This window comes from Neodiprion lecontei, chromosome 2, assembly GCF_021901455.1.
Source record: "Neodiprion lecontei isolate iyNeoLeco1 chromosome 2, iyNeoLeco1.1, whole genome shotgun sequence".
Taxonomy (NCBI): domain Eukaryota; kingdom Metazoa; phylum Arthropoda; class Insecta; order Hymenoptera; family Diprionidae; genus Neodiprion; species Neodiprion lecontei.
This window is the reverse complement of record NC_060261.1, coordinates 9,964,285-10,214,746: the sequence shown is the minus strand read 5'-3', so window position 1 is coordinate 10,214,746 and position 250,462 is coordinate 9,964,285. Positions and strand designations below refer to the sequence as shown.

The window sequence follows — 250,462 nt, the reverse complement described above, 5'->3', positions numbered from 1 at the left end:
AGAGCGACGATGGATGAATCAAAGTTAGGTGTTCCTTCGGTCGTCCGAGCGGAGGAGGGACAGAGATTACCTACGCCGGAAAAAGTCCTCTCGATCTTGGCCTTGGGCATGGGCATTACTCGTCTTCGCAGCCGGATAGGCGCAGCATAGCTGGACACGAAGTGCTTGGTAAAATATATACAAGAACGAGGAAAAACGTTAAAATATGCCCGGACTACACGGTCCCGTTCACCCGGGATCATCATTCAACGGGACAGCGGCGGATATGCTGTCCACTACACCAGTTCTCTGCAGTATACCGTGTGTGCTTTTGTATAAGCTCCTTATGAAATACATCTCGAACCAGTCCACGGATCAACCGATCATGCAATACACAAGACACAACAGGCCAGATGTTGATGGATTCGTAAACCAGCCAGTTTCATCTTGATAATAAACGGCCCATGTATGGGTACAGTGACGGATATATGAATGCTCAGTTTTCGGGTAATACGTATGGAGAGGGCAACTAGACCGCCATTTTGGCTCACAATTAGTTCCAGCACGAGATGTCATATCATGTTTTGGTGGTAGTATCCATTCGAATAATTATTAACCATCTGAACGTGCATCTTTTGTAGGACAACACTGTATTATTAATGTCACAATGAGGGGTTGATGACGAAAGGTTCATGAAACTAGTCCTAACTAGTTACTGCATTTGTTTTCCAGTAATAATCACGAAGTCTTGAGCGACGATTGCTCATCAAATGGCATGCCAGTGAAAAAACACAGATGCATGGTTATCAGATTGTGATGGACTGCTACAGTCAAGTATAAAGTATACCATGTACACCTTGTACGAGATTCTTGTGCTCAGACTTTGGGATTTTAAAGAAACGGTTGGTTAATGGACCATAGACGCAATGCATTCCGTCTTTGTGCCACCTGAGCTAAAGCTGCTGTACTTACCCACTAGAGACTTTAACGTTCTCGAATAGAACGGTGATTTTCCTCTCTGTGTACTTATACCTTTTTACTTGTCGTCGTATGGCTCGTGGGATTTTCTTTACGGATAATGTAGAAACGTAGAGAAACAGAAAATGCGGTAGGAAAAGGTGAGCTCCAAGCTCTCCCGCGGGCCATACGTACAAACGTAACATCTGGCTTATGAAGAAAATCACCGTGATCTTCGGAGTCAGACCGTGTTTGTTTAGGACCTGGATTCTTTTACCCCACCTGTATGACGGCTACACCATTTAATGCTCGCTAGGACTTTGAGAACGGCGAAAGGCAAACGTTAAGCGACGCGACGGGAGCTTTCCAAGCGGATTTCAAATCGAACGTCGGAGACCGTTTCCAACGGATAAAGAGCTTAGATCGGTATTGATAATCGTCCAAGAAAAGATCTCACCGTTTATCCTCTGGTTCAGCCGCGATCCGACCCCTCGAATGTGTTCGGAAGTGTGATACTTGCAGCGTGGTTTCCAATTCGCATGGTTGACGGAGAATGAGAGAGAAAACAAGAACTTAAATACCTTCTTTTTTCTCAATTCACTCTACTAATTAAAAATACGTTTGATCGAAGTAAAAAAATAAAATAATTAATAAAAAAAAAAAAATGAACAGACTGAGGCTAAAGGTGGTTTTTTTTTTTTTTTTCTTTTCAAGTTGACCAATCGATGGTCTTCGCGACAAGCCGCGCGACGTTGGGAGCGTCAGCATTGCCGGCGACAAAGATCAAGTTGGAAAAGAGTTGTAGAATCCAGCAGTAAATTTCATTTCCTCTCTCGTTCTCGTTCTGCTTCCAGAAAGGTTGAGAAAGAGGAAGAAAGGCAGAATCAGAGACAGAGGAATAAAGACGGGGAACAAAATTTCATGGAAAATAACATTCATTTGACTACAAGGGGAAACTTCGCTTTGCTTCTGAAGACCCAGCGCCCTTGATACACTGTCAAAAGTTTTCTAGAATGTCTCCGCACTCACGATGAAAGGCGTGAAGTGGGTATTAACTTTCTGAATAGAGATGTTAGTATGAAAGTGATAATAATAATCATATCAACGTTGGGTCACGTTGGAAGTCTTCCCTTCACGGTATAATCTAATCCTAAACGACTCACGATGATATTCTCTTGGATGTTGATTTTTTTTTTTTATCAGAAACTCCGATTGCTGCATAAATCTAGTATGTATGTGTTTTGTCCGTCTTCTATCATCCCTTGATTGTAAATATTTCACCCTTAACGCGCTTTCACAACTGCAAGTCCATTCAATTTCCAAAGTTCTACGCTCTGATAAACACTTGTGCTAACAGTCATATCATCACTCTATGTTTTCCTCTTCGCGGTTTATAGTTCTTCCGATAGCATCGATTGTCAAGCGTCAAATCTCTATCCTTTTTCTGAGTAATTTAAAAGTGTCGAGTTCATCCTGCCATTTGTTTGCCAAATCTGTTTCAGATCAACCAAACTTTTGGCTTGTGCCTCTATGAAAACTTGAATTCTATCCCTGTTTGAACAGGTCTAGAACAATACAACCCTGCATTAGATGGAGTTTAAATCCATTGTACATGTTAGTTTAATGCCATGTGAACTTGAGGGTAAATTTTTTTGAGATCATCAAGGTTCGTGACAAATCACCGTACGAATTCCATGGTAAGAGAATATTCGTAGTTCAGATGAGCGTAGTGGTATCGCTGAACCCCATGCAGGCAACATTGTCCACTACTCTGTAGAAATTGGTGTCAGCGGCAGGATACGAGAATGGAATATTGAATAATCTTACAAGGATCGATAGACAAGATAGCGAAAAAAATATATGTTGCTTGAACGTGCACTCGGGTGACGACGAAAAATTTGAAATGGAAAAAAGATGTTAAAGCAAGCTTTGCAGAGAACCATAAGGATAAGTGAGTACAGTGGGAGACAAGTAACGAACGCGTAATTAATTGTGATATAGCTGACGCGTAATTGACCCCCTCAAAAAAGGAGCATTTCGAGTACATACTGGTTTCCTCGTTGGCCGTGGTAGTCGGCACCACTAGCATGCTTTATTCAATGTCTTGAGTGGCTCGTATGCAGTCGTGCATATACGTATGTAATTACCTAAGTGGGGATCATTAACGTCAGCTAGCGTTGCACTCCTGCCGTGCAAAGGTATAAGCGAATACTTGGCCAAATTGAACGTATGTAGCCCAACCAAGCGCCGCAACTACGGTGGGATGAACGAGGCATTTTGCACGGGCGAAACATGCCGGGATCCGAGGTGCGAGCTTGGAAGATGACGTATGGCAATATTGAATGTTGAACATTTTTCCTGTTCAAAGTATTGGGAAATTTTTATAGGTATGGCAAACAAGGATATCGAAACGCAGAAAGTAGAAGAAAATAAACGACTCTGTTCTTTGTAATGGAGTTTATTATCGTTTACGGCCGAAGGTTAATATAATTGATGTTCCTAGAGGAAGTCACAGGTGGAAAATCAGGTTTAGACTAATTAGAAACAAGAGAATCCTGATTACTTTATGACGTTGTAGATTCATCATCTTCACCTTTTTTATTATACCTAGTTCAAAATCGGTGAAGAAGCGAACTACTCCATATTGTCATGCTTGTAACAGATGTAAAAGGCACGTAGGTATAGGTATGATGCCGTAACGTCTAGAAGGACTGTTTAAACTCTCCGTTGATAATAGTTGATGATCTGACTGAGCCTCAGAAATTACTCCCGGTGACTGGGGTGGCTTGTCAGCCGGGAGATTGAAATTTGTGCAAAATGCATTCACCTCCAGCTCCGTTTAGTACGAGCTAGGATACAACATCGTCACGAGTCAGCTTCCACGAGATTCGCGTGTAGACAGACATGCGAGTACAATACGATTTCCCTCCTATCCTTTTACGTCCTAGCTCCAACAGAGCGAGGGATTCAAGGGTGGTAGGTAAACTTCGTGTGACAAGCGTACAGTAGGGGACTTAACGTCCATCCGATCGAACAATTTCTGGTTGACTGGAACGGTGACGTCTGGCTTACATAAAGCGTTGTTACATCGGGTGAAATTCGATTCATAATAACGAGTTTCCACTTAATTTGGCAAACAGCCGGTGTCCATAAATCCCGCCAATGCGGAATGACAAAATTCACGCGGAATGACTCTGGGGCAACTGTTTACTTCCGGTAAAGAACCATTACTCGGAGGAAGCTGGTCCTCGGCACGGCAATTTTTGCCAAGATTTCGCGCTGCCTTGCTAACGACGTCTCATCGTCGAGAGTCACTTCTATTATACATATATACCTGTAAGCGATACAACTATACGAGAGCTCGGTCTCGTTGTGCGAAGATGAAAAGTCAAATGAAACGCGACTGTCTACCGGTTATCGATTCCCCGGGATTTTCAGTCCCTCGTTAAGTCTGGCCACCTCCGAGTTATATTGAAAATTGAAAACTTATCAGCCGAGCACTGCCGCCCCATTTATTCCTTTCGACTAGGCGTCAACCAGCGTCGAGTCTCTCCCGATTCCCTCTGGATTTGCGACTCGTAGTCGTGTGGATGAGCCGATCATAAACGTTCGGGAAGTCGAGAAAGGAGCTATGGACCATCGGAGTTCGGCTTATCTCTCGTCCGTCCTGTCGTCGCTGAGTATTGGTCACCTTCACCCTGTTGGGGTTTCTGCTCTGCGGGGTAATTTCATGCCGGGTCACACTAGAGCCTAATATCCGAAATCGAACCGCGGGTCGAAGCTTTCACCGAGTTTTCAAACTCCCGCGGGACCTCGTCGATGCTGATTACGGCCCACATCGCAGCTCCTTTGGATATTGCCGAATTTCTAGTGAGCGATATTATTTTTCCGCAATGAATTGTCCAGCTGCGAGTTGTAGGTTGGTTAACGAAGCGTCAGTCTGGATGCTTCTTTCTCACCCCGATATTTCGTCTGAATAAAAAACAAACGAAACTTATCAGTGCGGGACCAACTCGGATTTGCACTGTCTGGTCCTTGACTGAGTCCAAATTTTGTCGTCTCAGCTTTTTTCCAAGTCTCGAAACTTTGGATGGCGGAAAACTTGCGCCTTGTTCTGAATTTCATCGTACAAACTTATTGAGTCGGTTCTTTCATTGTATAAATAACGATCACCCTTTGAGGTATAGACGGTGTACTTCGGGTGGATTAAGTTGGCTTGTACGTATAAAATTACAGACCAGAAGTAATATCTTTACGACTTGAAATGAGAATTCAGATCGAAGATGCAGACGACCGGTGATTTTTCATCCCGTTTTTGTCTCTTTTGTTGTCATTTTTACCTTTTTCACACGCCTCAAACGACTTTGCTACTTCTTACTCTGAGCTCGAATAAAGACTAGTATCTCTTTTATACCCAGAGCAAAAGGATACATTCTGTAGCTTGGCTTAACTGGACGATGGCAGTCACTATCTCACTGTTTGAATTACTTTTCTGGGAAAAAGTTCTGTGCCAATACCGCCGGAAAGAAGATATTTTCTAAGGCTCATAATATGCGGAAGAATAGAGACGCAACTTCTGGAATTCTGTAGTTTGGATTTGAATGCTCGTTGCATTTAAGCCTGCAAAGACAGGAAAAAGAGGGACGGAAGCAAGGAATATTTCAAAACGATTCTTCGTAAAAGTTTATTTACACCATTTGAGGCTACATTTTTTTGGTGAAACACGGACACACCATGACCTGAAGAAAACCTAATCCTTGAATATATATGTATATATACCCTAGGGTGGTTTCTGTTTTTTGTTTCCAACTTTTTTTTTAAGTACCCTTCGAAATGTTAATTTTTAGCCTCGTGAAACCGGAACTCGGTAGCAAAATTTTAAAAGGTGCCTCATTTGGTTTGCATTTTACAAAGACTCTAACCGAAATATCTCGAAAACTATACAAGCTGGGAACCTGTTGTTGGTTTCATTTTGTAGGTAATGAAATATTATTTAAAAAATGTCATGACTACTCCGTGACATTATTTCCATCAGCTTAGAACACGGGTAAGATAAATGTTTACAAGTTAATAAGCATCTTCATTCACTTATTTAATGCACTAAACTTTAAACGTTCGTATCGAATCCAAGGTGAACATTTAGGTGTATAATAGTCTTGAACTTTTTTATAGAAAATTTGATTATCTACAAAATGAAACAATAAATAGCTTCCCAACTTGTACAGTTTTCGAGATATTTTGGTCAGTGTTTGACAAATTCAAACCGGATGAGGCATCTTTTAAAATTTTGCTACCGAGTTCCGGTTTCACGAGGCTTCGTTTGTGGTTAAGAACTAACTTTTCAAAGGGTACGTAAGAAAAAAAAGTAAACAAAAAACCACCCAAATATACACATTATACATATAGTATATTGAATTTTTGCCATAGTTATTCACATGAACATGTTTAATAATATCACTTTGAATTGATTTATGACAGGTCGTGCAGTTTGACAAATCTTTGCCGCTTGATCGCGTTTCATCGCTGCCTGATTATACCAAGTGAGTGACGGCCTGTGCTGTCACGGAGAATATCCTTAGATTATGTTACGTGAAAAATCTTGTCGTTTATTTTATCATTCTGAAAGCTCATTGTAAATGCTTCCTCAAACTATTTTTCATTCATTCCATACTGCACAACCAAATATCTCAATTTATTCGCAGAAAGCAGTGTACTTTTACAATTGTTCAAGACTATATGAATTCGCGTTGCTGCTGTTATTAAAATGTAGTTACGGCAGTTTGTCTATTTGTTTGTTAAAATTCCATAGCCAAATTACAGATTGAAGAAAAGTTAAAGACAGGAGCTGAGACAAGTCAACCACTCCAAATAATCCGTATTCGATTTCCGTATCAAAAAAGTTGGAAAATCAGATTGAGATAAAATATTCGTAAAAAATATGTACATATATGTGAGCAGAAAATCCGAGCAAATGCCTGCACGATGTAAAAGGGCACAGCTGTAGGTTGCTTGAAACGGAACTTTTTCTGGCCGAGACATGTCCTCGACGTTCGCTGAACTCCATCCGAGCAATTATCACCTAGCAGATGGATAATATCGGGATATGGTTGACGCTCGGTTTGTACATATATACTCACACACACAGGCACACACGTAAACACATACATACGCAAGAATATAGTTCGTTAAAAGTTTTAATGCAAGTTTTAATCACACGCCGACCGAGCAATCATTTCCGCCCATGTAACCCCTGCAGAGTCGGAATCGAAGTTGTGAAAGGATCCGGGATCGTATAATCATCCCAGATGCGAACTGGCATTGGCACATCATGCAGCAGTAAGTGTGAGAAAGACAGGTACCGTCATCCGGTGCTAATGTGCTCTCGGATCTGCCCCAAAGCTGCTCCGCAGGACTTGATTATCGCGATCCACCTTCAACGTCGTACGTATAGTCCGTGCACAAAGCCAAACATGGCCTGGGATCATTTGCTGAAGGGTCAAAGCTGGTCCCGATAAATTCCGAATCAAAGCCCAACTGCGCGATAGTCGTTCGAACATGGTGCGGTTCCATCACATTGCGAAAATTTGTTCGTCCCCTGCATCGGTTCTCGCTTCTCTCAGGCATCCTGTGTGCGAGCGGACATTTCCAACGTGTGAGTGCGCGAGTCCCGGCACCACCAGGATCCGCTGCTCTGTCGGTCTGTAGCCCGCGATCTTATCGACCCGCCGAGGGTTTCCTCCTTGCCAGCTTATCCGCTGAGGCGGAAGGATAAAAGCTCGGACCTCGCGGTCGTTAGAGTTAGCTGGTTGGTAAGTAACTGTTGATCGTACTTTCAACCGCACGAACCCAACTCGGCCACACACGACAGAGCCAAATAGTTCCCGGTCCTAATTGGCCACCGTTTCGCGTCCGTTTTATCACCCATTCGTTATAATTCAACCGAAATTCCCTCCCCCCCCCCTCTCGCGCTCGAACGTTGGCCACGATCATACGGGAAAGCAACGTCGATATCTCATTATCAAACTCACCAATGGCTCGTGAACTAGGCCCATTTTCTTTTTTCTTCGTCACATTGGTCTTATCGCGGCAAGTGTTGCGTGTCCCGTTAATTGCCAGGTCGATGAGACGGGCAATATGGGTTAACCGGTTCCAATAACAACAAATGTTATGAGACGGAAAAAGGAGAGATGTTACGTCCTCAAATTCATTTCACCTCGATCTTTTTCCACGAAATTATTCCCCCCGATACATATATGTATATATAGTCTTAAATTGCGTTACCCATCCATTGTTCCGAGGCAGACCCTTTTGGATAGTGGCCAAAATAATGCCCGAGTTTTGGCCAAGCAGGTTCATCGATGCAGGATAAATCTGCTGCAGGCATTTTGGACACTCGCCAATCGTTGTACAGAGTAACGATACGTGATACGTATTATCCACATTTACTGACAGAGCTGATTTAACTCGCGGCAGGACAAAAGCTGGACTTGCAGCCAACCTGCAGACTGCAACTGGTCCTCGTCATTGGCCAATCAATCTGTCAGCAAGTCTTGTTACGGATTCAACAGGGATTCACAGTAATTTCTTACGGTTGTTACGAGGATGAAAATTTTGATTTAGCGAGTGGATCGCGTGACATCTGTCGGTGGTTTATCGGATCGCATAACGAGGCGCCGTTCAAACGGTGGTTACGTAAGGTAAATGTACCAGTTATTGACTCTGTCCCAATTATCGACCTTTTTTGGTTCTGTATGTTTGATCCTTACTTCTAATATTCCCAAAAAGTGAATTTGTAGCGTCTAACTCATCGGCAATTGATTTCGGTCATCGAGAAATTCACAGTTTGTACCGGCAATTTATAACGTTGGAAAATAAAAGGTTCGAAAATTGGGTATAAACGCATCGATAACTGGTAGACTTGTCTTAGATTTGGAGGAGAACCGAGAGGATAGGTTGAGAAAGAGCTCTTGAGGGGGAATGTCGTTCTCGCAACTGACCTGGTGCTCCACGGTGCTTCTTCCGCTCGTTTTCCCATAACGCAAGAAGCTTGCGCAATTCGATCAGCCTCGGCTGAAAAGGAACGAGAAATCTGATTGCATGCAGAGCCCGTGGCGCCCTCGGACCGCCGTTTCCGTAAGCTCTCGAGCTTTTAAGGATTCACCAAGTCCGTCGGCGTAGAGCCCACCGAACAAATTAAGAAAAGACTTCGGTGGAAACTGGAATTTTAGCTTAACTTTTATTTTAAGTTTCGTACCGAAAGTAGTTTAATTCAATATTCCTTCTACAAATTTCACTTGAGTTTTTTTTTACGGGTAAAAGAAAAAAATCATTGGACATCGGGGCTGAAAAGTTAAACCGAGTCTCGGGTCAAGACGCAGGCTTTTATCGTAAGAGTCTCTCCTTGATAGAAAAAAATCTTCAATGCTAAAACCGTATTTTTTATCCAATTTGTATCGATCAAGTCTCGTTCGGTTTACGAACACTGCATTTCTTATGAATTGCCTAAAATTAGTGTTCTGTAACGTTATTTGCAGATGAGAATTAAAAAGAGCTTTTCCTTCGCTGCATAGCGATTTATTGCTGTAAATCATTATTGTAAAAAGTGCCACAACAGCGTTATTCAATCCTTCTCTTCATTTATTTGCTTTTTTTTTCACATACAATTTTAATACAACTGTGACTTTACAATAATGTTGCACATATATATACGTATATATATATACTGTTTTTGCGAGTAACCAAAAAGAAGTTGAAAAAAAATAAATCATAGCGTATATATAGGCGATTTCTGAATAGTCCGTTTACCAGTAAAATGACTCATTTTGTTTATCAAAAGAATTATACATACTCTGGTTGCTCCAAGATAATGAATGATCTAGCTAATAAAACTGAATTTAGTTCTCTATTAAATTTCTGTTACACAGTTATAATTGTATGAAAAAATTATTCTCATCCATTTCAGACTTGGTGAACCTTTTTCACAGCCTTTTAACCAATTATTTTGACAATTGTTTTAAAATTCCTCGCCTTTTTTTGGAGTTACGGACTGCATGTCCGATGCATGCTCAGAAGCTGCTCGAAATTCCCACTCTTGCGCTTTTTTCAATCTTCAAATTCTCTCAATAGCGTTAGAAAATTTACCGTACGACATTAACATTTCGTCGAGAATTCTGACGTGGCATTGTGAATCGAGGTGGCGACGGCGGCGGAGGGCGAAACGTTTAAACATATATAATATGGGGCAATGATGAAGAGGAAGATAATTAGGAGAGTTAAGATGAATAAAATGGCACATCTGCGGGGGAGTTGCAGTGCTTAAGTAGTGAAAGGGCCGAGAGGCGCGATGTAAGGCGTCGTTGGAACGAGAAGCGATCGCATTATTTGAGGGAGCCTCCGACGTCCATTCCCGAATGGAAGAGGGCGTTATGAAATTACGTTTTCCGCTGTAAGGACGACGTCAGTCCCACCGTATTGTATTATACAAGTATGTATATATATACGTATATATTTAGGTGCACTACACAGGTTCTCCATTAAAATTTAATGAAGTTCGCGGCAGGATTTTTGAGTAACTCGGTTCCCCCTCTCGGCGAGATGTGAATACACCAAGTTTTATAACGTCTAGAAATATTTTTCATTGGAAATCCAAGTCAACCTGATTAGTTTTTCAAAAAGACCCAATTCCGATGTTCGAACTTCTGACGAGAACCAAAATTTGAACTCATTTGATCCTCGGATATCTCAATCGCGATATTCAAAGTTCGAACTTCGATTAATCTTTGAGATTTTCTTTTCTTGGATTCCACAGATTTGAAATTCTATCGAGTGTCACTGAAATGCGGGGATTGTGTTGCGGATTCTTTTCCATTCAACTTATACCTGCAGTATTTCCGTTATATTTATACCTGGCCGTTCAGTTTCCGGCCGAAAAACAAGACCAAGAAATGAATCAACGAAGAAGAAAGAAGTCACTGCGAGTCCCTGCAATGGAGCAAAGTGTACCTTGGGCTGCAGCTATTCGCGTCAATAAAGGGAACCGCAGGAAGAGGGTTGCACCAGGCGACCACGGGATGGACGTCGGGCGGAAAAAGTCTCGTTAGGGGTGGTGTACACATCCAGGTATGTATGTCCATGTAATGAAGTGGCACTAGTGAATAGTATACATATGGTATATATGTAGGTGTGTGCATGCAGTCGGTTTTCAAGAAGGTTGATGAAAGAGTCGGTTGCAAATAGAATTAATTCTGTATAGTTATACTATATAAGTGTGATGTACAGCGTTTTACACGACCCTGCGGCTCGAGTTCTCTTTAACGCGTGCAATCTGCACGATTTAGCATTGTTGCATATTTCAAGCCTGGACTCAAGGATTAATTAAGGCGCATAGGGGCGAAACCTGGCGGCAATTAGACGCAAAAGAACCTTGGCTAATTGAGTAATTTACTCGAAAAGCTTCGGGTTCCCACTAATTAGTTTCCTTTTGGGCAAAGTGGAGCGTAGGACTGCGCGCAAGCTTGTTTTATCACGACCCACCAAACTACCGGAGCTTCTGTTGGGTCGGTTATGTGTTATTGGTTGTGCTTTCGCCGGTATTTTACTCGGCAATATAGCGCTGCTCAATCGTGGAACGTCAATCGATGATTTGATGCTAGTTGGATGACGCTTGGACGATGTTAAAATTCCGCGTTGTCGACTTCGCGGCTTGGAAATACTTGGGAAAGATTGAAATCTGTTGGGATTACTTCGTGTTACGTGTATGACGTTGAGTAAAAAAGATCTGTGTGTGTGATTTTAGGCAACTTCGAGTTACTGTATAACTTGAAATGAATTCAATTTACTTCGTTCGAGTTGTGACAACTTTTAACGACGTTATTTGAAGGCATTTGTATTCACTTTGGGTCTTGTTAAGTGTCACTCGTCTGAATGCAAATTTTGTTGAATTTCATCAGAAGTTGGGTGAAATCAGTTGAGGTCACCTAGAGTCGTTTATACGACATTGATTAATTCAAATGAATATGAATTATAACTTCGTAATTGAAGTGAAATATAATCTTTATACATACGGGTGCCTGAATTAAACGCCTTTATCGGGGATTTAAAAACAAATTCACGTGGTTTCAAGTGAGTTTAAATAAACTTCGCGGCATTCGATGTAAAACGTATTATATTCACTTGAGATTTTTCGCGCTGGAAAGAAGCGGCGATTCGAATATTTCCATTGAAAATTTAATATCAGGATCACCACCCCAGTCGAAATAATTCCTACGATTTTCTACGAATTTTCAGGGAAATTGTAGAACATTTTGTAAAAGTTTGTGCAAAAAATAGTTTTCGTAAAAAATTGTAAATATGCATAGTTTGTCATAAAAACTTATAGATTCTCATAATTTTTAACGAAACTTACCAAATTCTTTACAAAAAACCATGCGTACTTACAATTTTGTAATAAATAATACGAAAAATTCGTCGTAGTAGTGGAAATTTTCATCAGGCTGTTGTGATATAAAGTTTTAATTTTTCTGCGTAGATTCAGAAGCCACAGGTTGAAAAAATGTGGGAAAAATTAATTTCTCAACATAAATACGTACTGCTCAAAGTACTCGATCGATATTCAAGTCAGAAAATGGCTCTGCTATTTTCCTACATGAATTCGTCTGACGCTCCGATACGGCTGAGGGTTTAAGAAGTTTCTATGACAAAGTGTCAATGATCAAGAATTCAGGGTAAAAAGGTTGCCCGCAGTTCCTAAAGTGCCACCGAATACTGATCTTGAGTGTGTCGAACAACAGCGACAGGTTTTTGGGGTGATGGGGTTGGAATATTTGGAACATTTTTCACGGGGAGCACGTTCCGTTCGGCGGGTACATAAGCCGGTATACCCGCTTATTACCGGACTCGATAAAATGATGGATTGCTCGGCATACACTTGACTGGGGTATTACCAACAACGCCACGGTGGTACATGCATACATACAGGGTGGTGCTTTCAACCCTGTCTGCAAGGCGGTGTACGGCACACGTGCGGGACTATTGTCAGAGCTGGGTACCAGCGACATATATACGGTTCACGATCTACGAGCTACGCAATGCATTATGGAGTACCTCCCCCGACTCTCACCCTGGTTCCAAAAATACTCCGTGAGCATAGATGAGAGGATGAAATATTACGGGTCGTTATAATATAAGCACTGAAAAAAATTTCATTTGTTATGGTACCAAGAAAAATTCAGTAAAACAGGTATCGTCAATAATTGTATGCATTAATAATTTCTCAACGTCTTGTAAATATATTTGGTTTTGAACAAAAAAGTTCAAAGAAGTTGACCATTCCAACTGTACTGAGCTTTCGTCTGATACCGTTTATTTTTAAATCCTGAAAACACCGGTCAATTTAATTGGAAGCCAAGCAAAAAAGGATATCCGCATTGATTCAGTCGGAGCTTCTTCTCGTTTCAGTTTGTCGGTAAAATTGGTTAAAGATGAAAAAAAAAAAAAAAAAAAAAAAAACCGTAACACGTTACGAACTAAAAAACAATGCTGTCACTTTCTGTAAATCAGAATTTCGGTTCAGTGACTATAATTGCTAGTGTCAGACCGAAAGTCAGATTTTGATCGAAGCCGAAGGTTCGGTCGGACATTGATAATTATACGTCGACGTTATAGTTGGAGGGTAGTTTTAATTTGAAAATTCAAATTTCAACGTCGGTAAAATTCGCGGCATTAAGTGATGAGGATGCAAATACAGCGATGCTAATCTCGAGTCCTTAATTCCCATACATTAACATTTGATTATACCGCTTGCCTGCGGATCGCCTAATCCATCATTTCCTGTACAAAGCTTCCTGCTCCAAATGTCACGTGTCTGTCTTTGATACGTAAGATTACACGGTTGGGTAGTAACTGCAAACACGAACAGGCGTGTCACGTTCGTGAAATATTTTACGTATTACGCTTGTCAAATATCACCTGATTGTGTGTCAAACTACGACGATTCGGGTCTAAGTGAATTCTTGTTCGCTTATACTTGTTTTAACAACCGCGCAGGTCTTGGATTGACGACTTGATTACAGTAGCTAATTTCACTGCAGATTTTATACGCAAATACGGATACAGTATAATATTGTACATTTTACCAATCGGTATTTTTTTTTTTTCTTTTTTCTTTTCAAATTTATTTTGGTACCACAGTGAAAAACGGTTCACCGGCTTCTGAATTATTATACCTACTTCTTGTAAATCGCTTGATAATTTCACGCAATTGTCCGAATGTGATTTACGATTCGTTCATTTGCCACGTTTCAAGTTACGAAGAAAATTACACCTGTATATTAAGGCAACCTTGCCATAAATTGCAGGGAAATAATCTTCTTTCATTTTCCGTTTTGTTTGTTTGTTCTTTCTTTTCACCCGCTTCGCTTTCTGTACGGTGTATTTTGCAAGCTACCGAAAATTACACCTCCGTTGCTACAACGGTTATCGCCCACCAGTCCTGTCGACTCACAGACCCACCTCAATTATTTACAAATTACCCGAAATTTGCAGATTGCTTGGACGTGATTCATAATACGCCGATACTCGTACGGAATGTTGAGAAAAAGTATAATACAAGAGCGGAGAAACGGGAACGCTAATTTCGACCCGAATGAAAACAGTCAAAGTTACAATATTTTGACGATAACGAAATTGAAAGATATACTGAGATAAATTTCATTTGCTATAGTAACTAGAAAAATTCAGTGAAACAGGTATCGTTAAAAAGACCGTTCGAATATTGTTGGAATTACGAAAAACGAGGTACTCGTAACCATTTTGCGCTATCGTCGATCCTTTTTTGGCAATTGCAACGCAAAATCAGTTTGTGAGGTTTACTCCACTTTTTTAGTTAAACAAGGCTAACGTCAATTTATTGTTCCACAAGTATTAAATTTTCGCAACAGTTGCAAGAAAATATATCAACAGTGATCGTAATGAGAAAGAATAGTAACGGATACTAGAATTTCCGGTAACAGCTAGAAAACTAATTTTCGTTTTCTACCTAAAACTATATTTTTCTATTGTAGTAAAAAATGAAAATAGTTAATGACTGAGCGGTAACCGGAACAAAAAATTTCTTTCAGTGTATCTTTTCAAACGCGATCAAAATCTCAAGAGGCAATTTAATTTCACAGGTGAATATGGATTCACATTTGTACTTATTCGATACATCAAATCTCGGTACGTAATTGTCAGGTATAATATTTAATTGTCCAGATTTCTTCAGTCCCCAAAAAGTAATCGTCAAACACTACGTATAGTCAAAATATAACGAGGAGGGAAAAATATGTGTCTTCAATTTTTTTCTCTCACCAACAGCAGACTGATTACTGGCGAGTTGTATATTATATTCGCCTGAAGTATGAGGCAAAAATTGGATGAAAAGAATGCTTTCTTTACGGTAATGATTATTATGACTATCGTGACCTCTTTTCATTATCTTTCCTCGAATCTTCAATTTTCTATACCGTCCGTGGGGCTCTTTGTTGCTTGGTGTGCAGTTTTTTTGGGGCGGTGGATGAAGGGCTGAGAAGAGGAAGTGGGGGAAGCCTTTAATTAGAAAGAGGCGAAATACCACCCCCGAAGTGTCAACGCGCGGTGAGATATTGAACAAAATTTATATTGCGAAATTATATGTCTCCTCGCTGACTTCGGAGTCCTTTTTGTGGATCCCGGGGGCTTCTATCATGCCATTCGTATAAAACCAGGATTAGCTTTTTACTCTTCGCAAAATCTAATAGACTTTCTTCTCGACCTCTACTAATTGAGTTATTAACACTGACAGCCGGCGGGGATTCGTCTTTTTAACCTCAATTTACCGAGATTCGATGAATCCACACGTACTGTTGCCGTTGGATTGGAAAATCGCACAAAACTCCGAACAGTAATTTGCGGTCGCTGGTTGAACGAAAATAAAGAAAACGTAATTTGTAAAATAAATGTTGGAAATTTTCCATCATAATACGATATATTTCAATTTAGTCCTGTAAGTATCCAGTTGTTCGAAATTGTATTATTTTCGTTTTAGACACAATTTTTTACTTCCTCTGTTGTGGCAGTAATGTATTTTCAACATCTAGTACCCCACTTCACACCGATGTTGAAACAATGTAAAAGCCACAACTTTTCTAACGGCATGAATTATTTTTTGCAGTGCAGCCACACTGCGGATTAATTTCACCACACTGCAGAATTATTTTCAACAGTCTGGCCAAACTGCGAATCAATTGCATAACGTACTGCTGAGTAATCTTCTGCAGTGTAACCACAACCTGTATTAATTTCACCAAACTGTGGAAAATAATTTTCTCGCATATCTAGTAATTTTTGAGTGTTACGATACGAGGATCACGATTCGCGACATTTTTTACAACACGTTAGGTCATTTTTTGGAAGGTAAGAATCACACACATGTCGTACGTACCGAAAGATAACGGTGAAATTTACCAGACTGCGCATGCGTAAAGTAAATGAATATTATTGGTTTCCAATATCGTGCCACGGAAATAATTTCGACCTCAGAGCAGGGTAGCCAACTTAATCGAGACGGGAATATTGACGCGTCAAATCCTCTCGCTTGGTGTAGCGAATTGAAATTATGTTGTCAAGATGACTCGTACCAGTTATCAATTGGATAACGATCAAAGTTTCCGAAGCCTCCTCGAATCACTGCATCAATTATTCCAGATCCGTTTAACCTAAAAAAGTAATTCGTATCACTGACATAACCTCCGTAAGCCGCGTTTGAGATCCGAAGTTTAAGTTGGCCAGCCTGCGTGAAAAGACGCGAATACTCGCGCATGCGCGGTAAGAAGCTGCTAAGTTTCATGATTCTGAAACAATGCGAAATCGAAGGCTCTTAACGCCACTGAATTGGCGGTATTTAAAGGAAAAAAAAGTTGCGAAACTGTGGTGCAGGGATATTGTGAAAATACACGTATGCCGGGTTAGAATCGACGCTGGAAACGGAGTCGGTTCTTTGTAATGAAACTGGGAGGGAGCATTCGAGGTGTCCGTCCGGCTGAAAAGATTGTCGGTAAGTTCGAATGCTGGAAAGCTTTCAGGTTTAACGGGTCATCCGATATCTTTACAGTCGCTAAAACGGGCCAACCTCACGCGAGGATCGAGTATTCCAGAAACTCGGTTCTTTTTGCACGTTGAAAGGGAATCTCTCTCAACGCCGACTGACGCCGAGTGCATTCACCCCTGTGTTTTTTTTTTTTTTTTATTGATTCATGTTACTTTTATTTTACCTTTAAAACATTCCATAATTTCCCGCCTACGGCTACTGCGCTGCGCTTTCGAGGTGTGGTGAAACGAAAAATATAAACAAATAAACGATTTAAATCAACTATTTGAATCGAAATTTTTTTCCTGCTTACAGCTGGTAGTTAGGAGAGTGATAATTATGAAATTTATGAAATACTCAGTAAAGTCACAATCGAAACTGATTTAACGACATACCGATCTTATACATTGTTAATACTGAAAGTATAATCTGAACACATGTATCAGAAATTTGATAAAGTATTTTGGAAGAAAGATCTATTCGAACGGAAGTTCATCGCAAAATTTACTTCTTTGGAATGAATTTCGATTGAATCGAGTAAAACTTACTTGTTTACGTCAAGTATGTATTATTTTATAGATATTCGTATTCAAATAAAATCTGTTTGTTTCATGCGTGCAGTTATTCTGAAAATATTCAATAACTGTGATTAATGGAGGTTAAGTTTCGTGATATTTTAACGTTATTGAATTCGAGTTGGACATTTTTCGGTAAAACTTTCTAACGCCACATAAATATTTCTGCTCAATTTTCATCAATGAAAATACGCGGTACGTGCGCCGCATTCACTGCAGGCAACAAAATAAATCAAACCACACGTTTGATTTACGAAATATTTCAACAACCGCAGAAAGTCATTTAGGACGAAAAAGTTCAATCTGTAGGTAAACTGAATTACGAAGCAGTTGAATCCACTCATTCTCCGCATTGCGGGTATACAGAACCTGGATTGCTTCATCGGTGCAGATAACATTCGTGATGCACTCTTTGTCACGATGAAGCATTTCTAATTGACACGTATCGGTCAAAGGCACTTCGTCTTTAATTGGGAATTTTATGAACACTCACTTTTACGACGACGTCTGAATTACGTAATGCAGGAATTACAAGATGAAGACTGTTGATTGAATTTCATTCGAACAATAAAAAAAGTTTTTTCAAAACTTGAGAATGAACAAGTAAACGTAATTCTACCTCCAAGGAGAAAGAGCAAGTGGAAATTCTTCTACAAGCACTCATGAAAAAAACCCTGAAATTGGGTGAAAATTTCTACCCTCAACTTTTTTTCCAATGGGAGTTCAGCATTTCCTACGAGGTGCGAGTACGAACTTACATCCAAGTTGAGTGGTTTTTTTTCCGTGAGGGAGAGACTACGTTGAATCGCAGAAAGAAAGGATCAGCCTGACGAGAGATTTCTGAAAGTCCTAAGTCGGATGACAATACTATCCGATGTGTCAATTACCCCCGTCTAAAAGGGTAGACACAAAATTTTCATCGCCTTGCTCGATTCTCATCGACTGAAAAACATTCGATCGATTTCATAAATCATTCGTCTGTAGTGCTGTAAATTTGAGATAAACGAGACCTCCCGTAGTCTCGCTGTCAGTAGCATTCGGGGCCCGTCCGGTAGGTTCGATAAAATATGGCGTCTGTACAATAAAGAGTCAAGCTTCAGAGACACACGCGAATTGCAGACAATGTGTCTCCCCGGAGACCTTTTTGAAAAAAAGACAATTCGAGTAGCCGTTTGCACTGCGGGTACACTTTATAAGTGTCGTGATTAATTGCGACGAGTTCTTCAACCGTATATACGAAACGGCGAACCTCGCGTGATCTTTTTTATTCGTTGTTTTTTTTTTTTATTCTGTTTCGTTACCCTCGGAATTCAATAAATTCTCATTCTTTCCAGATGGGGATCCATGCGCTCTACGATGTTAGCACACGCTATAAGCTGCAGGCTACCGAGACGTCAAAAACAACAGAAGTTATAGAGGTTTCGGTCTCGCTTCTACCGCTTGATAAACGGATAATCTTATACGAAAGAAGCACTGCTTGCGCAAACAATGCGAACAAAAAATTTTCGCACGACAAATTTCACAAAACGTGAAACGTTGAGAGTAGAAAATCCAGGAGCAGGTCAGAACCACTGTGCAAGCAATGGACGCAATCTCATCCGGAGGCGCACGGACCTTGAAACGGAGATTGGACCGAATACTGCGTGACTGATGAACGGATGATTAAGCTCGTGCTGCAAGCTTCTAGCTGTCAACGGTATATGCGGTGACATTGAGTCTCCCGGCAGGGAATCGATCAGGCTCCAGGCTATCTATGCCTTCCCTTTTCCTATTCTTTTAATATTGTCCACTCAACAGTGTCAGCTTCAAGTTCAAAGCTCGAGTTTACGGCGAGGATACATTGCAGCTGAACTTAGGTGAGAATAGACGGAGGTATGGAACCACGAACAAATGTTCAGAAAGTGTAAAACCTCCTGCTCTGATCAAGTTCGCTTTTAAATGGATCCCATTACTAGAGTTTTTTGACCTCTGATAGCGTATCACGTGGTCAATTTTTATGATTAAGAATAGTTCCTGTGATTCGACGTCGATTATCATGTTTTCTCAAAGCATTTCCTGACGAAACTATCCGCAATATCGCGGTAAATACACTAGGATGAGTCAATGTGACGTTTATTGAACAGTCACATGAACGTTGAAATTGTTTCAAGTATCAAGGCTTTAAAGTGTCTGTATTGTAACGGGCTCCGCCACCAGAGCAGGGCCGAACACCGTTCATACGAACACTAGTATGCCGACGCACCGACACAAACGGGACGACGTGACAGAAACGCCGGCACATCGACGAACGGATCTGGTAACGCAGACATACCGCCAGGTGGAGGAACATTGTTGACGTGCCCGCGATGACGGTACCGCAGGAATCATTCAACACAGGCAGAATCCGGCTGGCAAGCTCGCAGACGCGTGGCGAAGTGCCCGGCTGATTCATTACAATACATTCTATATCTCTATGTAACCAAAAAACAGCCGGTAACGACATTAAATGTCAGTTTAGTAGAGTCTTGGCAAAGCTCTAGTTCTAGAGAACCACGTTAAGATACAGGAGATATGCAAAACGGGCTTAATCTGCCTCAGTGTCAAAAGAAGGACGATAGAAGTTTTGGGGAAACCATTCAGAATCATAAAAAAACTTGCAGGAGCGAGTAACTGGCGAATTATGTGGAAATTATTGTTTCGAATATTCTTATGTTCCAATCAGCAGGTAGGCAATTGGCACTATGAACATTTGATGTCGCATGAAGTCCCATCTTTTGTTATTCCCTCTATTTTCATCTAACTGATTTAATTAAAATTACTTCTCAACGAAGTACTCGTTTTCTTGCTAACTATCTTCTCAACAAAGCAAGGATTTCAGACAGGAAAGCGAGAACGGGCTCACAGCCTGCCTTCGCCACACGGCAACGGGATTATACCCTGGGTCTGTTAACTAGGGTTTATTCAGGGGCACGGGAAGGGCTGAACAAATCTGCCACTGCCAGTGCAGCAACGAGTGCAAGCTCTGCAAGTTCAGGATCAGTTCATATGGAAGTGCGGCGACGGCATTTTAGTCTCTCAACGCGACGGAACCAGAGACTTAAATGCAATTGTTGCAACAGATGAAAGTCTTGCATCAACTAGGCCAGATAGCCACAGGATTGTAATACAAGGAACTAACCAACCTTCTTCCGGATCCGAACAGAGCTTTCTTTCAATTAAATTTAATGTAACTCAATTATCGTTTGAATAAGGACGGGAAAATCCCTGTAAAGATTGGGTGCATATCGTTTTAATAATAACTAGTAATGGAACTTTTCTTTCGGACTGGTCGGGCGTCGGTAATAATTTGGATTTTGTTCCGTTCTAATGTTTCCGAATAAACTATACCGCCCGTGAAGCATGGGTTGGATTTTACGAACGCCAAAGCTTGCGGCGTGGGCAAGTCGTTAATTACGGAAGCCAATGAGCTGGACAGTAGCGAGTCGCATAGCCGAGGTCAATCTGGTTCTCTTAATTAGTCATGTTTCCAGCTGCCACCGCGTGGAGGTGAAATACCGGAATATTAAAGCAGTGCCCACCTGTTGTCGGGTTTCTATAGGCGCCATTACTTCTAGCCACTCCCGAATAGTGCCGGGCTCCAGACATGTAGTAGATTGGAATAATTCCGCAAGCCGGAAGATCGCGTAGCCCCAAAGACGCTCGGTGAACGGCCGTCAAACTTGATGGGGCTCACGATCAGTTCACGCCACAGAAAATTGTTCAACCGTGTTACTTTTCCCCGGCAATTCAGTTAACTATCAGTCAGGCCCGTCAAGGTTTGCATTATTTAATAACTAAGTTCCTTCATTCTACAAAGTCTTCTCTTCGCCCTTCCCCTTGACGAGCTCGCTACTCTACGACCTGTACAAGGAACTCGACCGCGCTCCGAGACTGTCGAGCCATTAAACTTCAAGGGCGACAGCGACGTGGTGGATGGTTAATTTCCTCTGCCAAGTGCCAAAATAAATTCTTTGACCCCGAAGACTGTCAGCTCTAAACACAGCGAAAGGTATAACAAACATCGCTAGATTTTTCTCACACATTGATTGGAGACTTTGGGAGGTAAAAAGGTACTTCAAAGTTTTGTAAGCCTCGATACTGAATCTTGGAGTCCATTTGACTGTGTTTTATCGCGATGTTGCACAAGGATTGAAAGATCTGTGTAGGAAAAAGTTATGAAACGATGAAATCGGAAGCTGGTTCACTTCGGAACGATTAGAAGGTTCGAAATTCGAGCTTCTTAATTCGCTCGATGCTTCTTTCACTTCATGACATGCGAAATAATCAATCTTCTCCATACCCTGCGACCTTCTTTCCCGTCATTTCTGGCTTTCTATCCCAGACGATGAAAACAGTGTTTCGAGTGATATTACTCAGGTTGATCTGATGGAAAGCCAGCCAGAGTACGCCCGCAATTCGGTAGAAGTGGTTACAGGGCACTTGAAGCTCGCGACGGTACGTGGAATTTCGGACAACCTGGAGACATGTGTCTGATCGAGACGATTGTTTACGCAAGGATCGACGACGCGACGTCCAGAGCTGCTGGTGGAATCGAATGGCCGGTGCGCCAAAGTGCCGGAAACGAGCCTCTGGCCAACACTTCGGGGAAAACTAATTAAAAGAAGAGAAGCGCTTTTCGGTGTGTCTCGTCTTCCGCTCCACCGAACCTAACGTTCGGCCATTGATTTCGGCCACACCCGCCGCCGGCCGATCCACCCTTAAAACTCTCTGTAAGATCTAATCACCGCCGAGGGTTGATTGATTTCGAGGAGTCGATAGCTAGTCGGTAGTAAACTTGATATACACGTCACGCATATTGAAACATTGAGCTGTCAACGGTGCCGGAAGCCCTCGACACCTTCGTTTAACAGTGTGACTTTGAAATATCTTGCCACTCGAGTAATCAGCGTTGCCAGTTTAGTAGAATTGAACTGAATCTGGTACGTATTCAACGTATTTAGCACGTCGGTACGCCTTTCGTTGATCCGAATACGAAAAAGACTGAAAAACGCATGAAATCCCTGGTTCAACTCAAACGGCTCAATGGGAAAAGTAAATTTCCGACCGGAGACTGGAGTCAGTGCAAAAAAATTGTTGCGTTGTTGTTGTTGACACAAAATAACGCGTCGAATAACAAATCCAAACAAATCAATTCATCGAATGACAATTTAGTGGGTTGAGTTGTGTTGTGTTGGGTTGTTTTGGATTTGAATTGTTTTCGACGAATTTCCCGCAAAACGAGTTCAGAATGTACCAAGGAGTGTAAAAAGTGTTCTTTTGCTGTATAGTTTTATAATTGAAAGCGGTAAGTCAAACGGTACGTTATAAATCAAAACTGTAATCTTCGTATGAGATTAAAAAAAATAACGAAAAACAATGATAAACCGCTAACCTTCCTAAGTATTTATCATATACTCTTTTCGATTTCAAGTGACCGTCAATTTAGTACGAAAATTTGAAATCTGTTACGGTGTAGCGCTGACTACAATCATGAAAAAAGTTTTCCGACTGAAAAAAGGTGAAATATTTTAGATGTCATGTATATAATTATCTGAAATTTTTTTTTTCGAGAGATAAAGATTTGAATTAAAAAAGCATCGCAGAGTGATGAAAGGCTAATTAACAATTCAAGTGTAAAATGCCTTGGTAAAATGTGATACACAATACTTGTGTATAAGCAGAAATTTGCATTGTGCGATAATTAATTCAAGTTATACGAGTATCAAGTGAAATATTTATAGAGATAATTATAATTGCATAATTCTTTCCCTCAGCTGAATAAAAATCAACAGATATACCGTCTTCTATATCTTGGAGAGAAGTTTAAGCTCACGGTGATGGGATCTGTGTAATATAAAAATAGAAATCAATATTTAAAGAATAGCGTACCGCTAATAATATCGAAGTCAGGAGGCTCGTTGTTTTATTTTTTTAAACGCATGTTATTGAAAGAAATTTGCGAGTACGGCCTCTTTCGTTTCACATACTGATGTACGTGCTATTTTTTCTGCAGTCTGCAAAGCGACGAGATACGTATACACCTAATATTTTGATATTAGGTCGTGAATTGAAGTGTGGTGGAGACGAAACGAGACAGAATCATACTGCCGTGGAATATCGAATTAGTCTGTGTTAACACAGGGGTTTCTATGTTTTTGAAAGAGAGAGTGAGAGAGAGGGAGGGCGAGAGAGAAGGACGGAGAGGGTTCAAACGAACCCTAACGAGACTGTCAAGTTGTGTAAACTCTTGATATTCAAGACTTGGTAATAACTTGAGTAATTGAGCTGCTAATTGAATTTATTCGAGGCGCCGATTGTAAAATACACGAATTCATTCGGGCAGATGGTACAAGATTGATGAATGCTTTGTGAGAAGGAAAAGGAAACTTTTCAGTGAAGGACCAGAAACGGTGCCGGATAATTCAGGTTGCATTTGCGCGGATTTGTTCGTTAAGTAATTGCAGAATTCAGCCAAAGTTCGCGGTTAATACAGCGATGATTGTACGTCGCGATCGCGATTTGATTCGTTCGTGTCATTTATTTTTGTGCGAGGTAAGGCAATAGCGAATTTAATAGTTTGAAAATAATAAAAATGGGAAATAAAAAAAATTGAATCGAATCGGTTATTTGATTTTAAATGCGAATCAGACATTTTTATACGATCACAGATGAACCTGCTTTTACTATGCACCAAGTACTAATGGATTGAAATAAATTATCACGTTGATTATGCATACCTCATGTAGTTAAAGCACGAATCGCTTTGTCAGACGACGAACAGAGAATTTTACACCGAAAAAATGAGCAGTAACGCGGTTCGGTAAAATTTCACGAATCAAACCGTCTGCACATTTCTTTTACACTTTTTTTTTTCAGTTATACAGTGATTCACGATAAAAACGTGACTAAAATCAAGAAAATTATCGCTGATTGCAGAGTATTTTCATTTCGAATTTATTATCTTACGGGTTTGTTATGGTTTTTTTTTTTTTTCTATCGAATCCTGAATTCCTTCCTTGGAGATTCACTTCACGATTACTTAAGTTTCCGAAAGATTTTTGCACCACTTTGAGGGTCGAGTCTAAGAATTGCGAAAAGAAAAATAGAAATGAGAAAAATACTTGTAGTTCAAAATAGCAGAACTGCAGGGCTGATCTACGCGTTCACCGCTGATGGGAGACGGAAGTTTTACATCATTTTGAAATTGTGAAGATTTATACATTTATGTGTTATTCTACGTCATTTGTACCTGAAAAATTTCATCTCGCATTGAAATACCGTTGAAATAAATCGAGGAATAAAGAATCTCAGTTTTGCAATATTTTTTTTTCAGCTAAAACCTGAATCTTGAAATAAAAAATCGCGGATCAATCGATCTTCTCTCGCGAGTGGTATTTAAGTCTGGCAGCCGTAAGGTTTTTGTATCATCTACTGTATATTATTCACCGTTTTTAACTTTAGCAGGTCAAACCTCAGTAGAATCGCATGACGGTCACAATAATCGAAATTCATCCAAACGTGATATTTTGCTTAAAAAATGAGTTCTAAAAATCATAAAAAAAATATTTAAGTATTGTTTAAAGGTCGCAAAAAAAGTTGTCTTAGTTTTTTCACTCAAAATAGATTGTTTAAATATTACAAAACATCGGCAAAGTTAAATAAAGCACCAAAAATGTTGAAAAAGTTCTTTATTTCGCATAAAGAATGACGCCGCGAGACCCATTTCCACAACCAAGGGATTCTACGAGAAGTTTGAAAAATGTCCGAGGTGAAATTTACCCCAAGCGACCTATTGGGCTTAAAATAACGAGCGTAAATTTATAATATCGAAATTGCGTTATAAATATTCTAGGTAATATTTTTCTTCCTCCTCGGTGAGCTTTTACACTTGGCCCATTTTAAACACCGGCTATTATAAAACCATATCGCAGATAATCATACTTTCGCGTAGTATACTTCATGTTTTTGCCCTAAAAAAATCTTGCAAACTTTGATTCAACACGTATTAAACAAACCTCTGATAACATCTCGATATTAAAAAAATAAATTTTTTTTTTTTTTCAACATTTTTTTCAATTACAAACACACGCGCATGCGCATGGTCTTACATATCTGCATGCATTTTACTTTGCGTTGAATATTTAACGACACGCCTTCGACTCGCCTGGAAAATTCGCACATAAATTTGTACATGCGTGTGCACGCGTCCGTTGAAAGTTGGTTCATACGTCGGTCTCACACGAAATCCATACGAAATATTGATTCATCATTGCAATTTTTCACTTGACAATTATTTATTATTAAAAATGGCGAGCTTTTACCGAAGACGAAATTGTTTTTGCCTCAAAGTCTTTTTTTTTTTTGAGCTCAAAGTATAAATCATTCCGTCGTCGTTTTTTTTTTTCTCTCTTTTTTTTTCCGCATTAATTTTATATTCAATCACAACGACCGAGTATAAAAAAGGTACAGCGTATTATAATTTTCTTTGGCGTTACAATTAAGTACGACAGATCCCATAATATTCGGTGATTAATCACCGCGTTGCCCGCAGGGCGTAAAAAAGTTTCGCCAAAAGTTTTCGAAAGTCATATTTAGAAGATTCAACGACGGGGGGAGAGGGCGGCGATCTTCTCACCACCAGGAACTGTCACCTTTTCGCCCCTGTATTAATAACGCGGCTGTCGAGTGCGAATGAGGATGTAGAACACCATTCTGGGACTATAAAAGTGTCACCAACCTGAGGTGATAAGTGGAGGATACGGGCATAAAGCGATATAATATCAAACTCGGGTGACAAACAGCGTGCGAAAATCCACCGTCTAGACTCTAGTATAGGTATACAACCCTCGGTGTTCCTCGTCCCGTTTAGTTCGGGATAAACAAGATTATAGTACCCAATGGACGACCGTATTGGTCAGGAAAATATGGCTCAGCTCCGATCGGAAAGCCATGCCACGGTTAGTCAGTCCGTGTTTTGATTTCGGCCGAGTCGCATCAACTACGTCGGACAGTCTTGAGTGTTCGTAATCTGGTAAACGCGCTTACGGATGTTACGGAATTGAATTTTCTTACGTCAAGAGGAAGTGAGAACATTGATTCATTCATTGGTGACACGTGAAATGTTTACTTTTTGTTTAATCAACTTTCATAGAAATTATACAGAATTAATTTACCTACGTGCAAAAGATAAAGTTACGAACGAATTAATTATGAAATGATGGGTCGTTGATGAATTTTTATTACTCTCAGTATGAAATAATCGTTCTTATTGTCACGGAAGTTGATTTTATATTTTTCAAACTTTTATCCTCGCGTCTTTTGATTTCACTGTCTATCAAATTGAAATTAGATCTTATTCCAATCAATATTCTAGATATCACACGAATTCGAGTAAAGCTCTGAAATCAAAAAGCTCGGTATAATCTCTAATTTTTTTTTTTTTTTAAATTTTTTTCTAATTTCAAAATCGCTTGTGAGATGACAATTTGCATCTTAATTGTGCAGTGTATGTGACAGTGATGCTAAGAGTGGAAAGAAATCATCTCCAACTGCAGTGCCGTTTGGAACTTGACTTCAGCATCAAATGTGAGTAATCCAGTTTTCATTTGTCGTAAATACTTTTGTATCCGATCGTAAACGGTACAAGTATATCAAATATGACCAACTACTAACCAATTGCGACACTTTTCTCGAATGATTTACACGGAATTCAAGTACGCGTGGGATGTACAGCCAGGTCAAGGATGCGTCGAATCAAAACATAACAGAACAAAAGGTAAACAAGGCAATTACACGAAACTGATCAGGTTGAATCTGATTAAAGAAACTTTCCAACATACAAATGGAAACGTTTCAAATATTAATTACAATTTTGAACACTAATTAGCGAAACTGCACGTATCAGAAGCTCCATGTTTTGAGGCAAAGAAACGCGCCTGAAAGTCTTAGTAGAATCTGTGATCCGGATGTCTTATAATTTACAAATGTTGAACCCGTATTTCAAGTAGGAATACGTCATCGTTAATAACAATTTGACACAGAGGATCCGAAGAGAATTTATTTACGAATCAAATCAGCTGCTGCTCGTTAGAATGAAACAAGCAAGATGGATTATTCGGTGAAAAAATATTAGAATAATAAGATTTCCATGATTTAGTTGAAACAATGGGGTGTACTTAATTGAATTTCAGTGTTTAAACATTTTCTCCTCCATCATTTGTGCTGTTATAGTTTAATGTAACTAGATTAGCTTAGGTGGAAATATTTAAAGCTATGTTTCATTACGTTTTGGTTTCGACACTTTTTCAACCTGACTGTACGTACACCACATGCATCTCTGTAAATTATAGTATCGTGAATCTGAATAATAAATGAAAATATTTTTCCTTAATCAACGCGGTTGGATTGAGATTGATTATCGCTGTTACAAATTTTCTCGACACCATTTTCAGTTCTCTTATTAATGTATTGTTTTTTTTTTTTTTTATTTTTAAGTTTCTTCCGCAGTGAGAATATTGACCATTCAATAATCATCTTTCCAAGTAACAAACAGCTAAATTATAGACGCTACATTAGCCGGTAAACCGCTGCAAGGGTTTGTAAAAGCAATTAGCCTCACGAGGAAGGCGCAGTATACATATTAGCAGGTGATTACTTATGTCCCATTTAATTAGAAGCGTCGTTAGCACATGTTCATGACAAGGGAGCTGATAGGGAAACCGAAGGTGGAAACGAAGCCGGGGGACAAGTAGTGTTGCGGCAAAAAACGAAACAAATAAAAAAGGCGAAGGAAACCGCGGTGAAGATAAAGGAAAAAGAGAAACGGTAAAACAAATTGGGACAAAGAGGAAAGAAAGCTTTCTTTTATTACTGGTACTCATCGATTTTTTCCATAAAGTCAGGTGTTCCAAGTCCGCGGAATTACGAACGAAAATCTGTAGGTGGTATAGAAAGCTTGAAATAACAATCTAAAACTACCCCCAAAGTCCTGTCAAAATAATCTTTACGATGAGTTGAGCCAATAAAGTTTCGTCGCAAATGCAGGCTATACCGTTGTTTTTGAATATCCAATGACGCGGTTTACTCAAAGTTTCAGCCTCCCGAAGAAGTTGGGAAAAAGTTTAATACAATGGATAAGCATTGTACAAAACGAAACTAAGCTAAAAGAAAAAAAAAAAAAAAATAAGAAACGGTCGTCTCGTCAAACAAATTGAATATAGCCGTGCGGTGTACGTATGTACGAGTCGCAATATCGAAATATCTCAAAGGATCAGAGTAAGAATCAGTGTGTGTGTAAAATAACGTTCGAAATATCGAGGACTTTTCACCACCTACGAATATCGTTGCTTGTTTTGTCGGATTTTCTATATTTACCCTAAGCTTTATGTATTCATATTGTATACGCATGTACAAACGTACGTTGTGTTTGTAAACACAAAACACATCTTGGCATCAACGACTGGGCGTTCATTGATTGAAGCACATGCCATCGGTACTGCTAATGGAGTTTAAAAAACCCTATTCAGAGTGATTGATAATCGAGAGTGTAATAAAAATGTTGTAAAGATTAACGGCTGGGTCAGATTACGTTGGCACACATCGCAGTTTTACAATATCGCGTATAGTTAATCGATTCGCGGCCGTATTAACATAAACGGAACGGGCAATGTCTTCGATTCCGGTGCCTATCGTCTTTCTATCTTACCTTCTCAGTCTTTTCTAGTTCGTGTTCGACTTCTCGCGTTTAAATTTGCGCGGGAGAGGGAGAGTTGAAACAGATTTCCCCGGAAGTCTCTCTTTCTCTCTTTCCCTTTTCACGGGGTTGATACTTCCGGCACGATCCGCGTATCCTTGAGCCGTTTTAATTACGGCTGCTCGGCTTATCCGCAGCTGTGAATGACAGAACGCTCTGTGCAAGGGTGGTTAACGCCCTCACTCTACATTAATGTTTACAAAAATTTCATAATCACCTGCCGCTGTAATTATACGTAACATGCAGGAGTATTAATTACTCCTAATTTTTTTTTTTTTTTTACGCAACACAGGCACGAAAATGACCATTTTTCATCCCTATGGAGCGGGCGCGAATTACCAGTTATCGACCGAGCCGGGGCAGCAGTCAGCTGACGTCACACTTTTCCTCCCTAGGAAGGAGAAATGTACTTATCGTCCTTGCGACGTTATACTTTTCACTCCCTAGGGAGTAGAAGTGAGCTTCAACGCCCGCTCTGCAGGCTTAAAAAGACGGCCATATTCATACCTGTGTTACATGGAATATCGTATACGGTCCTCGAGAGATGCGGGATTTAGATTCAGATGGCGCTGCCCGAGCGAAAGCAACAAAATATACTACATTACGTCTTATTTTCCTCTCTAAAATATGATTTATAAGTATATATGTATGTATAACCACATGGGTGATTCTACAACGGTTGTTCAGCCGGTATGGTAGCGAAAAAGCGGCTAAGTAAAAACAATATGGAAAAACGGTTGAAGAAACTAATCCACATCCCTTTACTTGTATGAAAACATATAAGAAACTTGAATCTGAACCGATGAAACCCGATTATTGAACGACATTACAGAAATTACATTAGTAGATACACAGTGCTGATTATCGATACAGATCCCGTTACCGACACTTATTTTAGCCTAGACACGAACCCTTTTCTAGAAAATTCGTGTTAAATATCGGTAACGGAATCTGTTTCTATAACCAGCACTATATGTATATCGACTTACATTATTCGAACGATTTTTGTTTCCGCCCTCTTGTGTCAAAAATGAATTTTTCGGCCATTAATGAGGTTTTTCAACGAGAAAAATGACTGTGGAATAAAATATAATAAATATTATTCAAATCGGTATTAAAATGTTTATTTCCATAGTTAGAACTATCGTTACAATAAACCGATCTTACTATACATCGTTGTCAGTCTTACAATAAAAATAGAAAAACTTGACCGTTAAATATTTCAAGTCCTTTGATTGGTCGTGTTTCACAATCATTACTTTACGTATAAATTTTTTCCACTTCACTCTGGATTTCCCTCCACCATGAATACGGCTTGTGACAGAATAGCGGAAAGAGGGAATAACGCGTTTTATCGATGTTTGAATTTGCTTTGATCGTAAATTGATGATCTATCCAGCCCGAGCAGCCGTGCAAAATTATGTTCCAAGTAAATATGTACCGAAGCGATATAGACGGATAATCGTTTATAAAATATCGTAAGAATATGTATCGCATAAAAATTTATCACAGCATTAAAATCAACGTTATTGGTGGTAATAAAGTGAAATATTTTGGCAACCTCAGCCACATCTCTTGCGGCTTATTGTTAGTAATATACTAAAAGCTTTTCCCGTTCTCAACCTTGTGGTATTTATTTTTTCCCTTTTTTTTTCTCCTTCTTTTTATTTTATCACTTCCCTTTTATCTCACGTTTTGTATAATTTATCATGTATCCGAGTCGATGTTTCGTCCGAGTCAATACGAACCACTCGTCTAATCCCTCCGTCATCCGTTTTTCTCTCACGTTTTCCTCGCCGCGTCTTCCGCGCCTCGCTAAATTTCGAACATTTGATCACGGAATCGAAGTATCCTGTGACGCTGAAAGTTCATTTGTATTTCTACGGAAATACCAGCGACAGCGAAAGCGTATTTAATAGGTACGTGATGTAGCATCTTGCATGCTTTTATATCCGGTTGAACAGCGGAGCCTCGAGATCCAATTACCAACACATATCCTCTTTGCTTTATTGTTCCGCCTCGTTTTCAAGTCGTATTCAAATTCTCGTCTTCGGCTTGGTTCCTATTGTTGAACAGAAATTCGCCGAACCAAATAAATCTCGTACTAATTACACAGGTTACACAGAGATAAAAGTTTCCCGACTGACTTTTGAATGGGTGAATTTAATTATACCTCGTTTGCAATCGATTTCGAATTCTGTTGTTCGTTGAAAAAATTACAACATCATTAAAAATCAGCCGAAGAGATTATTCAAAAAATAAACAAGGAAATAAGGTTGAACATCCGTGTGATATTACCTGAAATCATTAAGCAAAATTTCACGAATCCAAAAAGTTGGGAAACTATTTAGAATCATTAGTAATCGTGAAATCAAAATTACAGTTTACCGTTTCGTAATATTGCCTTCTCGTGATTTTTCGAAAATGCCGAATACTTGAAACGAATATGGAAATACAGCTGTACGAGTCAAACCGCTTTTTTCAGCCGAATTTGAAATTTCTGTCAGGATAATTCCTCGTAGTGAAATAATTCGTTATGAAATAATTACAATTTTCAACTTGAGATTGCGTTACTTAAATACGGATCAGAGGGACGTTATCTGTGAAATTTTGTTTTCCAACTCTTATTTCCGCCCCGTTTTAATTCTTCCATCTTCTTCTCGTACTTTAATTCCGGTTTTTTTGAATCTATTTCTCTTTTTCTTTTTTATCTTTCTTTCCATTTTATCGCAGTCCAAGTATTACTGTACATCGTAACAAACGCTTAAATAATCGTTGGCTTATCTTTAAACTGGGGGAGCAGATCGCTCTGGCGTACTTGTATAATAGCCGTTAAATCGTGTAACACGTACATCACACCAGCAACTACGCATATATATATATATATATATATATAATACAACCTAACAACGGCGATCTCTCGACCGATTGTTATCTCTTAAATGGCCGGTGTGCCAGTAGTGCAATTTTCTTCCCTCTTTAGTCGAACCCCATTCTAGTTATCGTAAGCCTCTGTGTTCCGCTTATTTAATCCGCGCCATCCACTGCGTTACATTATTACAGGATGGCTAATAATATTACTCAACCTCGAATTATTTCTTTTATACATTTATAAAGAGCTGTAATAAGCTTGAAGCACAATAGATCCCACCTTTACTAAGCTAGGTGTGTATATATATATATATATATATATATATATATTACCTATATTGATGATTTTGAAGATCGTGAAGAATTTTCAAGTTTTAGGGGAGGCGCATCATCGCATTTTTGTTTATAAATGCAAGTATTTTTGTTAATCTTACTTTTTTATTTCTTTTTTCTAATCACAAAACTATGTTAGTTACGATTATTTTCATTTCTAATTTTTTCGGAATCGCTTGAAACGTTTCATCCCATATATTTCAAAACTATTAAACTCGTGTTTTGTCCTAGAAAAAGATAATTTTGTTACTTTCAGTCAGATTTGATTAGCTTTCAGTTTTATTCAATGTTTTACCGTTGAAATACTTAATACAACCCATTTTATTTCTCAGTTAAAGTTCAGTTTTGCATTGAAAGGGACTAAATCTTAAGTGAGACGTTAATGTTGTGCATTGTTCAGTAATTTTTGTCTCGATAAATGATCGTATAAGAAGGTTATTTTCATTATTCTGCTAGTGTTACAACATCCAGGACATGGGATCGGTGGAAACATATTTTCCGATTTTTTAAATTGCCCCCAGATGTTCTTTGCAATTCAGATAATACCATTACAGCCTTATACGTATATTATAAGTCAGATTACTAACGTTCTATTAAAGCATATTATCGTTACGCTTAGTTGAAATTGCAGCTGTAAACAGTGATTTTCCGGAAATTGTTTCAACCGACTCCGATCAGCCCTAATTCGCACAAAAAATTGCGATATATGTGGATACATATCCGTGCCTTACTTAACTTACTTACTTAATTCAATGTACTGGTCTTATTAAGTTTTTCATAATCTGCGCCGATTGAAACACTTTCTGAAACAAAATGGATTCCAAATTCACCGGATCGAGTAATGCGGGCTTATTTTTAGACGACTTAAAGTTCAAAGAAGCTCGTTGAAAGAAGGAATTCGAGATTCGAGAGTTGCGAAACAACTTTCGAAGCATATAATTGATGGCATACCTGTGGCGTAAATAAAAATACAAATGCAAAGCTTCTTCTTTTGTACTGAATACTGATGCAGGGGGAATACTTGATTGAGATATATTTCGCTGAAATTGAAGTAACGACCGTGCAGCGAACAGACGTTATATCAATCTTTCTTTCGACCCGTGTATATTTATGTATGTATGTATATATATATATATACACCCAGTGTCTTGATTTCATCGAGGAATTTCTATAAGCTTTTTTCGTACTTTCTTTCTCTCCTTTCGATTCGTGGATTTTTTGCTTCTTTTTCTGTTTCATTGTGCAGTCCGTAGTAATACTCATATTATATCACAAACGTGACAGAAGCGTTCCTGAGGTACGGATACAGATACATAAAAGCAATCGTGGAAACATGTGTAAGCAGTGTATACATATGTACATCTGTGTCAAGGTATATATTCTTCTGCCTATCTAGGACCCCATTTACCTCGTCACCGTGATGTATGTCAGGGGTAGGAAATGAAAAAGCAGAAAGAAACGAGGAAAAAGTAATTCGTGACCTCGCTTTACCGATGGAGAAGAAAAAAAATAAAAATTATATCATTTCGAAGAAATTTCTTCTATTTTTTTTTTTTCGTCGACTGCATCCGCGCAGTTTTATTTAAACATATACCCATTATGTACGTTGTTCGTAGGTTCTGCTTCGTATCCAAAGAAACATAAGAAATGATTTTAAATACGTAATTAGTTTTTTTTTTTTATCTCTCAAGTTTCGAACATTCTTGAAAGTTTTGCAAATACCATCTATAACAGAATATTAAAGTCACGAAGAATTTCATTGAAAAAATTCTCAAACGGTACGTTACGTTATGTAATCATATTTACATATACTGATGAAGTTTACATTGGATGAAGAAAAATAATTCATTCGACTTAATTAAACCGTTCACTTTGTAGTAACAAAATCGATTTGTTGGTCATTTTCATCAAGTTTCAGTGAAGCTTCAAGTTATTTTTTTTCTTATCTCAATTTCCATAAAAAAAAAACATTGTCTACGTGTGTAAGTTTTATTCCCAGATTGTAAATTTCGGCGAAAATTGTAAAACTCGTTTGTTGAATCTTGTACACAGTTTTGATACCTGATCCGTATAATTCCCACTAATTCTATACAATCCTATAACGTTGGATTCGAAGTATAAACCGATCGCAGTTATTCACGATTACTTGAAAAAAATTCCTATCAATTGAACTACCGCAAATTAAAAGTTGAATTAAATCTTCAGAAATTTCATTAGTGGGAATAAACCGAAGTAAGCAAACTGTGCAAAATCAATCAGCAGTATTTGCAGTACGTGGGCATACAAGATACATATGAACGATAGTTGTCTAAAAAGCACATCGAGCCGGTAAAACAGTTTTTTTTTTTTGTTCCCCTCTATAAATAAAAAAAAATGATGCACCGAAGCTTTCAGCAGTCGGATGAATAATGCGTATCTCCTACATATGGATTTCAAGACTGAAAAGTAACATTTCATTCGCATACAGAGGTTATATTCCATAATGCAGATCTACACCCGCCAGAGGTAAAATGGAAACAAAACTCCCGGTGTTTCTCCGTATGAGATGCGAGAACAAAGTGTTTACTGATCGCTGCAGGGATGCAGCAGCTTGCAAGCTCACCCGCAAGCATCGCGTGCATGATTTGTACGCGTACGTATGATCGAGTCTGTCGGTGTAGGAAACGGACACCCCGAGAGTAACCAGCAGCACCAGAGGCAGGTGAAATTGAATCTGTAATTGAACGCCACTGCGAGATGAATTGGACTTGATACGTTTACCGCGTGTCACTGCGGCGGAAGAAGAGCAACGAGGATTGATTTTCATGAAAAATAAAAAATTTTGCTGAAGTAAAACACGGACAAACTTATAGCTGCAACTTCCATTCAATTATCACGAATTGTTGTGCGAAATGTACTCTGTTATGAACACTCTGTGAGGATCAATGGTCATACGGTGAATGCTGGAATCAATTAGCCAACTCGCTGTTACTGGTATTAAACTTGCTTGGGACTTTCTGGACTCGCGTATCGTTTATTGGTACATAAAATGAACTGCTTCGTTGGAATTCATAAACCAATCACTACAGACAAGTTGTCCCATCGACAAACATACAGTGCTGGTTTCCGATGCAGATCCCCTTACCGACACTTTTCTTAGCCAAGACACGAACCTTTTTCTAAAATATTCGTTTGAAGTGTCGGTAACGAAATCTGTATTCACAAAAATTACTGTATATCGATTTGCATTACTCGACCGTGAATTCTGGAATCAATTAGCCAAGTCGTTCCTGTTATTAAATTTGCTCGCGGCTTCCTGAACTTCGTTTGCCTATCGTTTGTTGGTGCATAAAATCAACTGCTTCGTCGGAATTCATACGCCAATCACTACGGAGAAGTTGTCCTATCGAACCCGTTTCAAGAACGAGTTGATGTGTAATTGGGTTAATGGAATACTGCCGTCCAGTTGCACCTGGTGTAGTCACATTTTAAACCACTGGTCCAATCGAATCTATGATCAAAGAAACAATCCGCGCAGGCGGCAGGTGGTGAAAATTGTTCTACTTCGATCGACTTTTGAAACTACCGGAATCCAAGTAGGCCAAAGTTGGATAAAAGTGATGAATTCTTATCACCGAGTTCACAAAATTGTCACCATCACTGGAACAAAAAAGTGTCTAGACAAGTGTGGACGTTTTTCTCACTTGAAATTAATTCGAACAGCGTTGCAAGTCTTCGATGAACTTGGATAGATTATTGAAATTCGGTTAACTTGTTCCTCACTTATTTGCTGAGACCTACACTTCTTCTCCGTTAATATAACTTTAGGATTTGGTTCACTGGTTCGACATTGTTCGTAGGATATCGTTCACAAATCAAACGACCGGGAATAATTCAAGCCTAACACAGCTAAGAACAGTTCATCTAAATAAGGGTACCCACATTATTTACTGCTTCATAGTTTCCTCTTTCCTCCTATTTCTGCATAATGTAATCCTCATATTCGAATGACATATTTACCCGGAATCAGGTCAGAAACATAAAAGTGCGTCAACTCTACGGATGATATACACGGGGAATTCCATGCGAACAGAATCAACGTCTGGACCTTACCATATTTTGTTTTCTTTTAAATTTTTTCTACAATTGTCCCAACTCTGAAACGGTGCTCTGAATTTTTTTAGATTTTTCATTCCACTGTTGAATAATTTACCTATGTACGGTATTACGCACGTACAGGAATTAGGGAAATTGTAACTTTCTCGTAAATTTTGTAAAGCCTTTGAACATGATACTCGACCGAAACCTGGAAGATATTCAAGCCCATTATCCTTTGTATTTTCTGCAGTATCCATACTCCGATGAAATGAGAAACCGGCACGCAGCTGTTGCCTCGACATCTTAAGGGTGAAACGTTGCTTGCCTTTTTACTTCACGTCTCTCTCTCTCTCTCTCTCTCTCTCTCTCTCTCTCTCTCTTTCTGTCTCTCTATACTTGTGTGATCTATGTTTTATAAGATATACGCTCAGACAGTAACTCAACCTCTTCAATCTTCTCTGGGTTCATAGTTTATCCTCACTATAAAAAGTCGGGGAATTCAGAAGGCCTGGTTCGAAATTGCTCAAACAGCGTGTCCTCAATTTTTTCATTGCATTACCAATTACCCTGTGTGCAATTTTAGGCATGTAGAAAAATAATTGCAACAATTGATCGCTGCATTCCAGCAAAGATTTGTAAGAGAATCGTCGCATGACTAAACTCCAGAATTTATCGTAAGACATTTTTCTTTAGTAGATATTTTATTGACGAGAAAAAGAAATTCGTTCAACGAAACATTTTCATTCTTGCAATATTGTTCCGATACGCAATTGAAATTCGTCTGTATAAATTAACGTGAATGTCCGAACGTTTTCTAACATTGTTGCAGAATATTGATGACGTTTCAAAAATCAAATATCAATAAATCTCGATGGAACGTCTTTAGAAATTATAAGATTAAAGAGTATTTTGAATTACGAAGAGTTGTGCAGTTTTTGAGAAACTGACCTTCGTAATCAATCAGTTCTCGGATAAACTTTGAATACAGTGTACTTTAATTATGAAAGAAAAATTTATTAATCCAATAGTGCGTAACGGCCATTTTTCAGCAACCATTTTTCACTTGTTCGTGATAAATTTCCTACAAATCTGGCATCGAAGTGTTGAAATGTACATAATTTAAAAACAATGATGTGTAAATAATTGTTCCAAATATGAAAAAAAAAAAAAATTGTCTCGCATCGTTTTGAAAGATTTTCGTTTCCAAGGTAAAATTTTTTCAATTCCATCGAAATTCCTGCATGTACGAGAACTCAAAATTTCGTAGACTTAGAAGCATTTTATTTGATTAGCATACATCTTTTAAACTCAACTGTAAAGTAGAGGGTCTTGAAAAAATTGATCCTGTTCTTAACCTTCGGCACTTTGAACGTTAGTTTTCGTTACAAGAAGAAAATCTTCTACAAAGATGAGCTCCGTCGCTAAAGTTAAGCGGCGTCTCAACCTTAGTTGAGTTTTTCTTCTACTTTCCGCTCGAATAATAACAGGTGAAAAATAACGTTATACTTCTGAAGCTGAAAAAAAAACGTCTTGTCAGAATATAACAAAGGACTTTTCTAATGAAAGAAGAGATTAAGGTTTTCATAAATGAACCTCACTCATTACCTACTTGAAAAAAAAAAAATTAAGCTACGACGCAACTAATGATAACTTTTCGAAAAAAACTACTCGTGCACAAAAACCCTTAATTAAATACATTCCATTCGTTATGAACGTGCTTTACTGTAATTTGACGAGGTTGTTTGAATTTAATAGACGGGCCACGTGGCAAAAACTTACAAATGTCGCGTCTTAAGAAATTTTTTAAAGTTTCAAAAAGATGAAACGCGACGATCTCTCGACATCCTTTACGTATCCTTTCTTGCTAAAAAAAAAAAAAACAATCCGGACAAATAGTTTTTTCACGATACTTGTTATAAAAAAAATCTGAAACTAACAGAACTTGGCAGCCAAATGATTGTAACATCATTTGATTGTAAAATCCTGTAAGTTTCAAATTCCTTCATCGAGCCGTTTCCGAGATCATCGCGGGAGTTTGCCGGACAAACCTACATTTTTTTAAAAACCTGTATATCGGATTCTAAAAGTTCGAAAGCAAGTGAAAACACACTTCTTTCTCTATCGTGCTCAATAAACATCTGTATTTCTGTGTGTCGGTTTGAGGATTTATTATCATGATTTATGTAGAGTCCGATTAAAAAAGTGTCGAAACAAAACTGAACAAACGATAAACTCTGGCCTATAAAACTTGAACTCAGAAGACACAGTTTTAACAAAATATTCCTCTGCGTATGATGCAAGAAATATCTTGTTGCTGTAGATAATTTTTTGTCGGGTACTGATTTTTTTTTTAAATTTCAAGCAATGCATGAAATATTGGAACGTTATTCCCGTTAATGATAGTAAAGGCGAGTGAAACAACGTACTTATTATGCTATAGAAATGAATCTGAGTTAATTTAACCCTTTCAGTCACGCAATTAATTTTTTTTGGCACGGAAGTGCAACTATAAGTTTCCTATGTAATTTTTGACGCTAAATTCGAATCTGATGTCAAAATTTATTAAAACTAAATACAACCCTTGAAATCGGGTGAAAACAGAATGGATTATAAACATTGTTTTAGATATTTTATTAAATTTCTCCGCTAACGAATTACATTCACGATAATATGGTTTTCTTTTGTGCATATGCTTACTTATAATAATTGCAAACAATCGTGAATTCACAAAATATCTTAATCATTCCAAAGTTTAAGTATTTTTTTTACCTGAAAATGCAATAGAAATCATGATCTTACATGGAATATGAAAGGAATTACAAAAAAAAAAGGGCTGCCACTTTACAGGCTTCTGTGACTGAAGGTGTTAAATAACACAAACTCAAGTGTCAACAGTTTAAGAAAATGTTTTATTTATTAGAATATTCAAAATAATCGAACTTTTTAATTTTTTATCTGATTCTAAAAATGTTTTCTGGCTCATGTTCGTTAAATTATGTGAAAAATATTCAATAATTGTTTCTCATATTATGATACAGTGATAACTTGTAAATTTAGTTGTTTTGATCAACATCTATTGTATCACACTTAAACAAATCAATTTATATTTTTTTGAGGATAATCATTAATAAAATTTTCTTAAGTGATCAACCTAGACCTTTACGGTGAACAAATTGTTGTGAACAATATTAAAATCGATTAAAAAAATTACCAGAGTTTTCTTAATTCAAAACATCCCAGCTGCTGAGAAATCTTTCTTCAAACTGCTGATAATATCATAGTTTATATCCTTCTAATTTACTTAGATTCACTTCTATTCAGCTTATCATGCTCATCGTTAGTGACTCAAATAGGATTGGTAAAGATTTTAAAATTATTTCCTCGCCCCTTTTCCTAGCTCTCAAATAATTCACCCTCGACCAAAATTTAACTCGATCTCTTTATGCCCCTGAAACCATAACGCCATGTATATCAGTTATCCCAAAACACAATTGTTGCAATGTTCGTTGAATATTGAGATGTAAGAATTCCACGACAAAGGGGAAAAAAAAGTAAAAAATAAAAAAATAAAAAACGAAAAGAATAACTGAAAAATACAACCACGAGACCAAAGACATGAAGTTCCGTTCATACTGTGTCTTCTGTCTTCACCACTCACGCGGTTTTCCCAGAATGAGAAGCTGAGGTCAAAGATCACTCAAATCCGATACCTTCGCGGGCGAACCGCGAAGTGCAAAACGTGCATCGTTCGCTAGCGAGGACGGCTGGATATGTGGTCTGGTGTCTGGGGTGCTGTAGAAGGAGGAGGAGGAGGATGAGGATGAGGGGGGGGGTTCCTCATCCACTCGCAAAGGGGGGGGGCGGGGGGATGGGATGCTGCGAGGGGGCGCAGAACTCACCGGGTTCTGGGGACGAATGGAAGAAGGAAGGGATGTTAGGTACGGCAGGATCCATATAGAGAGAGGGGCGGCGGAGAACCCGCGGAAAAGCGGCGGGGGGGGGGGGGGGGGGGCGGGAAAAGGGGGGCGGCGGCGGCGGCGGCGGGGGAGGGTGAGGGGAGAAAGACGCCTGCGCACCGAATCCGCCGTTAGGAGCAACTCAGTTGACACCGACACACCGTGATACGCGCGCGTGGTTATCATTCCCACTGACTTGTGCCTCGATCCCTCGACTCGGTTTTTTATGGGTCCAGACTCTTCTCACTCACACATAGGCGACACACCGACACACTGACTTACACGTAATCACTCACTGACTCACTGACTGACTCACTGACTCACTGACTTACTGACCGAGCAACGGTTGGATTTTTACCCGGCACCCTTGTGCATGCGTGTTGGTTTTGGTTTTGTTGTTGTTGTTTTTCTCGACGATGTTGCGAAAATGACGAATTGCAGCGAATCTGCGACCATCGAGCAACTGGGACCAGACGATGTTGTTTATGCTTCTCGCGTTTTGACCTGATGCTGTTGCGGTCCGAACATCCCGCAGATAATTTTTACCAATATTTTATCATTGATGGAACGATTCCGTACAACGGATTCGCTTGGCACGATCAATCGGTTTTTTCTTTGATTTTTACAAGGATCGGGTGACTCGAACTCACGATGGAATGTTAAATCTGACATGAATTTATGTTTCGTAGTAGTATCTTAATAATATTTGTCGAATTGAATCGATTCGATGCGAGTTCGTTAAACTCACAATTATCAGCGAATTATCTACCGTGTGGAGTTATTCTTCGGTTGCGTTAGAGAAAATACACATTGCATACGGCATAGTCGATTCTCTACACGAAGCTTAATTCATCGTTCGCATTGATTAAATTGGTCACGGGATTACGATAGTCGGGGATGATTTCAACGAGTAATTTAAGGTTGGTATATGTATGTACTGGTATGAAATTAATGTGTGTCGTTATGTTTGTTTGTTTGTTTTTTTTTTGTTTGTTTGTTTTTTTTTTACCCGATTCGCGATCATCGACGAGGTTTACCTTTTACCTTTGAATCAATCTTCTTCAAGCTCTGACACAGTGCCTTGTATACGCGTACGCTGTGGATATTTACGACCAAATTCACCCCCCGATTTTCGCCTCTCAAACCCCTTTTCGACGACGACTGCTCTGGGAAAAAGGGAGGAAATTCTATTGTCGAAATTCCACTTTATATACATGTAGGTACGATTTTCGTACACGGGCACGTTTCATACTCGTTCCCAACACCTGCTCTGGTATCAGCCTTTTTGGCGGAAACTACAACGAAGGAACATCCGACCATCCGGCCGTCGTTAGTTTTAGTTATGGGATTTTCAATTGCGTCACGTCGTGTTAAGGGAAGTTTTACCGGATCGGTGTTACGACGAATAAACAACGGAAATTGAGCTCGGATGTAAGGCTAAAGAGCGGAATGAACTTGTACGCAAGTTCTGGCCGGTTTTGGAGACTACTTTCTGATTACGATGGTTCTTGAGCAACATGTGTCGAACGATGAGATCGACGTTAAAGTTGCCTCATCCTAACGAGACGTGGACTGTGAACTCACTGTTTCCCCAACATTTTGGCACAACTTTGAAGCAATTGAGTTTGGAAAATATGAGTATGTTAATGCTGTGTTACCGTTCACAGAATTTCATGTCATACGGTTCCAAAGTTCCGTGAAATAACGAGTAGTTATTCCAAAAAACGCGTCGCTATATCGACTTTAATTAAGAAAGGTGTGTTAAATCGTCGTCGTTGCGATTCTTTTGACTGATCGTACGAAGTACAGGTTATTTGATTTTGCCCAAGTTTTCTTTTGCCACACAATAGGGAAATGTATAATGGTACGTGTACCTATAACGTACACGGTGGTATTTCGTGCGTACTAAAACGTTGATCGAACGTAAAATCCAATAACAATGAAACGGATGTAAAACGAGTATTTATGCTTGCATGTACATTGTATGTGTACATATATGCACGTGTAGGAGAATTGCAATCCATTCCCGAACACCTGCTAGTATCATAACACTATGTTATCGGGGCACCCAAGCATCGAGTTCCCGTCGATCGATAGTGATTGATATTTGCTACACCGACGAATCAGAGAATGATGTCGAATCCATGCATTTTTCATTCAGGGTCAGGAAAAAATAATATCCACCACGTCGGTACATAGATTATGGATTTTCGATGGACAACACAGAAAAAAGGGACAAATTTTGCATCCTAAAAAATTGAATTTTTTTTTTTTTTCCCTCAAAGTACAAAATAAAAAATATGTTAGTATATTCATGCTATAATGTAATGATGTATAGGCTGAAATAAATTTAACCGTCCAATTGATAATGACGCATCAGTTTAGTACACCGACTTTTATTTCATGCAATTTCACATCTTTGTTAGAGATCGACTCCTAATTGTGATACTATTATATTATTATATTTACATGTTGCCGGTTTCATTGTTTGTTTATTTTTAACAGGCGTATAGATTATAAACGTTTTTACGAAACATAATATTATTGACGCAGGTATCCGCACACATGCATGGGGAATAAATGAATATGTAGCAAGAATGATACAATTGGAATTTTAGCACAGGAATTTTGGTGTCTGTGTAATTCCTCCCTATTCCCCGTTTTTCGTTTTGCCAACGTACGAGATTAAAGCCTGCCGGGTAAAAATGTAAAATTATTCATCGTAATGTGCCATTTATGTACATTTGGTTAACTACTTTAAAACTTGGGGATAAACGAAAAAATCTCGGAATAAATCGGACACACACGTGCAAAATCCTTTATATACGCCAATATATTACGCACAATATTGTGTAGAAATGTACATTTGTGGGTCTCGCGTCTTGTAATGTACTATCAATCGAATTTTCTACGAAGAGAATTGTAAACACTGAACTAACCAAATCCCGATTAACTCAACAAGGAATGCGTTAAATGTTTCAAGCGTTAATAGCGGAAAGTGTGAATACGAGGCGTTGAAACGGTTAAATTAAAATCACGGTCCTCCTGATTTCTTTTTTCCTTTTTCTTTTTTTTTTTTTTTTTTTTGTTTTTTTGGCACACATCTAAGCAGACATCCATTATCAGGTTTGTTTTACAGATCGCTGAAATCGCCGAAAGCATCACTAATAGCGTTACGTGCGATGATCGATCATCGCGAATGAATGTTTAACAGATTGAGTTGTCTCACTGCCAATTCGGAATTACACACCGGATGAGAAGAGATTCGTGCTTGGATACCGAGATCTTTAATAACTCTTGGAAGCTCCTCGGTGTCTATTCGCTGAAAATATTTCTCTCGGCTTCTTGCTTTTTGTGTTTAGAAATTTTTTTATTGTTTTATTTTTTTTTATACTCCCTCATAACGCGAGTTCGACGTTCAAAAAACAGAAGCGCAAAAATCAAGTTTGTCTCGCTGCCACAGGTGGCGCCAGAATTGCTCGGGTCGAGTTTACGACCTCAAGCGTTTAATGTCTTTTTGTTTCTCTTCTCTTCTCCTCTTGACTCGAACTGCATTGAAATTGGATCGATGATAAAATGCGTGTTGGATCTATTTCTCAATTTATATTACTATCGGTGTGAATTGAGGTGATATAAAATTGGAAAAATTTATTTACACAAGTGGTTCTATACTTAGGTATAATAAGAGGAAAGAGAGAAACGTCGCGCTTTGAAATCAAAATTACTTTTCTATTTATAGTATTGACAATCTTCGCAGCGGTTACGAGTCGGTTTTCAATCACTTTTACGATTGCTTTTAATTGCCAAAGTAATGAACCTACTCGTAACTCAACGGCGGTCCTATAAATTCTTTGAGTAAAAACCAAATACTCGTTTCGAAGAGGGTACATTAAGCTAAAATACACGGAGGACGGTATTTTTTTTTTCTTTCTTTCTTTCCTTCTTCGAATAAATCAAATTGTCTTCGGTCAAGAGACCATTTTGTTACTTTGAACAATTTTTTAATCTTGTCAAACCCTTTGTCGTGTGAAAGACAGAATGTACTCAGAGTTTTTTAATTACCTACATAACCAAAGGAATTGCGACGATCTTGCCACTTTGTGTTAAAGGCCATTCGAAACGGATGAAAATGTACCTTTGTTGATACCGTTTTCCATTCTTTTTCCCGTCCGTTAAAGGGGAAAAATTCATTTCGCAATTTAGGACAGTTCACGATCGGTTATCCTCACAACCATATGGGAACAGAATCACACGGGCACGTCAAGTGTTCACCGTGTAACGGACTGCGTAGGTGTTCATCTGGTGGGTGAGATTTGTGACACGATCCACTTGAGGCGGCGAATAGAGAACGTTCGATTTTCCATCGAACATAAATTTTCTGGTACCCCGTGGGACGTGGTAGCACTTTCAATGATTTATGGTTTGGGTTAAAAGAGCAAGGCCAATGGATTCGCGGGGAATCCGAGTCACATAAGCCTCCAACTCGGAGGCCTCTTAGTGGCTAAGAGGTGGATGAAAGTCTGTGTATTCTAAATCTAAAATCCACCGCCATTCCCCCAGAGAAAAAAAGTGGATGCAGATGAAACAGGAGAAAATTCTTTCCCTCCGGTAGTGTCAACTGAAATTAATTACTATCGCGTCTGCTTATTGCTGAGCAGGGAGGGAGGATAATTGCCGTTCGTACTCTCGGCCACGTGGTTGATAGCGATGCAGCGCCCCGGGAACTGCGAATCGCCAACTTTTCACCCTCGAATCCGAAAGCTCTTTCGAACGAGTTCCTTGGTCTCTTTTTCCGCCCATTTCTCACCCCGGCGTTTTCCTTTCCACCCTCGTTTAACCGCCCCTCAAAGCTTTGTTCTTATACTCCTCGTTCACCTTGCGGCTTCAACGTTACTGGAAACAGGCATAACACTTTGTTCAAGTCACGGGAAGTTAATGCTCGAGTCTACGATTTTAACACGGATCAGACTAGACAGCGTTAAGTACTTGAGAATACGGTCAAAGTGGTCGAAATGTCGCGGTGCTTCATTACTGCTTTTTCGCTATTTCTCATCGACCTCGACGCTGAATCGTTTTTGAGTAAGGTATGAACACGCGTCTTCAAATTCACGTGAAACACTTTGAAAACTTGTGATTTTCATGTCAATGGTATCCGCTATGAGATCACAGGATTTAGTTTCGTAGAGACCTGCAAATTTTCACGATGTTCAACGAAATCTTGTAGTTTCTTATAACCCGGTGAAGTTTTTAAAGTCTCTTGAAGTCACATGAAGTTATCGTAACATTCTATCGAATCTGTAGAACCTAAGGCCTAAAGTCTCACGAAGTGTCGTCGATATTAGATAAAAACTTTGAAGTCATTTTAAAACTTTCAAACTCACTTTGAAATACTTGAAAATCCAGGAATTTCCGTGAAATCTTTATGAAATTCGATTATACGTCCAAACTCGAGTGTACAGCCAACCTTGTGAAGTGATCAACATCTCGATAACGCGTCGGAACCCAATGACTAATCGAGCTGGAGAACGCGGCTAAGCCCATCCATAACCTGCACTTATTCGCCATCTCTCAACTCCTCTCTACCATAACTAACTCAATCGGGGACGCTTGAAGCTTCGGCAAAAGCCAGCAAAGCGATTGTTCAAAACCGCAGTTGACGTTCCGTTGTGACGTGAAACAAGAGCGGCATTCCCAGCTCTTTTTATTACAAGGCTACAAATTTGGAAGCAACGGTTGGTTCGAGCAGTGCTTAACCGTTCCGTATAATCCGGAAAATTTTACCTTCAAGTCCATAACGGTCGACGGTTATACCATCAGCAAAGTCACATCGCTTGCAGTAGCGCATCGTGGTCTCGACGTTACCTTCTACTGCGTATAGTTTTCCTCCTCAGAAATGGAGGATGATAAATGAAAAGGAGCAGCAGGGCCCAACGCTGCAACGTCATCAATTATACCACGTTTAGCATGGCGCACCAGTTACCTACATACCCTGTTCTCGGTTGGACGAGCCATTGTTGTTACCGGGTTGAAGCCACCACTGGCCCTGTATAAATACAGAAACTGATTCCATATCGCTGACGGCTATTTAGAACAGGCGTTACATTATGCAGCCAGTTGCGACGTGGTCTTTCTTCCGGTTCGTTCGTGGTTGCGGTTATGCGGAGTGGCACGGTAAAAGGACCCCTTTCCATCTTTCTGATTTACTCTACCTGCCCCATTATCTCCGGTAATGCGATACACGCGGACCTTGAGTACACGATGATAAGGTGCACTCTTCGGGCACCGCGTCGTGAAGCGCATCATATTTTTCTATGCTGAACAATGAGGCTCGCCTCGAAGCTTCTCATCCCATTTCACCGTTCGCCGATTGTGCAGGTGAAACCGTACAACTGTTGAGTGTACAATGACTTTTCAACCTTAACGATAATACTGCTCTATCATTGTTTGGGATTTCTGAAAGGATCTATTTACCGAGGCATCTTTCCATTCAGCCTCGAGGACTCTCTCTCTCTCTCTCTCTCTCTCTCTCTCTCTCTCTCTCTCTCTCTCTTTTTCTTTCTCTTTCTTTCTTGGATCAGGACACCCACCAGCGTCTGTTTTTATGGGTCGTAATTGGCTGGCGGTTCGAGGGACCTTTAATCTGTTATCTGAAATCGTTAATACCCCTGATTGAGACGAAGGGTTGTTTACTTGTATCCACTCATCCGACAGACAGACCATTTCAGTCTTTACCGCAACGTTCGGTGGCTTTTGAAAAATCTTTCCCCGTTACTAAGAACCATAATGGATGCGTGGTGATTGCGGGAATTCAATCGAAAAGCTTTCATCGAATACATAGATTAGTTAAGATGTTTACTACTCGAAGGATCGCCGTTTTTCGTGATTCCTCATAACACCGACCGTTATATTTTAAAAACATGATCCATTCCTCACTCGCTTTGTCCACTTTCATTTGAAGACTCATTCTCTTTAATACACAATATAGACGTCAGAAGGACGCCAGGAACTCGTCACATTATAGTTACAGAGAACCAGAGTGTGGAATTGGCGTGTAAATTTTACATCACGTCCCACTCGTCAGCCGTTGATAGGCGTGTGGCACGCACGTGGCCTTGAATAGAAGCAAATTTTTTATGGCCTCACCGGGTGGTTGAAAAAGTGTCAAAATTAGCATATTTTTTGCCCCTACGGTACAACGACGTGGATTTGTGGTTTGATTCACTTAAATATCACATCTTAGAAAACTCTGCCTATCTCACCGAGTAACTCTTACACGTGAGTTTGACCTGTTCTTCACTTTCCCAGTAATAAAGCATACACGTGTGCTCCTGATGTTCTGAACTGGCAGTCTAGACCACTCTTCGTCCCAGAAATCCATCTTTCCTCGTTTATTATCGTAATTATTGCTCGACAAACGAGTTTCACAATATGATTAATTCTCTCACGTGTTTGGTTATAACTCGTGGTTTCTTATTGTTGTACTTTGCGAACCACTTTTTAATTCGTTAAGTCAAAATATGTTGCGATGTATAACGCGGGTTTCGGGATGTCCATGGATTTCCTGTTTAGCATAATGCTTAATTTTCTCAGCAACTGACCACAGAAATCCTCATGTCTATTTTACAGCTTATTCTTTCCGATCGCAAAACTAATTCCTATAATCGTGTTTCTGGTATCGGATGCACCTGAATCTAAAATTGAGAAAGCATGATTTCATCTTCAAAATAAATGCAGTATACCTAAAATACGCTGTCCAAAATCGTTTGACGTGACCGAGTGTGTTTTTCCAAACCTGGAACATATGTTCGGTGGAATCTGAGAAATAAATTAAGATCGAAAATTCATCGACCAAAATATTCTCACTCACGAGTTTGATTCTATAATATTCCAAAAAAAAAAAATCCTCGTTGGTTACTTTTAACAAGAACAAGCTGACGTTAGAATTTCATGAATTTTGGAAAGTTAGTTTACCAGTAAATTCAATTCAAAACTCAGCTGAACTCCCTCCCCCATAACAATGTGATACACGCAGTATTTCGAGGGTGTCATAATTCCAGTAAAACTTCCCTAAACTTATCGAATTCACGACATTCGTCATCGTACTTACTGAGATTTTCTCGAGAATCTCACCACCGCACTTTCTACCAATTAATTTTTTTCTCTCCAAGTTATCCCATTAGTTGAATCGATTTTCTCGACTAAAAAAGATTATACCGTTTTCCCCTCGGTTCTGGTAATTTTTTTTCCTGTTTTCTTCTTTTATTTTTTTTTTCTTTCGCAAACAGCTCACCATCACTAACGATAATTTTGCAGTCGTGCGAGTATGCCTGCGTCGTTATTTCACCCTCGAGCTTAATGCTAAGCCGGTCAAGGTGCGAATGCAAGGATTTCGCGAGAACATGACCGGACGGAAGCTATTCGCTAAAATTCCGCCATCTACTGCCCCTTCCCCCCCCCCCCCCCAACCCCGCCCCTCTTTCCGACCCCTCCTCGTCTCTCGCTATCCTCAACCAAATCCCCACTCACCCTGAACGGTCTTTGATCATTCGTGTCGGTCGTTTGGAAGCGGCGCTCGCGTCACGGTGAGACTGAGCAACAGGCCTGAACGCCGGTGGCACCACCTGTGCACTTAATTCCCGGGACGCGCTATGCTGCGGACACCCGGCCAACCTACCCCCAATGGGTTTTATTTATTCACCGGTCGAAATTCCCACCCTTGGTCCCGTAACCATATCTCATCCAGATAACAAATCCCGTAGTGCCATTCTGGTTACCGCTCTTGGCTGATCGAAACCACCAATCATGCAACCCTTCCCCTCTAACCTCGATTTCTTTTAGAGGAAATCGGGAGATATTGATATTTTCAATCATACGGAAAGAATATTTATCTCTCACATTTGATTGGATACATCTTGCTCTACCTTTTTTTTTTTTTGTCAACGTCCAGTCGCACACTTTCATCGTACAGTTCTGTTTATTTTGCATTAAATTATGCGAAACAGTTATATCGAGAGTCAATGCGCATGCGCGTCATTAACGTAACCTCAAAAGTTTTGACATTTGGCACCGGCTGTTGTGCTCAATACGGACAGTTTGTCAAAATTTTTTAGGTTACGTTCGTGACGGTTGGTCACAATGGCTAAAAACTTGTCTCGGATTGTAGCGCGTGCGCGTTAAAACTATGCTCTGAATTTTTCTGAAAATACTGCAAGCGTCGACACAAAAAAATAATCATGGTTCAAAAGTAAGCGAAGAATAGAATGAACGAAAATAAGTTTGATGTATTTTTGAAACCAGAGAACATTCTTCTAGATCAGGAACAATTATTCACAAGTTGGCTTGGAATGTCTCATAACTATACACACGATGCCATATGCAGAGCCTAATCCGTTGATTGCGACTTTCAACCAAGTCCCGACGGAATTGATCTTCCGGATTTCGCAATCGAGGAGATTCGGTTCTTTTCTCTAATCTCTTTCACTAATCGGTCCCATACTTTCACATGATATAACTTGAACAATTTTTTTTTTTTTACTCGCATAAGGAACTTCGACGAGGATTACTGTCGATTATTTCACACCCACAGCCAATAACTATTTCTACACTGCGTTCCCATCTACCTGTGTTATCAATTATACTCCGTTTTTCACTATGCTCCCTACCTCTGCCCCAAAAACTCCCCCCCAAACGTCATCGGAGAAATTTCGTTCCCTAAGCTTCCCGAGATTTATCAACGTCACGCAAAAATAAAAATTCATTCTACTTATACATTTATACACATGTCATATACATGTGTGTCGATATATATAATAAAAAAAATAATGCCGAACAGAATGCGTCACGTGTTTCGATATATTTGTGGCGACTGTTATTTTCATTCAAGTGTGAATAATTTCTCTGACGTTTTTCTACACATGTATCGTCCATACGTATGTCATCGGAAATAAATCGGTATATCAACGATGATGGCGAAATTATATTCGAACAGGTTATGTGAAAGTAAAACTGTGAGACAAATATTTGAAATAGTCGAGAATATATCATGTTTTGATAAACCGTTTTTACTAACATAAAATCTTGAGCTTCGATAAAGTTTCATATGAAACGAGTAGTTTTCTGCCTTCTATTTGGATTGATTGTATTTTCAATAAGTTCCCAGATATTCGATCACGTAATGTTGTCGAAGATTAGGATTTTTAAAAAAGCTTACTTCGCATTGCGTCATACATTTTTTTTTTTTTTGTCAATAATTTGAAACAATTTCACGGTTATTTTGCTCTAGCACAGAGAATTAAAATCGGTATCCAAAGTTGCTATGTGCCTCGATTAACCATCCAATCCGACTAATATGCCATTTATCAAACGAGTGTAATATTATTCCTTTGCAAAAGCTTGTTTCAATATTGAAACGCGTCGGTTAATTTGCCTGAAAACATGCCGGTACATTACATTGTGTTCGCGCACCGCTGAAAGTTAAACATTACCGTGCAAATCGTCGTTATAAAAAATTCTGCTTTCGATAAAATTCATACCAAAAAGAACTCTTCTCTTTGCTACATACCAAAATACCATGAATGTCAAGGGCAGGCTGCAATCTGTACTTCAAAGCGACGGGAGAAAAAAAATGAATAAAAATTTCGAAAACGATTTTCCCGTAATCATGCAAAGCTTTTTGTCGCGATTCGACCGAAAAAAATAGTTCAACGAAAAAAAGCACACGCATGCATGTTAAAACAATCCCGGACGACAGGCAAACTGCGGAGGAAAATTCTCTCGGAATTTGGGATCAGCGGCGGACGCTAATCCCGTGATTATTAGGTGGCTGAGTATGGGTACAAAAGGGCGAAGGGCCGGGCTTGATTCGCATTTGCAAAATGCCTCGGTCCCTGTCGGGAAAATTTAACCACGTAAACGTATAAAGGTCGTTGAATCAATTCCGTCGCATATTGATGATTACTTTTCGGATAGATTTTGGAAGTTTATTGGCTACATTTGTTGTAAATCTATTTTTTTGTTTTTTCAAAGTCATACACTTATTCTCATTTTTCACCGTAATCGAAAAATATAGTTCTAGGTAGAAAATGAAAATTAGTTTTCTAGCTGTTGCCGGAAAGTCTAGTATCCGTTACTAATCTTTCTCATTACGATCACTGTTGCTATATTTTTTTCCAACTGTTGCAAAAATTTAATTCTTGTGCAAGAATAAATTGACGTTAAAGCCTGATTTAACTAAAAAAGTAGAGTTAACCGAAGAAACTGATTTTGCGTTGCACTTGCCAAAAAAGGATCGACAATTGCGCAAAATGGTTACGTGTACCTCGTTTTTCGTAATTCTAACAACATTCAAACAGTTTTTTCAACGATACCTGTTTTACTGAATTTTTTTAGTTACTGTAACAAATTAAATCTTTCTCAGTGCATGTTTAATAGTTGTAGAAAGAGGAAATAAAACGTCAGGTTTAATTTGAGCCTGTAATATCGAGACTTGGAGGTTCCTGAACGTAATTTTTCATTTTTCATTTGATTTGTATTAGAAAATAGGTGTAGTTATTTAGAAATTTACTTGGTCAGTAACGAAGCAATAAAGCAATATACATAATATTCGATACGTATTTTTGTAGGGAATTAAATTCTCTACAAAAAGGGTCACTAATAATTTTTTTATAACTAGACTTTTTCAAAAGCCATTCAAGGTTGAAGTTAAAATCATGTAAAAATTCACTTTTTCTTGAGTTTAACAGCGAAAATACTAGATTATCACAAAATGTTGTAGGTTTTGTTTGTAAAGCATCTCAACCGCTGTAAAATCATGTCATTGAATTAAATTTCAACTTCATCAAATTTATTTTGTAGTTATTACAAGTAATAATATGTAATATATGCAATTCCACTTTGAAAGTACCTTTTTTTTTTAGCCAAAATACATAGTTTCGAGATTCGAAAATTAATTAAATTACGTGATTTTATAGTGGCAGAAATGCATTACACACAAAATCCCTAATATTTTGTCACAAGTCTAGCATTTTCGCTGTTGATCTCGAAAGAAGCGAATTTTTACATGATTTCAAGTTTAACTTTGAATAACTTTTAAAGTAGTTGAGTTATCAAAAAATTATAACGAACATTTTTAGTAGAGCATTCAATTCCCTACAAAAATATGTATTTTACAGTTATGTATACTGCCTTGTTACTGAGCTACAAATTTCCGAAATAACTAAAATTATTTTCCCATCTTATTGTTAATCAAATGGAAAATGGAAAATTTCGTTTAGGAATCCCTAAATCTTAATATTTAAGTCTTAATTTAATACGGATGTATTATTTTCTCTTGCTAGAGCTGTTAAAGATGTGACTATGAAAAAAAAAAATAGTCGATTTTTTTTTGACCCGTCTAATCTACATTGCATTAAGCTTTAAAGCTCACAGGGTGCGATATGAACCTTGCGGCAGGAGGCAGAAAATATTGCAAAATATTGTAGCCCTTGTATTATCACAGGCATAAAAAATCACCGCTTAACAATGTATTCAAACTTGCAGACTATTTAAGGGCAGACATATTATATTCGCCAATTATGCGCTGAACAAAGTTTTACACTCAGACGGAATTAACTGACGATAGGTATTCTACTTAATGTGCTTCTGCGATTTTATGGAGTCAAAGAAAGGTCGGCGAGTTAAATTTTGATAACTTTTAAATGGGAATTGCGAATTCCTTAGGACACGTTAATAATTAACGATCATGTTCCAGATATTTGAACACTAAAGTTCGAGGTACGGAGTATATGCGCTGATAAAAATACAGAAAATGAAGAATTGAGAAGCATTAGAATCGTTGATGAAACCGTTTTTACAATATCGTTAAAAAATTACCAGATTAAAATAAAAAGTCGAGGAAAAAAAAACCGATGTAACCAATTTTTATCGGTTGAGATTGTTGATCTTCAATATATTTCCAAGATAAATTAATTTGTGTACCGATTCTATAAAACTTCATTCTATGGCAATTCTCGAATTATCCCAAATACGGAAAATCTCGATAAATGAAAAGTGGGGAAGAAAATGGGAAACAAAGTAGGTTGTCAATAAATTTTCAGTGATATCACACTCGATTATGCACATTATCTGAAAACACGTTCTCACCTATTTTTACGTTTTAAAATATTATAGTTCACATACTCTTGAACAATTACAAAGCTGCCGTTTCATAAAAATTTTAATATCAATGAAAATTTTTCAATCCTCTTCAATTCTCAACTATTATTTAGAACTGTAGCGAATAAAATCGGTAGTATAATTACATGACCATTCACGGATCGTGTCAGAATTTTCCTCAAAGTCATCAGCGCCAAAAATTTGTTTCTCTCTGATCCATCGATCGATTCGCGTATTGATTACTCTCTAAAAAGAAAAAAAAAGAAAAAAAAAAAAAAAACCAACCATTCCCGTAAGTACACCTTCGAGTCTGAAACTCCGAGGTCTTTTCACGCAAGGAATAGAATAAATAAATATGAAAGAAACGAAAATCAGTTTTGTGTGTTTTTTTTTTTTTCTCTCTCTCTCTCTCTCTCTCTCTCCACCCGAGGAATGCGAAGCGGCAGGCAAAAAGTAATGATGATGAAAAAGAAAAAAAAAAAAAAAAAATACACGTGGGAAAAGCTTGGAAGGGGGGGAAAAAAATAACCGCGCCCGCAAAGAAAGGTAACGTACGGAGGTTTTGTTTTGTTTTTTTTTTTTTTTTTCTTTCGGGGTGCGATACGCGAGAATGCGGGGGCGTATGAGGTATGCGAGATTCGCACTTAGGCGATGGAACTTTCATGCGCCACGATACGCGTTACGGTTTATAAAACATTAAGTGGTTGACACGTAACGTTGGCAGGTGTGTGTGTGTGTGTGGAGGGGAGGGGGGGGAGGGGGGGGGGAGAAGGAGGAAATAAGCACGAGACGTATGTTCGAGCTTTCGAGCTTTGCAGGACTTGCAGAACGAGGCGTCTCTGATTAGTCAGCTGGTGGTATCGCATTATAGTGCGGAACGAAATAAAGAGCTTGTCTCGCCCTCGGGAGTGGGGTGAAGGAAAGGGTGAAGGATGAAGAAGAAGGTGGAGGGAAGGAGAGAAAGCGAAAGTAAGGTAACGCGCACGTTCGTTAGGTATTTCAAAGGGGAAAGAGGCGGAAAGACCCGGTGAATACTGAACAGCCGGGCAAAGCCACGCGTGACGAAAGACTTTCTCGGTCTCTTGGTCACGGGGATCGTCGAGGTATTTTACTCTCCGACATTTGACGAGTTTCCCACGCTCGAAAGCCGCATGAAATTCGTAACCAGAAATACTCGAATAATTATTTTTAACCTTGACCTTACTTTCGAGATTCGTTATTGTATAAGATTATTTTTCAGGCGATAATTGAGGTGAAATTAAAGAGATTTCGAAGTACGGAAGGACCGTTATGGAGAATTTCAGTGGCGAAGATTTTGCGAATCGATTCGATGTGTAGAATTTTTAAACTTGGAAAGTCGAAGTATGGAGATGCGAATAAATTAAAAGGTCAGAGGTTGGAATGACAAAATGTAGAATGGTCAGAATTCGTTTTGACGATATAGAATCGTGCATAGATTTTCAGATTTCGTTGTTCTATTTTTTGACATTTCTGTATTTTGTGAATCTTGAGTTTCTGTTTTATCGATTTTATGTACTTGAGCTTTCTACATTTTGATAATTCCGCAAATTAGATTTTCGTGTCTTTGACAATTCGATGTTTTGGTCCTTTTGTCAATCAGCGCGACAGGGTTGATGTTCCGAAAGCGCCTAATTCCAAATCATTTGGTGGCGAAATTTGAAGTAAAGAAATTAAACTTTGAAGAAACAACAAAGTTTCGAATGGACGGAATGCTGACGGCTCAAAGTTCCGAAAACTCATGTTTCCATAGAGAAAAATTCCAAACTTTGAAGTATACTCGCACAACTTGGTTTACTCAACGAGTGGGTTTCAAAAATCAGAAAAACCGAAGATTATAATGACCAGGATTCTGAAAGTAAAAATATCGAAAATCCAAAACGTAGAAAGATAGAAGTGGTGAAAATTCACTAACGATAAGTCAGAAATTGACGGAACTGAAAATCTTCAATCATTCAGAATTTCGATATTTCATATTTTTCAATATACTCATTTTTGGAACTTTGACTTGTCGTAGTTACGCCCTTTTGGAAATTTGCGCTTTCGAAAGTTTGCACTTTCTGAACCTTGAGCGCCGAATTTCAGTTTGTTTTCTTTACTTTAACTTTCACGACAACAAAATTCGGAATTTGGCGCTTTCAGAACTTTTCAAATTCCTTTTGTTAATTTCAAAATTGTCAATACGTCTGGAAAATTTTCCTCGAGAAAGTTCGAAAAGAAAAACCCCCAATTTTCCACTGAATTGCTCTTCGAAATTTAGAATTTAAAAAACTTGAAACCGCAGTTCCTATTATCACACTACTCTCCACCATTTTCTCCGCATAGTCTTCCGTGTTTCCGTGTCATACATTCAGAGTTTGGACTCGGTGACAAAATTCAAATCATCAACCAACCAATTTCCACGTTAAATTTCGACGAAATTTAGGAACACGTTTTACGCATGTCAGTTTCAAAAGGAAAAAATCTCTGGCAGTCATTCGTCAAATTTCAATGATACTTTTGTAAACATCTTACGTCCAACCGTTCATTGGACGAAATTTGCTGAGGAAAAATTTCGTCGAAATAATTATGCGCGCTGATTTATCATCGTCCGCGATTAGCGCTGCTTTTCTTTTCATTAATATTGAACAGGCTAGCTCTCGCCTTTGTTTCACCTTTTTCAATTTCAGATAGCGGGCAGCTCAACTTGGGGACAGGCACTCCTTCTGTATGCATATAATACTGCCTTGGCTAAACATTAATATAGAACGGCCTTAAAAAGATCGCGAGATTTTGGGATTCCATTTTCTCCCTTCTGATGCCACGGCACGCTTCCTTTCGAGCACGATTTCCACACATTTGACTGTTCCATCAAAATTCACGAAAGCATCCATCTCCAACAGGCGATCCCGGCTTCCTTTCCTCTGAATCTGATTTTTTTTTTTTTTTCTCTCCGACTTTTCAAAGTTTTTAATCTGACCGAATTTGTAAAACGTACTCGTATTCACTATTCAATAATTCGATATTTCCTTCGTGTCGCTCTTCATCTAGGATATTTTTTTTAATTCTGGACAAACAACCATTTTTCCAAACGTGAATGAAATTTTCAAAATTCATTTTTTAGGTAAAATTCACTTCACTTCGGTCGATTTTACTCGAGAGAAAAATTTTTGAAATTCTATTTTTTTTATTTTTTTTTAGTTTTACATTTCACACCTAATATACCCATATGCGTGTAATTTCTTTTTTTTGAAAGTATTCATTTAAAAATCATCAACGATACGTATATATTTCATTTTTCATAAAACAGCTTCGATCAAAATTTTCCAACATTCATGAAAAAAACAAATGTCACAAAAGTGTGCGGTTTATAAGCTATTCAGTCTCATGGAAAGAAATTTTATAAATTTGATGAAAAGTTGAATCGTATCGTATCCTTAATCTAACAAAAAAAAAAAAAAATCGATTATTGATCCGTTTCAAAGAATACTTTGATCGTCGATCCCTCCATGATGAAATTGCGGCGTGACGTCAGCTTTGATGATCCGTACACTTCATTGAACTGATCTTTACGTAAAGCTACAATGTGTGTGTGTGTGTATCTGTGTGTCTGTTTCCGTGTTGATCCAAGGTCTATGTCATCTTTTACGCGAATACTATCATTTTATAGCATACTTTTGCTAACCCAATTAGTCACATCGTATAAAGGCATATGGTATGTATGTATATATTTTATTACGCGCAAGTGTTTCCAATCATGAAAATCATCGCCGAATTACCCCATGCCGTTTATATAACACCATAGTTTCGGCGTGCCAAATGATTGGGTAATCAAACGTTACGAACTCCGTTATCTGTAATCACACATTATCCTATTAATTGTATCCTAAGTGTATTTCTGTTGTTGATTGGCAACTACGAATCAATTTATGGAACTGGAGGACTGTTTCTTTAACACCTTTCTGTCCAAATGAAACGATTATAATGGTCAATACAAATTTTGTGTCCGAGTTCCAGACGTCAAGTTTTTATTTCTTCCACGTAACGAATGAGAGAAGATATTGTTTGTATTGGACAAAGTTAGATTTAAAAAAAAAATTACACATCTTCTCAAACGTTTCTTGTAAATAATTGTTCAACAAAATTCAGTTTTGCACTTGAATAACTCTGATTCAAAAAATTCAAATGCTGAACTGTATTTTGTTCAATTGTTGTTCACAATAATTGTTGGAAAGAATGGATAAATTTTCTCAAAATTCGAAATATTATTCTGGTTTTTACAAACGCAAACCTTATCGAATGAAATTATTTTTTCTTCGATTAGTCACGTAGGGAAAAAATTAAAATTTGACATCTAGAATACAGATTCAAAATTGGCCCTGGCCAAAAAAGACGAAAGCAAATTCTATGAGTAATCGGTGAAGATTTTGATTATTATTTGATGTACAGGCTCAAAATTGATTTATTTAAATATAAACTCAAAAAAAAAATGTTATTTTTTTTGTGAATCTGTGTTATCAATGCGCGTAGTCACGTTACGATAAAGATATCTACTAGCTGAGAAACTTGGAGCTTCGTAATTTTTACAAGAAAAAAAAAAAATAAATAAAACAAAACAGTTTTCGGTAATTCGAAACACCATTTTCCATAAAAATGATGAAACTCCGGATAGAAGCTATAATATTTTTGAAATTGTGACGTCATATGCTATACTAACAGAATATGCTGACAGGTCAACTGACAACGCATCTTAAAATGACGTATTCATATGTTTGAGAAAATTTGATGACATGTTTTTTTACGCGAACGAAAAATTTTGAGGCGTAGAAAATATGAAAGCAGTTGATTAATCGCGTCCGATAACTTCTCGAAAAAATTCAGACTCGACCATCGAAAAAACCGAAGTCCAAGAACAGAGATTCCAATATTTCTTAATCTCAGACGGTTTTTCTACAATGATTAACGCTGACGTGCGTCAGTCGAGATAGCAGAGAATCGGTACGGATATAATGAGGTATTGATATTGATATATATATATATATGTTAAAGCCGTGAGATGAACCTTTTCCGAATTCTCTGTTTGCCTAGCGAACTGTTTGTCACCCACACGCGAGCAAATCTCTTGCGAGTAAATTTGCTCCGGTTGATTCGTTTCCATTCCTTCGTCAGCGCCCATCGATCATGTCTGAAGTATTTATCTTCGTTTCTTTCGTCCCTTTGTTTTTCTTCTAATCTTTCAACCTTGGTGGAAAAAACGTAATTAGCTCGCCAACTACGACCAGTGATTGTAGAAAATTTCAGACCATAGACTTAGCTGTAATCTGATTTGATGAATTTTTTCAAAAAAATTCAACGTCACTTGCTCAAAAAAATACCTTTTTTTTCGTCGCCCGTTATCTCTAGATTCTTTTTCTCAAATATTTGTGTCTCGGGACTTACTAAGTCAATTTTTCATCTCAAAATATTGAAAATTCAGCGAGTCACGAGTTTTTGAGTCAAATGAATTTTACTATTTTATGATTTTTTTTTTTTTGTTTATCATATTTAAAATTTCATTTTGCTACAAATAACTAATTTTTTTTACGATCGACGATAGCGCAAAATGGTTAGGCGTGCCTCGTTTTTCGTAATTCCAACGATATTCAAACAGTTTTTTTTTTTTTAACCATACCTGTTATACTGAATTTTTCTAGTTACTACAACAAATGAAATTTTTCTCAGTGTAAGTTAAAATATTTTTAGTTTTTTAAATTACGTCCAGAGACATGCTCGTTCACAAAAATTGTAAGTAAAACAAACTTACTTGTGAAAAAACAAAGTATAAAATCATATTTTGGTGCTTTTTAGAGTTGGAACAACAACGTGAAAAATCGTCGAACGAATCCACGAGCTCGAGGTTCGAAGTCTGGTCGTTTTGCCGTGGAATTTCTCACGTATATGCGACTCCTTATCGCGAATTCGTTACATTCTCCACCCAGACTGTGCACATCGAATTTTTGCCAATTTAACGAATTCCTCTGCCGCCTCGGTACGCTCTGGGGTTTTTATTCAATACCGATAAACCGATCTGCCGAGGTTGGACAGCCGCACAGATAATACATGCGGTATACATTTTCGTATAATTCAGTCGACATTGCATGAACCCGTATTCGATTACGTTTTTTCAGTGTCTGCTACACTGTTTTTGCAAACCTTCGACATGTTTTCATGCGGATTCTGTAAACGTAGAAAACATCTCAGAGATCTTTTGTTAGTTTCCCTGCATTGTTAGGTAGGCAAAATTATTAAAAAATAATCACCCTGTGCTGCAGAATTATATTTTCCGCAGGAAAGTCTTACAATTGGTTTAGAAAATACATATAAATTTAATACGCATGTTTTTTATTCTGAGATATTCCTCTGGAACATGTTTCGTTTAACGTATTACTTAACTATTGTTTGCATCGGAATAAAATTTTACAATCAAATAACGGAACTAAATGTTGATATTTCACCGAAAAAGGAGGAACTTTCTTTCTTATCTGCGTAATCGGAACAAGAAATTCGATAATCCCGGTTCGTTAGTTTAATTTTGATTTTAATAAAGAACGATGAAGTGTATATTTTCGTAAAACTTGAAAAGTCAGTTTTAGACGAACATTTTTAACAAAAAACACAAAAAGTCCCGATGATCATAAAATCCGGTTTCTGATTTCTTCGACGTGAGATCAGCCATCATCATTTTTGAAGATCATTCAACTATCCACACGCTTTTATGCATATGATTTATTTCGTCAATTCTTAAACAAACTTATCTTACCCAATGTCAATATTAATATTAAATATAAATAACAATCGTTCGTCTAAATTGTAAAAAAAAGAAGATAAAAATAAAACAGAAATAATATTTTTACGTAAACAAGTCTCAGCTCCCCGATAAAAATATTCCCAATTTTCTCGCGCGCCTAAAACGCTTGCAAAATTGATTTCAACGTTCAATAAAGGATCGTTCTTGTACCCGAACGGTAGTTTTGTTTTTAATGAAAATATTTTTTCCTAGAGCCAATTATTTGAATACACAAAATGTGTTATTTTCCGACTAGATCTAAACGCTGATGTTGGGACAGGTTGGTCTAGCAAGAAAAAATAAAATAAAATGAAAATAATATCGCCACAATTTGAAACAATTTCAACTCTGACCTATTATACATGCATATATATTTAAACATATATGCTTATACGTAACTGCTGCGCACATGTGCAGGACAGAAGGGATTAAACGACGGTCCAATATATGTCACCGGTGGCCAAATCGTGACAGGTCATGGAGTGAGGGAAGCGAGGGAGTCGGTCGAAAGTATGAATTTTGAACAGGGATTGTATAGCCGTGGTCAGAGAGCGGTAGATAAGCGTTATAAATATATTACACATAACATAAGAATGGGATTTTTCACGCCAACTTTACAGACTGTTTAACATGAATTTAATTTAATTTCATAAAAAAAAATTTCCCTCTCTTAATACGACTACTGAAAACCTTCCAAAAATATTATCAAATTTCTCGGATCACTCGCTTTTGTCCTCTGAATTTTTGAATTCATCTCAAGACTTTTTTTTTTTTCATAGAAAAAAAAAACATTCCACTTTCGAAATAAAAAGTTTTCACCCAAGATTCAAAGCGGAAGGACGTTTTTTTTTTTACATTTTATTTAATTATGTTTTAGATTTTTTTGATTGTTTTTTTACATTTTCCTAACCGTTGAAAATCTGTTATTATACATGCCGCAATTTTTAAAATTGTTTTCTCTAATCAATCCTAAGACAGATCCGCGATGAGAGATATTTTTTCACTTCGTTTTTTTGTGATTCAAATTTCGTCAGTCATTTTTAAATGGTTTTAAAAATATTGAAAACGTTATTGAGTTGAAGTCAGACCGGATGCTGAGCGATGCTCGACCCTCGTAACAATCGAGTTAACCCTAAATTTAAACAACATTTGTGTCCGTGCTTCGGAATTCACCCCTTTCTCTCTTTCTGTCTATTTCATTTTTATACACTCGCGTTTAATTGTCGATTAGACTTTTTCTTTAAAATTATTATTATACGAGTCATTTTGTTATTTTTCATTTATTTTTATTATATTCGGTCTGTTTGCTATATTTTATTTTTAATCGACTGTTATCTATCTTCTTTTGTTAGGACAGTTTAATTGTAATATAAATTTTCGTTGTTGAATTTTTGTATTTTATACCTAGACGTATTTACATGCATATTATGTATTTTATTTAACGTTTAAGGGGACGTTAGAAGGTGTGCATCAATATTTTATCCATTTTGTCAGTATCGTTGATTCATTTATCTGTTATCGATGATGTTATTTTTTTTTATAACGAACCTTCACAAAATCATGCACAACATCACCACTGCATTTTCTTGGTGAAACGGATCAGAAAACTTTGTTTTTTGCATCAGATACAACCGCATTTTTCAAATTTTGTAATATTCAACGATAGGCTTAATAATTTTCTTATTTTTAGTGACAACGATAAAGGTTGAGGGACCACTTATTGTCCGTTCGATACGCAATTAATTACCACGCACTCATACGTAATTTTTGACAAACTCTAAATGAATTCTGCAAGCCCCATGGCAAACCGTAAGATTTATTGCTTTCTAAAAACTTCAAACGGCCGTCGTTCGGCAATCGAAAGTTGAGGAAAATTGAAAATGTTTGATCACGTTATTCAACTCCGCAAAATATTTCAATCTTTCGCTCAAATGTAATCCGTTTCGATCGAGATATTTTCCAAGAATTCGGTATATAACGCGTAATAAGTTTTGCGTGCAGTTTTGAGGTTACATAACAGGAAGCGGTGGGAGTTTCAAAAGTATCGGGAATCACGTTTACGGTATAACCGAGGAACTTGATTTTAGATTGAAAATCTGCTCCGACCCGCGGGTCAAGCTTAAAGAATTTATCCAGAATTTAGAACACAAGAACTAATATGTAAATGTTGAAGCGCGTTGTTTCCTCCCAAATCAAAGACTGCTCGTGCTTCTTTGAAAATACTTCCACGAAAATCAGCGTTATACTTTCATGCGTATCGTGAAATGGGAAAATAAGACTGAGGAAATGAAAAGGGCGAACTATCCGTCTCCGAGGATCGCGTCTAGGATACGTGGAGAGAATTGTTTGAAGCCAGCTGTTGTTAACCTTGTTTCCCCCGCTGAAATTTTTCACGTTATACGTGTTTCTTCATCTCTCTCTCTCTCTTTCTCTCTCTCTTCTGATATTGCAAAACGTAGATCGCTCGACCTTTGTTCGGTCTTATAAGTTGTGCATTGCGGGGAATAAACTACCCGCTAAGTACTATCCCGCATAATGGCCGTGGCGTAATATCGCCGGCGTTGGCACAACGGATCGCCCTCCGCGTTTGCCTTTCACTCCGGCTCTTCTGCATTCAAAAAGATTCAAGCGATAGCAGAGTTTCGGTAATACACGGGGATGCTACTCGCATACATTCTGGGAAACAAACATACCTTTGGTTTGCAGGTTTTCATATCGGGGTGGGGGGGGATGACAGCTAAAGAGATGAAAAAAAAAGTTGACTTTCATTGCGCAAATGTTATAACATACATATGTATGTAGTGTATTTTTTCTTACCTTCCGACATATATATATATATTTTTTTTTTTATTGTAAAATTTTTAATCCATTTACACAATATTCACAATTCTTCGACGGCTGAAGGGAATGTGAATTTATTTACTGTTTATCAATGCGTTAATTCCGCGATATTTGAAATTCCAACATCCGCTTATCGAATATTGTTTCTTTAATGCTATATTTATCATCGACATTGACGAATAACGAGGACTCGGACGTCGTGAAAAAATAGGTCACATCGCTTATACGTCACAGGAAAATTAAGGCTGGTAGTACGATACAAAAGAAAAAGCAATTCAGAAAAAGTTTGCGAACGTTTGGAAAGTGCGAAAATCACTTTGCGGTTCTGACGTCCGTCGCTGATCGAGTCGTCGTGACCCTCGAGTTTCTGAAGAATTTTATTTTTTTTTCAAACTTTCCGAAGGGAGGTCGCAAAATAATATCCATAGCCGTGCGAGACGAGAAAGAGTCAAATTATGTCGGAATTTCTACGAGTTGTCCGTTTATTGCTCCTTTAATGCGCTTTAATATAAACCGAGCGAGTATATTGATAATGATAATAATTCTTAACAAATTTTACCTAAAATGAACAATGACGAAATACTTTTTGATATTGTTTGTCTGGCACATTCAACTTTTTTTTATCAATTGTGCAAACCATGTTACAGTTGACAAACAAAAATTGAAAGTGCTTAAAAAAAAAAAAAAAGAATAGAAAAAGGGTCATCTCATGATGAGCCTGGTCTTGAAATGTTTGAAAAAAAAGCTACAGTTTTTGAGAATTTTAAAAAAGAACCAATTCAAAATCATTCTCAATATTTATAAATAATCAACGAGTCGAATTGAAATCTTAAGAAGTTCAGGGTACTGTTTTATAGTTGAAACAATTGCACAAAAATTTTTGACGATAATCAAAAATGGTGTGGGTCAGGCGTCGGTTGGATTCGGATGAAATTCCCTGTATAAATATATAAATATATCATCTAAATGTATGGTTAATGCAACCGATGATATTTTTTCGTTTCAAAATATAATATAATTTTCAGAAAAAAAATACCAAAAATGCATTTATGAACGATTTTCTTGTATAAATCAACTTACGGTAAATAAATTCGTCACAGAGTTTTCGTGTGGCTTTGAAAAAAATTTTTTAAGTCGAAGCGGACATTACTGTACGTGATAATATGCTTTCGCGTTGTGTGAGACGGAAATTTATACACGCGAATATATATATACATATATATATATATATATATATATAACACTATATACATGTATAGAAATTTTTCACACACGTTATTCCTGAGGAAATATTTACTACATTATTGTACGTGTTTGTGCGAATATTCTGACCGCGTGGTAAAAATTCCAATAATATAAGCGGACACATTTTTCTCACCGACACCCCCGAAACGGATGACAAAGTGAATGATGAAAAAAAAAAAAAAAAAACAAAGATAAACGAAAAACAATAACGTCGGTATGTACTCACATTTGGGTACGTGAAATATCGTACGTTTTTTAAAGAAAATTGGATGAAATTGTATACCGGGTTAATTAGGATACAGATTTTTCATTAATTTGATGATAATTTGTGTTAACGATCGGTTTGTAAATTTAGTAACTAGCTTTTGGTGCCGAAATAAAAAAAAATAAAATAAAACGAATAAAGTGATTTGGTGGAAATGTTCAGGGATTCCAAATTTTTGCTGCATCAGCAAATGATTTCTCGGAGCGGGGTTGAAATTCCGAATTTGAAAAGTTTCGAAAGGGCATAACTCCGACAAGTCAAGGTTCCGTAAGTGTGAGAATGAGAAAATTGAAAACTCTGAAACATCAGAATTCCGAATGATCGTAGATTTTCAGTTCCGTGAATTATTTTATATATATTTTAATTTTCGGAATTTTACTCGATCGAAATTTTATTTTTCGATATTTTACCCTATCGTAACTTCATTTTCGTAATCTTGCAATACGGAACTTTGAGCCGTGGATTTCCGACCATTCGAAACTTTGCTGTTTCTTCGAAGTTTGATTTTTTCCCTTGAAATTTTGTCACCAGATAATTCATAATTAGACTCTTTCGGTACTTTTCAAATTTGGAACTTCAACCCCGTCCCATTTTCTCCCCAATCAATTAACGCCAAGTAGCATCTCGTCTTCTTTATTCCTCCATTCCTTCGGTCAAAATCATTGAAGAGCTTGTCTCGTAGTAAAGAGCCGAAGGGCAAGATCGATTAAGTTTTCTAAGCTACAATGAAATTACCGGGTTTACAAGAACCTTCGCGTTCTTGATAGCGAGACAAATTGGATAAATGTTCCCCGCGCTCATCGGGACCATTAAACATCATTTCCAGTTCGAGTCTGATTCTTCGCATCGCAAAGTAAAATTCTCGGTCCTTCCTGTTCGCCCGTCTGCACAAAAGAACGAAAAGCAATCTTCCGCAAGCTCTGCAATTTCGTACGCGAATATTCTCGCCCGTTTGCGGTTAACCCTCGTATCGTTAAAACGCGATTTTCGCCGATATTGAACGCCTTTACAATTCGCGTATTAATTTCTTGATTTCATGCGTACCAATTTCAAGGATCACGATTTCTACATCTGTTCTCTAATTGTACAGTGCAATTAATACGACTTGCGAATTTGCAAGTGCAGGAAAAAAGTGCGAGTAGTTGGATCTTAAAATGGTCTCAAATTCCGAACTATTCTAGTTGTCAGTTGCAATATTCGTATAAATTTATACATTGAGTTTTGGGAAATTACCGATCATTTTATTTTGCATCGATTAATTTTCAGCTTCACCGTAAAAAAAAAAAAAAAAAAAAAAAAAAAACATCCATACGAATAAGAATCTGTGAAAGACGTTACGCTAAAGCAACTCGGAGCGTTGTGTGATTATCGTTGATCGTTAGTTAATCCGTTTAAACTATAAATGGAGAACTGCGCGACGGTGAAACCTGAAAGCGAGGTTCGTTTAGCTCTTCCTAATATCTAAGATCGTAACGGCACCATTTGCAGTGATAACGAGCTTAATATCGGTGTAGCGGATGTTAAGGAACTCGACCTAAACGACTTGATGTTTAAGGAGACTTTGGATCATTTGAGCCAAAATCTTATCGTGTAGTTCTGCACTTCCGACCTTGAATTGCTAATAAACAGGGGCTTACATAATATGCCATTGTATTATCAGGCTTATTCATTATTACTTTTACAAACTCGGTGATTTTTTATTTTGTGTTCTGATCACTGAAACATCAAATCTGTTTGTTCAGTGAACTAGATTTTTCCTGTTCAACAAAACGACGACATTAATTTATATTCCTGTTATTTTTCATGGTAAAAATAATTATTTGTCACGGTAAAAAACTTAAATATTTAAGGTCTGTGGTGTAAAAAGAGCTGGGAATATTTCTCCTTCTTCACCACCTGAGCCGAGAGAGTAATTTAAATTTAATTTAATTAGCAAGTTGCGGTTTACGGAGTGCCAGCACAGCTATTTGCGTCCCATAGAAGAGTCGTTAAAAGGGCGTCGCGTTGCGGTGGCGATTCTCGACGAAGGGTCAAATAATAACGCTTTCATAACCGTTGATACCGCCGACCATACACCGGAAGTCGCATCCCTGTTATTAGAGGGTAACAGGAAAAGATGGATCTTCTTGGAAGCTGGGCAATACCTTTGAATAACAGAGTTTGGCTATTCAAATTGTAAGCTCGGAAGTCGGGTCTCGTCTATTCGACCGTCGAATGCGATCGATCCGCAAGCTCGAGTCATTCTATGCTCAACTAGAACGTCATGAAATACCCAATTCCGGGATTGAAAGCCTCGATCTGCAACTTCAGTAAATACCGTGTTTCACAACTATTGTTATTATTGTATAATTAAAGTGTAAAATTGAACGTCTCGATGATTCGCGTCTGCCGAAATTAATGTGACGAATAAAATGAATTAAAAAAAAAAAAAAAAAAAAAACGAAGAAAAGAAAAGAAAAGAAATCTATTTTGATCTTTGAATTGTCTTAGATTTGTAAGAATTTTCTTGTATAATTCCTACCATAATTCCGGATAAATTTCAATCATCCTGCCGGAATGGGATAAACGAAGGACTAATGGAGTGTTGCAAATTGATATAATACGGAGTTCTCCAATTTCCCGGGCGTATCAACGCTGCCCCGAGAAGCCTCTCCGGATGTCCAGAGCTTCGTTGGCTCTTCGGGATAAAACTGGTTGACAAATATTTCCCGGATACAACGGAACAAGTACTGACATTGTCACGCAGCTAAAGCTGCCTTGCCTCGGGCTTATAACGTCTGGTCTTCTCGCTTTAATTTTGCGCCCTGCTTTTACCGTCTTCTTTATTTTATACGGGTTTTTTCTGCTCTTTTTTCTTGCATTTCCCTTTTTTTTTTTTTTTTTTACTTCACATTGCTCACCCTCCGCGAGCTGGGAACGTTTGAATTAGATTATCTCGTACCAATATCATAATTTCGCGGAGAGAATCCTGAGAATCCATTCCACGGACACGACGACGTTGACAAGTTGAAGAATTCACCATTGGAAGTACGATTTCGAAACTCGAATGACAATGGAATATTATTATTATTGTATGTTATATTCAGCGAGCGAATTTCGATTGATCGGAAATTTTTCGATAACTCGTAACACATTTTTTTTTTCGAATTCTGAAACTGCAAAAACGTGGCAAAACAAAGTGAAAGATGAAATTTTTTGAAATCGAATCCTGCGAACCTTAAATTTCAATGAATTAATTATTTTTATTCAACGGAAGTGAAAAGATAGACGGGTGATAAAATTGAATTTATACATTTGGCATTCGTTCAAATTTCAGTAAAATTGTGGAAAAATGTGTCGCAATCAGCTTTGTGTAGGTAAGACTGTAGTTTTCAATTTTTACATCTTGTCTATTGACATCAAAGAAGCGCGTGTTGATAAAAAAAAAAAAAAAAACTACGAGCTCATCCTGCAAGCTGGTATTATGGATAAATTTATGCATAGTCTGGTGCAATTTTTACACAACTTTCAATGTATGAGTGATTTTTCCTTCGTTGTAATTCAATCCGAGAACAGGGACGAGCTTTATGACATTGAATATATTGCATGAAATGTAATCGGAATTGAAATACGCTCCGCGCAACCTTTTTCTCATCTTTATCCTTGTTCTTATTTAATAATTTTAATCACAAAAGAAGAAGGATAGGCTGCCTCGTTGAAACGGTGCTGTAGACAATTTGAAATTTCTTAGCCGCGGGTTTAATTCTTCCGGAGAAAACTGTTTGCATACCCCTGCAAGATGAAATTCAAGCAATCCGAAACAGAGAGCACAGCTCCGCACTCCGAGAGTTGGCGATAAAGTTAAACCAGTTCTGGCTTGCTTGAAACTTTGTTGAAGAGGCCTTGAGAGACGTATTTGTTTACCTATGTGACACATACACGTATAGTGTATGTTATTATGCCGTATATTGCACTTGTTCGATTTTTACAAGTACTGGAAATGAGCGTATTATAACCGTCTCAGAAATTTTCAAGTACACATTGTTAAAATATAACAGAAAATTGGATTTCAAAAATACCTCATTTGCAATAAATCGATTTGTGAAAATTTTCATTAAGCAACGAGTGCGCAAAGTAGGTGGTTTTTGAACGAATGTAGTTTGTTGTCCGAGCAAAAGCGAGCTGCCTCCTTCCCCCTGCTGAAGAGAAATACTCAAAAGGATCACAAACGAATTTTTTTTTTTTTTTTAATCTATAATCATGAGAAAGGTAAAAGATGTTCCGAATAATTGGAAAGTTGAAAAATTTCATAATCATCACAAAAACAAAAGTTCTCATGTTTGTAATAGTCTTGATTCGTTTTTTTTCCGTCAAAAAGCTATAGACTTTTCATATGATTTTTGTGTGGATATAACGCTTTTTATATTCGTATTATATTCTATTTTTATTTTACATAGAGTGATGAAATAACAATTTATATCTGAAAGTTATGTTTCGTTTGTTATATTTGATTTGAATAATTGTGTTCATAATATCGTTTGCCGTGATACAATTGTTGAATTGGATAGAAACATTTCTGTTTAATAACTTGACAATATTACACGTAGAACCACTAATTTCACCTACTCAAGTCCAAAGTAACTACTTTGCGCACGTTCTTTCATAGTACGGGAATGAGTCACTTTGTACACTCAAACCGGTGCGCAAAATCGAACTTTGCACATTCAAACAATTTGGAAATGACTTATTTTCGTACCAAGGGCGTAGTTTGAAGCGAACAATATTTTTCGTCCTGTGCAAGCGTAAAATTCGGTTTTCGGCCTGCGATAACTAAAAATTATCCGTCAACGGTCAGGATCCGAGTTTCAGCTGTCAAACTGTTTCTGGCGACGACGTAGTCGATACAAATTTTCGAGGTTAGAATCTCAAATAATTGAGGTAGTGAATCGAAAAGGTTTGGGAAGCATTTTTTATTGGGTCGCAAAGGTGATTCTTCAAATACCGGTCGGAATTTAATGCTTATCCTCTTTGAAAATTCAAACGTACATATTTTGCGTAAGTTGGCCCGCCTGCATCGCAGACCAAAATGTCGCTGCGGGAAGATTTCGCCGACCAATGAGATTGAATTATTTGGCGCATGCGCGGTTGATTTTCAGGTTTCAAGAGATTGTCCCGGTATGTTCATACATACCCATAATCAACGAAACGTTTAGAGAAAGGTATGTGCGCTCACTTATTTTCTCCGCGTAATGTTCTTTTCCATTTCTCTCTGTAACGTTCCTATTTTTTTCTTTTTACCTCTTTCTCTCCTCATTTATCTCCACCTTCTGTCCTCCTCCCTTCTCATTCTCATTCTCTCTCTCTCTTTCTCTCTCTCTCTCTCTCTCTCTCTTCTCACCGCCCATTCTCGTCTACTACAACGCCGTGTCCACGTATATATCCTGACCATAGTTTTCCATTGTTCTGCAGAGTTTCGCCTTTGCCGAGTTTCATTTTATTTTTACTAATTTCTTTTGTTTCTCATATCGTTCTGTCCGTTTTTTCTCACTTTCTTCTCTTAGTCTTGAACCGCCGCGTGTTCGCCTTCCTTCACGCTCCGTAACCGCGAGTACATCACTCTTCATTTATTCCCAACGGCTGACGTTGGATTACTTGAAAAGTATACTCCTCCATCAGATTCGCCCTAAGACGCGGACGAAAAATGAAGCAAAGTACGCCCAACCTCGGTATATTGAACAATTCAGATCCTCGAACTTTTGAAACTGAAAGAAATATCGTTCATAACCAATTACCCCCCGTTTGGAAGTTATTGTTAAGCAAAAGACAGTTTGAACCGGGACAGTGTATACACGGGCCTAATCCATGGTCTTACCAAACCATTTCGGACCAAAAAATATCCCGGATTGTTCGCCGGATCGATCAGGCCAAAATGGACTCTCAAGTTTCACCTTAATCCTCTTGCAGACTAGAAATTAGTTCGCCGCAACACGCTTGAGCTCCCAAATTATTGTCCTAATCTTGAATTATATTATTTCCATCCATGTAGTCATTTCATAGTTGAAAACATCGTATAATATAATGCCTTCTCAGTTCGTCGTTTCATAATACAGTATGTCGAAACAGGGGAACCGTGTCACGTTATAATGCGATAAGGCTGCCGCTGAACTATAACTTTGTTGTTATAAACAATGCCGCAATGCCTAGTTCTTGCGTTATTGTGATCCTCGAATGCTCAAATTGGCGTGAAATAATATCTTGAGTTGAATGGTGGAGCAATGTGTTCTAGTTTGATATTATAACTACGCGGGTGGACCGGCACAACTTGAAAATGACGTATTTGGTTTTTTGATTTTTTTTTTTTCTTGGTATTTAACAATTGCAATCCACACGCTCGGAAAAAGGTCTGTCAGTCTGGTGTTTCAGTCAACAAAGTTCAGAATCACAATATAAGACGTTTGGGGAGCTTTTTGTTCGGGTTTCAGATCAGGGTCAGGGAATGTTGGAGAACTTGACACGTAGTTTGAAAGTCGAGACACACTTTGAGCTTCTTTACCTCATTAAATCTTCAGCCGAAGACGTTCGTGAGCTTAAGGTTTCTCAAAAACCGCTACAAACGCCCTTCTGGGTGACTAAAAAATGAATTTATGAAAGAAAACTTAACATGCCAAAAGCGTGTTATAATCTACATTAGAGAAAGAGAGAGAATGAAAGAACATATTATGGTTTCTTTTTTTTTTTTAGTCGTATCTAGGCTTAAAACATTAAAATATGCCCAAAAACGTTGAAATTGAATAACGGTTTAAGAGAAAATGCTATATGTACTAGCAGATATAACCTTCTGCTACTGTTTCAACGATATTTTTTTTTATGTACTCATTAATGGGAAGAGATCGTATTTGCCTTCATAGTTTCAAACGCTCAATTTGGATTAAATTATACATTTTGATTGATTTTCAGAGCGAATAGTGAAAAGGAGAAAAAATAATTATACATACTAAAATAACATTTTTGGCGGTTACGACCTTATGCCATCAGACACGCAATATTCAAGTTTCACTTGGCCATTGTTCGGTGGATTTGATCGGAGCATACAAGCAAACAACTTGTTCTCAGACGTGTTACATGCATAATTAATCCCTGAGTTTAAATCACTGAACGCAATTATAAAAGCTAAACACCTTCCATTCACACCGTCATTAATTTGTTCCGCCTAATCCTGAGGCATGAATAAAGGTCACTAAGGTGGCTTTGTTCCGGCGGGTACGGAGGTGGTGTGTACACGAATATACGCATGGAATACACCTTGAAATTCCTTGAATACCTCGACGTCCGTTGAGTTTGATTGAGTCGGGCCACACAGGAAGACGAGTTCACCTCTTCGACAATGGGCATTTGTTTCACCGACCTTTTCCATTGTTCAGCACCACAGGCTTGCTTATAGGTTTTTCCCTTCGTAAATATATTACACATCCCGGCAGAAATTCACACTCACACTCACCCATGTTCGACACATTCTCCAATCATCGACTAATGTACGAACCATTTTACGGGGCGGTAAGGAGCACGAGCCGATTGATTCACCGGAACGATATTACTCGTGAGCGAAGATCGAGGTACTGGTTCCTTCGGGTCACGGACAAAACGTCTGAGAAATAGGTACGTGGTCCAAAATGATCGCTATAAATCCTCACCGGGTACAAGGTACAAGCTCGCGATGAATTTCCTCAACGATTACTTCAGGAAACCTTGGTCTCGAACAACGCTGCCCTCAAGTCTTTACCATTATAACAACCCTCACCAAGGAACGGCACGAGTGTCCGCAGATATTATTTGGCATCCATTTGAAATCGTTCTGATCCCGTTTATGTTAGTTATTCACAGAAGTGGCTAAAATTGATGAATTCAAAGTGAAATTGACAAGACACCCACAATGTGAAGTATAACCTTGACACATCTGTTAGACTCTGGTATAAACGGATTGAAAATTTATGACGTTGAATTCAATGTTCATGCTGCAACGGGCGTTCGGTGAATGGCACGAAAATTTCCTGATGATAAAAAGTGCAGCGTACTTAAAAATTCATATCCGTCAGCGTAGCCGTTGATATGGAAAATGCAATAAGTATCCTGGTGAAAATTGATTTACTCCAGGTTGCGTGAGAATCGCGGATTTGTGTTTGACACGATGATTGAAGAATAGTTATATACCAACGCCAGACACATAAATCGTCTTATCGAGTTTAATATGGCTCGAGTATAAAATGGGAGAGTCACTATTTTTTAGAGCATCTGGTATATTGCCAGATTCGCCACGGAGGAGGTAAATTGTCAACTTGAAGCATCGCTGTAGGCAAAATTCTCGGCTGATAGGCTCGGCGTCTCGGAGGCGTCGTCGTCATTTACTTGGTAATCGGATTTGATCTTTTACCAAGTCAGGATCCATTTTCCTAATACTTGATCTTTTCTACCAACTCAGCACCACCACCATCACCAGCAGTAGCGGTAGCAGCGAACTCAAATCTCTATCTACTTTATCTCCAGCAAGACACATTGAGTTACGATGTGATATCGGAAGCGATATCTCAATTATACCAAGTTAGAGTAGTTCGCGTCTCCTCGCTGCAATCGACGCCCAGACCATCACACTCGGCTTCTATAAATTCCTCTCCAACACGGTCGGGCATACACATGGCGAAGGGATGACGTCTGATTGGGATGGGAGAAAGAAGAAGGAAGGAAAAGTGAGATCCTCGTCGATACCAGGGACCCCGGCGCGGCGTTCCCGAGATACGGATGACTCTCGGCGTTGAGGCAACCCCATGGGCAATCAGAGAGCCCACGTCTCGGAACACCGGCGACCGAATCTAGTTGTTAGCCCTCTGGTCACGCACTTCCACTGCCGATACTGCTTCAAGGGGACGAAATACTTTCCGCTCCTTCAGGATTTCAGTCCAACTTTTCACCGTCTCTCTTCCCGAACCATCCACTATACCCTCGATCCAAACCACCCTCGGTAATGGTTCGCTTTTGAATCCATTCAAAGGTCAAAGTGATCTTTCATATCACGTTGTTCGTTGTTCAGGAAAAGTCGAGTGGGAAGTTGAAATGTGACGGGGAACTTCATTCGGAACAGTTGCGATTGAATTTACGGTAATATTTACAGTGAAACTTGTCCGGTAATGTGTCACGAGACCCTACCGAGTGTAACTGACCCCGCGGGGATAAGAGAGAACCGGGATGTATCTCGTGCTTTGAAATGGTCAGGGAACGAGGTCTGGAATTGTAATTGCGTTGATTAAAATCCACGGACAATTAACGAGCGGAGAACGTTACTTTGCAAACTTGGAGAACTTTGAGCCGAAACACTCGTGTTACAGAGGTACGGACTTGTCGTCTACGTGTACATAGGTTAGCCACTCACTTCTGCTGGTACTCTTCACCCCGCCCCGAGAAATTCTCTACCAACCTGATGTTGATTTATTTCCTTAATTCTTACGCCCTGTTCAACTCTGACCTCAATGTCCCAGGGTTAGGTTAAATTTCCAGAAAATGGTAGACCTCAGTTTCGCTACGTTACGAATGAAACCCCATCAACTCACCTTTTTGTTACATCACATTTTCGAGAAAATTTTATCTGCCAGCACTGTGCTGATCAAAAACTGGGACTGGAACAGGAGTTGAGCTCCAACGGTCGAGTGACTTTGCCACTTGTATGCAATTGTACGGAATTCAAATGTTTCAAACTACTCTTAGGAACCGGGGATTATTATTCACGAGAGGACGTTTTGCCGAGTATATTCAATTAACATAATGTTATTTAACGTCAGTTCCAGCAAGCGGATGAAATATAAGATCCCTATAACCTAGTTTACACTCGGAACTCGAAATCTTCCAAGTCTTAAGGTTCTTGAAACTGTCAAATCTGCTGGACGAACGATCGGAATTCAACTTCTTGTGGGCGTGGATCGAAAAACCCGGGGCTTAATTGTCCGCTTGATCGCCATTGGCGTCGTATCTATTCTACGGCATAATCGTTTCCTGCAACATGAGAACAGGATCTCCATCATCTTTATCTGACATCAGCTATGGTAGTAGCCCTGCCTTATGCATGTTCCTCTTCTAAACGTGTTGCTTTCGTGTATTTTATTATAATTCCGAAGAAAGGAGACCCCGCGCGGGATGAAAAAGCTTTTCGAATAAAGAGGTAGAAGCTTCGGATAGTGAAAAGATCGTATATACGATAACGGCTTAGGAACGTAGTCGTAGAAGCGATAGATTCACGCACTCCTTTTGCCGGGTATACAAGCCGGGTGGTTGGATGATTGTATAACCCTCGTTCGTATGATGGATGAAAGGGGGGAGGCATGAAGATGCTCCACACGTACCATTCTGAGGACGGGCTCAATTTTCATGTTTTCCTTTTATCTGTTCCGTTTTTACTTTGGGGAAATACAGAATCGATCAGGTTACATTATAAGTATTTCCTGGAGGATGGAACCTTCAAGAGTAACAAAGTAACATATTGATACGAATAGAAGTTTCATGTTTCGATCCACGATTCACTTGCTCTATGATAATTATGGACGTGTAATGAGTATAGGAATGAAGAGAATTAAACAGAGAGTAACAAAACTGTAGTGATGAGAGATGAATGAATCGGCTATCGAAAGTTTTCGAATTCAAGAAGTTGGTCCGAATTTCAATCCTCGGGACTTCTCGCTCTGTGGAAAGAGATAAAATCTTTATCGTAGGAACAGTGAAAATTTTAATCAATAACGAAACTTTTGACGAAGATGAATTTCAATTTCAATATCAGAATCTATGAATCGATGTATGAAAATTTGTTACAACTCGTTACAGAAGTTTGTTTAAGCAAAAATTCTCGTCTCGTCGCACGTTTAGTTCACAGGCTTCTAATTTCTTTCTCGAGACAGGTTTATAATATCCAAATTATCGTTAGAATCAGATCGTTCTGGTAAATGTATAAAATTTCGAGGTCAAAGTATCATTCGCAAAAGTGATTTGCCTCTTTTCCCTGATACGAGAAATACAATGACAACCGTAATCGCAAAGACTTGTTTTCCCCGTTTTCCGGAATGTGCAGTACGTGCCGGTGGCGTTAATATTCTTTTATTCTCAGAAAAGCGAACCGGGTATGAGAAGTAGCTACGTGGGTATATTTTTTCCTCTCGGAAAAAGCCAGCTCTGACGGTTTTATGGTATTTTATTACACAGCCGCAGCACAGATATTGTGTAACACAAGGAAGCACTTTTCGGCAGTACCATACACTCTCGAAAAATGAACTAAGCAGCAGACCCAATCGCGTCTAGGTGCGTGTAAAGTACTGCGGAAAAACCTAAATGAACGTAGACGTAAAAAACATCCTCACACTGTGCGTACCTATACATGTATATAGGCATTGAATAATTTAAAGAAAGTTGAAAGTTAGAAACAAAGTATAGTCCAGGCTTTCGCACGCCGACCATTAACATAACGAAGCGCGAGCTTCTTTCGTCTTCCCTCTTTCTTCGCTACCGTAAAAAAAAAAATTTGGGTGAATTAGGTAGAAAGCCTTGACAACCAATCGCACTGCGTCTGTATATTTAACGTGGAAGCTTCAGACCTGTAAGAGTCTCGGATAAACTGCGTTCCTAAGTCCTCCCTACCTTTCCACTCGGCGCAACAAAACTCGATGAAAAACGACCGTGGTTTAGGTTACGAAATATCGGAAGCGCCATGTGGCGGTAGAAAGTATAAAACCCCAATTGATATAGCGAAGGATATTTCATTTTGAAAATTGTTTTTTTACCGCACCTTTTACTCTGCAATAACAAAATATATGATCTTCTTTGAGGTTATGTTCGTGCAATTGAACCGCGTCTATCAGCTGATCGGTCTTTCGCCGCCATGTTGCTCGGTGACTTTCATATATTTTTAGCTTTATACATAGGTTTTTATAATCGAGTGATGTATGATAACTTCATCTTTGGCAATTGTTACTTTTTTCAACAATATTCGACGAAGGGAAAACGTATTCGTGAATAATTGAAACTTGATATCTTCTGGCCCTTTCAAGTTTACGGCATTAGCCTGATATCCGTTATTATCGTAGATACCAGCTGTAAAAGTAATTATTCCAAAGTTCTAACATGAAAAACACCGATGGATTGATATTCGATACGAAATTGATGGTAACTTTGAAGATTTGAGGATCGAAAAATTAGGGACATCAAAATCAGAAGAAAGATACTTTGACACACTTATTTATAGGATTCCCTTTGGTCGAAACTTGAGTTATTGCGATGTGAAAAAAAGTGGAAGCGATCAGATAGCTGAGACTTGATGCGAAGTGGGTGATCCACGGGATAGAGCGTAGCTTTTAAAATCCGAAATAAGATGAGTTTGATTCAATTTGTTACCCTGTGGAACAGGTCGCTTGAGGTTTCACGTCCTGCAGGGAAAATCCGTACGACAAGGGGGAACTGGGGTCGAAACTATTCATCAAACGAGAAAACGCCGAAAATCTATTGCTTCGCAGCGACACTGCAAAAAGAGAATAAAAAACGAGAAGAGAGAGAGAGAGAGAGAGAGAGAGAGAGAGTGAAAGAGAGACGCGAGATAAAAGCGGGAGTGAGAAGAAGCTCCCAAATCAATTCTTATTACCGGGTGCTTTCCGATAACACGAGACAAATCGTTTTAAAGATTAAGTCAACGAATGATACCTCGGGTCATTTTCGTTCATTTTCTTCGCCGAATTTAAGACTCACGTTGCAATTCTCATATCACACCTGCTGTTCTTTTCCTTGTGTCATGCAATTTTGGTGGATTGAAACTGCAATCGAAACGATGCTTGTTGTTCGATCACGAGAAGCGTGTATAATTTATATATTTTTTAATTTAAAAAAAAAAAATGCGGACCGAAATCGTTCTTATTCGATAATTTTAAATCATTCTGAAGTAATTCGTAGTCTTAATCCGCGTTTGATATTTTTCGGGAAAGATTTCCGATATCCCAACGAGCGTGGAATTTTTTCTGGAAACATTTTTCCCGTAACGCGTTTCATAAAATTGAAATTGCATAAGCGTGCGAGAAAAGCGTTATCGATGCAAATGAGACCGATCTCGATATCGGTTATACGTATCGGGAAAAGGAGTCGGAGAGCAGAATTTTACGGAAGGCTGGTTCAATGATTGAAATCCGAGTCGAATATCATGGTTCGCATGGAGAATTTTCGGTGGTTCCACATACATTTGTGTTACTACAAACTGATATAACCCCGGCAGGTTTATTGTTTGCGGTGAGAGTCGGAGAAAGAGAAAGCGAAAGCGTCCGTGCGTGCGTGTGTCTGTTCGAATGAAAGTGAAATCAATTCTACACCGCCTACACGCGCATACCGTGCGATAGGTACTAATTGCCGAGCAATATTTAACCACCTCAGTGACAGTTGATATGATAGTCCATTAGACAGCGTAATTATGCATGTAACGCGATACCCGCAGACAATATCCATCCGATGCCGCTTGTGTGCTCGATCTAAAATGAAAGGGTGCTCAGGTGCGTTTCCCGACTACAAACGCGCTGCACATTTCGCACCTGATCGACCTCGATGACTTGTTTTTAACGACAGGGAACCGGAGGGCGAAATAGAGGATTCGAGGATCAATGAACGGAAAATTTGAAGGCGAGAAATAAGCGATCTGGAAACAAATTTTATTTCACCAATTTTATTTGCGACAATGACCGTGATGGAAACAATTTTGATGAAAACAGAGTGGATGAAAATTGATCCGTGGATCTGTATGCTTCATAATTTTTATGTAACGCAAGGCGTATGAACTGTTTTTTTGACAATTAGTGGAAATTTTATTTAGTACATTTTCTTAAAAATACTATCAGAAAAAAATCAGCTCCTGCGTTACGTCAATAATGTCAAGATGAGAAGGATTAAGCCTGTTCTTATATTCTAATTACAGCCTCTTTGTGCGCTCAAAAGGGAAGAGAAGATGAAATCGGTAAGGAGATGAATTACCGTAATTTTCAAAATTGGCCATTGTCACTTATCAAAGTATTACATTCGTGAAACTTTACGACAATCGAGTAACAAACGGTCTCTAGTTCGGAGTTTTTGCGCAAAATCCGAAAGAAATCAAAAAATCAAGGAATCATTTTATAATAACTAAAAAATTGAATTCACACTTCGAAACGTTCAAATACGCTGTAATTACCCAGCAGGTATTAATTAATATAAATGTGACGAATAATTTTCAGACAGTTGCGATAACTGCACCCTATAGTATTGGAGAATATTGGACAATGTATTGGTGAATTATCCGAATAACTGAAAGTTTTATTGTTATTATCATTGGTATAAAAGTGATTATTTTTATTGCTTGACTGTTACACAGCACTGCAGTTAGCTCGACACTGGAAAGTACAATTCTCTGATTTTCGGATCGCTGAAACTCGTCCCCAGCGACGGCTGACCCTGCACAGTCTCTTGCAAAGGTTTTCGGAAACTGAGGGGAAAAATTGATGAAACGTTACGCGGTATTCGATGTAGTTTAAACTGTATTTCGAGCAGTATTGAACGGCTACTGGTTGAAACGGCCTTAAACTTGGAAGATATAATTGGTCAAATCGAAAATTAATATGAAGAGTGGCAAAACAATGGAAGTGCCGATGGAATGGAATCATTATGATTTTTCACGAGCGTAAAAAAACTGTCCCGAAATTTCATTAATTAATTTTAAAATGGAATCAACGAGTAGTTTTCAGAGTTTTTCAAGCTCTTTCAAATGGTCTAAATCCCCATTCAATATAGTTCTTTGTCTTCGAGAAAACGACTCGTGAAAATCGATTTTTTCGTGCCACCTTTTTATTTTTACTTTGAATATTGATTATAAATACAGTTGCGATAATCAAGTTACGAAACAGATATGAATCGAAAACTTGAATCTTAACGAATAAGAATCGGTTGTAGATTTTCAAATTTCAAAAAAATGATGAATCGAACATAATAAGCTAACGAAATTGTGAAATTTTAATGAAAAAACAGTTGAACAGTATATTAACTCCATTTTATCGAAGTGAATCCTGATAGCACAATTTGAACTGCGGAGACATGAAGCGAAGCGTATCGGCCATATTCTTGTTTTTTTTTTTTTATTTTCAATCGTGACGATAAGCGATTTCGCGAACAGACCAATTCATATCTGTCGACCAGCCGTCATAAATTCAAATAACGGATTGCGACGCTGTATGTAACCTCAAAAGTTTTGACAGCTATCCGTGTTGAATACAACCGATAGCGAGAATGGTGAAAATTTTTGAGGTTACGTTTACAACGGTTGGTCACCCTGTCAAACAATTTCTCTCGGATTTTGGCGCATGCGCGTCACATTGTAACAGAAGATGGAGTCACTCGGTATATTTCACCTGTATATGTTTAACCAGCAGATTTTCGCAACCGTCAAACTTTACGCTCTAACCAAAAGTTGCTTGATTCAGTTTTATAATTAGCATGTCCAACTGTTATTGTGATAAATCGACCCTTTCGTCGATTCCGGCAAAAGGAATCATCCTAATTGTCTTTTCCGCAGTGGTTTTTTGCAGCTTATGATTTAAAATTGTACTAATTTGCGTAGCGACATTTCACCCCTAGCAATCCTTCTGCGGCATCGACGACCCCCCCCCCCTCCATTAATTAATTAATTCAGTCTTCGTCGCAGATGTTTCGAAAATTTTGAAACTGAAATTCGGACATGCACGAATTTTTTCAGATCACAAAAACACAGTTTTCAACTGTTCCCTTTTTTCTCACGATCTAAAAAATCTTCTTTGAATGTTTTCTCAACTTGAGTGAAAAAAAAAGTATTCCTATACTTCGGTATTATCGATTCGTGAAAAACGGTCTACCGACTTTTTATCACGTTTTTATCTACCGAGCAAATCACTGCACGTCGTTACTGCAGTTTATAAAGTATATGTATACTATGTTATTTGCCTAATTGAGTATTACGTAAATATGCCAAAATTCATGCGAGTATTGCGCATTATACGGCTGATAATAAAGCGTTCGTCACATCGTCACGTGATTACGGATAATTAAACAAGCGGAAACTCTAGCATTGGAATTCTAGCTTTCAATTTGGGTTTCTGCGGCTTCTTGTTAAACTAGCTCTCTAGTCATCTACGCCACATATTTGTCAGCGCCTGTCGATTCATTCATTACTTTGATTACGCCCCTGTAATGCCCAATAAAACTGACACTGGTAGAAAAATTGATATCAAAATCGGTGACATGATCGGTATTTTTAACGATCTGAAATCATAAAACAAAACAATAAAACCCACTTTGGACAAGAATTTGGATTTTCAATCCTTTCAGAAACCTTGCTGCAATATTTAATCAACGAAAATAAAAATTTTTTGTCATCGAAATAATTCTTTTTAATCTTCACAGCCTATATTTTATCTCGAATCATTATTTTCACTCCGTATAACACAAAGTTTAGCGAGATTCGTTAACTTTGTCAGTATCGGTTAGTTTACCTTCCAAAGAAACGAGACGATTTTGTTTCAATAGGTTTTTGACTAGACCGGGACGCCTGATACGTCATTAAATACTGATATATTGGTATCCGAAGAATTCGCTCGAGGCAAATATTTTTTTCTCCGGGTAATTTTACACCGCGGATGCGATACCTGTGTAACGATCTGCAGTTTCGTCCGTATCGAAATAACAGCTGAAAGGTTGTCCGATGCTGCGGGCGGCGCTTTTTTTCTTTTTTTACAATATAACGAACAAATATTAATTGGCGTTGCTCGCCTTAATTACTCCAAGGCCATTATTCGATTAGTAGAACTGCCGAGCGCGTCGGAAGACTCTCTGTAAAGCTTTTCGAAACACGTATCCAGTTTTATATATATATATATCGTATTACAACTATTTTTGATTATGGATTCAGCCTGAGGAAAAGAAAAAAGACGAATTCAAAATGTTCTACTATATACTAGAGATAAATATGAGCAAATTCGATATCAATAAATATATAGAGTAAACAGATTTTTGTATTGAACAATGTCTGATTATTTTTCACACAATGATTTTGTAAGTGAGCCCGAAAGACTTGGAAAAAATGGAAAATCGAATATGTGAAGGGATTTAGAAAAAAAATTCACCCTACTTATACAAACCACAATGTTTTGCTTAAAGTTTTTTTCTTATTTTTTTTTTTTTTTTAGAATTTCCTACGAGATGTTTCTATTATAAAGCTTCATACGCGAGTTCAAGTTTCGAAGACCTATATTGTTTATTCTTTTCTCTCTCTCTCTCTCTCTCTCTCTTCTACGAAGTTAAGAAATATGCGTTTAAAAAATTACAAATCTCGACACGGGAGAATGAATAAATCAATTTCAATGAAATCGAAAATTAATATTTGTCATACGAAAGTTTCTACAGCGTAATTTTCCATATTTTAAATTCTTCCAAAAAGTCATGTGTCGCCAGTAAAAAATTTCATCGGTTTCTTCACGCTGTTGGATTTTACCGAGTCGACTATAAACGAAGAGAAATAAAAGTAAAATCCCAGTCGATTCAATTTTTTCGTGGAAAATCGTGCTCACTTTTATAAATAACCAAGCAACAGATCTCGCAATTTGGCGTGTATAGTCCGCAGACACTGCAGACCCACGGCTACCAATTAGATACCATATAAACTTGGAGGGCGTAATGTGAAATCGATCAAGGACCAATTGAAGGCCGGTCTTCCTTCGTCTCTAATTCTTCCTCGTCCTCGTCTCGCTCGGATCTCAATTACAGTTATTATTCTACCCCGTGTCGAAGCCAATGCAGGCATACGTGTAACTAACTTCGCGTAACTATATCCGAAACGGAACGCATTGCTATCGTCTTTGTAAGAAAATTTCAAGGCCGTCGTTGCTGTTCCAGCTTCCATACTCGGCAGGGTTTCCTGACATTCGCGTCTGCCAATTGGCCGGCTTGGAATTGCCTAACGATTCGCGAAGCGTCTCGTCTTCGATCAATCATAGAGACGTAGGTAAGTTTGGCGGGAAATTGAGGTAATTGATCCCATGGAGCGTCGTTCGGACTTTTTCGCAGTATTCTGAATCTCCGGCCATTTTTTATCTTCGAAAACTAGTAACTTACACACGACGCTTACACATGACTCGCGGTTTCGTATCAACGCGTTATTACAACATCGGGTTATCACGTTGAACTTGGGAAAATTGAAATTCTTATCTCAACCGCGCGTCATCGATGCGAGGTCGATTTCCAACAGCTTTTTAAAAAAATACCCACAGAGAGAATAGAGTGGAATACAGCGTATTTTATTATACCAGGGTGGACACTCAAAAATACAAAATGAGTAGACTGAGGAAAATTTCATTTTTTACAGTAGCCAAAAGAATTCAGTAAAACAGGTATCGTTAAAAAAACTGTTTGAATATTATTGGAATTACGAAAAACGAGGTACGCCTAACCATTTTGCGCTATCGTCGATCCTTTTTTGGTTATTGCAACGCAAAATCAGTTTCTGAGGTTTACTCTACTTTTTTAGTTAAACAAGGCTTTAACGTCAATTTATCGTTGCACGAGCATTGAATTTTCGCAACAGTTGCAAGAAAATATATCAACAGTGATCGTGATGAGAAAGAATAGTAACGGATACTAGACTTTCCGGTGACGGCTAGAAAACTAATTTTCATTTTGGACCTGGAACTATATTTTTCGATTGTGGTAAAATTGAAAATACTTAAGGACTCGGCGGTAACTGGAGATAAAAATTTCTCCTAATGTGAAATACAAAGTTACTGACGTAGAGGCTAACTTGAAGTAACTTAAAACTACACTGAACCAGAAATCTTTCGGCGTAGTATTAGAGGAACTTGGGGTACGACGGACTCGAAAAGACGATTAAAAAAATTCTTTTATCGTGTAAAACTTACGAAGGATTCGATTTCATTCGAAATACTTTATTTTTTTTTGACAAATCGCTTACACTCTCAATTATAAAAACTATTGAACCAAAAGTTTTCTTTTTTCTTCTTCTTCTTCTTTTTTTTCTTCTTTTGCTGGTAAATTTTTCACGGGGTCCATTGTGCCCCAAGTTACCAAATATTGTAGAGTGATTAATACATCTAAATGGTGTGCACTGTGATAAGGAGGAAAATTTACGAGTGTAACAGATTGTATAGATTGTCAAGAATATAAAGATAATGAAAATTAGAAATTAAGGTTACAGCGGTTATGGGTTGCGCATTATAGATAAGAGACTTGAGAGGGAAACAAAGAGAGGTATACGCATGGATAAAGTGAGGAAGAGATACTTTGCCGATTATTCATTCTAACAGGTTTCATTCGGGACGCAATTTATATCGCATGCATTTAACGAGCAGTAAATCTCGTTGCGGGGAATCTGCAGCGGAACACACGTCGTTACAATAATATCGTTGCAGGTCGGTTTGATCAAGCTATCTATACCTGCTATGTTCCTACATTACCGACAGCGAGTCATAAATCAATTTTCATTCCATTTCTGACGGACATTCGTGAATACCAAAACCGCTATCGCGACAGATCAATGAGGTATCGACTGAGTCAAATGTTTTATCAAAGTTTTGGTAGCCTTTGTATTTTTTTACTAAACTGAACTGCGCACTTCGCCCGGGATTCAGGATGAAAGCTTCGATTATAATATCGTTATAGCTGATACGCAGTTCGAAAAAATTTGACCAAATTCGATAACATTTCCGAAGTTTCTGGAAATCGGATCAGAGTTCCGTTTTCTTTCGTTATTTCACGCGATATTCACTGTCATATTTTTTTTTTTTTTTTTTTTTTTTATCTAAATCGATAACGGACGAATAATAGTTTCACCAATCGAGAGATTACTAGAAAAGCGATTGTTAAGAAACTTGAATATTTTTGCGCGTCGTGTTTCTTTTGCAATTTTTTAGAAATTATTATGTATAGGGCAGAATAAAATTGCAAATGGTTACGGTCGTTGTCAAATCCAGATTGTCCGAAACACAGTAAGTATAATCTTGTCTTCGTAATCGTATTCGTTTCGTCCTTTATTCATGGTGGATTCATTCGCATCAATGACGTTAAATTTTGTTAAAATTTATTGAAATTAAATTAGTTTCACGAAACTGTGCAGAGTAATTCAGTCCAATCAACGAGCGCGACTCCCAATTGAGCCAGTCTCGCAACGCCGGTGCCAGCATGTAGCAATTAATACAACAGTAACCAATCATTAATCTCTGTGTATCAAAAGTGGGTGTACAAAAAAATACAGAAAATTGTATGCATGATACAAATGAAACATGGATGAATAAAAATAAAATCACACAAATCGGATAACGATGGAAAAGGAAAACTGTTTATGTACAGGTCAGTTGACGATACAAGAGGTATCTGTTTTTTAGAAGACTCAACAGTGGCGATCAAAAATTTGAAAAATTAAAATCCGTTAAAAAAATGAAGAGTTGGAGAAAAAATTTTACAATAAAAACGATGAAAATGATAAAACTATGGTGTTTTAATCGTAATCACATATTTTCAGGCTACTTTTACTCATAATTTTAGGATCATTGAGATCAAAAAGGTGCAAGTTGCATGCCTATCTCATGATAATTGTTTGTCTGTATGTTGGTTCAAATTTTTAGACACGGTTGGCGATGCTGTAAGAGAAACAGAGATAGATAGATAGATAGATAGATAGTTTATTTGCCCTGGGACAGGTCTCCTCAGGCAGCGTACAGAAAGCTCATAGAAACAGATTATATGCATAAGCATTGAGCACGATAAAGCTAACAACAAATTAACGTATGTAGATCAATATTCAGGTTGAAAAATAATGAAAAATAATGATTAGAGAAGGAGATAAAAAATAAATAAAAGTAAACAGACCGAAAGAGATTACAAAATAAAGACATAGTAATAAATAAGATTTAAAAAAAAAAATAGAGTTGAAAAATTGAACAAATAAATAAATAAATAAGTAAAGAGGTTATGGAACATGTGCAAAAATATAAGAGAATAGATAAAAGTAACATAACATGGAGAGAGAGAGAGATTGGAAAGGATAGAGAAGAAGAGACTCTGCGGAATTTGACATTTGACATTTGACATTTCGCGAGTTCTTATCTGTGCAATTTCCGTCTCTTTCAGATGTTCGAAGATGAAGTCGACCCGACCTCCAAGCAGCAGAGCCCGAAAGGAGACGGAACATCAAACATAAATGACGGAACGTGAAAGCGACGTAAAATGAACATTCGGTGCCGTAGGATGCCTTTTGCCGAAGGGTTGCACAAGGTGAGTAATATTGTTTAATTTCTGTCTATCTCGCATTTATTTTTACCTCCAACTCCCCGAACGTCAAGGAAACGGTGATCAATAGAATTCGAAACTTGATACGGCAGAGGAAAAATGCGGTCGGTAATTTCATCACCCCTTCTTTCCTTCCAATAAAACGTCTTTCAAACATTTTTTTCATTTCGCCCACAGTACGCGCCGTGTACAAATATATACGGATATAAAACATTACTAACAATCCCGAAAATGCGAAACGATCGATCGCTCCGTTATATCCATAATTAGCTTTCGTGTCTACGGAAACATTTTTACACTTTTGTAACGAAATTTACTAAAATTTCACACTTTTTTTCTATACAGAAATTTATTTTCGATGAACCGACACTCGATAAATCCACGGACTTAAGTCTGTACGTCTCGCACGCGTTGGTAATTTTTGTTGTTTTTGTTGTTTTATTTTGCCTTATAAATATTGCACCGTTACATATTTTCAAGCCCTTGTGAGGATTTGTGTAGGTTATAAATTGCAAATAACAAGAGTTACGACGTTTTTTTTTCCTGTGAAATTTAATTGCCACGTGTTAAAGTTGTTTTCACACCAATCATTCGCCAATTTACTTACGATCAGTGAAAAGTATTCAAAATATTAGATGAAAGCGGTTGGTCGGAAGTAAACATAATCTTATCGCTTGTGAGCTGGATGGAAAAACTCACGGGTCTAACTTACACATTTAAATTTTTCGATGTAGACTCGATCGAACCGGATGCGACAATTCAATGACTGACTGATAATAAAACTTGGAAAAAATAAAAAAAATTGACACCAATATCCGGATTCTGCTTTTGTTCTTCGCGAATCTCTTTGTATCTTTGTAGTAAAAATATGTATATAATTAATAGGTATTTTCTGATGTATATATGTGTAATACAGGACTGAGAAACGGCTGTAATTATCTTTGAGAAATTAATGATAACTTTGCATCGTCGTTACAGAATATTTCACGATAATTAATTGCGTGGTATTCGCGAGTCTCCCATCATTGTGTAATAATTGTAGAGGCGTTAAATTTTCCTCATATTGGAGCAGGTGTGCAAAGGCTTTGATAGCAGATCAGCTATACTTTTAACCGCGCGTAGGTACAGATCATTCGATATTGATTGTAGAGGAAGAGATTTATTTTTCATTTTTCGTATCGGAGATCGGGGAAACACAATTTCCCTGCTGATGAAACGGGATGATAACAAAATTACACGTAATTGTAACATATTGGCCTTACCGCCAATTGGGTATTGAATAAATTGGCGCATCATGGATTCGTTTCGTTAGTGGAAAATTCAATCAATATCGCTATACCTGGAAGGTTTCCAATCAAGGAACTTCAGTCGTTTGCATCTCATGTTCCCATCGCGGATGCTCATCGAACCGTTTATTACTTTGTTCAACTAAACTACCGCTGAATCAAAAACTACCAGACTCAACCTCATAATTATACCTATATTCTAACTACGTTTTGCCAAATAGTTTAACGATCACTGATATTGCGAAGCGAAAACCAAAACTTGACGAGTATAATTACAATAAACGGCATATTGCGTATCTGAGTAAGTTTAAATGTTATTGTAATTATCAGAAAATATGGGACAATTATGGGTATTGTAATATTACGATAATCGAAAAGAGTAGTAACACATGCTGAATTTTCTGAATAGATATATAAAAAGTGTTCCGGGCACAGATTTCTATACCGCCGTGTTACCGACACTTAGCCAAGACACAAACCCTTTTCTATGAGTTTCATTACTGGGGGATATCCACACTCAGACTAACTCTATAGATTATTGGATCATTTAGTTGCTCTATCTTACCGGCAATTCGCCCTGCTTTACCATAGTTTCAACTCTTATCGAACAAATTCCCCGATTACAGCTACAAAATTAATTTTCATTTTCTACCGAGAACCATAACTCTCGCTTACGGCGATAACAGTTTAGAACACTGTAGTAAACTTCTCTACTCCCAGCTTATTGCAACTCGCATTTTTCAGTGATGGGTGGTGAGAAGTTATGGTGGACGTGGGGGATGGGAGGTCGGGGCACATCGACGAATGGCACCCTGGTCGGCTCGCAGACGGTTGGCGAGGCGTGGAATGGCTCGGTGGAACACGACGCAGTTGCCGGGGGTGGAAACGACACCTGGACAACCGGAAGTGCCTCGGGGAGCGATCGCGACCTCGTAGTAATGATCGTTACAGCAACAATTCTCTGCCTCCTGATACTGATCACTGTAATCGGTAAGTCACCCTGCTATTATTGAACATATTTTCATTTTTCAGGATAGGGATATATAATTAATATTATTAAATAACAGCATTGGAAGTTAATCGAGGCGTAATTATTATGGTGTATAAATTTACAAATTACACACGTCACACCAGATACCGATACCTGAAATATATACGTGGTTCAGACGTGATTATTTTTTTTTTCACCCGTGAAAATTTGGCAGTTTATTATATAGTTATTAATTGTTAAATTTTATTAGTTATACAGCGGAAACCTTGTCACGGAACTTCTGTTAAACAACGTGTCATGCACGCGAAAGCTTGAATTTTAGCATAGCTCTTAACAATGGCTCGAAATTACCTCGAACAGGCGTCAATTCGCCGACCGAACAAAGGGTCGCAAAATGTAGCCGAGCTCTTCGCACGATCCAAATTAAAATAATTAGAAATTCAATTACCCCAGAAGTGAAAGTTGCGTTCGCACAACTTGAGACGCGACAGTGAACTCAATAATTACGGACAAATCGTACACCGCGATAGCGTTTAATTTATTTATGGAAAAAGATGGCGGTTTTGAATTGTTTGGGAAATCGGAGGAAAATGAGAACTTGGTTGAATTCAGGTTTGTACTTCTCGTTACATCTACCTCTTTTTCATACTTATATATATATATACATACATATACTTGTATTAAAGCATCGAAGTGGAAATCCTTGTCAAATTTATTCTACCTAATTCGAGCAGTGTGAATCGTTTCTTTCGGTTATCTCTTTGGATGTGCGGACTTGTTTAAAAGTTTTCCTTTGTTTTTATTTATTTAGTTTTCTTTTTTTTTATTTATTTATTTATTTTTTTTTTTTTTCCGTTACGACAGCCTTTCACGATCGCATTTGGAGTTTTACGGAAGTAATGAACACTTTTTTTTTGGCTAAATTTATTACGATACGAGGAAAAGCTGACCGTCAACGCGGACACGTATCCCATGACATAATTTTTCCCGCTTCAATGACGTACCTGCATGCGGCCAAGGTCTCGATTAATCACCGAGTTTTGTGCTGATTACACAAAGAGAAAACTACGCGGACTCTCGAGTGTGGTTCTTGAGCCTGGCTAGGTACATGAACCAGTAGTGAAGGAGATTCGACGTTGATGAGAGTTCGATAGATCTCCAACACCCTTGACACAATTACACGTCGAGTATTCGATGTCTATAATAATAACGAAATGTAAGCAACTTTACGGCAAATTATTTATCAATTTTTCTTCATTTTGTACATCTACCCTGGTGCTGGAGGCTGTAAAGAGCTGAACATATACTTTTTTACCTACCGGTAGGCACAATGTCACACCTATAATCACACTTGAGAATACCGAAGGTGCCTTGCCTCTTGACACAGTGCGCTGGAAGGTCAGCGATATATTAATCCTTCGCTGAACTTGTTCGTGATTATTTTTAAGCGGGTACCTGTTTTATTATCTACCGGAGTAAGGAAGGCTAAGAGGTGAGGCGAACTTCAAGAATTTATACCCCGATGACGAATCGTTCAATTTTATTGTGGTTCTTTTTATCCAAAATTATATGGATCGAACTTTATCCAGTCATTTTTTCGTTACGATAAATTAATAAGAACCGTTTTTAGTGCCAGTAATGTCAAACATTTCGCTCGGTTGAGCAACACATGTTTTACCCTGCCCGTGATATCTCAAATACGATTTCAATCCATTCGATCCAAATTTGGAGAAAGTTTCCCGAGACAGTTCGTCCTCTTCACTACGATCACGTATTTTCTTTTAGCCCTGATATTTTTCGTTAATTAAATAAAAGCGTCGTGAAAATTGGACGAGAAATCGAATTTCAACTTCAAACGGTGACCAATTTGTTAGCAGAAGGAAAAAAAAAAAGACATTGAATGATTAGCTGCTCAATTTTAAACCTCTACAGCGGGTTCACTCGAAACAATTTCTCGTCAATCAAGTTTTTATAAAGTCAAATGTTTACTGATTTAAAAAAAAAAAATTTCATCCCACGGGCAGAAAGCGTTTGTATAATTAGCTCTAGAAGAAAAAATGTTTCCAACGAAACAAAAAATTGCGCCTCGCAAGCACATTTTCGTTCATATTATATATGTATATATATATATATATCAGACAGGGTTGATTTTATGTAAATAGATACACGTATTTTTTGTTTCATGGCACTGCAAAGGTTGTTACTTGAAGCGAAGATGTTTTTTCTTTTTTTTTTCACCGTTTCATTCGACTTTTACACGTATGAATAATAATCTGTGTGTTTCACCGGTGAAGCATTCATTTCTCAATTTTATTATCATATTTTTCCTATTATATTGTCTGAATTTCTGAGATTCTAAATGACTGTTTGAACCCCGGTTGGGAAAAGCGTTGCTTTTTCATTCGTCTCACCAGTTAATCATTTCCTGACATTACGAGGTCTGAATATGATATTCATTTCGGGTATGTTATACACGCACGCACACATATGCACATATATGTATGCCCATGTGTGCGCAAGTGTGATGTATCGGTGATTTAGCTTTTATCTAAGCTTGGAAAGAAAGTAAAGAAGAAGAAAGAAGATCCGCGGACGCTGATGCGTAACGTAAACTTGAGTAGACTACCACTGAAATAAATACAAACAACTTGAAACTTTCGTTATATGTATGTACATAATATATCAGTTTCAAGATTAGAGCGTACACGGGGATACTCTAATCTTATAAATTATTTCGCAAGAAAGTATAGCTCTGCTTTTGTGCTCGAAAGTCGGGAGCGAAACTCTCGGTGAAGAAATTCTCTGGACCCCAGGGTATCAGGACGACGATTGCCTTTTAGGATTGAACTGTATTACCGACCGATTGCGTCGCTTATCCCGTCAGTCTTACGAATTTACTCCAAAATTGGCAAAAAAATTTTTTATTGGCTGAATCGGAGCCATTTTTCGTTTGAGTTTTTTTTTTTTTATAGATCACGCAGAGATTTCTTTTTTTTTCGTGCCAAGTGGTTTGAAATAGGTTTCCTGGTGTAAAATTGACCGAGGAACAAGCGTACGCCCTCAGATTTGACTTACGACAAAAATGGTGAAAACTGATAAAAAAAAAAGTCCCTAATCTTAGGGAAATGATCTAAAAAAACGGCAATCTTGTAGAGAAAGAACACGCCATAGATTTTTAGGACGAACCGTTTAGAAAATACGCGGCGTAAGAATTTCGAGAATTTTTGAGTACGGAATACTTGTGGCTTTTATTCCGTGTCTCATAAATTTTGTCACGTAATTTATCGCGGCAAATATAAAAATTTCGACTTGATGCTTAATAGTTTGAGTACGCAAGCATATTTTAAATCATTCGATACGAGTTTTTTACGTCCGAAACGAATGAATTGATATTTCCTTCGTGAATTTGTTGAACCTGACATTTCACAAGATTTTGCAAGAAGAAAAAAAAAAAATAAAAATACGGCAATTTTGAAACAGATTAAATTTGCTACTCAATTTTTACCTCGATACTAGAAAATTATGTCTCATTGCAGAAAGTTGCACGAGAATCTTGAAGCAATTCGGTTATTGTTTGAAAATATGTCCACTTATCATTCGAAAAAATGTTTCATTTACAATCAATTCGTATTCATGCATGGTCTGAAACTTTTTTTTTTTTTTTTCATCAAATTTCATTACGCACAAAATGAGTAAAAAAATGAAAAAAGAAGAAAGAAAAATCTCGAGGGGTTAGACTTTTGTGGAAAAACGTTGGGCGGTGTAGAAGAAAATCGGCTCTATTTGACAGCCGTACAAATGGTCGCGCCTAATTCAATCTCGCGATATTTTTCCGCGGCGTTGATGTTGCTCCAGAATAGCTCAAAGAAAAAAAGTCCGCCCTCTGTAAGCGGGATAGTCAAAGCGGATAATTTATGACTAAAATTCCTTCCACTATCCGAGACGCATGAATTTTTCACGGTACATTTTTATTGTAACTCAACATCTCGAGGAAACTGGCCTCGATGGATTTAGAAATAGACGAACGATTTATATTTCGCGTCGTTCATATTTCAGTCACTCTTCCTAAAAAGGGACGGATTTGCGTGATTGGAAAAAGCGGCTGACAATTCTCGGAACAATTTATTCGAAGGAATATAATTTTTCATGGTGCTTATCGTGTACGTGATTCGTATTCAATTTTTATCTGTAATCAAATTACCGTGTTTTAGAATGATTGTATTTTTTCTGATTCATAGTTTTTCTTTTATCTCTTATTTTTTCATCGAGGATCACATAATGCTCTAATTTCGTTGTTCCCGATCGATTTGAGTCAAGTAAGTCAACCGAAATATAGAGCGAAAAAATGACGTCAATTTTTCAAAAAAATTTTGACAATTATTCGAAGTATTTTTACTGACGCAATTTCCATCAAGTTATTTTGCACGGTAAAATAACTGAAAGATTATGCGTTTTATTTTGATTTACTTTCAACTCGCAAACGATTAGACGTTGAAATGCGATGCTGGGAAGTGATAAAAATAAACATTTCGAATGCCATTCAATCTGAACCTTGATGATCCTTCCGAAAGTTCGCGTGTTTGTCAAAAAAGAAATCATCAAATCATAAATGTCAAAATAAATTCGCATTTCGTAAAAATTCATGGTAACAACTCCTACCGTGTTAAAAAATCAAAAGCCAATTGGTTTTGGGACGATACAATCTTAAAAACGTGTTTTTTTCCCCCAAGTATCCAACTTTTTTTGTCCTTTTACCAACAATTTTGTATTTTTTTTTTTTTTTTTACAATCTCTTACTTTCCTTTCTGCCAAAATCACAGTCCGATACAAAAAGGATAAATAATTTTCTTCGTTACATATCGAGTCAGATTTTCATGTGGTCAGTTTAATTTGTTAACAATTACTTGTGCTTTCACCGTATTCAAGATTCTCACAATCGAGCACGTATAACGAATATTCGATACCGTATTACTTTACATTAATGACGAAGACATCGTGCTGCTAAATAAGAAAAAAAAAAAAACTTCTTCCAAAAGATACGCGGTTCAGATTCATCAATTTCAAATACTCGAGCTTTGATTTCCATCGCGGTTTTTTCTTTCAGTCACTTCATCCAACACCTTCAAACCTCATACTCTCTAAATTTGTTTCCCGTTTCTTTTTCTGCTCTTCTTTTTTATTTTTCTTTTTTTTTGTCAGTAGCAATCCAAAGAAAAAAAAAAAGTCACAGCGCTCGGAGCTTGCGTGATTCGGAGAATGCGAACCGATTGGTTATTTCAGGGTCCACGTCGGAGGCTTAAATTCTGATGACGCATCGTTTTATTTTGTTTTTTATTTTCAAACGTACACAACTCGGAGGATGCTTCGATATTGCTTCTAGATGACCGCGCGGAGTTACAAATATCTACTTATAAATTTATGTTCGTTTAAAAAGCTATCCGTCAGCGAATACATTCGCCTGAAATTGAATGTCGAACTATATTAAACCATCGAATTTCCCAATTCATTGTGATTTTCTTTCCTCTCTACGCAGTTAGAATATATTACGATTACCGAAATAATCAAGCGTGCGTGTTTCTTCGGATTTTTGAAATCCGAGATTTACCGAACGTCCAAAAATTCAACAATATTTTGCTACCGCAAAAATAACATTCCGTCATTTTATCTCTTTCATTCTCTCTTTTAGCTCTTTTGTCACGCACGCGTTATATCGTGTATTTTTAAACCTTAAATTGAGATCCCAAAGTCTGAAGGTTTGCTTTTCCGGCCATAAGGTGGATCGATCTTGGATACACTGCGATGATTTATATACGCTATACCTCCGTGCTCAAATGTCAACAGTCTCTTCGTGACTATGGACAATTCTCTTACTCCGTTTTATCCCTGCAGACTTTGTCACCGATGAATTATAGGAGCCCCGTTGACCAAATCATCAATTTACATACCGCACTAAAAGAAATTTTTAGTTCCAGTTACCGCTCAGTCCTTGACTATTTTCATTTTTTACGACAATCGAAAAACGTACTTCTAGGTAGAAAATAAAAATTAGTTTTCTAGCTGTAACCGGAAACTCTAGTATCCGTTACTATTCTTTCTCATTACGATCACTGTTGCTATATTTTCTTGTAACTGTTGCGAAAATTTAATGCTCGTGCAACGATAAATTGACGTTAAAGCCTTGTTTAACTAAAAAAGTAGAGTAAACCTCAGAAACTGATTTTGCGTTGCAATAACCAAAAAAGGATCGACGATAGCGCAAAATGTTTACGCGTACCTCGTTTTTCGTAATTCGAACAATATTCAAACAGTTTTTTTCAACGATATCTGTTTTACTGAATTTTTCTAGTTACTGTAACAAAGGAAATTTTTCTCAGTGCAAGTATCGCAAAAAAGAATAATAAAGTCCAGTTTTTTTAGTTCTTAAAGTTGTTCATTTTCTACGAAATATAGGTAGACAAAATGTGGTCATTTTAATGTCTAAAATAATAAAAGTTTCGAAAGCTTCATGCCCCTGATTATAATACATCAGTACTTTGATTTCTTGTCCAAGTTTCATCTATAGAGTCTAATTCACTCTTATGTCGTTCCGAATGCTGTCAAAACTGAAAAAATAAAATACTAATATCCAATACGAATTTTGAATCGCAAAATGAGATTTGCGATCAACGAAGCCTTCAGGCACATGTTACGTGAAAATAGAACCGCGCCGATTGAGACCAAAATCATTGAAATCCGGTAACTCAGTAAAAATAACTTCCTTTTATTCTCCGTAAACCGAGAAACGCGAAGTTAAAAAGACACTCGAAAAAATTTCCAATAAACCGAGACCAAGAAGACAATATTTCGTAGAAAATTTTATTGAAATTCATTGAAAATTGCGGATGCGAAAATCTCGACACGTGTCAAGATGAAACTTACGACGCATATATACATATATATAAAGCTCGACTATTCCGATATCGATATTACGATCAAGTACTCGAATCAGCACTCTCATTTGCTTTCTCCGGTAAATAAGATTGGTAAATGGCGTATGTAGGTATTTCTGCACTCCAATCGGGTGATCGGAATTAGATCGAAATCCCTCCTCATCCCGAGTTCCTAATGAATTCCTCTTTAATTCTAGGACTGTGCGTCGTATAATCCGTTTCTGAAAGTCAAGTCCGTGCAGGAAAATAAACCGTTGAATATGGAAAAGGAAAAATCCGAAGTCGACGGAAAGAATGACAATTTCGAAAAATGAAAATTGACATCATCTTGCGGTGACAGCGGCTCTGATCGTTGACGCGAATCCCGAGAATCAGGCAATGGATACGTAAAGTTCATTGTGAATTTATACGAGTTGAGAAATATGAGGCCAGAGACGCTCTCCGTTGTTCTGATTTGTGTCAATTTTCATTTACACCCCTCGTATCCTCGTGTTTTTCTTTACTCAATTTTAAGCTTTCGCACTCTTGCAGAATTCCAAAATAAACCTCGCACACAATCGATAATTTCAAGGAAAATTACAAACGCGTCAACCCATTTACGCATTTTTATGGAGTATCATGTCAAAACGTTATTTCCAATTATAGTAGGTGGCAATATTTGATTTCTATATGAATTTTTATTTATTTTCTATCGCCTTGTTTCAAAAAACTCTGAATGTATTTGAAACCCATTTTATATATAATATTATTCGAATGATTTTTGAGACGAATAAGATTGTTCCTTGTTCGTTTGTTGATTAATTATTAATCGCGTTGAGTCTGTATTTGAATTCACAAACTACGAAGATATTTCATAGATTGTTAAAAAAAAAAAAAAAAAACCGAAGCTGCATCAGCACGAATATGCTATTACTTCGGCAGAATGATAGTTCTCACCCTGTTTATTGCGGAAAGCGATATAAAATGTGCCGGCTTGCCAAGTTGCAGTCGCATACTCACTGAATTGCTAAATTTTTACTCGTTGTTTTTTTTTTCTTTTTTTTTTTTTATTCTCTCACATTTATTGCTTAAAAATTCACTTCCAGCCTCTCACTTTTTCGTACTACATCTCAGAGAAGAATGGGAAGTTGTTATGATCACTCTAAAAATGAAAAGCCGAGTTTTCACGAGATCTGGACTATTTCAGGTCTGGAAAATCACAACTCTGACCATTTTGCAGATGGGCGTTTTATTAGAACATGTCAAAAATTTCACTCTCTTCAGGCTGCAGTCAATTTTTACCCGCTTGTTTTACCCTTATTTATAAAAAATTTTTTTTTTCGGACCATCACGACCGATGTTTGTCTTTTTCAATTATTACAACGTACGTGAATATTTTTTTCGTATCGTTCAAGATTGAGAAAAATCAATCTTAATAGCGCCTTAAAGTAGCTTCTGAAACGGATTTATTAATCGTTCGACACAAAAAATTCTAAAGTTGAAAATAAGCGATCAGCGAACTTTTTCATCTGCACAGTTCAGCCTGTAACCTCTTTTCGCCAGCTGCTTTCTATTCATAGAATTTCAAAACATGGAAAGACAGATTATAAAAAAATCAATATATAAAAAAGTGGCAGTATCGAAAATCGAAATATAGAATCGTCAGAATGAATATGAATATAGCAGTACTAGGATGAAATGCCTCAGAAATGATAACCCAAATAGAAATATCCCATTGCAAAAATGATCCATAACAAAAATATCACATTCGAAAATTTACTCAATTTTTTTTTAATTTAATTCAACTTGGTATAATTTAATGTTTTGTAACTTTCGTCTTTTTTTTTTTTTTATGACGCGTTATTCTTGTCTTCGGTTTTTTATGTCCTCATCATTTTTGTCTCGAGTTATTTAGCCTTGTGTTATTTTTTTTTTATATGTATATATTTTTTTTTTTCTTGTGGGTCCATTTTTGACAGATCAGTTTCGATGTTCTCACAGGGGACGTTAAGATCGGTCGCCGAATACAGCGAGGCAAAACTTGTAAAATAGTCATAAAATTCCGTAACGTTCAACATTTCGACTGTTCGAACATTTCTATTCTATAAAATAGATCACCGAGTTTTTTGAAAACTCGGTTCCATTCTCCAACCTTTCTTATACATTCTCACCCTCGCCACACATATCGGTGAAATTTATAACCACAGACAATCGCCGTTTTCGCCAGACAGACGTAAGAGGCTGCTGGGGGAAGGTGAAGATAAGCAAACGTGAGAAAAAAAAAACACTCGAATAGGCCATCACGGTTCTCCGAAGGGATGTAGGGTGGAACAATACGAGGGTATAAGGTAAATATCGTCGAGGTTATGTACCTGCCAGGGGTTGGTGTTCGGGGGTAACCGGAGTGAGCACGCTATTATCATACCCACGCGAGTCATCGAGTCGTTTCCATAATTGCTTGTAAGGCCGGAAGGGCTGTTACAACAACGCACATTGCACGCTGGTTGGGATCACCAGGCTGATCGCACCTCTGGAACAACATAACGGCGGGAATCCATGTACAGGTTAGATTTCAAACGGCCAAATGATCCCTTGTCCGTCAAGATTTAGGGCGTGTTCGGAAATTGACTTGAAAGTACTTTCAGTACTGAAAATGGTATAGTCCAAGTGACGTATACTGTAGATTTTCAGTACTGACAGTACGGTCAGTCGATTTCCGAACACGATCTTAATGCGCATGCGCTGCAATCCGAGAGCGGTTGTTTTCCAGGGTGACCAACCGCGTAGCGAACGTAACCTCAAAAATTTTGACAGCTGTCGATGTTGAACGTAACTGCCGGTGAGAAATGTCGAATTGTTTTTTTTTTTTTTTTTCGAGGTTACGTTTACGAAGGTTGGTCACCGTGGCAAATAAACGCTCTAGGATCGTAGCGCATGCGCGTTGAATCTTAACGGACAACGGACCGTTCTATCGTTGGTACATCGCTACTTTATAAACGTTGCGTTGTAATACACGCCTAGGAATATGTACGAACAACGTATCACTTGATCGTCGTAAAGAGGTTATATAGCTTTCGCGATGATACAACGTGCGACGGGAGAGGATGGGTGAGCTTAAAGCTATGGTGCGGACGGAGGGAGAGGAGGACGGATTGAAAGACGAACCAGTCAGCGAGACGGGACGGAGAAGGGCGAGACGTGAATTATATTATAGCGAAGTGTTCGCCGAGGGTGAACCGAGGTTGCGAATGTTGGGAAATTCTCCGTTTTCGGGGTTACCTAGCCTAGCTGGCAGCACAATTTCAATGAAAATGAAAACAGAAAAAGAAAAGGAGAAGGAGAAGGAGAAGAAAGGTGGGACGTGTCGACGGCGGCGCTCGGCTCAGGAATTTATCCCACCGTTCCTGTATGTATGGGGTATTCCATGCCAAATTAACCTGCCTCTCACCCTTAATCTTTCAGATTTGACTCGCGGTTTTTTTATACGATTTTTTCGACTCTCTTTTTTTTATCGAAGTTTTTCGAATTGATTTGAGTTACTTACCATTTTTAAAAACGATCATATTCATCGACGCAATTTAATAGCCTCATAATTCGTGTGTCAGATATTAAAGTTTTTTTTATCCTTGAGCTGGACTAGACAATTCTGATTAAAAATAAAAATGAATGTAAGAACAAGGAAACGTTGTGTGGCTGGATACAAAGCATCAGTCGATTCAAAATAAGCGCTTTTCAGTCCAGTAGCTTATAATCTTTGGCAAATTATGAGTCAATCTAAACCAGTAGCATAAGAAATGTTAAAAACTAGACGGATTAAATATAATAATTTCTGGGTATTAATTCGAGGAAAATACTGAAATTGAAAATTCTAATCGTTACAAATATATATATATAATGTAATAATTTGAATCAGTACGTAGAAAATGAATCAGGCTATCTGACGTGAGACATTTATTTTAAATCATTTTCTCCGAGGCGTATTTCGCGAGAAATTCGTGTATAGAAAGCGATACAATATGCCGAGAGAAATCCGTGAATTAGGGGAAAAATTGCAAAATTGAATCAACGTTTCAGCGGGCATTTTCAGTTTAACGTGTCAAAAGCCATCCGCAGTCATCCGTACAACGGGCATCATATGAATAAATCTTATTATTCGATAAAATATGATACAGTGGGCATATATGTAACTCGAAACGTCTCGCATCTTCTTACTTCCCTCTTCCTTCCTCGCCGAGTTTCATAGAAATGCAATAAAATAAGATCCGCGAATGTGCGACGAGGAATACAAAGCCCGAGGATGTTCCGAAGTCGAAAGTCGAAATGGCAAGATCGCTGGAAAAGCTTGCGGTCTTGGACGAAGCCGCAGCAGCAGCAGCAGCAGCAGCGGTAGCAGATTTTCAAGAAGGGTAACGAAAAGTGACGTTCGTATCTCCACGGCTTACAATTCGTTCCTTTTTTCCTGTCCATCACGGTCTCGCGGCGTTCGAAGATCGGCAAAACGGTTTTGACAAGCGGAATTCGACGTCTTACATGCACTCGATCGAAGACGATACGGTGCAGGTTTTTCTTATCTCTCGATGAAAAACACCCGAAATAAACGCGCGAGGATGAAATTCATCCCCCTGTCTCACCGAACGACGCGATAAAAAAAAAAAAAGAAAAGAAAAAAAAAACCTTGGAAGGACAAAGTGATCTTTATATCTGGATCATGAGCGGCTTACCGATCCCACGTGAATAATATCGTTGACACAGATGGATCGGGGACAGGCCTTCTCTTCAATCCAGCGTATCACGGAGGCATTATAAAACGGATAATTTATTCGAGGCGAGATTATATATTCCTTAGATTGTGTTTACATCGCAAAAGATAATATGTATTTACATACGCTGTCTCTGGGGAGAATTTAAATGATAATAAATTGGGGAAAAAAAAAATTACGAAGCAGCGCAGATTTCAAAATCAATATATATATATATACAAATGTAATAATGAGATAAAGGAGAACGTGTACTTTTTCGCAGAATAATGTTGATAAAAAGGGGGAAAAATGAAACGTAATGGAAACGTTGCAACGCGATATTTTAGCTCCTACAGATCAAAGATTCACAACTTCAACGATTTGACAAAGGATTTTTGTGGATGGACGAAGAAATTACTGAGAAATATATTCGAACCATTTTCGTTGTCGGATGAAAACGATTGCGAGGTATATTCTGTATAATAACAGGGAGAGAGAGAGAGAGAGAGAGAGAGAGAGCAAAGGTTCGGATATCCCAACTGCCATGTACAGGGTGTCGTATTTCAATCGAGAAACTGTATTAACCGACCAACTAGTAATTAACAGAATGTGCCGTGAAATTTCTGTGGTTCGATGTATCTCGTAGAAATTTCAGGATTTTTTTTTTTGCAACGTTGAGCCGATTTTAATAGCACCTAACAGAAGGTTCTTGTTGCCGTCTAGACACGTTGAAAAAAAAAACATGTTCACCCCTTCTAAACCCAGAGAAAGAGTTTGTTGAATACGTGTTATAAAATGCAATCATATTTATTTGAAATATCAAAACATTTTTTTCGCTAGATTTGATCGCGGTATCAGATAAATTCGAAACGATTTTTTCTTGTTGTCTGTTAGTAACTTTGAGGCAGAAAATAACTCGATTTGTGTAGTTTTGGGGTCACTGATAATTTCGAGTACACTGGCATTATAATTTGAAAATTCCTGAAAATGGATACAGAAAATTCGGGAGATAAAATCACAACGTCGTTAATTATTTTCTATTTTTGATCGATCATTTTATACAGCTGAGCCACAAAATTTTTATACCCCAATGCCAGAATTTCAAATAACAAAGGAGTCTGATTTCAGTGAAAGAAAGTCGGACTGATTTGGAAATTCGCGACTGATTACATCGAAGTTAAAAAAAAAAATTACTTTTATTGCAAGCACTGGCGTTTTCGAAACAGAGTTTCGATCTTAGCGAGAGAATTTCGTTCATCGGTTATGAAAATTACGGGACACCCGTTGTGTTATTACAACTCTAACCGTCTGTGTAATATATAAAGCAGCAGTACATAAATAATATAGGTATGTATATACATGCATTAGTGAAATCAAGATACAACCAGAACGAAAAGAGCGAATCAGGGAACACCGAGCAGAAATGAAATACCCGAGGGTGATTTATACTTCGTCCAGGTTTAAACGTCTCTGCTAAGCTTCCGAATATTTTGGGCAGACTGTCTTTTTCGCATGATTTCATTTATTTGCCTTCCTTCTCGTCAAATTATTCTCACGAAACTACAATCATGCGGAGTATAACAATTCGAAATAGTGAATTTCATCACGTTCAAAAACTCGGTCTCTTCGAACCGAGCGTAAATTTGCAATATGAGTCGTAGGTGAGTCGAATACGAATATTGCAAATATACTGAGAGAAATTTTTTGTTCCGGTTACCGCTCAGTCCTTAACTATTTTCACTTTTTACCACAATCGAAAAACATAGTTCTGGGTAGAAAATGAAAATTAGTTTTCTAGCTGTTACCGGAAAGTCTAGCATCCGTTACTATTCTTTCTCATCACGATCACTGTTGCTATATTTTCTTGCAACTGTTGCGAAAATTTAATTCTCGTGCGACAATAAATTGACGTTAAAGCCTTGTTTAACTAAAAAAGTCGAGTAAACCGAAGAAACTGATTTTGCGTTACAATTACCAAAAAAGGATCGACGGTAACGCAAAATCGTTCCGCTTACCTCGTTTTTCATAATCCCAACAATATTCAAACAGTTATTTTAACGATACCTGTTTTGCTGAATTTTTCTGGTTAGTGTAACAAATGAAATTTTTCTCGGTGTACGCGAGGAGAAAAGACCGTCGGCTCATTTTTGCACACGACTCTTTATACAACAAGAGTATGTTACGCGTTTTTTCAAGAAACACGAAATTGAGGTTACGGTCGCATACCGTCAGATTTGTTCGCGACAGCGCATGCGCGGAGTGCAGAAAAGACCACTTTCAACGACTAGGACTTAAAAGTAGTCTTTTCCGTACTCCGCGCATGCGCGTTCGCAGAATCACTCTACCGGCATAGAATCAGGTACTTTGTGCACGGAAAACAGGGATGAAAAAACGCGTAAAACATACTCGATTTACATAAAATCCTTTTAGTCCGTGCGCATTGCTATTTCTTCTCACGCCTTGTAATTCAAATCGTTGTCGTTCAGATATATAATCCTCGTTTAAAAAGTACCGCGTGGGTGAATAAAATATATGGGAGGAGAATAACTGGAAATGAAATGCTGAAAGGAACGTACTGCGCATATTATATTATTATCGTCTCTGCTCACGTGGGTGGACACATTTATATTCAAAGGAATTTGTAAAATACACAATTCACACGGTCCCAGACGCTGATTCGATGATGGATATCGATCAATAGGTATTCGTGAATAAAAATTTGCGGATTCAAAGCTTCGCCGAGAAATCGTCGCGCGCGGTTTGTAAGAAGACGAATCTTTTGGCATACGTACCTTGTTTAATATATGTATGCGTACTAGACTGGGACAAAAAATTGAAATTTCAAGTTTTTCTTCAATTTTAATTGAGAATAACTTTTGAAAAATTAAATTGAGGCAAAAATATTAAGAGATCTTTTTTGTAGAACATTAAATTTCCTTTAAGAATCTGTCATGATCTTTTTTATACATTCATTGATTCGTTAGTCACGAAATTCCAAATTGAAAAAGTCAAATCGAGAAATTATATCAATTTATTAAGCTTAATTACTCGGAAACGGCTTGTCTGACAAAAATCTACAATCAGACCTTTTTTCTAGGGAATTTAATTTTATAAAGGGATAAGTGAACATAAATTTTTTCACTTCAATATTTCGACAGTTCTGACGTAAAACATCAAATTATTACTAAAAAACAAAAATAGCGATGATAGACCTCTTAAAGTTAATATTGAGGGCTTAAAATTTCATGAAATTTTTTTTTTTTTGCCATACTGAATGATATTGTCAATATATTTTCAAAAAAAAAAAAGTAGTCAATTTCTTTGGCCCAGTCTAATGCGTACATAATTCTTGGACGGATTCCAAACCCACGTAATACGATCAGCAATTATTTATCACATTTAAGTCCATAAATCATAAGAATCAAAGATTAATTTACATACGGATGATCGACGTTCTCTGAATCGTTTCCGAGAATATACATTTTTGCGTACGGACAAATTTTCGACTTCTTATTTACATAAAGCTTAACGTACACATTATGAGGAGGTATATATCTACTATCTGACTAAGCGAGCACTTCACAACACTTTCACGTATCGTCATATTACATACTAACAACGTTAACGCCTCTTTTCAAACAAGTGATCAAGATCGATCACGTTTTCGGACTTGTTGCATATGTGTGCTAAAGCGTGCGCGTATATAAATTATGCTTATCGCTAAAAGCTCGTGGCAGCTTCTTTAAACACCAATTTTTTAACATTAGTACAGATGCATTATTATTTTTCTTATTTTATCGCCGTTATACACCCGCTACGGGTTATTTCCAAGAAAAATATCGCCCGGCTCAATCTTCGTTCACTTTCAATTTCCTCCGCTTTTGAACTATTTTTAAAATTCGACCATCCTATTTCTGATTATTGTCAGACAGAACCAAGAAGCTACGCAGTTTCGGAGGCACGTAACTCACGGACAGCTCGAAAGATGTTTTTTTTTTTTTTTTTAAATACCATCAGATTTTTGTTGGGAAAAACCGCGTAGATCCGAACTTGAGTCGCATCTGCGAACTTTCGTTTCATCACGTTTTTGTTTTCTTATCTTAATTGCAACGGGGCTGTAAATTATTTTGGGCAAATTTTTTTTTTTTTTTCGTTACTCGCGATCGATAAATAATATTCTTGTTAACAATAAGGTCTATCATTAAGCTCGATGACATTTTTCGCGGTGCTCACGGTGTGTCAAAAACGAATAAACTTCAATCAAGACCGTTTCTTTATCTTCAATAAAATTAAAAAAATCGTCAATTTTGGACGAAAAGTAGAATTTCAACTTTGAACGGTTGCCATTGTGTTGATAAAAAAGAAAATCAGATCGTGGCAAATAGGATATTATATTACTATCCGACAAAAATGCCTTCAAACTCGAAGCAAATCGGTTTGAGCTGAATAGTTGGCGTTATTAATTGATTTTAATTAAAAAAAAAAAAATACGTGAACGAAGCTGGATCCACATACTTTTGAACAAACTGAATCCCAATCAATTTGATTAATTGACAGTCGTGGCGTGAATTCCGAAAATTTACCCCCTTATTCAGCCCTCTACTCGCGTATATAATATGCACCCTTAACGGTGCTTTCGCAAGAATTCACGATTCGGAGGGCGTTTTGCGGATGGGAAGTGAGAGCCAGGTGCAGTTTGGCTAGAATTCGTCTTGATTAGAACCGAGACTGCGAATTCCTGCTTATCTCCCGACTCTAAATAACGTCGTAGTACGATTTGGACACTCCCTTAATCCTCGGAGCGGTACGTCAGGATTTGGCGATGTGTAATGGCTGGGAAGAAGCGTTTTCAGCGTCGTAGAGAAATTACTGACCGGAGACGAGAATCGAGCAACGGTCACCGTTTCGTACCAAACTCACTGTAATCGACGGATGATTACAGAGAGTGAGCTACTGAGAATTGGAGAACGACAACGTAGGACAATCATCCCTCTCCGGGAGCCATTTTACCAGGGATTTCTAATTGTGATCGGAGTTGAAACCAGACGGGGATTTACGCTGCGACGATTCTCGACCTCATCTAATCCTCTGGGAAACGATTAGTTCGATTCTATTCGAGATTATTTGCCGCGATTAGAGAAGCGAGCTCCAAACATATTTTTTTGTCTTCACGCGATCGTAAAATGGCCAGGTGTGACCGTTAATATTGCTCAATTGATTGCGGAAATTTTCGTTTTCGAGAAAAGAGTAACTTTTCACTTGGGAACATTTTTTACCATTTATCATTTGCTGAGGATGAAGTGTGGGAACCGAAGTCCTGATCAAAAGTTGAAACAAAAGAAAAACAGATGTAAAAATACCTGCGGAAAAAGCTCGAACATCATTTTGACCGTCCCAATCGTAAGACATTTTTTAAAAATTGTTCATATCTTGACTTCCGTTATTCGAATTTCCTCAGAGTAATTTCTAGCATAGAGTAACAATATTTCTTGCATTTGTAATCACTGCGTTTCCTTTATCGTAAATACCATTGCTAGAGTTTTTCTAAGGGGTTCTTTTATTTATTAATTTTTTTTCTTTTTTTTCTCACTCTCCGTGACTTTTCATTCAGCCTCTATTCATGTTCTAGAACTTTTCAACGGAGAATATATTGTGAACCGATCAAGATGTCCTTGTGAAAAATTAAGTAGGTACTTGTTTATTTTGCTTCGTTTTTCGAACACCGTGCTTGTTACACTTCATAAACGAGCTGGATATTTCCATCGAAGAATTAACGGCTTCGATAAAACAGCTTGTACCTACACGTTGTTGGTAATTGGAGCATGGCATTCGACGCCGTCCGCCGATTTCCACGATGTTAAACATACGATTAAAACTCGGGTGTTGTTATCTGACGTGAGAGAGGATCGATCAAAGATAGTATTTTTATCTCGAATTCCGGTCAGATTGTTGACGAGCCCTTCTCCTCCGGCTGTCAGTCATTCGTCGTGACGGCAACAATTAGTGTAAAAATGCAATTGCTTCTTAATTGATGAAAAACAAAATCGTAGCAAAAAAAGTCTTTATCGCTTTCACTCTCTCTCTCTCTCTCTCTCTCTCTCTCTCTCTCTCTCTCTCTCTCTCTGTTTAGCTCTCTTTTTTTCTCTCTTCACGCTGATGCCGGGATATTCGTGAGGCTTGATATTTCACGCGCCACTAAGTATATTTAGATGATAACTACAGGCGAAGTTGGGTTTAAGCAAAATCCTCGCAGAGAACCGTGACGCAGGGTCGAAGGAGAGACGGCAGGGCATGACCGTGATGAGAAAAGTCGTTAAACCCTTCCAGCTCGACCCGAAAATTTCAAGAGATTATGAATGAACGGTATACCGATTTACCCTTGTCTTCGGCCTGCTCTTCTTGCCACGAAATTTTCATTCTCGTCACTCCCGCTGTTGAAATAAAAACGATAAAAAGAAAAAGCAAATTTCCAAAATCATCGGGAAATTCATATCTACTTTCCTTTATCTCATTTTTTTCTTCTATCATCACGGTACGAACTATTTTTGTTTTTGAAAGTTCAGATGATAATGAACACAATTTTCGAGGCTTGTGCCGAGTATTAAAAAAAAAAAAAAATAAAAAAATAAAAAAACGCCAGAAATGAGGAGTTAACAATTCCTGAAGTCCGGTATAGACGTAGCTTAAAGCTCGGCTTAAAGTCACTTGAAGTCACTCGCAGGTACTCGAAGTCAGTGAAGTCACATGAAGTCACTTGAAGTTAGTGAAGTTGTTTGGACTCATGCGAAGTCAATTGAGTTCACGAAGTCTTTTGAAATTTTTTAGTCACGAACTCAGGTGTAAAGTCAATCGACGGAGTGTAAAAGACGCAATCGTAAAATATTCCAGATAAATAACTTGGGTTGTGAGTCAAAAAATACCAAGCTGCATTTTGTTCGTGGTAAACTTACAAATTACCAGTGAAAAGTTTAAATCCTCTCCCTGATTTCCTCCGCTTGATGAGTAATTTGTTCGATTTTCCATATCGATGTCCGCACGAAGACTCGATTAACGTAGAGTTTGTACGCATATTTTATCACGTTAGTGATACGTCAGTCTTACACGACAGGCACGTTGCATAAACGTCGATCTATTAAGGTGAATCTTATGTAAAAATTGTGCTTTTCTAGTTGCACAACACTGAAAAATTACTATCGAATTTCTCCTAGATCATTGCGGGAATGATTTTTGCAAAATTTTCGTAACACCGGTGTCAAAAGTGAAATCAATTTCACCCTGACAACAAAAGTACCCAATTAAGGTTGTGAGTATGTTTGACCTCTGCGACGCATTTCAATCCTTGTTACGCGATAGTTAAATCGAACTTGTTTAAAGCACAAGAGCACCTGATGCGTAAAGTCAATTCCACGTATGAATTGTACTTTCCCGTTTACATGAAACCGTGATATCTGTGTTATTTCGGTCAGATGAAACTTGTGAAATGCACAAAGGGAGCACCGCGTGACATAGGAATCGCATATATGTACGATATCACAACGTTACGGAACAACGAAAACTCCGGCATGTCGAAGTATCGGCGAGTTACCAGTCTTGCGTAGAATTTACGTTACAGCCGAAGTGTGCTTTCGTAATTTAACGTTATAATGTTACGGTGATAAAAATGAGACGCGAATGTTTACCGGGTAAATGTATATAAATTACTTGTCAACAAGGAAATTTCCCTCTGGCTTAGTGCGTACGAAAAAAAAAAAAAAAACAAATTGCCAGCTTTGAAGAAAAATCAATTTTCGAGATGTTTTCGAAACAAGTCGTCCAACAATGTTGCAATATTTTTTTTTCAAATGTCTGTCGTTGTCTGATTTTGGAGAAGTTGTAGATCCATAATATGCACGAAAATTTCTTGACGTATTTTCCGCACCCCGAGTAACGAGTTCAGTATGCTTTACGACGTTCCCAAAAAAGATGTCACGCGCAAAAAAAATAGAAAATTAGGTTGAAGTGAAAAAAAAAAAAAAAGAAACCAACGATAAAGGCCTTTCGGAATAATGGCAATCGCTTGATTCAACCGGATTATGATCAGGTGGCCAATTTTTTCGAACGAGACAGCGGAAATTGTTAAAAAGTGAACTGAAATCTGCCTGAAGCGACGAACAATCGAATTTCTTCCACAATGACGTGACTGGTTATTTTCTATTTTTTTTTTTTTTTTTTTTCTTATCTTCTACCTTTTTTTACTTTCACGTAACAAAAAGCGGAAGAATTTCACCGTACATCGAACGATCAGAGTAATTCTTCTGCGTCGCATCTGTTCGATGTTAAAACGGCTCGTTATAGCGGTAAAAAATGGTTTTGGATTTATCGACAGTTTTCACTCTGCCGAATTGTTACTTCTTATGTATATTGCGCATGGAATTTCAGAACATTGTTAGAATTTCAATGTATCGTTTGAATGTAATCGTGATCGCATCAACAGATGCTGTCGTGCCTTAATGTACCACTTACGAAATACTTTTCGACCCTCGTCGAGGACTTTTCAGGTTTATACCAAGTTCTTCGTTTTCAAGTTCGAATATCGCGCGCGTTAGGCGAAGAGAAAAACGTTGACGAATTTCTTTTCAATTTTCCCTACGAACTGCAGCACTTTAGAGACGAATATTTTCGCTACTTTTTCATTCTTATTTTACTCTTTTACGTTACGTTGTACGTTTGAAAAACTCGCGTGTGTTACGAACGGTAAATCGATTTTGAAAGCAAATTGAAACCTGCTATTTCGGCACTATGTTTGTACATAAATGAAGAGTGAAACAAAGTTGAAGAGACTGGGGAATTGACTTGTTGCTTATTTTGCCTTCTGGGCGAATTGAGCTACGCCGGAAATCTCCTTGATTTCCGTCTTCCCATGTAACGCTCTATCGCTCTTTATTTAACTTGCTTACACATTCGAGAGCGTGCTATTGGAGAAAGTTGTCTCAATGCATGCGACGAATTTTACACATATATATTATTTATCCGGTAAATCAATCTTTAGTAATTCGTCCTAAGAATTAAAGAGAAAAATTTAACATCCTGCAAATGAATACAAGAAAAAACAAAATTAAACGAAGCAGCGAACACCAAAAAGTCATTTTCTGTCCCGAACGAAATGAACAAAACTGTAATCGGTATTTATCTCTGCTTTAAATAAAAAAAAAAAAAAAAAAAAAAATGGTACAAAAAATTGAATATTTATCAAAAGCGTGAAAGTCCACGCATATAATTAATCGTATATTATTATCACTGGATCACTGGAAGTAATCGGTCGTTCGGAGAATTCCTTCAATTTTATCTTTATAAATACTTGATTCGTGTCGTTTTTATTTTTGTTACTTTTTTTTTGTCTTTTTCGATACCAAATTCAAGACCCTGCCCGAAAGTGACGGCTACACGTGTCTAGGCAGGACATGACGCGTCAAGCGAATATAATATGTATAACTTCGCAACGAAATGAAGTTCAGCCAACGATCGAAGTAGAAATTTTCTCAGAGGTGAACGAAACTGCCAGTCGATCGACGACGTTACGCGACGTGTATTAGAAAACTCTGGCAATTGCTTACATTCTATACCAGGAATTGAGGCTGATCTACAGGGGTTGAAATTTCCCCTTGGAAAACGTCTCTGGATATCGAGTAAATAAAACTGCCACTGCGGCATGATGAAACGTGCTGAGAAAGTACTTCTTGCTTTATTTATTCGTTTTTTTTCGTTTCAATTTCATCGTCATTTTTTCACTCCAAATTCGCTATAATTTTTAGCCCAGAAATTATGTACGTACGGCAAATATTTGTCCGATTTTATCGGTTTTCACGAATGGATTAAATTTATTCGGGTATGTTAAAATGATATTTATATACCTAGTCTTGACCTGTTTCAGTTTTTCTTTTTTCTATTTTTTTTTTTTCATCATTCACACATTCCGATAAAACAATCCAGTCATCGTAGTTTTGTAAACGAAAAAGATACCTTCAAACGATTTTTATTCACAGACGGTTATACTTGGCAAAAATTATCAACCGTGTGACTTATGATTGAGTTGACCGCTTTTTTCCCCCAGATTATCGCAGCTAAATAAAAGCTTGAAGCTTCGTAATCCTCAAAAATTAGTGTTGATGAGAATTTTTTTATCGGGAGGATTTGTACCGTAACGTACTGAAAATTCAGCCAATTTGACCGGGAGACAATTTCCATAAGGATTTTGCGGTATCCTTTTGCGGTCGTGTAATTAAAACTTTCCTGTAACTTGACGTTTCTCCGGTTGTGGAGATACTGCTGAAGCGGGATGTCGCATCTCGAGGTACGATGAACAGGAAAAGAATAAGAAAAAAGATAAGGAGGGTAGGAAGTTCGGCTTGACAATGGAGATAAAGGACATGTAAAACCGAGGCTGTTTGCCTTGTTTTTTTATAAACTGTTTCCTCGAGTTTGAAAAGTGGCTCAAATTTGCATTCTCGTCCCACCCTCGTATAGCCCGGCATCGCGATTCACTGCGTAAAGAGGCACTTGCCTGGAGTTTTTAAGAAATGTTGAAGAAAAATGTTGTGAAGCTGTATGTAGTATCCTTCGACCAAACCTCCGTTAACTGTGCGCATATTATTATCATACATTTTAACCGAAAGAACGTTCGTCTAAGCCGGTAAAAAGCAATCGTCGAAGGAAAGACGGAAAAGAAAATTGTTGCTACATTTTTTTTTTACCAGCGCAATATATCCTTCACCGTACCCCGCGCAGATGATGACCACCTTCCACTTTCTCCTCATTTCTACTCTCGTTTCTCTCCTTCGTTCGGCCTCGTTCTACCCTCTATATCTATGTAGGTATACTCAGATTATAAATACAGCTGTATTTTTCTCGAGAGGAAAAACAGGACTACGTTGCGTATTATATCTGCACGGAAGAAAAGATGGATTGCAGGAAAATATGTATCGTTGTCGTTTCACCCCCACCTTTTTCTTTTTCTTCTTTTTTTTTTTCTTTTTTTTTTTCTCTCGTCGTTAGGGGCGAAAGATACTTCAGGAATACAAATCTGCCATCCCTCTTTCCAAATACAATTCCGACTGCAAGTATACCGCCGGAATAAATCAATTGATTACGTCAAGAATCTGTGTAAAATTTAAATAACGAATCGCCGAGAGGTCGAAAAAACAAAACCTTAGTCGCAACTATTTATTGTTTTTTCGACAAGTCTGATGGTTATTTTTTTTTTTTTTTTTTTTTACCATCGATACGACGTCGTTACAAATAAATCATTCTTCATCCAAATATTAGAATGATTTCTAATCGATATATAATTTTGTCGAGTCAATTATTGCTTAGTTTTTCTGTCTTTATTTTTTTTTTTTTTAAGCCTCTTTTTATCTACCTGAATTAAAAAAGTAAGTATCTCGCTGGAAAAAGTATAATTATGACCAAGCACAAATGTAATTTTTGTTGCTTCATTATTCATTTTATTCAAGCTCAAATATTCCATGAACACGCTGTAAGCATATCTGTGTATCATAGGTTTGTAAAAATTTTCTAAAGAATCGGAATTCTTCTGTGAATTTGAGCCCGATAGTGCGAGGATGGGAACGAGAAACTCGGTAATAACAGCAAAAGAGGAATCCGAAAACAGGGAAGCTTAGGCCGCGGTTACCAGTTCACATTTCACAGTAGAAATAACCCCATTTGGCTAGAAATTCCAGCGCTATATTCCCTGCTGGGGCATTTCACCCAAAAATATATTCGAACGGGTTCCGGGTGCCACGAATTACTGAACAGCTGGCCTAGGGTTAAGCTAATGAGTTTTATTTGAAGCAGGTGACGATTATTTGCCTTCGAGTGTGTAGGTACGTTTAAAATTATTATTTTATATTTACACATTGATAGAACCATTCGAATGTTTTGAAATTATTTTAAGAGGTAAGTTTGGAATCTGACGAAAAATCACCGTGCGTAATTGTTGTAGTTACCAACACCAATACTTGACGCAAAACAAAATTGTCATGTTAAACATGATTTCAGAATCAAATTAAATCCCAGAAACTCAAAATTTGGCCTGTAAAATCACACGGTTGGAAAAAAAAAAAATGTCCCAGCAGATCGACTAAAATTTTTGGCTTGATTCGACCATTTTTTAATGTTTCGCTTAGTGAAATAAAAAGAAAAAAAAAAAAAAAAGAACGAAGTACAAATTAAATGTTGATATGACAATTTAGTTGTTAAAATTACAATAAGTAGTGTCGTATTAACTAACGGAAATGCAAGAAATAACACAAATATAAAGTGAATCTACCGGGACATTGTGTTTAGTTGAATTTTTCTAATAATGTGTGATTCACTATTTGAGCGACCAATTGAAGCGAATTCAATTGGTGACTCGATGCGAATTCAGATTCGTCGTAGCGATCTTTCACACGACTTGAAACGATTCAAAATGTAATTTTCACCCCAAATAGGAGTAATCAGTGCAAATTGGGGATTAACTCGCGCTTAATGAAGCCCAGGTTTCACCCGAGCTTGGCTTAACGCCAGGATCACGTGTTCCTCGAAATCGTTGAACCACCCTGAACTTAAACGGGCATCGAATAATAAGAAGGTAATCGACAATCAAATCGCGAATTGTGCGCATTTCGATTTAGCAATTCCATCGGTACTACCCGAAAGAGCCCCCCTTCCCCGAGATGATTAGCTTGAAAACTTTTAGCAGACCCCGCCGGTTAGGTTAGGAAGGCTGATCGCTGGACCGCGAAAACGAGCAGCGAAATGCTCCGCATCGGGCCACCGACCCGTACACACCCTATTAATTATGAACTGGGTATATTGCCCGTGTTCTACTCTCCCCTGATTGATTTACGAGGCTTATCTGCCCGATGCAGTTCACCTCCGGGGGGTATTCAGCCTTTCCCCCGAGAAATCGTTGACGCGTATATCAGCTTGAACAACGCGGTTTCGCCTCGGTTGTTGGTAACGATTATACACTGCGAAGTGATTCAGGTATCGGGAGAAGGAAGGAATTTTTTTTTTTTTTTTTTGTTTTTTTTTCCACCTCGAAAACTTAGGTTATTACTTTATCGGACGTACCGTGAGTTTCTTTATCGGCCGAACGATCCTTGCGCCTGATTGCAGGAAACCGGAGTTACGCGTCGTGTTCAGGTTGAGCAACGTGTATTCCCGCCAGACTTGTTGTCGCGATGAATATAACGCGATTTAACGACAATCTGACTCTTAATTGCCGCCTTCTTGCGTTAGTTGATTATAGGAATTCGGTTTTTTTTTTTTTTTATTAGACGTCATATTTCGTAGAATTCAGGTTACTTTGACAGGTAATATTCGACCTTTGGGATGGCCGCGACGGGATACGTTGTTCAACCCGAACGTTAGGTGTAATTTCGGGTGCCTGTCTCAGGTGCCTTGATCGTTGCGTCGGTAAAGAAACTCACTGTATATCACGTCGTTAGAATTTATAAATTATGTGAGCTACCTCGAGTATAGTCGGTATAAGACCCGGATCAAAATCTTCACGAATGTATCCGAATACCAAGAGATTGTACTTTACATGAAAAAGCAACGTATACCAATGATCAGAATTACGGTCGAGTGATAATTACTGAAGGTGAAAGGGTGATCCCTTAACCCAGCTAAGTAGACATTGCCGACCTTTAGGATGTCATGTTCGCCCTGAATATGTAAAGTCCCTCCAGAACCCCGAGGTTATAATAGTTGCGCGATCTCTGGTCCAGCCAAACCGGAATGAAACTAATATTCTCAAAGAACGCCGCAGCTGCAACGACTGAATTGAATCAGCTGGGATCCGCGGGACTGTGGAATAATACAATTTTATAACAACTGAAGCACCGAGAGAACCGTATAACGCAGCATCCTTTGAAATCATCCGCGTGTTACGAGCGATAAGCGCAGGTATACGCGTATGTTGGGTTTGAGAAAATAGCAGCAAAAAAGAACAGACCACACATAGGGTGTTTCCAAGTAAAGACCGCAGTACGCTGGGTTGCCTACCATTGAGGGGAACAAATATCGGTAAAACGGACCTGCCGAGGCATAATCATTTTAGTCAAGTCAAACGATGTGATCCCTTTAACGCGACTCCGGAACGCGATCACCGAACGACTCAGCATGGATCATAAACAACGAAACAACTGCGTGGTCAAATCCACACAACTTTGGAACACGGGCAATTTCAGCTCACTCCCGAGGGCTTTAAGCGCGCTAACTGTCGGTAACTCGGTAGGTCTGTCTTAACGATATTTGTGCCCCTCGGTAATAGGCAACTCAACGTACTGCGTAGTTTACTTGGAAACATCCGGTATAACAGGCTCGGTTGCTGATTCTCTGCATCTTTCTAACTGTTCTGGCTTCTGGTCTGCGTGCAGATCTCTGTGTATATCCAGGTATGCAAACGCGTACGAATTCAGGACCGTTTGCAAAGGGGTTTTAGGGTGTTCGTGAGAATTTGTTGGGGTTTATTGCGGTCGAGCTAGCATTGTCTGTTTACTGCCGTTCGCCTATTATGCCTATCCTACGCTCGAAGCGTCCGAAAATTTATACCACGGTATATGCGCTGGTCCTCGCGGTCTCCGAGTAAGGGCCCATCGACCCTGTAATAGATAGGGGACGAAGATGTAGCATAAGTTCAAGAACGGTTCCAGAGGGTTGCCACGTAACCCGCCTAAGACACGACATGTTTCCACGTTTTTTTTATTCTCTCTCTTTCTTTTTTACTCACCTTTCTTGATATTCTAGGTAGGATTTTCGAAAGCATTTCAGACCTCACGAGCCACAATTAAAATACTGTCTCTTCCGTTGCGTATTCTGAGAAGGTTGCTTGATATAGGATAAATAATTTTCAGTCATTTTATTATTAGAAATGATCGTTATGCGATAGATGTTTATCATCAGATTATTATATTCGTTGAATAGGACAATCTTTTTATGGGATTGTTAACAGATGTTGTACATTTTTTTTTTTTTTTTAGTACTCAATTCGATATTACCATTCAAATTGATCATGATGAAGATCGATGACATGTAGGATTAAATATTTTATGATTAAAAAAAAAAAAAGAAATCCGTCAGTAAATTCGTAGAAAATAGTTTACGAATACAGCGAGCCAACTTACACAGTGATGAAGTTGAAATAAAGCATCCATTCGTAATTCCCATCATTTCTATTTTTGTTTTTTGAAAGGGATCTTCGTATGAACTTTATAATAAAATTGTTTGATAAATAGTTGATGTCGGACAATCTCGTGATCAAATTACAATAAACGAAATTGATTTCTGGCCAATAAATTTCCTGGAACGTCACCAAAAACGAAAATCCAAATTTTGTGTTTCAAATATAACCTCGATAAGGTTTTCTATTTTCTATTTCAAATACATTTCGCATCGTGCGGTGAAAAACTTGGCTTGCAATCAGAGGGAAATTCACCGAAGATCATTCAATAGGAAAATATGGTATTTCTGCTTCTTTGTATATCGTGGTTGAACGTGAAATTATCTGTTACCGATATCGCGAACGAAACTCATTGTCAGTGAACAAAATGCCGGATTACATTCTCCCGTCGTTTCAGATTTGTCGATTATATAACCCCGGAAGATACAACGTCGCGTTTCACAAACGCCGTCAGTGTAATGAAAGCCAGCTAAGTTACTGCCAATTCGATTTTGATCAACCCGCTTTTATCGATATTTTATACCGGTGCTTTTATATTCTCGGTCGCGGTTGCGCCGGGTTTGGGAAAGCATAAAGAACTTTTAGCTCTGGCCAAATGGAGAACCAGTTAATCGATAAGCCCGGTTGATTGTTATTTCGGATATAACAACATTCCTTTGTTCATCCGGCAACTCTGATATTTCGAGTTGCCTCGCATATGCGGATGATGTAAAAATTTTTTACGCTTTTTTTTTATTCGTTAACACGTACTGAAATTATCACGTTTGCCATACAGTAGTGAAAATTCTGCAGTGAGAAAAATTTTTAGTTTCGATTACCGCTCGGTACTTGACTATTTTCATTTTTTACCACAATCGAAAAATATAGTTCTAGGTAGAAAATGAAAATTAGTTTTCCAGCTGTTACCGGAAAATCTAGTATCCGTTACTATTCTTTCTCATTACGATCGCTGTTGATATATTTTCTTGTAACCGTTGCGAAAATTTAATGCTTGCGCAACGATAAATTGACAGTAAAGCCTCATTTAACTAAAAAAAGTAGAGTAAACCTCAGAAACTGATTTTGCGTTGCAATTACCAAGAAAACGATCGAAAATAGCGGAAAATGTTTACGCGTACCTCGTTTTTCGTAATTCAAACAATATTCAAACAGTTTTTTTAACGATACCTGTTTTACTGAATTTTTTTAGTTACCGTAACAAAGAAAATTTTTCTCGGTGTGGTTCAGGAGATTCAATACCTGAAGACAAATATCGAGACGCAATGATCACTATGATTTATATACGGTTATTTCGGAAATGATGACAAGTGTAGTTTTGAAAGCCTTAAAATCGTGTCGGTAATTTTCATGAGGAAAATGAAGAAACGAGAACGTGAGGAAAAAAGAAGAATGAAAACGATTTAACCGAGAAATCGTGCGTCGGAATGAACGAGTGGTAGACTTTATTCAATTACGTGTATAGAAATTGAAAAAGTTTGATAAGCAAAAGTGAAAGTTGAAAAAATAACGGGAAAAAAGAGCAGAAAATGGAAAGAAAAGAAATTGAAAATAATAATTCACTTTTTCCTCACATGGGCAATTTAACCGGCGGTCTCTCTGGAGCAAAAAAGAAGTAATAATCATAATTTTCCTTCGAGCTCCCCTCTCGCCATATATTCAAACGGATTATATTATACATCTTCGTCTTGGACTCGCGGCTTTTTCTCACTGTACGGTTAACTATTATTCAAGCGAACCGGGTTGCGTTAAATCTCGAAAATCTCGTATCACGAGTATTTACAGGCACACTTAGATAATTTATTACATATGTCTGTGCCACCTATTCCTCCATAAAACGCGGTCAGACTGTTTAAGATGAGGGTAATATTTTTTTTGTTTCGCCTAACGCGACACGGTTTAAACGCTAGTTTTTACCGAAATAAAAATTCTCCTTATGCAAAGCATTTCATAATTCACACATGTGACACGACGATTTCCATTTTTCTCTCTCTCTCTCCCCCTTCTTTTCAACGTGTAGTAAAAGTAAATCATTCTAGTTTCGTTCCCAAAATTTTGAAGATAACCAAGTCAAAATTGGATTGACAATTAGACTCGCTTCGTTTTAACACAAGTAATAATATATTTTTATCGTAGATCTTAGAAAATCGGTTTTGGTACATCATTTAGAAAAAAAAAACAAAAAAAAAAAAGTCATGGATTTCCTAATAGCTGATTTCTGATCGCTCCAATGTAAAAGAAAGCCTTCTTAATATTTTTCGGTATAGTTAGATTCTCTTCGTTATGACAATAATTATATCCATCTGAAACCGGCTAATGATTATTCAAAAAATTCCGTAAAGAAACTAGAATGATCAGAATGTTTTGCAACGCGTTATGTGAGAAGTAAAAAATCACGTGCTGAGGTTTGACTGATCTGAGAATCCAATGTTTTTTGTCGGTAAAAACTAATGTTTCAACCTCGTATCAAAGAAAGAGAATAAAAATGAAATAAATATTACCCTGATTTAAAATAGTCTAAAGAAGGACCCTCAGGAAGTGAAATCTGAAGTAATTCTTAAGCCGCATAGCCGGCGTTTCGAGAAAACAGCAAAATTTGACGTTTTTAGCGTTTTTCTTAAAAACTGCTGTCGATAGATGAAAAATGACTTGACCATAGTGTAGAGCGGAAAATTCTACATCGACTTATGTCCTCATATGTCGGAAACGGAATCTGATTAACAAATTGAGACAAAAATTTTACTTATCGACAGTATTTGGGGAATTTTGATTAAGTAATTTCTTTTGTTTTGATTTGTTCACCGGACTCCGTTTCTGGCATACGAGGTCATAACTCGACGTAGATTTTTCCGCTCTACGCGATAGTCAATTAATTTTTTATCCATCGATAGCAGTTTTTCTTGAAAATTCAAAAAATGTGATATTTTACCGATTCCTCTAAACGCCGCATACGCAGCTCAAAAATGACTCTAGGATTTCAGTTCCTGAGGGTCGAAAATCCCCAAAACGCTAAAATGTAGCCGTGTCACCGATATTTATAATTCAGACCCATTTCGAGCGGACTATTTCAAAGTCTCCCAAGTTTCTCTCGACGAAGGGTTATTAATCCATAGAATAAATTATTTCAACTTCGCGTCGGGGCTTTGTCAAGTCCTCGGTGTACGCATCTACTTGGGGGTTGTGCTAGGCGCAGATAACCGGGGTATCGTCCCGCAGACAGCGTCTTGATCGCGGTGGTGCCTCGGTGTCACCTCGTGCTAAAGAGCCTCATGGGATAACGCGGTGAATGACGAGGGGCTGACATGACGAATGAACGTGGAAAGACGGTCGACGGATTCGCTGCCGAATATCCATCCACGCCTCGCCTCGCGTCATCTTGACGCAACAAAACGTAACGCGAATCGTCGTAACTTCACGTTTTAAGTCGGTACCGGATATTCGAAAATCAAGGATAGGTCTGATATCGAGACGAAAAAGCAGTTTCTGAGGTTTACTCTACGTTTTCAGTTAAATGAGGCTTTAACGTCAATTTATTGTTGCACAAGCGTTAAATTTTCTCAACGGTCGCAAGAAAATATAGCAACGGCGATCGTAATGAGAAAGAATAGTAACGGATACTAGACTTTCCGGTGACGGATAGAAAACTAATTTTCATTTTCTACCTAGAACTATATTTTTCGATTGTGGTAAAAAATGAAAATGGTCAAGGACTGAGCGGTAACCGGAACTAAAAATTTCTCTCAGTGTGGGATCGTAGAGGTTCGTACGGTCACGGTACGGGACCAGGGAGAAAAGAGGTGAAAAAACGAACGAGAAAAAGTTAAACGGTGTAAAATCTAGTGCTGTACGATTTAGCAAGCTTAGCCCAGACACTCAACTGAGCTAATTAGCTTAAGGTTAGCTGGCTAAAACAGTTAGACGGCAAAAATAGTTAGCCGGTTAATCGGCTGAACCTAAAAGTGTACGAAATCCAGAAGCAAATTAATTTTTTATCTTTCGGATTCGAACTTGCAAATGGAATAAGTTTTATAATATTCACTTTGCACAATTATTGTCATTGAATTGATCAAGGTGAACAAAGAAATTGACCAATCATTAACAATCAGCTAAGCTAAGAACAAAAATGAACGTCCGTCAAATCGTGATACTTTTTTGAGTCAACTTTTTAAAGTCACTTACCAAGCTACGAATATCTTCAAATAATTTCATACGCATTATTTCCCAACTGTAGTTCAGTCGGTACGTTATTCACTAATATTAAATCGGATTCGTTCAAAAACTTCTCCAATTACCAGTGACAAATGTCTATTCGTCTGATATTCCAGTTAGAAGTTTGAATTGAAAAGTGAAAAATTCTTTGCCCGTTCATTTTTTACATATTCAGGCCAGGCCGATTAAATATATAGCTTATTAGCTATGTTTGGTAACCGGTCAACTATTTTGGTCGGCTGATCACTTTACCCAGCTAACTTGCAACTAATTAGCCAAGTTGACCGTCTTGGCCGGTCAGGCCTGCCAACTCGCACAGCACTAGTAAAAACTGCCAGACTTATTAATTAGACTCTATAAATCGTTGAACATGAATATTCAGTTGCAAAGTTTTATATTGCAATCATCGTCTCGCCCCGTGGCGATACGCGAGGTCCAAATACATATCAACGATTTTTTGGATCGTGGATGTACATTTGAAGGTGGAGGGCAAAATCCGAAGTTTGTAATTGACGAACCCCAATGATACCACCTCATCTTTCATCTCGAGTATGCACGAGAGTCTTTTGATTCATGTGTATAATAATCAGAGCGTAATGATTGTTCGAAATACTTTGGGAATCATTGTAATGCTCGTTGTCGAGTTTGCTCAGGATCCACATGAGTAGAAATTAAAGTACACGCCGTTTCGGAATGAGAATAAAAATAAAAGAAACTGCAGCGATAACTCGAGCTACCAGAATTAAAACAATTTTTTTTTAACAAACATTTAATATCGGATCATCTTCAAGTTCCTGATCGTGAAATGAAATATGCATTTACGGATTACAAGTCCGAAGTTATTATTGAGGAATCATTTTCTGCATTGAATTCTTTCCTGAATCTAAATTGTCCAAAAACGATGTTACAAATCATTTCGCTTTACGTCTTTTTGAAACATTATCTGCAGTTATCAATTTGCCAGATTCGATTTACTCTGCCAAACTTGAATTGTTTCATCTATTCCTCGAATTTTCAAACTAACAGTAAAACTGACACCTGAGATTTCGATTGGAATTGAAACGTTTTTAATTTTTGACGATGAAAGAAGTTGAAGAAGTCACGTTGAACTTTTTATTTTTGACTGTATAATAATGTTCGAGAGTCATTTGATGGGATGAAATTTATCGACACGCTTAATACATGCTGAAAACTACGTTTCAAACAAGTTTTCATCTTCCCACCTGTTGAAGATCGTATACGAAAAACATGGTTTCATCGTAATTTTCTTTATATGCTTTATAAAATTGAAATCTAGTCCAAAATCCGATAAAGATATTTATTGTGATTGATAACTGATACTTTGACCATTTTCCGATCATGAATTTATTCAAATTTAGACGTTCAGACAACTTGAACAATTTTCCTTTCATATTTTACATTTATAGTAATTTTGACTGGTTGAAGTTATTTCGCGGTAAATATTGTCAAAACCGTTGTGTAAAGTGAATTCGAAAAAAATTGAGATTATAAATCGAAAGTTTGTACAAAAATTATCTTCGATGCATATTGGCGCAGGTATATACGGTGTACATTTGAATTAAAAAATTTTGATTAAACATTTTCGCTGCTACATATTGACGAAGTGTTACATTTACCATCGAAGAATCAGATCTTGTGGCGAAAAAGAGAAAGAATCAGGTTATCGGATCGTGGAGTGAATGTTTGGAAGCAAGTATTTTCATTGATAATCAGAGGGAATAAACAGTCACTGGAGGTATAACCCAGTCGGAATTTTTCCTAAAGTAGAACGGGACGGCGGTTGTTTCGATGGGACGATTTGCCGAGTCGTTTTCCACGAGTTTAACGATAAATAGAATTTTCTACGCAATGTTTACGACCCTACCGTAAAGTCGCAGCCAGAGTAGCAATAATAAAGTGTATACACGGCGAGAAGGAGAGAGAGAGAGAGGAGGAGGTGGAGGCGGAGGTGGAGGTTTAGGTGTGGGGCACAGGTGATGACGCAACTCGGCAAAAACGGGAAACTCTCGTCGTCAAACGTTGAATTGATACGGCGATTTTATGCGGAAGATACAAAAAGACAATTGAGAAAATTGGAGCTAAAATCGCGAGATCTTTTATGAATTTTAATTTTTTCCAAAAGCTTTTGCGTTGGCTTGGATAAATGACAGAGAATTTTTGACATTTTGTAATTAAGGTCACGTAGTACTCCCGTACTTACCGACCGAGCAAACTCACGCTTTTCCTCCCTGTATTAAATATTAACTTTCCTGAATTCCGGTACAGAAGAGGGATTCACCCACGAAATTTGAACCCTTTCCCTTTGCTTGTTTATTTAATATAGAGAGAAAAGGGGTGGGTTTGCTCGGTCGGTAAAGGCAGAAGTACCGCGTGATCTTAACTTTTATTTCTCATTGACGCGTTATGCGAAAAAACGTAAAACTTGGTGAAATTTTTTAAAACAACCTATAACATAGTCGTAGTGCGTGGATAAAAGTGTTGTTGATTTCAGGAAAGAATAATAAATTAACCGTGAATTGCTAAAAATCCTGCGTTATTCAAATTGAAAAATTCTAAGGTTACGTTAACCGCAATATTTTTATTCTATAATCTCTGAAATTTTCATTGAACACCAACAACTGTGGATAACGAATTTACGAGTTTCAGATTTGTGGATTCATCAGGTCGATAAGAAAAAAGTGGTAAGAATTTTGTATTATTCAAACGATAAAAAATTCCGAGACCTTGCGGGTGAAAATTCAAATTCAGATATGAGGAGAACCTGAGCTCTGTTGGGTAAATTTTTTCTCACTTTCCTCGCGATATTTCATCCAAGCAACAAAATACTCGATAGCAACTATATGTTAAGGACCTGTAGTCCATTCTGCGTGTATATATGTATATATATCAAAATATGGTAAGAGAGAGAGAGCGAATATGCGAACACCTCGATAACCGGCATAGCGGGTTTCCACATAAAATATTGCTGTGAATTATATTTGCCGTAAATTTAAGAAGTGACGGAGAGTCGATGGGAGTTCCCCGAGGTTTTTTCTTGAAAGTCTACACTTTACGGTAAAAAAGATACACACCGCGCCACAAGTTGCGATTTCGCAGCCAAGTGGCGAGTTATAGACCGACGACTGCCAAACGATCTTCGAAGGGTCTGATTTACGCGACTCGTGCTAGTTGCAGGACCTTCGCCCTTCTCCTTTACATCCGTTTCCAGCCCCCCTCCCTCCCTCCCTCCCTCACGGATACCGGAGATCCGATCGGAATTTGACATTCCCGAGGCCAGAAATTCGTTTGACGTTCGTCTCTTCGCTGCTGCTTTTCCACCTCGCTTCGCAATTTTCCGCACTATTTAGCATGATTTTTCTCTTGGCTTTTATCGAAATTTGACACCAATACCGCGTCTGACCTTTTTTTTTTCTCATTTTATCGAGGATCCTTTACGCGGAGAGTCTGATTGGAAAAGCGTTGTCGTCCAAATGCGAGGTTCGAAATTTATCATCCGTTTTGCGATGATGAACGAAGAAGATTTCGTCGGAGATATTCGTTTAATTGTTACTTACGGACATCTTCAGACTAGAGAGATAAAACAATAGAACAAAAATCAATCGACGAATCGTATAACTATACCTTATACTGGGGATAGTATTGAACAGAACTAACAATCAATGTTTTGTTTGTTGAAATTTTTGAATTATATTGGGCAGACAGAGTTGAAAAATAGTTGGAAAACTAAATTTTTCTCCAATTGCCGAATTCGTGATCAAAAACAAGGTGCGAACAAGATTATGCAAGAGATATTAATTGTCACAATTAGCACAAAACGATGAATCACAAAAAATGTACCAAAAAAGTGTTCTGCGTGTGTGTGTGTGTTTTTTTTTTCTCGCGTTTATCTTCTTGCCTCTGATAACGTAAACAGTCGTCAGGGTTTCACAAATTTTGACAGAAATTTGGCAAATTTCAAACGACCTTATCGATTTCAAAAAGTTTTTCACAAGATCTTTCATCGATAGAACTTGGATTCTTATTCAAATGAATATTGGGTCAGCAAAAATATTTCTTTAAACTCTGTTAGAAACGTTTCAATTATTACTACCGATTGATGAATAACAATTACACCATCAGCGAAGTTGGAGGGTATCACGAGCAACGCGAAGAACGAAAGCTTTTTCTTTTTTTTTTTTTTAATGTTCATCCCCCAACAAGTTGTCTTGGATCTTCTCTTTTAAAAAGCTTCGCTCGTCGTCCTCGTCCAACCGGTGTTACAATGGCTCTTGGATTACGAGTTAATGACCGTGGGCGTTTAAGCGTCGAATTATTGATAAAATCCTCGATGATCCCGGGATACCTTTGGACACGTCTCCGATTTGATATTTCGTCTTGAACGGACAGGCTTGATCCGTGCATCTCGTCCACCCTGGAAAATCCCTCCTCTTTCCGCATCGTCCGCGAGCTAAGAAATCCTGAAGCCCCGAAATCTCGTCTCGTATTACTTTATTTATGTATGTATATATTTTCTCACGCGGTATTGTAACGGAAGAACGAAGGTGGTCGAGGTGGCGGATTTTCCGCAACTTTAATAAGCTTGCGGGGTTGGGTTGAACCGAAGAATAAACAGCCTAGATAAACCGAATCGGGTCGTAATATCCGGCCGCGAAAAATTGACCCTGAAATACGAGCGTTCTAAGGTGGTCGGGAAAAAGCTTCGGTATCCTTTATTGTCGGCAAAGCTGTGCTGGTGTTATTATTTCTTACAACGCGCGGCTCGCAGCTTTCAGCTTCTCCTCGTCTTAACCTACGCTGTGTTTAATAATCCGCAAAACTCGCGAATTTGAAATGTTGCGAATACGCCTAATTCCAGATTATTTAATGGCGAAATTTGAAGTGAAAAAATCAATCTTTTACGAAACAACGAAGTTTCGAATGGTCGAAAATCCGACGGCTCAAAGTTCCGAAAATTCAAGTCACGATAGAGCAAAGTTTTAATAAGTAAAGTTCCGATAGAAGGAAAATTCTGAAAAATGAAGTTTCGACAGTGTAAAATTTCGAAAATTGTAATACACGTTTTATAAAATATACTCACACAGCTTAGTTTACTCAACGAGTGGGTGAAAAAAATCAGAAAAACTGAAAATCGGAATGACGAGGATTTTACGAACGTAGAAATATTACAAATCCAAAACAAAGTAAGATGAAAGTGATGAAATTTCACCAACCCAGTAATTCACGGAACTGAAAATCTTGGATCATTTAGAATTTTGATGTTTCAAATTTTTAATTTTTATCATATTTACCTTTTCGGAACTGCGCAATTTTTGAACTTGGAATTTTTTTTTTCTTCTATCATAATGTTTAAAAAAATTTCTTCTCATATTATTTGAATGGGAAATATAAAATCGCGATGAGGCACGTCCAAATATTAATATTAAGAGCTGAGACTTGGACAGCATCTTTTTTCTGTCATTTCGAACCACATTTTCGACTTGAATTTAAAAAAAGGAAATAGTTGATTTTTTGATACAGTATATATATATATATGAATTTCCTCTGCTAGCGCAGATCCTACTCATTCTGCGAATATTAGCGAAGGTCAGCTCTGAGCATTTTTTCAATTTATTTCAGATCCCTCCAGATCCAGACTTCTCTTTCGCCCTTTCTATGTACATACATATATATATATATACGTATATATATATGTATGTATCATATACGGTATATACATGAATATACGCGCTTTCAATATACATAAAAATCGTATTACAGAATTGGAAGAAATGATTCCACTTCTATTTTTCTTCCCTTGCCACCTTGCGTCATAAAATAAGTAATACAGCTCCTTCTTCTGAAATTAAATTTTATCACGTATTTCAGGATTATTAAACCATCGACCGAAAATAAGTCCGTTCATTTGATTGAGTTAAAAATTTATTTATTCATCCACGAGAAAAATACCCCCGTAATGTACAATTTTCGTGCCAATAATTTGATTTACGACGTCGATCAATCGCGTCACATTTCTAATTGGGATTAAGCGAATATCGGTGGTTTTTTTTCAGATTAGTATCACAAATACGTATACTCGATATTAATATTTCTATTTTTACGCTGATTGATCCGATCCTCAGTTTTCAATTAGTTCTTACGATTTTCTTTTGTCAATTACAATAGACTTTGAACCAATCTTATCTCTAGGAGTGTTAAAAAAAAGTTAATCAACGGAGAAATCGAAGTACGCGAATGCGTTTGGAGTTAAAATTTTCAGCATCCGCGTAGATTCTGAATATTTTCGCAACTTATCGAACGTTTTGCTGAATTATACTCGAACGACTATCCTTGTGACTAATTGCCGACAAAGCTGTCAAAGCGTTGAGCGGCGATTCAGGCTCGAGGCGTGGTTGAGTTCCGAATTTGAAAAGTTCCGAAAGTGCCTAATTCCGAATTATTTGGTGGCGAAACTTGAGGTAAAGAAATCGAACTCTTACGAAAGAACAAAGTATCGAATGGTCGAAAACCCACGGCTCAAAGTTCCGAAATGCAGGATTCCGAAAATTCAAGGTACGATATAGCAAAGTTTCGTAAAGTTCCGATAGAGTAAAATTCTGAAAATTAAAACATACTCACACAACTTAATTCCCTCAACGAGTGGATGTGAAAAATCAGAAAAACCGAAAATTAGAATGACCAGGATTCCGAATATGAAAATATCGAAAATTCAAAAAACTGAAACTCTTCGATCAATCCAAATTTCATTGTTTAGGATTTTCAAATTTTGTTGGATATGTTTGCCTTTTCGGCATTTTGTTCTTTCGAAACCTGAAGCTTGGGGCTTCAGACCATTCGAATCTTTAATGTTTCGTCAAAGTTTGATTTCTTTGCTTCAAGTTTCGCCAGCAAAAACTTTGGAATTTGACGCTTTCGAAACTTGAGTCCCGCCCCTCAAGCTCGAGCTTAATGTTGCGTATGGTTTCGGTCCTGTGATTTTCGAGTAGAGGATCCGGATCGTCAACGACCGGCGGAGTGACTATTTCAAGTATTTACATATTAAACCGGCACTCGGATCTGAAGCTAGCCTCAACAGACGTGCGATTAGAACAAGAGGGTCGAAGGGTGGAAAACTATTGAGGACAGATTATGCAAGACTAGAACCGCGGTTTAATTGGGCGAAAATTATTCGGACAAGGCGTGCGGAAAATTCCATCAACCCGTGGATACGTGCTGGAATAATCATATCCAAACTAGGGCGAGATGTAAATTTATCCTCGAGCATTTGCCCGGTGATTTTGTAAACGTCCGAATCCGGATGTCGAAGGATCGACGCTCGGCGATGCGGCGAGCATTTCAGAGGGTGAAACGTAAAAAGACTGAAACGCGAACGCGCTTTGCATCGGATTTTGAACAGCGAATTGCAGAGCTGCGCTGATTTGAATCCTTTCAAATCTATTCAGCTGGCCGATTCAATGGACCCGAATTTTCATTAGAGAAATACAAAATGGGGGAACAAAATTCTTCGGCTCGAGTTTCCTACGCGGAGAAAAATTGATCGCGAAATCGAAACTGCGATCCGCGTTTCGGACGGTCAGACTTTGCCAACTCGATCCTACGGCTGAGCGATCTCGCGCGGATTCGACCGTTGTGAGATTTTTCTTTTCTTTTTTTTTTTTTCTCTACCCTCAGGCCTCTGACTTTGGTAATTCATCTCAGTTGAAAGGCCAGTCTTGGTGAGAAGTGAAAAAGTGTTTGCTATAAATCCACGGACGATCGGGGAAACCCTCCCACACTGCCCGCCATTTGTATTAAACCAATTGGTTACCGAGCTTAAGGTCATGTAGTACTCCCACTTTTACCGACCGAGCAAATTCACACTTTTACTTCCTATATTGAATGAACAAACGAAGGGAAACATAGGAACTGGGATATCAACGATTCTTCTGAAATTATTTTAAAAGTCAGGTTAATAATAATAATAATAATTCAATGATGCGTCGGTTTTTTTCCGAAGGTATTGTAATACGGTATTCAAAAGTAATCGGTTGACGAAAAATATATGAGGACAAAAAAATATATATATATATATATATATATATATATATATATATATATAAAAAGACAAAAACTTATCCGACTCGAAGAAAAAAAAATCCCCATACTTTGTCCGATTTGTTTGAAGCGGACGAAAAATATCTTTTGCTCGACGAACCGGGCGGTTTTGATTGCCGAGAATATTTCTATAATGAGGCTTGTAAATGTACATTCTAACGGGGACAAATATTATTGTATTTTCGATACCATTCTGAAGAAACATTGATTGATAAGTCTGCCACAATAACTCGTGTATAAATAAACAAAAAAACTTTGTATTGAACATTTTGTCACCTTCTTTTTTTATAATGAAAAGGATATTGAATCTAATTTTGTAAACCATGTTTCATTCTCTCACATACCGATCGACAGTTATAAGTGTGTGATTCTCGCATCGGAATCAAACGCGAAGAATCGTATCATTTGCCGTTCAGATTTTACGGCGGGCTAAATGAATGCAAGAAGAAAAAACGAAGACGAGCATTGAACAGACTCTGGAATATTCAGGTAATATTGTAGGGGGAGGTATAGGCTAGTTGAGATGCAAAAATATTTCTTTCAGTTTCTGATTACCTTTTTTTTTCTTTGCCTTTCGATTAGTCTCAGGGTATCACGACGGCTCGAAGTAAAGATAAAAACCACCACTCTTCACGGCCCTCTGACTTTTTAGGTCACGCATATTTTTCCTCCTGTTTTCTGAGAATTCTTCATCGGCCGAGACTCGCGGATCACACGCATCACGATTACCCTAAAAACCTGATTTATGCATCGGACAATGCCAGCTGGCCCTCGAAAATTCACACAAATTTATTCCCTCGGTGGTTTAATTTTTCCCTCTACCTTTCTTTCGTTATTCTCCTCCACCTTGCCCTCGAAATCTCGACGGTAATTCATCGTAACCTGAAACTTTTTCAAACCTGCTCGGATATATCTTCCTAAATTTTGCATCCGTTCGCAGCTGTTTTACGACCGTGTAATTTATCGAGTAACAAACTTTTAAAAAAATTTTCTCATTGTGTTTCGCGTAGTCCAGATCCGTGACAGAAAAATTGTAACGCCGGTTGTCAACGAACTCGCAATTATAGCCGGAAGAATTATACAAATCGTAAATCGAGGAGTTTCAACCTATTCGATTTTGATTTATATTTATACAGTTCTAGATTTTTTAATTATAAGGATTCAATGTAATCTCATTAATCACTCGGAGTTTCATAGGGTTTTACAAGATTTACCAGAATTCGAACTGACGTCACATGATTTCAAAAGTAATCATTCGATTCCAGCGATATTATGAAATGCAGAATATTTCCAAGTGTTTTTAGAACCTTCTTCGCGATTTCACGAAATTACCGATTACTCAGTTTGAAATATATTCCATTGCGGTGAAAATCATCGCTCAGAATGGAGCATAGAGTGTCTCTAATTTCCGTTTTATTCATCATTGTCTTCCGTTTCCGTTTTCAAATGATTGTTTGAGAATTCCTCATCTCACGATGAGTCTATATCTCCGACTTTCTGTAATCAAGACAATACCTTGAGCAATATCAGGCTGTCCCAGGAGCAGGGCTCATAGACATTGGGATTTTTGATTCATTAAGGTAAAGGGTGAGGGGCGCGGGGAATTCTCACACTTTACTTAGACGGTCTTTGTCCCCTCTGATCCCCCCTGCGTTCTCCCTTCATCGGGGAATGGGCAGCAGATGAGAACTTTCGACGAGGTTGCTGAAGCTCCGCGACCATGAAATATCGTCGAGATGCCTCGATTAATTCGAACCAGGCGTCGCGAACCTACCCCTCGGGAATTTTATTGAATTCCGCAAGATCACTTTAGATCAGCCATCTTTTATGGAGGTCGAACGCCCCGCGTCAATCTCCGCCATTTGTAATCCTCCAACGCGCACAAAGTCACGCGTCGTAATTACCGCCCTTCCACCTCATCGTCGTGACGAAATGAAACCAGGAAATGGCCGAAGCGGATTCCACAGTTTACGGAAATCTCGTATTTTTATTCGACGAATGGGGTTCCCTCGTTTCCCGGATTTTCATAATCAGAATATCTAACGCCAGTGGCATACCAAATAACCCCTAAAAACATTATTCCGCTTTCTCGTACGAAAATCATTTATCTCAAGGATGCCTTTTCGGGATTTTCACGTCTCAGGACGAAACGGTTCCAAGCTCGTTAAACTTTGACCTGCTGTTATCGGCGATGCAGTCAGAAATTGAATTGATAACATTTCAGATCATCAGACTTTTATTTCAAATGCTGGAGTTTGGACAAGAACCCGACAAACAAACATATACGAAAAAAAGTCTAGATCGTAATCCGACGAATTTTTCTCCCTTTCTTGTTTTGCTCGGAATCTGTTGCACTTTTTAAACAAGGCTCAAACAAAACCGCTTTCAAATATCGTCTTTCTGGAACATCTAACCAATTTCCGAACAAAGTCCCGAATCCCATTTCCTCGAGGTTATGCAGAAGAAATATTCGAGGTGATCAATACACCGAGTGTGATGTAGGCTTCACGGCTGTTGATAAAAGGTATCACCTTCAGGGCGTTATTCCATTCCCGTATAATCTTGTCATCTCGATACACTGCGGAGAGTTTTCATCGCGCTAGATACGCAGGCAAGTTGTACCAATTGATTTATTTCACTGCCCGCCGTTTTCAGCCTTGTTCTGGTCTAGCCGAATGGTATTCGAGGTCATGTGTGTGCGTGTGTGTGTGTGTGTGTGTGTGTGTGTGTGTGGTTTGTAGATGGGATCGAATCGATTAGATAGATCAGTGGTCCCTTTTAACGGCTGGCACCATCACCAGCCTCGTTTTATAGCCCGTGAATGTATCAGCGAGTGTATTTCTCTACCCGTGTCACGTAGACTCAGGATTTTTCGTCCTTTGGTTTAACGTCCATGCGGTGCAATCCTTCGATTGCACACCATTGAACTCACGCGACGATTTGTACGCTTGCCTTGAAATCAACATAGCTGATAAGCTGCAACCTCTGGCTTTAACTTGACCTACTGACAAAAAAGTCTTGAGAATAAATCTGCTCTGCTTTAAGAAATCAATTTCTACTTGTTGCGCAATCGTCCAGATTCATCTAATCTTATCCAGACAGTTTTGTACCGCAATATACAGTAGCCGTTGATCGATCGTACGTATATTTTACATAGATGCGTTCTCGGAATATGAAATGAAACTCAAACCGGTTTGTTTTTTAATTTCAATCCCACCGCGCTGTCACCAGTATTGGGATTGCAAGTATTGCAAGTGGCTCGAATCATTGATTCGGGAATTACAATTGGACAGTTCACACTAAGGTGTCACATTATTTTCAATATATTCTTATACTTGATATCTGAATCTCAAAATTAAATATCAGTCTGTCTTTATTACAGAGTACCATTTCTAGTTTATATCTCCGCTCCTGATCAGTCGGTAAGAATTTCGTTCCTCTTTTCCTGGCCCATCCATACACGTCAATTGAACCATGTCCGTGAGCAAGCGTACCACTGGATAAAACTGACAATGAGTCTCATGGCGCTGAAAAAAGGTCTCCAGCTTGGCTCGGTTGATGGTTGTCAAGTTTTACCACCGCAATTTTGCGGGGAACCGAATGAAACAGCTATGTACATACACGGTATGCTGACCTGAGCTATAAAGCCTTCCAGTTTCGCCTGAACACACAAGACCGAGAAAGCACCCAATTGAGGTACCGAAACGACAATCATGCGAGTGGATGCGTGGATTTACCTTATACAGCAAGGGAATAGAAAATTTGTACGTTCCGTGTGAAAAATTTTCCATACTTTTTAAGCTCGTACAAATTTTTGAGCTGCGCTGATATTCGGTATGATTTCAAGGTCGAAATGAAAACTAGTTATCGCCACTCAACACTCCCGATAAGTCGGTAGGTACTCAAGTTACTGCCTAAGTACACGAAGATCAAACTCGAACTTCCTTGGTCCTGGTTCACAGCTTTGAGTCTGGGTGGAAAAGCTGCCGAAACGGAGGGTGCATTTATATTCAATATTCGTCCGTGTTCGGTGTTAAGCCCTTTTCGCGACGGGGTCTTACGGGCTGGAAAGAGTCAAGACGTTCAAGAATCTTTGGGAAATTAGGGGAAAAGCCATGAACAAACAGAGCCCCTGCTGAATAAGGAAGGTGTAGCGCGAAATCCCTGAGTCGTCTCTTCATCATCGTCAAACATCCCGCGTGCCCTATAATATTATATCCACGGTATCTGAAGTGAAAATGTCGGGTGATTTAACAGTCGAGCAACCGTAAATCACACAGAGTATTAATCCCCTATCAATTAATCATCATTCGAGCATTACTCCGTCTGTCGTTCCGCGTCTGATTCCAACACCATCTTGCCTTCGCCACCGCATACTGGTCCCCTGGTTGGCAACCGCAATTCATGAATCTCTGTGGTCCGTTGCTGCGGTGTACATATCCTGTATCGATTGGCATTAGTTTCCGGTGGTGGTGCATCAAGGGCTCCGAGGACCAGGAAGACCGCGGTTAGTTTACCCTGGATTATTCCAGGTTTAAGCTCTCGGGTTCATCGAAGCTCTACCATGCACTGTTGGCCGAGGCAGTGTCTGCTGGTCTGACCTGATGCCGAATTCTGGCATAATAATGCAGAAGCGTGAATCTAATCCAAAATTCATGTCACGCAGAGTACACACGAACGATGGAAGAAAAAAAATGGGGCAGAGAGAACAAACATCGAGAAAAATGCTTAGGGTCTTTACCTTCATCATTTATCGTTAAACCGCGTCAAATTGTCCCTCCGACAAAAACGACCCTGCCTAAGCAACATGGCGGACACTGTCGTAGTCGTGTCGTTGCAGCGATTTTTCTCCTCTCTCTTGTACCATGTCAGGAGAACTCCATAATTTTCCATTTGCAACGACGTCCCTGTGTATATGTCAGACCCGTGGAATCACAGGCCTCTTGGGTTTTCGCGTTTTTTTTCACCATCCTTCTCTTTGCCCAAGTTTAATGAACGGATGACGTACGCTACATCCTCGAGCAACGTTTTGCCTAACAGGGTAAGAAAAACGAAAGGCGTTAGGGCGGCTTCTGTAACTACCTAGACGACTACGTCTCGCTCGGTAAACACTGAAAGTCACCCTGAGTGCTTGCGGATCTGCTCGAAGTCTCGACGGTTCGCTCAATGTGGGTTGGGCACACGGATGCCAACCACCAACTTGACATCGTCTGCGGAATAAGAAGAACAATTAGCTTCGGGAGAAAGAGACTTTGCAAAGTGGCTTCCAAAAGAGTCGTTGACTGGCTCTAATCGAGCTGGCTGGGATACGATCTCTAGTTCCTGCACCCTGGCCTCGCCAAATCGTCCACTTTGCCAATATCACCGTCTTGCCTCCTTCCCTTCGCATTGGGAATGAAACTACGTATATAATATAGATATGTACACATATCTCTTCCCGTTACCATCCACTTCGCATTAAATTATACGGCGTGTACAGCGTAGGTAAAGTTTTAGGAAGCAAAGTATATCAGAGTCTCGAATCACGTTCGCTCGGTGAACAACTTCTGGTTGTTGTTTCGCGTTGCCTCTGGTTTGACGTTCGCTTGCCACTCTCCGAGCTAGACAAAACATACTTTCAACGAAACTGGTGAATAAAGATCAACTCCTCGTGCGGGTCTCACCAGAGCGATACACCATTTGTTGTCTTGGTCCTTTTTACAACTGTATGGTTTTTCTTCGTGTATTGAAGAAATCTGCATTTCATTCAATGTGCAATCAGTTGAGTCGTCAAATTTCGAAGAAGAGTGTTGTAAGTTCTTACAGTGCAAGTGTACCACTACCACAGCCTTTCAATTTCTCTCGATAAATGGCGTTTCCAAACCCTGGGTGTATCAGTGTTCTGGAAAAATTTTTTTCGTCCTCATTTCATACTCCAATTCTTCGTAGGGATATTGAAATCCTTGGCAGTGGGATCAAGGAAATGTATCGAAAACTTTACGACCCATTCGATACATCAGTCGTGTCATCGAAGTTCGAACAGAGAATTTTAGAATTCCCAACGAGTAACACTATTTGAACATTCTTTGAAGCCTTTTCAAATCTGCCGAAAGACTTCCTCTGTATTGGAATGAATGGCTTTCGCAAAACTTGGACGTCAGCACGACGAAAATTTTCTTTCCTCGTCATGCCATATTCTTCTTCGTAGAAATAGCGACACCCCTAACACCGTAACCAAGGAAGTCTACCCACCGAAAAGTTATCACGAAATTCGGCAAAAGTTCGATGATCGTATCAAAGTCGTGAATAAGATGCGATGAATGGTAATTTGATTGCGGGAACTAGGTATGTTTGTTGTAGCTATGAGACTGTGAGGTTGTATTCAAAATTCGTCTTTCTAAGAGGTGAAAATCGATATTCTGACGCAGTTTCCGCTCGCCGCTCCATCGGGACCGGTGGAGAACTTGAAACGCATTTGAATGGAGGTCATGTTCGGTCTATTAAGAGACATGGGGTGAAGTGACGGCGGCACCTCGATCGGTGGAAACAGCATGGCGTAGCTCCAGGCGGGTTAATTTCCTTGGTAAAACAGGGCGGAAGCTCATCGGGAAAAAGCTTGTCGAAGCTTTTTCATTTCAGATAAGTGTCACCGTCGCTTTTTACTCCCTTTCTACCGCTGTCGTTACCCCCTGGATCTATCGCTAGGCGGCTCGGTGTCCCTTTCCTTTCCAGCCTTTTTATAACGAAAAATCGGCTTTCGTTTGTTTTGCTTGTTTCTACTCTTCGACGCTTCGCTGACGCAGCTTTTACTCGCACTCAACCCAACCTATACCTTCAGGCACCTACCTACGGGATAAAAGCTCACCGTCCATTGCAACTCTTTTATGAACCTTCGTTCAAGCTGCTTTTACGTGTAATGACAGTACACTCATTGTCATTTTTCAATCAGCCCTCCATTAACTCACGTCGCATCGCGTTCCTCGTTTCAACCAGGCTTCCAGTATTATATAACCGCGTAAACTTTTCCTGAAATATTGAATCGTAATCTGAAACAGTTTCACGACTTTTTATCGCCGTTCTCATCTTATATAACTCTTCATTCTATCTTCGAAACTTTGATACTTATTTCGGTCAAAGAGACATTCATGGACTGATGAAATCAATCCAAGCTAAAGAAATCGATCTGTACTCTGTGCTTTATTTTAACGAGGAACAAGATTTTTTCTTCTTACTCAACTTGATTTTTTCTTTTCAATTCAACCTTCTATGATTCGTATACTCAATGGTCTTTCAAATTTCGAGACAGATTTGAAGGGCACCTTCCATTTCGAGTAGCTACCTACTTCCACACACGTTTTGGAACGCGGAGTCGTATCAACTATCTAAAAATGCGATGTAGAAGATATTGTGGGAGCATTATATTTCTCTGCGGCTGAGTATCGCTCCGTAGTTAGCAAGACACGCATATATTATATACAATGCATTCCTGCACGAGAGGCATCGCGGAATAATGCATACCTAGGTTAGCGGAATGCGGTGCAAAAAAAAGATGAAAAAGTTCCTGCACAAACTTTAACGGGATTCAACGATTTTTTGTGCGATAGTTTGCTAAACGTGTTTCAAAGTTTTATTCCGTTACTGAAGGGGTGAAATTAAATATGTACTCCATAAACAAGTTTGCAGGAAAATTTTTCAGCAAATAACGGAGCTTACGATAAATTTACTCCGCAAATTTGACGAATTTCAGAAGCATTCAGTCGTGTCAGTTGAAGACTTATTTCAAATTCAGCTAAAGTTGTGATTGACGCGTAAAGTTTAACGAATCGGTATCAACTGTCTTCTTAGAAATATTTTAAACAAGTGCCAAACACTTGTTTGGAACAACATTGACAAATGTTTTTCGATAACACATCGTGCATTGAGAAAATTCAAATTTTCTGTTTACATTGCGACGAGACATGTTTTGCAAATCCATTGGGAAATGAAAATTCTATTTCATTTCTAAAAACTATAGCAGTAAAAAAAGTATACAAGTGAAATTATTGCATGCAAATCTCTTCTTACTAATTTCAATCTCTAATTGCAACGTGTTTCAAACTTTTTACGAGCATACTATTATCGTCATTTTTCCAAGTACTGCTCATTGAACCAAAGGTTTGGAATTACGTTCAATTCATGCACAAACTTAGTTGAATTTTCAAGCCAATAATAACTCTGTCACTCGTAGGGCGCTTTTTCGTCTCCTAATATGGAAACTGGTTGAAATCGATATGAAGCGAAGATGTGAAAGCGAAAAGATTAAGTTACAAGCTTGCCTGTAACAGGCCGTTTCATCGGAAATTGTGTAAGTTACTGACAAGCATAAAGCGGTTTAAAAGACGATATCTTACGGTGCAGCTTCGCCGCACCGGAACCGCTACGATTGGCTTATCGTCAATGAACAAGCTAATGAACCTGATAACGCAAGAAGGTTACGGAGAATAATCGTTATTAACTGCCTGTTTCTCTGGTTTTAGACAACAAAGGAAGATGTTGTAATCACCCCGAAAATTGGACGTAGAGTTTTCCTTAGATCTACACGTTTTCAAATTTAGGGAATCACCTTCAATCATTTTCTGATGGATGTCTGTGTGTGACCTTCTAGACCTCGATCTAACAGATTGGCTTTATAATTTTTTGCATGAAAGTACACGACGAAAAACGCAATCGCAATTTTGTTAAGAATTTCTCATAAGAGTCAGGTAAATAATCAAGTATTAGGGTGACAATGATTGGTAAAATTTTTCTAACTTCTACCGCTTCCGGTTACCGGATGGCCAATTTTTGAACTTTTGAATAATTATTTCGTGTATTGTAATTCCGAGAGGATTGACTCGATCGATTTGAATGCGATCTAAGTTATTCATCAAGTATTCAGTCGAGACGTGTCACAAAACTTTGACAACTTCTATTACTTTTAGCTTTCCTCCAGAATTGAAAATTTTCCTCGAATTTATCGAAATATTTATTTAAACATGATTCTTTCGAAAGCATTTTATTTTACTCTTTTTTCGGGCGTATCTGTTTTTTGCTCGGTATTGTTCACCGCCTTGAAGTTCTCCCACCACGAGGATTCTACCCGGTTTCTCCTAATCCAACGTCTAACGAACTAAACCAACAGCTATTAAGGACCAAGAATGCGATTATCCTACCGTGCCTATTGCAAAAAAGCTGAGCTTTGCGTGTTCACTCGGCCAGTTATTGCCCTCTTTATGGTTAATTTTTTCTCACCCTTCCGACAAATTCCCCTTTCACTTTCTCCTCGAATTACTCCCTCGCCTTCCCGCTCAGCTTGGAATGCCAGCCTTATCCTGGAAGCGATTTCGAGCGGTATGTAAGAACGAATTGCAATTGTTACATTTTCTCAACCAAACGGGACACAAGAGGGAGCTGTTACGTTTCTTACCTGAATAGAAAGAATCTTTTTTCCCATTTTTTTTTTCCTTTTTATTCTCTTCATTTCCATTTCTTCTCTGTGCCTTTTTTTCTTTTCTCTCATTGTTACTTTCTACGAGATTTCTGAGGGGCACATATCGCACACGCATTCATACGTGGGTCACCTCGGCAACTATATAACCGCTCCACGTAACATCCGCACAGCTCCCGAGGGAAACGTTTTGGTTTCAGAGTTCTGGGCGGTAGCATGTCGGGACTATTTGAACAATAAAACTTCTTTATCTCCGCAAAGGTACGAGGACCGCTCTACGCACACTCAAATTTCGCACACACTTCAAATTTTATCGTCCGACAGCTATCGCCGGGCTGACAGCACGCGAACCCTTGGCTAGGTTTGAATTACCTGCGCGTATCGTACAGTGGCGTTGAAGTTTTCTACTTTTGCCAACTCTCAACTAGCAAACGAAGAGGAAAGTAGAATGAGAAGAACAAGATTGCTAAACCGTAAAACCTTTCAGCCGATGAAGCAATGAAAAATGCGGAGTCGATGCTTTTGAGCCTGTTTTTAATGTCTATTCATACTTTTTTTTCTTTCAAATACTGTCGTAATACTTCTGAATATTTAACATCACGAGTCCGGTTTACGTAAATCACTGATTAGAAGAGATACTGCAACATTTATTTGTAAAGTGAGAACGCTAATTCTTGAATGCGTCAATCGTATTACAGGATTTACTGTCAACACCATCGTTTGTGTTGATCGCAAAATTGATTATCATTTACATATACATATTCGAAATCGTCGTTATATTTACAATATTACAATCACTTTCACCCATTCGTTCGGAATAATTTTATTCATTCGCGGATTCCTGCATCGATAATGACTGACACTCTTAGCCGAGACACAAAACCTTTTCCAGAACAATCCACAGTGGCGTCCCTTTCGCTACTGATACTTCATTTCAATTTACCCGCAATTAGCCTCACTTTGTCTACCTTGAGATTTGGAAATCACTTTGATCACGATTCAACTGCCGACAAAGTGAAGTTACACGATATCATTGTGGGCGGGTTTGCCGGTAAAGAAGAGCAAATTGTCGGTAAGGTGGTACAATTCAAGGTGATTTTCAGAGCTTAGAGTCGATAAAATGAGGTGAACTGCCGATAAAATCGAGCCAAGTGTCGGTAAGACAGAGCTGAGTGACATGATCTTTGAATCTATAACAGAGTCTGAGTCTCAATGAACCTAAGTGCAGGAATTTTTACCGCAAACCTCCTTTACATACCTACTGTCATTGATCGCGATATGTTCTACCTATAAGGGTACGAGCTTATTCGGCTCAGCGTATCTGGTATCGTTTGGAGCTTCTTCTCACGAAATTCTTCAACCCTGCATACGGTGTTTTCCCAACGATTTGGGGATTGCAAATGGTAAAGGGCGTATATAAGGCATGGAGCCGGTACACACCTACATACATCCGGGGAATACAGAACCGGCCGGGATCTCAACGTCGATCCCCGACGAATCCTTGAAGATCCTAGTTTACCCAACCTCGATACATCAGTTGGGAAGATAAATTTCACTCTCAAAGTAACGGCGGCTTCCCAACCACACGGGGTGGATGAAATAAAAATCGACAGTCGTTTGATGCTGACTGATATCAAACGCCACCGTCCTCCAAAATATCACCCTCAAATTCCATCTCCCTTGATATTGTCCGTGGTTCGAATTTTTCAGGCGTGTGCTGTAGTATTATACGCATAATAACATATACCCATCCTTGCTTGCGTGTCTACTTCGGGCATTGGAAAATTTCACTCCCTGTAAACCTGCTCCGCAAACAATTAATGCGGATCGTTGAAAAGAATACGTGTAAATAAATACTCAGCTTATCCAATGGTACGAGAGATATTTCTGTTCAATTATTACCCTGATTCGAATATTCACAAATTTGCGTATATTCGACATGAATTCACGTCGAATAATTTGTGGTATTTTCGTCGCCGGATCAATATCGAGTAAACTTTACCATACATTATCACTTATTTCGCTATAACACATCGAATAGCTGCTGTGCTCTCAAATGGTTGAATTGATCCTGAATTTTATTCATCCTAATTCGCAAATTGAATTTCTCAACGGTGTGTCGAAGCGTCGAATTCACGAATTGGAAAGCCTGTAATCATTATCGTACTAACGTCAGTTTCGTAACACATTTTGTTCACCCGATTTCGCTTTATGTCTTCGTGTTAAATTGCGCCCGCGGTAATTCGGGGACAATTCACCAGGACATACCGAAATGAGTCATAGGAAACAATGCAAACAATGCCCATCAAATGCCAATTACAATGACGCGTAAGAGAATTGGTTTCTCCTGCTTCACCCCTTAATCAGCGATAGACTCCCAATCTCGAGCGGCACAAGGATCGGCTCTATTGTCTGCACGGCGGACCATCAAGAGATTCAATATCAATTTACTTCGACAGAGAGATAGACGCCTGGCTCTGGGCGCGAGTTAATCCTGAAAGAAACGAGCTCTATATTGGTGATCAGTTCCTTTGCACGGATCGGACATTTAGCCTAGTTGAGGGTCGTCTCGATTATATCTTCATCCGAATCCCCGACCCTGTACCACCGGGATCACATGAGATATCAAAAGTTCTCCCCGAGTTTTCCTCCCCATTTCATTCTCTCGCTTATTATCCGGGCTCTTTCTTCGCGCGAAAGAATAACCACCGGCGTTCGATTAATTGATGATCACCGGGCCAAAGGTGACTCGAAGATTTCCAAGATAAACTATCCGCGTTGATCACTTCCGGAACAAAATACACGCCTCGTATTCTAAGCCCGAAGCCTTGCAAGCGATCCAAAAATAGATGGGAAATTATTCAGGTGTTTTAATGATCGGGGTGGTGGAAAGGGGCGAACATGAAGGGAACACGACAGTTATATTCCTACGTAGCACCGATTCGTGTTGCTTCCAGTGAATAAAACAAATCTCCGGTAACGGCAGATAAAGAGAGAGGTAAACGAGCGGGATGGGAAGGCAGAGGTACTTTATTATTATTTACCCTTATACGCTGGGGAAAGATACCCTCTACAGCTTATGGCCACGAGGGAAAATGGATGCTATCTTTTGGAAATGATGAAAAATATGCCACTCGAGTTCTTTATCTGGTTATCGAGTTCGACGGTTACGTCACAGTTTTTGGAAACTGCAACATTGAAACACTTTATCTCTACCAAAAATGACACCTTATCCGCTATCGTTATCAATTTCTTTACACCAAGGCACTGTGAACATTTCAGAAACCTGAATCAGACTCGCAGTGAATGCGCTAAAATTCTGAAAACTACAACCGATCAAAGGAGAACTTCTTCATCTTTGACTCTCTTCCAGTTATCAAAGTACCTATGAGGTATCCAAACGTACAAGATACAAAAACCGGAAGCCGTATACTTCGTTGATTGAAACATGCAAGATCTAGGACGCGTTCCGATGCTTCGTCTTTAGGAAATTCCACCCGATTATATTATGTTCGATTCGATTTCCGTTGTCTTCCGATCACTTCACACCACTTTAGCACGTCTGTAACGTATTTCAAGTTTGTTTGACATGAAAAACCATCATCGCGGACTTAGGATAAACCGGAGAAACGTGTGGAAGGACACTTTTTTTTTTTTTTATACCTTTATATTGTTCTCGAGTCGAATATATAATTAAAGTTCTGGCCCAGCAATTAGCGGATCTCAAACTGGACCCGGTGCGCTACTCGATAATTGAAAACCCATCACCTAGCCTTTGACTAGGGATTTCCACTACGGAATTAATTAATTAATTCCCGTTGAGGGGTCGTCTGATCCCCAACGAACTCGTACACATATATACACGTGTATACCTCTATATATGTAGGTCATTGTAGGTATGTATAATGTCCTCTTCTCATTAAGGACTGCCATGAACCGGTATCTCTAATCCTCGGCTATCCCCTTCTCCGTCTTCGACTATAATATGGATAATACGTCTGCGGTGGAACGGATGATGGTCGAAACCTTCGTTGGTCCTACAGTCATTGCTACGTGTACCGGCAAAAAATAAACCCACGGATATTCACGGACTTATAGCCTCTGTCATTTGCTTTGAAAAAGCATGGGAAAGAAACTGTCATTAAACAAATGCAAAACGGCCACCCGATCACAAAAAGAAATGCCAAAACCACAAAGTTTAACTGACGAAATTCAATTACAAACAACTTCGATGCCGAAACTGTGTCATATGTTAATTTTAATGAAAAAATAATTGCTCAATTACGCGAAATTAGTCGTTTGAAACGTACTTTTCATCACCGAAATCGTGATTTTAACAACAAAGCGCATGAGTTTTTTTTTTTTTTTGTTTATTATACCTTTCACACCGTTATGTATCTGTTTTTTCTTTATTTTCATCCTTTAAGATGACCAGCTGAATAAGAATTCGGTATTAGACGATCAGTGTAGAATTCATTTTCTACCAAAATAAGTTGTGTGATTTATCAAAATTGGAGCGAATGCACAATGTCTGTCTAAAATTCTTGGTAATTGTACACTATTAATTCAAAATTTCGATTCAATATTCTAGCATTTTTTTATTTTTATCAAATTTGTCTCTCGTGATTTCGATTCAACTTTTAAACCTCAATTCAAGGATCATCGTTTCTTTTACGGTCGAATCGTCACGACGGTAAAAACAATCTTTATAACAGCGTTTAGGCAAAAAGTAGAATGAGAAGAAGAAGGACCAACGGATTACACAGTAAAAGTATTGATTTTTCATTACGGAAACGATAAAGGATGAGCGTGTTAATAAACGTCCCTTTTATCGGAAAAAAAAAATCTTTTTCTAATATTTCTGCTTGTCCTGTTCTGAAATATGTTTCTTGTAGCGAACTTACGCCGCATAAAAATATGGTAGGAATACAAGATTTGAGAAAAGGATTCGATGGGAAGAAAAATGTGAAAATCTATGGATGAAATTCATCATCGGTTGCTAAAAATCGGCCATTTATATTCGCTATCAAAACTACTTTACTTGATAAGATTAGAACCATTTTTGACAGTATTTATAAATGCAGTTGATGACCAGACTTTTATGAATCACATCAAAATACTTCAAGTATTGAAAACAAAAATGAAACACCATGAACACCGATTTATAATTCAGTCCAATTCCTGTACAAAGAATTCTTATGAGATAGCGAAAAAAAAAAATGTTTAAATATCTGTGTAGCACAGTGATTGAAATCGTATATTTGATATTGATGAGTGAAAGAAAAAATTCGGATGCAATCATCTTTTATTCAGAATCGTTTACTTTTCATTTTCTTGTTCCGTTCTCGCGTCAGTAATACGAGAAACGTGGCCAGGGGCTCACCAAAGAGAGCCGGCTTAACTTTTATTCGAAATTAGAGAGATTCGTATGTGAATACAAACGGTGACTTCTCACTGTAAACATTACTTGGTCCCTGTTTCCGCGAAGTAGCAAAAAAAAAAAAAAAAGTGAGAAGGAACGGTGAAATGAAAAATAACCTACACCCTGGGGATGAAAGGACTTGGATAGAAAGAAAGAGCAGATCCGACCGGTTACTTTGGCAGCGAACGTTTTTGCGAACCATTTTATTGCGATGACGGTTAGAAAGTCGTCTTCCTTCACCACCTTGTCCACTATATCGTGAAATTCTATTTATCAAGCGAGTGACACCGAAACATTTGTCCGCTTCTTTGGACGATGTCTCAAACGCCCAGAGAAAGAATCGACCGAGTCTGAAAATACATTAACAGGAAACGAAACAACGCTCACTTTTACCTCGGAAGCTGACCAAATTCGTTTTTCTTCTCTGATCCAACTTTTCTTGCTCCTTTTCTCGTATGCTTACTGACAACGACGTCATAAACCAACGACAATAAGTCAAAGTCCGAGCATTTCATCCGCAACGTTTGTTGCGAATTCGTTGAACTTTGAACTTGACATTACGGAATTCACGATTCAAGCCATAAGCCAGCCCTCGAAATTCCCATTCTGACCTTGCAGATTCCAAGTTCAAAAGAGAAGAAAAAAGAATAACATCCAATTCGAATTTCGAGCTACAAGTTCAGATTCGGGATTAACGTTTTTGAAGCCTTCGGATACCGTATTACATGAAAATATGACGATTTTTCTAATTTTGAATCACTGTAATCGATCCACCATTACAAAGTTTGGAAGTCTGACTTTGGATTCGTTATCAGTGACCCCAAAAACCTCAGCCTACCAATTTCCACCAAAATCGGAATATTTCTAGATTTTTTTTTTACCATATTGGTTTCGCCATTTTGGATTTCACAATCTGACTTCAGACTCGTGTTCAGCTACCCAAAAAACTGACGAGTACCGATTTTCATTAAAATCCAAATGTTTTTAGAGTTTTTCCAGCTTATCAAAAACGCCAAATTTAAATTTTTCAAATCTGACCTTGAACTTACGATTAGCAACCCAGAAAACCTCAAGGTACCAATTTTCATTGAAATCCATTTATCTATTCTCAATATATCGTCATATTTGTTCGAATTTTTTTCGAATTTTGTTATTTAAATGATTGAAAAAGTACCGAACCCGTCAAATCAATTTGATGATTACAATAACTTCCTTTTTTTTTCTCCGAAAACGGAGAAACGTCAAGTTAAAAATTGAAAATACATTTTCCTTGGAAATCGTTACGGTAACGGCTGTGGCACAAAGTCCAGTGAAACGATGCGTTCGATTGAAATCGAGGCTGTGTGCAGAAGATTCGTATTATCAGTGGAATCGTGATCGACACCGCGATGAACAAACGCGGATCATCTGATCCTCTAGCGAAAAATTAATTTATCGAAAATTTCCAACAGGTTGAACTCCCGATCGAACTTATAATGCAGATTGAATCTTGAGTCGAATGCTCAAAGCGCGGAAAGAAAATTAATTGCTTTATCCACGTGCGAAACTTGCGAGGTATAAAATGCGATGCATGGAGTGGATGATACCGCATCGACGTGTATATTTATGATTAGTGAATATTGATTAGAAATATACCGAAATGTTTTATTAAAATTATATGCGTAGAATTTCAACCTCGGCATGCAAGTTTCGTATAATGTTTTGCATAAACGTATACGTACTTGGTTAAACAACCCCTGACAACATTCTGCGAAATTTTAACACGCTTGCTTCGAAAAAAACCGCCTTTGTTTCAGGCTATTCTAAATTGATCGTGTGAAAAAAGCAGCACCGATGTGGAATAGTCATAAATATTAATGAAGAGTTACCTAGTCGTGTATCTTTCCAAAACGAGTAAAATTATAAAAACAATACAACGAAGAAAAAAGAAAAGTAGAGAAAAATTGAAATATTCGATCCCCGCGATTGATTGTATAATGTATTCCAAACTTCACACAATTCTCATGAATAAATTAATTATTAATGAAATGATCGTTTTGCTTGTAATTTCAAGTTTTTTTTAGCGGGCTATATGAGCTGTTGGAATTTTTGTTTATCTTTTTTCTTTCTCTACCACTGTGACTCAAAACATTATCGAATGGTTGAATATTTTCATACCCTATTACACGCTATTCGTCAACTCTGTCGAGTTACGTAAGTTCGAGATACCGTTTAACTCAATCAATCTGTTACATGCAAGCTCGACGAGATTAAATCATTCTTGAAGTGCGATGTTACACGCTTAGCAAGGAGTCACTCGGAATTACGTCAGGTTACTAGAATCCATTCAACTCGCTTAATTTACTTGTGCATTCGTCTAAAGTCATGTCAAACTATCCGAATGCATTGGAACGCAATTCCGCAACGAAGTGTGATTAAATCTACAAACGTCAGAATTGTATTGAAAAGAGAAGAAAAACACACACACACACACGCGCACTAAAATCGTTTTTCTCGCATTTGAATGAATTCAAATCCCACCGAATTTGGTTCTCCTTCATGAATGAGCAACGACCTTAAGCATGTTGAAATTCGTAAAGAAGACTCAGCTTTGCATAGATGATGGTGGTGTTGGAAATAGTTTACTTTCTCTCTTTCTCCCTCGCTGCCCTCTCTCTCAGAACGGCAAAAGTTTCACCCATTTTTTTCCGTTACTGCAGTATAAAACAAGCGGCTTATACTCGCTTATTTCAGGAGATTAAAGTCATAAAAATGGATTCCAACCGGGATTAACTCGCGAGTAAAGCCCTTCTCTCTATAATGGTATTATTCTTGCACCTTGGAAAACTCGACATGGATGATAGATCATTCGCATTCATAAATGCAGTGTATAGTATATATATATATATATATATAGTCGTGTGGGGAAAAAGACATAAATTATACAAAGTTAACACCGACTGGGTGACGCAGCGAAAGAACGGTTTTCAAGATAGAACCGCGTAAAGGGAAAAAATTGGTTTTCCCATTCTTGTGAATTGAAAATTAGATCATGTTATACACACCCTCGGTTCCCGTGGGAACGTGGATAAGCAGGAATGATCGGAGAGAGGCGGGAAATGCGGCAAATTCAATTCCGAGAACTTTTGAGGAATCCTCAAGTCCTACACCTCGTATATCTACTCGTTTAAACCCTTTTCAACACACCCATAACTTCTGATTCGCACAATTCTGATCTAGATGTATAGGCTGCGCACAATGTGTGTAGTGTTATGTACATGTTTACTGCTCGCCCTTCCCGTCCGAAGTCTATTTCACCGTGTTCGATATTTCTATAAATTTTTTCGCAATGAATCGGGACGTTTTCGATAATAAAATAGAATATAAAAACTCGAAACGGTATAACACGAAGGAGCGGAATTCGTAAAGGTCTTGAAGTAGGTCTTAGTGTATGACTGGCATTGTTGCGAAGTAAGTTTTTTTAAAGAGATGTCAAAGTCGACGGCAAAAACAAAAGAGAAAAAATGGGCAAGCAATTTTTTCGCGATACTTTCCAACACCACGGAAAGGGCAGAGTTTGTCGGTCTGTCCGATAAACTTCCGCGATGATCGCGAAAGATCTGAAACTGATAGGACTCGGCAACCAAATGAAAACAGTTGTTTTTCTGAAAAACAAAAAATACATAAATTTTATCTATTTATTATGCGCAAAATTTAATTGTGAAATCCTGTACGTTTCAAATTTTTTCATCATGCCTTTTACAAGGTCATCGAGGGAGTTTGCTGGACAGACCGACAGACGAACGTCCAGGCCGTCATTTTTCTGAAAACCTGTTTTTTGGATACTAGACGTTCGAAAAATTAAAGTTCCGTTAAAAGTAGAAAAAATGATTTTAGAACGATACCAATACTTTTCTTACAGCTATCGTCAAAGGTGATGAAAAGCAAAAAACATGAACTTTCAAGAACCTTGAAACGATCGTTTAAATTTCGGACTTATGATTTTACGATGCTTGTTCTTTCACATCAAAGAATAATAATAGCACATGCGTTATACACGTACATATCCTTGAATTTGTGCTGGTCAATGTATTTTGTAACCTGAGGTGAGGGAGGGTTGTAAAAACCACTGGCGGTATTTCATCAGTTTCACGGAATCCGGTGATACGTATCTCCGAAACGAACACAGCCCAACTGTCATGCAAGCATCAATATCCGATTTATGTACAGCCGCTCGTCGTCGAAGCGAGAAATCTTTTTGAAATGTAGTTGGGCTCACCAATGTGATCATTCAAGCTCAGCCCACGTGACGACTGGGTGAGCTTAGTCCGAATCCCGTTCCCACCGCCATAAATAGCAGTTAGGCCCTCCTAGCCAATAAATAAAATAATACCAACCTGCTATACCACGGCGATATAAATGACGAGAGTTAGGCGTGGCGGGTTGAAAGGGAAACCATGTTTTTTCACCCGCGAGGCAGGCGGCATCCCGTGAGGAGAACCTTCGTCAGGTTGCAGATCTGCCGGACGAAAAACAGGAAGAAGAAGAAGAAGAAGGAGAAGAGAGAAACATGATGGGGTAAACACGAGAGTGAAAAAAGGTGACAAGAGACGACGAGGAATGCGAAGAAAACCGATGTTGTCTTGTCAAACACGTGGTAGAAGAAAGGAAAGTCCGAAAAATATGGATTTAGTCATCCCGTGTGTACGAGAAATGGGATCAAAAGCTGTCGCTGAACTCATGCGTGTCGAATTTTATTAGAACTTGTATCTCATTTGCTTGGAAATAATTTAACCTGAAAAATTCCCAACATCGTCAAAAAGCGAAAGGAGTTCAGTATTAGGTTATTGTCTATATATATTCTTATTCATTGGGTTATTGTCCTGATAACAAAGTCACCTGTTCATTCAATTTCAATTAATTGAAATTCAAAAGCTAACAAAATGCTACTCGGCATTCATTTCTTCCTCAACTTCTCGCAAAATTTCTAATTAGTATACTAACGCTTCATCTAATCACGTATTAATGTTGTGAAATGTTGTAAAATTACGCACGAAGAAAATCATACAGTATATAATATGAGCTGTTTGAAGTTGGTTGCATTTTACTCCGTGAATTCGAACTTTCAGAAGCCATTTTGTTTTCATCGAAAGCGGATTCGTGGAATAAAAGTTGGCGTTATCGTTGAATTTCAGTTCCTGTTCTCAAATTTAGTACGATCAGTAATAAATTTTCTCAACTTCATTTTACGAATTTTCTTCCTGCGTTGGAGTGAACAGCTTTTCTTTCCAAAAAAATTTGATTTTCGTAAAAATTCAAGTATAGGTTTCCCTCAAACTTTCCATGGCCGGAGTGTAAAAAATATTGAACAGTAACAGCGGTTGATTCCAAGAAAAATGAGAAACTGGGGTTAAAACTAAACTTCATCTCGTATCGAATTGACTCCTAAAAACAGACTCTTGGACAGTGTCCGAAAATTTCTAATCATTGTGATTCAAAAACGGAAGTCACATCGTCGCCTCTTCGTCTTTGACGGCAATTTCATTGAACCGAGCATTGAACCACTCTTGACTCGTAAAATGAGGTCGTGAAATTGTATCAGCGGAATGTGTGTGCTTCAATTAAACCCTCAGGGTGTTTCAATTACAATGATGAACGTATTCGAGAAGTCTGAACGACCTCCTCTTCGAACGATATCCCTCAAAATTCGCGCCGTTTTGAAACACATTGTATAAATCTGTTCCGTAGCTCCCGCAAACTATCCGGCAAGATTGAGGAGCTTGAGTGATAATTGCGGTCGAGTTGGAATTCTGGCCAGGCGTCAAGTTACCCATTCATCTGTGACAAACAATGCGAAAACTTCCGTCAACGTCGAAACCACACGTATACATCCGATCCTGACGAGCAATTTTCATCCTTGTCCACACCGCGATATGGCAAATGTCAACCCCGATAGAGACCACCATCTTCGACGCGATCAGGAAAGTAAAGATCACAGGTACTCTTGACGAAGAAGAATTTCATCTTGGCAAGTGGTTGCAAAGTGTGCGTGCAGAATGGTTTTGCCGATGTAATAGCGATGGTCATATTTAAAATGCAAAGTTGGCTTCATTCCGTGGAATTCATCGACTGCTTAATTAGTCTCAATCCAAATTTGAGAGACGAGAAAAATCTACGAAAACAAGCCGATGATAGTGAAATTCAAATGAAACAGCACTCACTCCTCCTACATGATAGAAGTTAATCCAAGCAAATTTCAGTAAAGCAAACATAATGATATCATGGAAGTAGAAATTCGATCAGGCCAGCCTGACGTTTCTGTTGCAAAGATGATTATGGGTCATTATATATTTTAACATTTAGCATGTATTTATTACAATATAACAAGGAATAGCACTTGGACAATTAGCATATCGTCTATCAATATGATGGCGTCGGTTAGAACAAGGTAGATGCATACGTGTAGCCACAGAAATGAAGGTCATAGAATAACAATCGTCTAGAGGGTTAACTCGGTTCACGTCTTACGTCTATCTTTATAGTTAGCCTCTCTCTTATTAGCTTATTATATTTACAACACATCCAGCAGGCTCTGATTAGGTTGAAATCAGACACGCCTCATTAAGGCACATCGGACGTGACCTTGGCGTACTTGTTGGGTCCCTCGTCGGGTTAATATCAGGTACAACTGAGTAGGGTAAACCTAAGCAGGCTCAGGTCAAGCAAACTCTACTAAGGTGCACCTGACGTACCTGGCCCTGACTAAACCTGCCACATCGCAGGTACCGCGAATAGCCGCCAGGCGTCATGGAAGTCCTTGGCATTCTCATGATAGAAGTATCGGTTGACTTGCAATAAAGTTTGGTCATCTAAGGTCAGGTAAGGGCTATTAACACATTTTACATCTCATGATTGAACTCTGATGTTTTTGATGCGCTTCTAATGCGGTTTTTTTTTTTGGTTTTCCGAACTTCTTCAATTGATTAATCTAAAAGTGATATACCTATTTTTGTACAACGCATAATGTAAAAATACTCAGAGGAGCACGTGAAATTTCGTACCCAACTTACCGCTTTTCACCACGCCTCGTCCTTGGCTTTAAAACTGCAAGTCTCACTGGCAAATTAATTTAGACGAAAATTAGCTCCGCGTTGCGTACCTGCCTTCACAGCGTTAATAAACAGGCTTTGCTGGCTCTCTGAATAAATCTAGTTGTCCACATTCTAGCACAGAGTACTCCAATTACGACGTTATCCTCATATATCATCAGCTACCGCTTACCTCGTGTTTTCGAATGCAAAAGTACGTCTTCTTTCCCCTTTTTTCAAGCTCTTGATACATCTGTTATGCTTATAATGATGTTATTTCAAAAGCGCACGAATAGTCCATCCCCGATTGATTATAAGCCAGGATTTGACTTCTACACACAAATTCTTTTTCCTAATCAAAAGCAAATTTTCAAAGTACTTTGTCGTTCGCCAAATTGTCTTGCTTAATCGATGCATAAGTAGAAATGATTGTTTATCGTCAGTTATTGTCGCCTCTTTTTGGACATTACAGACGCGATTTCTCGTGTTTGCTGACATTTTCAGGCCGATGACGTTCGTCCATCTATGATTAAATCATACGGATTTTCACTGCGCTGTGGAACAGAGCTAGAACCGAGTCATGTCGGCTTAGACAATTGAAAATCAATTCGCCGGTATCGCGCACATGTCGAAACTATTTCAAAATACACACGCACAGACAGCTGCTGGATTAACAATCGGAAACCTGACCCGTTGATTCACTCATAAACCTACCTACAGATGCGAATAATTTTCAATGCACAATATGTGTGTGTCTTTTGTAGCTATGACCTCGATTTAAATTAGACACTGACTATATATGGCCAACTGGCGAACGTCATGGATTTTCCATCGTTTTTTAAGTCTACTATCTGTTACTGTTCTTTCTTATTACCATCATTGTTACTATATTTTCTTGTAACTGTTGTGAAAATTTAACGCTTGTGCAACACTAAATTAATTTTAAAGCCTTATTCAACTAAAACAGTACGGTAAACCTTATAAACTGATTTTGCGTTGCAATAACCAAAAAAGGATCGACAATAGCGCAAAAACGAAACCTACCAAACCTGTTTTGCTAAATTTTTCTAGTTACAATGACAAATGAAATTTTTCTCAGTGTTTTTCTTCAACCCATCGCAAAGTTTTCCATTGAAACGATCCTTTGTATGCTGCGTGAGTGTGAATAAGCGAAAAGAAAGGAGTAAAAAAAAAAAAAGTAACGAACAAACAAAGCAAAGCGCAAAGTCTACCGCGTAAAGCGATGGGCAGCCACGCACGTACGGCCGCGATGGATATCCCGTTAATTTCGGAGGCAGGGGGGTGGAAATTAAGTTTCCCTGGTCGGGCTAATAACGTTGATTAGACTAATTCGGGAAAGGCATAGAGAAATCTTGAAAGCACGTCCCTCGACGCTGTGCGTGCAGCGCCGCCGCTTTGATTTGGCAGTGCCTCGGCATAGTCGACGGGGGTAATTGAGTTCATACGCCGACACCGAGGGCCACGAGGGCCATGGGGTGCGACTGTTTCACAGTTCGAGCTTAAGCCACCTCCCCCCCCCCCCCCCCCCCCCGCCCTCGAACCTCTCGTCAAACTTAAACTAATTCCAAACCCAGCGCGAACCTTATGTCGCCCTTAAGAACCGGCGAACAAGGTGCGAGCTTCTGCAAAGCTCCGAGGGACAATCGCCTCGGCTGTAATTCCAACCCCCCGCCCCTCCGACCCCGTCGCGTCGCCCCGTTTTTCCTCCAACGACTAGCTGTAAAATCCCCGTCGCCCATGCATGCGCCTTGTTCGCTGCACTTACCGACTGAGTCGCCTAATTCTATCAGCGGCTACTGCGCATGACTCTTCCGCTGCACTTGCCAACTTTTATTATACCCTTGTGCGAGGTTTTTAATACTGCTGGATTGTTGAGGTGGTAGGTAGGTAGGTGGGTGGGTGGGTGGGTGGATATGGTTAAGTTGAAAAGTTTTTCAGACAGAAATTGTTCAACTGTAACAATTTCAACTTATATTCACAACGAGTACAGCTGTTGTGTTAATAACAACTTCTAAGAGAATGCAACTTGTGAAATTACATTAGTTCGCGTGGGAGAAAAATTTGGCGTTTTTAATAATTTTCGAGAAACTTGTTGGCAGGGATTATTTTATATTTTTGAATGAATTTTATAGAAAAATTCAGGTGCTTTTCAATGATTAAGAATTTTTTTATCAGGTATTATACATTATTACATCTCATTTAAATGAAAATGAAAAAAATAAAATAGTCACCTCCACATATCAATACTAAAAGGTCATCTTTGCCTGAGCTATTCTACTTGAGATGGTCTACTAAAATTTTGATGCGCGTTTGAAAGACAAAACCGATTTTTTTTTTTTTTTTTTTTTTGGAACACCCTACCGCATATACGTTGTCACACATTTGAAGCCGTTTCCAGAGAAGATTCAGCGTATGTTAAAGTGTACGCAGAAATATACGGTCGCAGGTAAAAGTTGCCGAGTAGATGCTTTCGCGCAGAGATCTCGAGGCGTCGTTTTATCTGGCAAAGCTCGGTAACACAAGCGACCTCGAAGAAACTTGGTAGAAGACGGTCGTAAAAAATACAGAAAAGATCTTGCGGCCGAGGTATAAGGGTCGAAGAGACCTACATAAAGCCACGTGGAAGTAGCCGCGTGTTGCCATCCTGGTCATAACTGCCATCGTAAGGGTGGAAAAGCTTTGAGAATAAGAGATAATAAACGGCCTGCACCGGCACCTGTGGGTCCAAAGCGCTATCCTGCAGGATGCAGGATGCTGCATCGTAAATCTGCAGCGGAACGGGATGGATGCATTCGCCATCGTCGCCGTATCCGTCACGCAAATTTAATCGTCACCCTTAACACTGTATGCCAGAATAAATTCAGCCCGGTTTTTTTTTTTAACCTGCTCGTTTTTTACGACGCAAACGTTGGGCCAATCTTTTTATGATATTCTACGATTTCTTGCGCTTTCAAAGTGAATACCGTTTTCATAATTCTCGAATACAACGTATATGTTGTAATTGTGTAACGTTGCGAAATTTTCTCACGGCAATGTTTCTTTGCGGAGGAAATTAACCGTTGGAATAATTTTTTTAATCAAAAGATATTTCAAAATCTTGTGAAAAGCAAAAGGAGTGGCAAATATTCAGGAAACAATTTTTGTTGCGTTGATAATAGTAGTTGTGATCGATAATTTACTGCTAAAAATTAGGTACGAAATTCAACAATACAACAATCTGTTGCACGGATCGCAATTTTGTATTGATGCAAATTTTACTATCTCAGTGCGCTCTGAAATGAAATTTCACTGAATTCTTATTCTTTATGAAGTAAAATACTTTTACCTATACAAGATTCGCACCCAATTTTGAATAGGTCTCAATATAATTTTTATTCAGAGAATAGAAGAAACTGTATGAAAGTTGTCAAGTGTTTGCAAAATTTCACCTCGTTGAAATTATTGCTTGAAAAAATATACAAACATATCGTGTAAAAATTCACTTGTTTTAGAGATTAAAACCGAAAATACTAGACTCATCACAAGACATTGATACAAGAAAATGATCGAATTATGACAGGCGTCTTATTTCCGCTATCTACAACTAATCAGCATGCCCCGTATATTGAAGAAAAAAACAGTCGATTTTTTTCCAACCAATTTAATATACACCTACCACCCTATATATCGTAAACTGGTAAGGAATTGAAACGTAACTGACCGTGGTCGAAAGAGTCTGTGGACGAAGGTGGCGCGTCGTCTGGAGTATCCAGACCTCCAGCTTCGGATATTACTTCAACAGCAGGTCGTAGACGGTCAAACGGGCAATCGTCTCGACCGATAGAATCGACGCTATCAAAATCTAATACCAGGCGGACGTTTTGTCGGGCGATAAAAGATCCGGGGGGCGGAGGGGTGGGGGGGGGGAATTTAATTCCGAACCGTATTCGGCCATCCGGTGTCTCTGCACGGTGAACGCTTCGGTGACTCGCGAGCCGGGACCGGCAATGAAGTCGGACTTTAAAAGTCTGCAGGACCTCGGTAGAGGATTAGAAAAAAACCTGAGGATTCTGAAAGAGGCGGAAAAATTTCGTGATGACGTTATGAATTCTAGGAAGCGTAAAAAGAGGGGGCAGGGGGGGGGGACGACTCGCTGCCGGTGGATCCGGGTAAAGAGTCGCGAGATTAGGGATTTTTATACGCCGCTACGAGGTGTAATACGTTTGGATTCACCAACCCCGCAGGATAAAACGTGCCCGCTTCTCAACTTACAACTTAATCTTCGGCTTAGCTCCAGGTTTCCCGCCTTCTTTGTCTCCCCGACGGTGACTCCTCGGGGCAAAAAGAATGCATCCTATTCCAATCCCCCGTTGGTATCGTGCCTGCTTTTCCAACCCCCACACCGCGTCTTACTTACCCTTGTTTATCCACGTAGTTGCGGGCCGAAAAGTTGAAAAAAATTATACAAAAAGAAAAAAGACTTACACATAGAGGTGGATGAAAATTTATCAGATTTATTTCAGACGACTCCTCTTATATATGTATGCGTTATACGAGGGATGTTACTTGGGGAGGTAACGACGATCGTTTACCGACGCCACCGACACCGCATAATTCTCATTTACATATCCGACCTGTAAACCTGTCGACATGGGTACATAAAACCAGTACAGCTCTCACGTGTTAGGAAACAACCCGCCCCTGAGACTCTTGGTCATGCAACTTTCATCGAAACTTATAGGGTGTGACGTGAGGGATGCGATTTGTGGATTATTTCGTCCATGTTTCTTATCGAATTATTTAACTTGGAGATATTCCGTTTGCTCTTGTGCAGTTCAGGTTAAATACTATCGGAATCCACGTGCATTTATGCAATTCTTGGTATACTTGGTATACTAAAATCCGCCTGCGTTTATGCAATTCATGGTACATCCGCCTGAAATCCGCCTGCGCTTATGCAATTCATAGTACAACCGACTGAAATCCGCCTGCATTTAGGCAATTCATGATACATCCGACTGAAATCCGCCTGCATTTATGCAATTCAGTATGCATACTACTGAAATCCCTCTGCATGTCGGAAACTCAGAGTATCCTATCGACATTAAATGGCTTAGAATTGGTGAACGTGAGAAATCGGCACTGGTGAACAGTAAGACAAATGTCGATCGGTAAAATGTATTCTCAGGTGCCGAAACGTAGGCCGATTTGAGTAGGTTTGTTCGAAATTGCACGAATGCAGGCGAATCTCGATAGAATGTACCTTGAATTGCATAAAAGCAGGCGAATAAATTATTTTTAGCTAACATTCGCTATCTCGTCGCGAATACTTGGCGGTAACACACCAACGCGAATCTTCACCTCCGACTGAAATGAAAAATTCAGTATACCGTGACCTCTGTTTTTATAAATTGAAAAATCTAACTCGGTTGAAATCCGTGGAAAAACCTGCTTCAGAAATATTCTGGCGTTGGAAAGAAATGTTTTATTCTTGAAGACTGACGAGGAAACCGCTTGGTTCTCGAATCCATTCGAAACCCCCCGACGTCCGGGTCAACCAGTAACTTATCTAGGGGAAGAAGGGTGAGTATATTGAATTCCGTGACATCGTACGCGCATCGTCGCCCCAAATTACGGCTGTACAGAATACTAAAAACCTGTTAAACGCGCTCCACATAATTGTTGAGACGTACGAGTAAACCTTGTTGGAATATAAATTACGCTGAGTAAACAAAAGAATCACATAATCCTGATAAATATTTATTACTCTACATTCGCGTACAACCTCGTAAATTTTTTCTCATATTCGAAAACTTAGTAACAGAAGTTACTCTGTCAAATTTTCAACCGATTTTTCAACTGGATTTCATATCCTTCGATAATATCCAGACGCTGATGAATAAATGTTTTCCTGAAATTCTCTGTATAGTCAATTTCACCACAAACTATTCGAACAATGTGTGCATATATTATGTCTCTAAGCGAGCGAAAGTGTACACGTTGTGAATTTTGCAAATAAATCAGAAAATGTTGAATTTCATCAGAAAATTGTTGGAATTGTATGTAATCAGAATAAACTTAGCTTACAAATGTGAAATTAAATCTTTTCGAAAATGCCATTCGTCGTTGATCGTAGCTTGGTATGTTTCAGCTGTAAAAGTTCCACCCCAGTTCTCAGTCGTATAATTTTTTCGCCACCGGTATAAATCGCTTTCTTCCACACGATGAGGTTCCTGATCCCGAACACTTCGATATCTCTCATTTTTTAGTTATATTGATGACCGGGTCACCGAAAGACTTCTCCAACGAATTTTTCAACCGGTAAAGATGCCTGTCGTAAATGAGCTGCCTCATTTTCCCAGTTCAATTTCTCGACGTTTATTTTTCACCCCCTCGCCTCGCATCTCTTCGGCCTCATTCCGTCTGTCGCTGGTATATAGTCGCTTATACCTCATACCTACAGCACCTAATACTCTGCGGTGAAATCTAGAACCGAGATGGAAGTTTTATACTTCTTAGAATCTCCTCCGTCTTCTTATACTCTTACTTAATACGACAATTTTTACTCGAACGTTTACGTTCGTTTTGTGCTCATAAATCCTAAACCCTTCAGTTTCTCAGATCTGATTTCCCGTCCAATGATCACAATGTCCGATCAGAAAATAAAATGGTTTGTGGTATTGTGATACGACTGACACGATATTCACGGTTGGAAAGTGTGGATGAATATTATATCCATTTTGTCAGTATCATTGATTCATTTATCTGTTATCGATAATGTCATTTTTTTTTAACGAACCTTCACAAAATCATGCAAAATATCAACATTGCATTTTCTTGGTGAAATGAATCAGAAATTGGTTTTTTGCATCAGATACAACTGCATTTTTTAATTTTTGTAATATTTAACGATAGGCTAATAATTTTCTTATTTTTAGTAACAACGATAAAGGTTAAGGGACCACTTATTGTCCGTTCGATACGCAATTTAATACCACGCACTCATACGTAATTTTTGACAAACTCTAAATGAATTCTCCAAGCCCCATGGCAAACCGTAAGATTTATTGCTTTCTAAAAACTTCAAACGGCCGTCGTTCGGCAATCGAAAGTTGAGGAAAATTGAAAATGTTTGATCACGTTATTCAACTCCGCAAAATATTTCAATCTTTCGCTCAAATATAATCCGTTTCGATCGAGATATTTTCCGAGAATTCGGTATATAACACGTAATAAGTCTTGCGTACAGTTTTGAGGTTACGTAACAGGAAGTGGTGGGAGTTTGAAAAGTATAGGGAATCACGTTTACGGTATAACCAAAGAACTTGATTTTAGATTGAAAATCTGCTCCGACCCGCGGGTTAAGCTTCAGAATTTATCCAGAATTTAGAACACAAGAACTAATACGTAAATGTTGAAGCGCGTTGTTTCCTCCCAAATCAAAGACTGCTCGTGCTTCTTTCAAAATACTTCCACGAAAATCAGCGTTATACTTTCATACGTATCGTGAAATGGGAAAATAAGACTGAGGAAATGAAAAGGGCGAACTATCCGTCTCCGAGGATCACGTCTAGGATACGTGGAGAGAATTGTTTGAAGCCAGCTGTTGTTAACCTTGTTTCCCCCGCTGAAATTTTCCACGTTATACGTGTTTCTCCATCTTTCTCTCACTCTATCTCTCTCTCTCTCTCTCTCTCTCTCTCTATCTCTGTCTGCTGCAGGACAAAGCTCCGGCACAGAATCCGGAACTCGTACCTACAACATATGTTCCATTCGCGTTAGTATTTCGCACGCCGACGCAGCCACCGGACACATTTTTCGTCTCTCGAAGGAGAATTCCTCGCTTTTCGAGCTACCTAATTTCTTCACAATTATTATGAAAATTTGACAAAACAAGAAGAAAGCTCAAAATTGAAAAATTCTTCTATAGTAATTTTCTAACGCTAAAATAACTCGATGCGAATTCTCGTAATTTGATAACCTGCAATTTTGACCAATTCGTTATTCATCAATCATTGTCATAGAATCGCTTAAACGCACGTAATAACGTTATTTCTTGAATTTCGTAAAGTTGCCTCAAGTCTGGCATTTTAAACGTCGTAATAATTAAGAGCTGTGTTCCAGCGGAAAGGGAAAATTCTGCCCTATAAACAATTTCCAACTAGATGACGTTTGAATTCGCGGCTTAATAATCGCTCAAAATGCACACCCGTTATTACCGGAAATTGAGGGAAACTTCTTACTATCGGCTTTTCCTTTCAGCGTGTAACGCAACGCTTAATACGCACGGTACAATGATTAAAGGAAGTTGAACGAGCTACTTACGCTCCTCGCTTATTGGATTCAATCGAATTCTTTTAGGGCGAAACACCAAAATATTATTTTGCACGTCTCGGAAATTCTCCACTCTTTAAGATAAGTGCCTCTCTCTCTCTCTCTCTCTCTCTGTCTTTCTCTCGCTCCCTTTTTTCACGTCTCTTTACTTTACAGCACGAAAAACTTTAATAAGCACGATAAAAATATTTTCTTTAATGGAATCGTTGACATTTTTTGCTAAAAATCTCAGTATTGTTCACACGGTACCGAATTATTGATGCACTGTTTTTTTTTTCCTCGCAACTTTGATGGGAAGAAAAAAAAAACAATCTCAAAGATTACATTATAATTAGGAAATTTGTAAACCGTATCAGTCGAAAATTACGTGCTATGTGTTTCGATGAATATTAATAAAGTTCCTAAATTTGCATATACTACGAGAAAAATATGACAAAAATTGTCTTCAACCCTTCATTTATATTCAAGATAAGCTGTTAAAAATGTGATCTTAACCATAAACTGATCCCGTGACCATAAAAATGGTGAAGACGATCATATTTTGACTAAGTTCCAAAAATCAATCAACGTATTTTTCTCTCGATGAATTTGAAAAGTTGTATTCGTTGCTGATTCGCGTAAAACAGTAAATTTCTATCGTGCTTCAGTGTATAAATAATTCTAAAGCTTCTGAAGACTAAAGGTTCGTCTTTCTTCACTCGACGTTCATCTTGCGCTGACATTATTAAGCCCATTGAACAAATTGCAACTGCGAATGCCTTTGCAAATAAAAACCCAATAGCCACGTCGGGCCATAGTTTGTCATCTGTACAAAAGACCTTCAAAGGTCACCGAAGCGAGGTGCATGATATTATAAAAATGCAATGAAACAATGTAACGAATACAGCTTGAAACGTCGGATCTTGTTAAAAATGGACTGTGAATATTATAAAGTACGATGTATGTATAATTATAAATTCAACAACGTGTGAATGAGAACACTTTTAATTCAATTGGTGTCAATGACTGGGAGAATAAAACTTCTTTCATACGAAAGATAAAAGCTCCAAAGTGTAATAAGACAAGTGCTAAGAACGATAAAGGTGAAAGGAAATAAAAACTAATTGGATGTAAAAGTTCTTGTGAACGTGAAACACATTCGCGTTATAGAAAATAGTAGAAAATGATTTCGTGAGTGATTGAGGACGATTTATTTTTCTCTTCGTACTGACCGGTTTGTGAGGAAATGGAAAGCGGTTTGCAGTTTACGCTCGCAGAGTTAGACGAAAGTGCCCACGAGCTAGACTCGAGGTCGAAAGTTCTTTTCATCCCGGACATGAAGTTATCCCCTGGGAATTCAAGACGTGGCGAGCTCGTCGCCGCTTGGCTTATTGGCAACTTTGGATAGCGTGATGCGGTTATCCGAAACCGTGACAAATTCAACGTGGGTATCTTATTCCTTGGACGTAATGGAGTGTTCTGGAAATTCGAGGGAATGTGAAAAGTTAAGGAAATCGAGAACTTTGATCCAACATTCGAAGAAATTCTTTGCTTTTTTTAAAAGCATGTTTGCTTTACATTTTTCAAGATAGAAAAACTTTGGAAAGGTCGTCGAATGTACTCAAAAATTTAAACACCAATGTTGTAATCCCTGAGTGTGGATCTCGTTTTCAATTCTAAGCCTTTCACGTCGGATTGAAATTGCAGTGAGCTGAAAGCCCCTGAGGAATAAATTATCGGGAAAATTACATAGGCACGGAAAAATTTACACATGAAAGAAGAAAGATCGCTTTAATAATGAAAAATGGTCGAAATTAGCGAGTCTCGTCACATAAACGTCACATAAGTCAAAATCTATTGAAATCTCGACCATAAGCCTGTTCGATCAAAACAAGCACATCATCGCGAAGACCATCCGTTCAAGATGTTTTCCGTTACCAGTAGGTTCGGAACATCTGACCCCGTAAAAGTCCGAAATCACGATTTTCCACCCCATTGTGTGGCACTGGGTGAAAAAGATGAGGCACATTACGTTTTTCTTTTTGATTATGTCCCAACTTTTATGGACAATCGAGCGACGATTTAGAGACATTGGAAATGACGTCAGTATATCCACCTCCACTTTTTATGCTGGAAGCAGACTGAAAAAATGGATTCAAACTTCATTTAGGTTGATAATTATACCGAATTTTCCGTTAACCCATTTGTCTAAGTACTTGCTCGATTTTTTGAATAACTAACTAGCATTTTACTTCCGAACTGTTTTCAATCGATAAAACGAGCCATCGTTAAGGTAAACGTACCAGTTATTAATATGTTTAGACCCAATTATTGATCTTTTTGAGTTCTTTCTCTTTGATCCTTACCTCTAAAAGTACCAAAAAAATAAATTTGTAGCGTCTAACTCATTGGCAATTGGTTCTAGTCATCGAGAAATTCATTATTTGTGCCGTCAATCTATAATTTTGGAAAATATAAGTGTCAAGTATCGGGTCTAAACGTGTCGATAACTGGTATGCACTCACCTTAGCCTTATTCAAATACATGAAGGCATAAACTATTCAGCGTAATCCAAATGGAACACAAAAAAATCGCAATAATCCGGCCACTCTGTTTTCACCAAGCGTCTTTGAAAGTCTTCTGATGTTTTTTGGGTTGGATTTTTTTGGAGCCCGTCTCGCATATCCCTTTAAGGTGTGACAGAGAATGGGGAATCCGGTTTACGACGCAGTGTAGGACCGTTCAGCTTACACCGAAATGTGATATATATTCGCAGTCACACTGGGTGTGTATCTCTTTCCTATATCACTTTTTTGCCGGATATAAGAATGCGTGCTTCTTCGATAAAAGAGGAAGATGGACCACGCTAGAGGCGAGTAAGAAATATGGGACAGCGTTCTCCGGTGACATCGTCACCACCACCACCACCACCAACGGATCCATGGTCACATGAAATATCCGCGACCCCTGGATTTCCGGGCTTCTTCTTTATACATCGGATTCAACCCACGTCAGTGAACGTCGACCTGAAATGTATATTTGCTTTCATAACGCACGCCCGCGTTTGACCCCTGCATGCGCGTGTACTGAACTGAAATATAAAAAAATATACCTCTGTATACGTTTGCCGGAAACTTTCGTCACTTGGATATCTCGTAAATGCAATCGTCGGATTCTCACTCACATTCATTGAGAAGAGAAAAAGCATGAGGATTCGTAAAACATGTATGACCGTGTGTCTAGACAGAGTGAATTCCTAACGACCGAATGGTCCGTCGTCTGCTGAAATTTAATGCCCACGCGCTGCAATACGAAATCAGTTGTTTGCCAGGGTGACCAACCGTCATAAATTTATACGACGATTAGCCGCCATGTATCTAACCGCAAAAATTTTGACAGTTATTGATATTGAGCGTAACTGTCAGTAACAACTGTCAGATTTTTGAGGTTACATTTATGACGGTTGGTCATGCAGTCGTTAGGAATTCACTCTGTATAAAATTTCTATACGGATCTCGCATATTGACAAAGCTTTCGATTGACTCGGGTAGTTGGTTTTCTTTTTGAGAACGTATATTATTTCATTTCGTATAAATTCATAAACCCGAATATCGGGTCCGAAGAGTCAGCTATTCTAAATTCCCAAGTTTTGAGTTCAGATTCTTTACCAGCAACTTTCCGAAGACCCCGGAATTTAGACTTCTTAGCCAATCAGATGCAAGGAAAAATATGTGCCACACATTGACTGAAGTTATCGTTTACACGTACTGAGGGTTTTTATGATAGATTATTGGGAATCTGAAATAATGGTTCATGTATTTCAAACGTGCCAAAAAGTGAACAGCGGATCGAAAACCGTAATTTTCCAGCATTGAACGTAATTCTGCCACACGTGACTGCCGCAGCTCGGTTAAGTTCGTCAAACGAAACATCAAATGAAATTGGACCAAAAATGCGTTGTCACGAAGAAAGTTTTCACGTTCAGCGTAATCCTTATTGAAATAAATAAACGAGGTTAAAGCGAGTAACGTTACCGCGACGAAACATTGACCTAAAAATGATTATCTCGCAAATTTAGAATAACTTTAAAGGAGTCGAGTTTGCAAAATATAACGAGTATGAAATTTTTCCGAAATACAGCATCGCTTTACCAACGTTACGAATTGCACCCTGGCTTACATAAACCTTATTTTCAAACACATACCTCTTCTCGAGCCTGCGAATGTATTCCATATGTTTTTTACCCACCAAGCATTCCCAATGGAGCTGATGGAGCCCAACGCGTAGGTTGAAAAGGATATTTTCCCTCTTCGACGGTTAGATCGTTGCGTAACCAAGGCCTTCCGAAAGACGCGTGGCGTCCTTTCAGCCCTCGGTGATTGTCCGATCATCGGGAAGGTACAACGTCCTGGAAAAGGGATGAAAAAAAGCACTTCCAGTCGTTATGGACGTCGGTGACCGACGCGCTGTATGGACCTCTGTTTTTCTCTCCGAGTGAAATCTGCCAGTGGCTTCCGGACGCGAGTCGGTCAATAGCTGCGGTTTTACTCGAGGGGAAAAACGTGCACGGAAAGAGGAATAAAACCGAAAAGTGGGAAGGAAGAGCCGGAGGGAAAGTGAGATCACCGGACACGTCGCACCTGATCACAGGCTGACCTTTACTGTCCGCCACCGACATGAAAGCAAACTCCCGGTCAACCACTGAGCCAAATGAAAGAAACTCTCAAAAAATGAAAAATTCTTTTTTTACTTTACCGAAATTTCTCACCACTATACCCTGTTTTCTGTATCATTTCTGCGGGAAGATAGTTGGATTATAGACCTCCAACGATCTATGAAAGGCTTTGTAAAAACACATATTTCATCTCCAATGGATGTATATTTCGATGTCACCAGCTTCTGACTAAATGGTATAGAACGTCATGACCGAAACACACCTTAAAATTGTATTTCACAAAGTCAAAATTACCACCCTTAACGCGCTTTCTCTTAATGTTTCGTTTTGTGTCTACCAAGTTGGATGGGGGCAGCGAAATTCGTGATGAATAAACCCTCCCGAATGCGTCCCTCCGCAGTGTCAGTCCAAGGGTCTTTAGTTTCGAGGATTCGGAGATTAATGTGCACTGCGTTTGTTACGGCACGTCAAAGTGGTTAACCTCAGTTACGAGAAGGACCTCTGCACATGTACAATTATCATTAAGCCGGGTCGGAATGAGGGACGTTTAATGCTCGGTTCGATTCCCATTCGGTACACTAATAACGACCATCATTAGGATGCTCATCTAATTCACTTTGACCAATGAAACTCTCTCGTTCGCTTCCCCCATAGTTTAACTCCACAGTCATGGTGGTACATGCTGTCCCAAAATTAACTTCCTCACCTTGAATCACGTGGATTTTGACACGATGGAAGACTCGTTGGGATTCTACACCGCCGCTGTAACAGCGATGATTTGAAAATTTGTCAGTACCATGGTGGTAAAAAGGTGAGTTTAGCATGCCGGTGTTTACGAAGCAGCACGATTATGCGCAGGATTTCAGCCCAGCAGTTCCCTCGCAAAAATATATGACCTCGGGTTATTGTTTGGCCCATAACTGTCTTTCGAACGCGTTATGAAACAGCGAAGGCTCGTATTTTATCGGCCCTGAACACAGGCTTGCTGGTGAGTTCGTTATCTAGTCTCGGGTCTCGGGTCTCATGTCTCATGTCCTTCGTGACATGAGGCCGTAAGCTTAACCGCCATGCAGCCAACTAGTCACGGGCTTGCGGTATAACAACCAACGCTGCAGGCTTGTCGCTGCAACGCGTTTCAAGCCCAGCTCTTATCTGTGTAATTACCGCGATTTTCACAAAAGTGCTTTCACCTACGACCGTCTTGACGCAACATACGAACACAGATAAGGTACGAGGCTGAAAAACAAAAAAAAATTTAAAAGACTCTTGTTAAGGATCTGGTATTTATAAGTCATGAGAAGAGTCAGCATTTTAGGAGGATCAGAATTTCACCACGATAGTTCGAATTTTCGAAAACAGTTCAAATGATTTTGTTACTTTGAAATGGTGGGTTATAAAAGTAATAATTTCAATGTGTCCAAGTATTCGAACTTCAGACATATCATTCAACTATAAAATCATTTTGATTTCTTTAAAGTCTCTGAAACCTTCTTGAAAATCGTCTGAGTCATTTCCATCAAGTAATGGATCAACTGATGTACAATTCGATATTTTTATGCTGCATTTGAATGGTCGAGTCGTACGGAATGTTGACCATTCAATAACTGATGATATTCGACACGACGCCGAGCTTGAATTTTTTTCAACCGTCATCGAAAACAAAAAATCTGAGGTTCCTTTTCACCCGGTGGAAATCTTGGAACGATCTGTGATCAAATAAGACAGTGCAGAACCTTGGGACGTGACGTAATTTGAATGGCCATTCATTGTTCTTCATTGTCCTGCTGGGAATATTCTTTTACTCCTTGCAGGGGTTAATCTGAGCTTAATACTTTCTAGATTGAATAAGTTTGAAGAGAGGTGGACGGGGGATAAAAGGAGGCAGTTAAGGATTTAGGGCAGAGACTGGTCCGTCGGAATTCTTCCCTGCTAATAATAATCAGCGTTATCTCGGAGATAATTAATCCCCGGTGGCATTTTCACAGCTGAAATGACCCCGGTCTTCTTTCAATTAGTCATTATATTCACCTTGTCCAACCGTGTGTGCAACGCTGTGTACTTCGCGATTAATTAATGCGGTTCGGTAGACTTACTTTCGGTCATGAATCGCAGATCGTATTCGCAAAGTCTAGAATTACAGGTTATTCAATCTCCGTTGTGCATACACAAGTTTTTACGAGTGGTTTTACACCAATTCGAGTTTCCGTGGTTCGTGAGACGAGAATCAATACTTTATCGCTTGGTTTATTACGAGATCGTCGCGCATTCGTAAGCTTATACACGGAGGGAACGGAATTCTTTTTAACCAGCAAAATAGATTTTGTTGGCGTCAATTCACTTCCATCTGGTATCCCATATTTGTTCCAAATACGACGATTTCAATTAAACAATTTTGATTTAGTTGATCTTTCAAAATGATTTAGTCAAGCGTATTCCTTGGTTCAACAAAAACCTTCCTTGTCGCGATCGGGTCGAATATTGATTCGAGTGAACCTTTTGATGTGTTTCCGAAATTGAGTCAGCTAAATATCATTTCATGTTAAGTTTACGTATAATTTCTCCAAGTCGCATGTTTGTTGACGGAAACAGTTAGGTAATTCAAATAAAACGGGTACATGAATCTAGCCGATAAAAAATTTACATCGATCGAATGCTATACTTTGTTGATTTAACCGGAGCTTGTTTGGCGTAACAGGTTGAATCAGTTGCGCTAATTTCTTTACGAAGTAAAGAAAAACACCACATGCTTTGATATAAGTAGAGAATTTATTTATCGTCAACATCGGTATACTAGTGCTATAAACGGCCAGTAGGCGGTGAACTTTCCCGCTACCGAAGTAGCTTCAGAGATAGTTATAAAACCGAGTAGTCGGCTAGGAACTTAGACGTACGGATGATGTAAAATGAATTTGTAAACAGTCCTATTACAAATAACGAAAATATAATACCAAGTTTCAATTCACCGAAATTCATGTTGACTGCAAATAGGCAAAAACTGTTGGTACGTGTTCAATTTGTATTTCTACACATACAACAATAAGTTTTCGGGTCTAGACCCATTAAATACCGAGTGAATCCCGCAAGACTTTGAGTCAATAAGAATTATAAATGACGATTCGTGTACGAATATTTTCCTGAGGATGCAGAAAAAAAATTCCATTCGCCTATTGCTAATTGGAAACTAGATAACAACTTTTCATTTCAAATCGTTGAGGGAAATTGAACGAATCTATGCGTACTAGATTTCTAGCCATTTAACATCGAGTTGAAATGAAATTTATACTCGCTCTTCTTTACAATCTGAGTATCTGGTTTCATCAAATTCTTAGAAGATTCATCGCAGCTTAACGAAAGACAAATTTCCTGTATACCTGCTCAATGTTCGACTATCTAGTGATGAAATTAACGATAAAGTCATGAATTTCGAGTCACCAACCTCCTTGAGCACTCAATTCTGCGCCCTCCAAGCATTAAAAGCCTTTCTGACATCTAAAGACGGAATTAAGTGTTGCCAATTCCACTATCTTCGAAATCTCCTGCCATTATGGCTCTATTTACTGCGGAACTGTTCATACTAAACGCGACTGTTCTTCCCGGGCATTACTTGCACGAAAATTAGCCTTCGTCCCCACGAAGCATTGCTCAGATTATTGATCTAGATTTTATGACACCAAGATTCGTAGTTTTTGATACGAGTCTTATATTTTACAGAATTACGAACTGAATCGTCAAAACATAAATAATATATCGAGCAAATATGTTGCGGCTACTATTTTAGCCTACCGAGTGTACAAAATTCGATTTTTCCAATCCAAATGAGTGCTCAAAGTAGTAAATTTCCGCACTAGTGCGGTAACAGATTCGAAAATTTTTTTTCTCGCGTTGTAACTAGACATTTCGATTCAATTCCCGCACTAGTGCGGAAATTTTACTATTTTGCGAACTCGTTTTAGTACGCAAAATCGAATTTTGCGCACTGAGTTAAAAAAAAAAATTTCTACTGTAATGTTGCAGCTATTCTCTCGCATTTTGGAAGATGGATTGGAAAATGGCAGCCGTGTGTGGGCTAAGTAATATCGCGAGTGGGCGTTCGGAGTTTATTTATTTACTTTTTCCTCCATTTATTCCTCCTCTCCACAGGTAGAAATCTGGGATTCTGGACACCGTAGGGATAAGGAAGTCTCCGAAAACGCTGCAGGCGTTTTTTAGTTTTCCGGGTCAGCCTCGTGTGAATTCTGATACACAGAAAAAAGGTCAAAAGTATACGAAATGAGCGGAAGAAAATCAGAGGATTTTCTGGCATGTTGCAAACAACTTTTATCCCGGGAAAATTTCCAACTTGGCTGACTTTCGCAAGTCGCACGTACCGACCGCGTAAACATACCACGTCAAACTCTGTGCTCTGTAACGTTCTTTGACAGTTTTTCAAGTGAAGATCCCGCGGCTTCGCCAAGTTTCAAACGCTGAATCTTTCACCATCCTTGGCATGGCAAGTTATTCTACCAAACTCAAAGCTGCTGAGCTTCTGGTACATGGACAAACGCAAAACAAAAGAGTAAATATGTGTTGAATTATGAATTTTCAGGTACAGGTACCACCACAATTTATGCTGCCGTGGAAGGTCTTGCGCTTTGCACGATTTCAAAATTCATTAAATTCAGGTTTTTATTCTGTTTTAACAAGTTTCCAACAATTTCCATTATTTCAAATGAAGGATATTCACACCACAACGTGGCATAAAAGTTGAAGATCATATTTTTTCTGACACGTTTCGAAATCATCTGATATGATGTGGTTTCAAAGTTTGCGAAATCATATTACAGGATTTGTGGAAATTTAGTAATCTCAAATCATGGTTAAAAATGTAAAAAATTTTGCGACATGGTTTCAATCATTTATAGAATCACCTCAGAATTTTACCTCAACTACAGTTGAGCTTACTTTTAGCGTTGATAATATTTAAAGTTCAAAGTTTTCAGCATATTCAGCCAATTACGAAAAGTGCATTCCTTAATCTATCGTACAAATTTAATACGTGTTCATACAAGTTTTAAAGTGAAATATTTTAACGTTCTTATTTATTCTGTTGGACGCCGTTATCAAGCTTTTCGCTTTGGTCGGAATTGAAAATTTCTGAATTGCTCGCTGTTTGGAAATTGCAGGCCATTCCGAGTAATGAGATTAGACATAATCAGTTTAATGTCCAGTGACTAAGCAACTCAAAAATCTTTGAGAATTTCAGGTTTTCTATAGTCGAATTTTTGCTGAATGATTTTAGAATCAAATGATGACGTTAGTGGAATCATAAATCATAATTCGTGGTCACTGGAAAAAATAAGCACTAATAAGCTTTCAAAGAAAACCGGGTCAAAGTTGAACAAGACTGAACTATCATCAAAATGTGATTTTATACATTCCCAAGTTCAAATCAGAATTCTATGAAAAATTAATCCCGTTCAAATCTCTGCAGAGCTTTCAAGCTTTGTTTTTCGAAACTCAAAAAAATTTTCCGATGCTTTTTCAACGCTCTGGCATTTCCCTTCGAAATAAAAGTGAACAAGGTTGAACTATCGTCAAAATGTGATTTTATACGTTCGCAAGTTGAGATCAAAATTCGATGTAAAGTTAATCTCGTTCAAATCTCCGCAGAGCCTGGAAGCTTTATTTTTCTAAACTCGAAAATTCGCTGGTGCTCTTTCAGCGACTCTCCGGAATTCCCCTGTGAAATAAAAGTCTGTGAAATCGAGCTCGGATAAGGGTCAAACTGAGTTTTAACCGTTAGGAATTTGGATCCTCATCTTGGCGAAACGACAAAAAGTGGAACGGGGCGAGTTGAGTCGCCGGCAGTATGTTTAATTTTCGGAAAACAAGCCTCTGCAACCCGAGACTCGAACGAGCTTGTTGTATAATCGTAGGCGAGGTTTACCGGCGTCGGGTTAAACTACGACAGCACTGTTCGTGATACACGAACTGCGAGCCGTGATAAATATGCAGGAGAGCTGGCCGCACTGTTTTACCGGTTGGGTTAACAATCCTGTATACGTTCAAACCCATTTACATATTTAAGGCCTGCTGGACTGGCCAAGAGGCACATCCCATCTGCTTAACGCCGGCGAACATCTTACTCTCATTCGGACCCCCTCAAGTTCTGCGAATTTCGTTCCGCTTTCCGCAAGCTTTGATACTTGCACAGAGAGTCTCGGCCAGCCCGACACGGTTTGCAATTCTCTTACTAGTCCAGTGGAAATGCGTCTGAATTAAAGATAGTTCGAATATGGCTGAATTTTTCATCAACTTGTCCGGCGTTTCGAGAAAACAGCAAAGTTTGACGTGTTTTTTTTTTTTGCGTTTTCCTCAAAAACTGATATCGATAGATGAGAAATTACTTGACCGTCGTGTAGAGCGAAAAATTCTACACCGAATTATGTTCTCATACGTTGGAAGTAGAGTCGGATTACCGAATTCAAACAAAGAATAAAAAAAAAAAAAAGAAATCTTTATCGACGGCATCCGAGAAATTTTTGTTAAATAATTTCTTTTAAATTTCTATTGAAATTCATTCGCTTGCACATTGTTTCAGTATATTAAATTTTCGTACCTCATACTAGCCGTACAAGAAAGGTGATGTGATTTTATATTTCACGTTCTTACGAATCATAAATGCACAAAATTCGTTGTACAAAAATATTTTGATTCGAATACGATTTGTAATTATTATTTTACCGTTTGTATCGTTAACTGTTACCTTAAATTTTTTCATTGTTTCTTTCAAATCGTAGATCATTTGTGAAAAACTTGATGAACAAATTATTGCGAAAAAAACTTGATTTAATAAGAGAGCAATTTGGCTGCTGTTTCCTAATAAAACCAATTAATCACCGTGAATGAATCTTGTTTCTCAGTGTATTACGGAAAACAGAAAAAGTGCAGATTTCTGTAAAAAAAAAAACTGCAGGAAAATAAGGACACATCAGAGTTTCTGGTAAAAAATAAACATGTCAATTATAATTATTACTATAAATGTAGATGATTTTACTCCGCTCACAGTGGATTTCACTGATTCTACAGTAAATTCTGCATTCTACGAAACACACTCTACCAAAAAACCTGATGCGTCCCTCTTTTCGTACAGTTTTGAGTAAAATTTGCTCTCTTATTCTTTCTGCGACTTCTTTTCACAAGGGCGTAATTGAAAGGCAGAAATGTTCCAATTCGGAGGCGAATATCCGCGTCCAAGTAAACTGAAAAACACGCGCGGACTTGCGACAATTTAATTTTCCGGTCCCGCGTTGTGTTGAATTTTGTCGGAGAAACGATTAAAGTGATTGACGAAACTCGTTCCAAAGTTGGGAAGAACAATTTCTCCTCGTCTTTATACGCCGGTTTTTTCGACCTTTCTTGGAATGAAAAATTCGCGAGCGATGTTCCACCCCGGAGCAGTTGCGCCTTAGGAAATGGAGTTCATAGGTATTAAGGTACCTAGACGCGTGGAGAATTTGGCAAAAGCTTACTGCGAACAATTAAAATTGATCAACCAACAATCAGACTCTCGGCTCTTTTTTTTCCTCCAACTTTAAATGTAGGAAATGTTGTCCCATTCACTTTAAAAAGTCGCAACAGAACTGAATATATCTTATTTTTCATTTGGCTTTTTTATTATATTGAAGACTGAAACAAGATTAATTGTACGTTTTAAATTATTAGCGGAAATTTTTTAATTTCCACCTTTGTAGAAGTGCAGATTAAATGTATAAAATTTTGTGTTCTCAAGTTTAGGTCAGGATTACGATGAATTTTTATGGATCAGGGCTGATTTCAATTGTAAATTGTTTTAAATATTTCTATCCATCATTAAATACTGTTATACTAATTTTTGGATTGAGTAAACTTTCGAAGATTTCTAGAGAATTCAGTTCCAATGGAAATAACATTGAGTTGATTAAATTTCGAATTATAAAATTATGTACAGATTTCGTTCAAGTTATTGAATGATTAAGCTTTTTTATAACTTGAGAATCGTAGGATTCCAGTGTATATTTTCATAACTGAAAAATTGAGAGGTTGTCTTATTTCAAAATCAACTTCAGAGTCCCAAAAAACCTTAGGTGTTCAACCTATAATTCATCAATTTTGTTATTTTTTCTTACGTTGGAATTAAAAATTTAGACAACGCAGAAGACAAACGGTTCACAATATCGAATTTTCGAAGACATGAGAATCTAATTCGTTCAATTTGAAAATGTGAAAAGTCGAAATATACGAAAGATCAATAAAGATACAAAAAGCCAAATACGGGATCATGAGAATCCTGACCCCGTTTATTTTGTAAATCTTTTTAGATTTTCACCTCAACGAATTTTATTCAGCGTCTCACAAAATTGAATTCATTTTCGAACCGAGAAAAAGCACAATCTATGTATAAAATATCTTGACAATTATTATATCTGGTTTTATCGCGATGGTAAGGGAGGTCTTTCCGAAAGTTCTCGCGGTGCGACAATCTCGAACAAATGATGATGGAACTTCGTCCTCGATGTAAAATTGGGCGAAGAGCCGAACGAACCAACGCTCTCGCTGATCTCCCGTCATTGTCATTTCGTTCGAGTTATGATACGCCGAGGCTCCGCTGAATTTTAAGCAACTCATTCCTCCGGGATACCCGTTTTGAATAAAGTATGTTCTCTCTGCGGTTCCCGCCGGCAGCAACGGTTGGATGTATATTAACAAACGGCATGCCCATAACTGAGACCGTCATTTATCACACCATCGTCGTCGTCGTCGTCGTGGGTAAAGAACATTTTCTTTATTTTTTATGAAAATTTCACGGAAAAAATATCATATTTACCAGAGATGAAATAACTTTTTGTCTATGATGAGAATATTTTGGAAAACAAGCGACCTTAGACTGGCTGTCGAACTTTTCATTCTGACACTGCGAGTTCCAAGTTCAGTTCAGAAGGAAAAGAATAATATCCAATTCGAATTTCGAACTACAGATTCAGATTCGTGATTAACGATTTCGAAGCCCTCGGATAGAGTATTACATGAAAATGTGACGATTTTTTAAAAATTTTTAACCGCTGTAGGGGATCCACTATTACAAAATTTGGTAGTCTGACCTTGGATTTCTTATCAGTAACCCAAAAAATCTCCGCCTATTTTGTTAACATTTTTGCGAACATATAAAGTACGAATGAAACACTCGACTCTTAGAATCTTCGAGTAATTTTTCTTTGTAACGAAAAGGATTGCGAAGAAGGGTGAGAAAAATGTGCAAGTACAAATACCGGATATCGAAACATCAATGAGGAATGGAATTATGTTTCTCCGGCGGAAGTGAACCTCGAAGAAGTTCAAAAGTAAATACCGCTTCCATAATTGGATATTTCTTATTCATATTATTAATTTTCTTCCTGGCGGCGCGCTTGACGATCAATGAGAAGTGATGTACACTTCGATTATATAGACCAAACATTTAATATATATTAAATACACGTCCGACTCTCAGAGGGAAAATTTTTTCACGAATGCCTCGAGGGAATTTCCTCGTAAAGTATCTTGAAGACGGCGGTTGAGTTGAGTAGGGATTTTGAACCGTATAGCGACGATATTTTCCGCCATATATATATTTATTATTTTCAAGTGAAACCAGCTGCCGCAAGAAAACAAAGAAATCCAGCATCGATTCAACATATTTTCTTCCACCATTGTCTGGCTGAATGTCCCAAGCTATAAATGAACGCCGGATATTGAGCGTAAATCTTCCTAACGGCGGAAGAGATTTATCTCTCATTGTCAGTTGCGACAGAATATTTTTTTTTTCATTTCACGGACAAATTCTCAGTCCTGTATAAATTCCCCACTAGCTTGTTTTCTCTTTGACTGAAAATCAATTACACGCGTTTCAAATACACGCGAAACTATCTGCTCGCTTTACTCGATCCAAGATCCAAGTTATGTAAATTATGGTCGCAGATCTCAATGTTCAACGCCAGCTGCCTTTGCTTACGATTAGAGAGTTTCTCCAACTCGAATGTAGGCGAGACTGAGAACTTGAGTGTTGCGTGATTGTACTTCAAAAGGCTGCTTTGTAGCAGGTGAAAATTCGATTCAAACCAGCTGCCCTCAAACAAAAGTCTGAGCCACATTCGAACTCATTTGAAGTATCAAAGTAAAAAATATCTCGACCAGACCGACGCGAATTATTCAGTTTCATTCGGTTTGCGCAGGAACAAAGAATCGTTGTTTATCTTCTTCGGTTTTCCTCGGGAAAATTTTTCAGCTCTCAAAGTGTGTATACAAGCCGAGGAAAAAGGGTCCTAAACACACGTTCCAAAACTGAAAAGGGGCGAATACGAGCTCGTCATAAAAGTCGAAGACATGCTTGACAGTTGTTTGGACCACTTCGAAGTCGTTTATCGAGCGAGGGCTGCAGCGAGTTTCGGAACCTCCCTTAACAGGGACGAGATAACAAGTGAGTAGGACTGGAAGAAGAAATATTCTCTTGAACTTCAATTCAAGGGGTGCGGGTAAAAAATCAGAATGGTCCGAATTCCTAACATATATATATATATATATCGAAAACTAACAATCGCGACAGAACAAATTTGTGAATCTTCATTAATCCAGAAATAAAGGAAATGGAATGTAAAAGTATCGAAATTTGAAGTTATGGAATTTAGAATACACAACTGGTAAAAATTCCGAAAGGCCGTTAGCGGAATGAGGCAAATGCGATTGCTCGCAAACACAAATAAATAACCTTCGGGTGGATCATAAAGTAGAATTTTCATCTATTCGAATTCATAAATGCGAAGGATCAAGAATCGGAACGGTTAGAACTTCGAGTAGTAATCTCACAGAAGGCTCGGAATACAGAATTGCGGTATATCAGAATCGTCGGAACGAAGAATCGCAATACATGAGAAGAGTCGGGCACATCGTTGGCCACACTCTAAAGGCCTAACCCAACAGCTTTAACAACTCAAAGTTGTCCATTTGCGTTGCGTACTTTCTTCGTTATTAAGTATTGAGTAAAGAATTTGTTCGATTCTGTATACAAAACGATTTACAAGTCAAAATAGATTAGGTGGATAGACTCGGAATGTGAAATTCTGGTGTTAAGCCATCTATACGGTTAGTTTCGGAATACCGATCTTTCTGAATCGTACGATTCTGAATAATGATCCTTCTGCATTATGGATATCTGTTTTCTGCCGTTTCTAGACGATGAAGTTCTAAATTTTATTTTTATAATATTTGGACATTTGAGGATATGAAACTTTCTACAAATTCATTCTCTGGAATATTGACTCTATACGTTATTAAATTCTGCATCTTCGAATTCTTGGAATAACGTTTTCTGAAGTAAGTGGATTCGGATAATACAGCCCTCTACTAAATACATTTTAGGTAAGCTGCAGCTTCTTATCGGGCACTATTCGGGACTTAAAATTTCTGATAGTATCTGTTCTCTCATGTTTGTTACGCGAGTTTATTAAATTCGGAATTCTGGCCATTCTGATATTCAGTTTTTCTGATTTCTTACCCCCACCCAATTCAATTCCACCGAAGCTGCCTCTGAGTTATCAAGTCGCGGTTACCCGTCATTCAGAGGGTGAATATTGCGCCGGGTGGTCGTTGGGGTGAGTTTGGTGAAATTTACCTTACGGCGAGCTGATAGGTCCGGTCTAGGAAGCGGACGGAAAGAAGCACCTGGACCTCGCGGAGGACATCCCGAAGAGGAAGGCAACGTGGGTAAGATTGATCGTTCGCGGAACGAGCCTCGAGGCGTTCGAAGATTGAATGAGTGCCTGACAAAACGGTGCGAACATTAATTATCCGGTAGCGAGACGAGGGGCAGTGACTAGGAGGAGGAGAAAGAAAATAAAAAAGAAACAGAGCGAAGCAAAACGAGGGTGGAAAAAAATAAAAATCGAACTCCGACGCCCCGACCAAGTTCATCGTCCAAGGGCATCGAGCCATCCCTTATAAACACGGGCGCAACACGTGTGCTAATGTTTTATACAGCCTTCTGTTTTATCTGGGGGAGAGAAAACTCTCGGCGTATGCAGTTGGGGGAAATTGGGCGAGGGATGAAAAGTTGAGTGACCGTATCGAATTGGGGCGAGGCGAAAATGTAGAATCCCATGACGGGGTTGAAATTCACGAATTAGAAATGTTTCGAAAGCACAAGACAATGCAAATTTAAGGTTTTATCACGGAACGCGAGAAGCAATTTTTACGAAACACAAAACGTGTGACAAATTTTGTTTACGTAAAAGAAAATTCAATATACCCACTGGACGCGTTTCACATTTTTCTCTGTTCTAATGTAATGGAAATGAAGAATCCGGTGTATTCGAAACACGAAATCGTACTAAACTAAGTATGAGGGAAAGCGGAATCCAATTACAAAAACGTATTAAAAGTTACTTGGATCACGAAATTATTCGCAAACCTTGCCGTGTTTTTCAACCGAAATGAGATAAAAATACTAAACACACTTGTTTTAGCTGCGGTCGAAACTCGGATGGGAAAATGCGAATGCAGTTCGACAGATAAACTTATGTTTCAAATCTTGAACATAATTCGAAGCTTTCGATCGTATTTTAATGGCAGAGAATAATCGAAATCCCCAGTGGAAAAAGGGAGGATCCTTACTCCTGAAAGTTACCGGAAGCGAAGGATGGTTACACGGTTCTTGAAGTCACCGTGGACACCCACACTTAATTCGGAAGGAAGTTTTCTCCGCGGAAACGTAAGCGATCATAAAACTTTTACAAGCAAAACTTTTTAAGTCGAGTTAAACGAACATTTTCCAAGGGCGTATCCATCTTCCGGTTGAAAGGAAAGCGTAAAAATTAACATTTCCATCCAGGCATTTGCATTTTCCGATCGTTATTCTCTGACCCAACTTTATACGAATGCGGCGTTATGTTTATAGGAAATTAGTATCGCGCTAACGAGTTTGCGTAAATATTTTTCAACGGTGATTTTTACGCCCAGTAATTTGTTATTCGTTGCACGGTAACTCTTAAAAATTTTGGCAAACGGAAAAATCGGTGAAAAAATCTGTAGGAATATATTTGCAGATAATTATGGCAAACAATTACGATGAAACAAGATTTCTACCGCGTGGTAGAAATTAATATCCGCGGAAACGTGAACGGAAAAAGCTAAGATATCATTGATTTGAGAAAAGCTTTCAGCTACAAAACAATATTTTCAGCCTCATTTTTCTCGTACATCGTATCTCCACAAATTGTCTGAAAAAAAATTTTTATTCTTGGAATTTCGCTCTATCGAAACTGTACTTTTCGTAATTCTGTATTTCGGAAGTTTCGCCGCCAAATAATTCGGAATTATGCAGTTTCGGAACTTCGTTTTCGGACCTCTTCAAATCAGATTCAAAACTTCACCCCCACCCTAAAATAACCGCGCTTTCTCTACAGTAGAACCTCTTAGAGAATAACAACACACGCAGCACAAATATGAATCCATAAACAGTCTATATCAAGCATCGAAATGCGTATTAAACCTTTTTCAAACACGAAACGCTCATTTTAATACAAAAAAGTTTGGATAAACGAAGTCGTGGTTTTTTTATCTCTCAAATCTCGCTCTCCGATGTTCGCCCAGGGTCAGGGTACTTTTATTACAGTATCCAGAAGCCTGCGTGTTACGCGTACAGAAATAAGGGATCACGCGGTGCGAAAGATGGCGGGAATCCGGCTACCCTTGTAATGACTCGCATACCTCAGGAGGGTAAATTACGTTACGTCATACTGTCTGACATCGATTTTTGCGACGTAGATGTACGCGAAACCATGTCTGTAATCATAACTCCGACAACTTGTATGAATAAATACGTGCGAGGCAGAAAGATGCTTAACAGAAGACGTTGAATTACCAAAATGATAGCAATATGCAAACGAATTCATTCAAGTCACGCATATTTTTCTCAAAATAAAGATATTAAAGAATCTGAATCCTAACCGAAAAATCTTTATCTTATTCAATTCCCACGACATGAATTTAGATCGAATATATTCGTACTAAAAAAAAAAAAAAAATAAATAAATCAATTAATTAAAAAACAACTGTTTCTGACAGTTATCAAAAGATTACACAGTATATATTATACATAATACATATACTTTCATTTAATTTAATAATTTTTTTTTTTTTCTAGCTTTCTTCCACAGCCAGCTGTTTATCTTTTGCGAATCATACCGTGAACTAAATTCTGAGCTTTGTTCGGAAGTTTATACAGCTTATCTATACCTTAAACTTGAACGTAAATGTCTGAAGTTTTTCTTTTCGTAGTTTCTATCATAGTTCTTGGACTTCGTTTGGACTCCGGTTGTTTAGCTTGTATAGCTTTTGTCCCTTGAAAGTTGAACTAAATTTCAACCCACGCACAGAGTCTGCACAATATTCCATTTACCCGAAGTTACCGGCTGACAAAAGCGCTGAGAGACGTTTTCTACGATGTAATAATCAATCTGCAGAAACGACTCACGGACATATCACGAATATCTTATAGCTGGATTCAAATCCCTTATTCAAGACATGTCGAATAAGAAACGTTGAACAAACAACAAAAGAAAAAGAAAAAGCAAAACCTACACTTTCATGTCCGGCGCACTGAGAGAAATTCTTAGTTCCGGTTGGGCGTACCTCGTTTTTCGTAATCCCAACGATATTCAAACAGTTTTTTTTCAACGATACCTGTTTCACCGAATTTTTCTAGTTACTGTAAAAAATGAAATTTTTTTGAGCACGGGTAGTTTTTTGTTTTTTAACTCTCCCTGCGATTTATTACACAGTATTGGACGAAGACGAAGTGCAGGAAGCGATGAGCTAACAACAAGCAGTTACTTGATTTTTGGTTTTTCCCCCATTCGATAAAAGAGTTGCCAGATGCGAATGCATCGCACAACTTATATCGCACAGTCTTCGATTCACGAGTTTTTATTCTTAAATTTCGTTTCATGATTTGTACAGCCGTTTCGCGGTATTGGAATTGAGAATATCCCTCCCCCTGCACCGTCTGCAGGGAATAGTCTGGGAATAAAAATAACCCCACCTTCTGGGCTGCATACAAATTGCTATATTTCAACGAAAAAATGCGGCGACATCTTCATTCCTGTATTGTATCGGTATACGATTCTCCTCACGTCCCCCCGTGTAATCATCGGCTTTGCTTCACAGATATTCTCATTCTCCGCGTACATACGTGTCTTTTCGTTGTTTCTTTCGCCTCGCTTTTTCCACCCCCTATATTTCCTCAGATATTAACGCAAAAGCTCAGACTCGTTTCAATTCTCGATGTTACAAATACTCGTAGTCGGGCAATCATCGATCTTGAAGGCAATTTTTTTATTTTTTTTATTCTTTCTCTCAACTGTGAAATAAATCAGACATATAGGTAAACTTTTGTTTGAATTGAATTGCAGAATGCGCCGCATTTTCATGCAAAAAAAAAAAAAATAATAAAACTAAACGAAATGATAAATTTAAGCAATTCTTTGGCTACATTCCCGATGGATACTTACATTTAAATTCTCGTGTAAAAAAAGTCCCTTTTCAAAATCACTTTATACATTTACAAACACTTGAGCAGTTGAATTAAAAATCTGAAAAAAATCCAGGTATTATTTCAGAGTTTGGAGAATTGCAGAAAAATTTTTGAACGAGATCAAAAATGGTGAGGGGGCGTGGAATTTTCCATAAATATGTGCGTATGGGTGTGAACGCAATTAGAATAAGCATGCGAACCTGCATCCGCACCGTAGAAATAACGAAGACTTTTTGTTTCGCGGAACAGGAGAAAACGTATCAAATCTCATTTGCGGGGGTGAATTTTGCGAGAGCTTGACTGTCTGTATATCCGAGCAAGTCTGGGAGGGATAAAATATTGCAGTTTCGTTATTTCCTCGGGATTCAACACCAGCATACAGACACAGCTCGAGGGTAAATATGTAGCTGGGTCGCGTCGAGTTGATTTATTCGCAAAGTTAACCGTGCACCAAGCGCGTGTATATCTTGGAGAACTAGAAGTTACGAGTATATAAGCATCCCAATTATTGCAAGGATTTCAGGATACACCCAAAGCTGTGTATATTTGTCTAAATTTGCGCGAATGTCAACCGAGTGGAAAAACATTAAAGCAGCGTAAAATTCTGCACAGAATATGTTTGCAAAGTATTGCGTATATTTAACATGTTCAACGCTTTCGGTCGTAGTCGCGAATATTCTTACCACCTACTTTATGTCTATTTTTTTTGTATATTCAGAGAAGTTTTCCACATACTTTTTTATTTTTTTTTAATGCTATTTCTGACAGAATACTAGTAGGTTCGCAATGTTCGAGAGTAATCGTTGCGATGGAATGTAAATTATTATTGTTGGAAACAAATTGATTGAAAATAATCGCGAAAATTGAAGGAATATTTCCGAGGAAGTTACCCTTCTACACATTACGTACATGTTTTACATAAATTATAAGTTTTCACAGTCGCTAATTACGAATCTGAAATCAGATTTCAAAAATTCGATAAGGCGGATCCAATTAGCGACCCCGAAAATACCCGCACAGCGTTTTTTGACCGAATTCGATCGAGTTTAACATTTTCGTCCGCCGTATCGAATGCCTCACATTGAACGTTTGAAATCTTTGATCTCAAAGGCCAGAGAATATTATCTTGTTATAAATGTTTACACAGCACAATAACGTGCGACTCAATGAATTAATTCGACAATTAACAGTACTGAGAAATTTATTTTCACTTGTTACCGAATATCGTCTCGGAGAAAATAATTTTTCCTCACACGTCTATGTATAGATATACATCGTGTATCCGTACGTAACTCGACTAACGATGAGATCTTATTCTTCACCGCAGATTCGCGAAGTACGTGATATACGTGTTCAAGTTTCTTGCGAACGTTCCTGCAATTCGTGAAATAATACCTTCTGATTGCACGGAATTCCGAAACGGATTTATCCACTCGGCTTCTCAGCGCCGATTCGCAATTACCATTTCAATTCTTCGTTAGTTAATTAATCAACCGATATCAATAATTCAACAGTCCGAGCAAACTTGTCGAGGCTATAGATAAAGAATTTTATTCTACAATACGTGTTCAATCCTGTGGCAACGAGAAAGCTCAGAGACATTTTGACCCTAATATTTCAAATTTCTGTTTCGATCGTCTTGATTTATTTCTATGCTTTTTACTGAATTCAAGACGAGAGTAAGTGAGAGAGATATTTTTATTTACTTATTTTTTTTTTTTATTCCTCTCTTGCTACAACATCATTTATCATTCACATTTATTGTTATCGTTGCGCCATTCGGTTGTACGAATTTTCGTTTCTCAAGCGTAAAGCACACACACGCAACGTTTTGTAATAATAATAGCAGCGTCGAGAAGTCCCGGGTTTCATTTTCAAGCACCTGACGTTGTATCGCATAAGTTGGCGTATTCTTGTGAACGAAATAAAAAAAAAAAGAAAGAAAGAAAGAAAGAACGAAAAAAAAACGAGGAAACGAGAAACGCGTAAGAAAAGAAATTGCGTGGAAAACTGGCCGAGTGGGCGAATCGAGGAGAGAAAACTTTGAAATTGGGATAAGACTCGTTGATTTTGAATCCCAGAGGTCGTTACTTCGCCTCCTGGTTTCCCTAATTTGGCTCATTAATCCTCAACTTTTCAACTGGATTTCACCTAACTGTTTTACAATTAGAACTGGATACCTCGTTAAGCCGGGAAAAACTGTCCTACATATTCACGGTCTCACGTTCATCGGAATTAAAAATCCTACGTGACTCGGAGCAAAGTTTGTACAACGCGATGATGCGATTAAAATCAATCCTTGCCGCAACGAGCAACACCAAGAATGCAATTTAGCATCAATTGCGGACGAAGTGATTCTGTGAAAAAAGTTTAACTTAGAATAACAAATTTCAATTTTTCCCGAAACTCGGTGTGATTTGCAATGAATAATATTTATCCACGCAGTAATCTCGTAAATAAATTTTTTAGTTTTGATTCGGATATTAATTCTGCTATATTTCATGAGGTTTTTTATTCACCTTTTTGCAACGGTTTCAGAACCTGACATATTTTATTAACTAATAACAATTATACTTGACCCTCTTTCGTACTTTTCGGGATTAATTGAATTGAGCGATGATCAATTTCATTCATTCATAGCGATAGTTACTATTGTTAAGATAATTGCGTATATTTGTAATATTAAGACAATCACAAATAAAACCTGAAATTATGAAATGATGCAAGGTAGAAGAATCAAAGGAATCATCAACGAGAATTAAATATATCCGTCTGAGTAATGATTTTGAATCATTTTTAGCTGTACGATTATATTTTATCACGCTAATTAATTCTTTTTATTTCTAAAGATTCAACTTTATTAATCATGAATTACAGGGTTTGTGAAAAATCAATCAATTATATTTGTCAAAAAAATATTTTCCAAAGAAATATGACAGAAGTTCGGTATATATCACTTGATAAATCAGTATTATGGGATTAATTTCTGTTCCTGGTGTTATTGGAACATACGCGCGGGTAATGACGAATTCATGGGGGTTGATGAAAAAAGAGGAAAATACTTTATTGAATTGAACAAAGAATCTTACGATGCTAATTTCGCGACGTCGACTTTACTCTTCGACTGCCTCGTGTCAACTGCCTCGTGGCTCTCGCGCGCTCTCTGGCGGCGATCTTTTCAAACACGCACTCTCGCACACACACACAAATCATTCGCACTCGCTCGTGGCGCTGTCGCCGTTTTTCCAAAATCCTACAGTATTCTTTTTTTCAAGCGCGATATTTTCGCGGTGTTTCAAAAATCAATGTTTTCGTCAAATACTTTTCAATTGACAGAATTATTGTTATTCCTCAATTCATGTATTTATTGTCTTGAACAAAATTCTTGTAAACGTTTTTAAAAACCAAAGAAATACCAACGCAAAAAATTTATTGCTGTTGCGTGAAAAAAATTTGTTTTCAAAATCATCCGATGAATTTCACACAGGTACGATCAATTATGGTTTGGGAAAATCTGGAGAAATCCGTGAGTGAATTTTAATATTGCATTACGATGATGTATAAAAACCTGAATAATAAAAACACGGCATTGAATTGAACACCCCACCCCTCAAGTTTACATCGGATTCGTGAAACACGAATGCACGCGAGTGCATCACGTGATCCAGGAATCGATAAATTATTCATTCAAATCCTTGAGCGTCGATGAATGGCGGAAGTGAAACGAGGAAGGGTAAAAGCTGAATGGGAGCAAGAAAGAAAGGGTTGATGTAAAAAAAATTGGGGGGGGGGGGGGGTGGGAGGAGGAGGAATAACGGGGAAATTGAAGGTGGACGTAGGAGGCCATTAGAATGACTTTATCCACAGATTAATATTAATGATGTCTTGAACCACCTCGAACCTTTCCACGCCGATTCTATTTTCCGCAGTTTGTTTTATTTTCCGGCTAGTCTGTCCTTTTTTTCTGCTTGTTCCTCTCTTTCTTTCTCTCTCTCTCTCTCTCTCGCTCTCTCTTTCTCTGGGTAAGATTAATCGACTTTCCCCGTGTCTCGCGCACAAAGTTGTTGCCCCGACGGCTGCTAATTGGATTCTAATTAAAATCCAACGCTTATCAATTTCTAAAAGTGTGTTTCGTAGCTGTAATACGTTGCGCGGTAGATATTTTTTGTATTTGTTAAATTTTATTCATTGATTTTCGCACATTTGTGGGAAAATTTTATGGAAATTCTTGTTTGACAAATTCAATTTCAAACTTGAGCAAATAATCGAGTATTTATAATGGAAATGATACAGAAAAATGATTCGACTTCAAATTTTTTCCGTTATAAATATCCGGGTATTGAGAGTTTGGTTGTTATTAAGTGTGTCCTGAATTTTGGAAAATAATCCAACCGATTACAACGAAATTTTTTGATGAAAATCTAACACTCTACGATTTCATTTTACCGTACGCGTGATGATGCATAATTCAAATCTGCCAAAAACTTTAATAACACCAACGATTTTGAATGAAAGTTTTGAAAAACTTGAAAGACTGTCGTCAAGTTTAAAAAAAAAAATTAACAAGTCAAACATGTCTCGACGTGATATCGGGTGACCCGTAAAAAGTGACGAAGCTCCTCCGCGAGACCCGCTGGTAAGTTCTTTTACATTCTCTGTCTTCTTCTGACTTTTCTTACAGTATTGTTTTTGTTTTCCAGTACCCTCTCTGTAACTTTCTCCGCTACAGTCATACGTACAGAACACAATCTTGGTATGTAAATTTTACGAGCGAAAGAGCCATAAACGGACAAACGTGACTGAGGAATTCTCTGAGGATATTTGAGGGAGCAAAGAGGGAAAATATAGAAAGAAAGTATAGACGAAAAAGAAACAAGAGGGACGGATGGGGTCAAAAATAAAAAGGGTACGAGAAATCCGTGCCACCGGAGATTCACCGCAGAAAATCTATTTATATATATATGTATATGTATATACCGGGACAATCTCTTGAAACTTGAAAATCAACCGCGCATGCGCGAGTTTTATCGGCTGTTCGTGCAGGCTGGCCATCCCGAGTTTCAGCTGTCAAACCGTTTCCGATGGCGATGTTATTGATACGAGTTTTCGAGGTTAGAATGTCAAATAATTGAGATAGCGACTCGGAAAGGTTTGGGAAGCATTTGTTATTGGGTCGGAAAGTTGATTCTTCGAAGAACGGTCGGAATTCAATGCTTACGCTCTTTGAAAATTCAAACGTACACATTTTGCGTAGGTTGGCCCGCCTGCATCGCGGACTGAAATATCGCTGCGGGAAGATTTCAGCGACTAATGAGATTGAATTATTTGGCGCATGCGCGGTTGATTTTCAAGTTTGGAGCGATTGTCCCGGTATAAGAGGCGTGGATTGTAATCAGGAGAAGCACTTGCGTGAAACAAACCCCAATTTCTCTGGAAACGCACCACGTTTTCTTCGGTCGAATAAACAGCACCCTTATTACATGCGGGAGAGAAATTTTCCCAAGCAAAGATTCAAACGCCGCGTGAACTCGAGAGCTTGAAAGCTGGCCAAAGAACCAGAAGCATCCGCAGCTCGCGGCTTTGTCAAGGAAATGGAAACACCCAACCCATGACAAATCACACTCACACCCGTTTCATAGGACCCACCCATACGGAAGCTTGTAAGTTTGTAACATGCACCGGTAGAACCCTCGGGGAATCGGACCTTTCCCGAGGAGCCTCTGGAATTACTCACTGTTTCCACCACGTATACTTAATACCGTTCTCTCTCATCCGGTCGCGTGTAACGGACGCGACGTTCTCTGTCAGCAGGATGGAACGAGGATGGGCTAGAAAAAAGTAAACCCAGAAACCGTCTCGGTAATGATTATAACTTGTACCTACCCATGGGGCAAAACCGTGCGCAACTGTGTTCAGGATACATAACTCGTGTACGTATACAGGGTGAATTTCTAACTACCGAACGGTCCGTCGTCTGATAAAATTTAATGCGCGTGAGCTGGAATTCCTTATTCGCAATTTACTTTACCAGGGTTACCAACCGTCGTAAATTTAGACAACAGTTCGCCGCCGTGTATCCAATCTCAAAAAATTTGACAGCTGTCGGTACTGAACACAACCGCTGGTGAGAACTGTCAACATTTTTCAGGTCAAGTTCAGGACGGTTGGTCGACCTGACAAACAACTGCTCGCGCATGCGCATTAAATTTTAACAGATGACGGACCGTTTAGTCGTTAGAAATTCAGTCTGTATATGTATACGTGTGCGGATGATAGTATCGGCAAAATGATCGTGAAAGAAAAACGCTGTGGGGTAAATTTTTGAAAAGTTAATTCAGTTAGCGCCATTTGTTGATCACAATCAGTATTGGTGCAGAAATTTTGAAGGATTGAAGATTGACGGTGTTAACTTGATAAAAGTAAAGTGTTTCAATGAATTTTTAGAAAATAATTTACTGATTGAAACGAGTCATTGTAAAGTGGAATAGAAGGAATGTTTCTGGATTTTGAAGAATTTTGAAAGGATTTAAAAGTATTTTCTATTCTGGTATTTTTTAAAATATCTTTGTAGATTACGAATATAATAATTCAAAAAATATCTAATGACACGGCTGTTTCTACTAAAACAAAAATCATCCAAAAACTAAGGAGTTTGTTTCTAATTTCATCGCGAAACAGTGCCTACAAGTTTCTCTCGAGCCAATTATTAAGAAGACACGTCAGTGAAACTCCAGACTTTTTCGATTTGCTCAGAATTTGGACTTATAATAAAAATCCATAAAACAAGTGGTTTTCACTCGGCTTCAATCGGTATAATTACGTTCCATACATGTCCAGATATTGTTCGAAATAACGTCAGAAAGTGATGTTTTTCGAAAAGCTCCTTGCGTTATAATTCTCGTCGTACAAAATCTGGAAAAATTCCACAGCTGTTGGAGATGTTTAGGGGACAAAAGTTACCGTTGAATTTGCTATCCGAAAACTTACCACCTACAAATTGTCTCAATTGTAAACTTGATGAATTTTGCGCATTTGACGTAAAAAAAAAAAAAAAAAAAAAACAGCGAAGACGAAGGGAAACAAACATCAGAGGCCTGACTGATCCATTTTACGGACAGTCCGAAGCCTGGATGAGTCATTTTATCAGCTCTGCGTTACTGATTGTAAGCTATCACACCCAGTAAAGGATGTTGAATATCAAAGCTCGGTTCTGAGATTGGTTAACCTGTAAGTGAGTCAAAGGCTGATGAGCTATGGACGTTATTTGACACGGGAAAGGTGGCTCCCAGTGGTTGGTAACCCTGGCAGCTACAATCGAGCGAATAGTTCGAAGAAATTCCGTGGTAAGCGCGCTTGTGTCGAACAAGAAGCTCCGGAAGGAGCCAGAGAATAATAGCTGCTTTTACAAATCGTTGACGAAGAGCGAAGCCTGTTTCGTCCTCACCGAGACAATTTATGTAATATGGGATGTCGCTGGTAAATGCCGAAATAGAACTTGCCGCGAGCTTTAGCTTTTTGCGAGGTGAGAAAATTCGAATGTTGATATCCTACCGAGAGAAAGGACGATTCTGGTCTCATTACGAAAGGCGATCTACGTTATGCGATGAATTTTTTTTTTTCAAGTTCCAGAAGGACTAAAATACGTTTACTGTTTCAGTTCAGGAAATCAAGGGCTCGACATTTTTTATTCGACAAAATCAATTCAACTAGTGTTCTGATGAAAAGAAAAATGAAATGAGAGTTTTTTGCTGTTAATTTTGACATCGTCTTCGGGAAATATACACATGTGTCGCTTTCTTGAACGAGTTTTGTTTTCTTTACTCCCCTTACAGCATAGCGTACAATGCATGCCTCCTACTTTTTTACGAAACCCCGGAAGAATTGGGTAAAAATTGAACGGTACTAAGCCGAAAAATATATAAAAAATGAATTTGCATAAGGAAGATAATAAAAGTCCGTAGCAGGCCGTAAGTCCCGAGTACAATGGGGTTGGGGGGGGTGGGAGATCAAGACCTTTTTGACTTTCAGCGGAAAGGAAGCTTTGCTCGTCACAAAAGCTCGTTGCTCCGGCCGCTTCACTCGTTGGACCCACGATGAAAGTTCTAAAACCTCTTGTTCCGCGTCTTTTGTCTTTCATGTTTTGTTTCGGGTCACCCTTGCCGACCCTTAACGGAAACGTCGCGTCAATATTGCATCGTTTTCTCCTTGAAAATCCCCAGCCCTTAAACCCTCGACCTGCATCAACGGTTTGCAAAGCCAAGTAAAACGTCCAAAAAAATGGTTGCCATGCAAATGTTCCTTACCCTTAGCTTCGGCCCAAGTCTCAGACGTCACATTTCGTCTTGCACTGCAGACTCTCCCTGATTTCCCGCTCTCGCATTCCTGATCGTGGGACGTTCATAGAAATCTGTAATATGGGTAGGCGATTGTTTCGATTTTGGGAAATGAAAATAAATCTGAATCATTTCACGTTTGAATATACGTTTTTGTTTATTTTAATTTCCATTTTCAACGCAATTGACATGACTGTTTTGTATACGATGTGAAGAGTTTATTGATCGTCCATAGATTTTGCACTTATTCTCATGCAGCATTCGCAATTATTACATACGTGTGATCACGTCTTCTCCGATAAATATTTACCAACAACAATTCGAATAATATCTGAATTCGATAAAAGTTATTTGATTTTTGATAAAACTACATGTTGCATAGATTTTCGTGTCACTGATAACGAATCTGAGCTTAAGATTCGAAAATGGAAAATGGCGGATACAATATGGCGGACGTAAAGTGAAAAAGTTATTTGGTTTCGATAAATCTTAGTATGGGATGGGTTCTAAGGCTGCTGATCGGTGTTCAAATTTTCATAGTAGGTTAGCAGAAAATCTTTTTTTGTTTACATGTGCTACTTTTGCAATAAATAAATAAAAAAATAAATTTGGTACATGTTTGTTTTTTTTTTTTTTCTTAGACGTGGAAATATTTCAGAGATCGTGTGAAACCTAAAAAGTCGGCGATTGATACCAAAAAAGTAGTTTATTAAATAAAAAACTGGTAAAAAAGTGGGAAAAAGGGTTAAACGCGGAAACAAGAAGCCTCGCCGCCTGCGGATAGGCAACCGAAGTTACAATTTGCGTCTTTGTAACGAAATTGTAACGTTCAGTTGCCTATCTGCAGGCTCCGAAGTGGCTTTTTTAAGCCCGGTATCTATGAAAAGTATATAAAACACGCCTCTTTGAATTTGAATGACAATTAAGTTGAGTCAGTTTGCGGTTGAGAGTAATTATCCCCAAGTTTGAACAGCGCTCAAGTATAAATACACGCTCTTGATTGGAGACAATAACATCCGATCTCCTTCTCCGACCCGTAATCCGGATTAGAGATTGTAAATACTGTAGAGATTTCTGTTCTCGTTCTTCTTTGTTATGACTGAAACGGCGAGTAGCTAGTAGAGCTCATTCAATCACTGGCTGTTGGATTGATTGGATGGATCCGTCTGAAGCTGAGAGTGGAATAAATCTGTCAACAAAAGTAGATTTAAACCGAATTCGGTACGAATCGTTACGTTAGAATAGAAATAGTAGTAAGCTGGATCCGGTATTTCCATTCGTGATATTATACACGTAGTAATTACGTAATGAAATTTCTACTAGAATTAAAATATGGCGGATTTATTTAAATTTGATAATATGAATGTAAAAATTTCACCTTTTCATCAACGCTATGACTTGAGAATCGTATATTAGAGAAATGAAACTGACCCAGTAATTCACGAATTGTTGAAATAATTTTCGCTCTCGACGTTGTTTGTTGCAGGAAACGTTTTCGTCATTGCGGCGATTCTCCTCGAACGAAATCTCCAAAGCGTTGCGAATTACTTGATTCTCTCCCTCGCAGTTGCCGATCTTCTGGTTGCCTGCCTCGTCATGCCTTTGGGTAAGTTGGGCCCCTCAACGTAGTCCCGATTCACTTGAACGAAACCGAATATCAACTAAACGGTATTAAAATTGTACGCAATCCTTTTTATATATAATTTTATATATAATCAGATAGAATAAATTGATCCTACCAGAGTACGTTCGATAGATATTATAAACTACGTAGTGGACGATAGCGTTACGTATTAGTGCCGAAGATTAAAACCTGCTCCGAACGAATCCACGCCGCGATACGTGTTATAAATTTTTCTCCGTAATTCCAACATTGTACGAATATTTCGCGTGCAGAGTTTAACCGGCAAAAAAACTTCGATTTTCAACAAACGCGACGGATATCCGCGCCGGTGGGTTCAAACCCCTGGATCACGGATTTCGCTGCGATCGGTTTAAAACGCATTGTACTTGTATAATGTAGGTATACACGTATTTATAATATAACATATGGACGTACGTACATGGTGTACGATTATATGCCCGCAGACGGAGGGATTTAGAGACTTGAATTTATTTTTCTCCTCTTCGTCGGCGATGCTTCGCCAGGGTTGTTTTAGTGCAGAATTGTTGACAGGAGCCGTGTACGAGGTATCACACGAGTGGGCACTTGGCCCGGAACTATGCGACATGTGGACCAGCAGCGACGTCTTATGCTGCACTGCCTCGATCTTACATCTCGTCGCTATCGCCTTGGACAGGTTAGTGGACGCTTTTTTATTTAATCGTTGCGTTCGAGCCGATTGCATGAGAGTCGAATAAACTATACAAGTTAATTGGTGGGAGATCAGACAACTCGCGATTTATTGGGTATACACTGGAATTTAGAAAATCATCCCAAAAACTATAATACAGCGACGTATTATATCCACAAGACGCGTCTTTTAGTCAATATCAAATCTAAGTAATCAAATTTTTAATATTCAAGATGGCGGATGCAATATAGCGGACGAGAATTTTGAATTTGGTCGAATCTGGTTGAAAAAAAAACTTGATGCAGGGATCTTCGGGGTCGCTGATTGGATTCGACGTACTGAATTTTCGAATTCTGATTTCAAATTCGTAATCAGCGACCCCACAAACCAATTGTCAAATTTTTTTTCTCTGGATTCGATCGAATTTGAAATTTTCGTCGGCCATATTGAATATTTTGAACATCCCATTTCAGATTCGTAATCAGCAACTCGAAAAACATAGATTACGTGTTCTCGGAAGTGAATTATTCCTTTCAATCGATTTCTTTCTAACGATAATAATTATACATTCTGTCGTGATAATTATATTCTAGCATTGAAAATCTAACATCATACTATCAGAAGTAGCAGAAAACATTAAAAAAATATGCTGAAAAATCTTCTAAAGAAACGAAAAATGGATAAAAAATAGGTGGTAATAATACTTAGCACTATGACTCAAAGGGTTAAGGTATTCCTTCTTAATCACTCGTAAATTAGACTGGCTCTTGATAAAAATAATCAATCGTAATCAATTAATACGCCTATATAGCGACAAGCTGGAATAAAAAATTTCTCATGAATTGTGTTGCTGAACTCAACTCCTAAAAATAGAGATTACGACATTCGGTGGCTCTCTGTTTTTATCGCTGTTACTTCAGAATTTTTCACACGTGTAGGACAGTTTGTATCAGAAATCTAAAATCATTCAGTACATAAATTATTAGACACTTAGAAGTGTGGCCAGTATATCATCTCCATAAAGTGTTGTATAAATTTAGCGATTTTTAAAGTCGTAACGTTTGGATAAATGTTCGACAACTTGGCTTCAAATTCAGTAAATTGTCGAATATTCGGGGACGTTCAAGGAATAGGTACCTCAAGTAGTTTGAAAGTGTTCGAAAGTGTGAAAGGTGATTAAATTCACAACCATCTTTTGGATAGTCGTTGGATAGTTGTCCGGATAAGTCACCAAGAAATGCATAGAACAAGTAAAAATTTCAAAGCGTCCGAAATCTGACTATCAGAAGACAGCTGATGTCGAAAACGTCTTTAAAGCATTCCTTGAAAACGTGCGTCGTCCGTTGAAGAACTTGGATATTAAAGTTCCGAACTTGTTGAAGTTCCGAAGGTCGGATGTCCGCTCGTTTCTTTCTTTCTTTCTTTCTTTCTTTCTTTCTCTTCTTCCGCATCTTCATTCCTCTACAATCTATTGTGCGTTACAATTGTGACGTTGCAACGTCGGTGTTTCTTTCCAGTTGTTTGATCGGTTCGTTGAACGGTTTTCCGAAACGCCGATACTCGAGCCATCCAATACCCACAACTCGCCCCTTGGAATGCCTTCTTTTATTACAACCTCGCGTGTATACCCACTTCACCTCTTTCTCACATTGTCCGTCACAAAGCAACTCGGCGCGCAATCGACGAATGGATTCGTAATATGACGGGTAACCTGCGGACGCTTCCAACCGCACTTCAATTACCGTCAATCAGCCCGATTCTCACCCTCGTCCTTGTCCTCATCCTTGCCGACGAATCCCCGGCAACCGTTGCCATTATCTGTTTCCGACCAGACAGACAGACAGACCGAAAATCTGTCGAGGATTCGAACCTTATTCTCGGTGACGACGGTACCAGACTCTTATTTACCTATCCACACAAATTTAAGAGTCATTTCTGTCACGACGTCCCGAACAATTCCGAATGAGACATTTCAGGGTTCGTTACTATCTTCGAACGACGAAACTCTTTATTACATTTTACGGAAAAATAATTTATTTATCGAGTCATCTCTACGCGGACTTCGTTCGATGACCGTTCGGCAAAGATTCGACACCTCGTAGACATCGGTCTTGTAAGTTTTTGTTCTACGAGACTTGTTCATCTTTCCGAAACCAATTCCCAATCGTTACTCACCATCGATGGATAGGTTTTCAATTTTCTTAGACCAATTTATGGTATCGTTTTTTCAGTAAGTTGGTTCGTTGCATTTCTGACGTATTTCCATGATAATCGTTGAAATATAGACGTTGAGGTAATTTATATATAGCCAAATAGACAGCGCTGATCCAATCTTCGTTCTTATTCGCCCGGATGAACCGTCGGAGTATCAGAAAATTAAAGTTTGCTTATCGAAAACTCGGAGCCTATTGTAGTTGCCCGGACAGAAAAGATCAATGAATCTTATGCAGCGGTGGGCTTGGATCTAAGCCTTAGGATTAACCTGAACATGCTCCGTTCGGAAGAAGAAGAAGAAGAAGAAGAGAAAAAGAAAAGAAAACACAGCACGTAGAAAAATAAGAGGAAAAAGAAAATTGGTGAGGTCCTGAAAGACTACAACAATGGACTTAGAGAGTCAGGCGTGCTGGATAGACTGGCTCAGTTTTCTCTGGTGGATGAAAAACCCTCGGATACATTTCAAGGTAACCAACACCTCGAGGACTGTTTCGACCTACGCTGGGGGGAAGTGTTGAAACAAAAACGTGATAAAGCAAAGATTTACTAACCATTTCTTATAAAACGAATCATTGAAGCCATATTCAACACTGCTAAGCGAAAAAAGGCAGGTTGAAAAAATGTGAAAAAATTAGGCAACGTATCTTTAGTTGAGTAAAAGTGGGAAATAAATCGGCGACGAATTCGGTGAGGGTCAAATCTTGTTCACGTTCACTTTGACTACCCCGTATATACGTACAACTACAAAGCGTATTCGCATCTATAGCTGGAAAATTGTTTTGTAAACGGATAAATACGCATACATATAACGAGTATACGTATGCGGTACATGAAGGAACGTGAAATGGAACACCTTGCCACGTGTGCAGCGATTGTTGACAATGGAGCGAACTCTGAAACTATTCTCAGCGCGTACCTAATGCACCGCACACATCCTTAGGCTCACGTGTACGTATTCAGGCCTACGTATATACCCGCATGATCGATAATTATGCACTTTAGAATTTCACTTTAGCTCGCGGCATGCATGCAGCGCATTGCGCACAATGCATATCGCTTTCAGTGCAATATCGTGCACGCCGATCCCGATATTCATGCATTCCACCAAGTTGCACCGCGCACCGTATATCGATATGTTTTAGTCGAACACTAGCTGCAAGTTTGCGATTGCTGTTCTTCCGTGTCTAAAACCTTCATCGAAGGTGGCAAGGTTCTGTTATTTCACGCAAGAGTAATGCGTTTGGAATTTTCTTTCCCGCAGGATGAAGTGCGGTTGTTCCTTTTTTCGTGACACTTTGGTATTACAAACGTGAATTGTTGCACCGCGGAATGCAGCGGCGTTTAATTCTGTAAAAAAAGTCGTTTTCTATCGGCTAATCAATTTTTTATTGAAAATTATGGACACTCGGGTGGATAAGCGAGACAATTTAATGGTACGGTTGTAAATGTAGAATATACGGCTCTGTGATTGAATATTCAAGAAGATTTATAAGCTTCGACTATAAAACGGTGGTAATTATTTCACCTTTCGTGATACGTTGTACATATCTTGTCTAATTCGATGCAATGTTGTTACTTTTACGTTTACTACCAGGATCAGAGTTTACGGTGACTTGAAAGATTGGTGAAAATACTTGGGTGCAGTTTTGAGGGAAATGAATTTGCGCAAGACCTATGAATTAATAATCATACGACCTGACGAACAATTAAACACATACAAATTGGGAATTCCATGTGATCCGAATCGACGTCTACCCCTTAACATTTTTGATTTTGTTCAAATATTTTTCTACAATTGTTCCAACTCTATAAAACGGCACTCTGAATTTTTTTAGACTTTTTATTAACTGATTAATTGTGTACAAATAATGAGAGTGATTTTTTCAAAGGACCTTTTTTAAAATTATCGACAAATTCTCAAAAACTGCAATTTCTTTTCCAAACATTTCTAGACCAGTTTCATTGCGAATTTGATATAAAAATTGAATGTGCTAAAAAATAACGGCAAACATCGCTTCGCAATGAAACCGGTCTAGAAATATTTTAAGCAAAAAATAGAAGTCTCGAGAAATTTTCAAGAATTTTCAGGCCGTTGAAACCGTGTTTTAGTCGGGTAAAAAAATTCGAAGTGCTGAAAAAAGTGGAAAAAGTTGTATCATTGTGGGCCCGGTTTTGAAATGATTGAAATAGAAAATACAGTCTGAGAATTTGTTGAGAATTTTTCAAAAGTTTCCTTTCAAAATAACTTAAAATATTTATAAACAATTGAGCAGTTGAATAAAAAATCTGAAGAGATGTAGGATATTGTTTGTTAGTCGGGACAATTGCAGAAAAATTTTTAAACAAAATCAGAAATTGTTAGGATCGGATGTCGGTCGAGTTCCCATGGAATTCTCCGTGTATAAATTTATTGTCGGTTTCTGTAGAGTCGAAAAAAAATATTTAATTTTTTTTCATTCCTGCAACCAACTGTTTTCATTCTTCAACAGTTGTTACACGCGTAGAAACGAGCTATTATCCATGAATGTATAAACTGAGCCGAATGATGGTTAATTCATACGGGCGTTAAAGTGACAAAGTCGTATTTTAGGCTGAAACTGCTTTGTTTTTCGAATCCGACGACGTGAAAGCATCGGGCTGATTACAAGACTCGAGGCAGAGAGGCTTATCAATATAGGCTGTAAATTTGTACGGGTAATTAAACCGGCTCACGACAGAGCAACACTCCCTCCCTTTCCTTTTTCCCTGCCGGGCAGTTAATTTTAACGGCAAAAATACCTTACACTGAGAAGCCTGTGCCGAGTTCCCTTTTTAAGCGAGTCGCAAAACGACCTGAGAAAACAATACCAGGTACACGCGATTCAGCCTGCTGGTGCAGAAGGGATTTAGAAAAGAGCCGTGTTAAGATCGCCTCGTAATAAAGTCCTTCCTAGGTTTATAAATTATAATTAACTACCGGCTACTTATTTCCATCCCCTCTCACAGCTGTTACGAACTTTTTACCAACCCAAGGAACTACCTTTCGAAAACCTCGCGTACCTGCCTCACTGTCGGAACGTAATTTAATTGAGGCGTTTGGAGGTTTTTTTTTTTTTTTTAAATTTCCTGTCCCTGTGCGTGACAATTATCTCGTTAATATTGAGCTTCGTTGTTCATTATTCTGCAACACATTTTTACAATGAACAAAAAAAAAAAAAAAGGTTTCAAAGTTATATTGTAACGTTTTCACCGACTTTGAATCGTTTCGTCGGCTGTTCTCGACGATGTGATTAAACGTCGTTATTTATAAAATATATAACCTTCCAATTTATCAGACTTTGAGAAAAAATTAATTTCTTATTTCTACGCATAACACCAGTTTTGACTTTGTTCGATTATTTTTCATACCTACAGTTGCGACTCGTGAGAAAGAAGTGAAAAAATTTAATACCGTGTAGGAGAAATTTTTTTTTTTTCCACCCTCTTTTTCTTCAATCCGATATTTTATTCCCGATTTCGCAAGGACGTCGTATCGCTTTTTCAAAGAGTTTGGGAATATCGTGCACGAATCGAGAAAACGAAAGGGTGAAAAAGGTTTCGAGAAAAATGCGGAAGGCTCGAGTACAATGCAAAAGTATACATTGAGGATGTAGAACGCAAGGCCGTAACTGCAGCGGGCGGAAGTCTGCCGGCATTTGAATATACGCAGTTATGATTTTGACAGGCGTATATAAAGTGCTTTCGTACGTAGGAAGCGGCACGACGCGTTGCCTCGAGAAGCTTATAAGCTCACGGTGCGCGCACACGGAGCAATTCGACGTATCCTGTGTGCAATAATTCCAGAGATGAATGTACAAGTTCGGAGGAATGGAAGGTGCCTCGGTCCTTCTCCCAGGAAATCTTTGGGAATATCTTTGGCCGGTACGAGGGATGAAATGGAAACACAATATCCGGTCTGTCATTCATGCCTCGGCATTGCACCGCGAAACATCGAAGAAACGAACACTGGCCGCACTTTAATATCGTCGAGGAGATTGCGCCGGATGTTGGAATAACGTCGAGCGGATCACGATGCGTACCTACGATGAGAATGGTGCACCACCACGATGCGCTTTCGCAAACGTAAAACTCCGGCGATTCTTCCACCATTCTCATCGGATCGCGAAGCGTGCAGTTTGAAATTTCTCAGACATTCGAATCGTACGTTAATTTCGAGTTTCGATACGCTTCAGAGGTGGATCAAAAGTTGGGTGGTTAAAATTCGAAAAGGTTTCGAGACACGATTTGTACGATAACATCGAGGTTTATAAACGGTTGAAGTAAAGAATGTTAAATAAAGTTGAACTTTATACGATGTCACCTTAAACTCTTGAGTTACACATCGTTGTGCTGAATCAACTTTAATGACTCTGGTTTTCAGAGATCGCTGATTACGAATCTGAAATCAGATTTCAAAAATTCAAAATGACGGAAGAAACTTTCAAATTTGATCGAATTTGGTCGAAAAATTCTGTGCGGGAGTTTTCGAGGTCGCTGATTGGATTCGCGTCACACAAAATTTTCAAAATCTGATTTCAGATTCGTAATCAGCGACCCCAAAAACTCAGAATGTATGCAAAACGTGTATACGAGTTCGGGGGTAACTTTTTCGGAAATGAATTAATCCTTCAATTTGCACGATTTTCTTCAATCATCTTGTTTCTAACAATGATAATTTACATCATATCGCAATAATGACTTTCGAGTATTGAATAACTATTAGTATACTATGAAAAAAATAGCAAAAAACCGCAAAGAAATATGTTGCAAAATTCTCTAAATATCCAAAAATTGGATCTAAGTGAAAGGGTTCAACTGAAAGAGGAAATTGTTGATTTAAAAGTTTGAAGGTTTTTTTTTCCGGAACACCTTACGTCAGTTACAAATGAGCTTCGCACTTTATGGTTGAAGAGCGTCAGAGTTATAATAATCGGTAACCCTTTCTGCAAATTTTTCACGAAAATACAATCTTATGCGAACTGTTAAACGCTGTAGCGTATTTTTATAGCGCATGTATGAAAACTTGAGTATTCCTGCAGGTATATTGGATTTTCGATTCGGGTATACGATGTGGAAAAAGTTGAATGAAACGAATAAAAAAATAGATGAGAGCTTTCCGAAGTAGCGAACATCCGCAAGCCGTTTTACACCACAGAAGCAATTTCATATTTCCAATGCTTCTTCTCCTAGCCGACGATGAGAGAAATTTTTGCTATAGCTAAATTTTCGCCCGGATAAAATCCAATAACTTTTCAACTTGGATACCGGATCCATAAATATATGTATTTCGTACACATGCATCTTATGCAACTCTGGACGCGTGGTGATAAGGTCAGTGAATCGGATGTCTAGGAGATGTTTTCCATTCCCTCGTTTCTCAAACGCTGGATGCGACGATTTTATCGATGCTGTAGCAGCTGCGAACAGTTTCAGGCTATACAGTTTTTATTCGGTTGATTCTCAGTACATAGGAAAGTATTAATCAATCTTATCCGTGACGTTGCATATTTTATGAGTTAGTAGAGGAACTAGAAAAAAAAAAACGACTGTCAAGCTGATTAATTTCTCGAGTTGTAAACGTTGGAAAAATTTCGTATTACCACCTTTAAAAAAAATTTACAATCCACGGTGATCGTTTTAAAATCTGTCCTGTAACGAAATTCTTTTCTTCAGTATTCTGAAAATTTCGTATTAACAGAAATCAAAGATTCAAAGCCTAGAAAATTTTGAATCGAACTATCAAATAATTTCAACTGTATCAAACCTAATGAAATCATATGTAAAGCACGAAATTCATTTTTTTTCTTTTTTTCTGCGCCAAAAACTTTTTCAAAAATGCCAAATTTTCCGTTGTAATCGGTTTTGCATAAAGCGAAAAACCAATCCGATATTATTTTCGTAGTTTCGCTAAAATTCTTGATAATTTGTCGTGAGTTTGAAAAAAAAAATGTAAAACTCTTTAAGAATTTGAGATCGATTATTATTTGTAACCCAAGAGTGAGCTGATGAATAAATAATTGATAGAGGTTAACAATACAGATACGCTATCATTGTCTAAAAATGTTCAACAAAATTAATTACGAAAATGTGAAAATTGATGGAATTGGCATGAAACGTCGCTTGCACAATTCTCGGGTAATATTCCTTCGAAGTATAAATTTTCGGTACATATCTCAATGTCTGAAGCAGAAAATCCGCTCGCGGAATGACAAATGATGTGATTTAAAAAATATCACAACTCGTAACGAATCCGACAATCAGCGTGGCTGCAGCGTAACTTTAATTGGGTTCATTCCGACGATACGGTTTTGCAAACGCGGTAAAATTCCGGGTAAAATTTCCCCGCCCCCCGAGAAATTATACACGTCGAGATTTATACAACGAGCCAACGCGGAGATCTCGGTGAATTAATTGCGCCCACGGATCGCGTACACGTATCGTTTTGCGATAAAACTACCCTGCATGTATACCAACGTATATTATATGCGGTGCACGATGCTCGGCTAAGTTCGTTTCCTATTTCCAAGCGTCTGTGCATTCACGGTTACCTACGAAACCGGTGTAACAGAAGCACGGGCGATGAGGAATACGGGGAAAACGGTCCAGTCGGGTGAAAATTAATTCCTTTTTCATGTTGTTCGCCAAACCCTTTCTCCTCCCTTTCCACTCGTTTATCTGCCTGGTATCGTGCAGCGCAACCGCGATGCGAGTTCGGTACGGAAGACTCGTCAATACGACCGAGAACTGCAACATTTCCGATTTCACTTTGTTCGGCACGATCCTAACCGTTCTACTTATCGTTGCAAAGAAGAAGAAATGAATAAGTAAGGGAAAAATCGTCGAAAATTCGCTTCGTCACTTACGTGTTCGTTTTTCGTGTCACTCTTCTTCATCATGCGTGAAAAAACTTGGGAATTTTATAAATTCTAGTTCGGTAGTGCGACCGATGATCGTTTGGATCTGTTCGTATAGTACCTTTATCTCAAAATATATCGACAGCCAAAGTTCGTCCATAGATTTTTGTCCATATGTTGAGAGTACGAAGCGAATGATTTCGCTCCGTTGAAAAAAAAATATTCCTCCAACGAAGAGCGAATTGACTTTAACTGAAATTTGACTAGGACTGTAATGTCTGCTTAAGGTAGGATATCGCGACAGCGAATTGCACCTCTAACAGGCCGTTGCACCCTGCGACTCGAAGATCTACGTACCCCATTAATTTTCCTATTCCATTTCACTTACCCCCGAGCTGAGATAAGACGCTCTCTCGAAACTTCGGATTGAGCGCTTTCTAACACGCATGCAATGTGCCTGCCGAGAACCACGCGAACTGATAAATTACCTGCATATTCGGCGCGACAACGAGTCTGCATTTTCTTCACGACGTCACGACGCCGTCGTCGCATTACGGAAGCGCACGTTTCAGGAATTTCCAAGTATAGGGTGCGGAAAAATTACCGACAGCGAGATGACGAGCGAGGTGAAGATCATTGCGGTGACGAGACGGTCTTCCAAGTCATGATCGTGATTCCGTGCACCGAGGGCTCAATCGATCATAATTTTCGCGTATACCCGATTCCAAGATCTCAAGATTTTAAAAGATTTTAAAGGATTTCAAGGATTTCAAAAGACTTCACAGATTTTATAAAATTTCTAATTATTTCAGAAGATTTTAAACGATTTCAAAGGATTTCAAGAACTTCAAAAGATTTCACAGATTTCACAAAATTTCTAATGATGTCAGAAGATTTTAAATGATTTCAAAAGATTCCACGGATTTCGGAGGATTTCAAGGATTTCAAAATATTTTATAGGTTTCATATGGTTTCAAAGAATTTCGAAGATTCCATACAATTTATAATGATTTCAATAAATTCAAATAGTTTCAAAGGATTTCAAAAAATTTCACAAGGTTACTAATGAAATTTCAAAGATTCAAAAAGATTTTAAAGATTTAATAAAACTTACAACGATTTCAAGGATTTCAAAAAATTTCAAAAGATTTCAATTGATTTGATATGACCTCAAGGGATTTTGAAAAATGTCAAAGATTGTACAAAATTTTTAATGGTATTTCAAAAGTTTCCAAACATTCACGTACGGGTGTACACCAAATTTCACAAGCGATTAACCACTCGATTTATACCAATTCAATCGTGAAAAAATTCAGTTGTTAATGACCTTGACAAACGGTTGCAGTTCACCACGTTACACAATCAAGCGAAGAAGAAATGTCTTTCGGAAATGTCACCGTCTTGTTCGGAGTAAAGTTTTTCACAGTAATTAAAAGATTTAGCCAATCAAAACTTGTCTCAGCTGTTACAACGAGTTTTGAAACTGCAGCGCATCAAGTTTGTTTCCAACTTATAACAATTAGACGATTCCGCCATCATGTACCTATACTCTTGCCTTGAGACTGCAGCTGCAATGAGACGATGAAACGTCAGCTTGAATATCTCTGCACTTGGTTGGCAAATTTAATCCGTTGTTATTAATCAGCTAAAGAAGTTATCCTGTAATTTCCAGACCTCGCAGTTATCCGCGCAGAGAAATTTTTTATTAAGGCTACTATTATACTCATACTATCAATTATTCTTCTTTTTACCATAATAATCGCAAAATACAGTCCCGAGTGAAAAATGTAAATGAACTATCGTGACGATATCTGGAAAAATGTTATCAACTGGACACAATTGATAGATTTAATCTTTCTGTTAACCAGAAGGTAAAGTATCGACAAATATAATCGCATCAAAAAGTTACATACTTGTAAAATATTTTCTTGTAATTAGAACGATATATTTCTAACGACATTTTAACGATAATCATTGCACTGAAATCTCTTGGTACCTAGAAATTTTTCTGGCCAAAATTTGACGCATTGTCGGAGTGTTAAAAATTTTTCTGTGAAACTTCCTACACTTTATTGGAAGTTTTATTCGGATACGGAACAGCGAACTCGCCATAAATGTACCGTTTAATCAATTTACGACACAATTTACTAAATTAACATTACTTTTGTTGTGTCGTTTCCTATAAATTTTAGAAAACTCAAAAATTGTCATTGCAAGTTTAAGACAAGTACGCAGTAAGTTACGTCATTCCACCGAATTTGCAAATCAACAACCTTTCGTACGGGATATGGGTGGAAAATTCACAATCATTTTTATCAGCGCAATGAAAAACTGAGCCATCAGCTGAGCGTGTAAAATGATCTTTACGAATGGAAGGAAGAATAAGACTGGAAATGTAACCGTAATTACAATGACGAGAGGGTTGAAGTGGTTTTTAAAAGTTTCACAGCCGAGGGAGGCAACGCGTGAGAATATTCATAATTCCTCCGTAATATAAAATGCGTGTATTAAATACCGAAACTCGGGGCACGGCTAAACTATGTATAGGTAATATCTCGGTGAAGAATGCTCGCGCTACCGAAGCACGAGGTAGAAACTGTCCTCGAGAGAGCTATTCCTTGTTTCGTTGCATTGTTGGGAGCGTAAAAAAGAAAAAAAGATGAACAGGACCCGGGAGACGGTCGTGCGCGGAGGACGAGATGAACGCTCTCCGGATATCTCACAGGTACTACCTTTGAGTTACTTGATTACGAGAAGGTTCGAGTTTCTGAGAAAAAAACGTGGGATCCGAATTTTGGGGCGGGGCTGAAGTTACGAATTTGAAGAGTTACGAAAGCGCCTAATTACGAATGATTTGGCGACGAAACTTGAAGCGGAGAAATCAAACTTTGAAGATACAACAAAGTTTCGAATGGTCGAAACTTCAAGTTACGATAGAGCAAAGTTCCGAAATATAAAGTTTCGATAGAGTGAAATTCCGAAAGTTAATATATACTCACACAGCGGATGGGGGTACGAAATCAGAAAAACCGAAAATCGGAATGGCCAGAATTCCGAATTTAACAAATACGAATAACAGACATGAGAGAACAGATACTATCAGAAATTTTAAGTCCCGAATAGTGCCCGATAAGAAGCTACAGCTTACCTAAAATGTATTTATAGTAGAGGGCTATATTATCCGAATCCACTCACTTCAGAAAACGTTAATGCAAGAATTCAGAGATGCAGAATTTAATAAAGAAATAGAGTCAATATTCCAGAGAATGAATTTGCAGAAAGTTTCATATCCTCAAATGTCCAAATATTATAAAAATAAAATTTAGAACTTCATCGTCTAGAAACAGCAGAAAACAGATATCCATACTGCAGAAGGATCATTATTCAGAATCGTACGATTCAGAAAGATCGGTATTCCGAAAGTAACCGTATAGATGGCTTAACACGAGAATTTCACATTCCGAGTCTATCCACCTAATCTATTTTGACTTGTAGAACGTTTTGTATACAGAATCGAACAAATTCTTCACTCGATACTTAATAGCGAAGAAAGAACGCAACGGGAATGGACAACTTTGAGTTGTTAAAACTGTTGGGTTAGGCCTTTAGAGCGTGGCCAACGACGCGCCTGACTCTTCTCATATATTGCGATTCTTCGTTCCGACGATTCTGATATACCGCAATTCTGTATTCCGAGCCTTCTGTGAGATGACAACTCGGAGTTCTAACCGTTCCGATTCTTGATCCTTCGCATTTATGAATTCGAATAGATGAAAATTCTACTTTATGATCCGCCCGAAGGTTATTTATTTGTGTTTGCGAGCAATCGCATTTGCCTCATTCCGCTAACGGCCTTTCGGAATTTTAACCAGTTATGTATTAAATTCTATAACTTCAAATTTCGATACTTTTACATTCCATTTCCTTTATTTCTGGATTAATGAAGATTCACCAATTTGTTCTTTCGCGATTATGAGTTTTCGATATATTTATGTTCGGAATTCTGACCATTCTGATTTTTACCCGCACCTCTCACACAGCATAGTTTACTTGACGAGTGGGTGGAAGGAATCAGAAAAACCGAAAATCAGAATGACCAAAATTCCGAACATAAGAATATCGAAAATCCGAAACAAAGATCAAAGTACTGAAATTTCACCAAGCCAGAAATCACGGAACTGAAAATCTTCGATCATTCGGAATTAAATTGTCTCCTCGCGGAATTTCTGATGTGTGACTTACCGTAATTAATTTCACCAAAATGCTAATTTTGGGTGCCGTCTAAGGTTAAGGGAGCTCCTTGTAGCGTGCACTGCCACGTTACAGTACATATATACTGACATCTGCACACAAGTATATACAGACATTTCATAATTTGCTTTCATTTGCATGTAAATCCAAAATTTCCGAGGAGTGCCGACCTGGAAACTTTTTTTCGGTCCAATTAATATTGGATCAACAACGAGCTTACGGTTTAATGTGCGAGATGAATTATGTACGGTATCAAAAAACGAGAAAAGAAAATTCTGACGCGAACTTAACTCTTCGGTCTGAGAATTATCCCAGCGTTCGTGTTGGTTTGCATATATATATATATATATATATATACTCGGGGAAAAAAACACGATCTGACGGGCATCGGAATTTCGCTTCTAAAAGCGTGTGTCGTAATTACGACGAAAGGTGGAATTACGGCGAGGGTGGGAATTTGCATAAGATAATGGAACCGGCGAAAGATGAACTAAGATGTAGCTAACAACCGGAAGTTCGGCTACCTGGGTAAAATTTTTTAACTGCAAAACTCCGGCACAGGAATTAAGCTTAAATGGCAAAGTCCTAATAAGATTGAACTTGCCGAGTTGGAGTTTACACGACGTGTGATTGAAAATTTGAAACCTGCAGGTCGCGATAAGGATTTTTCGCTACAAGTTCACGGGAAAAAAAAGATCCAACTATAATTTTGTCTCGTTGAAATAAAATTTAGACCTCGCTTCAAAATATACGAACAATCTTTTCGAGTGGTGAAGAATTTTTCTTTTTTTTTATGTTTATAGTGTTCTAAAATTGAATTCCGTGGGTGATTAGATCTTTATTTTACAAATCTCGATCTTATAATATAATGATTTGACAAGTCCGACTGAAGTTCAAGATTTCAATTAAAAAACAATCGTCAGTCGATGACATTTTAGTAAACGAATTATTCTATCTTTTTTATAAACGTGCAAAAGATACACGTTTACGATTTATTCCTCGAACTCGTCACTCGCTGAAAAATTGTGTTATGCAGAATTATTGTGATAAATTGAAAGTGATAAACTCGCGAATACCAAGAACAGGTTATAAGACAAGTTATATACAACTGTAATCACCGCTAGTGATTTATCGAGAATTAAATTACGAGCAAAGTCAGCTGTAATGAAGAAAAATTGAACGAGCCACAAACTTTTGGTGCTGAATAGAGAAAAAAAAAAAAAAACACGAAGAAACAATTCAAGTGATTGATGAAAAATTACACTTTAAAAAGTTTTTATTCCCTATTAAGGTAACATTTTTTTCAGTCAATTTCTTTCAATCAACCTTGTACGTATAATACAAACTAATTATTTCTTAAACAGCATGGTACATTTTTACTACGTTCCCTCTCTCTCTCTCTCACATTCTCTTTTGCTCGGACACTTTTCTTTACCGCTTCCGCGAGGGCGATACATCCGGAATCGTTGTTCCAACGTTGCAGGCCATAATTCTACGTCGAAACTTCGTCGGTCCGCCGCTTCGTGATCCCTATATAATTATCAAGGCGAAGAAATACGACGATGTTAGTTACAACCTGTATAATACGTACAACGTGTCCGGGGTCGTAAGTAAGAAAATACGACTCACGGAAAAGTGAAGCGAAGCAAAAAAAAAAAAAAAAAAAAAAAAAAACAAAGAAGAAGAAAAAAAAATAGATAAATAAAATACAACAACCTGACAGAGTTTGCCGCCGCAAGTACCTTATAAATCGCTATCGGTATTATTATCACGATGAGAAAAAAAGATGTGGAAGAAGGGAGGGGAAAAAAATGGACCAAAAGGAAGAGAGAGAGAGAGAGAGAGAGAGAAAAAAAACAAAAAATACCGCAGGAAAACAACAACCGAGAAACGTAAAACTTAGAAACGGTGCAGCCGCGAGGCGAGCTCGTAGATCAAATCTAGTTTATCGCTATTCGCTTCTATAATGGCTGGAGAAAACAGGGGCGAGGAAATAGGGGCTGTGGGTCGGAAGGGGGAAAGGGGAAAGGGGAAAGGAAACGTACCTTTGTGTCGGTTCCAGGCAAGGCGGACAACCCTTCCCTTCCCTTTCCTTTCCTTCCCCCCAACGAGGGGCAAAATGTATCCGTAGTGTACTAGACTAAGGCTCGCTCGTTTTGTGTCAAGTAGTAAAACCCAGCGTTCGTTCCGACTCGCTCGACACTCTGACTGCGGATCACACACGTAATATATGGGATAACGTAGATAAGAATCTTTTCACTTTGGTTACGACCACTTGTAAAAATCGGAATTATTCTTTTAATCCGGTTCATTGGCGACGATTAACGAATAAGTTGTAAGGACCTCGTTTATATTGTGTATACGTACAGGTGGTCACACGTATGAAGAAACTTTGAAAGCCTGGAATTGTCAGGGGATATTTTTAATTTGGTCGTGGAAAAAATTTATAATATCTTCGGAATTAGAAAGTCATTTTTTGAGGCAACGGGTTTACTTTTTTTTTTATCGGCGAGAAAACAAATTTTTTTTTACCGATATTTTTGGACGTTATATTTTTCTTCAATTAACGAGCTTGAACGATTTTGGTTTTAGAAACTTACTAGAACTGGGCAAATGTCAGGGAAAACTAGGTTTCGGGTATTGGAAAACATTTTTTTTTTCAAAAAATTTGTTCACACCCCGCATTTGAACAGAAAAATAATTTTACACGAATCTATGTTACAATCATGGCATATTCATTTTTATTGAAATTTTAAATCGAGCTTTTATATCCCGGGGATAAGACTAATTGATTTTTTTTTTCTCGAAGCATACAACGTAAATTTACGAGGATGAGAAGAAAACTCGTCAGTTTTGTAATTAACACATTTTATGTGATAGCGGATGAATTTTCCCGTATTTTACAGTACAGTCTTAACCGCTTCATTTTATTTTTACTTCTTTTTTTGTACATAAAATTCAAGCGTGATTATTCAGTGCTTTACAACATTACCGTTAAAGCGATATTTCAGAAAAAAAATTTAGTTTCCAGAAATAATCGTCTTCGCTTGCTGGATTTTTTTTTTTTTCTCTTCTCCTTTTCTCTCTTTATTGTTTTTTCATTTCACTTTCATTTTCTTCTCGAACGGTTGAATACACAGCGTGTAATTCATTTTAGCAGAAACGCGCAGTGATTTGAACAGTAGTCACGAGATATAAAGTGCTGCAGGTAATTAGATACTTAAGTGGATATGTGAAAGTGCAAACTGCAATCACTTAGTTGCAGCAAATGGATTTGAGTGACACTTGAATAAATTTGTAGAAATGAAAATGGACGCATCGTTGTTCGGCAAATATTTATGCGCTAGTAGATAAATTAACATTTTATGCGAATGGAAGCTTACGTGATTAATTTGTGACAAAAATCAATTTTTCAACATGTAATATCTTGTATTACTCGTATAAAAAACAAATTCTTCTTCATTAAGTTATTCGGCCGATGCTGTATTTGAATATATCTTTTCAAAAGCTCCGGGAATTGTGATTCGTATTTTGTGTCAAATTGGATCATTGTCGCGACCCTATTCCAATGTACTCGTTTGCCAAACCAAGGACGATTAGACGGATCCGCCGATCTTTGCTTGATCAGAATTTGACCCAAGGGCTGGAGCCATTACCGAATCTGTTTAATGCGCCGAGCACCACTTAAGGACGTTCATGACGTACAGTCTACTCTAAAAGTCGTGGAGAGGTGAAATGTAATTTGTTTGATATTGCGGAATTTCTGTTTAAATTCAATCTCATGGGAACCTGATTAACAGTGTCACCACAAATCGAAGCCGGCAAGATATTAAGACGATGGTAATAATTCAAACTCTATACAAAACTATACTTAATTACAAAACTGAGATTTAGTTTTCAAAAAACCAAAATCAACGATGTATCAGAAATTGAAAAATTGTGGTAGAACATTTTGTACAAATAAAGAAGAAGGAAAATATGCAATCAGAATGTCATCTGCAGCAACACGTTTCTTTGGAATCCGAATTTAAAGATACAAAAAAGAAACTTGTTTTGGCATTCAAGAAAATGCACTGACAACTTTTATTAATTTCGCGATGAAAATATAACCGGACAAAAATACCGTCATGCTAAATTTTAACCCCTTCGATTTGTGTCGTGTGAAATTTTTGAACCGACAAATTTACATCCGGACTGTACCTACGGCTTGAACGTTCCAAAGAGCGTAAGTAACAAACACCGATGTTACGTTTACACAGAAGTAGTGTGGCTCAAGATGATATCAGCCGTTTTCCACGTGGTCGTACAAAACGGCGGAGGTAAATATCGCCAGATAGTTAACTGCGGAACGGAGATAGGCCAAGCAGGTATGTGAAACCGATCCCCATGGAAACTGGGTCACCCTCGGCTCACTTCGATCTATTTCTCGAGCTACATTTATGCAAATTAAGAGCCCGAATCGCGGCTGGCACGTGCTCAGCAAGCCGCAAATATGCAACTCCCGGACGCCGAAAGTTCAGATTTTAACCTCCGTTTAAAATATGACGTAAGTTTTCCGTGAAACTTGCCACTCGACGCCAGCGTGTAGGCAACCGAAGCTACATCTTGTATCGCTACGTCGTATCGGTGCAGTTCCGGTTGCCTACCTGCCGGCGTCGAGTGGCAAGTTTCACGGAAAACCTACGTTGTAACTCTGGTTTTTTCGACAGGATGGAAAAAACGGATCCTCCATTCTCCGAACAAGCGATTAACGTATGTTCTGTTCTACGGGAAGCTTTCAACGTCAAGCCCACAACATGCTACGAGTTTTCTAATCGCTTTACCCTCTGCGGTGATCGATTTTTATGGAAAGCATCAAGTACGCCGTCGTCGAGTGCCTGCGATAGTGAAAAATTGTGATACGAAACCGCGCTTATCGGCTATACCAATTTGCATAATGTCTATTGGTCCGTGGTGCCCCATTATATGGATCCGATGAGAACGAACTCATATTTTCAAACTGGATGATCCGATTATATTCCGAAATATCTTCACGGAAGGATTTTCCCGGGGTAATATTCCACCGAAATGGCGGTGAGCGAATAAACTGTATTTTTGAGGTTATTGAGGTTAAGGATATCGAATCTCTCGACATCTCTCTCATTTCCAATTTTATTTGACGCGAAAATCTTGCAAAGCACGGTTTCGTGAGAACACTAGAAAATCGTGAACAATCCGATTTTCCCGCGAGTAAATGATACAAGCCCATTTTTCAAACTCGTAAAAAAAAAAAAACGTCGAAAATGTAGGTAATTCTATCCCGACTTTTTGAATCAAAGAATCACGCCCTCGGCCCGCTTCCACCGGAATACCCGAGGGAAGATCCAAATTTAACGAAAATATCGAGTGACGATAGTGATTCTCGTCGCACTCCGTACATAACTGACGATGCTCGAGTATTCGAGTATTTTATTGTCTCACCTGCGGCTGATTTACTGGGTAATAGGTATAACAATGACATGCCGCCAACCCCTGCAGCTCGCTATCTGCATCGCCACACTTCACATCCGGGCAATTCGCACCCCTCACCGATTATGAAAAAAAACAAATAAAAAAAAAACTCGGCGAAAGATTGAGTAACTAATCAAGTATTATTTTTTTATTTTTTTTTTTGTTTTCCTTTTATTGACCGTGAAGTCAAGTAGAAAATACAACTTTATTAATTTGTTGTACATAATTCGTTAATCAACAAAATAAGCTCTAATTGTGATGGGAATTTTTTCATCCTAGCAATGAATCAGCAATTAGAGATCCCTTCAAAATCATCAACAATTGTGCTATTGTAGCTGAAATTACAATTTACATAAAAAAAAAAAAAACGGGAATTCTGTAGTTGTAGAATATCGTTTCATTTAAGGGCGGGGTACAGCTTGGAAGGTTAAAAATCATTTGTTAGGATTTTCTTTTTTTTTAAGAAAAATGCAAACACTTATAGCGATTCGAGTTTCAGGGGTCAGATCGTCCAAGATTTGACCCCCCCGCCCTCGTTAAAGTCATCTCGAGCAACTTTAGTTACACTTTCAAACCTTCGTTGTATCGTATTTTTATTTTCACAGCTTTTTGCGCCTTTCTCCATCTCTTCGGTAAGTACACTGAGAGAAATTTTTAGTTCCGGTTACCGCTCGGTCCCTAACTATTATCATTATTTACCACAATCGAAAAATATAGTTCTAGGTAGAAAATGAAAATTAGTTTTGTAGCTGTTACCAGAGAATCTAGTTTCTGTTACTATTCTTTCTCATTACGATCGCTGTTACTATATTTTCTTGTAACCGTTGCGAAAATTTGATGCTTGTGCAACAATAAATTGATATTATAGCCTTACTTAACCAAAAAAGTAGAGTAAACCTCAGAAACTAATTTTACGTTGCAATAACCAAAAAAGGATCGACAATGGCGCAAAATGCTTACGCGTTCCTCGTTTTTCATAGTTCCAACAATATTCAAACAGTTTTTCTTTAACGATACCTGTTTTACTGAATTTTTCTAGTTACAATAACAAGTGAAATTTTTCTCAGTGTATTTCAACACCGTGTGTAATAGCCGTTGCGCGTTTTGACGCCCCATCATGCTACCCGAAATTCCCACCGAACCGCAACACTAACCAAAGAAGGAATTACATCCGAACTCCGTCTAGCGAGAGAAACTTGGGGTTGAGTTAAGGCTGGCGAGAAATGTCGGACAAGTAGGAAATTCCAACACCTCAAAGGAACCACGCTTATCACTCACCCTCTGAGGATGCAGCGGTGATGGCCGGATACAGATACACGTTTCCTACCGAAGTAGGCACGTGTTTAGAAAACGAGATTAAGGCTTTTCGGTATAATCATGATTAATATCCCGTCTTTCGCTTACACTTATCTCGCCGTGGCCTGCAGTTAACGATAGTATCAAGAAAATTTATCGTCCTCCGCATCTTCCGCATTCACGCCTCGAGGATTAACCCAAAGTTGCGTCGTTCCGCCTGTAATGCACCGAGTTACTTCATAATTCATGCATGTCTGTCTATCGGTCTACGTATTTTATTTGTTGGTGAATGTGAAACTCTTGCAGAGCTGTTTTAAAATTTGAACCAAAAATCTTTCCAACATATCTATCTCACGATCGGAACTTGGATGTTATTTCGAGGTTGACTAATTATGGCAGGCATTGTCGAATAATTTACTAAAATGGCGACAAAGATATTTCGAAAATTGTAGAATTCATTCAACTTTTTCAAATTACATTTCTATTATACATGTTAATATTTCAATGGCGTATATTTAAAAGCATCAATCTATTAGTTGAAAAAGAAAATTCAGTTACACGAGTTGAATTTAAGATTTTCAATTACTTTTCATACTTCAGGAAGAGATTTTTTCGACAAAATTCAGTTCAATCGCCTCCAGTTTCATTTAAAAACCTGGAACGAACCATTTAGTGTTTTTGTTTTCACTGACATAATGGTATCTTGAAATATGTTCCGTTCTCAGGAATATCAGGAATATCAACATTCACACAACGCGGTCCTCTGAGTAAAATTTACCACCAGAAGAGCGAGTCGTTTTATTCCTGGGATCCGTCGGCGAAAAAAACTCGTCAAAGAAAGCCGAGGGGAGAAGGTAATGGAAAAGTGTAAAACCGAGGCATTGAGCATAGTTGAATACAAATGACTGGGTCGATGCAGCCTGGAGTGGACGAGTAGGCGCTTCATGATCTATTACTAATTAATGCGACCGCGATAATTAGCCACGAAAGCTTTACGAGCCGAATGAAAGCTTCGGTAATATAGTTCGGATTAATCGAAGCAATACTTGTCTCGCTGTAGGAGAGCAAAAGGAAAAGCTGGAGTCGTCTGGCTTTGTCACGTCTCGCTTTTCTCGGAATTGGATCTCCGTTCCTCACAACTGCTGGTACAGACGATACCATTCCGCGTCGTCGAGCAAACCGTATCCTTCGAATCGTCCTAATGATTCAAATTGTTAGTCGAAGGACCATGGCATTGATCCACGACCAAGTCGAATACCTTGTCGTTGGAGAAGTTCTGTATTCATCCCTGTCATGCAGTCTCAGGCAGTGGATGTCAGTGTCACTTGGCAGAGTCATTCAACTCTCTTGTCACACTCTTACGGACCGAGAAAAGGAAAATTCGTTAAAGTCTGCACTTTTTAAAGCCGGTTGCAGGATTCTAAAGTGTTATGAAATCTGATCTAATCCGCTACAGAGCCAAGAAACTATCATTCTGAAGAGCCTGAATGTGGACTAAAGAGTAACACGTGTGATCAAGTTTCGAAACTACAAAGGAACAGTTTTCCCTGTTCATCGTCAGACAAGTTTTCATGGGATAGAAAATCGTCAAGCGTAGTTCATGATTGGAAATTGATCGTACGATATTGCTCGTGGAGTTAACCTTGTGAGAAAAGGTTCGGAAAAAAGTTTAGAAGCGTCTGACGAGAGGTACGAAAAACACTGACAATGAGTAATAAATAGTCAACCGAAACGTGAAACGAGAGTGAAAAAAGCAACACTGCATACATGGAATTGAAAAGAGAGCTGAGCGAGCGAATATCGTCGAAGAAAACAGCTTCAATACGTGTTTGCGCATCGACTAGCACTGAGCAAACGGGGTGACATAGGAACGATCGAAGAGATGAACGGATAAGTGCGGATGTCGCAAAGCCCGGAGATCTTTTCTTCGGACGAGCTGAATCCCGGCGAGTTTAGCGAATTGAATCGAGTTTCTCCTCGGTTCTATTCAGCCGAGTCAGCAGCTGGAGTAGAATAAATAAGGGGTGCAGTGCAGACAGTGAGGACTTGCATCGGACAGAGTTGAATTCCAGTTGTTCGCCAACGAACCCATGAAAACGACGAGTTACGAAACAGGACGCGAACCAGTTACCGATCCTTTTCACCTAGAGAATGGACCTGAACACAGGACAGACGGGGAACGACTTCTGGGACCTTTTGAAATAATTAGCTGGAGCTAATTACAACGCGTTCCAGCGCCGCGGTCCTAAAGCGCGTTGGCACCCTTTGTTACTATGACGTTTGCAGCTGCAGCGCTTCGGCTTTAGCTGCTTCTTATTCTTCGGCATATTTTTCCTTCTTCTTTTTCGTCTTTTTCTTCTCGAAGTTGTAGTCGGGCAGGTGAAAGATAATAGAACTTCTGTCGTCTACAGTTTACATCAGTTTGAACTCGGGAGGCACTAATTGCAAGAACTAGAAGGAGTCTAATTGCATTTACTTGTACTTGGTGGCCTCTGACCTACTGCCAACCTCAACTCATCCCCGACTCCGAATCCGTCTACAGTAGCTCCCTTTTACTCACCGTCGGGTTACTTTGACTGCAATTGATTAACTGTTTTCCTACTACTACCCAACGTCGCATGGGGTACGTAAGTAATGTGTACCAGGTTTTCTTCTTTAGAACGGTACAAAGTTTGCAATTCTCACTATTTTAAACCCCTCGTCGAGGACGCAATGACTGATCAATGTTCAACTTCTTGGCACGGTCTTAAAACTATTTGAAGGGTTTTTGTCATGAAGCTGTAATCCTTACAGTTACTGCAAATTCACAAAAATATCATTGGAACAGTGAATATAAAATGACATTATAAATCGATTCTCATTCGGTTTCATGTCAAGCACACTCTATTCATTCATCTGCAATCTTATAATTTGAGGTCTTACCGAAATCTGAACACAACTTGTGTTTCAAATCAAAAAGAATACAGTACTCGTATTTTATAACCGTTTCACTAGATCGGATATCAGAACGGTCCACAACCTTTCGAGAATTCAAGAAAATTGAGCTTCAGGCTTATCAGGCTCAACTCGAACCCAACGATAGGTGGTAACTTACACTCGGTTAGACATTACTTATGTCTTCTCTCTAATCGATATCAAGGCATTGTTCGGGCGAAGCTGCGATCCGCTTCTTTGTCTCGAATTGGACAAAGTACAGCCCATCGAGAGGACTGCAGTTGGGTATAGATAGATACAAATGGATTGGTGAGACCAAGGTGCAATTGTCACCCTCATTCCTTTGCTTTTACCTCCGTGCATTGGGCGAGATAGAGCCAAACAGAATACCTATACGATCCCGTCGTTGTAAGAAGTTGAATTCCGGTACAAGAGCCGGTTTTCGAGGACATTGAATGATTCCTTTTTCCCCGTTTTATATCGGATTCTCCTTGGTGCATCAAAGAGCTGAACACGCAAGAGCGAGCCAAGATTTCCCGCCTGAAGATTTCTCTCGCAATCTTCGCTTACGTTGTGTGCGTTACCATGCATCCTTTCTACCGTCACGGTAATTCTCTTTTCTTTTTTTTCCTCTGTGCGCAGGTACTGGGCAGTGACGAATATCGACTACATCCACCAGAGGACCGGAAAACGAATCGGCCTAATGATCGCCGTCGTCTGGCTCGTTGCCGCATTAGTCTGCATCGCTCCACTTCTAGGGTGGAAAGATCCTCAATGGGAACATCGTGTGGTGCACGAAAAATCCTGCCTGGTCAGTCAGGACATCGGCTATCAGGTAAGACAAGCTTCGATGTTTCGAGCCATCTTCGACAGAGTCCTTTTTATCGAAGAGGTTGTGAATCGAAACGGTTGATCACGGACCGAAAATTCAACAGGCCGAGCTGTTGCATATTGAACGCGTGTGACACGAAGTCCTTTAGAGTGCACCCAAGAGCCGCGATTCCATTTAGTTAGCTCTTCTCGCTGGGAGGGACAGACGACCCTTCAATCTCAACCAACTGCACTTTACGATCCTGCACTATATAGCATCAATTAAGGCAACGTCACTGGTTTATACGTCCCCTGGGATCTCGGTGGAAATCGTGCCATCTTCAGGAACGTGAACAACTTTGAATTTCCAATCTCACATGTCGACTAACGCGGTGCGGATTGCTACGCTATGCTTGAATTGCCGAAGCACTCTGTTGAAAATTTATGGCTATAAAAAGTGAAAAGATTTACTCTAAAATCACCGCCCAACACTTGTTTGACCCTCACTTTTTCACTGATCGCAGATATTCGCTACGGCGTCTTCATTCTATCTGCCACTCTTCGTGATCCTGATACTTTACTGGAGGATATTTCAAACGGCCCGGAAACGGATCAGGCGACGCGCGGGTCAACCGGCGAACCTTCCAGGTCATTGTAAATCACTTTGCGCCAATATATTACCAAATTTCAATTTTATTGAAACCAATTGCTTGTACCAATCGATGAATGGGGTACCTGAATTTCCCGCACTCAAAAGGTGGTCACACTTCGGCTGATTCTCGAAGATTATTTCATTTCTTACCTTCGTCTATTGCTCTGTTTCCTTTATTTCTTATTCAACGATCGCACAGGTACCACCAAATCCATGGGTGCACCGCCCAGACCCATCGGAGGAAGTCATGCCGTTGGAGGCGCGTTGGCTCAGGCGCAAGCTTCCGGTGGAATCGCCGCTGCGGTTGTCGCAGTGATCGGAAGACCTTTGCCCACGATATCAGGTGAGAAGATATATCCCGATAAATCGGGTCGTAAAATGGATTGAGGGAATCCCCGGAGAGAGAGTGGGAGTATCATCCAAGTGTACCAAATGGAGGTCAATCATATTGTGAAAACGGTCGCTTTGAAAATCAGCGAACTTCTCGCGCCTTGGTCTTGGAAAGCTGAATTCGACCCTTCGGAAAGTCAGCCAACATTTACGTACACGTACACTCGGTAGAGGTCTCGTATTACTTAATTAAAGGGTGACAAGTAGGCGAGATTAATGGTTCCTCGGGTTCCAAGAAACACTACAGGATTTGCCCCAGGACTCGGCCCGCGGAGCACAGTTCCTAAACTCGCGCATGATGAGGAATATGAACTTAAATTAATGGGCATCAACTGGCAACTATACATACACGAAATAAGCATACCCACGTTATGACACTTTTCCGTACGTATACACCCTGAATTTGGTTGTGGAGGCGTGACACCGATTCATCTTCGTATAGCTGTGGATATTAATTAAGCGTAGGTGCCGCGACACTTACGAAAGTCTATTCAACGTTCAAGACAGTCGCTTCTACACTGTCCGCCACATTCGACTGCGATTAATTTCACGTGTCATCGGCATCCACCTATATTAGTTACATGGAATCACCGTCATTATGCGTATATCCACCCTTTCTTGACATTCCAAAGACACACACCAGTAACTGTACTCGCGCAAGGTTCCAGAGTCTGCGATTAAATCTCATTCATTTCCAGCGAGACATCCCCAGTCGTGCGGTTTGATGCAAAGCTTGATTTATTTACACTATCGAAGATTTTGATTAAATCCCTGAAGACACCAGCGAATGAACGCCAATTGGCACGGTACAGCGTCTCAAATCGTTGTGTTTACTCAGAGCGGTTGTAATTGGTAAGCGTCAATCGTTCATTCCCTGATGGCTCTGACGAAAACACTGGTGCATAATCGATCACGCAAAAGCGGATATATTGTTTGACAAGCGTTAAATTGACGGGCAGTATTGAACCAACAATTTCAGAGACAACGACGGCCTTCACAACGGTCAGCTCGACAAACACGTCGCCGGAAAAAACTTCGTATCACAACGGTCTGGAAGCGGATCCACCGACCATGGAAACGTCACCAAGACCGGCTATATCGAGGCGGAAAAAAATAGCCGCCGATTCGAAGAGGGAGAGAAAGGCGGCCAAGACCCTCGCCATCATCACCGGAGCCTTCGTCGTCTGTTGGCTACCATTTTTCGTCGTTGCCATACTACTTCCGGTCTGTCAGACCTGCTACTTAAGCGAATATTTACTGGACGTCTTCCTGTGGCTTGGGTAAGCGACGCTTCGCTTATCGATACATTTTACAACCAGGTTGCGTTCGCTTTCTCTCTTGATGATAGTGACTTGACTTCAAGCGAATTTCTTGCATCCTGATGATTTGAGTAAGCTTCATTCGTCTACAGTGAAATTTTCTTCTCCACAGGTGACTTTACACGTCACGGTAGGTGCAATTACAGATTTGTGTCAAGTAGACGCATCTGTTGTATCACGGACCAAGTCACCTTGTTTATAAGAGTTGTTCAACCCCTTCAGTCACACATTTTTCAACTCAATATTTTGGCTCGAGTTTTGTTACTCGGAAAATTTTGGGCTCGCTGATCACGAATCTGATGTCACGATTTCAGAATTTGTAAATCCAAGATGGCGGATCCAATATGACTGATGTGAGATTGAAAAAACTATCAAAATTCAATGATTCTGGACGAAACTTGTTACCCGGTGATATTTGGGGTCGCTCATCACGAATCTGAAGTCAGAATTTGATCGTTTCTAAACTTAAGATGGCGAATCCAATACGACTGATGTAAAATTTTTTAAACAATTTTGTCTCATTTCGTAACATATGATCCAGACTGTGGGAGTTTTTACCGTAACCGGGAACCGGAATATCCATAAATTACGTGGTGTTTTTACTTTGACTGCGTCTAACTAGGATCGTTTAACGTATGTGGTTTCAGGTACTTCAACTCAACTCTTAACCCAGTGATCTACACAGTCTTCTCACCGGAGTTTAGAAACGCCTTCAAGAAGCTACTGTGTAGACGACGACGAAGCGTCGGCCGACGGATGGGCATCCGTCATTACATGTAGGAATGGGTTTAGGGTGGAGGTTACACATCTTATTACAATTACGTGCATTTAATATAGTACATACTTTACAGGCCAATAAATAGACCGTCTCAACTATCATGTTTCGACTCTACACAACGATGTCTATTTTCAATTATCACACTTACCACATGCGGACAATTAACTGTGAAACAAAAGTTGTCAAAGCTTCATTCTCTGCACTAAACTTGGTTAAACCGTGATGATTATTTTCGGACAAATTTACTGTCATCGTTGTTTTTTTTTTGGTTTTTTTATGACAGAAAAAAAATCTACAATTCTCTTTCCAGCCACCCACCCCATGTTTTTCGGAATCTCTGAAAGTCCATCGTAACGACGTGTGTAAAAGACTTGTAGCTTCAACCCTTCCCTCTTTATCACCTATATATGTATATATTATACCTACGCGATAAGAATTCCCGACAACGTTGGTTCGTTCACCGGAAGCGACGGGAATTTCGAATCCCGAATTGCTGGCACTTTGACTCCTCAAAGGAAACTCGAGAACGCGGTTGATATCCGGTAGCTCGGACTTTGATTCCGATCCTCTGCGACCCCTGTCAGGATAGTGAAACATTACACCGTGTATATTAGGAGTCGAAAATTCAGTTCTCTTCATCTTTCATGTTTTATAGAAAAGTGACATTGACTGGTAGAAAAAACGAGAATATAGATGAAAAATGAACCGCGAATTCTTCAAGTCTCTCAAATATCGACTTTAACCCGAATGCCCTTTTCTCTCGAGACTAAATTATTTAGCTTTTCAAATTCCCAATTTTCAGGCGTACATCGATTTTTACAATTTATTTTATCACGGGTTCAAAGTAACTCAACAACTGTTTATAATCACGGCAAAATTATTTCTACATCACAAATTCGAAATACACAATTTTCTACTCATACGATAGATAGAATAATTCTACGGCAATAAATACGAATCACTCTCTGGATTTTTTTTTTTTTTTATTTTTATTCTACTAATTGCTCATCTCGTTTCGTTCTCACTCTGTAGGTTACATTTTTTATTCGTTGCGTGCGGGTTTTCTAAAAAAATTTCCAAACTGCCATGCGCGGAAAAAAATATATACATGTGTATGTAAAGCGAGCCACCACGCCCAGAAAAGATTAATTAATTAGTATACTTCGAAGAATTCTTAAGGAAATTTTTTTGCAAGGACTCGGGTGGATTGCTGGGCACATAATTCGCGTTCGCTGTTGATATACCGACACCTCTCGCTTTAACTTTGAGCTACTTTTATACTTTCTCATTCGTTTTTTTTTTCTTTTCTTTTTTCTCTTCTTCTTTTTCCTTACTTCTTCGCTGCTCTTTATCCTCATTATTATTTTCACCTTTTTTCTTCACGCTCGTCCTAGTTTCTGCGCTGTAAAATTTAACCCGGTTGATATCTATATATTATGTTTCAACACCCTAGAGACCGTACAGCTTTTCACCCTCGGGGAAAATTCACCCTGTGCCGTTGTGCAGCGGCTCGCTAAGACAAACCAAAGTTTTCATTCTTCTTCATATACATATATATATATATATATATATATATATATATATATATATGTAAATGTATAAACTATATACTATGCAGAGGCATCGTCTTTATAACGTTATTAAGATAGAATAGATCTAGTCTCCTTGCCTCCGGATTCTTGCGCAAAGAGGCATCTTCTTCATAGATAATCATATACAACCGGTACGTGTGAATGTATACATAATTACACCTATGTACACATGTATATAATACATAAATTCGTACGGAGCGTTTATATTTCCAGCATTATAAACGTTCGAAACGGGGTCGCAATTTCCGGTGATAGAGTATATAACCGTACGTATATATATATATATACACACATATATATATGAGGCTGTAATATTCCTCAACAATGTGGCACGCCGTTCATAATTCACAATAACGTACGTGAACCTGAATCGTATATAAACGGTGAAATTCTCACTCGCAAGGACGCGGAATAAATCTTTTATTGCTGACAGCAATTGGGCAACAATTAATTTTTCTTTGTTGTTATTTCAGTATTTTTAATTATTTTTCACATCGATTTTTTCCATCAGTGATTCAATTTTCGACTAGCCAATTTAGATTAGAGACCTGCGGAAATTAGTGAAAATTTTACGCGAGTCAAGTTGAATTGCGATAATCGATACGATCTTTATCAAATATTCCTCGAAGTCGGTATTTTTGATCTTTCGTAAAATAAGTTGTGATAGAAGAATACTTTTCTTTTGAGAGACAGAGAAGGTGAAATAAGGATTGAGAGAATTGATCCACACGAGCTTGATTAAGCCTAAACAACAATTGACACCTGACTATAGGAGAATAAATAAAAAATTTGAAACATACGTTTTAGGTGATCCGTTATACTCACAATTAATTTTTTAACGCGTTATAGGATTATTTCCTTATTTACTCGCCTGTTTATTATTACGTACAGCGTATAGATCAATTATTTATATTAAAAGCCCATTCTGAGTGAATGAACGGAAATTGGGGATAACGTCCAAGAGCGGAACAACAAAACTATCAACAAATAAAAATTTTCAACGAGAAGTCTAATCTGTAAAAAACACACACACACATGAGCAGCTGTACAGATTCATATGCAGATGGTCAATAAACACTAGACTGGGCCAAAAAAAACGAAGAATTTTTTTTTTTAATGGTACTGTAAAAACATTGTTCATGACGACAAATAAAAATTATCCTGAAAGTTTGAGCCCTTAATATTAATATTAAGGGGTGTATCGTTACAGCTATTGATTTTTTAACAGTTACCGCATTTTTTTACCCAAAATCCGTCAATTATTAATCTGAAAAATTTTATCATTCCATATTTTTGAAAGAAATTAAATTTCCTGCAAAAAAGCTCTCCTATTAAATTGACGTATATCGAGCCGTTTCCTTGTAATCGTGCCTTAAACATTGATTTGTTTTTTCAAATTTTTGTTTGAATTTTTGATTTTTGTAATTACCAGAAAAATCAATATTTTCATAGATCAAACCATTATTTTGGGAAATTTGACGCAAGGAGTGAATTTCATGAAAAATGTTAAGAGACCTTTTTTTGCAGAGCATCAAGTTAACATTTAAAATAATGGTTTGATCTATGAAAATATTGATTTTTTTGGTAATTACAAGAATCAAAAATTCAAACAAAAATTTGAAAAAACAAATCAATGTTTAAGGCACGATTACAAGGAAACGGCTCGATCTACGTCAATTTAGTAGGAGAGCTTTTTTGTAGGAAATTTAATTTCCTTCAAAAATATGGATTGATAAAATTTTTCAGATTGATAATTGACGGATTTTGGGTAAAAAAATGCGGTAACTGTTAAAAAATCAATAGCTGTAACGATACACCCCTTAATATTAATATTAAGGGCTCAAACTTTCAGGATAATTTTTATTTGTCGTCATGAACAATGTTTTTACAGTACCATTAAAAAAAAAAAATTCTTCATTTTTTTTTGGCCCTGTCTAATAAACACCATACAAATACGTCGCGTATACACGAATTGAATGAAAAATCAAAATATCCATAGTATATCTGATAGGTGGAAAACAAAAGGAACAAAACGTAGAAACGAACGAGAGATAACAAAGGGAACGAGAAATTAAACGAAAATTACAAAGGATATTGAGCAGACATCGAACATACCTAATTCGCGTCTGATAAATATGAAAAATATAATTAACGATAATATAATTGCGTACACTCAACGAACACACACACACGTAGATAGACGTATACATACAGTATATACCATACGCAGTTACTAGGTATAAAATGTAATGTTAAAAGAATTTCATATACAGGTATAACGAATAATTTATTAGACATAAATGTGTACACGATATTGAATGCATATACTCGGTGTTAAAACATTTATATTACACATCGTGTTATAGAATTTTAGATTCTCGTAATTATGCGGATATATCGTATTATAACGCGAAATTATTATAAAAAGATAATAATCGAGAGCACTGCAATTTTTCAATATATCTGTCTAACGTGTAATAAAGATTAGTTATAAATAAATTGAAAATCTAAGTGTGTACAGCATGATATATATACATATAGAATTATATATCAACTAATTTAAGGACCAAAAACTGCTTATTAAATAATAATTATAACAACCCTATGTGATAGGGAATGTATACCTGTAACTATACCGTATTACCAATATAAATTCATACGTACAAACGGATATAAATACGAATTAAGTTAGGCCATTACATAGGTCATAAATTGGTATACGTATATTACTTCCCGTTCAACTGTACATACAACACATACATATATATAAATATATATATATATATATTACATCCAAGCCCTTCGGTCGGTTCAAATACAAATAAAATAACATACAATAATGTATAAACAGCGATATAGTTATATACACGTATATTATGCAAATAACAAGGAGAAAAAATTCTAATTATAATAATAATAACAACAACAACAACAATAATAATAACTATTGCAACAGCAACAACAACAACAACAACAACAACAACAACAATAATAATAATAATAATAATAATAATAATAATAATAATAATAATAATAAAATACATGGACTTCGCGAAAACTCTTCGAAAATATTCAGAAGTTTTCGAATGTTATAAATGGCAATAAACATAAAGAGAACCCTTAATTTTTATCTTGTAAATTACATTATATCGATATATTATACCTTTTGAGTATAAAACCGTACCTGCATTGCGCGGAAGGTCGATAAAGGTACCTTACGGTATATTATATTACGCGTATATGTCTCGTGATCGGTTGCTTGGTGACGAGACTCTCGAGATTTGCTGAAAATTTTCCATACCTATGAAAGATAAAGCGAAGATAAAAAAAAAAAAAAAATCACAACCAAACGACGACGTGCATCGTGTATAAAAGGAAATTATTTACACCTGAGCGAGAAAGGATTAAAAATTCTATAATTTAACTTATCCATGAGGGTATTTTCGATTGTTCCTTCTTATATCATTGCAGCGTGAAAGGAAAAATAGTGGAAATGGATTAAAGTATATGATCTGGGAAGTTGGTAAGGCGTTCGTTAAATCGCGAGTCGTACTCGGTAGGTATTATACATATACATAGGTATATATGTGAAGAAATATATATATGAAACAAACGTATAGGCAAATTTTTTTCCTCTCTTATATCCAACGTAACGTTGAACGACGACTTGAGTGGTGATCGTTGTTTAAAAATTTCAATCATTGTCCACCGATGTATAAGATATTTTATCTCATGAATCATTACTTACATTCGTGATTATCGGTGGTCACTGATTATGCTATACATTATTATACGTAATATTATACGAAATTGAATGATTGTGAAGTTGAATAGTAAAAAGATGAAGGAGACAGAAGGAAATGAAAAACTAACAATTATATTATAAAATAATACTAATAATAGTAAAATAAACTGTGAGGTACAATCATTTAATTATGCGAGTAAATGCTGATTGTCGTAAAACACGGTTGAAGTGTATTTTTTTTTGTTTTTTTTTTTTTTTTTTTGCGATTTTTTTCTCACTCACCTTGTTAGCCAAGTTCGATTAGCTGGAGGAAAAAATGAAAAGATTGTCGGACGGATGAAAATCGAAGCAACGAACTGTTTTCAATTCCAAACGCTCTTATAATCGGAGTTGAGGCAACAGATCTAATACGCTTATTGTAGAACTGTGTTACTAGGATTGAGTAAAATAAATAAATACGTAAATAATCGAATAAATGCATACATATGTTATATATAATATACATAATATTGATATATATATATATATACACATGTGTATATTGTTACCGAAAGACGTACTGAGAGTAACGACCCTGTAGATAAACAACCTCGTGTATTATTAGGAATAATAATGGACCAACAGAATTAGTGCGTGGAGCCTGCTTTGAGCGCTATCGATTCGGTTAAGTGTAACGATTATTTTGTGATTGTATAATCAACGTGAAAACGCGGTATGGATAACGCTACCTAAAATTTTTTTAAAACAAAAACTATCCGACGAAACGGCGGTGCGTATAATAAATGTATAATACAAACATACGTACATGCATACGTAAATGTGTCGTAAATTATTATCATACAAAGCGTAATAATGAATTTGATCGTTAAAATTCTGCCTCTATGACGTCGTTACTCGAAATCCTTTACATAAACTACAATATTACTGTTATCATAATTACGTTATCGAATATTATTAATCTAATACATGTGTAACACGTAATGTTAACTATGTATGTATATACACATTATATCACACTTGTACATATTTATATCACGATTAATGCCTATGAACATAATAATATATATAGATATATATATATATATATATATATATATATATATATTATTTATCACTGGCACGTTATTTAATGTATATAATTGAGGACGGTGATTTGTAGGTATCGAAATGAGGATATAGACGGGCCATTGCCAACATCTACGTATACGTATAATGTAATAATTCAAACACTTTGAATGTAACAACATAAATTAAACGCGATGGAACTGCGGCGTTTGGAATTGAAAATAACAAGTCTCATATCTAGAAATGATAATACGTCTTATATATCGTGTGTGAGCTTCGAAATTCGCGGCTAGGTGGATAATGTGTTTAGTTCCAATTTTTAAGAAATTTCATTCCGGCCTAACGCCCACTCGAAGAACATTTATACAGCATAAGACTGATTCCCGAGATCGAATCAAACGCCGTTGAATCTCGCTCCGTGAATTAACTGAGCCCCTAGAATCACTGAGCGCGATTTGAATGAAAAAAATAAAAAAATAAACAATGTTCTTATCTCACGATTTTTTTTTTATACTTCAAACTTGGAGGAAACTTTTCTAGGCTGCTTCGTCGAATTGGAAAAATTTCAGAAATTCGTTTGTCAGTTTGTATAATAATAATTATTTGAACTATGAATTTCGTTTTTATTTTCTAGTCTTGAAATGAAAAATTCTGTGACACGAACAACGGTTTCAGGATTTCTTCGGTAGAATTTTTTTTTTTTTTGGGAAAATGATTGTTCATTTCTGCGTAACCAATATCGTCGCAGTTGTTCTTGACGAAGGATAAACTGAATTTAGTTTTGAAAAAGCCTGAACCTTTGCCAGCGTCGCTAAATTTTTTGCTTCCGTTTTTAATGAACCCGTGGATTATACTAAGTGATTACGAAAATTGTATTTTTCATCTTCGTTTTCATACAAGTATGCATACTGTACATTTTTTTCAAATTGTTAATTGAAAACATGATTGTTGTAAAAAAAAAAAAAAAAATTATCAAATAAATATACTCCCAGAATATATAATATCAAACGTCGACATGTTTGAAAAATTTCTATTTCACGGTTTCAGATCACCTCTTGTGCTCACTGTCTTGTGGTAAAAATTTCACTGTAATAAATAAGCGAGAGGTCATCAAATCGGAACGTGTTTCCAATGTTTTCTAGTTGAGTACGTTAAGATTGAATAACCAAATATCTGTGAAAAGTGAACCGAATTGAACACAATATACAGAAAGTAAAGTGGAAGAAAACGATCCCCATCCACAATCCGTTCGCACGTCACGCAATAGCTTAACGCCATTTTGTTTCTAGGATGCGGAATCGTGAAAATGCGTGCTATAGATTCCGCAAAAATTATATTAACTGCCCTAAGTCTCGCTATCAGTGGCTAAGCTTCTATATCAGTCGAAAAAACAAACACAGTCGATCGGAAACCGAGAAAAAAAATTGTTTCAAACGCGAGGTGCAAGGCTGTCATTTGCTAACCTATCATTCTGCGTCGTTTCGTTACAATATTTTTCATTTCTTGGCTACTGTGTCATCTTTCAATAAAAAACACTACCATTTTTTCCACACCTTCTAATCCTCCGAATTAATTTTTTTATCGATGATCGAGCATTTTTTAAACGTTCAAAATATTCCACAATTGATTGCACAACGACTATATTTGATATTAATCAGGATTCTTGTTTAAAGCACGAACTTCATTATAGGGATAAAACGAGTAAACTTGTTTAGTATCTATTGCGACACAATCATTGGGTCCCAGTTTTGGAGAGAAAAGATAAATAAGATTATAGCCTGATCTTGTTATCGTTAGGCTGTGACTCAACCATCCAGCCGTTATTATTGTGCTTGTACTTTTTTCCCCTCTTATTCTTCTTCGTTTGCCAATAAGAGGTATCAACTATTCGGACTGGATCGCGACTTTATCGCCGTAGAAACGAATCGTAATTCATCGACGTAACGTAACAGACGCGCTGAATGTATAACGGTTCATGAAAAATTCATAGTCTGTATACAAATTTTCGTTTGACATCACACTTTCACTATGTAAATTTATGAGCTACTCCGATTTTGCCATAAGGCTATGTGAATCGTTGAGTGTGATTGAAAATCGATACGAATTCTTTTCAGATCATGGTAGGAGACAGAACGAAAGAGTCTTTGTCGCATTCGAATGTCTGTGACGAAAGTTGAAGGAAAATCGACTACCTTCGAATTGGCCACAAAAGTATTTTGAAGTGACGCAGTTTCAAGGGCTGACACTAAGTATGAACGACTTTTCTTATCTTTTACTGGTGAAAATAGTATGTGAAACACATTTTACGTATTAAGATTTTCTACACCCTAGACAGACGAGTAGCTATAAACGTTCTGGACACAGATTCCTACTGCCGATACTTACCGACATCTAACCCAGACTCGAATCCTTCTCTGCTGTGACGTCATCGCGGACGAGGGTTTGAGTCTAGGTATGATATCGGTAAGTGTCAGTAGTAGGAATCTGTATCCAGAACTCTCATACTCAGACGGATGTGAACTCTCTACGGTAATTTTGGTCAAAAACACCATTTAACGGACGACTCGAGCCAAACGAAAGAAAAACAAAAATCCGTTTGTTTCGATTTTGATGCTGCATCCGAATGTGGTCAATCAATCGAATATGTCCCGCCTACTCGGTTTTATGAGAGGGTTGGGAGACGAAAAGCGTCGCTGAAAAAGAGAGCAATATCCCGAAGTCAGCCTTTGCCGAGAACAAACTTGAGAGTTGAGTCCGTGGAGTACAAGATCTTTTCGGCGTTCGCAAATGGAGAACGTTCTGGTAATTAATGTTATACCCGAGTAAACCGCTTCGTCATATAATGCTGTACCAAGCAAGTCCACGGAGGTAAAAGAAAACGCAGCAAATTCAAGTCACCGTTCAAATATTCTGGAACAAAAGATGTCATATCTATATAATTTCAGGACGTTGAACGTTGCTGTTGTTTGAATAATCGTCTGGCAAGTTTCTACCGGCGTTTATAAATGCACGACATAACTGAATTCAGAGAAGGGCAAAGTTACTTTAATTCTATTCTATCATTTCAGATTCTCAATTTCAAACTTATGATCATGGTAGGCATTGTACCTGCTGATATATACAGTAAAGTTTTCGACTTTGCTGAACCTGGGAATGCCGAACTTTCATCACTCTTATAAAAAACCTGATATCTTGTAACAAAGAGCTTCTTTTCACTTCCGAGCAGATGCCATCTTAGTTGGTAGAGTCAATTTATCCAATCTGAGAACCCGAAATTAATATCTTACAAAATGTTCGCGTGATTTAAAGCTTTTAGAAATGAAATCTGCATCATCGCTTAGAAATGATCAGGAACGGAAAAATATCGCGGTAAAAAAAAAAACTGATCAAGTTTAAATAAAACACAACTAATGATTCTGAAATTTTAAATCACACACCAGCGATAAGACTCGAAGATTTGAAAAAATTAGTTTTGCTTCGTTACAACAATCGTTAATTTTTTCAAAATCTGCTGAAACTCTGTTCACATTTCGGATTACCTCAACGTTTCTTTCTCTCCTCTACGCAATTAACGTTACTTAAGTTTGTTAAAGAAACAATGATCCCACTTTGACTGCAGATTTTCTTTATCCCCAATTTGTGATATGAGATTTTGAGAAAGTTCAATCCGTCCCATTATCTCTCCTCGACTCGGGGGACTTTCGGCGCGAAATTCAAGGCTCAGCGAGAAAGTGTCGCGGTCTAATAAGCATAAGCTTTCCTATGCGACCGAATTGGTTTTCCAGAGGCAGATATCGCCCAGCCTCCGCAATAGATAGCCACCGAGATAGGAACGTCGGGATTCACGCCTATCCCCAAGGGTACATACAATATATATATATATACATACATACATACATACCTCTTACCTGTGAAGCGACATCACACACGGGTTGCAGAGTAAATATAATATAACCATTTCCAAACATGAGATTCAAGGGGGCGCCGCTCTCCCGCTACCACGGCTCTATTGAATTGGCTACTTGAAACTGCACCGCCTCCTAATAGACGCCACGCTATATCACTCCCGTCTCGTATATGAGGTTTATTGTATAAATGTATGAAACATCGAGAGAAGGAAAGATAGAAAAGAAACGTAGCACCGTCTTCAAAGAATATCTGACAAGACACTGCGTTCAGGATTTCAGTTGGAGTTGGATATTCGAAGGTACAAATTTGAAAGCTTAAAGGGTGGGTAATACTACATTGTGCACACGAAATCTCAAGGGTCATTTGCTCCGAATTATTCAAGATATTCAAAATTTATTGAAATTTTTCAACTCTGTTTTTCATACGTGTTAAATAAGTCTCGTAATGAGGGAATTTTTTCTTCTTTTTCAATTATTTTAAAACAAAATGACGGCGGATTGGCCGATGAAAGGAAACTCCATTTTTGTGAATGACCTCCATGGGTGACATTCTGCAGGTCACGATTTTCAAGCTTGAATCAAAAACGAGAAAGATTTTTTGAGAAGATAACAAAATCTAGTAAAGTATGTAGAATTTTTCAGGAATATTAATTATTACAAAAGTCGCGTCAATTTGAAGGAAAAAGTTTTTTGAGGCCGAATTGGTCACAAATCGATCATAAAATCGTTCAATTTCAATCAATCGAATAAATCGTACGTAATTCACTAGAAAATGTCATTACAAAGCTACAGATAAAATTTAGAGTTGGTCGGTTAAAAATTGAAGACGCTAGTACGTCACTCGCTTTGAAAAACGTAGATTTGATAAAAATGCATTCAAAGAGCGAGCATTAGAAGCTCGCTCTCAAATTATCTGCAAATCAGCATCGAGACTTTGATCACGCTCGAGAAATTGAAATCAACGTTTTGGACCATTTACAAAATTTTCCCTCATATCCAGACAGTTGGTTATGATTTTTAAATAATTGAGAAACTCTGCACTTGAGCCAGTGAAAAAAAAAAAAAAAAAAATGGTAAAATAAAATTGCAAGGTTGAATTAGCTCTTAACAATCCAACTAAGTTTTTATCATCTTTTATGCAGCTTTTGCGATAAGTTTCTGTGTTGATAAATTCTACGCAAATCTGAAATAACAGTTTTCCGAAATTTGTAATTCTTTTGGCCGACTGTTAATAATTCATCCGACAATTTTCTCCCCACAAGGGAAGTAAGCTCGCCCGTTACAGCCAGAACGCATTGAACGCGGAATCCTTTTCCACGTTAGCCGAGCTCCGCGATTTGATTAATGAACATTCGAGAGGGAAATTCTTGAGTTATATAATACGCCCATATTTTATTCAATGCGCGGTATCAAATGCCTGCGGCCCGCTTTTTCACCAAATGTAGAGTAATTTTTCTCGAGGGACGAAATATCGTGTTCCTAAAAACAGTCACGCGATTCAATGCATTCCATCATTATTTCATCATCGTCATTGCGCGGTGAGATATGAATTTTAAGACGAAACGCAATCGTATTTCGGTACGAAGAATTCGGCTTCACCCTGAAGCTTCAGGCAGTTCGATTCGATTAAGATTGTAATTTATTGGCTTCGGTTCGGCAGAGATTAAAAAATACCGAAGTGATCACTGTGGGCGTATCGATGCTATCTTCAATTCGCATTCCTTGCTGCCGATTTACACGATTGTAGCCGTAAATTAAATTCTCAACGATATTCAAGGAAAAACAAATTTCTGTCGTGGTGACAAACGCGTCCAAGTTCATGAGCTGCAGATTATAGTCACAAGGATTCGGGGTTTAAATTGCGGAAGCATTTCTTCAAGGGTGGGTGTCTTTGTACAACTTCTTGTACCTACGTATTCTCCGTTTTTCTTTTTCATGACGTAGCATTTCGCAGAAGGTATGAAACTATAGGTTTGTAAACATCTACTCGCTAACCAGTTTCCAAAAAAATTGATCTGCTCCTAGTTGTAAGATTTCCTGTCAAACAATCTCTGAAAATCTCTATGGTGATCGGGATCATTTAGACTCGAATAAAAAAAGAACGCCAAATATATCATATACTTCAACATTTCAATTATTAAAGCTTTTCTCAAATTGTTGATCAAGTTCGATTTGTCTCGCATAATAAGGTTATTGTTTTATTCGTCTTCACCACCATTGGTGCAAATCATGTTACTAGAAATTTTCTAAACAGTTGTTTCTCTTTTCCTAACTATCGATTCAGACTACGAGACCCATTTATGCTTAAGCCACCATGCGCATGAATCCGGTTTGCATAGAATCCATGTACGAACAAGTTTTACGAAATCTCGGTTAGAGTTTGGGGAATTAAATGTCACACTTGAAATGTTGGATTTTATCCATGGATGTAGAGTAGGGTGGTCCTTGCAGAATTCAATTTCAATTTTGATTGGCTCACCAGCTTCAAGTAATTCAAAAATAATTCCATAATTTTTTCAGATTTCCACCTCAACCCGTGCCCGCAAGAGGATGGATTTCCCTATTTAACCCATTCAGGGACATATTGAATCCACAGAACGGATTTAGATAAAATTTGGTTTAAGGGCGTTCATTTGGTCGTTGATTACGAATCCGACCCCTAAATTTTAAAATTATAAATGACAGATCCAATATGGTGGACCGCGATCCCGAGTCACTTGATGTTGCCATATTGGATCCACCATTTAAAATTTTGTAGTTTCTACTTCAGAGTCGTAATCAGCGTCCTGAATACCTCTCGAGTACCGAGTTTCACCAAAATCGAATGATTTTTTGAATTTTTGTCCACCGTATTGGACCCGAAATTTTGAATTGTCAAATTTTGAGTTCAGATTCGTAATCAGCGGCCTGAGAAGTGCGCCTATACCAAATTTCATCGAAATCCATTCGGTAGATTTAATGTGCCCCAGAAAGGGTTCAATGGAGAAACCACATTCTTGTGAGCACGGGTTAGAGTTGGGATAAAAATCTGTAAGAATTAGGGAATCTTTTTCGAATTACTTGAAACCGATTTGTAGGGTGAGCCAGTCGAAATTCAAAAATGACCTCTGCACCGACCACCCTGGTATACAGGCACGTACGTACATAGCATGATGTAGGTATGTATAATTCATCGGAGGCAACAAGCAATCAAGTGAATCCTGGTGGGATGTCGCACGGCCACTTGAGTGGATAACTTCTATTAGTTCGAAGTTACCCGGGGGACATTTGGTCCACGAAGTCAGGAGCTGAGCCGAGACCGTGTGGAACTGCATCTGGGAGCTGCTGTTGCGGGATGTAAACGAGGACGAAACCAAATCCGGCAGGTACCACAGCCACAATTGCCAAGATGTCGTAGGACGATTCACGACTTGTGCCCAACTCTGCAGGTGGGGAAAATGACCGAGTCAATTATTGCGGTGTCACTGAAACCCGCCCGCCACCAACGCTAATTTCATCGTAGATGAAGAACCAGTGGGAAATTGCGTTGGCGCATTTCTCTCTTTATCTCTCTCTCCCTCTCTTCGTCCAGGACAGTCGATTATTATTCCATCCTTCTCACGCTCACTGCCCTACTCTGGCCAACGACTCGTTAAATTTATGCCATTTACTACCCGAATTGAATTTCAAGTTCTTTATACAACTCCCCTGAACTAATGGATACCAAAGTGCTTAGGAAAAACGGCAGGACACACCTTCTCGGATATCTTATACCACGTGAATTATGAACCCAACTCGAACCGGTACACAATGGTACGTTTATAAAGGATGCAAATTTCGCCACAGCCTTGCATGCTTCGGTTTTTTTTTATGCCACCCTCTCGTGCCACCTCTATGCCACCCTCTCCAGTCTAAGCGGAATCTGATTCTCCGCAACTTCTTGCCCGCTAAATGATATTTTGATCTCGAATTGCACCGCTCTACAACGAGTCTAATCAATAGTCGTTGATTAGGGTGAACCAAATTCGAGAAACACGTACCAGCTGCTGTGGGGGGAGGGGGGGGGGGGGGGAGGGATGAAAAAAATTGTGTGATTAGTTCGGGTTGATTTATTTTTATTTTCTCTAAAACGAGAGGACGTTGAATTGGCGCGTTTTGTCGTTGAACCCGCGATGAATGCTAATTGCCAAATTGTAGAGGACCATCGGAGACTCCAATTTGAATCATAATAGTAGACGGCGCGGAATTGGGGACTTCTTTTTGTCCGATGAACCTTGACGTGCCTCGCAATTATTTATTCCGGCATCTTCGTTGAATTTCAATATCAGACAATCAGCCCCGGACCGAGTGATTCGTGGGATATCGATCTGAATTACACCGATTCCAGATTGACTCCTATTTCGCCCAGACAGAAAAAAGTGAATAATAAAAAAAAAAAATGTAAGAGATGTATGCCATACAGCACGAAAACGATGAGAGATCGCGTTGTTATTTTCATCTCGAATGCCAATTGCTCCCGAAAGTTAACGACGCTCTCCGTCGTCAAAAACCAATTTCGTTAATAGGCGTATATTTTATTGCCTATATATCCTTTATCGCCGCCTGCAATCTCCGCCAATCGGAAGGATCTTGTTTATAGAGAGCAAACGGTTCACCGTTTACGAACGATCTGGTGGCTTCGCGTAGAAAACAGCTTACACTCGCTACATAATTGATTTTCTTGATACTGCTGCGTGTCAACGTTATTTTCACGCGTAGTTTATTCTATGTCAGAAAGATTAACGCTCCACGTTTCCGATCATCTCTACGGCCCGCTGTTCCAGGTTGAAAAAACTTTTACCTTCACCCCCCTTCAAAAATTCCTCTTCAATCTTCTCTCTTTTCGTGTAATTCCCGCGAATGGATAAGTATAAGAACTGTGGTAGGCAAAAATTTTCTTCGTCATCTGCGCATTTGAAACAATAAGCTCGACATTTCTGAATTCCTTATCATGAAACTCTATCGACTAATGAATTGCACCTAATTTCTGTCCACAGTCGGCACCGAGGGGTGGAATATAAAAGAGACGTCGTAAACGAAGGAATTCCCTCTGACGCTCGGATCGTTTCAATGAAAAGTATCCTCACCGTGCCCTCTGATCCAGAAGAAACAGATACTTGGAAAGGACGCAGATAAGAGAGGTACTGGCAGTTCAAGATTATGACCACAGTTTGAAAGTGCACTCGAGTGGGATCTTCCGGGGTAAAATATCGCGCTCCCGGAAGGCGGCGACGAATCAACGCTACAAATTGCACCAATTTTCACCGTCGTCTACGGAATCATATCTGGATGATTAAAAATACGATTATCACCGGCTTTAGCCCCAATCGCTTGAGATTAGAAGTGAAGAGGATCTGCCACTTTGCAGTCTACTAGATTCGGCTCGTATTATGGATAATTTACGCGTTTTAGTCACCTACTGATCCTGCAGCGTGCATTGCTTGGCTTGTACTCGGTTTTCGAGATTTGGTAGACTCTCTCGGTCCTGCTGCAACTCTGCTCAAATTAGCAGAGACCGTGTAACTTTGTCGATTAACGTCAAACAGTTATAACACAGTTATTGATTGGTATGTACTGTGAACTTAGAGATATCAAAGATCCCCGGTATTACTAATTCCATACCAAGCAGGATATTGCTGTGCGGAAACGATTTTATTCGCGTTTCAATTCCGTCGATATGTAAGTATTCCCCCATCATCAAACATTCTGCAAATTAGGTTTGCATCTTGGCTAAGTGTCGGTAAGTGTCGGTATGCGAATCTGTATCCAGAACCTGCCTAGGATACTTACATGCGTATCGAGTGGCTAATTGATTCTCTTCAATTTTTATCATCATCGATACCAAATTTATAAGTCTTATAACGACGAGGAATTCACCATCGAACAATAATTTCCAGAGATTCCACAATAAACCTAAGTCTTCTGTTTTTTTATTTTAAGCCTATTTGAACATTTGGAGCTTAATTATACCCTCATTTCCGAACCGATTAATCGCGCTGCATGAATACAATCCCGTTCCAAGCTCCACTGAGCATAATCTACCAAAATTATGATAAATTTGTCAGGCAGATTCAGTTTCGAACGCGTTTTGAAAAAGGCGACAGATTTTCCTAGAGTGACTAGACTATTTCGTACAGTGCACACAGAAATTAACTTACTGTTTTACTCTGAACAGTCCGTAATAGAATTGGAACGAACATTTACGACCCATCGGTATCTCGGTAGCGGAAGAGCGGAGCTTTCGGACTCCTTTGAAGAGTCCTTTGTGCTCGGTTGCAAGCTTCTTACAATCCTTCCATGGCAAAAAAAGGTTCGCCAGGAGCGTACTAACGAGTGGTTTGAACGTAGAGAAATATCAACCCTGTAAAGTGTCCTCGATACGAAGAGAGAAAGACAGAGAGAGAGAGAGAGAGAGAGGAAGGTTCGAGAATTTCTTGAAATTCCACCGTGAAACGCAGCTCCAGGCATCCCCCGGATCAGTGTCGGTGACTCAAAGCCGACTTGCCCTGTGATTCAGGAAGGCATCGCTGTGTAAGCCGTCTCTGCAGCCCCGTAAAAAACGACCGACAAAACGTCCCGTTAAATTGTCTCGATGTCCAACGCGGAAGTTTCGCCACGGCGGAAAACCGGAGGGTATGTACCATGATTTCATTTATTACCGATATCGGTTCGCTCTCTTCCCCGCTCCTCGTCCTTGTGCAGAGCCCCCATTACCGAAGTATAACACAGGTATAGCAGGCCTGCACCGCACTTCGAAGGGACGAACCTCGGTGTCTTTTCTGCACTGCGGCGCAAGTGTCTCAATCGAGTTTTACGACCATACTGCAGTTTCATTGCAACAGTTTTATTGAGTCCTCTTCTACGCTGTATCGTTTATATACGGTGCGCAGAAGGAGAGGAACTGCTACTCGACTATCTTAAACAATTTGTGAACTTCACGTATCGAATGTTCCCTGTTGAAAAATTTATAACAAGGTTCTAAACGTACACGTGGGGACAATGAATCTGAGACGGCTAATTTTTTACACTAGACAGTTATGTTGGCTACACCGAGAAACTTACAGCGCCATAGTCGGCCGAGCGCGAAACTAACTTAATCTCACTAAACATAACATAAGCCATGATCGTCGAATCTAACCTAACAAATTGACGTGTCGATCCAATAAGTCATCATCCCCGCGGTATTCTAAGGTTAGATTTGACGGTCATGGGTTATGTTATATTTATTGATATTGAGTTTGTTTCGCGCTCGACCGACTGTGGCGCTGTAAACTTCTCTGTGTTGCCAACATAACTGTCTAGTATAAAAAATTAGCTGTCTCAGATTCATTGTCTCCAAGTGTACGTTTCAGTCTCTTCTAAGCGTCGTTAGCGTTATAAATGAATCATCGATTAATTCTTCAGCTCCGTTAACCCTGAAAAGAAAATCCTGTCTACCTGCACAAGAAATATATATATATATACGATATATGTATATACTGGGTAGATAATTAATGGTGATTAATGATTGCTTAGCTCTCTTTCTCTCTCAATCTACCTTATTCTCTCTCGCCGAACAAGCGCAACACTTTTTACCATCCCGTGAGTTCTTCTTTTTTTTCGAAACGTGGTACCCAACTATAATTATTAATTAGCCTCTTCCGAAGGTAGTCGGCTACCAACGCCGAAATATCTTATACCGTACGCAGCTAAGGACGAAAGTTGACAAACCGAAGGGTACCTAATGAAACATATCGGTAAATAATTTAGACGATACATGTTCAAGTTATGGAAGAAGTGCTTAACGGGTAGCTGCGAGGAGGCCGTACAGATAACTCGCGTCCATTCGAACTTGATAATTCAACGACCGAAAGGACGAAACGCGAAGGATACTCCTTGGAGAGCTCGCCCGCTATAGTGTAAGGTATTGTATAGTGTATATAGATATTCATATATACATGTATCGTATACGTACCTACTAACCCTATGGACCCTATGTAATAAAGAAACCCATCTTAACTTTGGTATGATTCAAAAAGTAAACTTTTCAAATTGTAAGAAAAGGTTATATACGAATCCGAAGGACTTCACGAGATAGAGATAAGACTGGAGTATTTTTTTTGTACTCGATCCAGAGCCAGAATCATTATAAAAATTCGAATTTTAAAAGTGGAGCACGAAAATCCTCTCGAGCGATTCGAAGGTTAAAACTTGCGCCAAAGTTGTGTACAAAATGTTTCGGTAATTTGGTATAAACAATAGAACTCACTCAGAGGAGTGTAAATCGAATCGACTCGAAACTCTCGGTAAAAAATTTTCTTCCTCTCCTCTCTCCGGTTCCAACTTTCGTTCTTTCTTTTTTTGCTTCTTTCTCCTGATCTCGCACTTTAGCGGGTTCAAGTTTAACGCGTATATTTCACCCGAGACCAAAAGGGTTTCGTCGGCAGACAAAGTTAATTCACCGAGTTAGAGCCACTTCGCAGGGGGCGGGGGGAAAACTAAACCGGGACAGGACGGGAAAATTTTATTGTACGTATATACGAAATACGCGTTATAGCTGTATAAGGAACCGGTCGGAGTTTCAGGATTAATCAAACTTCAATTTTGCTCTGATTTAGTACTTCATTTAATACAGTTCGTCGTCGAACTTCTTTCCACACCTGTCAAAGATAATTACACATCAAGATACCGACGAAAATTACATTTATTATCCTTGATTCCTCAAGAATACTTAGCTAGATTTCGCGAATCAGTTTTAAATATTCACGTATACACACGCTATTATACACTAAGAGATATGGGTGGCCTGAAAAAAAAAAATATTTCCACCAATTTATACTCGATATAAAAAGGTTGGGACAAGAGGTACAATTCAATATTACATAATTTATATTAGACGGAAAATGATGGAAACTAAGACAGAAAATATGATTGATGGCTTGCAAAACTGACCAATTAATAATTAGTAAGGATGGACTTACGTCCTTGTGATACTATAAAAAAGGTTCATGAAAAACTTCTTATTTAATAATAATTAAATATCGAGCCTAATGACGGCTGTTAATTTCAACCTACATAAATTATGTAGTTAATGGCTGTCAAAAAATAATTTAAAGCCAGGATTTAAGACGGCGAGGCTGCATTGAAACAGTTTATACATGAAAGGCAGCTGCTTGATGAATTAATTTTTAACGTTTAATTGTACATTTGAGCTGCTGAATTGAGAATAACGCTTTGATAATATTAAACGAATCCAACGTGGAGAGAAGAATGGGAAACGAAGGGAGGTGAAGAGGGGAAAAAAATGTGAGGAGGAGTTAAAAAATTGTTTTAATATGTATTCGAATATATTAAATTAAAACTTGAGGTTAACAGCCCGAATTTAACAAGCCCGATACGTCATGAGAACGTGATATTGTATTTAAAAAAAAACAAAAAAAAAAAAAATAGAAACCAAAAAAACTAACGAAACAAAAGAAATGAAAAACAATAGTAATAACAAATAATGCCTGGGTGGAAATTTAATAAAAAATGACTTTACATTTGGAGATAAAAACGCTGCAGGAATGAACCAAGACGCAAGCAACTTCGGTAGGAATAGAGGTAATCTTTTCTCTCTTGTTACCACATTTTTCGTATTTACTTCTTGTTGCGAAGACAGGGCTCGTTAATCCCAAGCACCAGGCACTCGGATCAGAAAATTTAATATGAAACAAAGAATTGTATAACTTTCTATGTACGTATAATATGTACACATATATACCCGGCACCTTGGCCTTCGTATTTCACCCTCCTGCACCCTAATGAATCCTCAAAGCGAGTTATTGCGTATTCCCTTTCATCCCCTTCTTTACTCTACTAACGAACTGCAGCAGTTTTCGCTTACATCTTATACGCGAGAATAATTAACGCAAATTTGTCACAAAGGATTTGCTCAAGATGAAGCATATCGGATTTATTGTCTTTTTACAATGGTAATATATACGTATATATATATATATGTATATCGGAAGAAAGTAATTTGCGATTTTTCAACTTGACGCACCCGAAAAATGTATGCTTAGGTTAAAATAAAGATACCGCAAGTAACGTAGAACCTGAATCTTATCACAGAATCTTTCTTTTGACCTAAGAAAAAAACAAAACTTTTTAGCGGGTGCCAAATTGGGAAAATCCCCTTTTTTGCTAAAGCACTCGAATGTGTGAATTATATATTTATATGAGTTGAAATAGCGTACCTTATGCGATCAGCTATTGCAGATATTCTATAATGATAATTATAATGCATGAAATCCGAATTTTGAACATCACATATTCAGTCTTCCATCGTTGAAACCGTTCAATTTATAGAACCGAACTTTTGATTGCAAGTTATTGAAGATATACGTATAATTTTTCACTGTAGAGGTGAAAATTTTTATAGCTACCGCGATGCAGTCGTTGAAAACTTTGAGATTGAATATTGCTAAGGGAAGTTTCGTTTTTTACAGACGTTGAAATAATTTTTGACTAAACTATGCCGAATGCGGATAAAAATACGGGATATGAAATCAGTTCGCAGATATTGAGAAAAAATTCAATCAATTTTTATTGTATAATGATTGGATTTTTTCTGCTCATTCTATCGTATTATCGGAAAAACAGCGCAAACCAGTTAATATTTTATTTTATCTGAAACAATTCCAACGTAATTTAGAAGAGTTTTAATTAAATTTCTAGAAATATTAATAATGACAATTTAAAATTATATCGTACTTTCTTCACCTTAGTTATATAAATTTCTAGGCTTACACAAAAGCAACAGAAGCGCAAGTTCACGCGGTTATACCTTCTGTATGTGAGTTTTTTTGTTTTTTTTAGCTATCAGCTATCAACGTCTTTCCATCAAGACGCATTTCGTACACTCAAATATGGTTTACTGTATTCGTATTGTTGATTTTTTAATTTCTCGGTATTGAGGAACAAATGCGGTGAAAATACAGTCTCTTAACTATTTTCATTACGTATTACAGCCAAAAAAAAAAAAAAAAAACATACAGTTCAAATACGAAATGGAAATTAATTTCGTAGCTCAAACAGAAAATGAAGTAAGTGAAACTATTCTTTTTTTATTGTGGTAAAACTTACATTATTTTCTTACATTTGTTCCTGTAATTTGATGTTGGTCGAATAATAAATCGTTCAATGCCTATCTAATAAGAAAAAAAAAAAAAAAAATGTAGCTCATAATCAAACAAACAGATTTAATTTTGCAACAAGCAGAAACTATAGCATTGAAAATTGTGATCACGGTAAATACTCGGGTGTAAAAAATATTCTCATGATTCCAACGATATTCAAACCGTGATATTGTAACGTTGATAATTTTCCTGTAATTTCATAGTCGCTATAAAAAAAAAAAAAAGAAAAATAAAGAAAAGCTTCTCAGTCTCTTACTCTTTCAGACAGATGTCATGTCCACATTTTGGATCATTTCTATTCGTATCAATAAACCTAGTCTGGACCGCAACTGGTCGGCAGGGAAGCTGTAGCAGTAAAGCCCTAAACAATCCGCTGCAAGCCGTATAACCCGAGTGCACGAATGCATGTATAATATAAAGGAGGAAGCAACAGCACCTGCTGTATTGAGAATCGATATAACCTATTCGGTATCGGATTACGTGCGCTCAGTCTGCAGTTCGCACACCTCCAGCATCATCCATTGATGCCGTTTTTCCTTTCCATTTCCATACAGTAGATTGGGAAGATTAACAGGCTTTTCAATCTCTCAGCTCGTTGTCAGTCGTTCGAGACGTACAAGTGCCATTCATTTATTCAATCTCGATCCGTACATCGTCGCTCATGAATCAATTTCTCAAGTGTATAAAAATACTTGTAGTTCATTCAGCAGCGATATCGCAAGTCATTTTTTAACTTACCGTTTCCTTGTTTTCAGAGAAATAAGGAAGTTGTAATTACGTTTTGAAGTTCAGAGAATCACCTCCAATCATTTTCAGATGTAGATCAATTTTTTGTCCGACGATATCTCGAGAATCAGTTACAGGATTTCAATGATTTTCGAGTCAATCGACGCGGATTTTCCAAACTTAGAACTGATTAGATTTTGGCTTTGATCGGTTGGGTAATTTTACAATTATTTAAATGAGGATATCTTGAGAATGGATTAATGGAATTGAATGAAAATTTGTATAGCAAGATTTTTTGGGTCGCTAATCACGAATCTGAAGTCCGATTGCGAAATCCAAAACGGCGATCCAATATGGAGGAAAAAATCTAAAAATATTCCGATTTTGGTAGAAATTGGTAGACGGAGGTTTTTTGAGTCACCGATAACGAATCCAAGGTCAGACTTACAAAATTTGTAACGTTGGATCCATTCTAGTGGTTCAAAATAAAAAAAAAATCATTATATTTTCACGTAATGTGGTATCCGAGGACTTTAAAATTGTCGATCACAAATCTGCATATTTCGTTCGAAATTCGATTTGGATGTTGTTCTTTTTTTTCTCTATGAACTTGGAACCTGTAGTATGAGAACGGGAAGTTCAAGGGCGTTTTATTATGATCAGTTTAAAGCCAGCTTGTTTTTCCTCTAGATTGATAATTGCGACTCAATTGTTCAGCGTATCAAATACGCGGCACTTGATCGTCGAGAAAAATCGTTGAAAATACAAGTTCCGAACATCTCTTACCATAAATCTAATGTCCTGTTTCTTAGTAATATACATTTTCCTCAAACCATGTCAGACTTTGAGTCCGCATCTTTCGCGTATGAAAAATTATCGCGTGAAACTGTTTAAGTGAAAATCGAAAAAGTCAGTGTCGTGCAAGTGATTCCAACGCTTATTTCGCGAGTCCTTTTGTTTCAAAGTTTCGTACGTGTCTTATTACAGTTTCGTCACAAGCTTCGTCATTCTGGAACTCATAATTCTGTAACTCCGATTCGAGGGTTTCCGATATCCGCCATAAAGAACCAACGACGAAATACCGCTTTTGCTTATAAGTTAGCACTTATTTAGCAAACTATATTGCGGTATTATAGGTAAACCCATTCGGGATAATCGTGTATATATGCGACGAACCCGAGATTGCCTGAGGTGAAATGATAACAGATCGTGCGATGCGTGAAACCCTCGGCATTATAACACGCAACTAAACTGGCCTGTTATACACTGGATTATAATAGCATGATAAACCGAGTGACAAGCTGTGCACGTGATGTAACTTGATATACTCATCTTATCCCCCCAAAGTAATACGCCGGTAAAAATATTTCCCGCAAAAACGAAAAAGAAGACCAAAAAAAAAAAACGATCGTCCGCTCGGAAATTTTTTCACATCAGAGAATCGTGAAGAAATTCTTAAGACATGAAGCCTATTCTACGAAAATCTTTTCCTTCTAATTTTCTGATATATTTTTCACATTTTCCTGTAAATTATCGACAAAAAAAAAAAAATTGGAGGTAAAGAAATTTTGATTAATTTTTATTATTAGCGTATGAAATATTGTAATAATATTAATTTCACTTTCAAGCAGCACATCTAGAATCGCATCACCGTGTCGTATATTATATATCCGTAATGTAAACCAGCTTCAAATTAAACATCATCGTGTTAAATGAGTAAATTATCACTCCGGGACGTTTGATCGGCACTCAGGAATTTTACGATGAGCCAATCACTATGCAGACAATTATGCACATATTGTTGTATAATATTTCATCGAATCTACTGGGTTAATTTGTTTTCAATCCTGCAATATTGGCATTAAAAATGTGCTGAAACAATCTATGCACTCGACGAAAAATTCAGTGAATTGACGAAGCGTTAAATTAAATTTCGTTTCGCATTTTACAAATTTTTTCGCCAATGACAACAGTGGGCTATATTACTTATTATACCTAGGATTGTAAATTGTTATAACATACCTGCAGCAACGACATCTGCAAGCGTTGAGCAATGTCTGGGAAATAAAATACGTTATTTCCGGATATGAAGGGCTTTTATTTCCAGCCGGTTTATATGCGGCCTTAAACAAACGACTTGTCATAAAATACACATGATACATGTATACTACGCCCGTGGTGTCTAAATATTTTAACGGGCACAAACCGAGCGAAGGGGCGAATCTAGCAGGGGACAGCAGTCAAGTTTTAATTGGTTAATTAACGCTGGAATAAAATGATACCTTGTAACAATAAACCGTCGCTGGAACGCGTATCAGCCTGACGATGAACGATAGAAAAAAAATAAAAAAGAATCACCCATCGCGGGTGAAATTTTCTCCTCTTTATCGTAATCATAAATTTCTCTATATTACCCGAATTAAATTTCGCGTTTGCTACCATACTTGCGGCGTTTCAATGCTAACGACAATAATAAGGTGTTCGTTGTCTTTTTCGTCATACTTTTATAGAATATCATGATTTACCAGCATTCGCAAATCACGTGTCAAAGAACAAGTGCAAATATTTGAATGCCTAAGATGCCTAAACTTTTTAGACCATCGTCGTTCTTCAATTTTTGTTTTCCCGCACTGAGAAAAATTTCATTTGTTACAGTAACTAGAAAAATTCAGTACAACAGGTATCGTTAAAAAAAACTGTTTGAATATTGTTGGAATTACGAAAAACGAGGTACGCCTAACCATTTTGCGCTATTGTCGATCCTTTTTTGGTAATTGCAGCGGAAGACCAGTTTGTGAGGTTTACTCTACTTTTTTAGTTAAACAAGACTTTAACGTCAATTTATTGTTCCACAAGCGTTAAATTTTCGCAACAGTCGCAAGAAAACATAGCAACAGCGATAGTAATGAGAAAGAATAGCAACGGATTCTAAACTTTCCGGTAACAGCTAGAAAAATAATTTTCAATTTGTACCTAGAACTATATTTTTCGATTGTGGTAAGAAATGAAAATAGTTAAGGACTGAGCGGTAACCGGACCTAAAAATTTCTCTCAGTCTGCCATCTGGGATAAGAAATGTGATTGCACTGTTCGTTGGAGATAAATCTCAAGTACAGGCGAAAAGCTGATCGTGTGTGCGTTTGGAGCGTGATCCATCATCCGCAAGATCCTCACCCTCATCCCGATTCTTGATCTACTTCTAATTGAAATCTCTATATGTACACGTATAATAGGTATGTATAAATATCCTCTACAGCGAATTCGGCGAAATCTTAGGTTGTAATTTATCACCATACACCGGTAGCCTTTCTCGACGATAATCCCTTCCCTGCACGTTCCACGGTCTATTATCTTAATTAAAAGTCAGCCATGCGTATTGTGCGATGCTTATCTTCCGCTGCATGCGAATATAGATATACGTATAGTGCATGAATGCGGTTTGCTTTAGGTCGACTTTGATGGGAGGAGACACCATAATATTTGACGATCAAATTGCGCAGTAGGTCAAAATAATGCACGACACCGTCATATGTGTACTTAACGTATTCACAGTACACCAACATATGCACGTAAACCTGAGGTTTGATGATCGAATCACGTATTAATGTTTCATGATAACATTCAGTTCAACAACAGAGCTAGAATTTCGCCATATTGTTGCTGAGCGTGTTTCATTCTGCATGTTATCGTGTGAGAGAACTGCTACTGCACTTATGATTAAAACGACATAACGCTTCGCATTCGTAATTCGAGTTCAATGTCACTGAAGATTTGATTTTACGATAGAATGAAAATTCAATTCGCCGTGGTGCAACCAACGTTTCAATTCAACGTATTTTTAAATGACACGCTCTATTTATGTGGATTTTTTTTTTTCATACAAAACCACTGTTTTAATGCAGACGTATACGATTACAGACTTGGTTTACAACGCGATGCAGTTGAAGTTGAGTACGTACGTTGATTCAATCTAAACACAGATATAGGTATGTATAGCTACGGTTAACTGTACAGTAATAAGGCATGACTTATCGTTCATCGCTCGAGTGAGTTGCGCCTGTTTATTAACCATTGAAAAATATTTCACATTATGCACCGTACGCAAATGCCGTGCGTAGATTGTACAGACCACTTCGTGATAATTCAATTTTAAAACAGTCCGTTTGAACGGAGTAAGTGAGTAATGGCGCTATTGAAATTTGCGATTGATTCATACTGAAAAATGGAAATTACGCCTGAGAGAGAAAAATTTAATCTTTTAAACCGATTGAAAATTAGCAGCGGTTTTAATTTCGTGTTATCGTCTCTGGAATTGGAATCCGTGATCATATTCGCATCACGTAACTATTTTGCAATTCAGACCGTCCAATCAGTTTTCACCGGGCATGACTATAATTGACTTCTTTTGCGTCTGCCCGAATCTAAATATCGGTTGTTCTACGCAACACGTTTATTTCCATTGAAACAACGTTCGATATAAAAGCATCGTCAGAGAAATCTTGAAAACTGTGTAAAGATCAGCTCTCTACCTATAAATTTTTAATAATTTCATCAGATAGAGAATGACTTGTATTCATACCATGCATAATTCTTTTCAAAATATCCCAAATATAATTGGAAAGTATTACCGATCGACTTACTACTATTTGGAAAGATAAATTAGGCAACACAAATTGATTTGTTTAACATCATTTTATTCACAATCTTTTTCTTTTCATTTTTCTTACAATTAGTTCCAATGGTTTTAGCTAGCTCGCTATAAAACAAGCTGGACAGACCTGCCGAGAATTCAACCTGGCAAACTATTGTAAGCCCGGGGGAACATTGTTTGTTTAAATAAACGCCCTGTATCAGTTGGCATGGCAAACTGACTTACCGATCGAAATACCTTGTCCCAATATAAGATAACGGCCCTATTGTTACCGACTAAATCGCCACGAGTATCGACAACCGGCCAAATCCATTTGAAATATTGCTGAGGGCTGATTTCGTGTCCTTTTGCTTGTTTAAAAAGATTACCCGTAGCTGGCGTCTGTAACAACGTCATTCATGAATTAGGCGATGATTGACTCTTATCGCACAACGGGTACACTGCGATGCATAAATATACATATCGCGGAAAGTAACTCGTCCATGGACTTTATAGCCTCAGAAATGCAGGAAATACAAGAATGGTAGCACCTGTGAGAAAGCTGCAGAAATTCTGTTACAAAAGAGCGATGCACCATCGAAATTTGAACCTTTCCCGTTCATTTGTTCGTTCAATATATGAAGAATAAGGATGAGTTTACTCAGTCGGTAGAGGTAGAAGACTGTATACCCTTAGAGTAAATTCGAGAGTAAATTTACTTGCATTAATCCGGGAACGATCTTTGTCTAATTGTAAAATGATGAACCAATAATTGACCGGACGCAACGTGGAAAGGTCTACGAGGTGCTGAAGTTTTCGATTCATTTGAAAAACTTGTAATCTCTTTTACCGACGCAACGGAATTCGCCATGACGTCATACGCATACCACCTAACAGGTGAGCGCAAGATGGCTACGTTAGGTACACAACTTCAGTTCGCTTCCGTGAGTTGTAGCGTGGGTAGCGTGTAAGCTGTCATTTGTCAAGCCAAGCCATCTCTCGAGCACTGTCAGCACGGTGAGTGGGAGGAACGCTCTTACGTGTATCAGAGACCTACTCATCTCTGCGTGTATCGGTATTTTGCGTTGCATCCACTTCTTCCACCGTAGCTTCGGCCTGTGAAAGAAAAGGTTATGGTACTGATTTGAGTTATTATTCGCCCACGGCGAGCTGGGCCATTAGTCAGTTTGCGGCTGAGGGGGGAGGAGAAGGAGAAGGAGAAGAGCAGTACGCGTGACCTTTGAATGAAATCATGACATTTACTGTATGCAAATGATCGCCAGACGGATGATACAACACGACACAGCAACGCAATCGCAGATCGTCTCGACAGGCCGCCAACAGTTTCGCGCTCCCAGTTATTCGCGGTGTGACTGTGGCGTCGAACCTCGCGGATTCGGAAAATATAACCTGGCCGTTCCCCCGCCCATCTTCACCGTTCTGCCTCTGCTTCTCTAATACGCTTAATACGTATTTTTAAACCTGAATCGTTACGTAAATGTCGAGCAGTGAAACAAACTACGCGAGGCAGGTCCTTCGCCGACGGCAAGAGGAGAAGAGCTGAGAAGAGCCGCGCTTCCTGCCTGAGAGCATCATGATTCGGAGACGTTAAATGAAGCTGAAAAACAGAGAATGGACGCCTCGGACGACGCGAGCGTCGACGCTGAGGGTCCTTTGGACCCCCGCATTCAGGTGAGCCAAACTCGTTCTCATCTCCGACATCTTTTCCACTTTTCCGCTCTCCAGCACGATCAGTCTCATTTGCAACATTGCTTTTCGGAGTCAAGTTAAGTTAGGTTAGGTCAGCCTTTTGTGTTCGCATTTACGAAATTTTCACCGCCGTAAATCGGCGCCTCGCGCTACCTGACACGGCCTGGCACCTTGCCCTACTTCGTTTACATCCCGTGCGTTCATTCTTTCACCTCAACGAATGCTAATCATCTTTCGACCTGCGTTCCGATTTTATTTTCTAAACCCCGTCGATGCTTTCCCCCCTACTTCCCACCTACGATTTTTACTGATAATCTTTTGTGCAAATATTACCGTGCGTCAAGGTGTGTTTAATCATTCGTGAGTCACAGGCAGGATGCGAACACGCACACTAATTCCCACGTGTAGACCACGGTATTTAAATTCTAGAAAACATTTCGTCACGTAGGTAACTCGTCGTTCTTTAGTCTCGGCATATTTGTTTGAGTTGCAAATTTTAGTGTAATAATGCTGACGGAAAAAACGCGAGGCGATTTCTTTCTACAAATTGGAATGTATTAAATCGTAGCTCGTGGTTCAATATTTACTCAAAAGAGGGAAATTTGTGGGAACCTTGACTTTTCACTGGAATAACCAATTTATTAACTACTTGTAAGAGTAGACATTTTTCTAATGGCACAACTACATGTTTTAACCACATGTTTCAGTAACAAAAATTTTTCGAGCTATGCAGTTTTCACATCACGAAAGATGCATAATGTAGCAATGTTTATGAATACTTGATAACTGAGCTTCTACGCCTTCGTTGTGTTATTTTTTTTTTTTTTTTGTTTTGTTCACTTCTTGATCGAAACTTTATAACTGATGCATACGTGGCATTAATTATCCCATCGCTATAGCTAACAACCACTTCGGTACTTTCAAATAATTGTGATCTAGAAACACGATTCTGCTTCATTGCAGCAGTAGAACAATGCTATAGTACACATAATTGATTGTTTTCTACTTTCAGATCGAATTGGAGAATCTCAACAATTGCACAGACGAAATCAATAAACTAGAAATTGAATTAGATGTAAGTTGGTAAATTATTCATCTAGAAGTAAATGTATAATCGCAAATTTCATATAACACACATATAGGTGCTAAATAAAACCTTAAAATAACTGGAATCATTGCTTATTACAAATTCTTTTCAATACTATTAATGTCTTTTCCAGGAAGCGCACACAGCATTTCGCCAATTGTTATCAGATTCGACAAGACGATTGAAAGAGATAGCGAATAAAATAGGAACAGGCTGCATAGAGAAAGCAAGATGTTATTACAAAGCATTAGAAGTGGCTCAGCAGGCTCAGGTTTGTAACTATTGTTACAGTTTCTTTTTTGTTTTTTATGAATATTATAATTACAATTTTATAAAATTATTTTAACGAACCAAGCAATTGAAAAATATAAAATTTCCTCATCATGTATTCTAGATACAGTGTCAACGTCAAGCACAGCTCTTCCAGAGGGCTAGCGAAATCCATTCTGCAGCGAAAGAAACCGTCACTTTGGCCGAGGCAGGATTTATTTCGCATCGTCATGAGTGGAACTTTGATCAAGCATGGCAAGACATGCTGAATCATGCAACTATCAAGGTAGGATAAAAGTTTTTTTTTTCACGATAACTCTATCAATTTTCGTCTGAGTTCTTATTAACCTGACATACTTTCATCCCATTACCAGCATTGCCTGTTCTAGATTGAACGTGTTAATAGTTTTCAATGGTAGAAAAAAAATTAGAACTCTTAATACAACCAACTGTGATAATCGTCAAGAGCTTGGTGCTAATTTCTTCATCGCTGCAGTACGTCATTTAACGTAATGTGAATCATTGAATTTTAAAACAGGTCATGGATGCGGAAAATCAAAAAGCCGAATGCGGAAGAGAGCATCTGAGGCGAGCAACCCTCTTTCACGATGCTGAAAAAAAGGTTCAACAGCTTGAGGAGAAACATCGTAGAGCAATAATCAAATCAAAGCCGTATTTTGAAATCAGAGCTCAGTGTGACGAGATGCTGGCAACTCAGAAGGCAAGAGTGGAATGTTTGCAGAAGGGAGTTAAAAAAGCGAAAGATACCTATGCCAGAAGTCTTAGAATACTGGAGGACATCAGCAATCAAATTCATCAGCGTAGACGAGACTATGGTACATAATCTATGCAAAATTCTTTGATATTACGCAATTGGTCTTGTCAACGATTTCCTTCAAAATTAAGTTTAAACGTGTTAGAAGTCACGATCAAAATTCACCGAGTGACATTTATCCGTGATAATATTCCCTTGTGCAGATAAAAATTAAAATACATGAAAATACCAGGGTATTTAAACAATGATCTGTCTAAATTTGTTCGTAATTGGGCTCTTAGAGTGTTTTCATAGAAAATTACGCATAATTCGTAAAAAAAATTTCAGATATGACCAAGGGGCCGAGAGAACCTGGTGTTGGTGCTGAGCTTATAAGTCCGACGGCAAGTTTAAGTTATGAAGCTGAATTGGATAAATTGAGCTTAAGCAGGATAAACTCTTTAGCCAGCAGTGAACCAGACATCGATGAAAGAACTCGGGACTTCGAGGTGGCTACTCAACTTACTAATCAACTCTAATATCAGCTATGAAATTACTGGTCAATTATTCTAAAATATCTTTCATTTCATTGCAGGATGTTGACGACTTGAAACAACGAATGGAACAACTCAGTACTCGTTCTGTCGATGGAAGCGAGTCTAATTCGAGTCAATGGGAGTTGGAGTTACAGGCCAGTGTTGAGAGGCTTAATACCTTACCCATTAGAAAGCTAAATTCCTTTACCACAGATGAAGTGAGTAGAGACTTTCGTGACTTTAAGTTCAGTGAAAGCGGCCTAGTGTCTGATGATAACTGTTGTCAAATTTCGCCTCAAGTTCAAAGGTCACGGAACAATTACGATAACGAATCTAGAATATCATTCAATCACGGGTTAACCACTGTTAAAAGACCTTTAGAACGAACGGACTCGGCGATATATTATAAAGATTGGCACTCAATGGCTGAGCAAACGACTAATTCAAGTTCGATCTCATCTGAAACTCCTTCGAAAACTCAAAATACCCTTTCAGCTTCATTGAACAATGACGTCGAAAGTGAAAATTGTCCGATTAGTCGACAAGAAGGTACTGCAGACAATGTTGAAAAACGTGATGGGCCGAGTGGCATGGATTCGCAAAACGTCAACCTAACTTATGCGAAAAAGAAAATTTCAGTGGATCTGTCGAATTTGGAAATAGATGACATCACTGAATCGAATTTGGAAAACCTATTAAATTCTCAAAGCGATGAAAATGTTGTAAGATCGTTGGGATTGCGTGAAGAAAAGTGTAATTCGAAAAATGATTCCGAAGCAATGTTCCATTTTAGCAAATGTGATGGCAGCCATTCTAAGCTTAAAAATAATGTTCATCAATTGAATGAAAATCGTATCAGTAATGATAAAAGTAAGCTTGGATATAACAGTTCAAGCTCTACTCCTGTCAAGCGTCGACTAACGTCTAAATTAGAGATAGCTAAATCTTGTGAAAATAGCTTGAACAGAGATTTCGTGGAGTGCCCAAGAACGAAAAGGCCGAGTTCGAAAACTTCAAGTGTCAGAGAACTTCCGCTGCTATCACTTATTCAAAGATTTCCAGAAACGCAATTTTCTAGAGACAAAAGTTGCAGCCTGACGAACTTGGCTGAAAACCATAGTTTTACAACTTTTCCGGGTGGTTCAAATTTTTGAAAATATTTACTTTGTGATGAAGAGCACCTCCATGCCCTGACCATAACTATAAATTGTGATGAAACAAAATGAAAAGATGCATTCAATTCGTAAAATATTTTTGTTTTTTTATCCGCGCTAACATCGAACTTTTAACATTTTACACTTTTAACATAGATGTGAATCGTGTTTCATTTTATTCATTTAATTCATTCACCTGTAAAAATTTAAATAATATGGGGTTGTGATAGTTCAAATTTCTACTGATTCTTTCAATTTTACACTTGTAAGACAAGCATATAACTCTCTTACTGGGAATAGATGAAAATTGAGCACAAATGTACTGGGGTAACCGGCCTAAATGATATTATTTTTCATGGAAAATAACTATTGTGCCAAGTTTAGGAGTTTGTCTCTCGAAACTAAAACTTACAGATCTAGGTTGAGTGTGAATGCAATTATTTAAATAAGTACTGTCTTATACATACATACGTGTAGATTAATATTTTTACCTGCAATGCTTGGGAAAAAAAAGAAAAACCTTAAACGCGAGATCGTGAGGTCATTAAGTTATTTCGCCCTGTAATATAACAAACTTTACAAAATGTAATACGACGATTCAGACATAATATTTGATTAATCATACCTACGGTCGAAATAACTGAAATAATTGTAAGATAATGTTGAACTTGGAATATCTCATCCCATGATCGAGAACAACATATAAATCAATTTTACCCAGATCAAAGGACTTTAAGTTATATATAAACAAAGTCGTGGGTAAATTACTCATCGATCGAGGCTCAATTTTTCCTAATACTTACACTAAACGAACTCAACTATATTTCAGTAGTGCCTCACGTCGATAACACGGGTACTGAAACAGTACAATTTTTGCCCATATTTTAACAAAAAGAATTGTTTTTATTATATTTAAAAGATTTTAATGCTTTAGCGTATGCTAAAAAAGGTCTTAAGGCCGATTAACAACACTTGCCAATATCCTAACATGTTCTTAGCAAATCTAAGCCTTCTGTTCAATGTTTTATCATGTTTAGTTCATCTTGTTATTTCGTTTTTCACATTGTAAATACGAATCAATTAGAAAATATGTATCTATGTCTAGTATAGACATGTATATAGCATAATAGAAAAGAAAATGTAATTAATGCGATATAATAAGTACCGATCACGAATCATTGCATGAATTATAGAAATACGCAAAAAATTGAAATGGATTTGTAATACTAGAACATTCACCAATAGATTTGTACATTCAGTAGCTCACTGTATTAATTTCTGTACTCTTTAATCGAACCGATGCGTAGAGTAAAGTAAACACCAACCTTCGTTGCTCAAGGATAAGATATTTTATTACAGTATGTGTGGATTTAAAGATTTTTTTTTTTTTTTTATTAAAACAGAGGCAATTCTTCATGACTTTTAGTTGCATTTTTTGCAAAATATCAGTACCTTCATATTCATAATCATACAGCTGTAGATACGTTTCGATAATTGTTGGTCCAAGTATGGAAAGCGACATGATATAGATGTATTTTTTATTAAACGACAGTGGTTGTATTTCGTTTGTACAAAATTAATTTTTAAAAAACAGCGTGATGATAAAAGATTTAATGAGTAATAAGCATAATATTATATACCATTATCTATACCAATAATCCATGTAAAGACGCAGTTTTATCATCCTCATTCATGATGACTACATTCAAGATAGCTCATAATGCTCACTAAATTTGTAATTTTAATGTTACACTTAGCCCTATTGTACATGTTGAATAAGAGTTATGATACTAAAAAATTCTCCGACTAGTCTTCTATCATCCTAGAAAATTCATAATTTTTACAGATGATGCTACTGTGTGTCTCTAGTACAGGCTAGACAGTGGGTTTCCTTTTTCCATAATCGTACCCTATTTTTTTTTTCTTTCCTTACGAGCACTCTGAATCTTGAGGTGTCTCATGGTATTCGACCGAAGGTCAGATTTTGGCCGGAGCCGATTGACCGACCCTAGCCGAAGCCAAACCCGAAACTTTGATGAGACATTTTATGATCACACTGGCTAGAAACCATAATGATATCGATGCAGGTTGTGTCAGAATTATTTGGTATTATGCACGTTCGTAGTGATGAAAGAAGTACTCGATTTAGATATTTATTTCTTTATTGAGATAAAATAAGATATCAGTACCTATATCGGCACGAAACTCGCGCACGTTTGTACGAGTTTGTCCGTTTTC

At 38.3% G+C, this 250,462-nt stretch overlaps 2 protein-coding genes and 1 long non-coding RNA gene across 5 annotated transcripts; all 3 read left to right on the top strand.

The window, feature by feature from the left end:
- Nucleotides 1-40,784: 40,784 nt before the first annotated feature.
- Nucleotides 40,785-218,629, top strand: LOC107220228 (5-hydroxytryptamine receptor). 3 transcript variants are annotated; one of them, XM_046731592.1, is made up of 10 exons: nucleotides 40,785-41,540; nucleotides 86,124-86,267; nucleotides 88,313-88,558; nucleotides 188,057-188,176; nucleotides 188,750-188,870; nucleotides 212,564-212,756; nucleotides 213,256-213,379; nucleotides 213,583-213,726; nucleotides 214,753-215,053; nucleotides 215,740-218,629. In XM_046731592.1, the coding sequence occupies exons 3-10, from the start codon at nucleotides 88,315-88,317 to the stop codon at nucleotides 215,870-215,872; spliced, it is 1,380 nt and encodes a 459-aa protein (XP_046587548.1). In that variant the 5' UTR covers nucleotides 40,785-41,540; nucleotides 86,124-86,267; nucleotides 88,313-88,314; the 3' UTR covers nucleotides 215,873-218,629. The 3 variants fall into 3 exon arrangements, with proteins under 3 accessions (XP_046587548.1, XP_046587546.1, XP_046587547.1); XM_046731590.1 differs by having other exon boundaries at nucleotides 188,747-188,870; XM_046731591.1 differs by lacking the exon at nucleotides 40,785-41,540 and adding an exon at nucleotides 85,320-85,343 and having other exon boundaries at nucleotides 188,747-188,870.
- A 165-nt stretch (nucleotides 218,630-218,794) lies between these two features.
- LOC124292932 lies at nucleotides 218,795-232,433 on the top strand. The gene is made up of 3 exons (XR_006902894.1): nucleotides 218,795-219,230; nucleotides 230,605-230,608; nucleotides 232,424-232,433. It is a non-coding gene; the product is annotated as an uncharacterized LOC124292932 (long non-coding RNA).
- An 11,363-nt stretch (nucleotides 232,434-243,796) lies between these two features.
- Nucleotides 243,797-250,024, top strand: LOC107220229. Its single transcript, XM_015658731.2, has 7 exons — nucleotides 243,797-244,405; nucleotides 245,436-245,498; nucleotides 245,644-245,781; nucleotides 245,905-246,066; nucleotides 246,319-246,616; nucleotides 246,883-247,043; nucleotides 247,130-250,024. The coding sequence occupies exons 1-7, from the start codon at nucleotides 244,346-244,348 to the stop codon at nucleotides 248,222-248,224; spliced, it is 1,977 nt and encodes a 658-aa protein (XP_015514217.1). The 5' UTR covers nucleotides 243,797-244,345; the 3' UTR covers nucleotides 248,225-250,024.
- The last annotated feature ends 438 nt before the right edge of the window (nucleotides 250,025-250,462 follow it).

What these genes read in the sequence shown, in the direction of transcription:
- LOC107220229 (XM_015658731.2), top strand. Translation starts at nt 244,346, where the DNA reads ATGGACGCCTCGGACGACGCGAGCGTCGACGCTGAGGGTCCTTTGGAC. An exon ending in TGAATCATGCAACTATCAAG is followed by an intron (nt 246,067 to 246,318) that starts GTAGGATAAAAG and finishes ATTTTAAAACAG; the next exon opens with GTCATGGATGCGGAAAATCA. An exon ending in AAAGAACTCGGGACTTCGAG is followed by an intron (nt 247,044 to 247,129) that starts GTGGCTACTCAA and finishes ATTTCATTGCAG; the next exon opens with GATGTTGACGACTTGAAACA.
- LOC107220228 (XM_046731590.1), top strand. Translation starts at nt 88,315, where the DNA reads ATGGGTGGTGAGAAGTTATGGTGGACGTGGGGGATGGGAGGTCGGGGC. An exon ending in GTCGCTATCGCCTTGGACAG is followed by an intron (nt 188,871 to 212,563) that starts GTTAGTGGACGC and finishes CTCTGTGCGCAG; the next exon opens with GTACTGGGCAGTGACGAATA. An exon ending in GACGTCTTCCTGTGGCTTGG is followed by an intron (nt 215,054 to 215,739) that starts GTAAGCGACGCT and finishes ATGTGGTTTCAG; the next exon opens with GTACTTCAACTCAACTCTTA.